The sequence below is a fragment of the Oncorhynchus masou genome, chromosome 30, assembly GCF_036934945.1.
Source record: "Oncorhynchus masou masou isolate Uvic2021 chromosome 30, UVic_Omas_1.1, whole genome shotgun sequence".
NCBI classification, from domain to species: Eukaryota; Metazoa; Chordata; class Actinopteri; order Salmoniformes; family Salmonidae; genus Oncorhynchus; species Oncorhynchus masou.
Window position 1 is genome coordinate 47860569 of NC_088241.1, and position 240284 is coordinate 48100852.

The following is a 240284-nucleotide window of genomic DNA, read 5'->3' on the forward strand; positions in this document are numbered from 1 at the left end:
CTTGGCACATAGTATTAAAAAGGTATTGTCAGATATTATTCATCCTAACCAGACAGGTTTTATACATGGAGGGTACATTGGAGATAATATAAGACAAGTACTGGAAACAATAGAATACTATGAAATATCGGGGAAACCAGGCCTGGTTTTCATAGCTGATTTTGAAAAGGCTTTTGATAAAGTATGACTGAAATCTATTTTTAAATTACTAGAATATTTCAATTTTGGAGAATCTCTTATAAAATGGGTTAAAATTATGTATAGTAACTCTAAGTGTAAAATAGTAAATAATGGCTACATCTCAGAAAGTTTTCAACTGTCAAGAGGAGCAAAACAGGGTTGTCCACTGTCGGCATATCTATTTATTACTGCCATCAAAATGTTAGCTTTTAAAATGAGATCCAACAATAATATTAAGGGATTAGAAATCCATGGCTTTAAAACAAAGGTGTCATTGTACGCTGATGATTCATGTTTTCTTTTAAAACCACAAATATAATCCCTCCACAGCCTCATATGTCACGGCCTACTAGGAGTGGTGGGTTGGAATCAGGCGCAGAGAGCAGGGTTCGGTAAATCGTAATTTATTCTCCGGCAAAAAACGGTCACGCCAACATACAGGGCGCATAAAACAGACCAGCCCAAACACAGGACCAAACAGACCGGAGAATACAAACATGAAACCACAACCAACAGAGCAACAAAAAACAATCCGCACAAAACAAGGGCGGGTCAAACTACTACATATAGGGAAGCTAATTAAACCAAAATACACACAGTTGAAACTAATAAGACAAAACCAACAGACGAGCGAAAAAGGGATCGGTAGCGGCTAGTAGGACGGTGACAACGACCGCCGAACAGGCAGCCAACTTCGGCGGAAGTCATGACATCATAAAGGATTTAGATACTTTTTCTAATCTCTCTGGATTAAAACAAATTATGACAAGTGTACTATGTTATGTATTTTATCACTAAAAAATTCAACTTTTTACCTTTATTCAGATTACAATTGCTCACTTTCGGTTATTTGAAAACAAAATCATCTCCAAGATATTGTTATTTTTTAAACAAGCCTTAGAAAATTGGTTTAAATTTAAATTTAATCCACCTGAGAAGACTGAACAAATAATACAACAAATATTGTGGTTAAAGTGAAATATACTAATTGATTAAAAAAAACAACGTATTTTTCAAAAACATTTTTTAAAACGGTATCAATTTTGTAAATTGGACTGTTGGAGTTATGTCACACATGCAACTAACACAGCCATGTGGAAATGTCTGCCCTACCCAAAATTACTATTTGCAGCATTATCACAAAAATGGAAGAGGCAAGTCGAAGGGGGAAAAGTTGTCTGTCGGCCCTGCATTAATGACCAAAAATCATTAAAGAAAATGTAGATAAATATAAATAGACACCAATGTCATTTAAGAACCAAAAAATGGACAGCTGTGCCATATAAATTGCAAAATAGCTGGGAAGAGATTTTCGATGTACAGATTCCATGGCACATGGTTTACGAATTGACGTGCAAAACAATGCTGAAGGGTGGGACAAATAACAACAAGATAACCAATGTAAAACATACTGGGTGGGTCTTCCAAATGGACAATCACCCCAAGCATATTTCCAAAGTTGTGGCAAAATGGTTTAAAGACAACAAAGTCAAGGTATTGGAGTGGCCATCACAAAGCCCTGACCTCAATCATATAGAACATTTGTGGGCAGGACTGAAAAAGCTTGTGTGAGCAAGGAGGCATACAAACCTGAATCAGTTACACCAGCTCTGTCAGGAGGAATGGGGCAAAATTCACCCAACCTATTGTGGGAAGCTTGTGGAAGGCTACCTGAAACATTTAACCCAAGTTAAACAATTTAAAGGCAATGCTACTAAATAGTAATTGAGTGTATGATAATTAACTTCTGACTTACTGGGAATGTGATGAAAGAAATAAAAGCTTAAATAAATAATTCTCTCTAATATTATTCTGACATTTCACATTCTTAAAATAAAGTGGTGTTCCTAACTGACCTAAAACAGGGAATTGTTTGCTATGATTAAATGTCAGAAATTGTGAAAAATGTATTTGTCTAAGGTGTATGTAAACCTCCAACTTCAACTGTAAATATATATGTGTGTATATGGGTATGTGTATGTATATATGTATATGGGGCAGCAGTGTGGCCTAGTGGTTAGAGTGTTGGACTAGTAACTGAAAGGTTGCAAGTTCAAATCCCCGAGCTGACAAGGTACAAATCTGGCGTTCTGCCCCTGAACAAATTCTTATTTTCAATGACGGCCTAGGAACAGTGGGTTAACTACCCACTGTAGTTAACCCACTGTTCCTAGGCCGTCATTGAAAATAAGAATTTGTTATTAACTGACTTTCCTAGTTAAATTAACTACCCACTGTTCCTAGGCCGTCATTGAAAATAGTGGGTTAACTACCCACTGTTCCTAGGCCGTCATTGAAAATAAGAATTTGTTCTTAACTGACTTTCCTAGTTAAATAAAGCTAATATATATATATTTACCCCAATAATATATGGGGGATTGGACATGATGCAGACAATTACATTGATGGAAGCAGCAATATTAAAGCTGATTCACCCCCTGAATTTTTTACATTTACATTTAAGTCATTTGGCAGACGCTCTTATCCAGAGCGACTTACAATTTTTCATTTTTTTATTAATTAACACTGACCAGCTGCAACCCTAGCAATAGCTGAAGTGCACATGGAACCACTGTAGCAATTGTTTCAAGAACGGGTATCTATGTCACCAAATCTGAAAATACTACTGTGACCTTTCATTGACTCCTTGCATTGATCGGTTGGATTGATTGATTGATCAACTCATTCATTAATTTCCTTCCTCAAGTATTTATCCATTGTTTTGGTGTTTGTGATGCAAGGTGATATCCAACTTTCCAAACCCACACCGCTCTCTGCCACATACTGTAAATACAAACTGTCAATCAAAACACAAGAAAAAAGCTATGACATCTTCTGTAACACTCCACAGCTTAAGGCAGACATAAAATTACACGATATTAAGCTGTCAGTCAACAGAATGACAAACTTCTCCGTAATACATGGCTTAGGGCCAGATATTCCTGTACGGGAAGGGTCCACAGGCAAGGTGTTTGTTATGAGATGCCACTGCAATACACAGAATGGAGAGATGAGTGATGATAGTCAACTGAGAGGCTGTGAATGTTCTCCTCTGGTCCTGAGTGACCCTGTTTCATAATCGTGTGTGTGTGGGCGCACGTGTGTGTGTGTGTGTGTGTGTGTGTGCAGCAAGTCTCTCAAACAGCTGTGAAACTCAAAGGCCAGTGTTGAATGACCCAGCGAACCACATCTTAAACTATATCTCCCCATCAACCCCACACACACACAACCCTAGACAGACAGGTCTGCCTGTCGCCTCAATAAAATCAAATAAAATCATCCAACAAGCCCAACAGTTTCGTCTTTAAGTGTTTGCCTCGAAGCCCCCGCTGCCTGCTGCCACCCGCAGACCTGAGAACCTGACACACTCTGATCCCTCCCTGGGATCCTTCTCGCTCTCTCTGAAATGCAATCTCAGTCACTCACTGGATAGGACACTGGGACCCCAGGAGGGAGGCTGAGATTTAGAGAAAGGAGACAGAATAACTCCACTGGAAGGAAATGGAAAATATGAAAGCTGAACTGAGCTGAGCTGAAAGATGGAGAAGTGAAGAGTAGCAGTCCCTCTCATTGCAGAGGCCCAGTATGATTCTTATACAGGGAGCCTACAAGGCATATAGGTGGATGGCAACTTAACATATTCTGGAATTAGAAACGGGAAATAAATTAATTTATTGAAATAATAATGCATTATTATATAATTTCTGCTTGTCAACCCCCCTCCACAGTTCATTACCACTGCCAATATGGTTTTACCTGGTAAATCTCTCTCTCTCTCTCTCTCTCTCTCTCTCTCTCTCTCTCTCTCTCTCTCTCTCTCTCTCTCAAGCTCAGGCTCAAGGCTGAGGTAGAAATGTAATGTAAAGCTCAATTAAGGGCAGCACCATTGACAGTAAGGCACTGAATTGCACACACTCGTGAATGCCTTTCCTTTCCTAATTATATCTGTGTAGTATAAATATGTCTGAGGTAGGAAGGAGAGCTCATCAGGGAGAGGGAGAGAAAGCTTGCGATCGCACCGTGGGTGACAGCATCTCCCTTCGCCAGGTGATACCTGGAGTGACGGTAGATTAGTGCTCTGTAGGTGGAACGTGTTAATCAAAAGAGTCACACTGGAACACATCACCCCTCATCCCATCCCTCCCTGAACACCTTATCCCTCATCCTCCCATCCCCTCTTCCCCTTGTCTGTCCCTGAACACATTACCCCCTGTCCCTTCATCTCTCCTTGAGCTACAGTGTAGGCAGGACCCATGGCTACAGAGTGGAAGGTAGTCTCATCTCATATTCTCCCTGAAGCTGTATAGCATAGAGTAAAGCTAAACTAAATGAGGGGACCCCGTCAGCAAACAATGGAGTTCTGCAATCTACTGTGCCTGCCTGCTGATTAATATAGAACAACCAGCTAGGGCATCCGCTCAAGTATAGGGTTTGTTCAATGCTAGCAGCAACATTCTCAACAGTCAATGTATGAGGAAAAATACACAGTATACAGCATCTGTTTTTAATTAAAATGCAATCCAGTATAATCTAATATTGCTTTTTGGATGGTTCTAATAGATATGCTGACATCTATAACATTTCAATATACTGTATTCTCCTTACCGCTCACTAATGACATGTATACTGTATTTTTTTCTGCATTTTGTATAGTTTGCATTTTGAAAATAAAACAATAAAAAAATATTAATGAACCTAGGTTGTCATGGCATTGTAATTACAACAGGCTCAGTCATTTTATCTGTCTCGTGAGGTTCTCATCAGTGCCCTGTGTTCTTGGCTTGTAAATTAGCTTTATTGCCCACTCTCACTTAAAGTCATCATGATTAAATAAGCCATCTTGGCGTGTATGTACAGTATGGGTGTAAATCTTGAACGATGGACCTTTCAACCTCATGTCATTTAGGCAGAATAAAAATTGGCAGACATTACATCATCAACTAAATATTCTTTGTGGTTGGATGTTCCATTAACATCCATGAGAGGGTTTTCATATGATTTGGTCCCAATCTAGATATACTCTATGTCAATACTATGAACACCAAGGAGGTCTGAAATATCCTCTAAACCATTTTAATTGACTACAGTCTCAAAAATAGCAGACCATTTCCATATTTGTAAACCTTTTCGTACAAAATCTTTGTTACTGTGCAATATTCGAAAAGTGTAAGTTACTATTTCAAATTACATTCAAGTGTCCGTCCTTAGCCCGTAAGGTTTCTTGAAGGGAAATCAAGTGCTCTTTCAACCATCTAAGTTACATTCATTGTGAGTCGCTAAATACTTTGAAGCATATTGATTTGCTCCCCCTCAACGTCTCATCAGTACTTCTCCCTCAACAAACATCGCTGTGGCATGACAGACTGTGAGGCTGCTCATCAATAGCTCTACGTGTCTTGTCTGTGTGTGTATGTGTGTGTGAATGTGTGTGCGGGCGCATGCCAAAATCTACCCTATTCTCTATATAGTGCACTACTTTTGACCAAGGCCAATAGGGCTCTGGTCAAAAGCAATGCACTATAATGGGAATAGGGTGCTATTTGGGACTCACATCTGTGTCTATCTGAATGCATTTAACAAGCCACTGTCTGGAATATGGGACGTTCTAGAGCGGAATAACTCAATGCCACATGAAAACAGCTTACCTGCAATTATCGCATCTGAGGTATCATTTCCCCCCTCTGGTTTTGTTAGCTTTATAAACCTAGAAAAAACCCAGTCATAAATCAGGATTTTGTCAGGTAATAAATAGACACAGGTGGGGATATGCTTGTATTAAATACTCTCTCAGTACAGTTGTGAAGAGACTGGATTGTGCATCTAATACATGTACAGTAGGTATATCTATAGGTATTAAGACAATGTCATTTTTAGCAGTGAGCAGATAACACCACTGAATAGCCACTGTCTGTCCGCCAGGATTTTTCTTTCCCCAAAGGGACAAAAAACACAAATGCTGTCAGGAACAAGGGCTTAGCAAAGCCATGGAATATTACGTTTTGGAAACCATTGACCTTTGATAGCTGCTAGGATTAGATGTATATGTGTGTTGAAGAGAGGGTTTCAATTGTTATATATCATTTGGAAGCTATGGAAATTATAGGAACTTTGGAAAGTATTTGAATATATGGAGATTACAGATAATACTCTACTTCCTATTCAGTTAGTTAGTGTGAAGAAACTCTGCTCTGTTTTCAACACACTGTGGTCTCTGGCTCCAGATAACTCTTCTTTTTCATTACAGAGAACTTGAAAGTGCATGTAATCTGTCAACTCCATTTTGGAGGCTGCAATAAAGTGTGCATTCAGGTATGACAAAGTGGTTGTTGATGAAAATGTGTTTGAATGACAACAGCAACCCAAGGGAATTTGCCCAGTTTAGGTGACCTTAGATACCACTGTTGATATCTATTCAGATTTTCTTTGCATTTGATATTTACTTTCAGAAAGACAGCCTACCATGATAAAAACATACCCGTCTGTACCATGTTCCATAATAAAGACATACCCATATGTACCATGTTCCATAATAAAGACATACCCATATGTACCATGTTCCATAATAAAGACATACCGATATGTACCATGTTCCACAATAAAACATACCCGTCTGTACCATGTTCCATAATAAAGACATACCCATATGTACCATGTTCCATAATAAAGACATACCCGTCTGTACCATGTACCACAATAAAACATACCCGTCTGTACCATGTTCCATAATAAAGACATACCCGTCTGTACCATGTTCCATAATAAAGACATAGCCATATGTACCATGTACCATAATAAAAACACTGAACAGTTTATAATGCGTTTTAGGGACTCTTGTATCTGACTGGTGTGGGCACAAGGGGAATCCGAGAAGGGCATTTTCAAGACAAAGTCTGTCGCTCCGACAGTGGGATTCAACTGAGCATAAAAGATGGGTCCTCTCCCTGCGAGACATCCACTTGGAACTAAGAGTCTCAACAGAGCTTTCTGGTGAAGCAAAGGCAATAGAGTAGACACTGAATTGTGGTTGTCCAAAACTTTGCAGGGGCCAAAATATCGTTTCACCACAAGTTGACGTGCCTGTCTCAGACTTTCAACTCCATTGTCAGGCATCCAGGCATCCCTCCTTTTGATTAATATTTAAAGCCTAAAAACAGAAATCAGTGTTAAAGGCAATTGGCCACATCGATTCCCAGATGCCAGGACGTCCATTGTGGTATTTGATGTCAAGGACCGGATACTGGTGTTTAAAGTGATGTGTGGCCCGGGGCTTGCTGATGCCAGCTTTTAGAGGGAGGCCCAGGCTACGCCTATTGCTGAGTGAGTGTGGACAATCCCTCCATGGATGGAACTGTCTGAAAACACAACAATAAAGAGCATCACTAGATTCCACAGAGATTCATCTAGGAGTGATAGCCCATGGAAAAGATTTCAGTGAGATTTGTGTCTATTTTGAGATATGAGAAAAAGCATTATTACCCTAATAATGTTGTTCTGAACACTGAGAGACACTGCATCCTTCCAATATACACTATAACCCAGGGATCATTAACTAGATTCAGCGGGGGGACAATTTTTTCTTGGGCAGATGGTCGGGTGGCCCAAACAGAATTACAAGTAATTTGTAGACTGCAAATCGACCACAAGAAGCCCAAACATATATCATATTTGACTAAAACATAATAATTTCAAACCTTGCTTACACTTTTATACGATCACGTCTCTCTTTTATGCGTTGGAAAACTTGGGAACAGGAGACTGCACATAAACACTTACAGTGCGGTGAAAAAGGGAGACTTCACATAAACACTTACAGTGCAGTGAAAAAGGGAGACTGCACATAAACACTTACAGTGCGGTGAAAAAGGGAGACTGCACATAAACACTTACAGTGCAGTGAAAAAGGGAGACTGCACATAAACACTTACAGTGCAGTGAAAAAGGGAGACTGCACATAAACACTTACAGTGCGGTGGAAAAGGGAGACTGCACATAAACACTTACTATTGAGTGAAAAAGGGAGACTGCACATAAACACTTACTATGCAGTGAAAAAGGGAGACTGCACATAAACACTTACAGTGCGGTGAAAAAGGGAGACTGCACATAAACACTTACAGTGCAGTGAAAAAGGGAGACTGCACATAAACATTTACAGTGCGGTGAAAAAGGGAGACTGCACATAAACACTTACAGTGCAGTGAAAAAGGGAGACTGCACATAAACACTTACAGTGCAGTGAAAAAGGGAGACTGCACATAAACACTTACAGTGCAGTGAAAAAGGGAGACTGCACATAAACATTTACAGTGCGGTGAAAAAGGGAGACTGCACATAAACACTTACTATGCAGTGAAAAAGGGAGACTGCACATAAACATTTACAGTGCTGTAAAATTCCTGATTTTCTAAATGTTTGCATATTTTTGATACTTGATGTTATCAGATCTTCAACCAAAACCTAATATTGGATAAATGGAACCTGCATTTAATTAACACAGTTACGCAACACCAAATTCCCCTGTGTGAAAAAGTAATTGCACTCACTCAATAACTGCTTGTGCCACCTTTAGCTGCAATGACTGCAACCATATGCTTCCTGTAATTGTTGATCAGTCTCACGTCGCTATGGAGGAATTTTGGCCCACTCTTGCATGCAGAACTGCTTTACATCAGTAACATTTGTGGGTTTCAAGCATGAACTGCTAGATTCAAATCCTTGCTGCATGACCCAGCTGCACTTCAGCTTCAACTTCAGCTCACCAACGGATGACCTGCCATTCTCCTGTAGAATTCTCTGATACAGAGCAGAATTCATGGTTCCTTCTATTAAGGCAAGTTGTCCGGGTCCTGAGGCAGCAAAGCATCCCCAAACCATCACACTAACACCACCATGCTTGACCATTGGTATAAAGTTCATACTATGGCGAGTTTAGTTTTCGCCAGGCATAATGAGACCCATGCAATGGAATCATTCTAGCTAAAGGTGGCACAACCAGTTATTGGGTGTAAGGAGAGAATTACTTTATCACACAGGGTCACTGGGTGTTGCATAACTTTGTTTTTTGAAATACTGTAAATGCAATAAGTATATAATTGTTGTGTTATTTGTTCACTCAGGTTCCCTTTCTCTGAGATTAGGTTTTGGTTGAAGATCTGATAACGTTCAGTATTAAACATCTTCAAAAGTAGAGAAAATTAGAAAGGGGGCAAATACTTTTGCACAGCACTGTAGATGTAAACTCTGATTTAGCGAAATGACTGTACAGCCCAACCCAAGCACAGGATGCCACTGCTCCTTCTCTTTTAGCAAGTCATTTTGCTTCCTCTCTTTGGAGAATAGAACACACAGCACTGTAAACAAAAACCAATGTTCCAATATTGAGAAAAATGCTATGGATGTGAATCTCTGAAAGAAGCAGAGTTTAGGCTTTCATGTCCTCTCCATCAGTTTGAGCAATACATTTATTCATTTATTTATCTATAGAATTCCATTTGGAGCCACCATTTCAAGGGCACTGCTTTTCCAATCAGACTCCTGATGGTGGCATGCGTGGTTATTGATGTTGGACGCTCACTCTGCTGGCCCTTTCAAGCAGACCAATTTTCTAGCTATTTACCACACAGCTATGGCCACATTGATTTCAAGTAGGCCTTATGGTATTGCAGTTCATTTTTTATACATGCAATGACAGGCACTGATCAACAGGATTGAACTCTCAGATATAGAGCCGTACATTATATTATCTATGATTGATCCTGCTAAATATGTTTGGGTCTGTTTTGGAGGTAAGGGGTTACAACAACCCATGTCAGTGATAGTGGTTATTCGGGATGGGAGTTTAGCACAATCCCTGTCCATTTTTAGTCCTTTTCAAGCCAAAGGTATTTAGTTACTTACCAGACGCAAGTTAGTGAATCAAACTGTGAATACAACTGGTATACATGTTGATCAACAAATTCAGTGGATAATCTAGCAATTTGATAGAAATAAAAGAAGACACTTGGCCAAATCTATGTCTCTTTTTAAAGATTGTAGTCAGGGTTACTGAGTCGTCAAGGCTGTCCTAGTTCAGGTCTTTCAATGTCCATGGCTCAGCTTGCCTTTCTCCGTTCCCGGAAGTGCTATCAAAAGCACACTAGGTCCTGCAGTCCATTCTTAGGCTGTGCTGAATGCTCAAGGATAAACGATTTTCTCTCTGCTATCAAAGTTGTAGCAGAAGGGGGAGAATAATAGCCCCTTCTTCCTACTCTTTAGACATGATTTAAATGTAACCATACACTGTAACTATGCAGCCAGATAGATATGTTGGAGCAGTTGTTAAAATCCAAATGCAAGTTTATTGTGTTGAAATGAATTTCCAATTTAGGCAGGTTGAAACAAATGGAACTTGTTACTGCACATCCTGTAAGAGAAACACTTGAGGCAAATCATTCTAGCTACATCACATCTGCAACTCTTCAATCAGTCACCGTTCTGGCGTGTGACTCTGAACCTTTCATAGGAAGCACTGTTTCAAAATGAGAAGGTCGGACACATTCACAGGAAACACTGTTTCAAAACGACAAGGTTGGATATAATCACAGCGAAACACTTGAAATCATGTGTGAGACAGAATTCAAAGCATAAGGTGTTTCTCAGCTGAATAGAAATGCAGCTGTATAATACCAGACCCTTCACTCAAATCAAGACTTTGTGGGACAAATCCTGTATAGACCAAAAACAACCTTGAAAATATTACATTGTTTTTAACATTGTATTTAAAATACCTCCTCGAGTACATTCCCTGCGATTATTATGTCAAAATGTAATTTTCTTATCAAGGGTTGCATTGGGGGATACCAAAAACCAGCATATAGCAACAAAAAAAATACAAATATACTGAAATATACTGTGGGGAACTTTTGTTGAATATCAATGGGCAATGTTGAATCTCCAGACATAAATCCCAAACTAGGAAGTTGCACCGAAAGTTTTATCTTCAAAACCTGGTTACCTTATCTTATTCTTCACCGTCAATTTATGTTATATAAAAGTAAAAACAAACAGAGCAGTGCTTGTTTTCGTCCATCCTCTAAAAGGGTTTTCAATCTCGTCGAGAGCGGATACCATCTCCCTGGGGTGTGTTAAAATAGCCTTCAAGTGTTGACTCAACGTCCGAGGCCAATATCAGACTGAAGAACACCAGGTGACAACGGTACAAAGCGTCGGAGGTGACCTTTAGGTCTGTCTATTTGCTTGTTGGAGGACGTTGGTGGTCCCTCTCCCTGTCACTGTGTCTCTCTGTCACACACACCTCAGCCCCAGGAAAACACACGCACACACACACACACACACACACACACACACACACACACACACACACACACACACACACACACACACACACACACACACACACACACACACACACACACACAAGACGCGGAACCAGGTTCAGAGTCGGACCCACTGACGTTTACAGGGAACCCCACTGTTCCACAAGAGGCACATAAAAGGTCAACAAGGAAGTTCCTCGTTGTTGTCTTGTGACGTGAACATCAAGCAGGGGCCACATTCAAACAACACTATAACAACGCCCAACATGATGGAAAGTGAGTGAATGCATCCTAGATGTGTGTTTAACACTGACAGACATATTATTCAATACTTCATTCATTATATTATTTGCATTAATCCTTTTTGTTCTCTTAATTTGTCTGAGAATGTATCTATCAAAATGTGTAGCAATGCCTAACCACCTACTCAATCAATATTCCACTAGCATATTTTCCACCTGCAGATATACAGTCGTCCTTAAAGTGAGATTACACACACACACACACACACACACACACACACACACACACACACACACACACACACACACACACACACACACACACACACACACACACACACACACACACACACACACACACACACACACACACACACACACACACACACACAAACTCACACACACCCACAGAGAGTGAGTCCTGAGGCCAGTCCATTGGTATGCAGAGCACATGCCCTGTCTGTCTTTAGCTGAGGCATGCAGTATGTGGTGTCTGAAGACTGGGACCTGCTGCTGCAGCACTGCTTGGGGCAAGATCAGCAAGTCGGAGAGAGCTCACTGACGAGACACAAACACAGTCGCACACACACAGACTTGGGCCACTTGGGCCTTGGAGAGGAGGTGGAGTCCCTCCAGTGTCCCAGAGAGCATAGTAATACAGCTGACCTGCCTTTCTCAGGGAGGACGCGTGACAAATGTTTGCCGGGGCCCAGCGGCTAGACGCCACAGTAACACCACTACCAAGATGATTGATTCGTGTCAGGACACGCCAACCAGGGATGACCAATAGGGTGGGGGGGAGTGGTGTGTGTGTGCGCGTGTGTGCACGTGTGTGCCAAACCTGGCCTGTGATTGGACAAATTCATTATTTAAAGCAACCGTACTAACGACTGTATTAAATCCTCGCCAATGTGTGTTTATAGTTTTGCTGAGATACACAGAACACTCTGGGAAAGACATCAACAGCACTTTGATTAACAAAACAAACAACAACCAAATACATTAAAGATTCAAGTCAATTGGGATTTTCTTGATGGGCGAATTTTGTTGTTGTTGGAAAGAGCAGGAGTTTTTATTTGTTGCCTATCTAACAGCCTAGAGCCTATTAAAGAAGCATACTTTTGTTATGAACTGTACATTAGGTGGATGTTGGATGAGAGGAAGCAGGGATGAGGGGAGGCAGGGGAGGAGTGCAGGGATGAGGGGAGGCAGGGGAGGAGTGCAGGGATGAGGGGAGGCAGGGGAGGAGTGCAGGGATGAGGGGAGGCAGGGGAGGAGTGCAGGGATGAGGGGAGGCAGGGGAGGAGTGCAGGGATGAGGGGAGGCAGGGGAGGAGTGCAGGGATGAGGGGAGGCAGGTAGAGGAGTGCAGGGATGAGGGGAGGCAGGAGAGGAGTGCAGGTATGAGGGGAGGCAGGAGAGGAGTGCAGGGATGAGGGGAGGCAGGAGAGGAGTGCAGGGATGAGGGGAGGCAGGAGAGGAGTGCAGGGATGAGGGGAGGCAGGAGAGGAGTGCAGGGATGAGGGGAGGCAGGAGAGGAGTGCAGGGATGAGGGGAGGCAGGAGAGGAGTGCAGGGATAAGGGGAGGCAGGAGAGGAGTGCAGGGATGAGGGGAGGCAGGAGAGGAGTGCAGGGATGAGGGGAGGCAGGAGAGGAGTGCAGGGATGAGGGGAGGCAGGAGAGGAGTGCAGGGATGAGGGGAGGCAGGAGAGGAGTGCAGAGACCTGGAAGGTATTATTTTTGTGTGTGTGAGTGTGTCTCTCCATTATCTCTACCTCCACTAGATATTAAGACAATAATGGAGGAGAAAGGATTACGGAGCAACACTCAGGAGAAAATGCTGAAGCAATTCACAGCAGAGAAGGACGGAAGGGAAAAGTGTTGAATGGGAGAATGGATCCATCCAGTGCATTCAATCCAAGGTCCTTCATTCCACAATTGAAAGAGTCAAAATGAAATCGCTGTATTTTTTCTTTCAACCCCTTCTTGAAAATGAATGTTCCGTCGTAATCCGAAAAGCTTAACCCTACTGGCCATGGGAATGTGTATTTGCCGGGGAAAGGTGACAAGCCATGTCAGTTTACAAGATACGATGCATCTCGACGAGCTGCGACCTGATGGCAAATCATGCCTAGCATTATATCTCTGGCTTACTGCCTTGAAAGTATAGATTTCAGGTTTTATCCCTTACATTTTATGTGAGAGGGAATACAACCAGAAAACATGAAATACATTGCATCTGTAAAAAATAAAAATAAAACAAAAAATACGATCCTCAAAATGGAATTGTTAATGTATGTAAGCAATGCATCTGCTGTGTCAGAACCATGATCAAATCTCAGATTGGATATGAGAGGCAAAGTATACTATGGGACTATAAAGAAGCACTAAATGGCTCAACTAAATGGTAATCTCCACCAAGCCTCATACTTGCTCTAATAGCAGACTGGCTATGATGTGATAGATAGATTGTACCTGGGATCCATAACATTTCACATTGGATTGATTTCCACATATCCTTGGCAGGGCCATTTGAATGGCCAATGAACACAGACTTTATTACAAATGGTAGTCCTACAAGGAGATGTGAATAGGCAGTGAAAGTGAACGTAGACAGGCTCCCATCAAGCCTGGTCGTGGTCATTAGGCCCTTAGCCCTGATGCCCTGCCCCATACAGGTCTCTGACGTCCGACTTTGGCATTTACCAAAATAAAACCAGGCCAGGGCTATCTTCATAGCCAACTACACCCCTGACCGACTGGCTGATCAATGGCAAACAACAAAGACAGCCAGTCCACACATTTGTAGCCTAATGGGGGAGAATGGGAGAGAGTGTGTCTTGTACCAGAGGTATGCTTTAAAGTCGAGCCAGGTAATACAGCTAAAGGGAGAAGAAAACCGACACAGTCTTTCCAGAAGAAGAGGCTATGTATAGGTTGACTCCTGCACCGAGAGAAGATTATTGTTTAATGAGACAACTTTTGGACTCACTAGCTAGGTTTCCGTCCAATTGCCAACCGATTTTCTATCAAATTGACTGGTTGCAGATTAAAGGATGTGCGTGACGATGTTGTGCACATATAAATACATTTTAGGGTTTAATTCCCATGTACCTGTAACGGATGTCTTCGTTGTCTGACGATGAGTATGAAATATGGGACCAATGCGCAGCGTGGTAAGTGTCCATGTTAATTTATTAACTGAACACAAAAAACAACCCGAAGTGAATGGAAGAAACGAAACAGTTCTGCAAGGTGACATACACTAAACAGAAAACAACCACCCACAAACAAGAGTGGGAAAACAGGCTGCCTAAGTATGGTTCTCAATCAGACACGGTTGACAGATTGGGAACCATACCAGGCCAAACACATAGAAATATAAACACAAGAACAAAACATAGAATGCCCACCCCAACTCACGCCCTGACCAACCTAAAATAGAAACATACAAAAGGAACTAAGGTCAGGACGTGACAGTACAAGTTAAATGGGTTTCCATCACAACACTACTGATGGTTTTCTCACACAAAGAAATGGCGTAATATAGCGAAGCTTTAGCGAATAGCGCTATATGCGTGCTGTTGGCTCGAACGCACGTATAGCCTACATGATGAGATTATTATTACGGACAAAAGAGCGAGATTATTTTATTTGTCAAACGACAGCCGATCATCAAGGTCATCCACTTGCACTTTCACCACCCTGTGATGTTCATCATCATTTCTTCAATCTGAAGCTTAATAAACTTGATGAGTCATAGTGGGACAACCACACAACATGTCATCACGTGACTCCAAGTTTACTTTAATACGATGGTTATTATATAAATATTTGTGAACAGTGTTAAAAGTGTCTCCACTGATATTTCTAGCATAATTCATTTTACAAACACAAAACGATCCCACTTTGTCTAGTGTATGTTGTCTTGTCAACATTTGGACTATTTCCTGAAAAATGTTCGGTTTCCGTCAGGCCTGTCATGACATTTTTTCCCCTGTGCATAAAAGGTTGGCTGGAAACCTGGTTACTGACTCACTATTGTGGGAGTCAAGTTGTTTTGCTTCTAAATTGACTCATCCTTGCCCTCTGACACACACTTGAGGCTGGTAATGAAGTCCAAAGAAAGTTTAACTACATTGTTTATTTCCCTGAGCTCATGGTTCAAAACAAGTTACCTGCTCTCAACAGCAACCAGTGTGTGTGTACGATATATGACAATCATCTGTTCACCAATAGCATTAGCCTACAGCACACATAAACACACAATATACTATATACGCAGTTTATTATGTACACCCATCTAGTACTGGGTTGGATATCCTTTGCCTACAGAACAGCCTGAATTCTTCAGGGCATGAATTCTACAAGGTGTGGTATCAAGGGACCTAACGTGTGCCAGGAAAACATTCCCCACACCATTACACCACCGCCACCAGTCTGTACCGTTGACACCAGGCAGGATGGGGCCATGGACTAATGCTGCTTACGCCAAATCCTAACTCTGCCATCAACATGATGCAACATGAATCCGGATTCGTAGGACGAGGCGATGTTGTTCCACTCCTCATTGTCCAGTGTTTGTCATCACGTGCCCAATTGGAGCAGTTGCTTCTTGATTTGAGCTGATAGTTGCCGTTCCGAGTTGCCGTGCTGCACACCACTGTTGTACTGTTCCGTTATTTGCCTGTTTGTGGCTTGCCTCTTAGCTTGCATGATTCTTCCAATTCTCCTGTGAACTCTCTCGTCATTCTAGGAAAACCCTAGACACTGTCTTGCGTAAAAATCCCAGTAGGCAGGCCGTTTCTGAGATACTGGAACCGGTGCGCCTGGCACCAATGATCATACCACAGTCGATTAGGTCACTCATTTTGTCCATTCTAATGTTCAATGAACAGTAACTGAATACCTTGATGTCTGTCTGCCTACTTTATATTGCGGACCACAGTCACGGTCTGTAGCAGCAAACACATGTTGGTGAATGGGGTGGTGTACCAACAAAAACTGTGTGTACAGTATATCAGTGTTGGATTATATCAGTGTTGTATTGATAAGGTATTGGTGGTCAGCTCTCTATGACGGGCTGAGTATAGATATTGTTAGTGAAGGAAGAAAGGTTGGTGACTGTGTCTTCAGACTAAAGACGATCAGAGAGACAAAGAAGCAGTTGTGCATGTGACTTATTTCAGTTACAATGTTGATATCAGCAATCATAAGAACAAGACATATATTTGGAAAGTAAAAAAATACAGCAATTACATTACCATGGGGATCTTTAAAGGGACACTCCACTCGCAAAACTCCAAGCATACGAAGTACAATAATGAAGTTCTAGAAGCTGCATGATGACCCAGCTAGCACATTTGGTTCTTTGGGAAGTTGTGTGAAAGCACGTTTTTGATTTCCCATTGGTTCTGGGAATGAAGCCATATGTTTCCTAACAGGTAAAATGAACACTTTTTAAACATTCTGAGAACAGAAGATATTTCAATAACACTGCTAGTTTAGTTTAACTGTTTTGAACTCCAAGCACAGATAGGACACATGGAAATACATAATGCCAACCCAATCATTTTTTAAATTGTGGCACAGCATCAGTGAGATTTGAACTTATGATCTTCTGTTCTCTCTTCATGGAATTAGTCTACTGCACCACAAGGATGGAGCTAGCATGCCATGTTTTTTATGCACACAAAGCTGTTCAAAGAGAACCCATTTCTAAGGAAACAAGCACTCATTAAGATCAGGTGTGGCCATCCAACACACATGAACACACTTAACAAGACTGAGCATCGAGACAGTTTTGTTGATACTGAGAACGAAATGAATTTGTTTTAAATAACATTCTTAGAATGTTCACTGAATGTTACTAACGTTTTCTTGTGGTTTTTATGGAAAGTTTTCTTAATGTTCTCAGAACATGAAGAAACCTTTAGGAAACATTATGCTGAAGTACTGAAATTCCCACAGAAGAATGTTGTTTCTTAATGTTCTCTAAACTATTTGAGACCATTCCCAATGTCAAACCAGTTGGAGAATCGTCCTAGAACATTACCAAGCTCTAAGAAACATATAGTTCTCAGAACGTCATGTTCTGGCTGGGACACACCCTGGCCGTGACCCCACTCTCTGAGAGTGCCTCGGGGGGAGTTTGGATATGCAAAAAGCATGTGTGAAACAGGACAACTATAAGCACCCACCTAATTATTGATATTAGTCTCTCTCTGTGTGTGTGTGTGTGTGTGTGTGTGTGTGTGTGTGTGTGTGTGTGTGTGTGTGTGTGTGTGTGTGTGTGTGTGTGTGTGTGTGTGTGTGTGTGTGTGTCACAGGCAGAGTGGAAGGAGGGTGGAATGAGGAAGGGCTGGAGGGAATGATGGACGGAGGGAATAGAGGAGGCTGCACCACAATCCGAAACACATTATTTGCTTCATTATACAATCCCAAAATATGCTGTCACTGTGGAGAGCCAATTGCGGGTCATGTTTGGTTTAAAAACAGGCACTTTGATATTGTATAAGGAAAGGATCTAGAAAACGTTCACAGTCAGTTCACATTCATAATCCACCGAATCTTACATTTTCGCTGCCTCTTATTCAACAAAAACATTATTTTAAAACACGAGAACTATAACCACTTCTACTGTGGCAATATGTCTTTCCCACCAGTTTATTAAAAGTATCTCACGTTTCGAATAGTTGGACAGAGAGCAGCACCAGCGGAGTGCTAGACTGGACTGGACTGGACATGCAGTTGTAAATGAGAAGGCTTGGTGTCACATTAAAACCAATAAAGATTGGCTAGAATTGTACATCTCTCGTTTCATAAGGTAGATTTTTTTTTAATATACCATGGCTCAGAACGAATAACAGTAGTCAAAAGAAAATCTTAATGAGATAGTTTGGTATTTTGGCAATGATTTTGATTTACCTCCCCAGAGTCAGATGAACGTGGATGTCACGTCCTGACCTTAGTTCCTTTTGTATATCTCTATTTTAGATTGGTCAGGGCGTGAGTTGGGGTGGGCATTCTATGTTTTGTTCTTGTGTTTATATTTCTATGTGTTTGGCCTGGTATGGTTCCCAATCAGAGGCAGCTGTCAATCGTTGTCTCTGATTGGGAACCATACTTAGGTAGCCTGTTTTCCCACTCTTGTTTGTGGGTGGTTATTTTCCGTTTCAGTGTTTTTCACCATTCGGGACTGTTTCGGTTTTTCTTTATTCACTTGTTCGTTGGTTTCCTGTGTACAGTGTAATAAATATGACGAAGACTTACCACGCTGCATATTGGTCCGATATTTCCTACTCCTCACCAGAAGAGGAAGACGACAACCGTTACAGTGGATACCATTTTTATGTCTCTGCATCCAGTATGAAGGAAGTTAAATGTAGTTTGTGAGCCAATGCTAACTAGTGTTAGAGCTAGTCTTTAGATACAGCTAGCAGGTACATCTAGCGTGTAGTGATTAGTGCTTTTGAGGTTGGTTTGGTTTTGGTTCGATTATAAAAAGAAATTATCACCATTTTAAAATTGTATTTTGTTTATTTTTTCTGACCTTAAATGCACTATGCATAATGTGGGTTGAACGCTGTAACAACACAGAATAAAACAGAATAAAACAATTAAAACAGAATTGTCACGCCTTGGTCTTAGTATTTTGTGTTTTAGTTTATTAGTTAGTCAGACCAGGGTGTGACATGGGGTTATTATGTATTGTATTTTCGTATTGGGGTTTGTAGTGTTTGGGATTGTAGTTGATTAGGGGTGTGTGTTAAATAGGTTGGCTGCCTGAGGCGGTTCTCAATCAGAGTCAGGTGATTCTCGTTGTCGCTGATTGGGAACCGTATTTAGGTAGCCTGGTTTTCGCCTTGTATTTCGTGGGTGATTGTTCCTGTCTCTGTGTAGTGTGCACCAGTCAGGCTGTATTAGGTTTCATTCTGTTTGTTGTTTTTGTATTTATTTAGTTATTCGTGTATAGTTCGTTCGTTTGTCTTCTCTAATAAACATGAGTAACTTACACGCTGCATTTCGGTCCGACTCTCTTTCAACAAAAGAAGAACGCCGTTACAAGAATAAAACAATTAGTAAAAGTCCCATGATGGTAGTGACTGCCCATTATTGCTTACAATTTATTTATTCACATTACTTTACTTTAATAAAATATTTGTTTTATTTGATGACTTTTCTTTCATTTGAAAGTCATCATCCCAACTCTATAGAGCTGCTGCCTAGGCTGTCTGACAAAATCAATATTTTTGCAGTTCTTCAAAGTTAATAAGGCATACTTTTATGACTGCTGAATACCAATTATCAATAACTTACATTATTTATTTTCAGGCTCGTGACAGGACTGCCTTCCACCCCTCTTGATCTTGTGTTGTCTCTTCTCTCAGTCTCCATATCTGCTCCTCACAGACTGGACAAGCTCAAGCAGGCACGCAATAGATTCATGTCATTATAGTTAATTACCACGTTTTCAGCACTAAACGATGTAGAATATTGGCCTGTTGGAAACTAAAACTCCCTACTACATTGCACAGTTCTTATTTATCTCTACAGAAATTGCACATGGGAGCTCAGAGAAAAAAACCTGAACGAAATAGAATTCAAATAATTGAATCGGTCAATTAGTTGTTTAAAAACGGAAAAATAACTGATAATTCGGTCAATCGCTCAGCACTACCAACTATCAATCACTTAGATCATGTATTTTCAGCTAGAGATACGGGAAGCAATTGCTTTCTCCACACAGATCGGACAAGTAAGTGGGTAGTTCATTGCCAAGTTTTCTGATTTAAACTATGGAGAACATTGGCCTGTTGGAAACTACATCTCCCTACTACATCGCACAGTTTGTTCGGGTTTGATCTGATTTATCTCTAAAGAAACTGAGTATCTAGCTCACAGACAAAAAAAATCTAAATAATTTAAGACATCAGTCAATTAGTTATTTGCAATGTTTTGGTTAATCGCTCAGCACTAATAGCATGCTAAACATTGGCTTGCGAAACTACCTCTAACTTCCTTCAGGAAGATGCCTGTATCTTTGTAGAGACTGGGTGTATTGATACAGTATCAAAGGGATGTTCATGTCTGCTGTTTTTTTACCCATTTACCAATAGGTTCCCTTCCTTGCAAGGCATTGGAAAACATCCCTGGTCTTGGTGGTTGAATCAGTGTTAGAATGTCACTGCTCGACTGAGGGACCTTACAGATAATTGTATGTATAGGGTACAGAGATGAGGTAGTCATGCAAAAATCCAGTTAATTCCTTAACCCGTGCTTCAATCTAAGTAAAATAAACCTATAATTTCAAAAAATAAAAATAATCTATGTTTGTCTGACCATGAAAATCAGTCTTCTCACAAAAATGTCTGTAGCCTCCGAAAAGTTTGGCAAACTAATATGACCACTACATGGAAAGATGAGACTCTCACAAACACCATGGTGTTCTCCGTTTTGCTCTACGGCCCCACCCTCCCATGCAACTTAATATCTGATAACTTACATCTGATAAGCATAATAATACAAATCCCCATAAAAATCTATCAGTTTAAGGTACAGATATCTGTTTTTTGCATTGGATTCGTCTCAATCCACCGCATCCACCTATCTGCCTATGGTGAAGAAGCTATAGCGGTGTTCGTCAGACCATGAGACATCCCAAAAATCGGTCTCATTCAAATAGCCTGTAGCATCCGAACGGTTTGGCTTACAAACTATTATGACGCCTCTATGGAAAGATGAGACTATCACGAACACGATGGTGTTAGTTTTGCTATGTGTCCCCCCCCCATAAGTGTCTTGGGACTCGTCTGAAGTCGGTACAACGGATCTTAATTTTATCCCTGATGTCCTTACACAGCTCTCTAGTCTTGGCCATTGTGGAGCGATTGGAGTCTGTTTGATTGAGTGTGTGGACAGGTGTCTTTTATTCAGGTAACGAGTTCAAACAGGTGCAGTTAATGCAGGTAATGAGTAGAGAACAGGAGGGCTTCATAAAGAAAAACTAACAGGTCTGTGAGAGCCAGAATTCTTACTGGTTGGTAGGTGATCAAATACTTATGTCATGCAATAAAAATGCAAATTAATTACTTAAAAATCATACAATGTGATTTTCTGGATTTTTGTTTTAGATTCCGTCACTCAGAGTTGAAGTGTACCTATGATAAAAAATGACAGACCTCTACATGCTTTGTAAGTAGGAAAACCTGCAAAATCGGCAGTATTTCAAATACTTGTTCTCCCCACTGTATTTGGCTATGGTGTATGTAAACTTCTGACTTCAACTGTATTGACTCAAGACATTTCAGCTTTATAATTTTACATTAATTTGTTAAAGGGGAGTGCATCTTCTTCATTGTGATTTTACACAACGAAGAAACCTAATATTACACAAAGGACAATGACAGGTATTTGTATCAACGTTTTTGCTTTTTATGATAATCAAATGTATTTACAGGATTACAAATGAGTTTCTAGGGAACAACATGTGCTTCAGAAGTACAGTAGCTGGAATACATATAAGCCCAAAGTAGGCAATATCTCAATTGATTAAAAAACAAACATTATGGTTCTCCTAAACAGTATAACCCCATTTATTCAGAACACTTCATCCCTTTAACACAACTCAATGAGATGGGAGAGAGAGTGGCAGAGGCAGAGAGAGAGGAAGATGTAGAGAGAAAGAGAGAAAGAGCAAGGGAGATGCAGAGAGACAGAGATATAGGGATATGCAGAGATAGAGACAGAGAGAGAGGGATATGCAGAGAGAGAGACAGAGAGAGAAGGATATGCAGAGAGAGAGACAGAGAGAGAGAGGGATATGCAGAGAGAGAGAGAGAGAGAGAGAGAGGGCAGAGAGAGATGGGGATATGAAGAGAGAGAGAGAGGACAGAGAGAGAGAGGGCAGAGAGAGAGGGATATGCAGAGAGAGAGAGAGGGCAGAGAGAGAGGCAGAGAGATAGAGAGAGAGAGAGAGAGAGGACAGAGAGAGAGGGCAGAGAGAGAGGGATATGCAGAGAGAGGGGGAGAGAGAGAGGCAGAGAAAGTGAGAAGACCCAAACCCTTCCTGGGTATCTGGTCCTTGCAGCCCAGGCTGCAGCTCCCCAATGCCTAATCCATCCAACCAAAACGCTGCATCTCATCCAGGTTTAGCTCTTCCATATGCTAGGGCTTTAGTGCTAACACCGGCTGTGTCCATCACACTGCAGCTCCCAAGGGGGAAGGAGAGAGACCTGTCTTGACTGTCGCTGTGTCCCAAATGGCACCCTATTCCTTATATAGTGCATTACTTTTGACTATGTTCCATAGGGCTCTGGTCAAAAGTAATGCACTATGAAACGAATAAGGTGCCATTTGGGTTGAGCCTGGTTCTGGGAGGCTTTACCCCTATCAGATCAGACCACCCTGGTATTTAGCAGGTAGACTGTACCCTATCTACAGTGGCTTCTAGAGAGTAGAGCTGAGCAGAGTTGAGCAGAGCTTCAGGTCTATCAATCATAAAGAAATATATTCACCACAGGCCAGAATGTAAGGGGCAGTAGGGATTAACCATGCTGCATCTTTAGGGCTGCATCTCAAATGGCACCCTGTTCCCTGTATATTGCACTACTTTTAACCAGAGCCCTATGGGCCCGGATCAAAAGTAGTGCATTATATCGGGAATAGGGTGCAATTTAGGGCCAGGTGGAAAGTGTGAGGGATTCTACTGAAGCACAGCGAGTGAATAGGTCAAAGTGCAATGTCGGATGTAATCCTGGGTGTACGTAAAGAAATACTGGGGGGATGTAGAGACTGAATGTGGATTTCTCCTGGGTTATCTAATACCCACTCATGAGAAACAAGATCACTGCCAAGAGGATATATCTACTTTTTATCTCTTTCTCTTTGCTTTCTCTTGAAGATACTCTTTGACTGTAGCTACATGTTACAGTTCTTTCTGACTGGGTCATCAGTAGAGGAGTGATTTTGAACACTCAAATAATGAGTTACAGTGCATTCGGAAAGTATTCAGACACCTTGACTCTTCCACATTCATTTTGTTACATTACAGACTTAATCTAAAATGGATTAAATTGTTTTCCCCTCATCAATCTACACACAATACCCCATAATGAAAAATCAGAAACAGATGATTTATTTTTTTAGCAAATGTATATAAAGAAAATGAAATATCACATTCACATAAGTACTCACCTAAGGTGGCTCCTCTTCCTGTTCGGGTAGCGCTCGGCGGTCGTCGTCGCTGGTCTACTAGCTGCCACCGATCCCCTTTTCCTTTTCTGTCAGTTTTGTCTTTTTGGTTGTACCTGTCTCTTATTTTGTTTTGATTCAGAACTATTGAAGCCTGTTAGGCCCACCTGTTTTTGTGCGGGCTTGTTTTCTGTCAGTCAACGTTGTTGTGTGCAGTGTTCCTGTCTGTTTGTGCCCCGTGTTGGGTTGGACAATTTTTGATTATTTGCCTGTTGTTTTGGGCGTTAATATTGGAGGCCGAAATAAAGTCTGGTTTCCCCATTATCCTCTGCTCTCTGCACTTGACTCCGCACCCACCACTCCTGGCTGTGTAACAGAAGGCCGCAACCCCTGCTATGGAAGCAGGAGCAGCTGCACCTCCTCTCCCATCCATGGAGGAGCGAGTCCTCCATCATACAGCCATTCTCCACCACATCGGGTCGGCAAATGGACCAAATGATGGAGAGGATGGACCGATGGGAGAGGAGTGGCCTCCCTACCTCACCCCCAGCTCCTCCTCCGCCAGCACCACCTACCCATCCTACGGTGTCCGGATCCGGTGCTCTACGTCTGGCATGCCCCAGGGAGTACGGTGGCTGGGTGCCAGGGGTTCTTACTACAGCTTGAGCTGGACCTGGCTACCGTTCGGCCGACTCCCTCGGGGGAGGAGAGAGTGAGCGTCCTCGTCTCCTGTCTGACGGGTCGAGCCCTGGAGTGGGCCAACGCAGTGTGGAATGGCTCAGACCCGGCGAGGGACCACTACCCCGAGTTCACCATTATCCTCTGCTCCCTGCACTTGACTCCGCACCCACCACTCCAGGCTTTGTGCCATACTCAGACCCTTTACTGGGTACTTTGTTGAAGCACATTTGGCAGCCATTACAGCCTCGAGTCTTCTTGGGTATGATGCTACAAGCTTGGCACACCTGAAGGCACACCTGAAGCCACTCCTGCATTGCCTTAGCTGTGTGCTTAGGGACGTTGTCCTGTTGGAAGGTGAACCTTCACCCCAGCGTGAGGTCCTGAGTGCTCTGGACCAGGTTATCATCAAGGATCTCTCTGTACTTTGTTCTGTTCACCTTTCCCTCGATCCTGAATAGTCTCCCAGTCCATGCTGCTGAAAAACATGCCCATAGCATGATGCTGCCTCTACTATGGGGATGGTGCCAGGTTTCCTCTAGACGCTTGGCATTCAGGCCAAACAGTTCAATCTTGTTTTCATCAGACCAGAGAATCTTGATTTTCATGGTCTGAGAGTCTTTTAGGTGCCAAGTGGGCTGTCATGTTTTTTTTTTACTGAGCAGTGGGTTTCATCTGACAACTCTACCATAAAGGCCTAGTTGGTGGAGTGCTGCTGAAATGGTTGTCCTTCTGGAAGATTCTCCCATCTCCACAGAGGAACTCTGGAGCTCTTTCAGAGTGACCATCGGGTTCTTGGTCACCTCCATGACCAAGGCACTTCTACCTCGATTGTTTAGTTTGGCCGGGCAGCCAGCTCTAGGAAGAGTCTTGGTGGTTCCAAAATTCTTCCATTGAAGTGTTCTTGGGGACCTTCAATGCTGCAGAAATGTTTTGGTACCCTTCCCCAGGTCTGTGCCTCGACACAATACTGTCTCGAAGCTCTACAGACAATTCTTTTGACCTCATAGCTTGGTTTTTACTCTGACATGCGCTGTCAACTGTGGGACCTTATATAGACAGCTGTGTGCCTTTCCAAATCATGTCCAATCAATTTAATTTACCACATGTGGACTCCATTGAAGTTGTAGAAACAGCTCAATAAATTATCAATGGAAACGGCACTTGAGTTTAATTTTGAGTCTCATAGCAAAGGTTCTGAATACTTATGTAAATAAGGTATTTCAGTTTTTTATATTTAATAAATTTGCAAAAAAAACAACAGTTTTCGCTTTGTCATTATTGGGTATTGTAACGGCTTTCTTCCTGGGAAGGAGAGGCGGACCAAAACGCAGCATGGTTAGAGTTCATGTTAATTTAATAAGTTAACTCAACATGAACAGGATACAAAACAATAAACGTGAAAACCGAAACAGCCCTAACTGGTGAAGAAAACACAAAGACAGGAAACAATCACCCACAAAACCCAACACAAAACAGGCTACCTAAATATGGTTCCCAATCAGAGACAATGACTAACACCTGCCTCTGATTGAGAACCATATCAGGCCAAACATAGAAATAGACAAACTAGACACACAACATAGAATGCCTACCCAGCTCACGTCCTGACCAACACTAAAACAAGGAAAACACACAAGAACTATGGTCAGAACGTGACAGGTATTGTGTGTAGATTGATGTGGAAATAAATTAATTTAATCCAGTTTAGAATTAGTTTGTAAGGTAATAAAATGTGGAAAAAGTAAAGGTGTCTGAATACTTTCCGAATGCACAGGATGTGCCTGTGTTCAGTCAATGTGGTATCTGGAATGGGATATGGGGAGGAATACTGGGTATGATTTTTGATAACCTTCACTTTTCTAGCAGTGAGGAAGTGAGGGTTTACTCTCCACAGGGACACTTAAAGGCCACCAGGTCATCAGATAAGACATGTGACCTTTAGGGAAGCCAATCAAATGTCTCTCCTATCTCACAGTATTGATCTGACTTCCTGAGCTTTAGTTGTCTCTGTTAATCCCCTACAGGTGTGTACATAATACATACTCAAAGCTCCTGGTCTTACATTCCTGAATATGAAACCCAATGATGTATCTAGAAATGTGCAGAAAATGGAGGTGGAAACAGTCATTCATTGTTCTTTTTCACTGTGACTACCTTATCTTCCTCCCTCCCTCCTTCCCTTCTCTCTTGTCTTGAGAAATTACCTCACGATCCAATTTGTAAACTCAGGAAGGATTGAGGTAGGGAGGAGAAAAATGGGGAGAGAGCCGCAAGACGGAAGAACCCTTCACCATCCATTTAGATGATGACTGTTAGTCTGCTTGTTCTGTTGTCCTCAGAGTGCAGCAACCTTTCCATTACCAGGCACGCAGCCACCTGCTTCTTTTCCTGTCTCATCCTCCCTCTCCCTCTCGTCCCCTCTCTCTCTCTCTTACACCATTGTCCACTGCCAGGGGGAGGCTGCAGGAGGGGAAGAAGAAAGGGGAGGGAGGGGTGACACACCATAAGGGGGTAGTAAGTAATGTGAAATTTTTAGCCTAGTCCTGTCTGTTCCGGTCTGGTCTCATCTGGTCTTGTCCAGTCTGTCATGATCAGGTCCAGTAGATCTGTTCAGCCAAGTGTAATTACTGGCCATGCCTGGCCGGTAGCATGATGCAACAGAACTTTGATTTACTGCGACCTTTGAACAAATTCTACATTTTCTCACAGGCAGAGTTAGGGAGTAACTGATTACATGTCATCTGATTACAAAAAATGTACTGTAATCAGTTACGTTATCAGCTAAAATATTGTAATCATACTACAGATACTTTTGGAAAACATCACTTGTTGGATTACTTTCAAATTCATAAAGGATGTTTGTGATAACACAAAGCTGTCATAATTAAAAAAGGTTTTCTCAATGACATTCAATTCTGCATTGACAAATGCAAAGGTTGAAGTTTGTTCCAGTTGAGCGAGTCTGACTGCAAGTCAGAGATCACTACGAGGACAATTTTGGGCATGTAACTAGTAACTGTAATGGATTACATTTAGAAAGTAGGCGACTCAACCCTGCGAGAGAGAGAGAGAGAGGGAGCAAAGGGGAGAGCCAGAAAGAGGGAGAGCAAATGGGGGAGCCAGAGAGAGGGAGAGATAGGAGGGGTGCTGCTTTTTCCCATCCGCCTCCACCTTCTCTCTTTTATTTCCTCAGGATCAGCGGAGTGACTCTGTGGCAACATTTCAATGTCTACAGCTTATCGGAAAGCTGTCTTCTCACATTGATACAGCACATCCTTAATTTACACTGCTTACTCCATGTGAAAGTAACTGACTGAACTTCCTCTATACATCAACAGGCTAAATATAGAGAGCTGGACCTTATTGTGAAGAAGTGCACATTGAAAAAGGAATATAATTGGAGCTGGAATTCAAGCTAGTTAGCAACTTCAAATACTGTTTATACCTGTGGGAAATGTTAGCAATGCATCAATGCACATGTTCTCATCTTTCTTTGGTTTTATCATACGTTTTCAATACAATGTGTATATCTTTATGTATAGTTTTTGTCTGTGGGTGATTTGGTTCACAGTTAGAGGGTATTCTCAGCTCTAAACTGCTATAATGGGTGTTGTGACCTCTCTTTTTCTTCTCTGTATTGGGATTTACTGTGCGAGGAAAGCTCTGATGGTGTACTGTACTCTTCATATTTTATTGAAACCATAATCTGAGTTGAGTAAACACATTAGAGAATACATTATTAATTCCAATTTCCCCTGATTCTGTTTGTTCAGCCCAGCCCATCAGTGGGTTCAAAACCTCACTATGTACACACACACACACACACACACACACACACACACACACACACACACACACACACACACACACACACACGCACAATGCTAATAAAACAAACCAAACGTCACTACCATGTTTAGGCCCCTGGGGGAGTGGAGGAATGGAGACGCCTGCCTGGAAGGTCAAATGTAAACAGTTTCTCTTCCCAGTGGCTTGTGTTGATTCAGAAGCGTGTGATATGTGCTGTACCGGTTTGAAAGCCTCGGCGTGACAGCTCAGATATCCCCCAAAAAGGTCTACACCTACTTGCCGCTGTGAGCCCGGACTAAATCTCTCACAATAAATTACTGTGAGAGTTCCCCCTCTGGCCCCCAGTCCGCCTGTTGTTGTTCCATGTCCAACCTAGAGGGGGTTCTAGAGTCCCACAGTGCGGTGGATTCAACCATATCTGGTCCAAAGAGGGGAAGATTTGTTCTGGTCATCAGGGACCCTCCTACTGTTAGACTGACAGTCATATCTGCATAGACAAGATAAGACATGATAGCATTACCTTCTACATTACCACTAGAGAGCTTGATGTGCTCGTCATCAAAGATGAAAGTCTGAAATGTATGGTGACCTGGACATTTAAGGAAGATTGATTCAAGGACACCATATTCCTTCAACAATGAGAGCGAGAAAATGGAGGGAAAGAGAGAGGTAGAGTGAGAGACAGAGGTAGAGGCAGACTTACACAATGTCACATTTTTCTGGACACAATAAGTAACGCTTTGGTAGTTTGTCAAAGCCATCGTACCGAATCCACCAGCATCTCAGCCCTGAAGAACTCTCTGCCATGTCTGAGCGGAATGATGCATTTTGCACAGTGCATTTGAGAGGTAATAATCACATTAGACTACATTGGAATGAGAAGCCATCTTTCTCCGCATGCAGCAGCAGGACAAAGCTGGTGCTGTCATTTCCTATTATATGGTCAATTGACAAACAGGTTCTCATGGACGTGATTCTATTTCAGGTTGAATTTATAAGAAAACAAAGTATCTGTGGGTACCATAGAGATGGATAGAGGGCACACTTGGCCCAAAACTTAGGAGATGTGCTCTCGCAGTGGTGGAAAAAGTACCCAATTGTTATACTTGAGTAAAAGTAAAGATACCTTCAAAGAAAATGACTCGAGTAAAAGTGAAAGTCACCCAGGAAAATACTACACGAGCAAAAGTATTTGATTTTAAATATACATAAGTATCAAAATTAAATGTAATTGCTAAAATATACTTAAGTATCAAAAGTAAAAGTATAAATCATTTCAAATTCCTTCATTAAACCAGACGGCACCATTTTCTTTTGTTTCTTTTTATTTACAGATAGGCAGGGGCACACTCCAACACTCAGACATCTTTACAAATTAAGCATTTATGTTAAGTGAGTGTCAAGCCCAGAATCTGTTTCACCTGTCCTTGTGCTTGTCTCTACCCCCCTCCAGTTGTCGCCCGTCCTCCCCACTTATCCCCTGGGTATTTATACCTGTGTTTTCTGTCTGTCTGTGCCAGTTTGTCTTGTTTGTTCAAGTCAACCAGCGGGTTGTCGCAGCGCCTGCCTTTCCCCAGTCTCGCTTTTTCTACGTCCTCCTGGTTTTGACCCTTGCCTGTCCTGACTCTGAACCTGCCTGCAGTCCTGTACCTTGGCCCCATAACTCTGGATTATCGACCCCTGCCTGCCTTGACCTGTCGTTTGCCTGCCCCTGTTTTTTGCAATAAACATTGCTACTTCAACACAGTCTGCACTTGGGTCTTACCTGAAACCTGATAGTGAGTTTGCCAGATCAGAGGCAGTAGGGATGACCAGGGATGTTCTCTCAATAAGTGAGTGAATTTGACAATTTCCCTGTCCTACTAAGCATTCAAAATGTGACAAGTACTTTTTGGTGTCAGGGAAAATTTTTGTAAAAAGTATATAATTTTCTTTAGGAATGTAGTGAAGTAAAAGTTGTCAAATATACATAGTACAGAACCCCCAAAAACTATATAAGTAGTATTTTAAAGTATTTTACTTAAGTACTTTACACCGCTGAGCTCTCATATCTCTATGGTACTGTAGGTACATGATACAGTAACATGCTAATACTTGTAGATACTGTACGTTCAACTAAATGATTGACTCCCATTATAGTACTTGTACCCAACCATCCTACAATCCTAGTGACACAACAACACATCCGGATTTCAAGATTCAGTCAGTGGTATCAGAAGCTTGCAGATTCATTACTTAACAATAACAGCAGCAAATTCCAATAAAACAACAATGTTTTGAAGTTCACTTTCCTTGCTTTGCCTAGAACTCTAGCAAATAAGTTTTGTGGGTTTTGAGTGCAGTATTTTGTTTCATAGCACACACGTTTGTTTGCACGTTTCTCACACTGGCTTTAGCCATGGAGGAGGCAGGCCTGCCCCAGCAAGTGCATGGGGGTTGCCTAGCAACGGGTGCCTCTGAGGGAGTCAATGTCTGCATAACGCAACAAATTCCCATGATTTGTGAATCTGTTCAGACCGAACAGCTAGTGCGACAGCATTCACAAATCATAACCATGATTTGTGAATCTGTTCAGACCGAACAGCTAGCGCGACAGCAATCACAAATCATAAACTATTTACATATAATTGAAATGTTGGTACATTTGCGGACAAAATTCATACTTACTCAACCTTTAAACATCCAATAAACCACTTTGTCTTGTGCCATATCTCTGCCCCAAATCATACATCTGGGCTTAATGTTGACAAAATCATTTTTATTGTCCGTCAAATTGGCACTTGTGTAACAACAAGCAAGAGGTCAACGTCAATCTACCTCCTGCTCCTCAGCAGGTAGCTTTATCAGGGGATCCCATTCCCCAGGCCCAACGCTGCCTGTCGATCGATGGCCTCTAGGCTGGGAGAAGGAGAGGAGGGGCGTGTGTATGCTTGTCTTACACATGTGTGTGTTTGTGCGCACGTGTGTCGATGGCCTCTGGCTGGTTGATAGGAGGGGGGAGGTCTATAGCATGGGCTGGATGGCTGCAGAGTATAAACCTAAAGATCATTGTTGGTTTTATCTTTCTTATCGCCAGGCCATTCCCAGCAGTAGCAGCCATGCTCTGCTTTCACTGTGCTGCCTGATGGTGACAGTGATGACCAGAACTTATGATAGATCTAATAGATAGATAGACATGTCACAATCCCTCTTGACAGCGTCCATTGTTTGTTGCATTACCCAAAAAGCAGCGATAAACAAAATACATTTTCACTAAATGTCAATAATGTGGTCGTCAGAATACATAATCAGTCATTTGAAAACATGAACATGGCAGTTGTTACCCACATCTAAAAATCTCAATACTGTAAGTTATAAAATGAGCCCAAATGTAAAGCAAGTGCCGTGCTTAGAATGTTCAGCTCTGTGGGACAGTGCTTTTTGTGAAATCGGTGTGTTCATATTTGCTCTTGGAGGAGGGTATTCCTCAACCTACCAGAGTAAGATCGATGTGACATTGTATTGCCAAGAAGTATTGGAAAGTCCTGAGGGTGTTTCACGGTCATTGGAGGTCCTTGGACTGAAATATAAGGTAAAACGTTTTTCTTTCGGCTCTGTCATTGACATTTATCATCAGAGAGACAAAAAAAGACTCAGCTGGTTACAAAGTATTACGGGCATGAATTATAAGCCCGAAAGCTACCTACCCATGCCCGCAACGTTCAGGCCCTACCCTATCCAGGCCCGATTGCTTCTGTCAAATTTAAGGCCCACCCTGCCCAAAACCCGAAATCAGAAATTCCTCCATTTGTAAATCCATCAGCTACTCCTCTTCGTCTGTCACTGATGTCCTGCGTGCAGCTCACTCTGCATTCGCTTTGGTAATGGCGGCTCTGAGTCTGTTAGTATCCATAGCAACAGCTCTGCTTGGGCTCTGCAGTTAGCTGTTAGCTACTTTGTCACTCTAAACTCATACAAAACTCATGGAACATTATTATTTTCTGCAAATGATCTCCTGTCCTGTCTTGTATTTGACAAGGTTGAAGCACTTCTGACACCATGTTCTGACACCAGGTTCTAATTTTAGCCACATACTGTACTGTACTGCACAAGTGAACACGAGCAAACGGCTCAGCTTCAAAATGTAATTTTGTGTTAGTGTTATTAGTGTTACCCCAGCTCGTACCCTAGTTATTGATTATACATCGGACCTGACCCTATGTATAATGTTGGGGCCTGTTAGGCTCGGTTCAGGTAGCAGAGCTCTACAAAGTAGAGCTTCGTAGCTAAGTTCTGATGAATGGGGTTGTCAGGGATAGGTCCAACTTTACTTTGTGCCACCCCCATTTCCATGACTAGTGCTAGCTTGCTAGCTGTGTGGGATTCGTTGACGCCATTCGCCAGGGCAACTGTTGTGAGAGGCAAAGCAACGGAATTGGCTGCACTGTGCCAGCGGCAAATTTTGTGATTGATGGTTTATTCTTTCAACTGAAAACCACCAGAATTCTGTGTCTACAGCCCTACAATCAATAAAAAAAATAGTTAAATACCAGTGAATTGAAAATTGTGTCCCATCTATCTTGCTCTGCAGCTGGCTAGCAGGAAGCTCTCTCTCTCTTGAGAGGCTAAATATTTGTTGGAAATGGAGCCGTTTATATTCCCATCACTAGAGTAACTCATCAACACTAAAAATAACATTACAATGTAATTCAACTCAAGTGTAGGCCTACCTTTAGAAGTAAGCTATGTTATTGGACTATTGTAGTCTTCTGTGTTACAGTACAGACTTGGTGTGCGCACATGGGCGGCACCTTACTCCTCAGTGTACACTATCAGTTCTGCGTAAAACATAACATATATGTTAACATTATGACCACCTGACTTGAAGTGAAGTGGTTTAACATGCTGTGTTTAAATAAAAAAATATTAGCATACAAGTATCTATATTTGTATATAGTAGAAAATGTAGATTTTTATTTTCATAAATTGTTACAAACTCTCAGTTTTGCATAAAGCATGCAGATTTGTTAATAATACCCTACCTTACAATATTGGGCTTAAAGTACTGTAAGTATGTGTTCCATACTGCCTGATTTGCAAGTGTCTAATTTGCATAATATTGCATATTTATTTAATAAATTCTACTTTTATTTTAAAACAAAGTTTGATTTTAAGATTCCAGAAAAGAGATTTTGGTGCTTTGGGATGATCATTGACATCAAGACCTTTTTGACATTTTCCAATCACTTGAAAATAAGATGTCTCAGCAATGGTAAGTCCTATCCTCATTAAATAAAGTGTTCTGTGACCTCTATAATACAAATACAAAGTATAACACCAGAACCAACGTTTAATTTTGATCCCTAACACCCTACTATTGAAAAGAGACACTCACGCACACACACACACACACACACACACACACTCAATCAACCCAATCGGAAATGCATTCATACACTTCACAATTTGTAAATAGAAAATTCAAATAAGAAGTTAAGAGTAGGCCTAGATCAGACAGACGTGTGAAGTCCCTCAGATAGACAGACAGCCCATTGAGCCCAGTGTTATCACTGTTGAAGCAGTCAGTGATTCAGTTTGGACCAGAACCCAGTGTGTGTACTTACGAAATGAATGCGTTGCTTGCGTGTCTATTTGCATGTGTGTGTTTCAGTGTGAGTCGGACTGTGAAGTGTGTGTGTGAGCAGAGCAGCTCAAACCCACAGAGACAGAGCCTTGCGGCTGGCTGATCCCCAGTGATTGCTCCAGCCCAGTGATTGACGGTAGGTCTGTGGCGACGACACACTGAACTGAGCAGCTGATCCCACAACAATATCACCCAGGCCCAAATAAACCTGCTGGTTGACTTTACGAGCTAGACTGCTTTTGATTACACTCTTCTGCCCGTCTGCTATAATTTCTCTGTAGGCAGGAAGCGATAGTCTAGTCTAGTCTAATCATCCTGGCTGCTTCCAATGTGGAGATGACTCCATTTTGGTCTAACATGTCGAGACCAGCTATACACATCCTGTATGTACTCTACATAAAGGAAATCAGGCTACACTCGTATGTCTTTGTGAGTTGGAAAACGTTCAGACGAACAGAAATAAAATGTCCAAATTCGCATTTCTTCGTGAAGCAGTCCTCTGTTGATACAGCAGCGAATGTAGCTAAGAAGCTGGAGGAAATTATAATTTCTCCCACTCAGCCACCTGGTCCTACTGATAGATTTTCTTTCTATCCTGTCTGTTTCAATTGAATTATGATGTAGTGGCAGTACTCAGAGAGAGGCTACAGTTTAACAACAACAGGAACCAGGAATCACTTCCAACTCTCTACAATATAATATCTGTATTAAATCACACTGTTTTGAAACTCTGTCAAGGTCCCCTTTAAAAGTCTAAGTTATATTAGTCGATAAAACGGAAAAGAGAAGTCGTCATAATGCAATGATGAACTGAAACAATCACATCTGTTTTTATTTCACTCATCAAACTGGAAAGACCGAGCTGTATCCCGAGGAGGAAAGTGCTAAAATATGAAATTTAAGGAGATGAACTAGCAGGTGGGGATTTACAAATGATGGTAATTGTCATACGTTGGTTATGGGTGCAATCCTGTCTAGTACAAGTGTTGTGATGCTACCTCAGGAAATCAATAAGAAATGGGGTCGATCAACAATTTTCTGTAGTGCCATGCAGGACTGTTGACATATTGGCCATTATGTTAATGATGACAGGTCTTCATCACAGATTGTCTGTCAGTTTGTCATTCCTTCCGTAGATAAGAAAAGATGACTTGCAGCCGCCGCCATCTACATCCCCCCTCTCCCTTGCTCTCTCTCTCTCTCTCCCTCTCCCTCTCCCTCTCCCTCTCCCTCTCCCTCTCCCTCTCCCTCTCTCTCTCCCTCTCCCTCTCCCTCTCCCTCCCTTATCCCCTCTCCTAACAAACTGCCTGCAGGTCCATAATCCTCCACAAACAATCAGCCCGTCCAGCTGAATTTTTTACAATGTGAAGATGTCCTGGAAACATTGAAGATTGGCCTAGTAATATTGTCCAGTTTATTGGACCATACCGCTTGGTAAATACACAGGATGAGAGATTTAATATCAGGACAATAAAGATGATAAACACAGGGCAACTACAGTTTGGCCTCTGTATGTCAACGTCCCAATGATATTTACTACACAAACTGATTTTTTCACCTTTGACAATAAATATTGTAGGGAAGGGTGTCCAATATTAACCTTTAACATAAAAAGTGATGTTGTCTAACTCATTGTTAATGATATACAGAGCATTTTGTGTATTCAAATTGTCTTTAATGCATCATTACCAAAATGACCCTTGGGTGATGGTATTTCATACGACCTAAAACTAAGAGACATTACAGATAGTGGATGTAGAACTACTATGTTTACCTAATTAGGAAATATCCTGGAATTACAAACCACTCAATGGCATATATATATATATATATATATATATATATATACATATACATATATATATATGCAGTGCATTTGGTAAGTATTCAGACCCCTTCATTTTTTCCACATTTTGTTATGTTACAGCCTTATTCTATAAAAAACGAAAGAAAGGTTCCTCATCAATCTACTCACAATACCCCATAATGAGAAAGCAAAAACATTTTTTTTGAAATTTGGCACCTAAAGAAACTAAATTCTCTGGTCTGATGAAACCAAGATTGAACTCTTTAGCCTGAATGTCAAGCGGCACATCTGGAGGAAACCTGGTACCATCCCTACTGTCACGTTGTAGGATCGGAGACAGGCGCTGGAATGCGCAATAGGGTTTTTTATTTCTCCACCCAATACAACATGTCATGAAAAAGGCACAGGGACAAAGCCCGAAACAAGCACGTATATAAAATGCACAGGGATGTAACCCAAACAAAAGAGTGAGGTTTAAACCTCTAAATATTACAACGGACGAGACCGGACGAGACCGGATGAGACCGGATGAGACCGGACGAGACCCGAGACCCGCTGTATATGAAGAGGACTGGCCATCCCTCATAGCCTGGTTCCTCTCTAGGTTTCTTCCTAGGTTCTGGCCTTTCTAGGGAGTTTTTCAAAGCCACCGTGCTTCTACACCTGCATTACTTGATGTTTGGGGTTTTAGGCTGGGATTCTGTACAGCACTTTGAGATATCAGCTGATGCAAGAAGGGCTTTATAAATAAATTTGATTTGATTTGAGGTACTGACAAATCCAACGGACATGAGAACACTAACCGACAAGGACAATGGGGAATGGAGGGCACATATATAACATACTAATCAGGGGGAATGGGAACCAGGTGTGCTTAATGAGACAAGACAGTCTGGGGTTGGTGGTAATGAATCTAGTTCAGTGACGCCTAGAAATCTGGTGACATAGACCTCCGGAGCTGGTGCATGGAATGAGCAGCAGTACCGGGGGTATCCGTGAGACTACCCCCCGATGCGCTGCACCAGCACCGGGACGACCACAGAGGTACGGTGCGGGTCGGTCAGGGCGCCGAAGGTGAAAATCCCTGGTCAGCGAAGCATCCAGGATGTCCACCCCAGGAACCCAGCACCGCTCCTCTGGGCCGTACCTCTCCCAGTCGATGAGGTACTGGAGACGCCCTGCCAGACTCCTCAAATCCAGAACATCACGGACCGAGTACGCCGGACCTCTCTCGATGTCCAGAGAAGCAGGCGGGGCGTCACTGCGTCCAGTCTCAGCGAGGGGACCAGGCGCCACTGGCCTGAGGAGAGACACATGAAAAGTCGGGTTAAAACAGTAATCAGCAGGGAGTTGCAAATGGTACTTTAACTCATTAACCCTCCTCAGGACTTTAAACAGCCCCACAAACCGTGGGCTCAGCTTCCGGCAGGGCAGAAGGAGGCGCTGGTTCCGGGAGGAGAGCCAGACCCAGTCGCCTGGAGAGAAAACAGGTGCCTCACTGCGGTGACGGTTGGCCTGTGCCTTGTGCAGACGCACAGCCCACTGGAGTTGTGTGGGCGCAGCGTTCCATGTCTCCTCAGCGAGCCGAAACCACTCGTTCACCGCAGTGGCCACAGTCTGGCTTGGATGCTAAGTTGCCAGGGCCGGCTGATACCCCAACACACACTGGAAAGGAGTGAGGTTAGCGGAGGAGTGGTGGAGGGAATTCTGCACTTACTCAGCCCAAGGTAGAAAATCCTCCCACTCCCCTGGCCGGTCCTGACAGTAACACTTCCTGATTGACCCTCTCTACCTGCCCATTAGCTTGAGGATGGTACCCGGAGGTAGACAGACCAAGACCCCCAGGCGTTCCATGAACACTTTCCATACGCATGAGGTGAACTGAAGACCACGATCTGACACAATGTCCTCCGGGATCACATAGTGCCAGAAGACATGCATAAAAAGAGCCTCTGTGGTTTCGCATGGCCGACTGGAGCCCAGGCAGAGGAAGGTGCCGACAAGCTTTGGAAAACCGATCCACAACGATGAGAAAGGTGGTGTTCCCCTGGGAGGGGGGAAGGTCAGTTACAAAGTCCACCGAGAGGTGAGACCAGGGTCATTGTGGAAAAAGCTTTCCATAAGGGAGGTGTCTGGGTGTCTTTGACTGAGCACAGATGGAGCAGGAAGAGACGTAAACCCGGGCATCCGTAGTCAAGGTGGGCCACCAGTACTTCTTAGACAGGCGGGCGATGGTACAGCTTATCCTAGTATGACCTAACACAGGCGTGCCGTGTGCGCCCGGGTAAGGAGGCTGTCCCACAAACCCATGGGGCACGTAGGCACGGTTCTCCTGGCACTGTGCAGGTGCGGCTTCTGTGCACAGGGCCTGTCGTATGTCGGCGTCCACGTCCCACACCACTGGGGGCGATGATACGGAACGGGGGGATGAGGGGGGTCTCCTCTCCCTGCCTCTCCTCTGCGTCATAGAGGTGAGACAAGGCGCCCTTCACGTTCTTCAAGCCTGGCCTATAGGAAAGTGTGAATTGAAACCTGCCAAAGATTAGAGCCCACCTGGCCTGTCTAGGGTTTAGCCTCTTCCCTGCCCTGATGTACTCCAGGTTGCGGTGGTCCGTCCACACCAGGAAAGGGTGTTTGGACACCTCCAGCCGGTGCATCCATGCCTACAGAGCCTTCTTGTCCACCAAGAGTTTCCGGGCCCCTACGTCGTAGTTCCTCTGGGCGAGGCTCAGCTGCTTGGAGTAGAAGGCACAGGGCCACAGCTTTTGAGGGGTTCCAGTGCGCTGTGACAGCACTGCCCCAACTCCTACTTCGGAGGCATGCACCTCGATGATGAAGGGGAGTAAGGGGTCGGGATGTGGCAGCACGGGAGCAGTGGTGAAGCGTGCCTTCAGTGTCTCGAATGCCATTTCCACCTCCGCCATCCAACAAAGCCGCTGGGGACCTCCTCTCAGCAGGGAAGTAAGAGGCACGACCACCGTGCTGAAACCCCAGATGAACCTCCGGAAATAGTTGGCAAACCCCAGGAATCACTGGACTGCTTTCACAGAGTTGGGCATGGGCCATGACCTGACTGCGCTGACATGTTGCTCCTCCATCTTCACTCCCTCCGTGGATATATGGTAGCCCAAAAAGGACACGGACTGCTGGAAAAACAAAGATTTTTCTTGTTTGACATATATATCATTCTCCAACAGTCTTCCCAGCACAGACCTGACTAACGAGACATGCCTGACACGGTCAGCAGAATAGACCAAAATGTTGTCTATATAAATCACGACCCCCCGTCCTAGCATGTCCCGAAACACTTGTGCCGAAATGTTAGTTAACATAGGCCTGGAAGACTGAAGGAGCATTAGACAGGCCAAAAGGTATTACGAGATACTCGTATTGGCCTAAGGTCATGGAAAAGGCCATTTTCCATTCATCACCTGCACGATTGTAGGCCAGTTTCGTGAAGTACTGCGCCCCATGCATTTGTTCGATGATGGTTGTGATAAGGGGTAAAGGATAGTTGAACTTGACGGTGGCTTTATTTAGAGTTTGATAATCATTGCAGGGGCGTAGTTCCCCTTCTTTCTTTTTAACAAAAAAAGAAGCTTGAGAAGGTTGGTGACGTAGAGGGGCAGGTAAAACCCTGCTGGAGGCTCTCCTGTACGTAGATCTTCATGGCCTCGGTCTCCAGATTGGAGAGGGGATAGACATGTCCTCTCGGTAGGGCTGCGTCAGACAGCTGGTCAATGGTCCAGTCCCAGGGGCGATGAGGAGGCAGGCGTGTAGTCTGGGTCTTAGAGAAAACCTGGTGCAAATCCTGGTATTCCTCTTGTAAATCCGCTTGAAGGCCGTGGTCCGTACTTTCCATTGTAGTGGTGACAGACACCACCAGACACCACCCCTGACACGCCTAGGTGGGAGCAGGAGAACTCCCTGGCTTGTCACCTCCTCGCCTATTTGTGGATAGAGGGCAGGTCGGGGAGAAATCACCCCTAACTCCAGAATAGGAGCAGAGGACCAGATCCCTCCATGACCCTTACGATGAAGCATGATGTTGGCAGAATCATGCTGTGGGGATGCGTTTCAGTGGCATGGACTGGGAGACTTGTCAGGATCGAGAGAAAGATGAACGGAGCATAGTACAGAGAGATCCTTAATGTTCACCTGCTTCAGAGCGCTCAGGACCTCAAACTGGGTGGAAGCTTCCAACGAGACAATGACTATAAACACACATCCAAGACAACTCAGCAGTGGCTTCAGGACAAGTCTGAATATCCTTGAGTGGCACAGCCATATTATGTGTAGATTGATGAGGAAAAAAACTATTTCATCAATTTTAGAGTAAGGCTGTAACAAAAATGTAGAAAAAGTCAAGGGGTCTGAATACTTTCCGAAGGCACAGTATATATTTATGTCGCCATTTCTCTTTTTCTGACCTGTCATCTCTAATGATTCTGTTTCCAAATGGCAGCTACTTTAAACCTGGAACTTAATTAGACTCTTAATTAGACTAAATAGGTGTTTCTTTTTTTGCAAAGTGGGAACGATATGAACATTCACTTTCTTTCCTTCCTCTCCTTCCATGCTGTCGGCAGTTTTAGATCCAGTGCAAGGCGAGTAGGTATGGTCTCACTGATTATCACCCACCACTCACCTGACAGTGTCATTACCCACTGGCTCTGGTTCGATAGCTCCCAGAAAGGCCTTTTCAAAGGAGTAGGTAGCATTTAATTAACAATGTTACAAATAGGGATATATGAAGGCTGTGGAAGCAGTGGTAGGAAGGAAGAAAGGTATGATTGTAATTATACCACTGTGAAGCTAGCTGTATCACTCCAGACTTCTGAATATAATAAAGATGGCTGCTGATGGTGAGAAGTATTTAACAGCTTTCTTCAGAGAGGTGTGAGGGGTGTACATACTTGTGGCGGCTGATATTTGTACTTTTTTAACTCCTGCTAGGCAATTCTTTTGTGTGTGTATCCTTTCAGGTAAAGGTTGAGAACACAGTAGCATTACTGACATGTAAGTTTCTCATCACAACTTTAATAACATTTGATTACAGATTCATAAGCTACAATTACTATCAAACGTTAACTTGGTAGCTTCATAGAACCCTCTAAAATGTTTTTCTTCATGCGAGTGCATAAGAAGGTTTCCTTTTTCTAAAGCTTGAGGAAAGGACTTGTATGACATTGTAGAATTAATTTATTTCTCTGATTTGAATCCTCCTTATGACTGATGTAACAGAGATTGGCTTAGCCACTACAAAATGGATGGTGGGCATATCTGTCACCAGAGAAAAAGTCTGATTAACTCATTAAAAACGGCTGAATGTATAATTGATGCACAATTATGTAAATGTTATTACATTTTCATATCTTTTTCCAAGAAGAATTAAATACATCATATTGAAACTTTAATTATTTACAGCCAGAGAAGTGTGTGACAGAGACAGAGAATGATATGGCTTTTTGAATAGATTTAAATCTATCCAATTGTTTCGGGCAATGTTGGAAATCAATCTTACCATTAATGGGTGATCAGACACGTTAACATTTCGACAGGCAGAGAAGTTATTTGAAAATGAATAATTGCAAGGTGTAGTTATTTCATAAATAATTAAATCTGTTTCGGTAATTGTGAATATTTTGTTTTCTGCTAAACCAGTTGTAATAGGCGTAACATTGACCTCTGTTCAGTTTTGTAGTAGTCCTGTCTCGAGACCACATATTGAGTGTCTCGGGCTTGTCTTGTTGTCGGATATATTTTTAATGGGTGTTGACTCAGTCTCAGACAATGAGGACTTGTCATTTCTTCCCGAGACCGGCTGAGATCGGCTGACTAAAAACCTCATAATTATCCTTAAACTTGGTTGGTAACTAGGTAGTGGTGTGTTCTTCAGTGGCTGTGGGCTTTAGTCATGTTAATTAAGACTAAGTTAGAGTGAATGAGGCTTGTGTGGGGGTTGTCTGGGATTGATATTTTTATAACATATGATGTAATGTGAGGTAGAACCTGACCCAGGAGTCATGACAATACGATTGTTACACATATTAATATACGTGGCAAATATTATTAAGCTACATTTGTAAGATCATTGAAGACCTCGTGCAGATATGAACATAATTATATCCACTGATGCTGCAGGTGTGAGTTTTCTAGAAATGACAATGGTGATGTAAAATGCCTGATGTTTAACACAACTACATCCCACAGATACAGGAGAACACACCCCTACCTAATTACCAACCCCCCCAAATCAGTCCCCAGCAAATCGGATGTTTACAGAAAATTGTTGAAACCACATTGACAAAAAGAAAACACATGGAAATTCCAAAAAAAGGTATAACTCCACCACGCCACTGTCACTGTCACGTTGGTATGAATGAGATGGGAGGCAGGCGCAGGAATGCGTAAGAGTTTTTTAAATTATCCCCAAACTATGGTGTGCTGTGTAAATGCACGGGGAGGAAGACCAAACAAACACTATGCAAAACACAGGGTAGAAACCCAAACAAAAGAGCGAGGAGTACCTCAAATAAATAACACAAGCGCACAATGATTATCACACGGGACGAGATCCGCAATCATCTGCGCAATCCACAACGACACGAAAGCCAAAACACACAGCACAGGTACTCACACGCATCAACAGACATAGTAACAATAATCGACAGGACAATGGTAAACCAAGGACACACTTATACAATTACTAATCACTGGGAATAGGGGCCAGGTGTGCGTAATGAAAGTTCCGGAGGGATCCGTGACAGCCACTCCTCATTACCAACACTTTTTGACAGATCGGACCCTACATGATCTACGTTCACTCAATAAGCCATGTCAACTACCTTATTATTATATACATTTTTTTAGCTTTTTTGTGATATCCAATTGGTAGTTACAGTCTTGTCCCATTGCTGTAACTCGGGAGAGGCAAAGGTCGAGAGCCATGCTTCTGCCGAAACACAACCCTGCCAAGCTGCGCTGCTTCTTGACATACTGCTCGTTTAACCCAGAAGCACCAATATGTTGTAGGAAAAACCGTACAAATGGCGACTGTGTCAGCATGCATGCACCAGCCACAGGAGTCGCTAGAGCGCGATGGGACAAGGATATCCCAGCCGGCCAAACCCTCTCCTAACCCAGAGGATGTTGGACCAATTGTGTGCCGCCTCATGGGTCTTCCGGTCGGCTGCGATATAGCCTAGGGTTGAACCCGGGTGTCTTGTAACCACCTCAAGCGCCTTAGACCTCTGCGCCACTTGGGAGACCCAGCTAACAATTTTTTGATTGGTAAATTAGTCTAGCCAGATATCTAAACTTGAAGTTATCATGGATGAATATTGAGCGGGCAAACAGGACATGTGCATGTTGATTTTGTTAGTCACTCTCACTCAGATATCATATTAACATGACAAGTCATGGCAAAATGTGTAGAATTGCAGGAAATTAACTTTAAAACTGCAAAGATTTCTCTCCAACCAAATCTTGCATGTTTTCAAGAGCTTGGGTCCCATTGAAAACACAGAATTTCTCATTTGGGTCTCAGGCTGAGAAGGTTTCTGAACCCCTGGTCTAAAGAATCCCTATGTTCTTCGGAACTAAGACCACAGAAATGCTGGACACTATTATTGTGGCGGCGATTTGAACACAATTGTAACCATGGTCTTGAATTGGACTAAGATTTTTCTGGTCTTGGTCTTGACTCGGTCTCGCTTTAAGTAGTCTGGAAAAGAAACCTGCCTCTGTTACGTTTAATATGGCATGACAGATAAACACCAGTCTGCTGTAAACCGGTGCGGCTGGCACCAACTAATATACCCCGTTCAAAGGCACTTAAAGATTTTCTCTTGCCCGTTCACCCTCTGAATAGCACACATACACAATCCATGTCTCAACTGTCTCTTAAAAATATATATTTTTTACGTGTCCCCTCCCCTTCATCTACATTGATTGAAATTGATTAAACAGGTGACATCGATAAGGGATCATAGCTTTCATCTGGACTCACCAGTTCAGTCTGTGTTTTGTACACTCTGTGTATATTACAATATTATTCGAACACAAATCAACAAATCCATGACTTAATAGATAAATACATGAATAGACACCTTCATAAACCACATGCAACTGGGTCCTGGACTTTCTGACGGGCCGCCCCAGGTGGTGAAAGTAGGAAACAACATCTCGCTGACCCTCACCACCGGGGCCCCACAAGGGTGCATGCTCAGCCCCCTCCTGTACTCCCTGTTCACCCACGACCGTGTGGCCATGCACGCCTCCAACTCAATCATCAAGTTTGCAGAGGACACAACAGTAGTGGGCTTGATTACCAACAACGACAAGACAGCCTACAGGGAGGAGGTGAGGGCACTCGGAGTGTGGTGTTTTCCCTCTCTCCCCTCTCCCCTCTCCCCTCTCCCCTCTCCCCTCTCCCCTCTCCCCTCTCAGAAGGCTGACAACCAGGAACTTAAGACGGTTTAAGGACAGGACATTTTAAGAATCTGTCCACCGTTCCATGCATGATACTAAGATTTTTTTATTTTTAAGAAACTAATCTCTCTCTCCCTCATCCATACATTTTATACAACGAAACAATTCATTTATTTTCCCACTTTTTGTTACGTTACAGCTTTACTCTTAAATTGATTCAATATTTGTTTGTTTTTATCCTCAATCTATACACAATACCTCATAATGATAAAGTGAAATCAGGCTTTTACCTTATAGACATTAGTATTCAGACCCTTTGCTATGAGATTCAAAATTGAGCTCAGGTGCATCCTGTTTCCATTGATCATCCTTGAGATGTTTCTACAACTTCACTGGAGTCCACCTGTGGTTAATTCAATTGATTGGACATGATTTTGAAAGGCACACACCTGTCTATATAATGTCCCACAGTTGACAGCGGATATCAGAGCAAAAACCAGGCCATGAGGCAGAAGGACCTTGGTCAGGGAGGTGACCAAGAACCCATTTTCACTCTGACAGAGTTCCAGAGTTCCTCTGTGGAGATGGAAGAACCACCCAAAAACACAGCCATCTCTGCAGCACTCTACCAATCAGGCCTTCATGGTAGAGTGGCCAGACGGAAGCCACTCCTCAATAAATGGCACATGACAGCCCGCTTTGAGTTTGCCAAAAGGCACCTAAAGGACTTTCAGTCTATGAGAAATGAAATTCTCTGGTCTAATGAAACCAAGATTGAGGTGGAAGCTTCATGCTGTGGGGATGTTTTTCAGCGGCAGGGACTGGGAGACTAGTCAGGATTGAGGGAAAGATGAACGGAGCAAAGTACAGAGAGATCCTTGATGAAAGCCTATACCAGAGTTCCCAGGACCTCAGACTTGGGGGAAAGTTAACCTTCCAACAGGAGGACCCTAAGCACACAGCCAAGACAAGGCAGGAGTGGCTTCAAGACAAGTCTTGTAGCATCATACCCAAGAAGACTCGAGGCTGTAATCGCTGCCAAAGGTGCTTCAACAAAGTACTGAGGAAAGGGTCTGAATACTTATGTAAATGTAATATTTCAGTTACCTGTTTTCTAGAAATCTGATGCATTGCCATTATGGGATATTGTGTGTAGATTAATGAGGGGGAAAAAACAATGTAATCAGTTTTAGAATAAGGCTGTAACATAACAAAATGTGGAAAAAGTCAAGGAGTCTGAATACTTTCTGAATGTACTGTATAAGCTGTGTGATGTGCTGTAAATGTAAATGTGGGGTGAACCTTGCTGAGATGAAGGCCCATAGGCTGTGGTGTGGCTGTTATTCTCTGGCCACAGACAGACCTCCTTTCGGTGGAATTTAAAGACACTGCAAGGTCTTCTTCTGAGGTCTACTAAATGCAGTTAGACTGCAGTCAGAATACTAGAAATGCCTTGAAAGTGTTGTTGTTAGTTTGCTGAGGGCTTTGTGGTTTCGTTTGTGTATGGCGAAGCACTGTATGGGATATACATTAGGGGCATTGAATGCACTCAACAGCAGACACATCAACTGCCCCAAGAGTACTTTCTGGAGGGTCAATAAAAATAAATAGCCTTGACAATGGGATAAGGTATAACATTATATTACAAGTACGTAATTATATTTGATTAACGTAAATGTGACTACATTAAACTAGATTACATTTAAATGGCATTATCATGGTCATAAAATGGGTAACTTACCTTTCAGTGGGCATGGCAACACATTTCAACACAATTAGTAGCAGCAGATATTATGATATATTAATATTTTCACAATTGCTGTAAAAAAAAATGTTTTTTTTTTTTGTATAACAATGCAGTAATTCCTTTGTAAACATAAGACAACATTTCCCTTAGGCCATGTTCTCTAAGTAACACAGTGCTTTCAGACCTGTGGTCACAAAGGGTTAGCAAATGGAACACAAGGCAGGGAATCCACTGAAAATAACTACAATATTCAGCCCATCTTCTCAACTTGCAGCAGATGAGAAGAACCTTGCTAGCTACAACTGGGTCAAATTTACTGGAGGTAGCTATTCATCTGAAGTCATTTGTTTCTGTCTGCCGCAACGCCTTTGGAAAAATACATTTTAGATTTCCACTTTTTCTGTGGGTCACTTGTCACTGGGTCTGTGTTGTTGAAGCTTTGCCGCTTCACCAGAGCTGGTCCTCACGCACGGAGCCCGGCCTCACCAGCCTCACCTACACGTGTTAGCAGCAGGAAATTAGATTGCACATGGCACCCACTCAAGTATGTAAGCAATAAGAAGAAAACTATTCAAAGACAGGGAGGGAAGGTATGATATGAGGAGCACGTGTAGGGCAGGTTGATGATTGTTGGGATGAGTCTAACCTTGGAGGCAGAACTAAAGGATCAAAATGTGACCCACCACCTCAATTTGGTCTTATGTGGCAACATTTTAAATGTTGTTTATTTCACAGGATAAATGTACAGACTCAGAGCTACAAAATGGTATACCATAGACTGCAGTTGAGGAACAATGTGAAAGTAATTCTGCTTTGTGAAATTTGATAAGCTTGTGAGAAAATAGCCCTTGAATGTTTTGGTACACCTAGTGGAGAGCGCTTCTTGGTCTACACCCATTCAGCATCCTTCACACCCTCTTAAACTTTAGATCCAACTGTCTCTTTATTAGGATTCACATGCGAGGCCATGTGCTAAAGAGAGTGAGTAAGGTAGTGTAGTAAACAAACAAATATTTCAAGGGTAAAAGTGGTGAAAGTGGTAGCAAAAAAGATTGTAGTAAAAATACACTTTATCTAGTCCTTGGTCTATATCCTAATCTGACTTTGGTGCAGATCATGTTGTTCTTCACATTACTGTCTCTGGTAAACACACACTATGTAAAATAAAATCGAAGTTTATTTATCACATTTGTTATTTGTTACATACAGTAGGTGTAAACGGTACAGCGAAATGGTTACTTGCATATTTGCATAGTAGAAATATCAAAAATACAATGTGTCAATATACAAAATATTGTATGAATATTATATTATGTTTACTCAGACACACTTGTCTAAATTCATGGGTAATGTCAAAGAAAGGTTATAACTACTACCCAGCCACATCTAGCTAATTGGATGGGTCTCTATTGTCTAGATATGTACACGTTCATGAAATACAATAGATAGCTGTAATCATCCCCAGACACACCTAACTAACTCTTATGCCTCAGCCGGATCGCCAGGCTCCCCTGCCTCAGCCAGCTGGTCGGGCTTTCATGCCTTCGCCGGATCGCCAGGCTCCCCTGCTTCCAGCCGGCTGGTCGGGCTTTCATGCCTTCGCCGGATCGCCAGGCTCCCCTCTTTCCAGCCGGCTGGTCGGGCTTTCATGCCTTCGCCGGATCGCCAGGCTCCCCTGCTTCCAGCCGGCTGGTCGGGCTTTCATGCCTTCGCCGGATCGCCAGGCTCCCCTGCTTCCAGCCGGCGACAGGTAATATTGTGAATTTTTCAGCACATATGTGGCAATTATTTATTTCAGAAGGAGCCAGTAAAACTAGTGCACTCTATGTGCTCTAGGTCATTGGACACCAACACCGTTAGACATGCACGTGGTTATTCTTGTAACTGTTATGGCCAACTATGGTTACACCTCTTGTTTTGTTTTTCCAGAACAGGGGGTGTCCCTTTCAGAGGAGTCAGCAGGATAACATCTATTGGTTATTCCAAGGTCTGTTGCTATGGTCCTACATGCATGAAACTATTTCTGTGACTCTACAGGTTGCATATCCTAATATGAAGGCAGTATGATAACTGTGGCTAAATGCCAGGGGTGATGAGCCATTAAGAGGAGTTACTATGAGTATGACGAAAGGAGGACACATGTATAAAACATGTGTGCCAACGCTGGAAGGTAGTTGTTTTCATGATTCCCGATCGGCCTTTATTTTGAAGTAATAAAAAGTATATTTGAACTCACAGGCTCCGGTATTTGTGAAATATGATTGACCAAATATTTTCACGACATTAACCGCGTATCAGCAGGGGTGAATGGTCTGCTCCTGATCCCCGGGATCGTTCCTTGGGTTGGCGTCCTGCAGCTGGAGCCAAACACGCCGTTAAGGGGTTACTGTCATGTATGCTCTCTCTCTGGCGCTCTAGGTCGCTACGCTCCCGCACCTCAGTCGGACTGACAGGTTTCCCGCGCCTCATCAGAGGTGACTAGTCCGCTCTGATACTCAGAATCGTCATTTTGGCTGGAGCCGCACGTCAGTGGAAGGGGTACTGTCACATGTGCTCCCTCTCCAACCTCTAGGTCACCAGGCTGCTTGTTATGGCGCACACCTGTCACCATCGTTACGTGCACCTGCGCATCATCAGACTCACCTGGACTCCATCACTTCCCTGATTACCTTCCCTATATATGTCACTCTCTTTGGTTCCTTCCCTAGGCGTTATTTTTTCTGTCCTTGTGTCATATCTGTGCGTTGTCCGTGTTTCTTATTTTGTATTATGTTGTGTTTATTTATTAAAACACTCACTCCCTGAACATGCTTTCCGACTCTCAGCGCACATCGTTACAAAAACAAAACTGATTTGAGCAGTAAGGCCTGCAGTCTGAACAAGGCTTTAGTAGTTCCCTTATGCGTCGAGGATTCATAGAATCATATTGTCTATATCATACATTTTTTATATACTTTGTAATGATAATTTCAGTTATTAGTCTAAAGTGCATATTAAGTTCCTTCAACATACAGCTCCATTCTTCAAACAGACATGTCAAGTATATCATTATATTCTGTTTTGACTTTAAGACTCTTCTACCAATGCAGGGGCGAACTGGAATTTCAGGGAAATTTTAGATGGGCTGGTCCATTTTTTGTCCAGTGGGCATGCATACTGTAACTTGAGTTTTTTTGCGCAAATGTGTCATTATCTGGCAAAAAATAGGGGCCTCAAGAAATAAAATGGGCCGGTATGGGGCCTAGAGGGAAAAAATGGTCTGGTGTGTTAGAAAAGTCAGGGACGATTTCTGGTCCCAGTCCGCCCCTGAACTATGGACTCATGTTTTTATTAGACCTGTACCAGTATGGGCAGACATGCATCTCATCTCAACAGACAAGAGAAGGTATACATGACAAGAGGGTATACATGAATGAATGACAAGGTGATATCAAACTTTGCCCTCATTAAAAACACTAGGATGTACTGTATCTCCTGGATACTGGCTAGACGTGTCGATCAAATATGCCCGGTGGCGATTTTAGCATGCAAATCTTGGTGGAGCAACAAAAAAAGTGGAATTCATTCCAGCAAAGCCACTACACAACACTAAACAGTACATTAATTGCACTATAATGGTGACAAACAGTGCCCAAAAACTGTTAGGGCCTATGTAAAGCTTTCTCAACAGCAGTCCCAACATCTTACCACTGCTACACCTAGCTATCAGCGGAGCCTTGTCTGGCAGTGAAACAGTTTATTCAGCCTCATTTACTGCCTTTTAATAAAACATAACTGATATGGCTGACTTGCTTAAAATAAATCCTCTTAAGGATCCGCCCCTTTTTTCCCAATTTTCACCTAAAATGTCATACCTAAATCTAACTGCCTGTAACTCAGGCCCTGAAGCAAGAATATGCATATTCTGGGTACCATTTGAAAGGAAACACTTTGAAGTTTTTGGAAATGTGAAAAGAATGTAGGAGAATATAACACAATAGATCTGGTAAAAGATAAAACAAAGAAAAAAAAAACGTTCTTTTGAATTTTTTTGTACCATCATCTTTGAAATGCAAGAGAAAGGCCATAATCTATTATTCCATCCCAGTTGCAATTTCGATTTTGGCTACTAGATGGCAGCAGTGTATGTGCAAAGTTTTAGACTGATCCCATGAACCATTGCATTTCTGTTCAAACTGTTGTATCAAGACTGCCCAAATGTGCCTAATTTGTTTCTTAATAACTTTTCATGTTCAAAAATGTGCACTCTCCTCAAACAATAGCATGACATTCTTTCACTCTAATAGCTACTATAAATTGGACAGTGCAGTTAGATTAACAAGAATTTAAGCGTTCTGCCAATATCAGATGTGTTTATGTTCTGGGAAATGTTCTTGTCACTTACAACCTCATGCTAATGGCATTAGTCTACATTAGCTCAACCGTCCCGTGGATGGGACACTGATCCCGAAGAAACAAATGTGGTTTCTTATTACTATTGAGATGTACAAACTATGGCATAAGGGGACGACAAGCAAATAAGAGGCTATCTGTAATTTTGATTAAGACAATGAGCAAGCTAGGACGGATGTAACGGTAGTCAATAGAACTATTTGTTTAGCACTTTTGACATGTAGAGTGACAGGAATCAGAACATGGGTCGTTCTTACTGTGCTCTCCCTGTACACCAAGTTAGAACTTCAGGATAAATAAAGGGGGCATATAAGCAGACAATGAAAGCTCTTACAATATCCAATGATTAAATTGCTCTAAAACAGCTTATAGGCTCCAACAGAACAGTCAGAACAGCAGGTGAAATTAAGAGGGGTAAATAGACCAAATTATTAAATCAAATCAAACTTTATTTGCCACAAGCGCCGAATACAACAAATGTAGACTTTACCAAGAAATGCTTACTTACAAGCCCTTAACCAACAGTGCAGTTCAAGAAGAATAAAATATTTACCATGTAGGCTAAAATAAAAAGTAACACAATAGGAATAACAGTAATGAGGGAATATACAGGGGGCACCTGTACCGAGTCACCTAGCAGGGGTACAGGCTAGTTGAGGTAATCTGTACATGTAGTTGGGGGCGAAGTGACTATGCATAGGTAACAAACAAATAGGGGGGGTGTCAATGTAAATTGTCCGGTGCCGATTTTTATGAATTGTTCGGCAGACTAATGGCTTGGGGTAGAAGCTGTTGAGGAGCCTTTTGTCCTAGACTTGGCGCTCTGGTAACGCTTGCCGTGCGGTAGCAGAGAAAACAGTCTATAACTTGGCTGACTGGAGTCTCTGACAATTTAATGGGCTTTCCTCTGACACCACCTATTATATAGGTCCTGGATGTCAGGAAGCTAGGCCCCAGTGATGTACTGGGACGTTCACACTACCCTCTGTAGCGCCTTACGTTCAGATGCCGAGCAGTTGCCTTACCAGGCGGTGATGCAACCGGTCAGGATGCTCTAGATGGTGCAGCTGTAGAACCTTTTGAGGATTTGGGGACCCATGCCAAATATTTTCAGTCTCCTGAAGGGGAAAAGGTTTTGTCGTGTCCCTATCACGACTGTCTTGGTATGTTTGGACCATGATAGTTTGTTGGTGATGTGGACACCAAGGAACTTGAAACTCTCGCCCTGCTCCACTACAGCCCCGTCGATCTGAATGGCCTGTTCGGCCCGCCATTTCCTGTAGTCCACGATCAGCTCCTTTGTCTTGCTCACATTGAGGGAGAGGTTGTTGTCCTGGCACCACACTAACAGTTTGCCAACTGATATGTGACATGTGTTAATGCTAAAATAACATGCAAAACAGGCAAGCCCCTCCCCCCACACACACACAAAAATATATACAGTGAGGGAAAAAGGTATTTGATCCCCTGCTGATTTTGTACGTTTGCCCACTGACAAAGAAATTATCAGTCTATAATATTAATGGTAGGTTTATTTGAACAGTGAGAGAAAGAATAACAACAACAAAATCCAGAAAAACGCATGTCAAAAATGTTATAAATTGATTTGCATTTTAATGAGGGAAATAAGTATTTGACTCCCTCTCAATCAGAAAGATTTCTGGCTCCCAGGTGTCTTTTATACAGGTAACGAGCTGAGATTAGGAGCACACTCATTAAGGGAGTGCTCCTAATCTCAGTTTGTTACCTGTATAAAAGACACCTGTCCACAGAAGCAATCAATCAATCAGATTCCAAACTCTCCACCATGGCCAAGACCAAAGAGCTCTCCAAGGATGTCAGGGATAGATTATAGACCTACACAAGGCTGGAATGGGCTACAGGTGACAACAGTTGGTGCAATTATTCGCAAATGGAGGAAACACAAAAGAACTGTCAATCTCCCTCGGCCTGGGGCTCCATGCAAGATCTCACCTCGTGGAGTTGCAATGATCATGAGAGAGTGAGGAATCAGCCCAGAACTACATTGTCTTGTCAATGATCTCAAGGCAGCTGGGACCATAGTCACCAAGAAAAGAATTGGTAACTGAAAGGACTGAAATCCTTCAGCACCCGCAAGGTCCCCATGCTCAAGAAAGCACATTTATGAGAACCTCCTTCCCTCAGCCAGGGCATTGAAAACGGGTTGTGGATGGGTATTCCAGCATGACAATGACCCAAAACACACGGGCAAGGCAACAAAGGAGTGGCTCAAGAAGAAGAACATTAAGGTCCTGGAGTGGCCTTGCCAGTCTCCAGACCTTAATCTCATAGAAAATATGTGGAGGGAGCTGAAGGTTCAAGTTGCCAAACGTCAGCCTCGAAACCTTAATGACTTGGAGAAGATCTGCAAAGAGGAGTGGGACAAAATCCCTCCTTAGATGTGTGCAAACCTGGTGGACAACTACAAGAAACGTCTGACATCTGTGATTGCCAACAAGGGTTTTGCCACCAAGTACTAAGTCATGTTTTGCAGAGGTGTCAAATACTTATTTCCCTCATTAAAATGCAAATAAATGTATAACATTTTTGACATGCGTTTTTCTGGATTTTTGTTGTTGTTATTCTGTCTCTCACTGTTCAAATAAACCTACCATTAAAATTATAGACTGATCATTTCTTTGTCAGTGGGCAAACGTACAAAATCAGCAGGGGATCAAATACTTTTTTCCCTCACTGTATAATGTACTTTTATTTTTCATAAAATGTAGGGCTCTGCCCCACCTGCGTTTGCCACTGAATATGTCTATTAGTAGGAGGGGTGGTGCGTGCATGCATGTGTAAGTGCGGGCCTGCGCATGCGTGCGTTTATGTGTGTGGAGGTTGATTGGCTCTCTGCCAGGTCTAAATTGCCGCCTGTGAGTGTCTCCTAGCCATATGGGTCTATGTGTAGCGAGCTAAATGGGACCCAGTGCAGGTTAAGATGTGTCACATTTAACTGGGGATTAATTGGGGCTGGGAATGGACCATGCCATCTGTGCAGTCAGCCTGTTCTTTCTGTGGTGAGAGTCCAATTCCCTTCCTACTCCCCCCTAACGCTCCTCCTCCTATGTTCTAGGGGAGCACTGCTTCGCCCCATAGAGAATTGGAGGCTGGGGATAAGAATGGGGATTTGGAGGTGGGAGGACCACCAATGTGTTCCCTGTGCTCTGAACAGCGGGTGTGTGTGCAAGTAACCGGCCATTGAAAACATAGAAATTATTTATCTGGGACAGTATTCCTATATGCATTTTTCTCCCTCTTTACTTCTCTTGCCCTCTTTTTTGGCTCATCCTCTCTTCATGCAATCCCGTCTTTTCAGAGCCAGTATAAATGACTGGCCATGACACCTTTCCCCCTTCTTTGTAAATAATCATTCTACTTTTCTACTTTCTTTGTGGAGAATTTTTTTTTTTGCTGAATGAATATTTTGCTCTGAATGTGAATATTTAAAAGGTGATCTTTCAATGTGAGATGATTTATGAATGTAAGAAAACAGTCTGGAATTTGATAACCCATTATGTTAAATCTCATGCATTTATCCCACCAAAAATCCACAGTACAAATTCTGATACAAATGCTGCTACTGCCTTCTACTACAATCATCAAAGTTCAAGTCTTACGTATTTTTAGTGATACAATGTAGCACAAATGTTTATCATTCAGTTCAAAAGACATTTGCAAAAAATATTCTGGTTAACACATTGTTTGAATAATTTAATGGAAAACCACCACGCAAAAGGTTTCTTATTTTTCTCTCTCGATCGGTGTTCTCCTTATCCACTGTTTATATAGTGCATTCAGAAAGTATTCAGACCCCTTGACTTTTTCCACATTTTGTTACGTTATAACCTTATTTGAAAATTCATGAAATTGTTTTTTTCCCTCATCAATCTACACACAATACCCCATAATGACAAAGCAAAAACTGGTTTTTAGAAATGTTTACAAATTTATTACAAATAAAAAAACTTAAACATCACATTTACATAAGCATTCAGACCCTTTAATCTGTACTTTGTTGAAGCACTTTTGGCAGCAATTACAACCTTGAGTCTTCTCGGTATGACTCTACAAGCTTGGCACAGCTGTATTTGGGGAGTTTCTCCCATTCTTCTCTGCAGATCCTCTAAGCTCTGTCAGGTTGGATGGGGAGTGTCGCTGCACAGCTATTTTCTGGTCTCTCCAGAGATGTTTGATCGGGTTCAAGTCTGGGCTCTGCCTGGGCCACTCAAGGACATTCAGAGACTTGTCCTGAAGCAACTCCTGCATTGTCTTGGCTTTGTGCGTAGGGTCGTCCTGTTGGAAGGTGAGCGTTCTGAAACAGGTTTTCATTAAGGATCTCTCTGTACTTTGCTCCGTTTCTCTTTCCCACGATCTTGACTAGTCTCCCAGTCCCTGCCACTGAAAAACATCCCCACAGCATGATGCTGCCACCACCATGCTTCACCATAGGGATGGTGCCAGGTTTTCTCCAGACGTGACACTTGGAATTCAGGCCAAAAAGTTCAATCTTGGTTTCATCAGACCAGAGAATCTTGTTTGTCATGGTCTGAGATTCTTTAGGTGCCTTTTGGCAAACTCCAAGCGGGCTGTCATGTGCCTTTTACTGAGGAGTGTCTTCCGTCTGGCCACTCTACCATTGAAGCCTGATTGGTGGAGTGCTGCAGAGATGGTTGTCCTTCTGGAAGTTTCTCCCATCTCCACAGAGGAACTCCGAAGCTTTGTCAGAGTGAACATCAGGTTCTTGGTCACCTCTCTGACCAAGGTCCTTTTCATCAGATTGGCCGGGTGGCCAGCTCAAGGAAGCGTCTTGGTGGGTCCAAACTTCTTCCATTTAAGAATGATGGAGGCCACTGTGATCTTGGGGACTTACAATGCTGCAGACATTTTTTGGTACCCTTCCCCAGTTCTGTGTTTCCACACAATCCTGTCTCAGAGCTCTACGGACAATTCCTTCAACCTCATGGCTTGATTTTTGCTCTGACATGCACTGTCAACTGTGGGACCTTATATAGACAGGTGTGTGCCTTTCCAAATCATGTCCAATCAATTGAATTTACCACAGGTGGACTCTAATCAAGTTGCAGAAACATCTTAAGGATGATCAATGGAAACAGGATGCACCTGAACTCATTTTCGGGTCTCATAGCAAAGGGTCTGAATATTTCTTTAAATAAGGTATTTCTGTTTTAGTTTTTTTAAATAAATTTGCTGAAATGTCTAAAAACTTGTTTTGCTTTGTCATTATGGGGTATTGTTTGTAGACTGAAGAGGAAAACATTTAATTTAATATATTTTAGAATAATGCTGTAACGTAACAAAATGTGGAAAAAGTCAAGGGGTCTGAATAATTTTCAAATGCACTGTAAATGCCTGCACCTGTAAGCGCTGGCGCAGCTTCACTCAGGGATAATTGCTACCTAGAACAACGAGATGGAAATCATTGTTTTCATTCTTCAAACAATTACATGTGGTCCTAGATCCTTGTAACGGTGAAATAATCAGAGATAACAAAAACGACTCAAGATAGACCCACCGAGACAATTGCTTTCTAGACCTTGAAAGACCCTTACGTGACATGAAGATCACTTTAATGCCCATTGAAATCACAAAGGGTAGAGCAGTACAACCATCAAAAAGAAAAAAATGGTTTAGAAGTAGTTGCCATTTTGTGATGTAGGCTTCTTTACATTAAATAAAGATAACAACTAAGAATTAGGAAAACAAATGGAGTGTTTTTTTTATGTTGCACACTTGATGTTGTACACACAGATATGTATAATTCAATTCTATTCATGGTGCAAAATGTATATTCCAGATATAGTGTCTGTACTACTGTTGGCAATTGTCCGTCTGTGTAACAATTAGAGCAGTAACTTGGAGCAGTACTGTGTAAACCTTTGTCCAGGTAAAAACTGTTATTGGCCCAAAAGTGTTTTGTCAATGTCAAGAACGGTTGAAATGAAAATGCATTGTACCACAAAAATAGATGTATAAGCCCCCCAAAAATATAAAAAATTGCATATCTGCCACAGGCTTCTGGAAACTGAAATTAGATATACAATAAACCAGCAAAAGTCGCTGTTAGAAATTCTTAAGAAGTCTTTCATCCTCTTACTCATTGGCCATCCCACTGCCCTCTTGTGGTCAGGTACATATTTCAGGCAGGTTGATGTCATATCAAATGTCGTATAAAATGTCATGATTTGGGCCTATAATGACGCTGCAAAGGTTAGAGTCCTCAAAGGCCCTCTTTCCTTTCATATTTATTGTTGATAAGAGGCCATTTGTCAGGGTTCTATATAGAACACAAAATCTGTACTTTATAAGCAACACACCATGACTAATTTAGAAGTGAAACAAGTATAGTACTAGTTTACCGCTGTCATTGCTCTATTCACCTGGTCCATGATGACTTCCCCCCCAGCTTTGAGATATCTGTAATTTTACGAAATGACACTAATGCATTACACATGTACAGGATTTTAAAAATCTAGTGCTACATGGCAATATGTCATTCATCTCATACCAATGAAACATTTCACTTCCTCTAAAAAGATCACATATTTGACAAAGGAGATAAAGGATTTTTTTTAAATGTATTCTGAAAACAAAATAGTTTTAAATTTCTTCACTTCCAAATACAAGTCTACTTTGGACAACATCATGGCATTTCTTGGTACAATTAGAATATCTTTCCCAAATACATTGATCAAGAACAAGGAGTTGGCTTACGTTGTGAAGGGTCCTCCTCACTAATCACTTGGTGACTTGCGTGATGTTTTAGTTTGCCATTGATCCTCACCACCAATACTTGGTGGCTCGCAGGGAGTTTTAGCCTTTGATTCTTGGTGACTCTGGCATAGGATTTCTGCCGCGTCGGAACAGATTTTTTTTATTTTAAATTACACACATTCGTAAAGCAACATCAAAAATCAAGTGTCTACCAAAATTTAAACCACCATTCTAAATTGAGAGTTTCATACTTGAGTCTGTCACAGGAAAAGGGTCTGATCCTTTGCAGCGATTTGGTGAGGGGGATCCCTCAATTAAGGCAGAAGGAGACCTCAAGCCCTAATGCTCCGGGGTTAAGCCATGTAAGAGACCAATATGATTCTCTGCAATAAAAGATTGGACAACATCATGCCAATTGTTTTTACAATTAGAATGCCTTTTTCAAATTCAATAATAAAGAATACGGAGTTACCTGTTTCTACACACATTTCTGATGTGTTCAAGTTTTATTGAAGTGGAAGAAGACTTAGTCAACACATCACCAAACGTTAAACAAAAATTCTACAACATGTCAAAGTTACCCTCTCAAGGCAATACCCATTAGCCTGGAAATCCAGATGGATTTCAGCTCAGCTTCATATTAGTTTGACTACATTAACAAATGGTGACACATGGATTGATTCCATCTGGGTTGAGGCTAACTTCCCACTAGCCACATGCTTGTAGATCAGTTCAAGTGATAGGATCAAATGTCCTCCCGGTCTAACAAAAGGCAAGGTGGTTGTTCAGAGGCTAGGGTTCAGAGACAAGGGGTTGATAAGTAACTGACATAGTAGCCTGCTATACTTACACAACTTGGACACAATAGGGGCTGGAGGTAGATTACATTCCTCATGCGATTCTAATCGCACATGTACCAGATGCCAGTTTTATTCTCAGAAGCTGAAATGACTTCCATTTCAGAGAGGGTGTGGACCAATCCTTTATTGTCTTATTGATTTGGGAGCCACCACACAGTTTGGTCTTTGATCCAACGCTCTGGAAAAGCACCTTCCTTCTCATTTCCCATCCATACTGCTCTAGCCCACATCCTGTGATTAGAACCTGCGGAAATAGACAGACAAAATAATATAAGCTATAATTGCAAACAAAACTATTCTAATATATCTGATTTTACTCGGCAAACCCGCAGAGGGACCACTATATCTTGCCTATGATAGGGCATACAGCCTAGCTAATGAGGTCCTCGGGAAAATAATTTATTCAGCAGAAATTTGAGACAGTTGTGATATTTAAGTCTTTGGAGGCACATGGAAGAATGTAGAAGATGTCAGTTTGAGGTGATTGACTTCACCGACAAGGTTGTCATCTCATTTATTTGACAAATGCATATTTAATCCTGGAGGAGGAAGCACCCATCTAACATGTTATTCTTGATGTATGTTCTTGGCAATATGTTTCACTTTGCTTGATTCAGACAGCCTCGTCACTTGCACCAATGGATTATGTATCAGGTATGAAGATAAGACCCAGACCACATCTAATAAACAATAGTTTCATATTCCAACAGGGGCAGGCAATAGACAGGTCAAGGCAGGCAGGGGTCAGTAAACCAGAGGTGGGGCAGTGGTACCGGGCGGAAGGCAGGCTCAGGGTCAGGCAGAGGTCAGTAATCCAGAGGGGGGCAAAGGTACAGGTCGGCAGGCAGGCTCAGGCGGAGTGGTCAGGCAGGCGGGCTCGGAGTCAGGACAGGCAAGGGTTAAAAACAGGAGGGCGAGCGAAGAGAGACTGGAAAAAGCTAAGACACAAACCGCTGGTTGACTTAACCCCTCTGGATAAGAGGAGGTCCTGGACTTCCTGACGGGACGCCCCCAGGTGGTGAGGGTAGGAAACAACACCTCCACCCCGCTGATCCTCAACACTGGGGCCCCACAAGGGTGCATTCTCAGCCCTCTCCTGTACTCCCTGTTCACCCATGACTAAGTGGCCATGCACACCTCCAGCTCAATCAAGTTTGCAGACGACACTACAGTCGTAGGCTTGATTACCAACAACGACGAGACAGCCTACAGGGAGGAGGTGAGGGCCCTTGGAGTGTGGTGTCAGGAAATAACCTCACACTCAAGATCAACAAAACAAAGGAGATGATCGTGGACTTCAGGAAACAGCAGAGGGAGCACCCCCCTATCTACATCGGCGGGACAGTAGTGGAGAAGGTGGAAAGTTTTAAGTTTCTCGGCGTACACATCACAGACAAACTAAATGGTCCACCCACACAGACAGCGTGGTGAAGAAGGCGCAATAGCGCCTCTTCAACCTCAGGAGGCTGAAGAAATTTGGCTTGTCACCAAAAACACTCACAAACTTTTACAGATGCACAATCGAGAGCATCCTGTCGGGCTGTATCACTGCCTGGTACGGCAATTGCTCCGCCCACAACCGTAAGGCTCTCCAGAGGGTAGTGAGGTCTGCATCACCGGGGGCAAACTATCTGCCCTCCAGGACACCTACACCTCTCGATGTCACAGGAAGATCATCAAGGACAACAACCACCCAAGCTGCTGCCTGTTCACCCCGCTATCATCCAGAAGGCGAGGTCAGTACAGGTACATGAAAGCTGGAACCAAGAGACTGAAAACAGCTTCTATCTCAAGGCCAAATAGCCATCACTAACATTGAGTGGCTGCTGCCAACGTACTGACTCAAATCTCTAGCCACTTTAAATGTTTTAAATTGGATGTAATAAATGTATCACTCGTCACTTTATACAATGACACTTTATATAATGTTTTCATACCCTACATTACTCATCTCATATGTATATACTGTACTCTATACCATTTATGGCATCTTACCTATGCCATTCGGCCATCGCTCATCCATATATTTATATGTACATATTATTAGTATTATGTACTTATTCCTTCCTTTACACTTGTGTGTAAAAGGTAATTGTTGTGAAATTTTTAGGTTACTTGTTAGATATTACTGCATGGTTGGAACTAAAAGCACAAGCATTTCGCTACACTCGCACTAACATCTGCTAACCATGTGTATGTGACAAATAAAATTTGATTTGATTTGATTGGAATCATATGATGCAAAACACAGCATCATATGATTGAAAACAACATTTAGCTCCAGTCAAGGGCCTGGTTTGCTGATAGCGATGGAACTTAGGCTTACGAGTGTTTTAACAATGCATCTTTTCTACAACGGCCGAAGGTGTAACGTGTTTCCCAAAACACCACACAGAGAGAATTAACAGTCACTACGTGCGTTGTTCGAGCATGTGTCGATACTGATAGGATCGAGAGAGAAAAAGGGACCGCTGCTCTCAGATCAGCTTTCGCCATTCAAATATTTCCTTAACATTAGAATTATTTCACAATACTGACGAGGGATCAGCTCCTTGAGAAATGTTATCACCTACGGCTGCAAATATTGAGGCGGCTTATTCTAATGGTTACACACAAAAAAAGGCACTAAATCACCAATTTATTGTGCACATGTTTGGCTAGACATCATGAAATATAATGAGGCAACTTAGACAGTAGCCTACAAGTAGCAAAATAGAACTCAATTGATTGAAGAGGAAACGTAGTTCAATATGACTGAAATAGGCCTATAGCCGACTGTTCATGTCATCTTAGTTTCCATTTCAAGCATATTTTTATATGTCAGTGGTTTGTATCAATTGCAAAGACATTGGCAACTTTGTATTTGTACTGTAGTCAACTTGATTCTGACGTTATCGGTGGTCACATAGAGATGGATAAACTATGTGATTCTATGTTTAGAGGTGACCTTCTGTTTATAAAGTGACACGGGAGGTTAAAGAAGCATCTAGAGATGCACTTAGCTGTTCTACGAGTGGTCTGAGGCAACGTTAGATTACGAGCATTTTTAAAGTGCAACTTTAATAACTCTGGTTTTGGGAAACAGCTTGGAGATTTAACGATGCTCCTATGAAGGTTCTAACGATTAACTTAAGCCTTAAGATACTTTAGGAAACCGGACCAGATTTCTATGTGAGGTACAGATGTAGGATCTTCATTTGAGTCAGTTTGCTACAGCAGGAAAATAATCCCGCAGCAACAGGAAATGTGAATTACAGTGGGGCAAAAAAGTATTTAGTCAGCCACCAATTGTGCAAGTTCTCCCACTTAAAAAGATGAAAGAGGCCTGTAATTTTCATCACAGGTACACTTCAACTATGACAGACAAAATGAGAAAAAAAATCCAGAAAATCACATTGTAGGATTTTTAATGAATTTATTTGCAAATTATGGTGGAAAATAAGTATTTGGTAAATAACAAAAGTTTATATCAATACGTTGTTATATATCCCTTTGATGGCAATGACAGAGGTCAAACGTTTTCTGTAAGTCTTCACAAGGTTTTCACACACTGTTGCTGGTATTTTGGCCCATTCCTCCATGCAGATCTCCTCAAGAGCAGTGATGTTTTGGGGCTGTTGCTGGGTAACATGGACTTTCAACTCCCTCCAAAGATTTTCTATGGGGTTGAGATCTGGAGACTGGCTTGGCCACTCCAGGACCTTGAAATGCTTCTTACAAAGCCACTCCTTCGTTGCCCGGGCGGTGTGTTTGGGATCATTGGCATGCTGAAAGACCCAGCCACGTTTCATCTTCAATGCCCTTGCTGATGGAAGGAGGTGTTCACTCAAAATCTCACGATACATAGCCCCATTCATTCTTTCCTTTACACGAATCAGTCGTCCTGGTCCCTTTGCAGAAAAACAGCCCCAAATCATGATGTTTCCACCCCCATGCTTCACAGTAGGTATGGTGTTCTTTGGATGCAAGTCAGCATTCTTTGTCCTTCAAACATGACGAGTTTAGTGTTTACCAAAAAGTTATATTTTGGGTTCATTTGACCATATGACATTCTCCCAATCTTCTTCTGGATCATCAAAATGCTCTCTAGCAAACTTCAGACGGGCCTGGACATGTACTGGCTTAAGCAGGGGGACACGTCTGGCACTGCAGGATTTGAGTCCCTGGCGGCGTAGTGTGTTATCGATGGTAGGCTTTGTTACTTTGGTCCCAGCTCTCTGCAGGTCATTCACTAGGTCCCCCCATGTGGTTCAGGGATTTTTGCTCACCGTTCTTGTGATCATTTTGACCCCATGGGGTGAGATCTTGCGTGGAGCCCCAGATCGAGGGAGATTATCAGTGGTCTTGTATGTCTTCCATTTCCTAATATTTGCTCCCACAGTTGATTTCTTCAAACCAAGCTACTTACCTATTGCAGATTCAGTCTTCCCAGCCTGGTGCAGGTCTGCAATTTTGTTTCTGGTGTCCTTTGACAGCTCTTTGGTCTTGGCCATAGTGGAGTTTGGAGTGTGACTGTTTGAGGTTGTGGACAGGTGTCTTTTATACTGATAACAAGTTCACACAGGTGCCATTAATACAGGTAACAAGTGGAGGACAGAGGAGCCTCTTAAAGAAGAAGTTACAGGTCTGTGAGAGCCAGAAATCTTGCTTGTTTGTAGGTGACCAAATACTTATTTTCCACCATAATTTGCAAATAAATTCATTAAAAATCCTACAATGTGATTTTCTCATTTTGAGAACTTGCACAATTGGTGGCTGACTAAATACTTTTTTTGCCCCACTGTATTATGTAGATTATAATTAATGGACATTTTTGTTCAGTATGATAGATTTTTCATTAGGGAAAATCAAGTCTGAAATTGCAAATTTCAAAAGCGTTTAAACCTCACATACACTACGCATTGCAGGAAAGTTCTCTTGCAAAAACGTGATCAAATTAAAATCCTACATCTGTACTGCTGTAACACACAGCTCATAATAAGATATTCAATGCTTCTCCACTGCTACCTATCCAGTCAGCCATGGCCTTGGGGACATGCAATTAAAATGAGATCATCACATATATGAGAATGTAAAGTATCTTGTCTACAAGGCATTTAAACTGTGTGCTCGTTTGAAAATACCATTGATTGGTGAATTATTTAAAAGCAGTCCTGATGGGGAGGCCTCATTACATGTACCTAATGATATGGTGTTGTTGTTTTACCACAGTAACACGCAGACCCAATGAATTTGTTAAAACCACTGGCAGCCCAGGCTGGCTGGAGCATAGCACAGCATATATCAATGTGAATGCTTTATTAGCCCCTGCCTGCATGTCGACTGAAGTGCCCGACCACCTTGTTCATAGAGAAAATGGTGCAATTCAACAAATCAAGGAGCAGCGAACAACGTAACCCATGTGGTCCAACTCACTCCGCAGGTCTGGAAATCAACATTCATCCACACACCGACCTGCTGCAAAGAGTCCTTAACTAATCAGGGAGTACAGTACACTGAGAAGAATCATGTTGGAGGTTTATTTTCATGAAATAAGTGGCAGTGATTTCTATTGCACTAGTGGAATGTAGTCTTAACACTGCTCAAGATGAAGGAGGAATGGCGCTCTAGTTCTCTTCTTTAGTCGTTGATTCTTTGGCTGAATTATGTGCAGTAGTAGGCTAAGACACAGGAGGAGAAAAGCATGCCTTGAAAGAGCCCGCCTCTGTTGTTAAATCTCAAATGTCAGCCTGGCCCATTTTTTAGCCTGTCAGGGTCACAGAGGCTATTCAGGTGGAGGGGGGAAAATCTTTAAGTTTGTCATGTCTTTTCAGTTTTCATCATCCTATTATCTCCCAGGTTCAAAGGTGAGCTCCCCCTGATAGGTGCAGGAAGATTCCGTATGACAGGGGCAGTAATGACACGCCGGCTAAAGGCAACCCTGCACGTAGCCGGGAAGATGAAATTGCCAGAACAATTAACTTTTAATAAAATCAAATAAAATCAAATTCAAATCAAATTTTATTTGTCACATACACATGGTTAGCAGATGTTAATGCGAGTGTAGCGAAATGCTTGTAGTGTAGCGAAATGCTTGTATATCAACAATATGCCAAAAGCAAAACGAGTGGCATGGCTAGGCTCTATTCTCTCTCATTCTCTCTGTCTTGCACGCAAGCATGCACGGGCGCGCACACACACCCACAATGTGTAACGTTTGCATAATGTTTAACCCACTTCATCTGTGTACACTGTATTTTAGTCAAGACTCATGCTATATAACTACTGCTGTACACCTTTTCTATTCATACTGTATAATGTCCATACACATCATCATATATTATCGCTCGTTCTTATATTTCTTAATTCCTTACTTGTGTGTGTATTGCTAGGTATACTACACTGTTGGAGCTAGAAGCATAAGCATTTCGCTGCACCAGCGATAACATCTGAAAAAATGTCTATGTGACCAATAACCTTTGATTTAGTTTGTTTTACTATCCTTGTGGGGACCAAACAATTGATTCCCATTCAAAATCCTATTTTCCCTAACCCCTAACCTAATGCTTACCTTAACCCCAAAACGAAACACAACCCCAATTTGAACCCTAACCGCTAAAAATTGATTTTTCATTGTGTGGACCGGCAAAATGTCCCCACTTGTCTGAATGGTCCTTGTTTTACTCTACTTGTGAGGACTTCTGGCCCACACAAGGATAGTTAACCAAACCCCACACATCTCTCTTGAATGAGTCAAGCTAGTTCCATACAATAGAGTATTTTATTGCACTCACATCCTTCGCACACAGTTTCATTGTATAGCCAAGCCATCTGTTCATCACAACACATTACAAATACAGTGTCTGATTCTGTATGGAAGAGACTCAATTGAGAAGGAGCACAAGGCCAGACAGACCATTATGTTCACTCTTGTGAACTGTTGTGCCTTTCAGAGAATGTTCATGTTGTGGCCGCAACAAAATAAAGTTGCAGTACTCAGTTCTGTCCAGTTTGCAGGACATGCATTGCAATGATGAACAGATTATCCTTTGTACATTTATCCAGTATCTCCCGAGTAAGGGTCACCACAAACGCTCCCAAATCGAAGTCCATCATTTTTTTTTTTGTTGCAAATTTCCACTGCTTCAGAGGGATTTGAGCACATATCACATTCCTGGGACACAAGATCCCGAACGAGCCCCCATTTTGTTACATTCCCCAATAAGAAACAAAAAATCCTCGCTCAACAGAAAACGGTTGTCTAGCTCTTCCAACATTTCTAATTCCAACTGGAGCATTGGCTCTGCAAGTCTTAAATATCAGCTGTGCCAGCACAGGTGAAACTAATGACTGACTAATGAGGCGACAGATGCAACACATCCTGACCAATAAGGATGATTCCAGTCAGTGTGCGTCCACACCTACAGTGCATTCGGAAAGTATTCAGGCCCCTTGACGTTTTTCCACATTTTGTTACGTTACAGCCTCATTCTGAAATGTATTCAATTCAATCTACACTCAGTACTCCATTATGACTAAGCAAGTTTTTGCTTTGTCATTACTCGGTTTCTAGAAATGTTTGCAAATGTATATATATATATAAAAAACATGAATACCTTATTTACATAAATATTCAGACCCTTTGCTGAGAGAATCAAAATTGAGCTAAGGTGCATCCTGTTTCCATATGTCATCTTAAGATCTTTTAACAACTTGATTGGAGTCCACCTGTGGTAAATTCAATTGATTGGACATGACGTGGAAAGGCCCACATTTGTCTATCCATCCAACCTGACAGAGCTTGGAGGATCTGCAGAGAAAAATGAGAGAAACTCCCCATATACAGGTGTGCCAAGCGTCATACCCAAGAAGACTCAAGGCTGTAATCTCTGCCAAAGGTGCATCAACAGAGTACTGATTAAACCGTCTGAAGACTTATGTAAATGTCATATTACTGTTTTTTATTTGTAATACAATTTCATTTTTTTTTTTAAATAAATAAACACATTTGCTTTGTCATTATGGGCTATTGTGTGTAGATTTAGGGGGGGGAAAACACTATTTATCCATTACAGAATACGGCTATAACGTAACAACATGTGGTCAAGGGATCCGAATGCTTTCTGAATGCACCGCAAATAGAAGTGAAATTGAAATCTGAAAACCTTTAAGTGTGTCAGTGTCCTCATGCGTCCGGGTGCATATGTCTGTGCACTCGTGTGATAACAGTCAGCCCATGAAATAGAAGGATGTATTGAAAAAGGAAAGAGTAAAATGGTAGTGTACTGGGAAAGATGGGTTAGTCTGTGGACATCTGAGGGTTGGAATTAAGATTGGAGTGATTGATTGATTGGCCAATACACTTGGAGTCCAGTGTGATTGGAAACGGAACGTTATATACAGTATATGAACAGCACTGTGTGTGGAGCCTACTCCTACCACTGAGGTGGCAGTGGGCTGCTTAGAAGTCTAAATGCCGAGGCTAGACACTGGAGTCAGGCAATAGGGCACTAGAAACTGGAACTAGAGCTAGGGCACTAGAAACTGGATCTCTAGGGCACTAGAGATATGAGCTCTGGAAATGGAGAGTGGAGCTAGGACACTAGAGACTGGAGCTAGGGCACTCGAGACTGGAGCTAAGACACTAGAGACTGGAGCTAGGGAACTAGAGACTGGAGCTAGGGCACTAGAGACTGGAGCTAAGGAACTAGAAACTGACACTAGAGCTAGGGCACTAGAGACTGGAGCTAGGGAACTAGAAACTGGAGCACTATAGATATGAGCTATGGAAATGGAGACTGGAGCTAGGACACTACAAACTGGAGCTAGAGCACTAGAGACAGGAGCTAGGGCACTAGAGACAGGAGCTAGGGCACTAGAGACTGGAGCTAGGGTACTAGAGACTGGAGCTAGGGTACTAGAGACTAGAGTTAGGGTACTAGAGACTAGAGTTAGGGCACAAGAGACATTAGCTAGGACATTAGAGACAGGAGCTAGGGCATTAGACAATGGATCTGTGTCCCAAATAGCACTCTGTGTTGTACACTACTTTTGACAAGGGCCCATAGGGAACAAGGTGCCATTTGGGGCACCACTAGGAGGCAAGGAGCAGCAGAAGCAGCAAGCAGGTGGGGGCCACAGGCTGATTGTTATTCAGCCTGGCAAAAACCTGACTCCCCAAAGCCTGCTTTCACAAACGGCCTATGTGTGCTTTCAGAAATAGCTTATGATACTTTGCGTCGGAAATTGAAAAAGTGCTGTAATCCCCTACTACACCCTTTTCTGGCACTGTGTTGCGAACACACACACACACACACACACGCACAGAGAAGAAAAGGGAAAGGACTATGCTACGGATTAATCCCCATGCCCCAAATACACACATACATACACTGTACACACATCTGAAAATGGAAGTCTGAATACAGTCAGGAGATCCTTGTACGAGATGACCTGCCAGTTAGGAGCAGGGAGATGGAAATCGTCCCCCATCCAGGCCAAAGAACACCCCCTAACTCCCGTAAACCATCCCCTGATCAATCTGTTTGGCAGGTTTTTAATAAGAGGAGTGAATTCCAGACCATCCCTGGTTCCTTGTTCATCTGATTCTCTCCCGGCCCTGAGCCAGCTCCAGACCCAATTTCAGTCCAACACTCCCTGTCTGTCCCAAAAGGCACACTATTCCCTCTCTAATGCACTATGGGCCCTGGTCAAAAGTAGTGCACTATATAGGGAATAGGGTGCCATTTGAGACACAACCCCAGACTGCACAGTGCATGGAACACTAATCTGTGTGGAAGGAGGTGTTTAGTCCAGTCACCCTCGGAGACCACAGAGAGTCTGTCGGCACAGGACAGACCAGATATCACTTAGCCCCACCTGTCATATCAAACACTGACTAATGGCGTCGGTTAAGGATTCAAACAGCACAACTCAGTCTCCAGACAGACCACTACACTGAATGAAACTAGAGAGCATTTTTATTCACTCTAATGGTGGAAAGCTGTGTTTATGTGCACTGTAAAAAACTAATCCTGTTATTTTTACAGTAACTTACTGGCAGCCAGTTACCTGTAAGTTAATGTAAAAAAGTACAGAATTTACAGTGCCATATTGTACTTTTTTAAAACATTTCCAAGTAAATTACAGGTAACTGGCTGCCAGTAAGTTACTGTAAAAATAACAGGATTATCTTTTAAGTTACCATGAAAACAACAGGATTTTTGATTTTTTTTTTTACAATGTGGCCAATTGCCCTGGTGAGGTTGGCGTTGTTCTAATGGTATGATGTTCTAATGGTATGATGGTAGGATGTTGTAGGCTTGGTTAAGTCTGGGGTGATTCAAGTTTAGCCTGCATGGTCCACAGGTATTCAAATATGGTATATTCAAGGAGTGCTTCAAGGTATGAACAAATGATATTCTACTAAAGATATGGCACATTTACCATCAAATGTTTATGAAATGCATGAATGATTCCAGCTGTCTTGACAACATATTGATTTTCTCCCCCCACCTCAGTTTCAAAATGTAAGCAAATAGCTGCATTGCATAGGACATGTACATGGTAAATGATACTCACATGAATATTCAGATACACACCATGTTCTCTATTGTCTGTTCACATTATACAGTATCTAGAGAGATCCCCAGTTCCCCCCCCCCCCCACACACACACACACACACACACACACACACACACACACACACACACACACACACACACACACACACACACACACACACACACACGTCACACTGCAGTATGTCAGAGAGAGACTTGCAATTTAGGCGTGCAATTTCAACTCAAGGGTTTTCCTGTCATTTGGGGTCAGAATGGATTCAATCCTATTCCCCATTGACAAAAAATAAGAATAGGAGAGTGCCTTTTCGGCATGTACAGTATATGTTGTGAAATTGGTTGTTTTACTGAGCTGGGATAGTAGTGGTTTTATTTACATGTAAATGTTTCCTTGCATCGTTGGTGGTATCACTGAGTGCTTTTCTGTACGATATGATACGCTGTGGGAGAGTATGGCCTATTGTGTTCTGACAATCATTCCCATGTCATGTTCAGCTACTTGCATCATGCTGTGGGACATTGCTCTGAAGAACTGTGTTATGATCAGGCACTTGTGTGTGGCTGTAAAGGGAAGCGGTGGGAAGTGGGAAAGGAAGTGGTGTTGTAGTGTGGGTTTGTCCTCTCCATGGCCCCAGTACATCCGCCTCCCCTCCCATATATGATTGAGCTAGCACACAGCCCCCAGCCCCCAGCCCCAGCCCCATCCCTTCCCTGGTCAGGTCCACTGCGTGGGGGGCTAGGCTGTATAATCACCAGGCTCTGGTGGGTGGAGAGGAGAGAAGAGCAGTAGGTAGAGCTCTTTGTGTGAGCAGAGTAACCTCTCAGAGTTACAGCCCAGCCGGGCCCAGTCTCTGATTACTGCCTAAGGAGAAGGGGGAGCGGTCAGGCACACACACTGACACACATGCACACACACAGAGAAACAAACACACACAAAAACACTGACACACACACACACACAGTCACACACTCAGAGTAATATACACTCACAGGCAAACACACAGACCAAACACACACACACACACACACACACACACACACACACACACACACACACACACACACACACACACACACACACAGTCACACACTCAGAGTAATATACACTCACAGGCAAACACACACACCAAACACACACACACACAGCCCATAGGGAACATATTGCTCTGCCCACTCTCTGTTTCTCTGTGTTTTATCTGTGCATCAGAAGTGGTCAGCTTGAGGGAAACTGTAAAACATTTAGGCTGTCTACAGACATAGTGTGCATTGCAAGTAAGGAATGTGTTTGCTTATCGCTACAAAATGGTAACGCGGCCACAGCATACAGCCATTTTTCATTCATCCAGTATATGAGTGGTAGGGTTGCAAACTTTCCCAAAATTCCCAGGTTTTCCAGAATTCCTGGTTGGAATATTCCCAGTATTTCAAAAATCTGGAATACTCCAAACAGGATTTCTGGAAAATCTGGGAATTTTGGGAAGTTACCCCATTTTTGCAACCCTCTGTGAGTATAAAGAATTACTCCTTTTGTTTTATATCCCATCCTCTAGGTCTACAGGTAGTGAAGTTGAGCCGTGGGAGAAGAGAAGAGTTTCAGTTTGATGTTGTATGTGCCAGGGCAGGGTCAGAATGCACACCCTGGGAAAGGGCAGGGTCAGAATACAAACCCTGGGCAAAATCTCACTTTTTTATTTTTTTATTTTGCCTTAGAGGTAATAAAATAATAATAAAATTTAAAAAAGCATTGCAGAACAAGAACCAAAATGTTAACAGGCTAGGGAAGCCTCCAGATATTCACCTCTTACATACAGTATATTCCTCTGTTTCTCTTCTACTATGTTGTAGATCCACAAGTGTACCAAATATTTACATTTATGCTGCATTTCAACAACTTTCAACCATACTTCCAAGAAAATTCTAAACAAGACTTTTCATCTCCACTTTTAAATGAGACCTCTGTAAAAAAAAGACAGACAGAAGTGAACTGTAGACAGATACAGACAGAGAAGTGAACTGTAGACAGAGATACAGACAGAGAAGTGAACTGTAGACAGAGAGACAGAGAAGTGAACTGTAGACAGAGAGACAGACAGAGAAGTGAACTGTAGACAGAGAGACAGACAGAAGTGAACTGTAGACAGAGAGACAGACAGAAGTGAACTGTAGACAGAGATACAGACAGAGAATTGAACTGGAGACAGAGAGACAGAGAGAGAAGTGAACTGTAGACAGATACAGACAGAGAAGTGAACTGTAGGCAGAGAGACAGACAGAGAAGTGAACTGTAGACAGAGACAGACATAAGTGAACTGTAGACAGAGAGACAGATAGAGAAGTGAACTGTAGCCAGAGAGACAGACAGAGAAGTGAACTGTAGCCAGAGAGACAGACAGAGAAGTGAACTGTAGACAGAGAGAGAAGTGAACTGTAGACAGAGAGAGACAGACAGAGAAGTGAACTGTAGACAGAGAGAGACAGACAGAGAAGTGAACTGTAGACAGAGAGGCAGACAGACAGACAGACGGGGGGGGGGGGGCAAAGTTGCTGATGAGATATGTGTTCGTTCTGGAATTAAATATGTGCTACTCAGAATAAGCTTGTAAGCTCAATAATGTAAGGGCCAGGAGATAAAAGTTTCCATCTTCTCCTAGTCGCTGGTGGTAATAGGAGCTATTAGACCAGCTCACAACCTGCCTGCTGATTAATCAGACTGTGTAGTGTTATTCCTGAGACAGTGCCATCTCTCTCTCTCTCTCTACCTCACTCTCTTCAGCTCTATCTCTTTCTCTCCCTCTGTCTCTCTTGCTCTCTTCAGGTTTCTTTCTCTCTTCAGCTCTCTCTGTCTCTCTCTTCAGCTCTCTCTCTTCAGGTCTCTTTCTCTCGCTCTCTTCAGGTCTCTTTCTCTCTTCAGCTCTCTCTCTCGCTCTATTCAGGTCTCTTTCTCTCTTCAGCTCTCTCTCTCTTCAGGTCTCTTTCTCTCTTCAACTCTCTTTCTCTCTTCAACTCTCTCTCTCTCTTCAGGTCTCTTTCTCTCTTCAGATCTCTCTATCACTCTCTTCAGGTCTCTTTCTCTCTTCAACTCTCTCTCTCTTCAGGTCTCTTTCTCTCTTCAGCTCTCTATCTCTTCAGGTCTCTTTCTCTCTTCAGCTCTCTCTCTCTTCAGGTCTCTTTCTCTCTTCAGCTCTCTCTTCATTACTCTTTCTCTCTTCTGCTCTCTCTCCCTCGCTCTCTTCAGGTCTCTCTCTCTCTTCAGGTCTCTGTCTCTCTTCAACTCTCTCTCTCTTTCTTTCTCTTCCTCTCTTTCCTTAGCTCTTCCTCTCTGGTGCTTTCTTCTGCAAGCTGCAGGCACGATCAACAATAAACCACACCACTCAGAGCGGGGGAAGGAGGAATGGAGCGTGCACTTTTTGGGGGAGGAGGGTGGGTATTGGAGAAAGAGGGTGGATTTATTAAGTTTAGACTACAATTCAAAGTATGCCAGAAACAAGTAATGAATCTCCAACAAGAAATAAACAACTTGTGTATTTGAGGGCGAAGGATGAGATAAGATGGGTGGGAAGTGGGAAGTGAGAGAGCAGGGTGGGGTGAAAGCAAGCTTTTTACCCAACGTTGTAATAATTCTTCAGAGTGTTTGTTTATTTTGAAGGATATACACCTCTATTGTGATGTAAATTCACACACGATGGCCCCCACCGGGGCCTTTACAGGGCCAGGCCGAGTTATAGAAATGTGTGTGTGTATGTGTGTGCGCGCGTGTCATTGGGCTTTTACAACAGAATACAGCAGCCATATAATGCGAAAGCTAAAAGGCTACAGTCTGGCAGTGAGGCAGTAAAGGAGAAGGAAGATAGTCAAATGAAGCTGGGCTTAATTGGATAGTCATTGATTGTTTCAAGAGCCGCTGTCCGGTTGCTGATGCATGATGGGTAAGGACGCTGACCCCCCAGACACAGGCCATCCGTCAGAGGTAATGAACGCAGGGTGTGTGTGTGTGTGTCCGTCAGAGGTAATGAACGCAGGTTGCTGGGGCCACATCACAGAATTCCCGTCTGTGTGAAAGCAGCTCTATTGAGTGACCAGACCAGACCAGACCAAACCATGCACATGGCACCATTGTGCTTTTTTGACAGCCATTATCACCTCTGTTTGGCATTCAAAGTACATGCATACAGGCAGCAGATTGTTCATGCCTTGAGGTGCTAGCAATGTATGCTGACCTTTTTTTTCTTCTTACTTCTCAAAGAGATTCTAGAATAAAAAGAATTGGAAGAAAACCAGTGGCAATTCTTTTCCCCCCGCAAGTTTAAAACAGCATCAGAGCAGACCTAGTGTTCATGCCTTGGCTCGTGTGGTGGAAACAGTTGGAGACATCCGGGGGAGTCTTGTGTATTCTAATGAATAGGAAACAGAATGGGCTGTATTTATTCATCTCTCACTATCCCTTCACTGGATTCCAATGCCTTGCACATCTCTCTGTGTGTGCATCTATGCAGTAGACCCCTGCAGCAAACTGCTGAGATGAATAAACAGCCTTCCAAATGGTGCGGTCTAGAAAGACAAACAGAACAATTGTAGACAGACAGAGATATAGACAGGGGGACTAAGGGCTTCCCTAAACCAAGTCCTAGTGTATGCAACCTGGGTAAAACTTTCTAGGAGGATGGGATGGTCCTCTGGGAGACCGTCGGTAGGGTTGGCTGGAGGCTGTTGATTTATGAACGCAGATCTCTGCCCCCAGGGCAGCTGAGTTGGTGTGGGCAGAGTTGGGCACTCAGCGCAGCGCATCATGCATGGCACAGAGCCAGAGAAGCAGAGAACCAGGAGGCATTAGCCAAGCGAGCCAGCAAGGGGTGGAAGTAAAAAGAAGATAAAGGTAGAAATGAGATCGACAAACAGAGAGAGAGAGAGAGAGAGAGAGAGAGAGAGAGAGTGAGAGAGAGAGAGAGAGAGAGAGAGAGAGAGAGAGAGAGAGGAAGGGAGAGAGAGAGATGAATGCTAAGATCGTCAATGTCTGGATGTGAAAGCAATTAGACAGCAGGCCTTTGTCCATTTAGAGGAGAGAGAATTGATCTGATCCTGAATCAAAAACCACAAGAACTCACAACATGCCACAGCACACACACATGATTAACTGTAAGGCAATACTGCCTGAATCACTTGTGTTGCATTGTGTTTGAAATGTGCCATACAAATAAAATGCTTATTATACTATTAATGCTTCAGTTATATGCCCGTATATGACCCAATTGAGTTGTGGTCTGCCACATGTGCTCAATTAATAAAGTGTAATACTGTATTATATTATCATAAATAAAGAAACCATGTTCACATTTCACAAAATAGCCCTGTTTCCATTATGTATGATATTTGAAGAGCATAAACTGTACTGACAGACAGCCAACTAATAGTATGAAAGTATTGAGTCTCACAGCAAGCACTTCGCGTTGATGCTGAAATAGAATGCACTGGTGGCTCTGCCTCTTTCTCTTGCTCACACACACACGCACACACACACACACACACCCCTACTCACTTGTGTTATTTAAAGAAGTCTAATTAAGTTGAATTCTGAACATAATCAGTCTTTCATTAACATTTATATCTAAAATAAGTGTAGACCAGTTATGATGAGGCCCTCCCACGTGTTGCACCAACCGTGTAGGAAGGGCTCTTCTCTTCTTCTCTCGCAGTGCAACACCACCCTCTGCTGTACTCACACGTCATCATGGAACACAGGCGCCTCCTATAGGGGCTCTCAAAGCCGTATTGAAGACGAATCATATCGGTATAATATACTGGTATGTCATTAAGTGTCCAGAGAGCCATTCCTTTGCTGAGATAAACAGAAATATTGTAGTGAGCACAGTCTACAGCTTTCTGCATTCTTTAACTTTAACTTTGGAAGGTAAAAATGAGGTGTGTCAATTCCCATGAATGTCTCTGCTGCTTTAATCCAACTGTTCTTTCATGTGAATATCAAAGCAATTCATCACAAATGAAATACAGAAAAAAGAAAACTTGTTGATGGCTCCATTGAAACGAGGATTTGCATATTTATAGATGGGCAACAATAGGAGCGAAGCGGTCGCCTGGCATAGCTCAGGAGAAGAACAGAAACAGAGGACTCTCTGAGCTTCCGGTTGACCTCGGAAGTGTCCCAAATGGCTCCCTATTCCCGGTGTAGTGCACTACGTTTGACCAGAGCCGTTAAAAGTCGTGCACTAGAAAAGGGAATAGGGTGCCATTTGGGACGTAACCCTCGTGTCCACTGACTTTGACTGACCTTGGATACATTTTAAAATGCCCGTCAGAGTCTGAAGCATCACTCACATCACAAAGACATCAATAAAATCAGTCACGAATAGGAAGTTATGCCGTTTTAAAATTCCATTTGACTCTTATAAGACTAGCTAACCTCCATTCAACTTAATGCGTTGGAGTTTTCGGACAAAGTGGTCAGGTCTCATTGACCCAACCTCCAAATACAAAATTAACTCCATAATGTATACCGTAATTTCCATAGACTACCATATTGGTCGCCCCTATTCCGATTGGCTTCAATTTGGCTACATGGCTTCTCCTTAATGACCAACACATTCTCAAAATCAGAGTGTCTTAGCGAAAGCTTTCAGCCCCACCCTGTGTTAATTGCGATGCCATGCTTATTTGTCACGTAGAAAGCAGCTAGTGTAGTGTAATTACGGGAGGCCTGTGTACCTCTGATACATTATTCCTGAGTGTGTGTCACAGCATGCTAATGAGCTAATGTATTCTTGCTGTTATTGCAATTAGGAGCCCATGCTCAGTAATGGAGGACGGAGGGCTAGTATCAGGGCTAGGGTGCATCCCAAATGGCACCCCATTCTTTATACTGTGCACTACTTTTGACTAGAGCCCTCTGGTTAGAAGTAGTGCACCATAAAGGGAATAGAGTGCCATGTGGGACTCAGGGAAGACAAGCAGGTGCCTCTGAATCTGTGGGTCACAGTAAAGAGAGGCTCGTTACAGACATAAAGGGATGAGGAGATCTGCAGGGTTAAGTGTTACATTTTCTAAGGGAAGACTGTAGTGACTTCATCTTGTAAATCAAACAATCATTTAAACACTCCGGCCTTTACAACTTAATGCCGAGCAATACGGCGTGCAATAATATTAATATGACCAAATATTAACGTTTTGCTCAGAAATGAAAAATAATAATACATTATCCAGATTTTCATGGCTTTTTGCTCTACATTCAGTAGGTATTGGATGAGGTCTATCATAGTAATGCCCTGTTTTTATTCCAATTCCCCCCCAAATGACATTTTAATGAATTCTACAATGAATAACCAACCAAGAAATTATTTTTCAATATCCTCTAATCATATTCCGCCATCCCACTATATTAGAAGATTTAATAGGAGAACGTGCAGAAAACGCAGCATAAAGTGATGCTGGATTTCATTAAGAGTTAATATTTTCAACAAAAAGGTGTGGAATGCGTGTTTTTCAATCTAGAATAGTCCCTCAAGCATCCGTCTCATTTATTAACAAATTCCGCTTTTTTTCTACATTTTCCTCACCTATAAAAACAATTAGAATACCACATATCTTGTCTTTCTCTGATTGTAATTTTTTTATGTATAACAGATCAACTGTTTCTGTAGCAGTTCTGAAATGGCTCTTAAGGGGCATTACACCTACGCAGTTAGAGGAACTGACCAAAGGTCATGTCATCCCTGATGACGTGTTAGTACAAATGACAACAACAATGTTCACTCACTTCTATAGCTGGGGCAACTACTAACCACGGCCGATGTCCCAAATAGCACCCTATTCCCTATACAGTGCACTACTTTTGACCAGGCCCCTATGGGTCAAAGGTCAAAATTAGTGCACTAAATAGGGAATCGGGTGACATTTTGGGATGCAACCCGTGACGTCCTTTACATCACCCGTACAGGTCAAGCCCCCAGCCATGCAGGCAGCGAGTCTGGCTGATTGGCTGATCTGATGACTTCAGCCTTTCTGTTCTCTTGATGTCCATATTCATACGTAATGACGCTCCCGTAATACTAGAATCAGTCCCTAAATCATAGACCCACGTTTCATAAGGGACGATGTTCAGGAAGATGGTCTCTCGTTAGAGGAAACGGAAAAGGAATTAGTGGCAGCGTTTAGATTTGATATCTACATGTGCCACGGCATAGTTTACGCCCTACTGTTACATAGAATCTCCCCGTGTTGCCATACTGCAGGGTGTCCATGTATCTACCTCATAATTGCCATAATTTAAACAACACACACACACAACCTGTGAGAATCATGCAGAGAGCTGGTTATGTGCTTTGATCCTCCTGTGATTCTATGCTAAACTTGGTACCGACTTTCTCACAGCAGGGGCCACAGTGAGAGAAAAGCAACACAGAGAGACAGAAAGAGACACAGCGAGAGATAAGGAGACACAAACGCAGATCAGATATAAAGAACCGTAAATCGAAGAGCACTACGTAGAAGGGAGTGAAATCTTCCTTATGGTCTTTCCAGACGGATAGGGTTTCTGTACAAAGAGACCGACAGATAGAGTGCCAGAGACACAGAAAAACAGACAACCAGTGTCCTTACACCCTCCAGAGACACAGAAAAACAGACAACCAGTGGTGAGTGTCCTTACACCCTCCAGAGTCACAGAAAAACAGACAACCAGTGGTGAGTGTCCTTACACCCTCCAGAGACACAGAAAAACAGACAACCAGTGGTGAGTGTCCTTACACCCTCCAGAGACCGAGACAGTCCGCTGCTCTCCCTTTATCCCTCTCTTCTCTGAGGGTGATATATTCAAAAGAGATTCAGGTCAGATTAAGTATAGATTTTGTACGTCGTAAGGGGATGGACTGTGCTATTGATCCAATTTAGGGGCAGAGAAATGGGGTGATCATTGTACGAGTAATTATATGCACAAACTTCTATCCCCTCTTTGCCCATCTGGTCTCCTGTTTCCATCAGATCTCATTAAAAAACAATGGTTGAGCCCAGCCCATCTCGGTGTTTGCCAGTTGACTACACCATAAAAGTCAGTCTCATTGTTCCCTGTTGTGCGATAAGCTGAGTGCACAAATTGGAAAGCGGACTGATTACGTCTCAATAGAGCCATGAATCCCTGACACTCATTTCACATTCACTCTCCCAATCTCCCTCTCAACCTAAAAAAACTATTTGTCTCTCTTCACACACAAAATGTCTGTCTTCAATGTCTCCTTCCCTCCATCTCAGTTGTATTCCCGGTCTTTATATCCCTCATGTGAAGTGAAATCAAAAAAACAAACATGATAGCATGAGAAGCGAGATAAATAAATTAAAAGGTGTGTGAAAGAGGAGATGGACAGAGACAAAGCAAGAAAGAGAGTGAGTGTCACAATAAGGACTAATTGTACTAGGCAATGTCAGAGTATTAGGTTCCAGCAAAAACGCTTAAGTATTTAAATGCCTTCAGGCGGTTTTAGAGAGTGCATAAATTAAACAAGGTAGGGGATTTCAGGACCTTTGTAGCTGGGTGTTAATGTAGTACAGATCACCTTCATGAAAAACTAGAGATTTGACTACCAATGTTGAAACTGGGACGGACACTAGTGAACATGTTACTGACCCTGTCTACGTCACAGAACATCAGGCCTCCTACAGAGTAGACAACAGAGGTAGTTACCCAAACAGCACCCTATTGCCTGTGTAGTGCACTGCTTTTGACAAGGACCCGTTTCACATGACCTTCACTCTAAATCTGTGTAGAGTAATGGTCCTGTGAAGCAGCATAGCATAGCCTGCTTCGTCCCAAATGGCATCCTATTCCCCATGGGCCCTTGTCAAAGGCAGTGCACTACACAGGCAATAGGGTGCTGTTTGGGTAACTACCTCTGTTGTCTACTCTGTAGGAGGCCTGATGTTCTGTGACGTAGACAGGGTCAGTAACATGTTCACTAGTGTCCGTCTCAGTTTCAACATTGGTAGTCAAATCTCTAGTTCTGAACTCCCTGACAGCTACATATGTTGACAGTCTTACGATGTAAGTATACACGAACAATTCTAGCCTGGAAAGAGTATTCCGTGTTGCTACCTCAGTAAAGGCATGAATTCCAGCCAACAACACAGCAACTCTTTTTCACAGGCAAAACCAAACTAAAGTTATTTCCTTTTGTTAGCTAACAGGAGGGGAATTAGCTGACCAAATGTCACTGTAATTTGCAGTGAGTTCCATGCAGAGAATGCCTTGGAGATTAGGCCTCCCACTTTGCATGGCTTTATCCTCATAAGGGCTTTGTTGAAGCCAATGTACACCGTGTGCGACGATTATCAGCCAAAATCATGTTTCACATTTAGTATTTATTGTGCTTTTGGACAAGGTATGACAGTAATCCATTCTTTGGTTTTATTTCCCTGGTACTGTTTCCAAATGCTAACATTTTAGCATTTGTGGCACAAATCCCATTCAAGTTATGGTACGGACATAATTTGTCACGCATCATGTCCAAATCATCCAAAGTATCTACAATTGATTGTGAAGCTCAACAAAGTCACTTATAACTGATTTGAATGTGACGCGTGAAGAAAAAAAACAATGCTAATATCTGTACCACGACATGAATGGGATTTGTGCCACAACTAGGTGAACTTAGTTATGAAACACAATGTGTATACATTTACATCAATGTCACAGGATGGGATCAATACTGCTGCAAGACATTAGTAAGCAGTTCAAAAACTGTTTTTTTTAACATGGAACCCCTTTGTCTCCTCTATCCATGGCCCACGCTCTCACATGCACATTCATAGACCCACACCAGGACGTGCTCAGCAGACACGAACGACGATACAGTGGTGACATGTGGACATTATAATGTAGTGCACGCACAAAACACACCAGAACAAGCATTCTTTGCCATGTAAATACAGACTGGAGGGACCAGATAGGATGAAGAAGAAAAAAAAAATCCTCCATTTACTAAAATGCCACGGGCTGTTTGTGCGTCTGTCTGCTACGTACAGCAGGAATTATGTGGCACCCTGCCAAGCAGCAGCCCTGGTGGAAATGTTAGAAAATGATGCACATTGCGTTTTGCAGACGTGTTCGTGGTGGAGCGTTTAGGGTCCACATGCTGTGGTGTGTTTGTGTGTGTGTGGGGGGGCAGGTCATTCCAGAATATTGGGATTCAAGCAGTAGAATATCCCTGACAATTGTTAAGGCTAGGTCCCAGCAGGTAACAGACAGTGTAACCAGCTCTCTCTCTCTCTTTGGCTGACCCGTGAAACACAGCAAACAGATAATTGATAACACCCCCCCCCCCATCTTTATCAGGTAGTTGAAAAGAAAGCAGGAAGCTCAGGAGTATAGAGCTAACCAGGGTGTGATCTTAGTTCCCTTTCCCACACCCACTCAGCACCAGCAGGAGCACTGGTACTCCTCCTCTTTATCCATTTGTCTGTCTATCTCGCCTTCTCTACATCTGTCCATCTCTGCTCACCCCTCTTCAAAAGGCAACGGAAAATTCCCCAGCTGAACAGACACAATACTGTATCAGGATATGAATCTATCTTCAGACTGTGGAGTGGTTGGTTCTCTGTACAGATTCTCATTTACTCTCCTTTCCATAAAGTGGAGGCTACTTGTGGTGTGGGGGCTGTGCTTTGGCAAAGTGGGTTGGGTTATATCCTTCCTGTTTGGCCCTGTCCGGGGGTGTCCTCGGATGGGGCCACAGTGTCTCCTGACCCCTCCTGTCTCAGCCTCCAGTATTTATGCTGCAGTAGTTTATGTGTCAGGGGGCTAGGGTCAGTTTGTTATATCTGGAGTACTTCTCCTGTCCTATTCAGTGTCCTGTGTGAATTTAAGTGTGCTCTCTCTAATTCTTTCTCTCTCTCGGAGGACCTGAGCCCTAGGACCATGCTTCAGGACTACCTGGCATGGTGACTCCTTGCTGTCCCCAGTCCAACTGGCCGTGCTGCTGCTCCAGTTTCAACTGTTCTGCCTTTTTATTGGACCATGCTGGTCATTTATGAACATTTGAACATCTTGGCCATGTTCTGTTATAATCTCCACCCGGCACAGCCAGAAGAGGACTGGCCACCCCACATAGCCTGGTTCCTCTCTAGGTTTCTTCCTAGGTTTTGGCCTTTCTAGGGAGTTTTTCCTAGCCACCATGCTTCTACACCTGCATTGCTTGCTGTTTGGGGTTTTAGGCTGGGTTTCTGTACAGCACGTTGATATCAGCTGATGTACAAAGGGCTATATAAATACATTTGATTTGATACTAGGCAGTTAGCCTAGTGGTTAGAGTGTTGGGCCAGTAACCGAAAGGTTGCTAGATCAAATGCCTGAGCTGACAAGGTAAAAATATGTTGTTTTGCCCCTGAACAAGGCAGTTAACCCACTGTTCTCCAGTAGGCTGTCATTGTAAATACAATTTTGTGCTTAACTGACTCGCCTAGTAAAAAAAAAGGTTTTGAATGTAAAAAAAGGTTTCAGGTGAGATTGAATTACTTTAGATCTCCTTTTTAAAAACCATGTGCCTTTCTTTCACGTTCATCACACTGTGACCCACACTTAAATTCACCGACCTTTGGGCTGGCTCGTAATGAGCCCTGGCGTGCAAAGCAGGTCCTCGAGAAATGGGAGTGATATTTCCAGGAGATATATCCTGGAGATATGGCGCCATCTGCAGTTCATATAGCCCAGCTACAGTTGTATCACTAAACCAGAAGATGGTGCTGAAAATACAACTGACAAGATAGAGACCAAATGGTTTCAGAGCCAATAGTACCAAGTTTAATGGTAGTTTGGATAATCAGGAATAAAATAATTTTAGAAAACAAGCAGCTGTACACACAGAAATTAACCTCACAGACAATAAATACAATCAATCAGCATAGCTTCCCACAGTAGGCGACGGGGAAATTCGACATGGCTATACAACTAGATAGAACAGAGAGAAAGAGAACTAGCTACAATTCTGAATAGGCCTACGTGTACCTGATCACTACAAAACCAGGAAGGGTATCTTGAGACAAAAGCTAAATGCAGTACACTCAAAGGTTTGACCACAGAATAGTCTAAAAGCATCTATTTAAAAAGACTTAGCTGACTACGGTTTTACTTTCACTTTAATAGACAGTAAGTGACAAACACAACTGAAAAGTATGAGGTTTGAAAGCATGATCCAAATAAATAAAAACAGCCCACTATGTTGCAAAGCTCTACAGTATATTAAGCCCAGACAGATGTAATGATAGTGGTTTGGTCATCTTATTTTGTTTTAGAAATACTCAACGGAAGTTTTTAATATTTGACCACCAAAACAAACAGGGCATATTATCTAAACTAAAAAGTCTGGAAATAGAAGGGGGGGGGGGGATCCTGCAGTTGGTCTGGTTTAAAGGTCAACATCCCTGCTGGGTTGCCCATCCATCTCCATCGCATTTAGCTATAGCAAATCATTCTCTGTGCAATTATACCAATATTAGAAAGGCTGAGAGGATAGAACCAAAGCACCATACCTCCAGCGAACCCTTAAAGCAAGCCACTCACCCTCGCTGGATAATGTGTGGCATTTAAACTACACTAGAAGAATCTAGAACCGAAACACCTCAAAACACCACAAACAGTGAAATCAAATGTGAAATCAATAGGATTATGATGGAGAATCTGGTATATTACAGTCATGTGATGAAGCATTTACTGCAGTTTCGAATGGGTCTCTTGGGGTTGTTGTTGTCGTTTTTGTAACTTCTCAGTATCGAAATGAAGAATGTAAAACCTTGTTTTACAGTGTTTTGCTTGCTGCTTACGAGGTCCAGCGCCACCAGGCCACCTTCATCCGGTCCCAGACTGCACCTATAGAGTCAAAAGCAGGGCGCACGTCCAGGATGGAGAACTCATAGGTGTCCTTGTTGATCTCTCCGTCGTAGTAGTCGATCACGTAGCGGACTTCCTTCCCACAGCGGTCCACGATCCAGTCATGACGGTCAAACGGCAATTCATATCTGTAGAAACACATTTACGTAAATACATTATACTGTGAAAGGAACTGTGTAAGCATATCAAGCCACTTTTAAATGAGCATATCATGTTAAGGCTTCAATTCAGAATGTACTCTGTACAAATAACTTCTTGCACAAACATTTTAAAGTAAAAAATAAAATAAAAACTCTCACCCCATCCAGTGACGCATTCGAGCCCTTGGGGAGAACTCCTTCGCTTTGCCACCAAACCGTTTCAGGGATGGACCGCATGGACATTCCCTAAAAAGTAACATGTCAGTGGGGAACAGGTCCATTTTTTACATTTCTTTCCCCCATTTAAAAAAACAAACATTTTGTAACAAAGTAAAAGAGGTGCTTCTGGATCTGGGGGCCAGACAGGTAATTGATGTGTCAGTCTGGAAAGCCTCTAAAATGATGTAATCCATGATTAGCTTAAGTATTAACTATGACCAACTATGAATAACTAAATCCATGATTAACTAAATACTTGATATAGTGGCTCTGAAACTGTTTGGTATTTTTTCTACTCACCCAGCATGGAGGGCCTCCCACTTAAGAATCTCCTGCCATGCTTGCTCGTTGTTGGTGTTGTGGATCTTTATGATGTTGGACATGTCCTGCTGACCCAGCTCATCTTCCTTCCAGCGCCACCTGGTGATGAAGAGGTTAACACGGCTGGTGAGAAATGGAACCTTTCTGCTGTTTTAAAGCTGCAATATGTAACTTTGTGGGTGACCCAACTAAATTCACATAGAAATATGAGTTTTAGATCTGTCACTCTCATTGAAAGCAAGTCTAAGAAGCAGTATATCTGTCCTATGTGCGCCATTTCTTTGTTTCCCACTCTCAGGTTTAGTTTTTGCGCCTCATGCTTTCGGTTTTGTACACCAGCTTCAAAAAGCTGAAAATACAACCATTTAGGTTATGGAATGGATACTTCACAGCAGTTTAGATGGTAAAATGATTCTCTACACTATACAAACTGAAATTAGGCGAACTATTAGAATTTTAGCAACCAGGAAGTGAAATGGCGAATTTTTGCATAGTGCATCTTTAAAGGACAGAAGTGCTGAGTGATTAACTTAAATTGCAGTTATTTTTCAGTTTTTAAACTCATAATTTCTTTTCTGTGAGCTCAATGCGCACAAAGCAGTTTCTCTAGAGATAAATCAGACCAGTCTGAACTGTGCGATGTAGTAGGGAGTTGTAGTTTCCAACAGGCCAATATTAGACATAATTGTCACATTTTATGCATTAAACTAACTAAAAAATATATATATTTTACCTTCATTTAACTAGGCAAGTCAGTTAAGAACAAATTCTTATTTTCAATGACAGCCTAGGAACAATGGGTTAACTGCCTGTTCAGGGGCAGAACGACAGATTTGTACCTTGTCAACTCTGGGATTTGAACTTGCAACCTTTCGGTTACTAGTCCAATGACCATAATACACTGCGCATCTACTTGTCTGGTCTGTTTCTTTTACGCCTGCTATGGAAGAGAGAAGCATGTGCAATGGTGAGGTGATATAGAGAGCAGCTGTTTCTTCGCAAGGCATCTCTACCTGAAAATACAAAATCTAAGTGATTTATAGTTGGTTTTCAGCAGTCATAAAAGTATGCCTTATTTAAGTTGAACTACAAAATAGTGATTTTGTCAGACAGCAGCTCTATAGAGAGGAGATGATGACTTGGAATTGAATAACAGTCAAATGTAAGATACACAACAACTGAAATATTTATTTAAGTAAAGTAATGTGAATAAATGGTTAATAAAAGTATGCCTTATAAGCAGTAATGGGCAGTCACTACCATCATGTGACTTTTAAAAATGGTTTTATTCTATGTTACAGTATTCAACCCACAATGCATTTAATGTTAAAAAATAACCGAAACCTGTGATAATTTGTATTAGGTCGAACCAAAACGACTGCAAAAAGCCCTAAATGCTCAGCACTAAAGGACAGTGCAGTACAGCGTTGTCTCCTGCTTCTGGAAAGCAGTGTTACGTATAACGAGTATTTGCATGTCTACTAAATAAGACAAAATAAAAAGTCAGCCCAAAACACCTCACAATTACAATGTGTTCGCAGAGAGAGTCAAGACACAGCACTTCAATAGCCCAGCCTATATTTTACAGCTTACTATTCCACCATTTTCAGGAAACAAGATCTGCTCAATTGTAGCCTTTGTAAAACTACATTTTTGTAGCAAAAGTTAGGGTATCCTTACCCCTTTCTGAGCATGGCGTTCCAGAACATCTGTTCCGAGGGGTAGACCCAGTTCTTGCCTGTTCCAGCCCGCGGGATCTTAGACTCCTCTCGGTTCACTGGTAGAAGGAAGGGCTGGTCTGGGGCAGGGACCTGGTTGGGTGGGGGCATCTGGACAGAACAGGATGATAATAACATTAGCCAACATGTTTAACCTTGGTCTATTCATCAACTTTTATAAAGTCACTTTTCCATTCACTACTCTAGTTGAGCACCTATCAACCAACCAAATCAGCTGAAATCACAGTGAGAGAAAAACATAAACATATGATCTACAGCAGCCATACTGCCCCAGAACGGGGTGACTGCAGGTCCCGACCAAAAAATGTAAATCAACTCAGTCGGGCTTTCAACTTACTGCTGGTGAGAGTTGTAATAGTAGCATGCAGAATGTGCAATTTCCAAATTTGGTAGTAAAATGGCAGTTTTCCTCTTAGAGAGCTACACTTCAAAAGTATGTAGACAACACTTCAAATTAGTGGATTTGGCTATTTCATCCACACCCGGTGCTGACAGGTAGAGAATGGCCTATACTGAAGAGCTCAGTGAGTTTCAACATGGCACAGTCATAGGATACCATTTTTCCAACAAGTCAGTTCGTCAAATTTCTGCCCTGGTCAACTAACTGTAAGTGCTGTTACTGCGAAGTGGAAACGTCTAGGAGCAACAACGGCTCAGCCGCGAAGTGGTATGCCACACAAGCTCACAAAACGGGGCCGCCAAGTGCTGAAGTGCGTAGTGCATAAAAATGGTCTGTCCTCAGTTGCAACACTCACTACCGAGTTCCAAACTGCCCCGGGAAACAACGTCAGCACAACAACTTCGTCGGGATAGTCAATGGGTTTCCATGGCCGAGCAGACACACACACAAGCCTAAGATCACCACACACAATGCAATTTGTTGGCTGGTGTTGTGTAAAGCTTGCCACCATTGGCCTCTGGAGCAGTGTAAACGCATTCTCTGGAGTTATGAATCACACTTCACCATCTGGCAGTCCAAAAGACAAATCTGGGTTTAGTGAATGCCAGAAGAACGCTACCAGCGCAAAAGCACGGCGTTAATTGTAAAGTTTGGTGGAGGAGGAATAATGGTCTGTGGCTGTTTTTCATGGTTCGGTCTAGGCCCTTTAGTTCCAGTGAAGGAAAATCTTAACACTACAGCATATAATGACGATTCTGTGCTTCCAACTTTGTGGCAACAGTTGGGGAAGGCTCTTTCTTGTTTCAGCACGACAATGCCCCCATGCACAAAGCGAGGTCCATACAGAAATGGTTTGTCGAGATCGGTCTGAAAGAACTTGACTCCCTGCACAGAGCCCTGACCTCAACCCCATCAAACACCTTTGGGACGAATTGGAAACCCGACTGCGAGCCAGGCGTAATTGCCCAAATCAGTGCCCGACCTCATTAATGCACTTATGGCTGAATGGAAGCAAGTCCATAACATGGAACATGTACACGCATTATCATCATACTGACCATGTTAGTGGGGTCAATGTCAGTCTGGCCTTGTCCGGCTGCTGCTGCCTTCATAGGACACGCCACAAACTCATAGGCCCGGTCCTGGTGCACTGGCCCTGCTGCAGCAGCAAGCTTCTCTTCTGTAGGGGCAGCAGCAGTAGCCTGGTGCATGGGGCACTCTGATGGAGGGGCAACTGCTGAGGGCATTTATGGCAAAACAAAAGTTAGAACACTGATCCAGGGAATAGGAACAGGAGTTGTTCTTTGTCAAGTGGGTCACATAACTCCTTCCCCAAAGAGAAAAGCTCCACGTGATAGATACATCCTCTATCATCCTCAGAGAGGGGAATTGTTACCACAACCGGTCAGACACAACAAAGATCAACCAACACAATCAATCACTACACAGATTACAAATTGTACACTATATACTTTGGAGAAGCTTTATCTTTTGAAGGTTTTGGCATTCAGGTCCAAAAAGTCACCTCTGAGCGCTTCTACATTGGGCAAATATATATGGAAAGTTTCAATCAAATCAAAAGAGGTGCTATGAAAAAGTGTATGATTTAAAATGGATTTACCCTACTAACAATAGTACATGGTAAGCAAAGCTCAGGAAAAAACTCAAGAAAAAGCGATATAGACCGGCAAGCTATCGGTCCTGGTGATGAAACGGAGATAGAGCCTACCTTTGACTGGTTCCTGTGCCTGGTGCATAGGACAGCCCTGTGGTGGGGCCACGCCGCCAACAAACGCAGGAGGGGGAGAGGCCATCATAGATTCGGCCTTGACTGTGGGTGGAGCAGGACTGGACATAGTGGCACCCATTTCTGAACTGACCTGTCCTTGTCCAGAAAGATGGGCTAGAGGACAAAAGTGGTCAGACGTTTAGTTAGTTAGCTGAATCAGTCTAGTCAGCCAAAATGCTTCTTGATAGTACAGTAGTTTACTAGCAGCTATTTTTCTGTCTCATAAATGATAGCTAGTCTGGAGAAAGGATCTAACTAGCTACGCCAGCAAATGCAGTTATGTCGCTAGCTAGAAAAAACCGAACTTGTTACAAAATAGTGTAATTCAGTTACATACCTATAAGCTAGCATTAGCTGCTAGCTAGCACTACTTCAATTATGTGTTAAGAAATAGATGTAATGTTACTGAAAACAAAGCGTATCACACCATCGGATATGTCCCCACTGTATAGTTTACCAATCTGATCAACATAAAGAGTCATAAGAACAATTTCCAACATCAAATCACCTACCTGGGTCCTTGAAATCACTGGCGCTGTATCACCAATGTCAACGTGCGGATACGTTTCCCACAATGCAATGTACTTGGCACATTTGTTGTTCAATCGGTTGCTGTGTTGCTCCGCAGTTGTGAAACAGTACGTCTTCTTCTTCGGTGAGGTTTAACGGCGGTTGGCATCCAATAAATGTTACATTACTGCCACCTACTAGTCTGGAGTACAACTCCCTTATACGTTTTAAACGTTGCTTGAATTATTATTATTATTTTTTAAATACCCTACAATCGAACACTACATTCACAAAAAAAAAAAGAAAAACAGATTAACACCACCCTACTCCACTATTTAAATCTATTTAGTCCTACCTCAGGCCAACAACCTGAAAGGATGGGACACCACCACTTAACACACACTGTACCTCTTCTGATGTCAGGTCTTGAACACTCAAATACCTCTCTGCACCTGCCACCACAACTTCAATTTTCCGCGACTTACGTTCCATCCTTGCAGTAGAGTTGATAACCATTGCTAAAAATGCAAATAAATATATCTGTTGTTGGCCTATCCCTCTGTACTGGTACAGATCTACTACTCACGCCACTCCTCTCAAGATACCTCCCCCTTGACCCATCTTCCTCTAATTTCTTCACTGCATCAGCATATTCTGCACTACTCTGACCCTGGAAACCTCAACCTGCCTCTCTCGCAAAGGACATTTCTGATTCCCTGCCCCATGGACACCCCGACAATTAACACATACCACTACTTTCCCCAATGCTACACATTCCTTTGTCTCATGCCCTTCTGCACACTTCTCACATCAAGGAACCTCCCTCCTACACACTGCTGCTACATGCCTATAAGCTTGACACCCGTAACAACGTAATGTATTCGGCACAAAAGCTCATACATGATAACTTACAGTTGAAGTCTTTAAAACTCGTTTTTTTAACCACTTCACAAATTTCTTGTTAACAAACTATAGTTTTGGCAAGTCAGTTAGGACATCTACTTTGTGCATGACACAAGTGATTTTTCCAACAATTGTTTACAGACAGACTATTTCACTTATCACAATTCCAGTGGGTCAGATGTTTACATACGCTAAGTTGACTGTGCCTTTAAACACTTGGAAAATTCCAGAAAATGATGTCATGGCATTAGAAGCTTCTGTTAGGCTGATTGACATCATTTGAGTCAATTGGAGGTGTACCTGTGGATGTATTTCAAGGCCTTCCTTTAAACTCAGTGCCCCTTTGCTTGACATCATGGGAAATCAAAAGAAATCAGCCAAGACCTCAGAAAAACAATTGTAGACCTCCACAAGTCTGGTTCATCCTTGGGAGCAATTTCTAAACGCCTGAAGGTATCACGTTCTTCTGTACAAACAATAGTACGCAAGTATTAACACCATGGACCCACGCAGCCATCATACCGCTCAGGAAGGAGACGCGTTCTGTGTCCTTGAGATGATCGTACTTTAGAGTGAAAAATGCACATCAATCCCAGAACAACAGCAGAGGACCTTGTGAAGATGCTGGAGGAAACAGGTACAAAGTATATATATCCACAGTAAAACGAGTCCTATATGGACATAACCTGAAAGGCCGCTCAGCAAGGAAGAAGCCACTGCTCCAAAACCTCCATAAAAAAGCCAGACTACGGTTTGTAACTGCACATGGTGGCAAAGATTGTACTTTTTGGAGAAATGTCCTCTGGTCTGATGAAACAATAATAGAACTGTTTGGCCATAATGACTGTCGTTCTGTTTGGAGGGAAAATGGGGAGGCTTGCAAGCCGAAGAACACCATCCCAACCGTGAAGCGTGAAGCATGGGGGTGGCAGCATCATGTTGTGGGGGTGCTTTGCTGCAGGAGGGACTGGTGCACTTCCCAAAATAGATGGCATCTTGAAGGAGTAAAATTATATGGATATATTGAAGCAACATCTCAAGTCATCAGTCAGGAAGTTAAAGGTTGGTCGCAAATGGGTCTTCCAAATGGACAATGACCCCAAGCATACTTCCAAAGTTGTGGCAAAGTCAAGGTATTGGAGTGGCCATCACAAAGCCCTGACCTTAATCCCATAGAAAATTTGTGGGTAGAACTGAATAAGAACGTGTGAGCGAGGAGGCCTACACACCTGACTCAGTTACACCAGCTCTGTCAGGAGGAACGGGCCAAAACTCACCCAATTTATTGTGGGAAGCTTGTGGAAGGCTATCCAAAACTATTGACCCAAGTTAAACAATTAAAGGCAGTGCTACTAAGTACTGATTGAGTGTATGTAAACTTCTGACCCACTGGGAATGTGATGAAATAAATAAAAGCTGAAATAAATTGTTCTCTCTACTATTAGATTGACATTTCACATTCTTAAAATAAAGTGGTGATCCTAACTGAGCTAAGACAGGTAATTTTTACTAGGATTAAACGTCATGTGAAAAACTGAGTTTAAATATATTTGGCTAAGGTGTATGTAAACTTCCGACTTCAACTATATATATCCTAACATCACTTTGTCGGGCAAAGACTCAACATCAAAACTCAAAAAAACAGACAATGACTATGATTCACCACTCACAGCACCCTGTCTGCGTCGCACCAAATGACGAGCATCACAAACACCGGGAATCTTACCCTTCAGTTGGTCAACTTACACATTTACTGCTACCCCAGTAATCACAACTTTCAATTGCACCCTTTTCTTGAGAGCAACATTTTTTAAATGTCTTGCCCCCATTCGTTTAACGCGGGGCACCATCTCCCTCTGACCAGCAGGGACACAATCAATTATCACCAGACCACTTCCGGTTACTTTCACCGATTCCACAGCACCCAACTCTGTTTTCACCCACCCTGAAACCACAAAGCGATCAGCCAAAAGGCAAGGATCCACTTTTTCCAAAAACTTCACTCCTACTGTCACAGACTCATCTTCATCCTGACCCTGGGTGCAAGCCTCGGCCTCAGAGAACTTCACCACAACTACCACCTCCGATACTTCGACCTCATTCCCTTCCATTTCTCCACCTGTCTTCAGCTCACTCTGCTTACACTTTCTACCATTCTTCTTTAACAAACCATCTCCCCTTTTCCCGCAATTTTTAACCGACTCAAGCTCACTCTCTTCCTCCCTCTCTCTCTGAGATCTCCTCTGCCTCTTCCTTTGTATTCCAAGTATATGTCTCCTTATGATAATACTGCACTTCTCCTTACAAACATCTTGTTCTTGCCTTCTCAAGGGACACCACTTATCTGGCTGTCACAGTCTGGCTGTACAATCAGCATAAACCCCTCAGGATGTCCAGCCACAAAGTCATAGCCCATATTTGTGAGCGTCAAAACCGTGGTGTATCATGGGTAAATTGTGACTAACTGACTAATTGATAAATAATATTGAGTAGTTATTTAGGATGCAAGGGGATTTGTTTGCGAAATAGTAGTCCTACCAAAGATGGTTTAGTAAATTATAATTAAAGCCAGAGGAGGTGTGGTATATGGCTAAAATACAACAGCTAAGGGCTATTCTTATGCAGAAAGCAATGAGGAGTGCCTGGATACAGCCCTTACTGGTGGTATATTGGCCATATACCACACCTCTTCAGGCTTTAATTATTAATAAGGGTCCTTATTGCTATTATAAACTGGTTACCAACATAATAAGAACAGTAAACATGTCATTTTACTCATACCCTGTGGTATTGACTGATATACCACTGCTTTCAGCCAATCAGCATCCAGTACACAAACAACCTGGTTTGTAATCAAATCAATTGTTCTCTTTCATTTTTGAAATGGATTGTCACTGACCTATGGGAACTCCTTCCTCTTCACACAATGTGATTGAGTTGCTTATTAATGTCCAAGATGTTTACAGTCACAGCACACACTTACTGTACCAACGTGACCTGTCACTATAAAACGCGTGTTTTATGTATTTGATACCATTCCTCTGATTCTGCTCCGGCCAACCTCCTGTGGCTACTGGTCCTCACTTGACCAAGGCCACCAGATCTGAGACTGACAGTCCACGCTTGACTGTGCCAGTCAGATAGCTTCATCTTGGTGGGAGTTTCGAGCCTGGACCTTGATACATATTTAGGCGGGAGTCTCAACCCCGAAGCACGACGGGTTGGAACCAATGGTAAGTGTAACTGTATTTTGAAGCATCCAAAGCCTTAACCAAGCATTAACCAATCAAAGCATACACATAGAGACATAAGGAAGTGGATGGCTGGAAACGTTCTACTTTTAAACTCGGACAAAACAGAGATGCTTGTTCTAGGTCCCAAGGAACAAAGAGACCTTCTGTTGAATCTGACAATTAATCTTAATGGTTGTACAGTCGTCTCAAATAAAACTGTGAAGGACCTCAGCGTTACTCTGGACCCTGATCTCTCTTTTGACGAACATATCAAGACTGTTTCAAGGACAGCTTTTTCCCATCTATGTAACATTGCAAAAATCAGAAACTTTCTGTCCAAAAATGATGCAGAAAAATTAATCAATGCTTTTGTTACTTCTAGGTTAGATTACTGCAATGCTCTACTTTCCGGTTACCCGGATAAAGCACTAAATAAACTTCAGTTAGTGCTAAATACGGCTGCTAGAATCCTGACGAGAACCAAAAAATGTGAAATATTACTCCAGTGCTAGCCTCCCCTACACTGGCTTCCTGTCAAGGCAAGGGCTGATTACAAGGTTTACTGCTAACCTACAAGGCATTACATGGGCTTGCTCCTACCTATCTCTCTGATTTGGTCCGGCCGTACATACCTCCACGTACGCTACGGTCACAAGACGCAGGCCTCCTAATTGTCCCTAGAATTTCTAAGCAAACAGCTGGAGGCAGGGCTTTCTCCTATAGAGCTCCATTTTTATGGAATGGTCTGCCTACCCATGTGAGAGACGCAAACTCGGTCTCAACCTTTAAGTCTTTTCTGAAGACTCATCTCTTCAGTGGGTCATATGATTGAGTGTAGTCTGGCCCAGGAGTGTGAATGTGAATGGAAAGGCTCTGGAGCAACGAACCGCCCTTGCTGTCTCTGCCTGGCCGGTTCCCCTCTTTCCACTGCCTCTAACCCTATTACAGGGGCTGAGTCACTGGCTTACTGGTGCTCTTTCATGCCGTCCCTAGGAGGGGTGCGTCACTTGAGTGGGTTGAGTCACTGATGTGATCTTCCTGTCTGGGCTGGCGCACCCCTTGGGTTTTGCAGTGGCGAAGATCTTTGTGGGCTTTGTGGGTCTCAGGATGGTAAGTTGGTGGTTGAAGCTATCCCTCTAGTGGTGTGGGGGCTGTGCTTTGGCAGAGTGGGTGGGGTTATGTCCTTCCTGTTTGGCCCTGTCCGGGGGTATCATCGGATGGGGCCACAGTGTCTCCTGACCCCTCCAGTCTCAGCCTCCAGTATTTATGCTGCAGTAGTTTATGTGTCGGGGGGCTAGGGTCAGTTTGTTATATCTGGAGTACTTCCCCTGTCTTATCCAGTATGCTATCTCTAATTCTCTCTTTCTTTCTCTCTTTCTTTCTCTCTCTCGGAGGACCTGAGCCCTCAGACCATGCCTCAGGACTACCTGGCATGATGACTCCTTGCTGTCCCCAGTCCACCTGTCCGTGCCGCTGCTCCAGTTTCAACTGTTCTGCCTGCGGCTATTGAATCTTGAACTGTTCACCGGACGTGCTACCTGCCCCAGACCTGCTGTTTCAACTCTCTAGAGACAGCAGGAGTGGTAGAGATACTCTTAATGATCGGCTATGAAAAGCCAACTGACATTTACTCCTGATGTGCTGACTTGCTGCACCTTCGACAAATACTGTGATTATTATTATTTGACCATGCTGGTAATTTATGAACATTTGAACATCGTGGCCATGTTCTGTTATAATCTCCACCAGGAACAGCCAGAAGAGGACTGGCCACCCCTCATAGCCTGGTTCCTCTCTCGGTTTCTTCCTAAGGCTGGGCCTTTCTAGGGAGTTTTTCCTAGACAACGTGCTTCATCACCTGCATTGCTTTCTGTTTGGGGTTTTAGGCTGGGTTTCTGTACAGCATTTTGAGATATCAGCTGATGTACGAAGGGCTACATAAATCAATTTGATTTAGATTAGATTTACACGAGACACAACAAAACAAACAAGGCATTTTTTTGTTTCCTTTTCTTGGAACACACTTCCCTTATGTAAAAATTAATTATTTGAACACTTAAATTTTTTAAACTAGGCAAGTCAGTTAAGAAGAAATTTTTAGGCCTACCAGAACGCAAAAGGCCTCCTGCAGGGACGGGGGCAGGGGCAGGGATTAAAAATACAAAATAAAATAAAAATATAGGACAAAACACAGATCATGACAAGTGAGACACCATAACACTACATAAAGAGAGACCTAAGATAACAACATAGCATGGCAGCAACACATGAAAACACAGCATGGTAGCAACACAACAAAATCTCAACTTGCACATTTTGAGGGCGAAGCCTCCGGATTCTCATCAGATGAGTCTCCCACAGAGATCAATGATTATTCAGAAAGCTCCAGGTCTCATGACTGGTCTCACTTCCCTTGTGATCCACTGCTCAATAAACACCATCGCTTGGGCACAAATCTCAACGCGGTGAGATGCATAAGGAGCTTAAGTCACTGGACAGTCAGATGTCAACCAATGAGTCTGCTCTCGAGCACATCCTGGCCAGCTTTCCCCCGCTGGTAACAAACCCAACCCTACCTCTGAATGAAGTGTGGTTGTTGAATCTTATGACACAGGCTATGATCACTCTGATGATGATGCTATGTACCACAGCTTTAGCATTATCCAGTCTCAGCCTACTAATCTGGCAGTGATGGTCGACCAGAAAATATCCACATCTGAAATCTTCGAGAGGGCAAGCAGGAACCTCATCGTGGAACATGCACCTACTGCCATGGCGGCCACATCCACATTTGATTAATTCAGTTCTTCAAAGACCGACATCCATTCCATTGTTCAAAGACTTTGTGCGTGAGCTCCAATGGACTTGCCAAATGACAGAACACATGCCATGCCAGGCATGGTGCAGATGAGAATGGTTTTGGCCATTTCCCCCATATGGACAAATAATTTGCTTCACTTGTTATGCCTATTTCTCTCTGTCACAGTTCGGACCAAGAGCTACCTAACAAACTATGCAGGGCATCTGATCGCTTCCTACGCAGGACACATGACAGCACTGCTACAGCTGCAAGGCTTAGCAATTCAGCAGCAACACTGGCCTTCTATCAGAAGGAGCTTCAGGAATTTATCTCAGCAAACTATGATGCTGAGACCATGAAAGAACTGTCTACAGTTACAGACCTGCTCATCCAGTGCCTTCAGGGCAATGCTCAGATGGTTGGAAAATATTTGGCAACACTCTGTGCTGCATGACGCCACCTATGGTTAAAGCAGTCCAAACTCCCTGACAAAGAGAGGTTTCCACTCCTAGGTGTACTCATATCACCTGGCCAGACATTTGGCCCAGTAGCGGCCCACCTCCTCTAAGTGTCTAAGGAGGACAGATTAGCACAAATGGAGCTTCAGCTCCTCATTCCAAAGCCTAGAATGCAAACCATTACTCCTGTCCTAGGGCCCCAACTGGGATTCCAAGAAACCAGGCTGAGAATCACACTGCACCTGCTCAGGAGTGGAGGAACAGACACTCTCAGCCCTACCGAAGAGGTTGAGCGCAGCATTGCACAAGAGGCAGAGGTGCACCATATGCAGACCGGATCCCCTCTGCACCACAGCAGGCAGAGCCTCGGTCCTGATGGAACCAACTGTCTAGCACAACACCATTTCCTCAAGTACCACCTTTCCAGCTAGAAAAGGTCAATGGCCAAAAAATGGGTAGTAAGCACTCTAACACTAACTACTACAATTTTATCAGCAACCACCACACTTTGGGGTGTCAGTAGGTGTCAGTATAACCCTATATTCCACAGAGCAATTTAGTATGAAGATAATCCCCAATCACGCTTGAATGCGATGTCATGGCGACGTTGGCTAGCTAAGCTCCTGGGCAGAAACATGTCATCGGGTCTATTTGTCTCTCGCGCTGTACTGCTCATGTGCATGTCATCAAATCAAAGGCACATATACAGTTGATTTTGACTAAAATGAAAAAGTGTAAATTTGTCAACTTTCACGAAGTTGGAGTGGTAACATGTTCAGCTACTTAAAAAATAATAATACATTATTTCACCTGTTATTTAACCAGGTAGGCAAGTTCTCATATACAACTGCGACCTGGCCAAGATAAAGTAAAGCAGTGAGACTCAAACAACAACACAGAGTTACACATGGAGTAAAACAAACATACAGTGCAAAGGAGCAAAATAAATAAATAAATACAGTAGGGTAACAGGTAGTTGTTTGGGCTATTTATATATGGGCTATGTACAGGTGCTGCTCTGACAGCTGGTAATTAAAGCTAGTGAGGTAGATAAGTGTTTCCAGTTTCAGAGATTTTTGAAGTTCGTTCCAGTCATTGGCAGCAGAGAACTGGAAGGAGAGGTGGCCAAAGGAGGAATTGGCTGCTGGAACGCGTGCTACGGGTGGGTGCAGCTATGGTGACCAGTGAGCAGAGATAAGGCGGGACTTTACCTAGCAGGGTCTTGTAGATGACCTGGAGCCAGAGGGTTGGCGACGAGTTTGAAACGAGAGTGTACAGGTCGCAGTGGTGGGTAGTATTTGGGGCGTTGGTGACAAAATGGATGGCACTGTGATAGATTGCATCCAATTTGTTGAGTAGGGTGTTGGAGGCTATTTTGTAAATTCCATTGCCGAAGTCGAGGATCGGTAAGGTGGTCAGTTTTACGAGGGTATGTTTGGCAGCATGAGTGAAGGATGCTTTTTTGCAAAATAGGAAGCCAATTCTAGATTTAACTTTGGATTGGAGATGTTTTATGTGAGTCTGGAAGGAGAGTTTACAGTCTAACCAGACACCTAGGTATTTGTAGTTGTCCACATATTCTAAGTCAGAACCGTCCAGAGTAGTGATGCTGGACGGGCAGCAGGTGCAGGCAGCGATCGGTTGAAGACCATGCATTTAGTTTTGCTTGTATTTAAGAGCAGTTGGAGGACACGGAAGGAGAGTTGTATGGCGTTGAACTCGTCTGGAGGGTTGTTAACACAGTGTCCAAAGAAGGGCCAGAAGTATACAGAATGGTGTCGTCTGCATAGATTTGACACACTGAACTCTGTCGGAGAAGTAGTTGGTGAACCAGGTGAGGCAATCATTTGAGAAACCAAGGCTGTTTTGTCTGCCGATGAGGATGTGGTGATTGACAGAGTTGAAAGCCTTGGTCAGGTCAATGAATACGGCCGCACAGTATTGTTTCTTATCGATGGCGGTTAAGATATCAATCAATCAATCAAATTTATTTATGTAGCCCTTCGTACATCAGCTGATATCTTTAAAGTGCTGTACAGAAACCCAGCCTAAAACCCCAAACAGCAAGCAATGCAGGTGTAGAAGCACAGTGGTTAGGAAAAACTCCCTAGAAAGGCCAAAACCTAGGAAGAAACCTAGAGAGGAACCAGGTTATGTGGGGTGGCCAGTCCTCTTCTGGCTGTGCCGGGTGGAGATTATAACAGAACATGGCCAAGACGTTCAAATGTTCATAAATGACCAGCATGGTCGAATAATAATAAGGCAGAACAGTTGAAACTGGAGCAGCAGCACGGCCAGGTGGACTGGGGACAGCAAGGAGCCGTCATGTCAGGTAGTCCTGGGGCATGGTCCTAGGGCTCAGGTCCTCCGAGAGCGAGAAAGAAAGAGGATTTAGAGAGAGCATATGTGGGGTGGCCAGTCCTCTTCTGGCTGTGCCAGGTGGAGATTATAACAGAACATGGCCAAGATGTTCAAATGTTCATAAATGACCAGCATGGTCGAATAATAATAAGGCAGAACAGTTGAAACTGGAGCAGCAGCACAGCCAGGTGGACTGGGGACAGCAAGGAGTCATCATGTCAGGTAGTCCTGGGGCATGGTCCTAGGGCTCAGGTCCTCCGAGAGAGAGAAAGAGAGAGAGGAGATAATTAGAGAACGCACACTTAGATTCACACAGGACACCGAATTGGACAGGAGAAGTACTCCAGATATAACAAACTGACCCCAGCCCCCCGACACATAAACTACTGCAGCATAAATACTGGAGGCTGAGACAGGAGGGGTCAGGAGACACTGTGGCCCCATCCGAGGACACCCCCTGACAGGGCCAAACAGGAAGGATATAACCCCACCCACTTTGCCAAAGCACAGCCCCCACACCACTAGAGCCCCCATATCATTTAGGACCTTGAGTGTGGCTGAGGTGCACCCATGACCAGCTATAAAACCAGATTGCATAGCGGAGAAGGTACGGTGGGATTCAAAATGGTCAGTGATCTGTTTGTTAACTTGGCTTTCGAAGACCTTAGAAAGGCAGGGTAGGATAGATATAGGTCTGTAGCATTTTGGGTCAAGAGTGTCTGCCCCTTTGAAGAGGGGGATGACCGCAGCTGCTTTCCAATCTTTGGGAATCTCAGACGACACGAAAGAGAGGTTGAACAGGCTAGGAATAGGGGTTGCAATAATTTCGGCAGATCATTTTAGAAAGAAAGGGTCCAGATTGTCTAGCCCGGCTGATTTGTGGGGGTCCAGATTTTGCAGCGCTTTCAGAAAATCAGCTGACTGGATTTGGGAGAAGGAGAAATGGAGAAGGCTTGGGCGAGTTGCTGTGGGGGGGGGTGCAGTGCTGTTGACCGGGGTAGGGGTGGCCAGGTGGAAAGCATGGCCAGCCGTAGAAAAATGCTTATTGAAATTCTCAATTATACTGGATTTATCGGTGGTGACAGAGTTTCCTATCCTCAGTGCAGTGGGCAGCTGGGAGGAGGTGCTCTTATTCTCCATGAACTTTACAATGTCCCAGAACTTTTTTGAATGTGTTGTTATTTAAGACATTGGCTTGAATCTAGGTTGTGCCTAACTAAGGATGAATTTTCCACTTCTCATTGAGTTCTCTAACCCCAAACCCATTCTGGTCTGCTTCACAAGCGTGCGTTCCTAGAAGTCATGCGATGTTGGGCCTCTGGGTTTAGAAAAGTTTTGGCAATAGCCTCATATGTTCATTTGTAATATTTCATGTCCCAAATCCCCTTCATAAAGTAGAACACACAAACAGACAGTAAGCAAACAATTTAATTCTGAATATTTATTGACACTTAAAATGCTGCATATTGTTTTACTCAGGCAAATGGCATCAGGTGTGTAAAATTAAGAACAACAAGTGTGAATTCAATTTTAAAACTTTCATGTTTTTGACAACATGTAAACGTTCCCTTTCCACAAACCGGTCAGGGGTGCTGCTGAGTGATTTCTAGTATATTTCTCTTTGGGTAAACATTGGACCCCATATCATCATTACATTTGGAACATTGTAATAAAAACAAAAACATGCAAATCATACAAAGCAACACATATCTTCACAGATTTGACATGTATTGTCAAAGACCAACAACAAAAGTAAACAGCCATCACCCAAACATTTTTTTGAACAATCCAGGGCTCAGTTCACTGAATCATCTCTGTAGGATGTATTTCCCCATCTTTCATTCAGTAAAAACTTGCAAAATGAGAAAGGCTTTCAAAATACTAGTTATCTTGTACAATCACCAGTGGTGTGTACTTTCTATTGGTTTTTACTAATAAACATGACCATTACTTGAAGAAATACACAATTACAATGAAATGCGAGACGTAAGGTATTCATGTTTATTTGCACTGCCCAGATTGCAACTGTGCTGATTATTATCAAGTATAATTTCCCTAATTGGATATTTCTGTGCTGGGTGTTAGCCACAGTTGTTTCACATGTTCACAATCATCATCGCTGGATAACATCGTGAACAACAAGTACAGAAGAATACTAATGGGGTTTAGACATCATGTACATGGATTTCAAAACAAGAAACAAAATATAGCTTGCAATAAAATTGCTATTTGTTTACAGTGATCTCCATGCAATACCACATGCATTTATAGAGGGTGTGTGAAGAGAGGAACATGATCATGCATGAGCATACCGCCACAACCATAGTACTGAGGGCTGACGGTCTCATTGTGACTATGTACCAAAACTCTACCATAGCTTCCTTTCCATAATCCCTCCCTCCGTAACCATATCCCCCCCCCCCCCATCCTTTCAGATCAGTGAACATCGAGGAGAGTTGATAAGGAGAGGAGACGACAGTAGAACATGGTCAGGGTTTGTACAGTTTAGTTCAAAGGAAATGTATAGCGCTTCAGTTAACACTGCTCTATACTGGCACACGTTTCACTGAGAAATAGTTGATTACTGTACATTCATTGCCATAATCCACCCCACACAATTGTGTATAATTATGCGATCCTTTTCAGAATGAACATGTGTTGAAATTACATTGAGGCGGGCTCATCAAAACAAACACTGTAGAAATAACATATTTTGGACATTCCATTGAAAAAGCGGTAACAAAAGCTCACTGTGCAATTCAAATCTGATTTCTAAAAGGCAACCATCACAAAAGAAGACTGGAGAGCATGACAAGGCCAAATATGATGACTTGAGTTCCCTATTTTGTTTCACAGACCATTAAAAATATGCTTATTTGTGTCCACCATATAAATGAAAGTACAGTCAAAATTCAAGTGCACAAGATTTTGAAAAGTCAACTTTTCATTTGGATGAGGACAATGCTAGTAGTTCCTTATCCTCACAAACATTTGTCATCATTCTACTTTGTGTTAAAGTCATTCAGTCAGTAAAATACTAATGTAGTATGACACACCCTCTTTTCCAAAGACTGTACACGTACGTCGTGTGTGTGTGTGTGTGTGCGCACTATACTCAACTGCTCAGTGAGAAAGCAGGTATATAACATTATTAAATGCATGTCACTGTATCATGAAAGCTTTTCCTCATAAATGTACATCATGAATACCTCTGTCATTAATCTCCTTAAATAATATATGTAGGTACAAACATTGACATGCTGCCCCAGTATATAATTGGTAAAAAATAAATAACACTTGATACAGTTCAGAAGAAGTTCCTTACCCCAAGATCCTAGAACAAGGGACATACTCATCCAATAACATTGTGTCAATGGCCCCTCATCCAAAAATGGAGGAAACTCTAGTTTCATATTGATCTGAGACCCAGTACTGAAAGTCAATTGCAGCATGCCCCAGTTGACAGTGCATGTATGTTGACAGACAGTATGTGTGTAAATTAGAAAGAGAAAAACAACTTGTGACCATAAACATTATGAGATTATGGCATTTAAACTCTCAAATGATTGAAATGTTGAGGACAAAAAGCTCATGTTTTATATCTGAGCAAATAAAATCTGAGAAGAATGTCAGAATCCAGCTAACAATGCTCACGAGGCATTTCCCCAATCGCTTCAACTAACACGTTCTCAAGTTCTCTTTCAGCATCCTCTTTCCCAGGCAAGCAGCACGCCATTTCCTATGACGATACCAGCAAAATGCACTGACGCCGTCCGCTTTTTGATTAAGACAAAAAATATTGTAAAAATATATTTAAACTCAAAATCCCCCCAAATCTATAACCCAGCTGGGCAAATATAAGGAATGGATTCATCCATTTCCTCTTTAACTTTCCCTTTTTCCCCATGGAGTGGAGAGAGGCCTTACTCCATTTGAGCAAGGATATATAAAGTAGGTCTTCTTCAGCATTGGCTCAGTTTCAGAGTGACTCCTTGAGAGTGAATGAGATAGAGCTGAGCTGAAAGGAATCAAGGTTTAATTGCACTAGATGTCCATCCAGTTCTTACAGACACTGTGTTTGGGTTTAAAGGGGAAGTTGCTACACCCTGTCCTCCCTCAGCAGACAGACAGCAGCATGGGCTTTTAAATGACACAGACCATTACTGAAATACTTCCTGCATTGGTTCTTCTGTGTTCAAAATGTTTATATTCAACCTCTGTGATTCAGGCAACCAGAAAATATATACAGTTGAAGTCAAAAGTTTACATCCACTTAGTTTGGAGTCATTAAACCTTGTTTTTCAACCACTTCACACATTTCTTGTACCCCATGGGCACCCCTACTTGTGCCCAATGGGCACCCCTACAATTAACACATGCCACTACTTTCCCCAATGTTACACATTCGTTTGTCTCGTGCCCTTCTGCACATCAAGGAACCTCCCTCCTAGTCATGAAAACTTGTTTTTTCAACCACTTCACAAATGTCTTGTTAACAAACTATAGTTTTGGCAAGTCGGTTAGGACATCTACTTTGTACATGACACAAGTAATTTTTCCAACAATTGTTTACAGACAGATTATTTCATAATTCACTGTAATCACAATTCCAGTGGGCCAGAATTTTACATACACGAATTGACTGTGCCTTTAAACAGCTTGGAAAATTCCAGAAAAGTATGTTATGGCATTAGAAGCTTCTGATAGGCTGATTGACATCATTCGAGTCAATTGGAGGTGTACCTGTGGATGTATTTCAAGTCCGACCTTCAAACTCAGTGCCTCTTTGTTTGACATCATGGGAAAATCAAAAGAAATCAGCCAATACCTCAGAAAAACAATTGTAGACCTCCACAAGTCTGGTTCATTCTTGGGAGCAATTTGTAAATGCCTGAAGGTACCACGTTCATCTGTACAAACAATAGTACGCAAGTATAAACAACATGGGACAACACAGCCTTCATACCGCTCAGGAAGGAGACGTGTTTTGTCTCCTAGAGATTAACGTACTTTGGTGCAAAAAGTGTAAATCAATCTCTGAACAACAGCAAAGGACCTTGTGAAGATGCTGGAGGAAACAGGTACAAAAGTATCTATATCCACAGTAAAACGAGTCCTATATTGACATAACCTGAAAGGCCGCTCAGCAAGGAAGGAGCCACTGCTCCTAAAACCGCCATAAAAAAGCCAGAATATGTTTTGCAACTACAAACGGGGACAAAGATTGTACTTTTTGGAGAAATGTCCTCTGGTCTGATGAAACAAAAACAGAACTGTTTGGCCATAATTATGTTTGGAGGAAAAAGGGAGAGGCTTGCAAGCCGAAGAACACCATCACATCCGTTTAGCACGGGGGTGGCAGCATCATGTTGTGGGGGTGCTTTGCTGCAGGAGGGACTGGGTGCACTTGGTCGCAAATGGGTCTTCCAAATGGACAATGACCCCAAGCATACTTCCAAAGTTGTGGCAAAATGGCTTAAGGACAACAAAGTCAAGGTATTGGAGTGGCCATCACAAGGCCCTGACCTCAATCCTATAGAATATTTGTGGGCAGAACTGAAAAAGTATGTGCGAGCAATGAGGCCTACAAACCTGACTCGGTTACACCAGCTCTGTCAGGAGGAACGGGCCAAAATTCACCCAACTTATTGTGGGAAGCTTGTGGAAGGCTATCCGAAACGTTTGACCCAAGTTAAACAATTTAAAGGCAATGCTACCAAATACTAATTGAGGGTAGAGGTCGACCGATTAATCGGAATGGGCGATTAATAAGGGCCGATTTCAGGTTTTCATAACAATCGGAAATCGGTAATTTTGGACGCTGTTTAAAAAACAAACGTTTTTTTTACACCTTTATTTATCTAGGCAAGTCAGTTAAGAAGACATTCTTATTTTCAATGACGGCCTAGGAATGGTGGGTTAACTGCCTTGTTCAGGGGCAGAACGACTGTCAGCTCAGGGATTCAATCTTGCAACCTTACAAGCCTCACGAGGAGCCCGCCTGTTACACGAATGCAGTAAGAAGCCAAGGTAAGTTGCTAGCTAGCATTAAACTTAATCATGGTTGATGATATTACTAGTTTATCTAGCATGTCCTGCGTTGCATATAATCGATGCAGTGCGCATTCGCGAAAAAGGACTGTCGTTGCTCCAACGTGTACCTAACCATAAACACCAATGACTTTCTTAAAATCAATACACAGAAGTATATTTTTAAACCTGCATATTTAGCTAAAAGAAATCCAGGTTAGCAGGCAATATTAACCAGGTGAAATTGTGTCACTTCTCTTGCGTTCATTGTACGCAGTCAGTGTATATGCTACAGTTTGGGCCGCCTGGCTCATTGCGAACTAATTTGCCTGAATTTTACATAATTATGACATGACATTGAAGGTTGTGCAATGTAACAGGAATATTTAGACTGATGGATGCCACCCGTTAGATAAAATACAGAATGGTTCTGTATTTCACTGAAAGAATAAATGTCTTGTTTGAGATGCATTATTTAAACCAAATTTAAAAATGTTCATTGTTTGAGGCTAAATTGATTTTATTGATGTATTATATTAAGTTAAATAAGTGTTAATTCAGGATTGTTGTAATTGTCATTATTACAAAAAAAATAAAAAATAAATAAATTGGCCCATTAATCGGTATCGGCTTTTTGTGTCCAATAATTGGTATCGGTATCGCCGTTGAAAAATCATAAACGGTCGACCTCTAATTGAGTGTATGTAAATTCCTGACCCACTGGAAATGTGATGAAAGAAATAAAAGCTGAAATAAATCGCCCTACTATTATTCTGACATTTCACATTCTTAAAATAAAGTGGTGATTCTAACTGATCTAAGACAGGGAATTTTTACTATGATTAAATGTCAGGAATTGTGAGAAACCTAAACTTATATACACTTGAATTGAAATGTACTTGGTTAAGGTGTATGTAAACTTCCGACTTCAAATGTACATAAAAATCCAAATGAAAGGGAGGTGCTTCAAGTTGTTTTGGGGAGCACAGGACCATTCACACATTTGAGTCTATGGTCTAGAACAAGCAGTAAACGTTTGACTTGGTGAAGCATTTGGGAAAAACGGACTTCATCCCAGACACGCCGTTTTGTGATAAAATGCAACAGAAAAATACATTTGCCATGCACAGGAAGTATTGCTAAGAGGCAGTTATACACGTCACTGCCCAAGATATTGCCCCTTTGTCCACATCAATGTCCTGCGTCTACTACCATAAAGTTCAGTCAGTGCAAGACTTAGCTTTTTGTAAGTTAGTTGACACTGAAACAGTAGTCCCAGTCAGGTAAAGTTACTAATCCAATTGTGCACTAAAAGGGGAAAGTGGTTCAATGGGCTCTCCTTACCCATAACATCAATCACCCTCTTGCTTTTTATTCAGCCTTTCCGTTCTCCTGTGTCCCCACTTTGTGTCGTCGGGCCGAGCGCATGACCTTGTAGCAGCCGCGGGCGATCTTGTGCATCCACATGACGTTCATGACATCCAGACAGATGCTGGAGATGATCCAAGCAGCACGGCCTTCCGGCGGGACGCGGTAGAAGGCTTCGGTGCCATACACGGACCACATGCGGCTGTAGTAGAGGGGCATGACGGCAATGCGAACCAGGAAGAAGACAACTGCCATGGCCATCCCATTAGCGATGTTGGGCCTGGAGGACTTGGAGTAACCTAACACTTCAAAGAACCAGCTGGAAGAAAGACAGTCAGTACAATGAAGTAGAGGAGGAGAAAAACTGAAGTTAAACACAACTCTGGGCTTAATGGGATTCAAACAATATAAAGGGTACTCTCTCACAGATGGACATAAAAACAAAAAAAATCATATATATTGAAATCAATATATGAAAGTAATTGTCCAGTGTTTCCAGATTTGTATGAAATATGAACTATAATTACAATATGAGTGAAATAATTTTTCCTTACAAAAATGTTAAAAAGCAGGTTCTCTGTGTTGGAATGGTGTGGGCGTACCCCAACAACAGAATGGTGTGGGCGTATAGCAGTCAGTAAAAATATTCACGCGAGACGACCGCTGATCGACCAGTTCACATCATCCTCTATGAGGAAAAAGAAAGCATTTAAACAATTTGTTTGAGAATCAAGTTTGAGGTGGAGTTTGTTTTAGGATGAGTAAACAACATTATTTGGGTGTGAGTTAGAAGAATATTAAGTGAGATTTTCACTGGACAGTTACTTAAATGAATAGGGTTTATTTTTTCAGCAGCTGCTTTGCAGGGCTTCTGAACCAATTGGTCATGAGTGTCACTGTCCTGTCTAAACTCAGGCCTCGGTGAGGTTGGTACCTACCATAGACATAGTCAATGAGTTTATATACAGCTGCTACCTACCGCTGGTTGACACACGGCGTGGAGAACTCTGCAAGCAGACGGAAGTTAGCAAAATAAGGCAACATTCCGTGTCCCTGGAAGAACAGGGTAAAAAGAGGAAAATGGAGAGAAACAATGAAACATGAAAGAAAGGGACTCAAAATGCTTTCATTTGATCAAACATCACATCAGTATAGTTAAAGGGAGGCCTTCACACCATGTGTGTACAGAAAGATGGATCCAACATCATTAACAAAAGAACACATGATAATGGGGGAGAAACGAGTTAAGATCTCACTTTTACCATACTGAACTTTTCAATTCATTAAGGAGCCATTTTGGAGGGGTTTGGATCTAAAATGTAATCATTTAAATCACTTTCTGATTATAGGTCTGCTCCATGGCTATTTTTCAGAAGACTCAGCTAACGTCTTCAGGCTTTTCAAGGGTCCACATTAACGTAGTCTGTGTTCTTATTTCATCTTCAGTAGAACCCAATATACGGAGTGCTCATCATATCACTGAAGGTATATTTACGATGACAGCCTCGATGACAGCAATGAGGTTCCAGGACAAAAAAAAACACGACGTTAGTGACTCAGTAAAATGACGGCGTCGGTGAAACAGCTAAATTACAGTCCCTTCACACACAACATAAATGGGTTGGCAACATTTCTAATAGCATAGTGTTAAGTAAAGCTCAACATAGTGTGTACGCACAGCCAGGGTTTGATGTGTAGACATTCAGTTACTAGCCAAATGAGCAATGATTAGCCATGCACATAAGAGCGATGCCTATAATCACAAGTTGTTATAGGAAGGTATCGACCCTATATTATCACCCTCGGACACGAGTGCTGGTATGATCTAAGGGCTGGTATCAGCTCACTCTCTTCCGGGTGGTATACAAATCTGCTCATAAAAACAAGTCTCATTTCCATATCCTATTGGTATTTCAGGCTTAACACAGGGCAAGATTATCCAAGGAGCACACACCAAAAGTGGAAACTTACCTTATAAGACCAAAACAAAAGTTCATACGTGGCATATACTTACTCTCAAGATATCGACATGGTTCAAGTTATACCAGAGAGGATATGAACTTTCCCAGCATCTCCATGCTAGGACCTCTAGGTACTGGTAAATCCATACCGTTACTGGACAGATAGGTCATATCTGCTCAGTGTAGCACAAAGGCAATAACAGCAGACAAGACAGGGAGGATTCAGTCTCGAGGAGTCAGGCCTGATCTTAAGCGTTTACATTTTACACAACCTAATTTGAATTGGGTAGTTTTTGCATGAATGTTTTGCTGGTAATTGTGAGACTATATTATTTTAAGAGACCGTATTAGCAAAGGATAGAGAGACAGACCATAGAGAAAGTTACAGGTCGCAACGTATCTGGCCCATTACGGCGTATGTGAGAGTATGGGCAGCGCCATTGAGGCCATCTCAATTTTGAAGTAGTCAATTTACCTCTTCTACCACTTCTATGAGTTGGTAAACAAATGGAAAGGGTTGAATACTGCCACCTGGAGTGGGTTGTTTGATCAGGTATAAAACCAAGGTTGGCTGCCACCTGTAATTATGGAATTTTTGCTCACAAGTATAATTCATTGGCTGATCCCCTAACCCATAGGAAGTGCCACCCAGTTGACTACTTCAAAATGTTGAATGTCCTTAAAGGCGCTGCCCATTCTTAAACTGGCTTTTGGGCACTAGAGTCCTCTTATCTATCTCTATGAGACAGACAGATTAGAGAGAAAGGTGCAACTATAGTTAGAAGCATAAAGAAGCAACAACATTGAAAACATGCGCTTTAGAAATCAAACAGCAATCAAATATTAGCCTATGAATTAGTTTGCTTGTTCTGGGTATAATAGCCTTATTGTTTTTACAATGATCTAATATAATCTACATCTACATAAAACAGCCGGATCAATTAATAATAGTCACCAAATTAACAAGATACTGACATAACAGCTTTGATAGAAAGCCAGACCAAAAAAGTAAAATCCATCAACTAGTATAACAAGTTATAAAGGGCTTTTAAGTTGAACAAATTGTAGAAAATGTGTATAGTATGTCCCAAAGTTACTTGGTTTTTGTATTTTGCTAAGTAATAACAAGCATGACTGATCTAAGCAGTTGTGAGTGTCCAGTGACAGTATGGCCTACACCAGTCTGGCCTTTAAAAAAAAAAAGTACACTTTCACATTTTCTCTCAAATGTACATTAAAATGCATTGTACCTCAGAGTAGCTTTGCAATGCATACACTGTACATTTTTGTCCTTCAAGTTGGATATGAATACAATTTGCATACAACGCTAAGGTATAAACTCAGCTAAGCTTATTGTAGAAAGATTTAAGGTTATGGGTTGGTTTGAAACAAGGCCACTCTTAAAACAGAGACACGTGAGGCTTGAAGTTAAGTAGGCAAGCCCTCACAGAGCTAAAGCATTACAGTGAGGACACATTCATAGACGAGACACATTTAAGCATCATTCATGGCAAAGTGTTATTATTATCATCAACATGTTCAGTTATTCTCAAGGGTCCTCTGCCATAACAGTCTAGGAAGAAGCAGCTTAGGAAATAGTGGGGCAGAGGACAAGAGTTTGAGAGAAAGGAGGCAGAGCTCATCTCTGCCACAAGACAGTAAGAGGCAGTAACATTGTTTTGGCATGCACATACAGTAGTTGGAGACCCCTCCACCAACATTGGGAATGCCCGGACAAATGGAGGCATGCACAGCTCAGCTCAGTCCAGCTCCATAAAAGGCTGAGGGATCAGTGAAATAAATGCAGGACTTAAGGGCAAGGTGAGGAAGAAGGGAGTCGGCCATTACCATCATTAAGCATTCCATGCAAAAAATACCAACATTGTTATGAGCTACAGAACCTGGTGATCTGGATGGCTACAGACCAAGGGTGAACAGCAGTGTCCTGGATGGCTGGGTATACAACCTGCTTCACCATTATAACCAGTGGTTATAACCAGGTCCATTGCCACTGTCCAGACAAACAAGCATGTTCCTTGACTAGACAGTGCCGATTAAGCATGGTAATACCCGACAATCAACAAACATATCAGTCATTCTTTCAATCCAAACTAACCCCAATGATCATCCTAACCAAAATGTATGCACACTTCTTGGATCATAACCTCAACCCTTTTCACAGTCAATCACAATCCCTAACGTGAGACAAAACATTACCAACGAAAGCAATTCCCAATAACTTCCAACACATAGGCTATCACATTTCACGAGATCACAAGAGTCCAGCTCCTGGGTGAATGATATACTATCAAGCCAACAGTATGGCCCTATACTATTCTAATGATTCCCATACACATATATTCAACAGCTGAGGATTAGCTAATGAGATGCATTAGAAGAACGTGAAAATAGTGCCGGCAGGCTGGCGCCACATGTTCTCACTAGCAGAGTCCTAGCAGAGCTAATAGGAACAGAACTATGTTCACGTGTTAGCGCTCTCCTTACACCCAATCTCCTGGCCCTGTCATCGCAATCACCCAGCATGACATGGCACAGCTGTTCACCTTTAGTCGTCTCTTTCCCATCTTGCCTGCATGTTCTGCTATTGGACAATAGGGAACTCACCAGTACATAGTAGTAAGCATATAAAGCTGCCAGGTGGTGCACTACAAAAAACTTGTCGCCTATCGCCTTCCAATAGTAAAATATTAGCAGCAGATCTGGGAACAGACGAAAAGAACAACACAATATTAAACAGAAGATATTACATCAAGGTGAACAAAAGTGTTAAGAAATGCAACAACAAAATTTCTGGTACAGACAAAAAGGGCAAAACAAAACTGATTTTGCCAATGTCGCCGAAGAGTGGCTAGGGATTGCCAAGATGTCCTGTAGTGAACGAGGACCTTTGCAAGTGGGTATGAGACTAAAGTGTCTTTGTTCTCACCAGATATGAGGTAGCCTGTTGTCACGCCAACATTTATCTTCACAAGTGTCGGATCTCCCCTGTTGGCAGAAACAGACAGGACAAGACACAAAATGGGTAAATAGTATGTACAACACACTGGTTCCATCATGCACTTCAACAAAGCGACAGAGTCCTCACCAGACGGGGTCTTCATTGATGGCGTCATCAAAGAGCAGGATGTAGAGACAGAAGAGTCCCACCACAAGGGCATGAAGCGTGGACACTGTCCTAAAAGAACACACACACACCCCTGGTCAAATCTGTGATAAAACACTTTAATAAGTGATGCAGATTAGGCGTTCCTGTGCACAGTGCAGGTGGAATTAATTGATTGGTTGCACGGCCACCGGCAGACAGATTCAGCCCAATTAGAACAGGAGATTAAACACCGTTCAGGGGTCACTCAGACAGGCAGGCTATCAGGCAGTCAGACAGGCAAGCGGGCAGTCAGACCGGTAGAAAGCCAGTCAGTCAGTCGAGAAAGTTAGACAGGTTGTCAAGTAAATCAGGCGCCCAAGCGGACTCAGTTAGGCTGTATCTACTGTAAGCCAGGTCTGTGTCCCTCCTGTAACGACCCACATCAACATCTCCCTGCCAGTCTGCCAGAGAAAGACGAGACCACTACAGAACCTTCACAGACAGGGTCGTCTGAGGGTAATCAGTAATCTTCAAGACAGCTGTGGCTTTGCAGTATACAGTACACTCTGCTATGGACAGTTGTAATAAGAATAATAATAATAATAATAATAATAACTGACACCATAAGGATTTTATATCATAACTGTGCATGGTACACAGTGTACCATGCGGTGTGATAAGAGTGTATTTTTGTCCGATATTTTTATTAGTAAATCTGGCGGCACATTAAGTCATGAACTGTGTAAAACAACTGGACGACAAATTAACAACTTCGCAGACTGTCAACACTTTACTGTAAATATTCTGACCCACAATTTTGTGGGATACGTTCGAAAACATTAACCAAGTGTGCCCATTATGGAAATATGGACAATGACTCTATTCTACATCCACTAAAATGTATGCATTAATGTGCTGACACAAAGTATATTATCAGTGTGTGTTGCAGCCAGTAGCCAGTGTTCTATACCTTGAGTTCCACTCCACCTTCTGCTTGTCTGCAAGGCATAAGAAGCCAGGGCTGACACGGGTGGAGACCCAGGGACTGACCCGGTGGAAGAGCCACTGGAAGGAGAGGAAACTGGTGACCGAGATGACAAGGATGAGCTGGCTGAACAGGTCCATGGCCGCCTAAGCCCACTGGAGAGAGTGGGAGGAGAGAGAGGAAGGGAGAAAGAGGGTGAAAGGTGAACGGTCAGTTGGATAGATTCAACAAAACACATCTAGGTTGCATTGAGAAAACATATAGGCAAAACAAACAACTGTGGATACAACTAGGTAGACAGGCAGTATACTAAGTTTTAGGTTACAGGCAGTAAGGAACACAAACATTTTCGGCCCAACCTCAAGCGTATCACTTATAAATCCAAATCAACAGAGTTGATCTTCACTCACCTACTATTTATCCTAGAAAAGTTCTTTTCTTCAGCCTGTGTTTATCCATTTGAATTACACCAGACCTATCACTTCTTGCAAGTCCATGGCATGACTGTGGTGTGACTGTCTCAGTGTGATGGTGTTAAATGTGTATCAGTCAGTTCAATCCAAAGTCAGTCAATGTTTAACAGAACTCACCTTTGGCTTGGCTAAACTAAGGGAGTGGAGAAGACGGGTGCTGTAGGCTAATGAACCAAAATACTGGCCCAAAGAGACATACTGACACCAACAGAGGAAGTGCTGTGGAGAATTTGCGGTTTGTGGCTATACTGACATACGTTATGGCCAGTGTACAGGCAAAGCATAAACTAAATCATTTACCTAGAAGGAAATTGTTCCAGAGATGCTGTAGTAGATCAATATGGGTAGTAAGTAAATATGGACTGACAGTAGACCATAACACAGAGTAGGTTAAATATTAAAAGTGAAGGCATTTATTTAACTAGGCAAGTCAGCTAATGACAAATCCTTATTTACAATGATAACCCACTTTTCCTAGGCTAACTGCCTTGTTCAAGAGCAGAACAACAGATCTTTACATTGTCAGTTCGGGGATTCGATCTAGCAAACTTTCGGTTACTGGTCCAACGTTCTAACCACTAGGCTACCTGCCACCCCATACCTCATTCAAAGGCATGCATACACTGTGTATACCAAACATTAGGAACACCATCCTAATAGAGTTGCACCCCCTTTTACACTCAAAACAGCCTCAATTCGCCTGGGCATGGACTATACAAACTGTCGAAAGAGCTCCACAGGGATGCTGACCCATGTTGACTCCAATGCTTCCCACAGTTGTGTAAAGTTGGCTAGATGTCCTTTGGGCGGTGGACCACTCGATACACACGGGAAAAAGTGTGAAAAAACAGTGTTGCATTTCTTGACACACTCAAACCAGTGCGCCTGCACCTACTACCATACCTCGTTCAAAGGCACTTAAATATTTTGTCTTGCTCATTCACCCTCTAATATGGCACACATACACAATCCATGTCTCAATTGTCTCAAGTAGAGGTCGATCGATTAATCGGAATGGCCGATTAATTAGGGCCGATTTCAAGTTTTCATAACAATCGGAAATTGGTATTTTTGGGAGCTGATTCTGCCTATTTTCTTAATACCTTTATTTAACTAGGCAAGTCAGTTAAGAACACATTCTTATTTTTAATGACAGCCTAACGGTGGGTTAACTGCCTTGTTCAGGGGCAGAACGACAGATTTTCACTTTGTCAGTTCGGGGGATCCAATCTTGCAAATTTTACGGTTAACGAGTCCAACGCTCTAACCACCTGCTCATTACACTCCACGAGGAGCCTGCCTGTTACGCGAATGCAGTAGAAGCCAAGGTAAGTTGCTAGCTAGCATTAAACTTATCTTATAAAAAATAATCAATCAATCATAATCACTAGTTATAACTACACATGATTGATGATATTACTTGTTTATCTAGCGTGTCCTGCGTTGCATATAATCAATGCAACGCTGGGGGATGATTTAACAAAAGCGCATTTGCGAAAAAAGCACAATCGTTGGACGACTATACCTAACCATAAACACCAATGCCTTTCTTAAAATCAATACACAGAAGTATATATTTTTAAACCTGCATATTTAGCTAAATGAAATCCAGGTTACCAGGCAATATTAACCAGGTGAAATTGTGTCACTTCTCTTGAGTCAGGGTATATGCAACAGTTGGGCAGCCTGGCTCATTGCGAACTAATTTGCCAGAATTTTACGTAATTATGACATAACATTGAAGGGTGTGCAATGTAACAAGAATATTTAGACTTAGAGATGCCACCCGTTACGTAAAAAACAGAAACTCCGTATTTCACTGAAATAATAAACGTTTTGTTTTCGAAATGATAGCTTCCGGATTCGACCATATTAATGACCAAAGGCTCGTACTTCTGTGTGTTATGTTATAATTAAGTCTATGATTTGATAGAGCAGTCTGACTGAGCGATGGTAGGCAGCAGCAGGCTCGTAAGCATTCATTCAAACAGCACTTTTGTGCGTTTTGCCAGCAGCTCTTTGCAAGCACAGCGCTGTTTACAACGTCAAGCCCATCAGCATAATGGCTGGAGTAACAGATGTGAAATGGCTAGCTAGTTAGCGGGGTGTGAGCTAATAGCGTTTCAAATGTCACTCGCTCTGAGACTTGGAGTAGTTATTCCCCTTGCTCTGCAAGGGCCGCGGCTATTGTGGAGCGATGGGTAACGCTTCTTCGAGTGTGGCTGTTGTCGATGTGTTCCTGGTTCGAGCCCAGGTAGGGGCAAGGAGAGGGATGGAAGCTGTACTGTTACACTGGCAATACTAAAGTGCCTGTAAGAATATCCAATAGTCAAAGGTATATGAAATACAAATGGTATAGAGAGAAATAGTCCTATAAATACTATATTAACTACAACCTAAAACCTCTAACCTTGGAATATTGAAGTCTCATGTTAAAAGGAACCACCAACTTTCATATGTTTTCATGATCTGAGCAAGGAAATCAAACTTTAGCTTTTTTACATGGCACATATTGCACTTTTACAACAATTTGTTTTTGCATTATTTAAACCAAATTGAACATGTTTCGTTATTTATTCGAGGCTAAATTGATTTTTATTGATGTATTAAGTTAAAATAAGTTTTCATTCAGTATTGTTGTAATTGTCATTATTACAAATAAAAAAAATATTTTTTTAAAATCGTCCGATTAAATCGGTAGTGTCTTTTTTTGCTCCTCCAATAATCGGTATCGACCTCTAGTCTCAAGGCTTAAAAATCCTTCATTAACCGGTCTCCCTTTATCTACACTGATTGAGGTGGATATTACAGTGACATCAATAAGGGATCATTGCTTTCACCTGGATTCACCTGGTCAGTCGGTCATGGAAAGAGCAGGTGTTCTTAATGTTTTGAATACTTAGTGTAGATATGGTGCGTGGAACTGGGTCAAAATATTTCATAAATCTGACCATATAGGCCTATGCATCAAACAAACATAAATTGTGCGTGTTTCTATTGACCTCTATTGTCAGGATTCTAGAAAGCAAACTTTAGCACACAACAGTGATGTCTGGAGTTGTACAGTTGTCCCCATACAGTAGAGAGATGGACTCATTCTGCGGTAGAATCTTCCTTTCTGACCCGTGCAGAGTAGAGAAAGCACTGATCCATACAGATAAGCCTTTGGCTCAAACATCACCAGCCAACCAAGCACCAGCTCAGACCAGCAGAAGCCATTACATACACACACACAGTGCGCTGTGGAGATTGTCATGCTGCCTGGGTGCTGCTGCGATTGGACACCCTTGAACGTCCTGATGTTCTGGCTCTTATTTCATTCTGTACCATATTGTCACATTATGAATATCAATGCATACAGACAATACCGTTCATGCAGTAAAATGCAACTACTAAAATTAGGCCTACATGTTCTACTCAGGAACACAGCATGTTAGTTTTGATCTCCAGATGATTCTACTGTATACACATGACAGTTACAGTTGAAGTCGGAAGTTTACATACACCTTAGCCAAATACATTTAAACTCGGTTTCACAATTCCTGACATTTAATCCTAGTAACAATTCCCTGTCTTAGGTCAGTTAGGGTCACCACTTTATTTTAAGAATGTGAAATGTCAGAATAATAGTAGAGAGAATTATTTATTTCAGCTTTTATTTCTTTCATGTGGGTCAGAAGTTTACATACTAAATACTAATTGAGTGTAGCATTGCCTTTAAATGGTTTAACTTGGGTCAAACGCTTCAGGTAGCCTTCCACAAGCTTCCCACAATAAGTTGGGTGAATTTTGGCCCATTCCTCCTTACAGAGCAGGTGTAACTGAGACAGGTGTGTAGGCCTCCTCGCTCACACACTCTTTTTCAGTTCTGCCCACAAATGTTCTATGGGATTGAGGTCAGGGCTTTGTGATGGCCACTCCAATACCTTGACTTTGTTGTCCTTAAGCCATTTTGCCACAACTTTGGAAATATGCTTGGGGTCATTGTCCATTTGGAAGACCCATTTGCGACCAAGCTTTAACTTCCTGACTGATGTCTTGAGATGTTGCTCCAATATAATTCCACATAATTTACCTCCCTCATGATGTAATTTATATTGTGAAGAGCACCAGTCCCTCCAGCAGCAAAGCACCCCCACAAATGATGCTGCCACCCCCGTGCTAAACGGATGGGATGGTGTTCTTCGGCTTGCAAGCCTCTCCCTTTTTCCTCCAAACATAACAATGGTCATTATGGCCAAACAATTCTATTTTTGTTTCATCAGACCAGAGGACATTTCTCAAAAAAGTACAATCTTTGCCACCATGTGCAGTTGCAAACCGTAGTCTGGCTTTTTTATGGCGGTTTTGGAGCAGTGGCTTCTTCCTTGCTGAGCGGCCTTTCAGGTTATGTCCATAAAGGACTCGTTTTACTGTGGATATAGATACTTTGTACCTGTTTCCTTCAGCATCTTCACAAGGTCATTTGCTGTTGTTCTGGGATTGATTTACACTTTTCGCACCAAAGTACGTTCATCTCTAGGAGACAGAATGCGTCTCCTTCCTGAGCATTATGACGGATGCGTGGTCCCATGGTGTTTATACTTGCGTACTATTGTTTGTACAGATGAACGTAGTACCTTCAGGCGTTTGGAAATTGCTCCCAAGGATGAACCAGACTTGTGGAGGTCTACAATTGAGGTCTTGGCTGACTTATTTTGGTTTCCCATGATGTCAAGCAAAGAGGCACTGATTTGAAGGTAGGCCTTGAAATACATATACAGGTACACCTCAAATTGACTCAAATGATGTTAATTAGCCTATCAGAAGTTTCTAACTCCATGACATCATTTTCTGGAATTTTCCAAGCTGTTTAAAGGCACAGTCAACTTAGTGTATGTATACATCTGACCAACTGGATTTGCGATACAGTGAATTATAAGTGAAATAATCTTTCTGTAAACAATTGTTGGAAAAATGTCCAAACCGACTTGCCAAAACTATAGTTTGTTAACAAGAAATGTGTGGAGTGGTTGAAAAACAAGTTTTAATGACTCCAACCTAAGTGTATGTAGACTTCCGATGTCAACTGTATGTACTTCATTATTATTATTGCCTATACCAGTCGATAGGATAATGGGATAGTACACTGTGAATCCATGACCGTAAGGGCTCAGATCCCAGCAGCAGTAGAGCAGAACGTCGGTTGGGGCTATGACCAAGGAGACAGCCCGTCTCTGCCTCAGCAGTGGTGTGTGGCAGTAAACCAGCCCGATCCTGCCACTCAGAGATACACTCATCAGCACTGCAGAAAGCAAAGCAAACACATGCACACACTCACACAGGACATCTTCTGATACCTTCTGAATACCTTCCCAGTGAGCCAGTTCAATCAGTGTGGTTAACAATCAAGAGCATTAGTAAATTATTATTTTTAAGTGAACCTTTATTTAACTAAGGAAGTCAGTTAAGAACAAATTCTTATTGACAATGACGGCCTACACCGACCAAACCCGGACGACGCTGGGCCAATTGTGCGCCACCCAATCACGGCCAGTTGTGATACAGCCTGGAATCAAACCAGGGTGTCTGTAGTGACGCCCCAAGCACTGAGATGCAGTGCCTTAGACCGCTGCGCCACTAAGGAGCCCTAGTAGTGGTGTGTGTGTGTGTATTCATATCATACAGGCTATGAACACTTGGACACTTCTTGGAATGGAAATGGTTCAATGTGGGCCTAGTACTGACAAAAACAGAGGCATGCTCCACCTGTAAAACATGGCTATCCTATTGCTACACTTAGACCTACTTGTATAACCTATGCATACACACACCACCGGAGGACTACTCTTTATACAAAACAAGGATGACGGAATTGTTAAATGTGATACTTTGGGATGGGCCTACACAAAGTCACAAATATACATAGTCAGTCAGTGCACCTAGATTTTCTCCAATTCCAGCTCCCTCAAACACAACAAAGGTCCCAGCCAACAAAGCAGTGTAATGGCTGATGTTAACAAGTGCATGTCAGCCACAGCAGGCTACTGCAGTTGGTGTGGGAGTCAAGCTCCCTCTGCACTCTTTTCCTGTCTGTCACACTTGAATAATTTGCATAAAGGGCTGATTTGATTGGCTTTAGGATAAGTCAACCACCCTCCATGTCGAACTCCAAAGATGTCTCTGAAACAGCTAGGCTAGACATATACATTATCTTCCTGAAAAACACTCCATCCTCTACTTCTCTCTCTGGCCTGGGTTCCATTTTAGAGGACTCCAGTGCTATATTATATGTTATTACCATAGTGAGGTCTAATCACTCGACCCAAAAAAATATTTAAAAATAAAAGATCCCAGAAATTTCCATACGCATAAAAAGTTTATTTCTGTCACATTTATTTATTATCTCTGTTAGTGAGCATTTCTCCTTTGCCAAGATAATCCATCCACCTAAAACACGTGGCATATCGAGAAACTGAAACTAAAAGCAGGTTAATTGGGGACAATAAAATGCAGTTGTGTCAGACAACACAATGCCACACGTCTCAAGTTGAGGGAGCGTGCAATTGGCCTGCTGACTGCAGGAATGTCTACCAGAGCGGTTGCCAGAGAATTTAATGTTAGTTTCTCTACTATAAACCATGTCGTTTTAGAGAATTTGGCAGTATGTCCAAACGGCCTCACAACCGCAGACCACGTGTAACCACGCCAGCCTAGAACCTCCACATCCAGCTTCTTCCCCTGTGGGATCATCGGAGACCAGCCATCTAGACAGCTGATGAGACTGTGGGTTTGCACAACTGAAGGATTTCTGCACAAACTGTCAGAAATGTCTCAGGGAAGATTATCTGCTTTCTCGTTGTCCTCACCAGGGTCTTGACCTGACTGTAGTTCGGCTTAGTAATCGACTTCAGTGGACAAATGCTCACCTCCGCTGGCACTAGCACGCTAGAGAAGTGTGCTCTTCAAGGATTAATCCAAATTTCAACTGTACAGGGCAGATGGAAGACAGCGTGTATAGCCTTGTGTGGGTGAGCAGTCTGCTGATGTCAATGTTGTGAACAGAGTGCCCTATGGTGGCGTTATGGTTTGTGCTGGCATAAGCTACGGACAACGAACACAAATGCATTTTAGCGAATGCAATTTGAATGCAGAGATACCGTGATGAGATCCTAAGGCTCATACATGTAATTTTGTTGTTTAAACACTTCATTGTAATACTGTAGAATTACAGTCATTCCTATGGAGAACTGCTCCTTCTGGGGAGTGCCAATATGGCCGACCGGTGGCTTCAAAGCCTCCCACTGGCTAATACATAGCATTGGCAATCTAGGGTTTACAGTGGGGCAAAAAAGTATTTAGTCAGCCACCAATTGTGCAAGTTCTCCCACTTAAAAAGATGAGGGGCCTGTAATTGTCATCATAGGTACACTTCAACTATGACAGACAAAATTAGAAGAAAAAAATCCAGAAAATCACATTGTAGAATTTTTAATGAATTTATTTGCAAATTATGGTGGAAAATAAGTATTTGGTTACCTACAAACAAGCAAGATTTCTGGCTCTCACAGACCTGTAACTTCTTCTTTAAGAGGCTCCTCTGTCCTCCACTCGTTACCTTTATTAATGGCACCTGTTTGAACTTGTTATCAGTATAAAAGACACCTGTCCACAACCTCAAACAGTCACACTCCAAACTCCACTATGGCCAAGATCAAAGAGCTGTCAAATGACACCAGAAACAAAATTGTAAACCTGCACCAGGCTGGGAAGACTGAATCTGCAATAGGTAAGCAGCTTGGTTTGAAGAAATCAACTGCGGGAGCAATTATTAGGAAATGGAAGACATACAAGACCACTGATAATCTCCCTCGATCTGGGGCTCCACGCAAGATCTCACCCCGTGGGGGCAAAATTATCACAAGAACGGTGAGCAAAAATCCCAGAACCACACAGGGGGACCTAGTGAATGACCTGCAGAGCTGGAACCAAAGTAACAAAGCCTACCATCAATAACACACTACGCCGCCAGGTACTCAAATCCTGCAGTGCCAGACGTGTCCCCCTGGACAGTACATGTCCAGGCCCATCTGAAGTTTGCTAGGGAGCATTTGGATGATCCAGAAGAAGATTGGGAGAATGTCATATGTCATATGGTCAGATGAAACCAAAATATAACTTTTTGGTAAAAACTCAACTCGTCGTGTTTGGAGGACAAAGAATGCTGAGTTGCATCCAAAGAACACCATACCTACTGTGAAGCATGGGGGTGGAAACATCATGCTTTGGGGCTGTTTTTCTGCAAAGGGACCAGGACGACTGATCAGTGTAAAGGAAAGAATGAATGGGGCCATGTATCGTGAGATTTTGAGTGAAAACCTCCTTCCATCAGCAAGGGCATTGAAGATGAAACGTGACTGGGTCTTTCAGCATGACAATGATCCCAAACACACCGCCAGGGCAACGAAGGAGTGGCTTCGTAAGAAGCATTTCAAGATACTGGAGTGGCCTAGCCAGTCTCCAGATCTCAACCCCATAGAAAATCTTTGGAGGGAGTTGAAAGTCTGTGCTGCCCAGCAACAGCCCCAAAACATCACTGCTCTAGAAGAGATCTGCATGGAGGAATGGGCCAAAATACCAGCAACAGTGTGTGAAAACCTTGTGAAGACTTACAGAAAACGTTTGACCTCTGTCATTGCCAACAAAGGGTATATAACAAAGTATTGAGATAAACTTTTGTTATTGACCAAATACTTATTTTCCACCATAATTTGCAAATAAATTCATTAAAAATCCTACAATGTGATTTTCTGGATTTTTTTTCCTTCTCATTTTGTCTGTCATAGTTGAAGTGTACCTATGATGAAAATTACAGGCCTCATCTTTGTAAGTGGGAGAACTTGCACAATTGGTGGCTGACTAAATACTTTTTTGCCCCACTGTATATACAATGCTCAAAAAAATAAAGGGAACACTTAAACAACACAATGTAACTCCATGTCAATCACACTTCTGTGAAATCAAACTGTCCACTTCAGAAGCAACACTGATGGACAATACATTTCACATGCTGTTGTGCAAATGGAATAGACAACAGGTGGAAATTATAAGCAATTAGCAAGACACCCCCAATAAAGGAGTGGTTCTGCAGGTGGTGACCACAGACCACTTCTCAGTTCCTATGCTTCTTGGCTGATGTTTTGGTCATTTTTGAATGCTGGCGGTGAGTTCACTCTAGTGGTAGCATGAGACGGAGTCTACAACCTACAACCCAAGGTTTGCTGTGTCTGTCAGCGTAGTGTCCAGAGCATGGAGGCGCTACCAGGAGGCAGGTCAGTACATCAGGAGACGTGGAGGAGGCCGTAGCAGGGCAACAACCCAGCAGCAGGACCGCTACCTCCGCCTTTGTGCAAGGAGGAGCAGGAGGAGCACTGCCAGAGCCCTGCAAAATGACCTCCAGCAGGCCACAAATGTGCATGTGTCTGCTCAAACGGTCAGAAACAGACTCCATGAGGGTGGTATGAGGGCCCGACGTCCACAGGTGGGGGTTGTGCTTACAGCCCAACACCGTGCAGGACGTTTGGCATTTTCCAGAGAACACCAAGATTGGCAAATTCGCCACTGGCGCTCTGTGCTCTTCACAGATGAAAGCAGGTTTACACTGAGCACATGTGACAGACGTGACAGAGTCTGGAGACGCCGTGGAGAACGTTCTGCTGCCTGCAACATCCTCCAGCATGACCGGTTTGGCGGTGGGTCAGTCATGGTGTGGGGTGGCATTTCTTTGGGGGGCCGCACAGCCATCCATGTGCTCGCCAGAGGTAGCCTGACTGCCATTAGGTACCGAGATGAAATCCTCAGACCCCTTGTGAGACCAGAATGCTGGTGCGGTTGGCCCTGGGTTCCTCCTAATGCAAGACAATATTAGACCTCATGTGGCTGGAGCGTGTCAGCAGTTCCCGCAAGAGGAAGGCATTGGTGCTATGGACTGGCCCACCCGTTCCCCAGACCTGAATCCAATTGAGCACACCTAGGACATCATGTCTCGCTCCATCCACCAACGCCACGTAGCACCACAGACTGTCCAGGAATTGGCGGATGCTTTAGTCCAGGTCTGGGAGGAGATCCCTCATGAGACCATCTGCCAACTCATCAGGAGCATGCCCAGGCATTGTAGGGAGGTCATACAGGCACGTGGAGGCCACACACACTACTGATCCTCATTTTGACTTGTTTTAAGGACATTACATCAAAGTTGGATCAGCCTGTAGTGTGGTTTTCCACTTTAATTTTGAGTGTGACTCCAAATCCAGACCTCCATGGGTTGATAAATCTGATTTCCATTGATAATTTTTGTGTGATTTTGTTGTCAGCACATTCAACTATGTAAAGAAAAAAGTATTTCATAAGAATATTTCATTCATTTAGATCTAGGATGTGTTATTTTAGTGTTCCCTTTATTTTTTGAGCAGTGTACGTCTTTGTTTTTTCTACATGTATGGACATGGTGCAGCCTTTAGTAGGTATGCTGCTGGCAGGCTGCGGCACAGCAAATCCAAGTCAGCCCGTGCTCATGGTTCTCACAGGGGAAGAGAAATGATAGGCTGCACTGACCTTGCTCGTGATCATGCACAACGCAAATGCAAGTTCCTAGAACTTTCTTTTGCGGGTGCCTTTTCATTAACTGGATAGACACTTGCGGTTTCTAGTTTACATTACACCAATGGGGGGAGTGGGTTTAAATAAATTATTATATAAATGATTTAACTTGTATACAATCGATTACTTTTGGGTGTCAGGGAAAATGTATGGGAGTAAAAAGTACATATTTTATTTAGGAATGTTGTAGAGTAAAAGTTGTCAAATATAAATAGTAAAGTAAAGACCCAAGAAAACTACTTTAGTAGCCTACTTCAAAGTATTTTACTTATTTACTTTACACCACTGGATGCAGCACATGAAACACATGAAGGGGCAGTTATAGGATTTGGTTTGACACAGACACACACAGTGCTTCCTAGGGCTGATAGATGTCTGAGGTCAAATGTCAACATATAGAGACAGCTGACGCATAATGGTGTCCATAGCGCAATTCAGCAACAGTTTTTGCCTCACTATGAAATCTAAATAAGTACCACTCAGTGTGTCAAGGCTGCTGATGACAGTTGTTGGAATAGACCTAGGTCAAGATACATCCAGGGTCATGTGGTGCGCCTCAACAAGATAGAGGAAACTAAAACAAACTGCCTCAAGCAAGTGTAAATGACTTTTACATGTATTTTCAAATAAGTCATCGGAGTGGCCACACGAAGAAGTAATGGGGGTTTGAGGGTGCATGGCAATCATGAGGGAAACGTTAACATTTTCAGCAATGAGACAACACATGGTAGCAGTTTTTTCTGGGGGGGGGGGGGGGGTTCTTGTTCACAAAACATAAAAACACATCCACAATGTTTTGGCCAATTGGTGCAAATGTATTAAACTATGACTTATTTTGCATTATTTTCAAGATAAACCTATTTTGCGTCGGGCATATCAAATCAGATTTTTTTCTACCATGTTGCTAAATGTGGCGATACGTTGGATGTCATGGTCTTTACTTGCAAATCATCACCCAACAAAATGTAGGCTATTAATCGCAGCATCTGCTGTGACGTAACGTGTAATATTGTAATTACACGGCAGATGCATTACAATCAAAGATCATGCAGTCAATCGATGCAATATAATGTTAATCCAAAACAATGTAACCAACAACAACATGAATGGGCCAGTTCACGCCGCATTGGCCGAGCCGCAGCATTCCCTTTAAATGTCAAAGAATAACTAATATAATATATATATATATATATGTATATAGTCTATGCTTAAATTATAAACGCACATAGCCTAAATTAACACAAATCCTCGAGACTTACCTCTCATTCAAATATGTTCAGCACTCAACTGGTTTGTGATGGTGCTAAGGCATAGCAAATTCTGTCGAATGCCATGTTTAATCATTTTGTTCAAACGGATAGCTCTCTCACTCATAGCACGACTAGCTTGCTTCTAGCTAGCAAAAGGATGCCAGACCATTGTTCTAAATTGCAATGAAATAGATGATAAATCCACCCCACAAAACACGCATATTGACAGCGGTGTGGGATGCAGCAGAGTAGCCTAACTGCATAACTGATGGTCGTTTATGGAAGTGACGGGCGAGGTTACTATAGGGTAGTGATGTGCAGTTCGCAAATGATTCGTTCTTTTTTAACGATTCTTTTTACTGACTCGAGAGTCATGATTCGTTTTTCTACGTGACTGGATCATTTTAGTCGTTCGATTGGAGAGACGTGCTAAGACCACCACTTGTCTGTCATATGCGCGCAAAAAAAAATAGACTATGAGTTAGAGAGTAAAAAATGTTTAGAATTGACAATTGATCGCATGGTGCAAGAATATGACTGCAATTCATTTATTATTGAATATTGTGATGGACAAAGCTTTGTAAAACCAAAACGTGCACAGCCTCTGCTTAACAAACTCAAACTAGATCGAATCGTTCCATGGGCTGCATTTCGCGAACGACTGTTCTTATCACCAGGAGAGGAAGAGGAAGAGAGAGGCCCAACTTGGCGGAAAATGGGTCTCCCTCCAGCAGGTGGCGTTTGTTCGTTGTTTCGCCTCCCAAGCAAGGAGTTTTTTGAATGGATGTCCAATGAGTGTCGAATTTGGTCAACAAAAAAGAATGGCTTATTTGCTCCGTGAGGTTTAATTGATCGAACATAAGTTTCGTAATACTTAAGTTGTTACAAGTGTATTGCTATAAGTAGGAACACGTGACATCCCGGTAACATTGGGAGAAAAAAACAGAAGAGGAAAGAGGCCACTTTTTGGAGACAAAATAAATAAATGCTGAAACTGACGTTGGGCAATCAAATTCGATATGTAAATAAACGCAATTCGTTAAGGCTGGATCATTGACATAGAGCTTATTTTACACTGCTCCAGCGAAATGAGGCCCGCCGTGCATTTATGAAAGCACTTCTTTCTAAAGCTCTATATATATAGCTCTATATATATATATATATATATTTTTTTTTTTTTTACAGTTCTACGGGAATATACAAATATATGTTAAATATGTTATTTTTTATTGATTGTAACAATTATGGGATTTTGCCATGTGTGTTAACAGGTGGCAAATTGTTTAATAAGAAACTCGGTTTCCTACTATAGGCAGTAGGCTGCATAGTGATTGTAACATTGTAACTCCTATGCAGATGTACACGCACGCACCAACATTATCTATGGGCATAATCATAGAATGACATATAATTTGAGCCTATTTCTTCCTATTCCAAAACAATAAGTGTTAAGCCTACCTGTTTGACAGACACAATTATGCTATTCATTGATTTTGGAATAGCCAAATACTCCAATATTGTCGCATGCACTGATTAAATACCTCCGTGTCTGGGAAGGGTTTGGTGTGTTTGGTTAAAACCAGGGCTCGAATTGAGTGAGGGCAACACATACCCTTGTTAAAGAAAATGGCAAAAACGAATATCTATTGTTTGCTTTAAATAAATGAAACGTATCCATATGATATCAAGCGTTCTATAACAATGCTTAACTCGGTGATGCCTTATGGTAACAACAAGCTATGCCTGGGAAAAACGTGACTCAGATGCATATGGGGATATATTGATTCCTCTATGACATTCTGAAGGTGAGCTGCAGCCTATAATATTCGAAGATATCAAAAACATGGACTTTGCTATTCTGCCCCTAATAATTGAGCTTTTCTCTTCCTGAAAAGAGAAGATGTGTGTTTCAACCCAGTCTCTGGCTATTCGTGAAACGAGGCTAGTATAGCAAAGCATCTCTCTCCACTGATTACAGGCGATTACGTCAAAAACCTTGATCGAATATTAAAAAAAGAGTTTCAATAATGAGATATATGCACCAATTTAAAGAAAGTATAGGCGGGAGCTAGACAGCCCACCGTACCGCTTTGTGTACAACGACTCCCATTGTTAGGGCGGGGACAGGTATCTGATCAGTATCTCTATAATCTTTGTTATCAAACTGCCTGGCTACCCAGACTCATTGTTCCGATCAAACGCCACCCCACGCCCACGGACGTTTCTACTCTGCAATGTGAGAAGTATTTTGCGAAGGAGAGAGCAGTGGGAGAATTGAGTCTACCTATTTATCACCCTCACGGTAGTCTAGCAATGCATTCCTCCAAGAGTCGTTCACAATCTTGTCCGGTTCCGGACACAACTAGACCTCGTTTCAAATGTATCAAGAAATGATCTTATTTGTATGTCTAAAACATGAAAATTGTTTAAAGTATACGTTTGTTTACAAGTCTCAGTCACAAATGACAGGTCCATTAACTCCTATGGTTAACGAGAGGCTCGTAGAATCATGGCTCTTTCGAGTTTGTTTTCTATCTTTCGCCGGTAGGGGTCCTGCATGCTCTGGGCATTATTGACTCAAATGAACGACATGAGTCGAAAGATTCTTTATTTTGACTGAACGAGTCGAAAAGATTCGAGTCAGTAAAAAGAGCCGACCTTCCCAATGCGCTTTATCCTATGGGTATCGAATTACAGCTACGTTGGAGATTCACACACAATCACACGATAGGTCCCAACAAGTTATTCATTTTTTTTGTCCACATAGGGCGCATGTGCAGGACTTTTATTTTCACACGAGGTTCAAGCAAAGAGAAAGTGGGTCTACAAAGACCAGTGTTTGGAAAATGTGTTTTAATAATACGATCCTTTAGATGCGTTTTCTCAATTCTTTGAATGAAGTATGAAGCCTTAATTATTTGTTTTACAACAGCTTACCTAACAAAGTTGTTCATTGCTGTGATCTTTGTAAATTCAGTTCTATTTCCACATCTATGTTGTTAGATCTCATTGACATCAAATTGTTGTTTGAGCTGCCATTAAAGGTGCTATTCTTTTAGGATAATATATACATTCTCCAACTGCAACTGTTGAGGATTTTGTAGCCTCAATACAACTGGAAGGAATTGACATTTTAAACTGTAAATGTAATAAAATGTATATGAGACCACTACATCGAGATGTTACTATTCCCTCTGCTAAAATGTACTGGAATACAGCACTAGGACAAGTGAACTGGAACAAAGTCTTGTTGTTGTCTGGCAAATATTGCATATCTAATAAGATGAAAGAAGTATCGTACAAACTCATTCACAGAATCTATAGTCATTCTTAAAATCTTCTATGAATCTACATTCAATTATACATAGATTTAAAATAGCTATAGATAACGAATGTGTAATTTGTGGTTGTGACCCAGAAACTCTTGACCATTTATTTTGGGGCAGTTCTTATGTCAGAAGATTTTGGAGTGAGTTAGAAGATTTTATTTGAAAATAAATGACTATTAATGTTAATTTAAGAGACTCTGATGTTGTTTTATTTTGATCCAAATGATATGACCCTGGTTTAACTTTCATTGTTAATTTGTTTATTTTTCATGGAAGATTCTTTGTCCATAAAAGGAAGTGGGCGGAGAACAAACCCCTCTTCACATTATTTCAGATAGAATTTAAATATTATTTTGAAATGATCAGTAAATGTAAAAACAAACACCATATAACGCTTTGACAAATTGAAATGTACTCGATATGTAATACCCCTCTGACTGTTAGGTTTATGTACTCTTGTTTCTATATTTCTGTTTTTGTATTTGTTGTGTTCATAATAGAAAATATATTTTAAAAATTAAAGTTGGAAAACCAATGATTTAAAAAATATATATATATATATCAATAAAAAAATAAAAATAATTAGATCTCATTGACATGAGAAAGTGAGGTGTAAACCCAAGATCTCAGTGCAATTCCCATTCACACCAGCAGATGGAGACAACCCCTTCTTTATTCGGTGTAAAAATTTCCCAGCACGATTTACCATATAGAGATTGTATCTGTATCTGTGTATTCAGCATTGCATGTGTTACTTGTCCCTGCTGTAACTTGTATCATTTTAGCTTACTTTGTCCTATCAATTGAGCCTACTCATTTCATCACTTCCCTTCCCCATCAGTTTACCATCCAGAGTATCCCTCGTAGCCTTGAGGTCTGTCAGTCCTGGAGTTCCTTTGTGGTCACCACTCTGAACGCCCTGCTGTACTCCTTCTCTCTGGTGTTCAGGCCAGACATGGTAGGTTGAATCATAATATAATATATCATATTGCCTAATCAGGTATGACATAGTACTCTAGGTATTCACTCTCAGATCAGACATGGAAGTTTTATTCATAATAGAATATAATCTTGCCAGATCTGGGACCAGGTTGTAGTACCATTTTCACAACTTGTAATTTGTAAGGTCCCTTCCAGTTGGTGTGTAAAATCTCTTCCTGTACTATAAGATTAATTACATATTCATGATTCATGGGCCTTTCAGTGGTCTAGGTCAATTTCTTAGAGGAAACCAGTTCACTCAACTCAGACTCATTCCCATCTCATTTTCTCGGCATAGACTTTGTTCTTCATAACTTTGTCTTATTGTAGGCCTACTTGTAGATATGCCCAGATATCACGTTTATATTTATTGTCATTTTGATATTGTGAATTAGGAATAATGAAGTACAATTGTGGCCAAAGGTTTTGAGAATGACACAAATATCAATTTTCACAATGTCTGCTGCCTCAGTTTGTATGATGGCAATTTGCATATACTCCAGAATGTTATGAAGAATGATCAGATGAATTGCAATTAATTGCAAAGTCCCTCTTTGCCATGCAAATGAACTGAATCCCCAAAATACATTTCCACTGCATTTCAGCCCTGCCACAAAAGGACCAGCTGACATCATGTCGGTGATTCTCTCGTTAACACAGGTGTGAGTGTTGACGAGGACAAGGCTGCAGATTACTCTGTCATGCTGATTGAGTTCGAATAACAAACCGGAAGCTTCAAAAGGAGGGTGGTGCTTGGAATCATTGTTCTTCCTCTGTCAGCCATGGTTACCTGCAAGGAAACACGTGCCTTCATCATTGCTTTGCACAAAAAGGGCTTCACAGGCAAGGATATTGCTGCCAGTAAGATTGCACCTAAATCAACCATTTATTGGATCATCAAGAACTTCACGGAGAGCGGTTCAATTGTTGTGAAGAAGGCTTCAGGGTGCCCAAGAAAGTCCAGAAAGCGCCAGGACCGTCTCCTAAAGTTGATTCAGCTGCAGGATCAGGGCACCATCAGTACAGAGCTTGCTCAGGAATGGCAGCAGGCAGGTGTGAGTGCATCTGCACGAACAGTGAGATGAAGACTTTTGAAGGATGGCCTGGTGTCAAGAAGGGCAGCAGGAAAAACATCAGGGACAGACTGATATTCTGCAAAAGGTACAGGGATTGGACTGCTGAGGACTGGGGTAAAGTCATTTTCTCTGATGAATCCCCTTTCCGATTGTTTGGGGCATCCGTAAAAAAGCTTGTCCGGAGAAGACAAGGTGAGCGCTACCATCAGTCCTGTGCCATGCCAACAGTAAATCATCCTGAGGCCATTCATGTGTGGGGTTGCTTCTCAGTCAAGGGAGTGGGCTCACTCACAATTTTGTCTAAGAACACAACCATGAATAAAGAATGGTACCAACACATCCTCCAAGAGCAACTTCTCCCAACCATCCAGGAACAGTTTGGTGACGAACAATGCCTTTTCCAGCATGATGGAGCACCTTGCCATAAGGTAAAAGTGATAACTAAGTGGCTCGGGGGAAAAAAAAACATCTATATTTTGGGTTCATGGCCAGGAAACTCTCCAGACCTTAATCCCATTGAGAACTTGTGGTCAATCCTCAAGAGGTGGGTGGACAAACAAAAACCCACAAATTCTGACAAACTCCAAGCATTGATTATGCAAGAATGGGCTGCCGTCAGTCAGGATGTGGCCCAGAAGTTAATTGACAGCATGGCAGGGCGGATTGCAGAGGTCTTGTAAAAGAAGGGTCATCACTGCAAATATTGACTCTATGCATCAACTTCATGTAATTGTCAATAAAAGCCTTTGACACTTGTGAAATGCTTGTAATTATACTTCAGTATTCCATAGTAACATCTGACAAAAATATCTAAAGACACTGAAGCAGCAAACTTTGTGGAAATTAATATTTGTGTCATTCTCAAAACTTTTGGCCACGATTGCACAATTCTATTCAAGAAATTGATAGGCTGCATACTTTGTCAGTTTTAAGTTTAACCTTACATCAGACAGCTTATGAGATGTATGAAGTGTCTAGTACTGTAAAAGTGGCTGCATAGCTTATTATTTCTACTTCTTGAAAGGGAGAGAGAGAGACCGAGGGAGGGAGAGAAAGAGACAGAAAGGGGAAGAGGGAGTGACAGAGACAGAGAGACAGAGAGGGGAAGAGGAAGGGGAAGGGGAAAATAGGTATAGTTGGGTGGGAGGTTTCTATAGGACTGAACAGAAAAACCTGGACCTCCAACTTTCTCTCTCCTCCCTCTCTAACGCTCCTCTCTTCCTCTCTTCTACCGTCTCCTCTCTCCCTCTGTGTGTTGTGTAATGGTGGGGGCTGGGTGCCGGACAGAGGGAGAAGGGCCTTGTTCACAGGATGTGGCAGGACCTGACTGGTTCCTCACAGCCAGCTGACTGTAGCCTATCTGCAGCTCTGCTCTGGACAACAGGGATGAATGGTGGGAGAGAGGGAGGAAGGGAAAAAAGGGGTGTGGTGTAGAGCGTGAGTTTATTACCCTCATACTGTAGGGATGTACAATACATACAACGTTGTACAACTCTGTTCAACACTCTCCCTCTTTCCTTCCAACATATAGTTTTTGTGTCAGCACTAGCAGGATCCATTCTTGAGCATAACTAAAATGCTGACGTTTATTTGTTTTGACCAAACATGAGCATGTCTGTGTGGGAGTGGTGGCAGGAAGCAGGGGGGTTTCACAGTGGAGGCAGGACACATTCTGGGGAGGAATCACAGTGAAGTGTGGGGTCAGGCCAGAGTGCTGGGCAGGTGGGAAGAGAGGAGGAGTGGGGGTCTCTGTAAGGAGAGGGGAAGGTTGTTAAGCGTGTGTTAGCCATAAAAGGGCATTTGTGAGATCACACTCCTACACGCACCCCATCACCCCCTCTGTTTCCTTCCCCAGATGTGTCAGCACAATCCAATGAGATGACAGCTTCTTCACAGTGAGAGGTTTGAAGTGTGCTCAAAGGGGCATATTAATACTTTTGTTTTGCTAGAATAAAACCTGGTTACATAACGCATTCCAGAATCAATTTGGGCTGTATTTTGATGTAAGTAGTGTTTTTCCAAGGCCAGTTTCAGACAAGGAAATGTATTCTTATTCGGAAGTTCTTATAGGGTTTACACCTTTCTTACAATCAGGTGTCTTATTGAATTCCCCATATGACAATGACCTCACCTGTTCTAAAGGTGAAATGACATACAGACAAACCATGGCTCAGTCTGTAGTAACACTCGGTTAGCTGGCTAATGTTAACCCTAATCATGTATAGCAGTGACAGATAGCCTAGGTCCTACCTCTCAACAGACTAGGTCATATGTCAATTAGATCCTCTTGACACACTCAACTTTTCCATGACTGGAAAACAATTGGGAGAACCAAGAATAGTGATGGAAGACTATATATTTTATATAGTGCAATAGCTTTGATTGAAGGTCAAAAATTGAACCAAACCAAATGACCATGACCAAGGATCTACTCAGTGGCCTTCCCATTACTTGGCATTCCTGTGTGAGCTGTTAGGTACAGTAGCTTCTGCCAAGGCTAAGCTAAAGTCAGCCTTAGCCTTTCTACATTTGTGTTTCCCCAGAATGCTCACTCCGCTCCGCTCCAGCGGTGGAACACCATATGGTTCATCTTAACCTTATTAGGAAATAAGGTTAGAGAATGGAATGGATTGTTTGGTTGTTTCTTGAAAGATTCCGACCAGGAATACGATCCTACCATCACTCCCTTTTCCTCTGCTTTCATGTTATATTTAATGGTACTGACATGGACTCTATTCAGGCTTTTGGATTGATTGTTAACCAAACACGTCAGGGCCAGCATGCTGCTATATTGAAGAAGCTGCACCTCAGAAATTCAATGCGTGGATATTAGCTCATGTATGTATACGAGACACTGCACCACACATTAATGAGCCACTGTCTGTGTTAAATGCATCCATATAAGTTGGTTTCAGATTCTTTGTGCTCTGCCTAAAATAAAAGGTAACCCTTTACATTAGGTTGCTCTTATACCTGTGTGGTAACACTGTAATTACTAGTCAGAACATTCTCTGCTTGTTATCTCCTTCATATAAAACTTTCAGGCATCTATAGATTGAATGTGGGCCCTATTCACTGTCGGTCTGTATTTCACTGGGACCAGCAGTTCCATCTGTTCAAACAGAGCTTCGGTGACATCTCCCCACCTCCCCAGTAACCCAACCCGTCTCCACTCCAGCTGTCAAAAATAATAATAATAGAAAAGTAGCATTCGCAGACATTTACTTCAAGCAGCTGTGCAAACCACCGATCTATCAGAGAGACAGTCAGCCAGTCAGCGGTCTAATGCACCTAGTCTGTCTGTGGGGGGGGGGGGAGAGAATAGAGGAGAAGGCATGTGGCGGGCCAACTCATAAACCCACTGACTCAACCCAACTCTTTTGATGAATCGATATTTCTCTGGCACTTAATGAGGTTCCGGTCTTACATTCACAGATCTATCGCTCTCTCCACTCAATTATGAACCATACTGTATTTGTAGAGGCTGATAGTATTGAAAGGAGGAGGTACGGTTATTTAGAACTTTCTATGACGAAAATGGCCAAAGACATACATGTAACTGCCAAAATAAAGGAAATACTAACATCAAGTGTCTTAATAGGGTGTTGGGCACCACGAGCCACTAGAACCACCAGAACATCTTCAATGTGCCTTCGCATAGATTCTACAAATTCCTGGAAATCTATTGAGGGGATGCAACATCTTCCATGAGAAATTCCATAATTTGGTGTTGATGGTGGTGGAAAACGCTGTCTCAGGCACCGCTACAGAATCTCCCATAAGTGTTCAATTGGGTTGAGATCTGGTGACTGAGACTCATGCACACATCCTTTAAACCCTCTATGCTCATTTAAGACCCCTCTTTCAAAGTCAATGAGATCTCTTCTTCTAGCCATGATAACCAAAGTAATGGGCAACTGGGCGTTTTTATACACGATGGAATTTTTTGATAAAATGGCGCTGGAGAAGAAGGCTGACGTTTTCCGTGTCCCCAAACGATTGTGATTTTTTGTTTGTTTATTTGCGTTGTTTGTAACTTGTGTTTTCACTTATTTTGTACATAATGTTGCCGCTACCGTCTCTCATGACCGAAAGTAACTTCTGGACATCAGGACTGTGATTACTCACCACGGACTGGCAGAATCCTTTTTTTCCTTTAACGAGTCTGACGAGCCCAACGCGAACGACATGCTGCTTTCTCGGGAACAGGCACAGATCCACGTGATTTGCGTGAAGAGGAGGTGGAGAAAAAGGGGCCAGAGGGCGGGCTACCTTCTAAGAATTCGTAGGGAATCAAATAAACCTCCACTTCCTTCCATTCTGCTAACAAACTTGCAATCTTTGGAGAATAAAATCGATGACCTACGCGGAAGATTAAACTACCAACGGGACATTCAAAACTGTAATATCTTATGCTTCACGGAGTCGTGGCTGAACGACGACACTATCAACATACAGCTGGCTGGTTATACGCTGCACCGGCAGGATAGAACAGCGGCGTCTGGTAAGACAAGGGCCAGCGGACTATGTATTTTTATAAATAACAGCTGGTGCACGATATCTAAGGAAGTCTCGAGCTATTGCTCGCCTGAGGTAGAGTATCTCATGATAAGCTGTAGACCACACTATCTACCTAGAGAGTTTTTCGTAAACAGTTTACATACACCACAGTCAGAGGCTGGCACTAAGACAGCATTTAATGAGCTGTATTCCGCCATAAGAAAACAAGAAAACGCTCACCCAGAGGTGGCGCTCCTAGTAGCCGGGGACTTTAAAGCAGGGAAACTTAAATCCTTTTTACCAAATTTCTATCAGCATGTGAAATGTGCATAAGACTCCTGAACATATAATCAAATGTCTACCAAGACTATTTGCATTTTTTTTAACCTGCATTGTTGGTTAGGGGCTCGTAAGTAAGCATTTCGTTATAAGGTCTACACCTGTTGTATTCAGCGCATGTGACTAATACAATTTAATGTGATTTGATTTTAATGTTTTGATTACTTAATTAACTCAGGAACCACACCTGTGTGGAAGCAGCTGCTTTCAATATACTTTGTCTCCTTCATTTACTCATGTGTTTCCTTTATTATGGTAGTTACTCGTATGTTCACTCTGGTTTGAATTGACACCAGCTTGACTCCTCTACTGCTTACAGACAGCTTAGTACAGTCAGTATAGCGGGTGTAACGTCCAGATCTGGTTTCTTATGTCAGACAGTAATTGGTAGTTCTTTTAACACTTTTTAACACCTGTAGACAGTCTAGTCTGCTGTCTGGTGACTCACACCATCTACCCCAGACAGTGAATCAGAAAGTGACTACAACTGATGATAGACAGACGGAAAGAGGCCTTACCTTCTATTGCTCAATGTGTTGTTGACTATAGACCTGTGCCTGGTGTAGTGTTTGTTGTGATGATGTTATCAGGTACGCGACTTCTCTCCCGTTCTAGAACACTCTTCCTCAACCTGTGATGCATCATGAACACCTCACTCAGATGTGAAGTGCAATTAGTACTTCTCTGTCTGTCGGTCAACTGAACAAATTATGGGCCTTGAACAAATGGACAGGTGTGCCTAGCGCGGATGTGGTCTGACGTCATACCGCTGATCGTCATGGACATCATGTGCGGGTTCTGCTCATTCTAGGCCTCAGCAAGGTTTTGAAGCGGGGCTGAATCATTCCTGTTCCCAGAACACAGCACAACAGAAGAAGGGATAGTCAGTCGGCCTATGGTATAAACCCCACGGTGCCAACACACACACCGTGCCAGGGAAAGCATGCTAGGAATGTTCCAGTCAGGTTTATGAATGCAGCGCTACAAAAGAAAGGCTTTAGAGAGCCAACACTCTTCTTACGTGAGGTGTACTGTGATTCGAATGATAGAAATGCCCAAACAAAGCCCAATCTAAGAAGCTTTCCCAGCAAAGGCTACTGCATTATTCTCAGGAATACATAATGTATGAACAGAACAGTATAGTGGACAGGGGTGGAAGTTTTTGACTGAATATTTCACTCAATACGTTTCTTCCAAATGGAACGCTGACTGACATTGAAGGTTTCCCTTACAAAGCAGCAATAATCCAAGTGTACAGGAGTAGTAGTTAAACATAGAATTTCATTGCAATCACCAGCAAATATTGGTCAACTTCTCAATCAATTCACCACCAGTGAATCCAGTATCTTAGGTACAGTACAGAAGGGTGAAGGGAGGGGGCACAGAGGGCATTTGGCACTGAGTCCTCTAGCCTTTGATTTATTTTGTGTGAAAGGCTCACTCTACTTCCACTCAAATTTGCACCTGTGTGATGACAGATGGAGACAGTGTTTTTCCCAATTAGGGCCTAGCTGAGAGCAAACACTCTCAGATCTCATGGCTCTGAGCTATATAACCTTTTGAGCTAGTGTCGAGTCAGCTATTCAGCTCTTTACTGCTGGCTGACACTGAACTTAATGCTAGGAACTGGAGCTGTGAGGTCATATGAAATATGCTGATGTCAGGCATGGTTATCAATCACACCTGTATTAATATGAGATATTGTACTTCTAGTACTGTGTGAATTATGACATTTTTGGTAAATAACAGTAGTTATCTGATTGTTTCAGTAGTAATAATTCAAGTATAATCAGCCCCCCCCCCCCAACCCTGTTAATGACAGTATGATTGTAGTGCCAGTATGACTTGATTTCCATGACGGTGTGTGTGGAGAGGAGAGGATATTACAGTGTTGGTTGGTGTGTGTGTGCCCAGACTAAGTCTGTGCTGAGAGAGCCAACCTTATGAGAGAGAGAGCTGTATGATGTATATTCCAGACCCTGCGGCCCTGCGTCTCCACAGCCGTCTGTCTGTCTGCTTTCCTGTAATTCCCCTACTCCCCAAAGACTACTCCCTCACTCTCTCCTAGCCCTACCCCCTCTTTCACTCTCTTCTTCTCCTCCTTCCCCTACTCCCCAGACCATACTCCTTGACGCTCCTCTAGCCCACAAGGCATGGAGTCTCTATAGTTCTATATCCTCTCTTTCTCTCTCTGTCTCTATCTCTCCTATTGTTTTTAGTTTTCTTATTTTTCTTCAGACTCCTTCAGGCATGAAGGTGCTCCCTATAGCCCCAGATCTATGCCCCCTCTTCTCAGTTTTACTCCATCTCCCTACTCTTTCTCGAAATCTCCGTTTCCCTCCATCCCTCCCTCCTGACTGTATATCCAGAGCCAGCAGAGTACAGCACATTCTGTTTCTCAAGAGTGAGTTGAGAAGGAGTGGAGGTGCAACTTGGTGATGTTTGCGGGCTTGTGAGTGGCTTGGAGTGTCACGGTGTTTGAACCTGTGCTCATCCCTCTGTTTTACTTACTCACTCGCACCTTGATAACCTAGCCTGATGGAACCAGCCAGATTGCTGCGTTTAACATTCTATTTCACATCTCTCTCTCTCTCTTTCTCTCTCTCTCTCTCTCTCTCTCTCTCTCTCTCTCTCTTCTCTCTCTCTCTCTCTCTCTCTCTCTCTCTCTCTCTCTCTCTCTCTCTCTCGCTCTCGCTCTCTTTGTTGTTTCAGGTGCTGTAACAGCTCAGGGACCTGCATCCCCCTGTGCGATGCAGGAGTTATCCTAGGATTGAAGATGGTCCTGATTGTCTATGTCGAAAGCATCTGCAGAGTTGAGAGCCTGTCCCTCTGTGGGAAGATCCTCTACCCTCTCAAACGTTTTCCTTATGTTACAAATGGGAACACTTTGCTCTGGGAAAAAAATGCTTAATAGTTTGCCTGATTGATATACTGTGATGGACATTTTTTCTACAACTCCAATGGAAAGACTTTGGAACATAGAGACCTGTACATAGTTACTATGTAAAGATGCTTCGGATATGTGGATGTGTGGATGTGTTATGTAATGTCACTTTCATTTATGGTACAGAGAACAGTGTGAAGAAATACAAAATATATGTAGCTATAGCTGACTGGAGTGACGTGTTGGTGTAGGCTAACTACCATTAAATGAATCAAGCTATTACACAACCTCAGCTTTCTGGTTTTGAATTCAAACTGATAAAGAGGAACAGAGAGAACACACCAAAACATTATGTCAAAGACAGAACAGTGGAACCAGCTGTTTGTATTGCTGTGTAGTGATAAAGCAGCTGTCATTGTGAGAGAGGAACCCAGTATAATGACAGATGGAAGACAGCATATTAGTATTTCTATAACCATGCCACGTAGTACTATCAATGAACAACATCAGGTATTATGAGGGAAATCTTTGAAAAGTTTTATGCACATTTGATTAATACTCTTGCCGGAATGAAAGGGACGAGCTCTGTCTTCAGAGTTGTGGAAGGATAGGTTTTATTTCAGCCATACTCTTTGACATTATGTTTTACTTGTACATCTCTCTCACTAATAACACCGTTCCATCCTGCACAGCAGGAAGAGCAAATTAAAAGCACATTTGTGTGCCTGCATCAAGTGTGACTGAAACGGACAACCAAACACTTCCTTGAATGATAGTCATTGATATTTAATTATAGGGGCCGTTTAATTTAAGACAAACAAACGCTTCAAAGCAAAGATTGATGTTGTCTTTGGAGCATTTGAATTATACTGAACAAAAATCTAAACACAACATGCAACAATTTCTACAATTTTTACAATTTTAGAGTTACAGTTAATATAAGGAAACCAGTCAATTAAAAAACATTTATTAGGCCCTAATCTATGGATTTCACATGACTGGGTAGGGGTAAACTGGGGAGCCAGGCATCGGCCTATCAAACAGGCTTTATTACAGACAGAAATACTCTTGTTTCATCAGTTGTCCGGGTGGTTGGTCTCAGATGATCCCGCAGGTGAAGAAGCTGGATGTGGAGGTCCTGGGCTGGCATGGTTGTCACGAACGTTGTTGTAAGAATCAGACCAAAAGCAGCGTGGTTTGGGTTCATCATCTTTATTATGTGAACCGGCAAAAAACAATGAAGAGCAAAATGAATGTGAAGCTATGCAGTGCTCAAGGCAACTATACACAAACAAGATCCCACAACCAACAGGTGGGAAAAGCTGCCTAAGTATGATTCCCAATCAGAGACAACGAAAGACAGCTGCCTCCGATTGGGAACCATACCAGGCCAACCTAGAAATAAAGAAACTAGAATGCCCACCCTAGCCACACCCCGACCTAACCCAAAATAGAGAATAAAGGATCTCTAAGGTCGGGGCGTGATGGTACCCCCCCCCCCCAAATGTGCGGACTCCGGCTGCAAAACCTGACTATATAGCGGAGGGTCCGGGTGGGCATCTAGCCTCGGTGGCAGCTCCGGTGCAGGACGTAGACCCCGCTCCGCTCGCGGATCAGCCCGCTTCGGTGTCAACTCTGGTGCGGGGATTGTCGCCGGAAGCTCCGGACCATGGATCGTCGCCGGAGGAACCGGACTGTGGATCGTCGCCGGGGACTCCGGACCATGGATCATCGCCGGGGACTCCGGACCATAGATCATCGCCGGGGACTCCGGACTGGGAACCCTCGCTGAAGGCTCCAGAATGGGAACCCTCGCAGGAAGCTCTGGACTGGGAACCCTCGCAGGAGGCTCCGGACTGGGAACCCTCGCTGGAGGCTCCAGACTGGGAACCCTCGCAGGAGGCTCTGGATTGCAGACCGTCGCAGGAGGATCTCTCTCTCAATCTACCCAATGCTTCCTCCATGGTCTCTGACTCACCCCTCACCCGACCACCCCATGTGCCCCCGCAATTCTTTTTCTGAGGCTGCTTCTTGGGCCTACGTCGTGGCCGTGAACCCCGGTGTCGTCGCTGTCCCTCCTTCGCTGCTTCCGCCTGCTTCCATGGCAGGCTTTTGTCTCCTGCCATTATTTGTCCCAAGTCCAGGATGTCCTCCACACCTGGCTTTCCTCCCGGGCCCAGGATCCCTGCTCCTCCTGGGCATGCTGCTTGGTCCGTGGGTGGTGGGATCTTCTGTTACGAATGTTGTTGTAAGAATCAGGAACAGACATGAAACAAGACAGGAACAGCGTCAGCACACGAGTATACAAGGACATATGACAATCAATGCTGAAGCGGACAACAGAGGGGGGGAAAAGACAGATATAGGGGAGGTAATGACAGAAGTGATCCAGGTGAGTCCAATAATTGCTGATCTGCATGACGGGGGAAAGCAGGTGTGCGTTATGATGGTGGCAGGAGTGCTGGGGAGCCTGGCGCCCTCGAGCGCCAGGGGGGAAAGAGCGAGAGCAGGGGTAACAGTACCCTCCCATTTAGGGGCACGACCCGGCGTCCCACCCGGGTGAGCCTGACGGGCCGGCAGGGGCGCTGGACTAGCTGGCTGAGCGTGAAATCCCGACGAACTGGCAGAGGCATGAGAGCCTTGCGAGCCGGCTGAGGCATAGGAGCCTGACAATCCGACTGAGGCATGAAGGCCTGTCGATCCCGCTGAGGCTTGGGAGCCCGATGATCCGGCGGAGGCGGAGCAGCCTGACGAGCCAGCTGAGCCCTGACGTGGAAAGGGCACCTTCTGAGCCAACTGGGGCAAGAAACCTCTCGAGCCAGCTAGAGTGTGACAGCCGGACAAGCTGGCTTAGGCACCCCCAGTTCCATTGGTGGCGGTCCCCGAACCCGACATCACCACCAACCTGGAAAGCCACTCCCCGATGCTTCGTTTGGTGGCTTTAGCATTCTGTAAGGACCGGTGCTGGAGTAGAGAAGCAGGGAGTGAAACATTTCATCAGGAACAGACATGAAACAAGACAGTGTCAGCAAACGGGAATACAAGGACATATGACAAACAATGAAAAACGTTGAGTTTTACTGGCCCAGAGAAAGGGAAAAGTCTGTATTCTGTTGCTGATGTTTCCGCTATTTATAAGTCTTATCTTAGAATGTCAGTGTGACAAATATACACGTTGCTAAATCTGTCTCGGTCGATAACAGTAGAGACTTGGCACAGGGCTTTCCTATACTTTTTCATGGTTAAATAAAAGACAATTGGTAGGGTCTCAAACCCCAAATTGTACTTATTTATGTCCTGACAACAACACATGGTCTTTCAAATTGGATAATGTACATTGAGACTAATCAAGTTGACACATTTTCAGAACTCTGTATGTTTAGTCCATCCCTAAGTTCAGATACGAGCACAAACTCATTCAACCTAATATGGTCATGGATGTGTGACATCTTGTTCCTGCTGAGAACGCACTGGGCACCACCACTGTCATGGCCCGAGTCCATACATCTCAAACCATGAATTATACACGAACCTAAAGGCTTGCAACATGCAGCATCTGCCATTTAATTAACTCACAGACCGCATCATAACCCACATCAAGACACCAATGGGAATAGGAGCCCCTACACACACACACGCACACACACACACACACACACACACACGCACGCACGCACGCACGCACACACACACACACACACACTCACACACACTCACACACACGGTGAAGTGATCGAACTTAGAGAGCTTTTTAAGATGTTTGCAGCATGTATTTATTTTATTTGACCAGACCAGGTTAGTCTCATTTAGATAAAAAATATATATATTTGAAAACTGAGCATTCATGTCTGTATTTGCAAATTCATGTTATCAGAGTCATCATCAGGTTATACCAGATGTTAGACAAGGTAGGGCTGGGCGCACCTTGTCTGAGTTAAATAAATCACTCTAGACTGGTAGGTAAAAGACATGCAGGCCTTACGTTAATGATGAGATGGATCTCGACAACATAGAAAATATGTCTTGGAACATGCATGGGCTACACGGACTGCTAACCTCAAAAACCCAGCAGAAGAGAGGTCATGTCTGAGGTATGACTCAGCACACACACAGACCATATCTTTTGAAATCAGAGCTCTTTTAGGTTTACCTCTATGAGGATGACACAAGTGGGTCAGTAACAAATGCCATTCTGGCCTCTTACAACGTGGAAAGGTAGCGTATTGTTGACCATTTTAGAAGCTTGACCATGACATGCTAAAGGACTTGAGAGTAGGTCACTTAAATACAACCAAGGTCCAATGCAGCTGTTTTTATCTCAATATCCTTCCTGGGTAACAATTAAGTACCTTAATGTAATGGTTTCCAGTTCAAATGAGCAAAAGTAAACAAAAATAGCTTTTTAGCAAAGAGCAATTTTTCAAGCAAGAATTTGGTGAATCCAGGTGAAATGATTTTTAAGCATTGATACAATTGAGACTTGAATTATGTATGTGTGTCCTTTAAAGGGTGAATGGGCAAGACAAAATATTTAAGTGTCATTGAACGTGGTATGGTAGTAGGTGCCAGGTGCAATGGTTTGTAGAACTGCAACGCAGCTGGGTTTTTCACACTCAACAGTTCTTAATGTTTTGTACATTCAGTATATGCTCATCCTTCTTTCTGTTCTCTCTCCATCTGCCTCCAAGTGCCTGGGCCCTGGTCAAAACACAAGACAACTTGCAAGGCCAGATTGAACCATGGACTAGACGCCTCTATCACTCTAAAGTGCCTATAGCTGATTTACAGCAATCGGCCTTAGCCTGATGAATGTCACTTAGGGCATTAAATGCTGTCTAAATTCTGTTTTATGGTGACTCCTATCCTCAGAGAGGGGTCAACCTCTGGTTTCAAAGGTTGCTTGAATTTAGAACCTATCAGAGGGTGAACATTTGCTGTTATTGGCAGAGAGGTTTGGAACTCTCTTTTTTATTGGCCTTAACTCATTTACTGCATAGTTATGTCACCGTAATTTCAAGCCGTAATTTCAAACAGCTTTTACACTAAAAGGGCATTATCATCATTTTCACAATTTCAAGGTATTATTCTAGCCTCATAGTGTGGAGATATGTAAAACACAGGAAAATCATGTTTTTGACTGCACTCTGCCTTTAAAAGTGACTGTACCAGGATGGAAGCAGAAGGAAATAACTCTGCCCATCTACTTTACCAGTTGAACAGGTTGAGTGTTGAAGCTTGTGAAACCAATTCTGTTCTAGAGGATTACCTGAGAACCTGAAACAGACAAATGGCATACTTTCAAATAGGGTCCCTTTATACACACCACAAAGGTTGAGTGACATAGGAAGATAGGTGTGTGTGTGTGTGTGTGTGTGTGTGTGTGTGTGTGTGTGTGTGTGTGTGTGTGTGTGTGTGTGTGTGTGTGTGTGTGTGTGTGTGTGTGTGTGTGTGTTGCTTGGATGGAGGACAATTTGCAGACTCAACACTTTGATTGGCAATCTGGCTATTTTTCATGGGGCAAATTATTGCACCAATAAAATTTTATGGCAGCCAGCCAAGATTGAAAGAATTTGTTATTTTACAAGCATGTAAGGCTGCAGTGATCCAATCAATAAGAGGCACCAAGATCAGTTTTGTCAATATATGCTTATTATAGGGAACGTAAGTAAATAAATCAGTGTTTGGTTTCTTTTAGTAGCCTACAAATCATCAAACAATGAAATTAAACCTATTACTTACCTAAATATGTATTATAGGCTATGCTCCTCTTTCAGTGTAAATCAGTGAAGTTTGTAGCCACAACAACATCATTAGATATCAAATGTCAAACCAAATGGACAGTAAAATCAGATAACATAGGATAGCTTGTGCCTGGTAAAATCACTAACGTCATTCTCTTCCGTAGAAATGCACTACAGTAGCAGCCTCCAACAATGGGGAGAGGTATGTAGAATCCGCTCCTCTGATTGGCTCGGAAGGCTCCGTCAATGGTCTTGCGAAATTTTTTCCAAACAAAAATGAGGTATTGAAGCGAGAAGTTTTAGTCCGACCAGCCTCTGCGATACTCACAGTCCACACATTTCCACGGATTTAAACTCCTCCTTTGGACTGACTGAACGGGACGCCGAACTACGCTGTTCGTTGTGTGATACAAAGTAACCGAAAGGAATCGTTTTTGCTACTTTGTAGCAGTGGATATTGACTTTGGTTGTAAATCTAAAACAAATATGACTTCATTCAATAAGGGACCAGCCTACGGGTTATCAGCAGAGGTGAAAAGCAAAGTGAGTAAAGAACTAAAAAGTAAATAATTTGTTTGTTTTTTTATAACCACATTTTGGTTTGTAAATTATTGCCGTTATGGATAAACCAACTGAACCAACCAATTGCTGCTGCAGCTGAAATGGGCTACAGAGTTGAACATGTGAGTCGTCCTTGGTTTAATAGTTTGATGCACTGTTATGGCAGATCATCTTTGGTTATGATTAATAGGCTACAAGGGCCATTTTCATATGGGACTATCCCCTACAGAAATTTAGACGGGAAAAAAAAACAAGTTTCACACATTAATTAAACTGTTGTTTTTTTTAACTACCAACTGTTTTTACTTACGTGTTTTCAAAAATAATCACTGGAAGTAGCATGAGTGCAAGCCATCTAAGCCCAATGCATTGTTTGTAGCAGTGGGACGGGGAGGAGTTCGCTAGTGATGGTTCGTTCGAACGTTTTTACCGAATCACGTCTGTGAAAAAGACTTTTTAAAATTATCTCCAGACGACGATTAACTGCAGAAAAGTTATACAAACATTCTCTGAATATTATAATTCCTCACTGCAGGAACAATAGTAAGGTGAGAGACTTTTTCTGGTCCACATTTATGCAGTGCGTTTTTTTTTTCCTTCAGGCCGCCTAATATTTTCGTCATGTAAAGCTGTAGGATATTTGAACTCCCATGTCGAGATCTGACATAGTGCTAGGCAACTTTGTAGGTTTTACATTAGAGATCGGTTATTACTGAACGAATAGCCATTTTGGGAGCCAAATCCACTGCTGTTTTAACTGACCTGAGCCAAATAAGCCAGCTCACTGATAAGACTGACATCATTAGAGTCTGCAGTATAGGGTCAATGGGTAGGCTATGCCCCCACATTTAAATGTGGCAATGGGGGCTACACTGTAACTGTATAGCTGTCTCTGTCAGTCGGAGATGTTATAACAGGTTATTTAGTGTAACTTGAACAACAAATTCAATGAGAGGTGAATTATTGGGTTGGGCCCTGGTTTTCAAAGCCACAATCCTGAAATTGTGTTTCAGCCAAATGGCAGCCCATATAAATGAGAGATGTAACCACCAAATATCTGTTTTTGATGTAAAAGACACCTTTTTTTTGTTTGTGATTTCACATTTTTGAGAAACTTGCGGCAGGGTAGCCTAGTTAGAGGGTTGGACTAGTAACCGGAAGGTTGCAAGTTCAAACCCCCGAGCTGACAAGGTACAAATCTGTTGTTCTGCCCTTGAACAGGCAGTTAACCCACTGTTCCTAGGCCGTCATTGAAAATAAGAATTTGTTCTTAACTGACTTGCCTGGTTAAATAAAGGTAAAATAAAAACAGCAAGTCACTTCCTCAAATCACTTAGCCATGATCTCACTCATAAAAACATGGCAGCATTTGCGCAAAACTGAAAGCACGAACCACCGTTTTTAATTATGGCGAGGAAACTGGAAACATGACCGAAAACAGTGTAGCTATTCCCGCCGCAAGGCAATCAAACACGCAAAGTGTCCGTATAGAGACAAAGTAGAGTCACAATTCAACGGCTCAAATGGAAGACATATGTGGCAGGGTCTACAGTCAATCACAGATTACAAAAAGAAAACCAGCCCTGTTGCGGACATCAACGTCTTGCTCCCAGACAAATTAAACAACTTCTTTGCTCGCTTTGAGGACAATGCTGTGTCATCATGAAGTGCTTTGAGAGACTAGTCAATGATCATATCACCTCCACCCTACCTGATACCCTAGACCCACTCCAATTTGCTTACTGCCCCCAATAGGTCCACAGATGATGCAATAGCCATCACACTGCACACTGTCCTATCCCATCTGGACAAGAGGAATACCTATGTAAGAATGCTGTTCATTGACTACAGCTCAGCATTTAACACCAGAATACCATCCAAACTGGTCATTAAGCTCGAGACCCTGGGTCTCGACCCCGCCCTGTGCAACTGGGTCCTGGACTTTCTGACTGGCCACCCCTAGGTGGTGAGGGTAGGAAACAACATATCTACCCAGCTGATCCTCAACACTGGGGCCCCACAAGGGTGCGTTCTCAGCCCTCTCCTGTACTCCCTGTTCACCCATGACTGTGTGGCCATGCACGCCTCCAACTCAATCATCAAGCTTGCAGACGACACTACAGTGGTAGGCTTGATTACCAACAATGACGAGAATGCCTACAGGGAGGAGGTGAGGGATCTCGGAGTGTGGTGTCAGGAAAATAACCTCACTCAACAAAACAAAGGAGATGATCGTGGACTTCAGTAAACAGAAGAGGGAGCATCCCCTCATCCACATCGACGGGACAGTAGTGGAGAAGGTGGAAAGTTTTATGTTCCTCGGCGTACACATCACGGACCAACTGAAATGGTCCATCCACGCAGACAGCACGGTGAAGAGGGCGCAACAGAGTCTTTTCAAGAGGCTGAATAAATTTGGCTTATAACCAAAAACACAAACTTTTATAGATGCACAATCGAGAGCATCCTGTCGGGCTGTATCACTGCCTGGTACGGCAACTGCTCCGCCTATAACCGTAAGGCTCTCCAGAGGGTAGTGTGGTCTGCACAACGCATCACCAAACTACCTGCCCTCCAGGACACCTACAGCACCCAATGTCACAGGAAGGCCAAAAAGATCATCAAGGACAACAACCACCCGAGCCACTGCGAGTTCACACCGCTATCATCCAGAAGGTGAGGTCAGTACAGGTGCATCAAAGCTGGGACAGAGCGACTGGAAAAACGGCTTCTATCTCAAGGCCATCAGTCTGTTGAACAGCCATCACTAACTGGCTGCTGCCAACTTACAGACTCAAATCTCTGGCCACTTTAATACCTTACTTTAGTCACTTTAAATAACACTACTTTAATGTCTACATATCCTACATGATTCATCTCATATGTATATACCATATTCTATACCATCTACTGCATCTTGCCTATGCCGCACGGCCATCGCTCATCCATATATTTATATGTACATATTCTTATTAATTTCTTTACGTATGTGTGTGTGTATAAGGTATAGATTACTTGTTAAATATTACTGCTCTGTCAGAACTAGAAGCACAAGCATTTCGTTACACATGGTGAGAAGATGTTAATGCGAGTGTATGTGACCAATAAAATAGGTTTTGATGTCCCACTGGTTCAGAACACATTGGCCTAGGCTACCGAGGTTGTCCCCCTGTAGGAAATGACTGAATCATGACATCGTCGATCAGCCTATCCATCGGAAACAGAACATTCAAGACCGAAGGCGCATGTGTAATGTTTATGTGAAACTGTGTCTCGTGTCCAGTTTCTATCTGCCTTGTCTCGGTTTGAATTGATAGCAGTGGTGCCAGATGCCAGCCAATGTTTCTCTCTCTCCTGATAAAAGATAAGCAGGCTGTCATAGCCTGCTGTTGGCCAATGATGTGAAAATCCAGTTAGAGAGGGATGATAATTAATATTTTTCAACAATCCTTGAGGAGAAATTGACCAGGAGTGCAAAAACTTGTGAACAACACAGTGGAATCAAGGCTACTGTATTTAAGTGTGTTGCAGAACGATGAGATCATCAACAAACCCAGTGTTAGAGTAGCCTACACAGTCCATTCATACATTGCCTTGCACTGGCTGGCTTTCAAGTGACAGATTTCTATGTCAACTTTTGGCACACTAAGTCAGGAATTTGTCAAACACTCCAGCAGATTGTGAATTTATCAAGCTCTGATTAAATACACACTGCAGAAACTGGAGGAAACCATACATGCAATGACCCGCATTGTACGGGCCTCTTTGGAAGTCACATGTCAGAGATGCTGAGAATTCCTCAATGATTCCTCTCGATTACCAACATCCCCTAGTCTCACATTGCCACACTTCCTGAACGTGAGAAACTGGAACCTTGAAACCGTCAACGAACAAACCAATCTGAAAGATCTCTAATTCACCGAGCGATGGTTCTCTCTCTCCTATGATTTTTGTCATTTTGAGAGGTCTCTCTCTGCCTGAAGCTGGGATATTACGAGTATAAATTCATTAATTTGTGGTTCCAAGCAGAGTTAAAATCCTGTGGCTCAAACCATCTGTTTCTCATGCCTTAATGAGACCCGACGACCTCATTCCTTAATTAGCACAGCAGTTTCTGTTGTGGTCCATCTGATCCACAAAGTGGTTCAAGACAGGCCACAGTTTTGGGCTACTGCGTCATGTCTCCTAGCTGTACCTACTGCCCCTGGTTACATTTGTACTTTAATTCACATTGTGGTGGTATGAAAAGCTTTTAGTTAAGGTAATCTCTTGAACCTTGACAGGATCAGATGAGCGATACTAGTACAGCCAAACGCTGGCTCAGCCGGGAAAATATTAAAATGATGTTAGCTCTCGTTCTTCTAATGCGTGTGTGCTTTCTGATATTTTCCAGGGTGGCTGCCAACACACATGCTTTATTTGAGGGCTAATTGTGATAAATATCCAGCGCATTCTGAAAGGGGAAATGGAAATCAGCTTAGTTTCCAATGTAAATGCTTGCTAATGTCGAAAGATGACCAGCAACTGTCATTCAACCACACACACACACTTTAAATTCATAATATTTGTTGTCCTTTCCTGCTTGATTATGTCAGAGAAAAAGCTGAAGCTGAATGTTTGGAACAGTCTGTGTGTTCCAAAGTTACTTTCCTCAGCCCATATTGTTTATAAAGTTAAACCACCACTTTACTTATTTGTAATCAAACAAGCCAGCAGTGCTTTCCAAGGGATCACCGCCACTCAGGTTGAAGTGTTGACCAAATGTTTGACTGACTGACTAACTGGTGTTTTTTGGGGGACTGGGACTTCTCAAGTGTTTGTAAAATAGAGCAGGAATTCCCTCTGGAGCCTGGGAGCACATGAACTCACATCTGTCATATCTTTCCTACAGCAGTTGGAGGGTGGTGAACTTAGAGTTTGACTGCTCTTGTTAGAGTAGAGCTTTAGCTGAATCCGGTGCTGCGTGAAAGAGGGAGTCGTATTAATGAGGTCAGAAAACGTTGGGTCACCACCAAGTAGCCTATAGCCCTCCTGAGAATTTCATGTTGTGTTTTTGTTTTCATTTCAGCCCAAAGCTTTCAGAAGTAAAGATTTCCATCCAGAAAAAAACTTAATGTTCAGTTTGTTTCTCACCCAAAGGGTTTCAGTAGTAAATATGATATTTCCTCCAGGGTCTGATAGGAGATCCCATCACATTTATCTGATTTACTCACTAATACATACTTGCTAAAATAGTTGATCGTAGATAGTGGGGCTACAAAGCTTCGCCATTCATGTAGGTCTGACTCTGCCTTGTTTGTTTTTCCCCTCCATTGAAGTCTTTGGGTGGGCGAGTTGTTGGTTCCTCAAGCAAACAGAGCATTTGGTTGTATCTCTCTGCTGAATCTTTGGCAGGAAAGAGATTGCAGACGTGCAGTCTTGGAACCACAAGACACACAACAATGCAAGCTCTGTCCATCTCCTCTGCTCTCCTCTACCTCAATGTGTGTTTTCTCTAGTGGCCCTGGAGCAGGCAGGGAGACCTGGATAGGAGCCCGGGGTTGGCTGAATGAGGCCCATCTCAGGCTTCCCTGTCTTTGAAACAGAACATGAAAATTGAGTCTAGGTAGTCCTTCTCAAAAGTCCAGGTAGTCCCTCCATGTTTTAGTCTGTTCTATGCTTTGGTGCCAAATGAAAATGACCCAGATATGTGGTGGAGGACTGGTTATTGTGGGGTTGTCTTACCCCCCCCCCCCCCCTTTTTTTAAAATAGTGAAACACCGTACCATTACTACCAATGTGGGGGAGCGCTGCAGGGAGAAGTGTTGGGGGATGGAGTGTTCCCCTGCTATTTGCTGACAGGAGACAATTCCCTCCCTGCTATGGTTCAGGCTGGATTTTCTTTTCACAGTGAGACTGATTCCTGAATTCCTTGTTCTGTCGCGTTAACCCCTGAGATGCTGTTTTGGGGTGCACAGAAATTGAGCCCTTTTCCTGAAACCATTGTTCAGCTTTTTTTACTTTCACATTCCCAAGATCGACACTGGGTGTTTCACCAACCTTGACATGTTCAACTTTGATGAAGGCTAATGTTAGCTAGTGCACTTATTTATTTGCGATAACACTATTGTCTGTAACAACATGTTAAAGGCTTAATCTACGATTTGTTGACTCTGTTGGACTTTTTTTGTTATTGTTAGTTGGTTTCTTGCTTAATTAACATCAGAAGCTCTTTCCACATGTCTCAAGTTTGGTTTTTATTAAGGCTCCAAACTATATGTAAACATTTTCTACTTCACTACATATTTTATAGCACGGCCAATCACTTCACATTATGTGGTCTACGGAGCGTTTTCAGAGCTAACGGATAGTGGTTAAATATGAATGAATACCAGCTGGACTGTTTGTTCAATACTTCATCATGTGTGTGATTGAACAAATAGTGAATCAAGTGGGGGTCATTCTGGTCATAGACTCTGTCAAGTTCCCTGTTGGAGATGCCCTCAAATCTTTAAGATATTGTATAAATGGGACCGATAACTTGATTGTAAGGAACTTCATGACTATATAATTCCCTTTCACTATAAATTGTTTCAAAGAGAAACAATACCAGACTGGATGATACACATGTTATTGATTTTAAACAACGATTGCCTCAACAGTGGTGTATCTAGCCTATATTGAATTGATCGTGTTGGACTTCTGGGGCATTTTCTCCCTTTTTTAAACCTTCTTCTCCGTCCATGTTTTCTCGGTTCTGCAACGTCATCAGGAAATGCTTTGGAGTACAGTGTTGGGTTGTAAAAGACGGGCTTGTCTGGGGTTCAATTCCAGTGGGGTTTAGTCCATGTAGCTTTCCAGATTTCTCCTCAGAAGCTTTCCGTTTAACGACTCCAAGACATAAGAGAACTGGGGGGAGTTGGCAGTGTTCCTAGACTAGTACTGCTGTGCTGGGAGAGAGAAGTGAAGAAAGAGAAATCTCTCCCCTCTCTAATCCTCCCTGATTTCTCTGAGGGCTCTGTGTGTTCTTGGGTGATGGTTTGGCTTCCAGCTGCTGTCAGTCAGTGGCACAAAAAGCCTCTGATGAATTTTTGTAAATGACAGTGTGCTGTCAAGCTGTTCAGAAGGGATGGACAAGTTCCTCTATAACCCTTCCACTCCATCCCAGTCCTCTCATTGAGTCATGTTTTGCAACTAGAACCCCACTTTGGTCTTTTTACAAGATGGAGGGACGTTTGAAGATTTGCCTTTGCCTGTTATTATGTGAGAACAGGGCCTCGTTTCTCACTCTCTCTCCCCCTCTCCCTCTCACACACACACACGTACACCGCTTCAGAGAGGGCATGTCTTTCTGGTGACGGCCTTCACATTCCAGCTGACAGGATTTAGTGTGTGTGTGTGGGGGGGGTGGGGGGGTGATAAACTGCAGTTAAATGAAAACAAGCCTTTCTCTGCCGAATAGGGGGGGAAGAAGTTGGCTACAAGTTTATGGGCTTCAAGCTTTCAGTCTCGCATAGTAGTGCTAAAAGGCTGTCATTACCCCAATGGCTTTATTAGCTTTTAAATGCCTGGTTTACATTGCTACATAGCCTACATATAGCATCGCTCAGTATTAACATGGGGTGCTAAAGAGCTAATATCTGCACACTGGGAATAAGCTACAGTTGTAGAGTAAAGGTGAAACAAAGAATGGACTATAATGTAAGGAGAGGAGTGGAATGGAGGCAAGATGCTTTGTCTTCTTCCTCTTCAACTAGATTATAGAGATGAGGTTGTTTGTTTAACTGACTCCCGTGTGAACTGTGCGGCGCACTTGTTAAAAGCCCATGTTTATAGGACATAGGCCAATGTTGAAGTGTTTGTTTACAATGGAATATGAACTAATGGGTGACTGTAGCTGCGAAGCACAGTTAAATATACTCAGTAGTGTGACATTTGTAGAAAGGACCTGGAAAAGTTCCATGGCATTGTGCAATCTAATTGTGGGTAATTGACAGTACAGTACTTAGTCATTTACAGTAGATTACAACACATTCGATGTACCATTTTTAGCAGATCCAGAGAGCCAGCTTGGAAGGTTTCCAAGCCCTTGACTTCTCGTGGTGTGTGTAATGGAGAGAAAGCAGTGGGAGAAGAAGAGGAGCATGCCATTGTAATTGGCTTCACATACACACTTCCTCTTCCTCCGATGGCTACTGTCCATGCCATGATGCCAATAGCATCACTTCCCCTCTGAGCTGTGTCCTGGTGCACATTAGCTACCCAGCATCTTAGTGAGCTGACCCTGGGAGAACGGACTGTCACTAAAACACAAGACCACAATAAATAGATTATTGACATTTATTTTCCTGGCAATAGACCAGGATTAAAGTGCTCTAGAAAAAAACTACATCGGACTACACCAATGGCCTTAAGTGTCTTCGTTTGTGCTAGTGTCTGTCAGTCTCGAAAATAGCTTCTCTTTTAGTTCTCAGTAAACCGTGGTTGCATCATGGGCTCCCTTATGAACAACGTGAATTTCTGTGTATTTCTTTTCTCACACTGGCTTTGAAGCCGACGTGGGAATCTGAAAGCATTTCTGACGTAATGTTGGGACTCACTAGGACGGTTGGCGTCTTTACTGTTTGCTTGGACCCAATAAGGTTCTAACAACAATCTATATTACATGAATCACTTAGCTAAATCACTTAGACTGCTGCGCCACTCAGGAGCCAAAGGCACGGCATCTCAGTGCTAGAGGTGTCACTATAGACCCTAGTTCAATTCCAGGCTGCATCACAACCGGCCGTGATTGGGAGTCCCATAGGGCGGCGCACAATTGGCCCAGCGTTGGTCTGGTTTAGGCCGTCATTGTAAATAAGAATTTGTTCTTTAAACCTCCTTAAAGATCGGAACTTTTTTTTTTTTTCAATTTTCGCCTAAAATGACATATCCAAATCTAACTGCCTATAGCTCAGGACCTGAAGTAAGGATATGAGAAAGGTCACAATGTACTATTCCAGGTTTGGCGCAATTTCGATTTTGGCCACTAGATGGCAGCAGTGTGTGCAAAGACTGATCAAATGAACCATTGCATTTCTATTCGAAATGTTGTATTGAGACTGCCCAAATGTGCCTCATTTGGTTTATTAATAAATGTTCAAGTAAATAACTACCCTCTCCTCAAACACTATAATGGTATTCTTTCACTGTAATAGCTACTGTAAACTGGACAGTGCAGTTAGATTAACAAGAATTTAAGCTTTCAACCCATATCAGAAATATGTCTGTCCTGGGAAATGTTCTTGTTACTTACAACCTCATGCTAATCACATTAGCCTACATTAGCTCAACCATCCCACGTGGGGTGACACCGATCCCGTAGAGGTAACTGACTTACCTTGTTAAATAAAAAAATAAACGTCTGGTTGGCACATCATTTAAAGCCAAACATCTGGGCTTTTATGCTATTCCAGACAGAAGGTCAACATTTGAGCTTTAAGCCCAGTCCCCGCCTGTTGATTTACCCCACAGCTCAGTACTTGCTCTACTGACATGACACCCTATTCTTTTTATAGTGCACTACTTTTCACCAGGGCTCTAATCAAAAGTAGTACACGAAATAGGGAATAGGGTGCCATTTGGGGCACATAGGTAAAAGCCCAGCTTGCTAACAACTTCTTAGTCTTCTCGATGTAAAACTTTTTAACATTTTATTACAATGTCAAAGGACATTATGAAACACGCCATGCCACCCAGTAACTTGAACATAGATGTTCCTCTAGGTTCTGAGAACTTTTACTAACCCACTGTGTGCTTTCACCTTCTCAGATCGCAGGCAAATATGACATGCAAAAGGAGGAGGAGCTTCGGTTCTGGATCGAGGAGGTGACAGCGATGGCCATTGGCGAGAACTTCCAGAAAGGCCTAAAGGATGGAGTCATCCTGGGAGAGTAAGTGTCTGTGTTTACTGCAGGGCTGACGGTGACAGAGGGTTGACATTGCTGTGTGTGTGTGCCCTCCACACTATGCTGTGATCTGCAGCTAATGTTTGCAGAGTGGAGACTGACTAGGATTTTACATATTGAGTAATCAATCACACTCCAGTCTATCCACAGATTGATGTGGTGATTTGAGTTTTGTCTGTTTTCATATTCCAGTTGAATAAACATATTGCAGATATTGTCCTCAGCATATTTCCCCCCCAAGGATTATATATATATTTTTTTTTTCATCGAACTTGAATACTTTAAACTGAATGCGTGTGTAAGATGCATAAACATTTCGCTACACCCGCGATAACATCTGCCAAATGTGTACGTGACAATCAGATTTGATAGACTGACCTTCTCTCTCTCTTAGATTGATAAACAAACTGCAACCTGGCTCGATAAAGAAAATTAACCACTCACAACTGAACTGGCACAAGGTAGGCTAACCTAAACCTCAATGTATGGAGTTGTTTAGAGTACCGTCTTCCGTAATAAAATAAAAAGCACAAAGACAAAAGGGTGGCTGTTTAGCTCATTAATACTGTGTAAGACCAGCAAGCCATATGTCATGCATGGAGGATAAATGGACTCCTTCATTAAGCCTTCAGCTCACTCTCTCTCCTCACTCTGGCTCTCTCACACACACACAACACCTTCTTTATGGTGTTATTACTTCCTGATGTTCTTACTAAAGCCCCCCCCCATCTCTGCTATGCCCATCAGGAGGTTATAATGTCACAGAAAATTCTGATAGAAGTGTAACGTGTAGAAAATATATTATTGTCTTGTCAGAAATAATAGGGAATTGTGCCAGCTCTATTCAATCTATTTCTATCTGTAACCTGTGTTTTGTTCCCCCAGCTGGAGAACCTTGGCAACTTCATCAAAGCCATCCTGGCCTACGGCATGAAGCCCAATGACATCTTCGAGGCCAACGACCTGTTTGAGAACGGCAACATGACCCAAGTCCAGAGCACATTGCTCTCCCTTGCTAGCATAGTGAGTGTGATACCCAGGGGGGTAGAAAGACTTCCTTAATTATAAATAGTATTTAGATTTAAACATACAAGACATGTTATGGTACAGTTAGTATCTGCTGGGAGAAAGACTTGGACACCTACTGTAAAGTGTTACCAAGACATTCTGATAGGGTTCCTTCTCTCCAAGGGACTAGCATCAATATATTTCCACATTCTTATCTTCTTCCACAGGCAAAGACCAAAGGCATGCACACATCGTGTGACATTGGTGTGAAATACGCAGACAAACAGACACGCCATTTTGATGACGATAAGATCAAGGCTGGACAATGCGTCATCGGACTGCAGGTAAGACATGATGATGCTCAAACAGCCACAGGTTGGACTGTTACTGGATGTGACCTATATAATAAAAGGTTGTTTTTTTTGTTCATTATTATACCTTTCAATATTTTGCCAATGGAAATCACCCTGATTTTAATGAATGTTTTGTATGTAGCTTATTTAACTGATTCTTCAATGGCTTGTAATAGCTGTAATAGGGCGGCAGGTAGCCTAGCGGTTAAGAGCGTTGGGCCAGTAACCTGGTTCTAATCCCCAAACGAACTAGGTGAAGTCGCTCTGGATAAGAGTGTCTGCTAAATGACTAAAATGTAAGTGTAATACGTCTATTCAGCTATGTTCCTGTGTGTTTTAGATGGGGACCAACAAGTGTGCGAGCCAGGCTGGTATGACAGCATATGGAACCAGAAGACATCTTTACGACCCAAGGTCCCAGACAGACAAGCCTTATGACCAGACCACCATCAGTCTGCAGATGGGTACCAACAAAGGAGCCAGCCAGGTATAACCAATTATGGATATAAACACTGTGAATGTCTATGGGTAGAACGAACACTGATGCATTTATAGGGGTCTACTTCGATGGAATCTATGTAATTGAAGGAACTAGCTAGCAAGTGCTACTTTCAAGAGGGCCAAGGGAATGTAACGGAGAGCAATGGGATCTAGTGTACAATATGACGGAGACTTCACTTGGCTTTTCCTTGCACATCGCCATAATCACATGGTTGATGATACGTATATTTGTCTTGAAGACAATCAAAGTCAACAACTGTTTTCCTGGAAAGCTCCTAAAGTGTGCCCCCTCTCCTCTCCCCCCCCCAGGCTGGTATGTCCTGCCCGGGAACGCGTCGGGACATCTTCGACAATAAGCAGGTGCATCCAGTGGACAACTCCACCATCTCCCTGCAGATGGGCACCAACAAGGTGGCGTCCCAGAAAGGCATGAGTGCGTACGGGCTGGGACGCCAAGTGTACGACCCCAAGTACTGCGGCTCGCCCACTGAGCCCGTCATACATACCAACGGGAGCCAAGGCACGGGCACCAACTGCTCTGAGATCAGCGACAGTGACTATCAGGCAGAGGAATTCCTCCAGGAGGGAGAGGGGGAGGAGTACCCAGTGGCTTATCAGGAAGAGGACAACTACAGCGACGTGGCCCACTACAACAACATCGACCAGGGAATCGACTATTAGGGCTGTCCGGGGCCATCTGGCACTAGCCTGGTCCCAGATTAGTTTGTGCTGTCTTGCCAATGACCATAGGCGTTGGCAAGACCGCACAAACAGATCTGGGACCAGGTTAATCCGGCGCCACCTTAACACCACCACGACCGCTAGACGGAGCAGTATTAAACCAGTGTATTTTATTGATGACAAACAGAGCAAGTCTTTTGCTATCCTCGCTAATCTTTAACATTTTTTTTATTGAAGCACAAGAGTTAAATATTGTCGAGTGCGTTCCTTCTCCACCTCCTCCCCAACTCTCCTTCCATTTGAGCAGTAGTGTTCATGCCGACGTCGTTAAAGCATAAAGTGCTGAGATACAGTTTTGGAGATGCTATATTATTATACTATTACATTATGAAGTATGGGACACTGTGAAGTAAAGATTAATTTGTAGCATTTGCAACCATTCTACTTTAAAAAAAATGTTTTATTCCTTAGACTTCTTTTACTGATCATATCATCCCTTTAAAGGAATTATTTCACCGACTGCTTTGCTTTCTGCCAATCTAAAAGGACCAATTATTACCTTTTTACATCAATACAATTGAGTGAGCCTCAGAGTAACCAGTGGCCATCTCGTCTGTTTTAAATTTTTTGGTATGTTTCAAAAAAATCACTTGCACCATTTATTTTCCTAAAATCGCACAGAGTAATTTCTAATGGCTATTCCATTAGACCAGATGCATACAGTAGGGCTAGTCTTACTGTGCCATGTCTCATGTTCTTATAGCCACCCTCCATTCCCACTGTATTTATTGTCATGTCTCTCATTATAAACTAGTGTGGTGTCTGAAAAGGCACCCCATTCCCTATATAGTGCACTACTTTTAGCCAGGGCTCTGGTCTAAAGTAGTGCACTATATAGGGTTCTATTTCAGACGCAGCCTGTCCTGTTATGTAATTATTTTTTTTAAAGCAAAAATGTATGTTCCAAATAAAGCCTATTCCTTGGTTCTCCAAGCTTTCATAGTCCATTGTCAACTTTATTTGCACTGTCTTCCAATCTTTTATCAAATGTCCTCTATATAAATCGGTAATGTAATTGAACCAGAATTAAATGACATGCCTGAAGCAGGAAGTATTTTTCCACATTGTGATTCTGATTGGCATTTGCCCTTTAATACTAACTGGCTTGCAGGACTTTTGATTTCATTAGGAGGGCATGCTAGTCTTGTACATTTTATGATGACGAATTGGAACATCACTGAGCTTTGGTTGTATATTAAAACTATTCATATTGACCTAAAATTACTCTCAATATTCTGTTTTATGAGGCTTTAGCCACAGTGGATGTCTCTGAGACGGTTTTTGGAAACCAGCCCTCTGCCTGAATCGACGTCCCACAGTGCAGACTGTTGTAACTGCTCTGAGTGAAAAAACAGTTTGTCTCAAAAGTGAAACAAAAATAAGTCTGCAAAATAGGATTTGTCCGGGCTAATAGTGTTCTAGTCAAAAGTATTGCACTATGTAGGGAATAGGATTCCATTACTGACACTCCCACTGGCTGAAGAGAAACTTGCCTGATGTGTCCCTCCATATATTAATTACTGACCATTTTTAGTCATATACTGTTGAAAATGAATCATTAAAATGTTAACTGCAGTCTGTGTGGCCTAAATAAATAACTGCATTTATGCTGCTTCTCAGAAATTGTTTTTCAATTGTGACAGTAAAGTAGAGCTTGATTAACTGTTCCAATGGCTTGGCCAGAGATCCAACCCAATAAACAACCATGACAGAGGACAAGCAGCTCAGCCAGCATCCACAGACATTTGGAAACTGAATTTAATTAAGTTAAGCTTTGCTGCTCTCTCTTTTTGTCCCACTCCTGAATGGAATAAGCAGAAGAAAGGCTGAACTGAAAGCAATGTGATGAGTGTGTTTTGAGAACTAGCATTCCTGTGTTCTGGGAAAGGGATGGTTGAGTGAGTCAGTTCTGAGGGTGGCTGTCTGTGTTATGGACATGGTGTGTGTGTGTGTGGAGCGTTAGTGTTGGACATGGTGTGTGTGTGTGTGGAGCGTTAGTGTTGGACATGGTGTGTGTGGAGCGTTAGTGTTGGACATGGTGTGTGTGGAGCGTTAGTGTTGGACATGGTGTGTGTGTGTGTGTGTGGAGCGTTAGTGTTGGACATGGTGTGTGTGTGTGTGTGTGGAGCGTTAGTGTTGGACATGGTGTGTGTGTGTGTGTGGAGCGTTAGTGTTGGACATGGTGTGTGTGGAGCGTTAGTGTTGGACATGGTGTGTGTGGAGCGTTAGTGTTGGACATGGTGTGTGTGGAGCGTTAGGGTTGGACATGGTGTGTGTGTGTGTGGAGCGTTAGTGTTGGACATGGTGTGTGTGTGTGTGTGGAGCGTTAGTGTTGGACATGGTGTGTGTGTGTGTGGAGCGTTAGTGTTGGACATGGTGTGTGTGTGTGTGGAGCGTTAGTGTTGGACATGGTGTGTGTGGAGCGTTAGTGTTGGACATGGTGTGTGTGGAGCGTTAGTGTTGGACATGGTGTGTGTGTGTGTGTGTGGAGCGTTAGTGTTGGACATGGTGTGTGTGTGTGTGTGTGGAGCGTTAGTGTTGGACATGGTGTGTGTGTGTGTGTGGAGCGTTAGTGTTGGACATGGTGTGTGTGGAGCGTTAGTGTTGGACATGGTGTGTGTGGAGCGTTAGTGTTGGACATGGTGTGTGTGGAGCGTTAGGGTTGGACATGGTGTGTGTGTGTGTGGAGCGTTAGTGTTGGACATGGTGTGTGTGTGTGTGTGGAGCGTTAGTGTTGGACATGGTGTGTGTGGAGCGTTAGTGTTGGACATGGTGTGTGTGGAGCGTTAGTGTTGCACATGGTGTGTGTGTGTGTGGAACGTTAGTGTTGGACATGGTGTGTGTGGAGCGTTAGTGTTGGACATGGTGTGTGTGTGTGTGGAGCGTTAGTTTTGGACATGGTGTGTGTGTGTGTGTGTGTGTGGAGCGTTAGTGTTGGACATGGTGTGTGTGTCTGTGTGGAGCGTTAGTGTTGGACATGGTGTGTGTGTGTGTGTGTGTGTGTGTGGAGTGTTAGTGTTGGATATGGTGTGTGTGTGTGTGTGGAGCATTAGTGTTGGACATGGTGTGTGTGTGTGGAGCGTTAGTGTTGGACATGGTGTGTGTGTGTGTGGAGCGTTAGTGTTGGACATGGTGTGTGTGGAGTGTTAGTGTTGGACATGGTGTGTGTGGAGCGTTAGTGTTGCACATGGTGTGTGTGTGTGTGGAACGTTAGTGTTGGACATGGTGTGTGTGGAGCGTTAGTGTTGGACATGGTGTGTGTGTGTGTGGAGCGTTAGTTTTGGACATGGTGTGTGTGTGTGTGTGTGTGTGGAGCGTTAGTGTTGGACATGGTGTGTGTGTGTGTGTGTGGAGCGTTAGTGTTGGACATGGTGTGTGTGGAGCGTTAGTGTTGGACATGGTGTGTGTGTGTGTGGAGTGTTAGTGTTGGACATGGTGTGTGTGTGTGTGTGGAGCGTTAGTGTTGGACATGGTGTGTGTGGAGCGTTAGTGTTGGACATGGTGTGTGTGGAGCGTTAGTGTTGGACATGGTGTGTGTGGAGCGTTAGTGTTGGACATGGTGTGTGTGTGTGTGGAGCGTTAGTGTTGCACATGGTGTGTGTGTGTGGAACGTTAGTGTTGGACATGGTGTGTGTGGAGCGTTAGTGTTGGACATGGTGTGTGTGTGTGTGTGAAGCGTTAGTGTTGGACATGGTCTGCAAAAAGGCGATGTATGGTAATTCACTCAAGGCCTCAATCTGGATGGAATGTTAAGAGCTGCAGCATATGGTTTACCGGCTTTGTAAAGGCAGACCTAACATATTGTGTTACACGCCACACCATTAACTTTTAGTGGGAATGCATGTACAAAGTATTTCTCCTTTGGTGAGTCCACAATTATACATTAAGTACATCGCTCAAGGTCTTATAATTCTTGAAATCCACTTGTTTGCTTTCCATTGTCAAATTCACACTATCACAGTTTATGAATCATGCCTACTTATACACTGCGTCAACAGCGTCATAGTTATTGGTAGCTGACCTCTTGTGTGTCCAGCCATGTGAAGAGCTAGTCAAACAGACTGTGTGTCCATACTGGGCTTCGTAACACCAAGGACGGTGACATGCCAACTCAACCAATGGGCTTCATGAGAAAACTCTGGCATTCATTCAAGAGCTGTCTCCTTTTTTAGCCCCAGTCAGTTCACTGCTTGGGAATAATCAGTGCTTTGTGTGTGAGCTTTGGAATCCAGGACGAAAATGCAAGACTCAATTTTAGAGAAGGCTGTCCAAATAAGGTGGTTACCGCAGCAACCGCAGTAGGAAGGCCTTTAAAGGCAAGGCAGAACTCGAAACGACCAGTCCTGCAGCATGGCGGGAGGCAAACACAAACCGTGTTGGTACCTATCCCCCCCCCACATACACACACACACACACACACACACACAAACACACACACTGCTCAGGGCCAAAAACATGTCAGGAAGCCCGTGTACTGAAGGTCTTTGATAAACGATGTGTGGTAACCATTACCCACGGACTGTTACTGTTTATGAGACTACTTTTCGGTCTTGGTTCATTTCCATATTTGCGGTGTCTTTTGGTCAGTTACAGTAACTTGAGAAAGTTCACCAATGATTTTAATAGGTAACAGAGAAGGTACAGTGGTGTGTATTCACATTGCAGCTGAGGAAATCTAGCATTGTGGCTGACATTGAAGCCTCATCGTTTCTCAATGCCCAGAGATCTTCCAACCAGTCAACACATCTATGAGAGGACCAGGCTTCAGACGGAGGGTCTGTGGTTTGAAACAGCTTTTAGCTTCATCTCAGGTTATCAACCTTGCATATTTTGAAAAATATTTTGGTAATAATACCACCATGCATATTTCTATTGATTTCATATTACTCGAGTGGCCTGGTTTTGCAGTGTAACGTGATAGAGCCGCGCAGGGAATTAATGACACATGATGGATGGTTGGTTGCCTCCAAAGACAATAGAAAAGAAGGAGACTGTGGGCTAGCGTCTCTCCGAGGTCTGGACTTTATTAGCTGAGAGCTCCAGCTAGCTGCTCCTCGGGCTGTAACTCAACGAATCTCGCCTGGGATGGGGGGGAACAGGGGATGAGGGGAACAGGGGTTAGGGGGAGGATATATCAGGCTCCTGACAGATACATGGACACTAGGGGGATGTGTGTGTGTGTGTGTGCGTGTGCGTGTGTGTAGGGCCATTTTCTGCAGCTGACGGGCTGGTGATCATCATGAGATACAGTCACTACTGGTGAGACTTGGGCCCTGATCCAAGACTAGTGGGAGTCCCTTTGCGGGAGCCAGGAGCCCTTTACTAGCCCAGTGAACCTGAACCTGTAAGATTACATTTTAAAAAGAGGAATTGCTGTACCTGACATAGAAACATATTTTAATTGCTTGACTGCCTGTCAAATAAACTGCACAATGAACCTAAAATGAATGTGTCTACTGTATTCAAGGGATACCTTTGAATGACTGCATGTCAAACAATGTACAAAGTGCACACAAAAGCTTTCACTGCTGTCATTGGTTGTGAACTACACAGATCTAACAATATACAAAGGTTGAGTTGGGTCTTGGAGTGAGTATGATGAGGCCCTATCCTCCCTCACATGCCAGTAGATGGCTGTTAGCAAAACGTTTGCATTGCTCAGACTCAGATAATGTGGACAAGTACAAAGTCAACCACCATTGCACCATAACCTGTACTAAAAGGTTCTCGGGATCTTTTTCTCATGGTCACATCCAAGACACAGTACATTCTGCTGCAATGTTAGCATCTGGTTGGAAAGACCAAAGCTTTGCTTCGCCATCAACATACGAATGTTGTACTAAATTCTCCCACTTTTTTCCTTACAATCTCTAATGAAGGAGTAGAGCATCTATAATGCTTCTCAGTTGCCTAGCGTGCTAAGGATTAGCCTCGCGTGTGAAGCCCAATTTGTGTCTTCATTTGGGAAGAGAGGTGCACTAACTCAGCCCTCTGTGGCTGGTGCTAATCTAAACCAGCTCGGTGCTGGATGAGAGTCATACGCCATTATCTGTAAATTACTTGTTTCTCAGTCTAGCAATTAGACCTAATTTCCTTGCATGTTGACATTGGGTGAGACAATACAACATTAACCATGGGGGAACAGAGGGAATCTGGTATCTCTATAGTCCAAACACCACGCTGTGAGTTAGTGACAGCAACATGGGCGAACAATGGAGTCAGTATTTCTCCCAGTGAGATGTTGAATACCTCAGATTCAATTTGAGGAAATACAATTAGAAGGCATCCTCTGTTTTACTGTCAATTAGTGAGAGGGCCAGAAGCAAATCCTACTTCTGACATATAAAACTCAACAGTGGGACTAGAGTGTAAAGAGTACCAGGCAGAGACTATTTCAGTCTCGATCCTATCTCACCACACAAACATGACTAACGTTTCTGCTTTTGTAACATAAACTGTACTTTGGTAGAATTCCTTTTGTTGGTTGAAAGCTAATAACTACACAACCAAAGCCTGAAACAAGCATTCCAGACCTCGAAGACTATTATGTACTCAGTGACTAAGATACCGTAGAATAGTATTGAGTACAGTTTATACATATGAGATGAGTAAGTCAAGATACGGAGACATTATTAAAGTGGCTGGTGTTTCATTTCCTTGAAGTGGCCAGTGATCCCTAATCTATGTGTCATGTTGGTATGAGGTATTCGGGAGACAGGCGCAGGAATGCGTAATATGATTTTTTATTATACCCAAATTACAGCGTGCCGTGTAAAGGCACAGGGACGAAGACCAAACAAACACTATACAAAACAGAGGGTTGAAACCCAAACAAAAGAGTGAGGAGTACCTCGAATAAATACACGTGCACATTGATTAACACAGGCGACGAGACCCGTAATTATCTGCTCAATCCACAATGGCACGAAAGCCAAAACACACAGCACAGGTTCTCAAATGAACCAACGGACATTGTAACAGTAATCGACAGGACAATGGTAAACCAAGGACACACTTATACAATTAATAATCACTGGGAATAGGGTCCAGGTGTGCGGAGTATACCGTGTCACTATGTCTATAAGCAGCTAGCTGCCTTTGATGTGCTGGAGATGGCTGTTTAAAAGTCAGTGGTGTAGTATAGAATATAATACAGTATATACAAATTAAATGGGTGATGTAATATGTAAACACAATTTAAAAGTGACTAAGATACCGTAGAATAGTGTGGAGTGCAGTTTATATATATGTAATGCTAGATACTGAAACATTATTAAATGTCATAATCTATGTCTATAGACAGCTGCCTCTGATGTGCTAGTGATGGCTGTTTATCAGTCTGATGGCCTTGATATAGAAGCTGTTTTTCAGTCTTTCTGTCCCAGAATTGATGCACCTGTACTGACCTCGCCTTCTGGATGATAGCGGGGTGGACAGGCAGTGACTCGGGTGTTTGATGTCCTTGATGATCTTTTTGGCCTTCGTATGACATCGAGTGCTATAGGTGTCCAGGAGGGCGGGAAGTTACTGAGTCACTTTAATTGTGTGTAAATATTGCTCACCCATCTCATATGTATATACTGTATTCTATACTATGCCACTGTATCTTAGTTCAATGCCACTCTGACATATATGTAAACTCAGCAACAACAAAAACATTTTTTTTTCAGGACCCTGTCTTTCAAAGATAATTCATAAAAATCCAATGTTCATTGTAAAGGGTTTAAACACTGTTTCCCATGCTTTTTAAATTAACCTTAAACAATTACTGAACATGCAGCTGTGGGACGATCGTTAAGACACTAACAGCTTACAGATGGTAGGCAATTAAGGTCACAGTTATGAAAACTTAGGACACTAAAGAGGCCTTTCTACTGACTCTGAAAAACATCAAAAGAAAGATGCCCAGGGTCCCTGCTCATCTGCGTGAACGTGCATTAAGCATGCTGCAAGGAGGCATGAGGACTGCAGATGTGGCCAGGGCAATAAATTGCAATGTCCATACTGTGACACGCCTAAGACAGCGCTACAGGGAGACAGGACAGACAGCTGATTGTTCTCTCAGTGGCAGACCACATGTAACAACACCTGCACAGGATCGGTACATCCGAACATCACACTTGCGGAACAGGTACAGGATGGCAACAACAACTGCCAGAGTTACACCAGGAACGCACAATCCCTCCATCAGTGCTCAGACTGTCCGCAATAGTCTAAGAAAAGCTGGACAGAGGGATTGTAGGCCTGCTGTGAGGCAGGTCCTCACCAGACATCACCGGCAATAACGTCACCTATGGGCACAAACCCACCGTCACTGGACCAGACAGGACTGGCAAAAAGTGCTCTTCACTGACGAGTTGCGGTTTTGTCTCTCTAGGGGTGATGATCGGATTCACGTTTATCGTCGAAGTAATGAGCATTACACCGAGGCCTGTACTCTGGAGTGGGGTCAATTTGGAGTTGGAAGGTCCGTCATGGTCTGGGGCGGTGTGTCACAGCATCATCGGACTGAGCATGTTGTCATTGCAGGCAACGCTCAACGCTGTGCGTTACAGGGAAGACATCTTCCTCCCTCATGTGGTACCCTTCCTGCAGGCTCATCCTGACATGACCCTCCTGCATGACAATGCCACCAGCCATACTGCTCGTTCTGTGCGTGATTTCCTGCAAGACAGGAATGTCAGTGTTCTGCCATGGCCAGCGAAGAGCCCGGATCTCAATCCCATTGAGCACGTCTGGGACCTATTGGATCTGAGGGTGAGGGCTAGGGCCATTCCCCCCAGAAATATCCAGGAACAGTTCACAGCAGGAACTGGCAAATCTAGTGCAGTCCATGAGGAGATGCACTGCAGTACTTAATGCAGCTGGTGGCCACACCAGATACTGACTGTTACTTTTAATTTTGACCCACTCCCCCCTTCCATTTCTGTTAGTCACATGTCTGTGGAACTTGTTCAGTTTATGTCTCAGTTGTTTATTCTTGTTATGTTCATACGAATATTTTCACATGTTAAGTTTGCTGAAAATAAACGCAGTTGACATTGAGAGGATGTTTCTTTTTTTGCTGAGTTTATATACACTGCTCAAAAAATGAAAGGAACACTTAAACAACACAATGTAACTCCAAGTCAATCACACTTCTGTGAAATCAAACTGTCCACTTAGGAAGCAACACTGATGGACAATAAATGTCACATGCTGTTGTGCAAATGGAATAGACAACAGGTGGAAATTATAGGCAATTAGCAAGACACCCTCAATAAAGGAGTGGTTCTGCAGGTGGTGACCATAGACCACTTCTCAATTCCTATGCTTCCTGGTTGATGTTTTGGTCACTTTTGAATGCTGGCGGTGCTTTCACTCTACTGGTAGCATGAGACGGAGTCTACAACCCACACAAGTGGCTCAGGTAGTGCAGTTCATCCAGGATGACACATCAATGCGAGCTGTGGCAAGACGGTTTGCTGTGTCTGTCAGCGTAGTGTCCAGAGCATGGAGGCGCTACCAGGAGACAGGCCAGTACATCAGGAGACGTGGAGGAGGCCGTAGGAGGGCAACAACCCAGCAGCAGGACCTCTACCTCCGCCTTTGTGCAAGGAGGAGCAGGAGGAGCACTGCCAGAGCCCTGCAAAATTACCTCCAGCAGGCCACAAATGTGCATGTGTCTGCTCAAACGGTCAGAAACAGACTCCATGACGGTGGTATGAGGGCCCAACGTCCACAGGTGGGGGTTGTGCTTACAGCCCAACACCGTGCAGGACGTTTGGCATTTGCTAGAGAACACCAAGATTGGCAAATTCGCCGCTGGCGCCCTGTGCTCTTCACAGATGATAGTAGATTCACACTGAGCACGTGACAGACGTGACAGAGTCTGGAGACGCCGTGGAGAACATTCTGCTGCCTGCAACATTCTCCAGCATGACCGGTTTGGCGGTGGGTCAGTCATGGTGTGGGGTGGCATTTCTTTGGGGGGCCGCACAACCCTCCATGTGCTCGCCAGAGGTGGTCTGACTGCCATTAGGTACCGAGATGAGAACCTCAGACCCCTTGTGAGACCATATGCTGGTGAGGTTGGCCCTGGGTTCCTCCTAATGCAAGACCATGCTGGACCTCATGTGGCTGGAATGTGTCAGCAGTTCCTGCACGAGGAAGGCATTGATGCTATGGACTGGCCTGCCCGTTCCCCAGACCTGAATCCAATTGAGCACACCTGGGACATCATGTCTCGCTCCATCCACCAACGCCACATTGCACCACAGACTGTCCAGGAGTTGGCAGATGCTTTAGTCCAGGTCTGGGAGGAGATCCCTCAGGAGACCATCCGCCACCTCATCAAGAGCATGCCCAGGCGTTGTAGGGAGGTCATACAGGCACGTGGAGGCCACACACACTACTGAGCCTCATTTTGACTTGTTTTAAGGATTTACATCAAAGTTGGATCAGCCTGTAGTGTGGTTTTCCACTTTGAGTGTGACTCCAAATCCAGACCTCCATGGGTTGATAAATTTGATTTCCATTGATCATTTTTGTGTGAATTTGTTGTCAGCACATTCAACTATGTAAAGAAAAAAGTATTTAATAAGAATATTTAGTGTTCCCTTAATTTTTTTGAGCAGTGTATATTCTTAATCCATTCCTTACTTAGATGTATTTTGGGTATATGTTGTGAAACAGTTAGATATTACTTGTTAGATATTACTGCATTGTCGGAGCTCGAAGAACAAGCATTTCGCTACACCCACAATAACATCTGCTAAACATGTGTATGTGACCAATACATTTGATTTCATTTTCATTGTAAGGCATCACTAACCACTAAGGAATTTGAGAGGGTTTCATGAGAGAGCACAATGAAAGAGTCAGTAAGAGTGACTTCTCTGCAGTGCTCGAACCATCCATTTGGACATTTGGATGAGGCCACCACAGGACTGATTGAGTCTGGGCCAGGTTAAAAGCCATCAATATCCAACCATATCCAAAATACTGCAGCAGGAACCCTATGCAACATGCAGTCCCCACTCCCTCCCTGAAGTCCCTTGCCTGTGTTTTCCTTCAAACACTTTTCCACAGACTGCGCTCTGTTCTGTTCCCTGCAAAATAGTTCCTTTCAAATGTCTTTTGTTGGACATGTATTTGCCCACAGTGCCCCAGCAGCCCCAACCCCACCAGCTGATGAGTTCTGGTCGGAAGGTTCTGGTAGGTTAGGTTGCATAATCCTGAGCTCTCTCACACACACGCACGCACCCACGCACACACTCGCTCGCACACAAACACACACACACACACACGCGCATATTTATGCAGGCATGCACACACACATGCACACACGCACCAACAGTCTTTCTCCCAACATTCTGTCTCCCAACCTCCAGCTTACCAAATGCCAGAGCTGAAATTCATTTAAAATTAATTTATGTTGTCTGTATATGAACCAGATGACACACACAACTTTGCAGAGCTGTAAATGATTCAAATGGTTGGTTATTATACGTTCCCTACTGCACTTAGTCTCGAAAACCCGACCCTGGGCAACAGATACTAGAAGGTCTCTTTTGGCAACTTTGATAAGGGGGAAAAATTGGGGTGGACCCTCTTGAGACAGACGACTCTCCCAAAAAATCATGAGGCACTGGGACAGACATGCCAGAACGTCATGATTCAAAACCAAAACCTTTACTGTAGGTTTTAGTGAAAGTAGGATGCAAAGGAGCCACTTATGAAATGTACTCATTAAAAATAACTCCATCTTGCTAGCTACTATTTTGTATTTTGTTCAAGGGGATAAAGTAGTGATGGAGGCAGTGACGTAGCTCCTCTATGCCAAAAGAGTCTATCATTGAAACCAGAGCCTATAGTCACTGTTGCCTATGGTAAGGTTTCGAGACTGTAATGCACCTGGTCTTAATGAACAAGACATTTTTCTAACCGCAGAGGTTACCAGGTTATGAGGTAGCCTGGTAACCTTGACCTCAGAGGTGTCACATGATGGAGCATCACACTGTAGTGTGGGGCAAAGAAAACAAACACAGTGGTTAAAGAGCAGGCTGTGTTTTGAAACTGACCTGGAGACAGCATTCCTGGCTCTAATCTAATAGAGAAACACAGCAAACATCAGCTCTGTAGCTGCTGCAGAGGTTACTACCAGCAAGGAGAGAGCACTAAGGCAAGGACACTCACTCATTCACCCAGTCAGAAATCAGGATTGCTCGTGGGAAGGGCTTGGTTGATTGATGATTAGACAATAGAGAACTTGTGAGGCCTTTCTGACTAGGACCTAAGGAGTCAGAGTCACTACCGTTGGGCAGCCAAACAGATGAGCTAGAGATTGAGTTAGTCACTTGATTGGTATTCTGAAGACTAACATCTCATCTCTGTCACTGATGTTATTAGCGTTAGTCATTGTATGCTAGTGCATCATGTCATGTGTCTCTGGCTAGTAGTTGGGTTAAAAATAGATATCAATGGGAAAATGGTTCTCTCACTCTCTCTCTCTCTCTCTCTCTCTCTCTCACACAACCATTGTATCAGTGTCTGTGTATCCTGTAGTAGTGGAACCATCTGGTGGAGTAGACACTGAAGTGCAAGTAATTGGAGAGTCTAGAATCAGATGGTACAAAGTTTAGTTTTCGCAAGTGTTCAGAACTCCACTATAACCGTGTGAATATACAGACCATTCCATTCTTATTCAATAACCTCTATTCCATATTCTCTGTGCACAGTATTAGATTCCACATAAAATGTAAACATAATCAGGTTCACACTTTGTGTGATGTTAGTGACCTTAGGGTATGTGGGAATTGATACATTATTATTAGAACTACTAAAATCTGACATAGGTATTACTATTTGCCTTACGCTGGCACCTGTAGCGCCAAAACTGTAGAAACTACCAACAAACCATCCTTGAAGAGTACACTTGGGTTGGGGTGTTGGGTTTCAGCATAGCATGAAGGTAGGGAGGGGCTTTTCCGCTTGCTGTGGTGGAAGGGGGCAGCTCTAAAGTTGTTTCTCCAAGATGAGGCATGATCTTCAGAGCGCTTGTTCTTATGAAAATGGTTGGAAAGTCCGAACAGTTTGCGGTATTATGTAGTGATGGGTTGTTTGCGAACGAGTCGGCTCTAAGAGGCGGCTCTTGAAGATGAATGTTGGGAGCCGGCTCGCATATCAGAAGAGCCGAATCTATTCATAAAAATACATTTAAAAATTCAGATATGAATAATCAAAAGATTTAAACGAATATTATTAACTAATTCAAAGAACAAAAAAATAAATAATAATAATATAGGCCTAAATGCTCAAGCCCACACAGATTCGTTCTGACTGTCTGCTCAGACTAACAGCCTCACCTGTTGTTCCTGTCAATCAGACAAGCAGTGTCAACCAATGAACGATGGGTGAGGGAGGGCCGAGCCAACTCACTCACAGTCACACACTTAGCAGCCGAGGAGAGAGAGGAAGGACAGCTGTGAAAATAACAGCTGGAAAATGAGTCAGAAGCACTGTAGCATTTGGATGCATTTTAATAATGTAGACAATGTTAGAGCACAGTGTAGAATTTGCCAAAAGAAAATCTAATTTAAAGCTGGTTCTACACACAACCTACATTGGCATATGCAAACTGTGCACCCAACTGTGAAGCTAGCTGTAGCGGAGCTTCCAGAATCTAGCAGGCCTGCTAGTGATAGTGGTGGAGCCAGCACCTCCACACGGTGGAGATGTATCCACTCAGTCAAGTAGGCCTACTCCGCGACCCACAGCAACGCAGTCTTCTATGGACCAGTTTATACCAAAGTATATGTCCGTAGAAAAACAAGGCCAAATTGATATTGCACTGGCAAAAATGATTGCCACCGATTTCCAGCCATTTTCGATCATGGAGGACAGAGGTTTTAGAAATTATAGCAAAAGTCTAAATCCAATGTACACAATTCCAAGCAGGAAAACCCTTTTTCAAAATCACTTATTCCACAACTGTACGGAAGCACACAGGCTTCAGTGCGGGAAAGAGTCCAAAAAGCCACTGCAGTTTGCCTTACCACTGACTGCTGGACATCAAGGATAACCACTTCTTAAATGTTGGTTACATGTCACTTCATTGAAGATTTTACGATGTCTAGCTGTCTCCTGGACTGCTTTGAGTTCAGCGACAGACACACCTCAGAGAACTTGGCAGAGGAACTGTTGAGTGGTCAGAGAATGGCAAGTAGATGGAAAAGTGGTATGTTGTGTTAGCGACAATGCAGCTAACATAACCAAAGTCATGAAAACGTTTAAATGGACCCATCATCCATGTCTAGCCCACACAATCAACCTGATTGTAAGAGATGCTCTGAAGGTGATAAAGCCCACTGTGGACAACGTGAAGGCAGCTGTGGAACATTTCCAAGTCCACACAACGCCAGATGGGAATGCCTGAGCTGAGGCCTAAACAAGACTGCACTACAAGGAGGAATTCAACATTTTAGATGTTGAAGTGGTTTCTTGAGCCAAATGATGCCATCATCTCTACCCTGGCCATTGTCAATACACCTGTTGATGCTCTGACCCAAGAGGAATGGGAAGTGGTGGAGGAGGTGTGCAGAGTCCTGGAACCCTTTGAGCAGGTGGAGAGAGGTACAGTAAACAATTATTACTATATCATTATTTAATCCAGTATTATATATGTATATGAGCAGTAGATGAGTTCCACAGAATGGAATATAATCATGTGCTATCAGAAACCGCTGCACTTGACCCCAGGTTTAAGAAGTTAGCCTTCAGTGATGCCAAAGCGATTGATGAGGCTCTTCAAAGAATAACCAGCAGCAGGGAGGGACAGCCCCAGCAGTCAGCTGGCTCATGCACCAGGGCAACAGGAAGAAGAGGGATCAGATGGAGCAGAAGAACTGCAGTAGTGCCACAAACTTCTGCTGTTTGGATGCTGTTTGACGAGAGAGCAACTGGGGACGAAGCACGAAGGAATCCCTCAGCAGATGCCATAATGGAGGTCCGATCCTATTTGGAGGAGCCTTTCCTCCAAAGATCTGCAGATCCTCTGAGCTGGTGGAAGAACAAGACCTCTGTCTACCCACAGCTTACTAAAGTCATGACAGGGAGACTCTACATAGTGGCCACATCTGTTCCCTCTGAGAGGGTCTTCTTGAAATGGGACAAATAATTACTGATAGAAGAATGCAAATCTCTCATAAAAGCAAGATATGGTCAGCATTGCTGTGTGCTGCTGGTTATAACATGACAATAAAGAAGAGAGAGAAAAGAGGGACCAGTTTAATGTTTTAAGTGGGATGCTGCAGTTTTCCACATTGTTATTTATTTTTCTTCGATATGGTGCAATATTCTATAATTATGTTGTTCAGATTGTATTAGTTTTGAATGGTTAGATTTATATGCACCTTGTTTATATTCATTAAAACGTTGTACTTTAAATGCAAATGTTTAATAGCATTCTTTTTCATAACAAACCAATTCATTTTTAAATACATTGTGGTTAAGGTAGAGTATGATTTAGAACTGTTTTAACACCAATCATAGTCAAATTATCGCAAACTGTTTGACTTGAAAAAAATTAAATACATTTAAAGAGCCATTTGGGAGCCAAAAGAGCCGGTTCTTTTTGGTGAGCTGAGCCAAACGAGTCGGCTCACCGAAAAGAGACGGAATGTCCATCACTAATATTAATATTCGAAAATCTTAGATCATCACGAACACGCATGTGTTCTCTGTTCTCTTTTGTTTGAGTTGGAGACGTGAATGCAATATATCAATTATTCATTTGTAGCCAAACTGGATATTGAATTGTGCTTGGTTTTCAACACAGCCAAAGATCAACATTTGTAGGAGATGTACAGTGCCTTGCGAAAGTATTCGGCCCCCTTGAACTTTGCGACCTTTTGCCACATTTCAGGCTTCAAACATAAAGATATAAAACTGTATTTGTTTGTGAAGAATCAACAACAAGTGGGACACAATCATGAAGTGGAACGACATTTATTGGATATTTCAAACTTTTTTAACAAATCAAAAACTGAAAAATTGGGCGTGCAAAATTATTCAGCCCCTTTACTTTCAGTGCAGCAAACTCTCTCCAGAAGTTCAGTGAGGATCTCTGAATGATCCAATGTTGACCTAAATGACTAATGATGATAAATACAATCCACCTGTGTGTAATTAAGTCTCCGTATAAAGGCACCTGCACTGTGATAGTCTCAGAGGTCCGTTAAAAGCGCAGAGAGCATCATGAAGAACCGTAAGCACACAGCCAAGACAATGCAGGAGTGGCTTCTATGAATATCCTTGAGAGGCCTTGCCAGAGCCTGAACTTGAACCCGATTTAACATCTCTGGAGAGACCTGAAAATAGCTGTGCAGCGACGCTCCCCATCCAACCTGACAAGAGCTCAAAAGGATCTGCAGAGAAGAATGGGAGAAACTCCCCAAATACAGGTGTGCCAAGTTTGTAGCGTCATGCCCAAAAAGACTCGAGGCTGTAATCGCTGCCAAAGGTGCTTAAACAAAGCACTGAGTAAAGGGTCTCAATAATTGTGTAAATATCACCGACTGGCTCGATTCGGTCTTATGTAGCAACATTTGAAATTGTGTTTTTACATTGGATAAAAGTAGAGACTCAGAGCTAGAAATGGTATATCATACACTACAGTTGAGGAACAATGGTAGAGTCATTCTGCTTTGAAAGTTGATAAACTTGTAACATCACTTTTGAGAAAATGGCCTTAGAATGTTTTGGTACACCCGCTGGAGAGCTCTTCTTAGTCTACCCATTAAGCATCATTCACACCCTCTTAAACTATAGCCCCACCCGTAAACTCAGAGTGTTGTCAGATTGTCCTCAGAGCGTTTCGCTCTCAGAGCATTCAGAGTGCACACTGGATGCTCTGGCCGAGGAGTAGGGTTGATCCGAGCGTTCTGTCCTGACAACAGCAGTCAAGCACACAAGCTAACTGGCTAACAGTGACTAGCTTGCTAGCTTCTTCCAGACACAAGTCAGAGAACAGTTCACTGACCATTTTACTCACCCTAGCAGAGATGGGTTTATGTCATCCAGAGCGTTGGTGACTGCTGTGCTGTGCTGCTTGCAACAATTTAATTACGCTTTTTTACCAATGTTTACTGACACCGGCCATATTCATTGGGTGTTGAGTCTTCATAAATTTGTCAGTTATGCTGCGCTTTGGCACACTCAGATGAGAGTGCTCTGAAATCAAAGTAGATAGCCAGAGCGAATTTACCAGCTACGTCTATCAACAGTTGTCACATTGACATCATGAACATTCTATGGTTACTTTCAGAGTGGAGACTTTTGTTAATACATGTAGCTAGCTAGCTACCTAACTGAACCATAATCCCAACTCATGCATGAACCTGCAGGTAGCTAACCAACCAGGTTCAATGTTAGCTGGCAAACATTAGGCTATAACTATCAAAGCAAATGGCCCTGAGATACGAATAATATTACTACACAGATCATACACGTAACGTTAGCTAGCCTGCCAGCCAGCCAGCCAGCTAACGTTAGCTAGCTAACAGTACACTTTAACTTGATATGAAAACGACCTTTGTCCAAATTTGAAATGTGCTATATTTTAAAATGTAGCTAGCTTGACTATCTTATCGTATACATCATGGATGGATGCTTCTCCCTGTCTCGGATGCCATTGTTGCCCTTAATTTGAAGATTTCATCCAGAGACAGATGTTTTCTCCATCTCCTTAGCTATCATACTTTAATTCCACTGATTTCAAAATTTTATCCTCCAGAAAGTGGAGAGCAACACTTATGCAGTTCTACTATGCTATATATATATTTTAAAGACCGATCATACATGTAACGTTAACTAGCTGACCTAACAACAGCAGCCAAGCACCCAAGCTAACTGGCTAACGTTGGCTAGTTTGCTAGCTACTGTCAGACACAAATGAGGGAACAGCTCACTGACCATTTTACACACCCTACTGAAATGGATACTTGCATAGTTTCAAAACATATGCAGTTCTGCTACACAATATGTATATTTTTTAAATCCGCGTTTGGCAGGATTACCTACACATACGGACCAGCTCAAATGGCCAGGAGCGTGCTATATCGCAGACTGATCTGAACTCATCTCTCGGCATGTCCAGCCCACTCATTATCTCATCCAATCATGGCTAGTGGGAAGGTCTTTTTCTGTGGCTAATCCAACTGGGCTCGTAATTTAACCATTTTATTCATATTTAACGATGGCATACAAGTTTGTTATTAAGCCACATGAAAGTTCAAATATTCCAAAAATCGCATTTTGATTTAAAAAAAAGGTGTACGTTCAAATGGCTCTCCTGTGAAGTAGTGACCCGCGACATACCCCTAGTTTCCTGAAACTAGTCATTTTTGTATTTATTTTTCGGTACTTTTTACCCCTATTTCTCCCCAATTGGTAGTTTACAGTCATGTCCCATCGCTGCAACTCATGTAGACTTGGGAGAGGTGTACTTAAATGTAAATGTAATGTGTAGGTCGAGAGCCAACACGACCCAAAACATGACTTTGCCAATCCGCACTGCTTCTTGACACACTGCTCGCTTAACCCGGAAACACCATACAACTGGCAACCGAAGTCAACGTGCCTGCGCCCAGCCCGCCACAAGGAGTTGCTAGAGCGCGATGGGACAAGGACATCCCGGCCAGCCAAACCTTCCCCTAACCTGGACGATGCTGGACCAATTGTGCACCGCCTCATGGATCTCCGGTTGCTGCCGACTGCAACACAGCCTGGAATCGAAACCGGGTCTGTAGTGACGCCTCACCGGGGGCAACTTACCCCGGGGGCAACTTACCCTAAGCATGACCATCATCCACCTACAATTTTTTAATCCAAACTTCGCTTTTTTTGTGTAAGCAATTAGACATTGACGTTAGTGGGGGTTTCTTACTAAACGTCACCCTAATCAAGATATTTTAGTGTTTTATTTTTCATAAATTTTGTACAGATATTTTTTTTCTACCACTTTGACATGACAGAATATTTGGTGTAGATCATTGAAAAAACTGTCAATTAAATCATTTTTAATCCCACCTTGAAACACAACCAAATGTGTAAAACGTCAAGGGATGTGAATACTTTCTGAAGGCACTGTAAGCCTGTTAGAAAAAAACATTTATTATAAAATGTACAGGTAAAATGCAAATCCCCATGGAATCCAGGTCATGTTAACTGACTGATATTATCTCATAGAACAGATCTCTTAAGATCTCCTAAACGTGTTAACCTCAGACATTATTTTCTGGCTTATCCCAAAACACTGTTTGTTTCCAATTCATTTCCCCCAGAGGAATGGCCGAACTAACCAGAGGTAACTCATTTACAGGTTTTAGGACTACAAGTTGGCGAGCTCTGTACAATGTGGTCAAATATTGGCACTCTTGCACTGACTTTACAATGGGGTGCAATGGAGCAGATATGTTCTGTTTTGTCTTGTTAAATTACGCGAAACTGCCTGATTGCTGGCCCACTCCTGACTACATTTTTTCATCAGACATAGAATTTGAATCGCCTAGCCCGCCTCTCTGACCTCTAAGATACCTGCCGCTAGTTTGTTGGAGTTGTTGTCTATCCGCCTCAGTTTGCTCCTAAAAGTGGAGTTTGTTGTCAAATGCATCGGCGATGGCTAGAAGACCGGCGACGTCGACAGCCGAGCATCGCCCGAACAAGGAGAGGCATCGACTTGGGTAGAAGTCGTGACAATGACTCTTGTCCAGGACAACCAATCTGTGCGTGACAATGATATTCCTTTCACAAATGAGAGTGATTATGAATGGAAATTAACGTCATTCTCTTCTCATGCTCTAATAACACATATTATTAGGTGTGCTTTCTGGAAGCAATAACAAGAATTCCAACATACTTGTTCTTATTTGCCTTCCGCTAGCACCTGAAGCGCAGAAATTGTAAAAGCTACCAACACCAAAACAACTTTAAAATACGCAGGCTGACTGTCTTCAGGTTGCTTTAAAAAATGTCTTTGATACTACTCAATTTTCCCACTACAACAATATTTGCACAAATCCCAATGCATGTCAATGGCCGTAGGCTTGAACAAAGATGATAGTTAAAACCGCTAACGCTAGAAACACCATTCAAAGTGTATTGCTTAGATACAGATTTTGATAATATTTATACTCCTTAAAAGTCTTCCGCTTCAATGGGAAATATTAACTCTCGTTTTAAAGCTATGACATTGGCACAAATCAGCTATTTTGACCACTTTCCAAACAAATTAATCTGTATCATTGTGATGTTGTCAAACTTCCTATAGATGGCAATGTTGCCATTAGCTAGCAAAGTCACTACCACCAGTATAAACTTTCCACAGGCTATAATTGATAAATGTTGCATTCACCACTGCTCTTGAACTATTTAAGCTACAAAGACCAAACCAATGTTGAAATGTACAGACTGACCCAACTTAGATTCCTTGTCAAAAGCTTTGTGATACTTTTTATACTTTTTAAAACTATAACCATTTCACATTTTCATAAAAGCTCTACAGGCTAGAATAATACATGTTATAATATTCACCACTGCTCTTCAACCATTTAAGCTATAAACACCAAACCAACAATTAAGTGTCACCACTACTACCACTACCATTGACTGCAGTCAATATCACTACTACAACAGCTTATTTCACAACCATAAATAATTAAAGACAAGCTAGCTAGAGAACACATTTTCTTTAGGAAATATACTTTTCTAGTTAAAAAAAAATAAGAAAAGTGTATTGTGTGTGTGTGGGGGGGGGGGGGGGGGGGGTGTGTGTGTGGGTGGGAGCAGAGGGGGTAGCCTATTTCCTGTTTATTTACCCACAAAACCTCTCCGTGGGAAGAGAGTTCTAATCAACAGGCCAGCCTGTCTGTTCCACTTCAACCCTCTTGAAAATAGCAGACATGCAGTAAGCTTCACCTAGGATGCTGCCTTATTCCCATATCCCCCTACATGGGACCTGTCTGTCTGTCTGTCTGTCTGTCTGTCTGTCTGTCTGTCTGTCTGTCTGTCTGTCTGTTTGTCTGTCTTGCCCCTTGAACCCACCAGTGGAAAATACCGAATGTCCCTTATCTCTGTGAGCATCATGACACACAGACACTACATCCGTACATAGCACAAACATAAACAAATAGAACAAACAAAAAAGAAACGGCTGTGCTTCTGGTATGGAGGGGGCATTATGAGACACATTCATTAGATTTTGTGGGAAACCATTGCACATGTCAGACACCAGCTATACTTGTGTTGTTACAGTTCCTCCTGTCAAATAACTGACTGCCAGCAGATGGTATACTGTACCCACATCCACTTCCAATTAGCACACACAATGTTCCATGCACTTTAGGGACCACAATTGAAATAAGTCACTGACTTTATTGTGCTATCCCTGCTGTCACATTTTTAAAATGTACAGCCGTGGCAAAAAGTTTTGAGAATGACAAGTATTAATTTCCACAAAGTTTGCTGCTTCAGTGTCTAGATATTTTTGTCAGATGTTACTAAGGAATACTGAAGTATAATTACAAGCATTTCATAAGTGTCAAAGGCTTAAATTGACAATTACTACATGAAGTTGATACAAAGAGTTAATATTTGCAGTGTTGACCCTTCTTTTTCAAGACCTCTGCAATTTTCACGCCCTGGTCTAAGTATTTTGTGTTTTTCTTCATTTATTTGGTCAGGCCAGGGTGTGGCATGGGTTTTTGTATGTGGTGTGTTTTGGATTGGGATTGTAGCTTAGTGGGGTGTTCTAGATAAGTCTATGGCTGTCTGAAGTGGTTCTCAATCAGAGGCAGGTGTTTTTCGTTGTCTCTGATTGGGAACCATATTTAGGCAGTCATATTCTTTGAGTGTTTCGTGGGTGATTGTCCTTATGTCTGTCGTGTATTAGATTGCACCAGTATTAGGCTGTTTTGGTTTTCGTTACGTTTTTGTAGTGTTTGTATTTTGATTCGTGTTTCTTCAGTTTATTAAACATGGATCGTAATCTACACGCCGCATTTTGGTCCGACTCTCCTTCACACCTAGAAAACCGTAACAGAAATCTGCCCTGGCATGCTGTCAATTAACTTCTGGGCCACATCCTGACTGATGGCAGCCCATTCTTGCATAATCAATGCATGGAGTTTGTGGGTTTTTGTTTGTCCACCCACCTCTTGAGGATTGACCACAAATTCTCAATGGGATTAAGATCTGGGGAGTTTCCGGGCCATGGACCCAAAATATAGATGTTTTGTTTCCCGAGACACTTAGTTGTCACTTTTGCCTTATGGCAAGGTGCTCCATCATGCTGGAAAAGGCATTGTTTGTCACCAAACTGTTCCTGGATGGTTGGGAGAAGTTGCTCTTGGAGGATGTGTTGGTACCATTCTTTATTCATGGTTGTGTTCTTAGACAAAATTGTGAGTGAGCCCACTCCCTTGGCTGAGAAGCAACCCCACACATGAATGGCCTCAGGATGATTTACTGTTGGCATGGCACAGGACAGATGGTAGCGCTCACCTTGTCTTCTCCGGAAAAGCTTTTTTCCGGATACCCCAAACAATCGGAAAGGGGATTCATCATAGAAAATTACTTTTCCCCAGTCCTCAGTAGTACAATCCCTGTACCTTTTGAAGAATATCAGTCTGTCCCTGACTTTTTTCCTGGAGAGAAGTGGCTTCTTTGCTGCCCTTCTTGACACCAGGCCATCCTCCAAAAGTCTTTGCCTCACTATGCGTGCAGATACACTCACACCTGCCTGCTGCCATTCCTGAGCAAGCTCTGTACTTGTGGTGCCCTGATCCCGCAGCTGAATCAACTTTAGGAGACGGTCCTGGCTCTTGCTGGACTTTCTTGGGCGCCCTGAAGCCGCCTTCACAACAATTGAACCGATCTCCTTAAAGTTCTTGATGATCCGATAAATGGTTGATTTCGGTGCAATCTTACTGGCAGCAATATCCTTGCCTGTGAAGCCCTTTTTGTGCAAAGCAATGATGACGGCATGTGTTTCCTTGCAGATAACCATGGTTGACAGATGAAGAACAATGATTCCAAGCACCAACCTCATTTTGAAGCTTTCAGTCTGTTATTCAAACTCAATCAGCTTGACAGAGTGATCTCCAGCCTTGTCCTCATCAACACTCAAACCTGTGTTAACGAGAGAATCACTGACATGATATCAGCTTGTCCTTTTGTGGCAGGGCTGAAATGCAGTGGAATTTTTTGGGGGGGGATTCAGTTCATTTGCATGGCAAAAAGGGACTTTGCAATTAATTGCAATTCATCTGATCACTCTTCATAACATTCTGGAGTATATGCAAATTGCCATCATACAAACTGAGGCAGCAGACTTTGTGAAAATTAATATTTGTCATTCTCAACTTTTGGCCACGACTGTATGTACTGTATGCATATGTATTTTTTATATATACAGTACTAGTCAAGTTTGGACACCTACTAATTCAAAGGATTTTCTTTATTTTTACTTTTTTATTTATTTATTTTTATTTTTTATTTTTTCTATATTGTAGAATAATAGTGAAGACATCAAAACTATGAAATAACACACATGGAATCATGACCAAATCAAAATATATTTTAGATTCTTAAAAGTAAATCTTTGCCTTGATGACAGCTTTGCACACGCTTGGCATTATCTCATCTTGGCATTCTCTTAACCAGCTTCACCTGGAATGATTTTCTAACCATCTTGAAGGAGTTCCCACATATGCTGAGCACTTGTTGACTGCTTTTCTTTCACTCTGCGGTCCAAGTCATCCCAAACCATCTCAGTTGGTTTGAGGTCAGGCGATTGTGGAGGCCAGGTCATCTGATGCAGCACTCCATCACTCTCCTTCTTGGTCAAATAGCCCTTACACAGCCTGGAGGTGTGTTGGGTCATTGTCCTGTTGAAAACAAATAATAGTCCCACTAAGCGCAAACCAGATAGGATGGCGTATCACTGCAGAATTCTGTGGTAGCCATGCTGGTTAAGTGTGCCTTGAATTCTAAAGAAATCACTGTCAGTGTCACCAGCATCGCACCCCCACACCATCACACATCCCCCTCCATGCTTCACGGTGGGAACCACACATGCAGAGATAATCCATTCACCTACTCTGCGTCTCACAAAGACAAAGCTGTTGGAACCAAAAATCTAACATTTGTAGTTATCAGACCAAATGACAGATTTCCACTGGCCTAATGTCCATTGCTCGTGTTTCTTGGCCCAAGCAATTCTCTTCTCATTATTGGTGCCCTTTAGTAGTGGTTTCTTTGCAGCAATTCGACCATGAAGGCCTGATTCACGCTGTCTCCTCTGAACAGTTGATGTTGAGATGCGTCTGTTACTTGAACTCTGTGAAGCACTTATTTGGGCTGCAATTTCAGAGGCTGGTAACACTAGTGAATTTATTTTCCGAATTGACTGACCTTCATGTCTTAAAGTAATGATGGACTGTCATTTCTCTTTGCTTATTTGAGCTGTTCTTATCATAATATGGACTTGGTCTTTTACTAAATAGGTCAATCTTCTGTATACCAACCTTACCTTGTCACAACACAACTGATTGTCTCAACTGCATTTAGAAGGAAAGAAATTCCACAAATGAACTTTTAACGAGGCACACCTGTTAATTGAAATGCATTCCAGATGACCTTATGAAGCTGGTTGAAAGAATGCCAAGATTGTGCAAAGCTGTCATCAAGGCAAAGGGTGGCTACTTTGAAGAATCTCAAATATAAAATATATGTTTAAAACTTTTGGTTACTACATGATTCCATATGTGTTATTTCATAGTTTTGATGTCTTCTATTATTCTACAATGTAGAAAATAGTAAAAAGAAAAATAAAGAAAAAACGTTGAATGAGTAGCTGTGTCCAAACCTTTTACTGGTACTGGATATATATTTCTTCAGGCTAATTTCCTTGTGTCTGATCTCTGATAAATGCATTGACTGTGAGTATATGTCCAACAGCTCCTGTGCCAAAATAATAAGGCAGAAGTGACATATTTAAAACTGGTTATTCATCATAATGTAACTTCCATTGTTGTGTTTAGTAGGTGTTTATTTTCTTATGCTTTATTGCGTCATAGGTAAAGGCTCCAGTCCACTGGGTCCATATCAGTGGACATGTGTCGTTCTTGGCCTGGTAGTCCAGCAGTGCTCAAAGCGGGGTCACCCATCGGACAAGAAGGTCCATTCTGTTTCCAAGTCAGCCACAAGGAGGCAGAATCGTCATTACATAATGGGAATGCAATGAGGGAGAAATTCAGAATGAACAACAATGGAATGTCTGTGGTTGACTTTCATATGTCTTATCCTCTGATCTTGACATTGACTTATATATTTGGGTGTGTCTTCGTCTCGTTGTCACTCCTGCCAGTAGAGTTGCACACTGAAGGCTTTGGGTCTTCATGTGTATGCATCCCCTGGTGCATTAAATTACCCTTTGAAATGTTTGTTTGGTAACACTTCATAGGCTGTGTTTAGACAGGCAACACAATTCTGATCTGTTTTCACTAATTGTTCTCAGTAGAAAATATATATATATCCGAATTGGGCTACCACAGTAAACGCAACCATGTCCCCTAAAGCGGCAATAAGCAGTAGAAAACAATAGTAGTAAACAATAACAAAGTGGTCTCATCGACCCTGTTTCGGTAAAAAGCTGAGGGATGTGGCTGGATAAATGTAACCACTCTCAAATTCATAGACAGAGCTATGGATACAAGGACTAACCATCCATGATTATCATTTTAACCATGTTTTGAGGCTGTAGAGTGCTTGTTTACTTTTACTTTGTTTACAAACATTGGAGGAAATCTATTATATTTTAGGTTCTAATGGGGTATGAACTAAGCTCATTAGGCATTTATAAGTTATATTCTTCAAGAATCATTGGGTACATATTATGAATTAATTTATAAGTACAAAAATGGATGTAGGAACTGCTGATTGCCCCTTTAATAAATCAGTTCACTGACCATTTATTAATCATTATTCCTACATTTGTAAATGTCAATAAGCATTCTAACAATATTTACAATTATGTATTAATGATTTATAAGAAAATTCATAGTATGTTCACAATTTTTAATTTAAGGAAAACATTTATTTCACCTTTATTTAACCAGATAGGCTAGAGAACAAGTCCTAATTTGAAACTGCGACCTAGCCAAGATAAAGCAAAGCAGTTCGACACATACAACAACACAGAGTTACACATGGAATATACAAACATACAATAATACAGTAGAAAAAAGTATATATACAGTATGTGCAAATGAAGTAGGATAAGGGAGGTGAAGGCAATAAATAGGCCATGGTGGCGAAGTCATTACAATATAGCAATTAAATAAGCAATTAAATTATGAATAATGTACAACTCGTGTATTTATAAACCAGTAATAAATGAATTATTGCTAACACATAAGATTATATATAAGGCATTTGTTAATGGTAGATTAATGGTTTGACTCACCATGAATATACACATCCTTATAAACCATTTACTAATTATTGATCAAGTATTTTGCAGCCCCCAATCTTAAATGTGCACTATATATCTTTTATAAGCGTTTATAAATTACTTGTTAATCCCCAAAAGTAGACAGTACCTGATGCTCCGCCAATGGCTTAAAATAAGAAGGGGGAATTCTTATGAGAGGCATAGTATATGTATGTGATATACAATTCTGACATGACTATAGACAGACGTCCCGTCAGAATCCTTCTTTGCGGGCGATGCTAGCAAGCTAGCTACTGTAACATGTGGTGGCTGGCAACCTTCTTCTACGTAACTAAACATTACACGTCTAAAATTGCCAGGACACGCTAGCTGATGCTATGGCAGTCCATTGGATTCCATGAACATGTGATGCCCAGTGCTGGGGAGAGTTGCTGCCGGAAGAGTTGTGGAATCAAATGAGCTACTTTAGCATTAGCTAGCTTAGCATACTGACAAAAGGGCATTTTAATAAAAACCTAGCAGTATTTCAACACCTTTCATTCCTGGATTGAGGTACATTTTAAAGCCATATCCCCGACGGCGATGAAAACATATTGGCATAGGACCTGCCTTAACATTTTTTTTTCTTTTTCTCAGTGATAATTAAATTGATTTGTTTGACTGTTAAAAGGGCACAGCATTGGTTGCTATTTATATTCGTTGAAGCCGCCTATATGCTTTAGCTTTCAGTGCAAATTGCTGAAGATCACTTGTTATTTATCAGGCCTTTGTTAATGGCGGAAGTTATGAAGCTTATGAAATATGTAACTGAAATTGTTCAAGCAAGAAGTTCATGCAATACAATTGATACATTTTTGCCATTAGTGGAGTGTCAGGTACTGTGCACTAATGTTGCCAGCTTTTGAGAAGTAACAAGTAATTTATAAATATTTATAAAGTATATTTAGTCCACACTTTAGATTAGGGACTGCAAAATAATTGATAAATAATGAGTAAATGGTCAATAAGGATCTATATTATTCATCATCTGAGTTATTAGTAAAGGGCATGTTCTCACATTTACAAATGCACTCATTAAGGTTGATAAATATGTAACTAAATGGTCAGTCAAACCATTTATTAACCATTAAATGCCTTATAATCTAAAGAGTTGATAATGACTCCTTCATAACTGATTAATAAGTACATTTAATATTAGCCTACATTATTAACAATTGTGAACATACTATGATCAAACACCTTAAATATTTAATACATTAAATAATGAATGCCTAAATGATTATTAAGAGATTGCTTATTGACATTACAAATGTAGAAACAATGATTAATAAATAGTAAGTCAACTCTTTAGGAACTGTTTACAAATGGTTTATTTACAGGACCAATGCAGCCATTTTATATCAATATCAAATAATTTCTGGTTAACAGTTAAGAACTTTACGGTAAGAGTTATTTAATGAAATTACCAAAAGTACCTTTTTAGCAGCTAATTTTGCCAGTACTTTCTGGGAGGGGTCTGAGTGGGAGATATACTATACAATAGCTGTTATTGGCAGATACATTCAGAAACTATTCAGACCCTTTGACTTTTTCCAAAAATGCTTTTTCTTTAATCAACACAAAATACTCCATAATGACTAAGCGAAAACAGGTTTTTAGAAAATGTTGCACATTTATTAAAATTAAAAACAGAAATACCTTATTTACGTAAGTATTCAGACCCTTTGCTAAGAGACTCGAAATTGAGCTCAGGTGCATCCTGTTTCCATTGATCATCCTTGAGATGTGTCTACAACTTGATTGGAGTTCACCTGTGGTAAAATCAGTTGATTGGACATGATTTGGAAAGGCACACACCTGTCTATATAAGGTCCCACAGTTGAAAGTGCATGTCAGAGCAAAATCTAGCCATGAGGAAGAAGAAATTGTCCGTAGAACTACGAGACAAGATTGTGTCTAGACACAGATCTGGGGAGGGTACCACAAAATGTCTACAGCATTGAAGGTCCCCAAGAACACAGTGGCCTCCATCATTCTTAAATGGAAGAAGTTTGGAACCACCAAGACTCTTCCTAGAGCTGGCCGAACGGGCGAAACTGAGCAATCGGGGGAGAAGGGCATTGCTCAGGGAGGTGACCAAGAACCCAATGGTCACTCTGATAGAGCTCCAGAGGTTCTCTCTCTGTGGAGATGGGAGAACCTTCCAGAAGGACAACCATCTCTGCAGCACTCCACCAATCAGGCTTTTATGAGTGGCCAGACGGAAGTCATTCCTCAGTAAAAGGCAGATGACAGCTCACTTGGAGTTTGCCAAAAGGCACCTAAAGACTCTCAGACCATGAGAAACAAGATTCTCTGGTCTGATGAAACCAAGATTTAACTCTTTGGTCTGAATGCCAAACATCATGTCTGGAGGAAACCTTGCACCATCCTGGGAGACTAGTCAGGATCGAGGGAAAGATGAACGGAGCAAAGTACAGAGAGATCCTTGATGAAAACCTCCTCCAGAGCGCTCAGGATCTCAGACTGGGGTGAAGGTTTACCTTACAACAGGACAACGACTCTAAGCACACAGCCAAGGCAACATAGGAGTGACTTCGGGACAAGTCTCTGAATGTCCCTGAGAGGCCTTGCCAGAGCCTGTACATGAACCAGGATTGAACATCTCTGGAGAGACCTGAAAATAGCTGTGTAGCGATGCTCCCCATCCAACCTGACAGAGCTTGAGAAGATCTGCAGAGAAGATTGGGAGAAACTCCCCAAATACAGGTGTGCCAAGCATGTTGCGTCATACCCAAGGTGAATCGAGCCTGTAATCACTGCCAAAGGTGCTTCAACAAAGTACTGAGTAAAAGGGTCTGAATTCTTATGTAAATGTGATATTTAAGTTAATTTGTAATATATTTGCAAACATTTCTAGAAACATGTTTTTGCTTTGTCGTTAGGGGGTATTGTATGTAGATGTAAAAAAAATGTAATCCAATTTAGAATAAGGCTGTAACGTAACAAAATGTGGAAAATGTCAAGTGGTCTGAATAGTTTCCTAATGCACTGTATATAAACAAAAGCATGTGGACACCCCTTTGAATTAGTGGATTCGGCTCTTTCAGGCACACCCATTGCTGACAAGTGTATAGAATTGAGCACACAGCCATGCAATATCCATAGACAAACATTGGCAGTAGAATGGCCTTACTGAAGAGCTCAGTGACTTTCAACGTCCAACAAGCCAGTTTGTCAAATTTCTGCCCTGCTAGAACTTTTAGTGGAAAGCCTTCCCAGAAGAATGGTCACCAGGCAAGCCGAAACACCCGGCAATTCTAACAGGCCCATTAGAAGGTCCTGTGTAGATTGTATTTTCAACCAGCAACTATCAGGAAATAACACTGATCGCATTTTTGACTGCACTGGGCCATAAAGTGTTAACATTTGTTTTTAGACATTCTTTAGTGTGAATGTTTTGCTCTCCTTTGGGAGAACATGTGTTTTGTGTTGACATTCAATTCTGTTTGTTTGAATTTAAAATGGTTGATTATGTTTGCAAGTATTAACCCTACATGCTTGTTCCATGTGGTTGATGCCAACACCAACACTGAACTTAAAACAATAACTCTGTGTCTCTGGAGCAGTCATCAAATCAGGTGGCTTAACTGTCCAATCAACTGCATGACAGCAACTGACATCCCAGCCATCGAGTTGAACCTGTTCCTGAGTAGAGTGGAGGTACCATAGTCTGGTCCCAGATCTGTTTGTGTTGTTTTGCTAACTTCTATGGTTGTTGTCATAGGAATTGGCAAGACAGCACAAACAGATCTGGGACCAGGCTAGATATGCCAGATACCTACCAGTGGCTTTGGGAGTTGGAATACTCTCACTCACTACAGTGACAATGACCTGGCACAGTGTGCGCAACCCTGTGGCATGCCATGTACTCAACTTCATGGGACTGACTGACTACCTAACTCACGAACTAGCTGTAATATGAGAAATGTATGACTCGATAACACAATTAGGTCATTAGAATAGTTAAATCATAAAATCATTCCATCATATCAACAATTAAAATCATAAATGTGTGATTGTGATTTATGTACTGGGAAGTTTATAATCTTATTGATTATTTAATCTGTTACTGATTGAGCACAGTATAATCTTCTAGAATAGTCATATACTTGGATAATGCCATGCCCATGACAGTATGAGTGATCTAGTGCAATGGTGAGTATCTGTCATGACGTTACCTTAAACAATCGTGTCTATGTTACAATACAGAAAAAATGTATACAAAAATGATTTGATGAAACATTTAATTTGACCTTACTGCTATTAGTCCATAGAAACACATTGAATAACAGATTAATACATGAAAAAATTAATACAGATAATCAAAAAATAAATAAAAAGGTAGATCGTTTAAAGTGTCTGTCCTATGTCTGAGAGATATAAGAAAGGAATGTTTTGTTTTTTTAAACTAATATTTAACCCCCTTTTTTTGGCACTAAACTACTTCTATATATACTGGACTTCCATTCATTTTTTAAACTGGTACTGGGCTACCTTCAGACGAGTCTTGGGGCCTAGAGCAAAAAAACCTGACATTTTCGTGAGAGTCTCAACCGTTCGGACTCTACAGACGTTTTCATGAGAAGAACGATTTTGTAGCTTGCCCACCTTCCACCGCAAATGTGGAAGCCCCTCATTGGCGAATGCGGTTAATTGAGACGAAGCCCATGCAAAAAAAACATATCTCTAGGAGACAGATTTCGATTGGGATTTTTGTATTATGCTAATTAGATTTCCACGGGTGCTCAGACATTGCCTCTAGAGGGTTAAAAAATGTGTCCATGTTACAATACAGGGAGACAAATACACAAAAACTTGTACTAAATATTTACAAATCATAAAATAAACGGTGAAGCAGACCTGTCCCAACAGGAGGGGAGCCTATCCGTCCTGCATTCAGAGACACCAGTCCGACACACCCACCACAACCAAGAGTAGCACGCTGGGAGGGGGCATTGTTTCCTGGGTAAGTCATAGAGGTAAGGAGGGGTCTCTCCTTCAAGAAAAGGAGGGGCATCTCTGCACAGTTTCCCAGTCAGAGACACTGAGTATCAACATAGAGATAATGGCGTGTGAACTTATATTGTTTCAGACACACAAAACAAAGCACCTTACAGAGCATTCGAAAAGTTTAAAGACCCCTTCATTTTTCCATATTTTGTTACGTGACAGCCGTATTCTAAAATTGAAAAAAATGTTTTAAGTAAAAACTGAAATATCACATTCAGACTCTTTACTCAGTACTTTGTTTGAAGCACCTTTGGCAGCAATTACAGCCTCGGGTCTTCTTGGGTATGCCGCTACAAGCTTGGCACACCTGTATTTTGAGGAGTTTCTCCCATTCTTCTCTGCAAATCCACTCAAGCTCCTGCGTTGTCTTGGCTGTGTGCTTAGGGTTGTTGTCATGTTGAAAGGTGAACCTTCGCCCCAGTTTGAGGTCTTGAGCGTTCTGGAGCAGGTTTTCATCAAGGATCTCTCTGTGCTTTGTTCTGTTCATCGTTCCCTCGATCCTGACTAGTCTCCCAATCCCTGCTGCTGAAAAACATCCCAACAGCATGATGCCGACACCACCATACTTCACCATAGGGATGGTTCCAGGTTTCCTACAGACATGAAACTTGCCATTCAGTCCAAAGAGTTCAATCTTGGTTTCATCAGACCACAGAATATTGTTTCTCATGGTCAGAGTCTTTAGGTCCCTTTTGGCTAACTCCAAGCGGGCTGTCATGTGCCTTTTACTGAGAAATGGCTTCAGTCTGGTCACTCTACCATAAAGGCCTGATTTGTGGAGTGCTGCAGGGATGGTTGTCCTTCTGGAAGGTTGCAGCGATAGTTGTCCTTCTCCCATCTCCACAGAGGAACTCTGGAGCTCTGTCAAAGTGACCATTGGTTCTGACCAAGACCCTTCTTCCCTGATTGCTCAGTTTGGCCCGGTGGCCAGCTCTAAGAAGACTCTTGGTTGTTCCAAACTTCTTTCATTTAAGAATGATGGAGGCCACAGTGTTCTTGGGACCATCAATTATGCATAAATGTTTTGAGAACCTTCCCCAGAGCTGTGCCTTAACACAATCCTGTCTCAGAGTTCTACAGACAATTCTTTAAACATCATGGCTCGGTATTTGCTCTGACATGCACTGTCAACTGTGGGACCTTATATAGACCACATGTCCAATCAAAATTTACCACAGGTGGACTCCAATCAAGTTGTAGGAACCTCTCAAGGATGATCAATAGAAACAGGATGCACCTGAGCTCAATTTTAATCCCCATAGCAAAGGGTTTGAATACTTATGTAAATATGGTATTTTTATTTCTTATAATAAATACATTTGCTAAAAACCTATTTTACCTCTGTCATTGTGGGGTATTGTGTGTAGATTGATGGGGGGGAAATGATTTAATCTATTTTAGAATAAAGTAACAAAATGTGAAAAAAGTCAAGGAGTCTGAATACTTTCCGAATTCACTGTAAATAAAATGTTGGGCATTGAATCAGATGGCTCATTCATCACAAAACCCTCTGATATTGACAACTAATTTAATGACTTTTATAGGCAAGATTAGTAAATGTAGGCCTGACATGGCAACAACAAACTCTGAAACTTTATAACCATGTATAACTGACCAAATAATGAAAGACAAGCATTGTAACTAAATTCAATAATGACAAACCACCTGGCACGATAAATTGAATGGAAAATCATTGAGGATGGTAGTGGACTATATTGTCACTCCTATTGGCCATATCTTTAATCTAAACCTACAGGAATGTTTATGCTCTCAGGCCTGGAGGGAAGAAAAAGTAATACCGTTACCTGTGAAAACAAAGCACCTTTTACTGGTTCAAACATCCGACCAATCATACTGCTACCGACCCTTAGTAAACTTTTTGAAAAAAATGGTGTTTGACAATTTACAATGCTATTTCATAGTAAACAAATTAACAACTGACTTTCAGTATACTTATAAGGAAGGGCACTCAACATGTACGGCATTAACACAAATGACAGACGATTGGCTGAAAGAAATTGTGGGAACTGTTTTGTTAGACTTCAGTACAGTTTTTTACATTATAGAAAATAGTCTGCTGCCAAAAAAAAACACGTGTTTTCATCCTGTGCCATATCGTGGCCCGAAAGTGCAGCTTTTGGCAGCAGCTAATGGAGATCCTAATAAATGCTCAATACTCATATGAAAATACAGCATACCAAAGTCAGACAGAGGAGGCACAGTTCATATGTCATGATTTTACTGTAAAAACCTTACTGCCGGACATCTCTGAGTCTTATTGAAATGACAACAAGTGGGTCAAAGTCATGATCAAAGTTTAAGAAAACATTAACAAAGAAAACAGCCAAGAAAGACGGTGATAGAGAGGCAAAATAAAATGTTAGTTTTTTTTACAGTGCCCAACCACAGTAGTCAGTCTGTTTCTTTTTGCAAATGGTTTATACTGACTCCATCTGACTGCCTTACTTTTGTTTCTATGCCGTCTCTTTAAATCCAAGCATGAAGTACAGCCATTCGGTATAACAACAACCAATTAAAACAGCTTTCAGAGCTCCCAAAATGCTTGTGTAAAGCTCTGAATACTGGTCAATCCTGGTCTTGTAGATCCTTGTTTTAATTTGTGCCAATCTCTCTAAGGTCTGCTGGCCAGAGCAGGGCCGTAACCATGCAACACTACAGATAATCTGGATCCCCTCCAAACCAGATGCCTCTCATCTGATAAAGACATTGTATGTGTCCCAGATGGCTCCCTAAGTAGGCCTGTAGGCCCTGGTCAAAAGTAGTATACTATATATGGAATAGGGTGCCATTTGGGACAAGGCCAGTAACTTTTTCACAAGTACGTGAGCTGATGATACAGTAGATGACAGAGGTATGAGCCTCTACATCATGTGTCGTTCTGTTGCATGAGCGCACGATGCACAAAACCCACACAGGATGTTCATTCACTTGAAGTTTGAATATCATTAGAATTTAAAGAAAGTAAATTGTCATGTTCAGCAAGCTAGGCCTATGTCTACTCAAAATAACAACTAGCTAATTATGATAACCACTGAACTACTTCAAGTTGGTATATCTGTGGTCTAGGTTTAATGATACCCTGGTCCATATATAGTTACTGGCTGGCCAATTCTTTGCATGTCTATCCAAAGTCCATGGATTCACTCACTATGAGCCTCTTTAAGTATCTTTCAGTAAATTATTTAGATAAAATGTGAGAGAAAACTGTGAGAAAGTCAAGACCATGATCTAAGTGTCTGGAGAACGTTTCCTTATCTGGTTATTTTCCAAACCTCCAAAGTAGCGTTGAGAAGAAATCTCTGGGGCAGACCTAGATGGATTGTGTGTTCTGCCTCTTAAACTAATTCTTGGATCTCTCCTTTATTAATCATATTGTTAGAAATGTAAGACAATTATCAACAGCTGTAGACACAGTAATAGCACTTTGGTATCTGCCTTCCTCCTGGGCAATTATGTGTAAAACATCTCACAGACCTAGAAATGCCTCAGACATGATGAAAACAGTGGAGGCTGCTGAAGGGAGGACGGCTCATAATAAATGGCTGGAACAGAGCGAATAGAATGTCATCAAACACCTGGAAACCATGTGTATGATGTATTTGAAACCATTCCACTAATTCCACTCCAGCCATTACCACAAGCCCTTCCTCCCCAATTAAGGTGCCTCCAACCTCCAGTGGATTAAAACAATCCCAGATTCCCGCAGGGTGAAATTCTCCTTTAATGGCCTTCCCTCTGGTCATAACGGGGGAGTGAATGGGTGTAGATGTGTATTTACAACAATCTGATCCCCACCTCTCTTTCCTCCTCCTCTTCACTCACAGGTGAAGAGGATCATCATAGTTTGGCCAGAGTCATGTGATGGTGGCTGGTGAGCAGGCCATCAGCAGAGAATACAATTGTAGAGCCATTGGGGATACAAAAAAAAAAGCCACCTTGATTTTACCCCCATGTGTTTGATCAGTTTCTTTAAGAAAATATTTTGCAAACTCCATGACAGTAGTTACTGCAAGGGACTATAGAGGCACACAAGTAGCCTACTTGGCTTTACAAGTAGCCTACTTGGCATGCCCTGAGCTCATGAAGTGAGTGCTCCTGGAGTGAAATTGGAGCGGGCGAGAAGGCCGACACTACAGTGATGCACCAGCCTTTGGGAAACTCGCTGAGCCCTCAGTCAAATTGGGCACGCTCTGCTCCTTACTCTAGTGACCATACGCAGGCATACGCAGTATGCCCACCTATATCTCTACATACTGTATATAGACTATACTCACCTATACTCACTAAAAACCATTGCGATTGAGAATAATTGAACAAATTCCTGTCATCTCTGCCATTATTAGGTGGAGGGAAGGACCAGGGAGAGTTAGCTACCTACACCATATAAACCAGGAATGTCAAACTTGATCCATGGAGGGCCAAGTGGCTGCTGGATTTTTGGTTTCTCCTTTAAATTAAGACCCCACAACCAGGTGAGGTCCTTACTAATCAGTGACCTTAATTCCTCAATCAAGTACAAGGGAGGAGCGAAACCCACAGGCACTCAGCCCTCCATGGAATGAGTTTGACACTTGATAAAGACAATTGCTTGTAATCAGTGGTGGAAAAAGTACACAATTGTCCTACTTGAGTAAAAGTAAAGATACCTTAATTGAAAATGACTCAAGTAACCCAGTAAAATACAACTTGAGTAAAAGTCTAAAAGTATTTGGTTTTAAATAGTATCAAAATATTGTAATTGCATAAGTATCAAAAGTATAAATAATTTCAAAATCCTTATAACTAAGCAGAACAAACAGCACCACTTTATTTATTTTTCAGATAGCCAGGGGTACACTCCAACACTCGGAAATCATTTACAAAGGAAGCATGTGTGTTTAGTGAGTCCACCAGATCAGAAGCATGCTATGCCCGAAGAAGGTGTATAACAGTTCAACAGTATCATAAACTGTTTAATCTCTGGCACATTTTTGACAGAGTCGTTGCGAGCGCTGTGCAATGCACATAAACAGCAAGCGGCTCTTTTTTTCGGATAGATCCCGCTCATGTTAGCAGCTTAATCATGCGTAAAATGACAGCAGGTCAAATATACTGAGAAAATTCCCACTGTTGGCCTGCCCCAGGTTTTCACGGTGCTCTCTCTGAACGCCAAATTGCATGATGCAAGTGTGCGAGTTACATTAACTATGCGCTCCAACACCTGTCGCCAGATATTTGCTGCGTCATGCACGCCTCTCTCCATTTCTGCGTCAATAGTGCAAATTGAGCTTCCATTGCTCAAACACCAAAACAGGCACCCATGTGAATCTGGGATGTCTCATGACATGCTTTTTTGAATGTTAGATGGCGCCCATCTCTCCCCCCATTCACCCACGCATCAGATAAGAAAGGGGCACTCCGACCTCTGAACAGTCAGCAAGGCTCACAATATGTACAATCTAGCTTGGCCGAATAACATAGCCATGTACGTGGTAATTTGATTCCAACCTTGGTTGTAGTGGTGTAATACGACTCAGAAAAACACCGCCCTTCGTCATCTCTTGGGAATGGGCCAGTAGGCTTACACGAGCCCGGGAATAATTTGTCCGGCCTGGCTTGTGCTCATAGTCGTATCCGCCAATACCTGACAACTTGTATCCTCTGTCAAAGTTGCTTCTTCTGGCAAGATGGAACAGCTTGGCCTTGGCTCACTTGACCCGCTAAAAGCTGCTGTTGGCGATGATAAACCTACATCCTCTTCTGGTCCCGCTTCATTGCTCGTGCTAGCAATGGCTGCACTTGAACTGCATTTGAAAAAGGAATCTAATTGAACTAATTTTGATACTTATTTTGCTTTCACATTTTTGGCTTTCCTCTTTTGTTCTCCACTTTTGTGTTGATACATTGCTGATTTTTAAATCCGTAATTTTCTATTCTATTTTCTATTCTATTCTATTTTCTATCTTGTTCCAAGATGGCTAGCAGTCTGATGTGTGTTTTGTTTGTCTTGAATGTGCGGTGTATATATCGTTTTTCTTCTATATATTTTTAATCTCAATTTCCATCTACGGACTGAACATACTCTCCTGCAACCCACCTCACCCAATGTGGTATGGTTTTGCTATTTTTTCTACTTTAGAACCGGAACCCCCAGGCCAGCTAAATAGCTACTAGCTAGTAGTCAGTTAGCCACCGGTTAACTCGGACATCAGCCAGCCTCGGCCTGGTCAATTCCTGCCAGTCTGCACAGCGCGATATCAACACAGAGCATATCGGACTACTTTTTATTTACCACATCTCCAGATTCTTACCGCAAGCTCTGAACCTTTACACCGGATCATTTCAGCTAGCTAGCTGCTATCCGAGCGGCTACTCCTGGCTAACGTCTCTGTCCCGAAGCAAGCACCAGTTGGCCTGGAGTAGCCTCGAGCTAGGCGAAGAGATCCATCAGACAATTCCTGGGCTTCAATACCTCTTATGCCAATCACTCAATGCCTAGGTTTACCTCCGCTGTACTCACATCCTACCATACCTTTGTCTGTACATTATGCCTTGAATCTATTCTCCCGCGCCCAGAAATCTGCTCCTTTTACTCCCTGTTCCGAACGCACTAGATGACCAGTTCTTATAGCCTTTAGCCGTACCCTTATCCTACTCCTCCTCTGTTCCTCTGGTGATGTAGAGGTTAACCCTGAAGACCCAGCATCACACCCATTCCCCAGGCGCTATCATTTGTTGACTTCTGTAACCGTAAAAGCCTTGGTTCCATGCATGTTAATATTGGAAGCCTCCTCCCTAAGTTTGTTTTATTCACTGCTTTAGCACATTCCACCAACCTGGATGTCCTAGCCGTGTCTGAATCCTGGCTTAGGAAGGCCACCAAAAATCCTGAAACTCCCATCCCTAACTATAACATTTTCCAACAAGATATAACTGCCAAAGGGGGCAGAGTTGCAATCTACTGCAGAGATAGCCTGCAGAGTTCTGTCATACTAACCAGGTCTGTGCCAAAACAATTCAAGCTTCTACTTTTAAAAATCCACCTTTCCAGAAACAAGTCTTTCACTGTTGCCACTGGTTATAGACCCTCTTCAGCCCCAAGCTGTGCCCTGGACACCATATGTGAATTGATTGCCCCCCACCTATCTTCAGAGTTCGTACTGTTAGGTGACCTAAACTGGGACATGCTTAACACCGAGCCATCCTACAATCTAAGCTCGATGCCCTCAATCTCACACAAATGATTAAGGAAACTACCAGGTACAACCCTAAATCCGTAACCATGGGCACCCTCTTAGATATCATCCTGATCAACTTGCCATCTAAATACACCTCTGCTGTCTTCAACCAGGATCTCAGTGATCACTGCCTCATTGCCTGCGTGCGTAATGGGCCCGCGATATGCAACTTTGAAGGGAAGTTAGGAACCAATATACTCAGTCAGTTAGGAAAGCTAAGGCTAGGTTTTTCATCCATAAATTTGCTTCCTGTAGCACTAACTCCAAAACGTTTTGGGACACTGTAAAGTCCATGGAGAATATGAGCACCACCTCCCAGCTGCCCAAAGCACCGAGGATAGGAAACACTGTCACCACCGATAAATCTACCATAATCGATAATTTCAATAAGCATTTTTCTACGGCTGGCCATGCTTTCCACCTGGCTACCGCTACACCGGCCAACATCTCTGCCCCCCTGCAGAAACTTGCCCAAGCCCCCCCTGCTTCTCATTCACCCAAATCCAGACAGCTGATGTTCTGAAAGAGCTGCAAAATCTGGATCCCTACAAATCAGCTCTGCTAGACAATCTGGACCCTCTCTTTCTAAAATTATCCGCCAAAATTGTTGCAACCCCTATTACTAGCCTATTCAGCCTCTCTTTCATATCTTCTGAGATCCCCAAAGATTAGAAAGCTGCCGCGGTCTCCCCCTCTTCAAAGGGGGAGACACTCTAGACCCAAACTGTTATAGACCTATATCCATCCTGCCCTGCCATTCTAAAATCTTCAACAGCCAAGTTAACAAACAGATCACTGGCCATTTCGAATCCCAACGTACCTTCTCCACTATACAATCTGTTTCCGAGCTGGTCATGGGTGCACCTCATCCACATCCAAGGTCCTAAGCGATATCATAACCGCCATCTTCATCGACCTGGCCAAGGCTTTCGACTCTGTCAATCACCGCATTCTTATCAGCAGACTCAATAGCCTTGGCTTCTCAAATGACTGCCTTGACTGGTTCACCAACTACTCAGATAGAGTTCAGTGTGTCAAATTGGAGGGCCTGTTGTCCGGACCTCTGGCAGCCTCTATGGGGGTGCCACAGGGTTAAATTCTCAGGCCGACTCTTTTCTCTGTATATATCAATGATGTCGCTCTTGCTGCTGGTGATTATCTAATCCACCTCTACGCAGACGACACCATTCTGTATACATCTGGCCCTTCTTTGGACACTGTGCTGACAAACCTCCAAACAAGCTTCAACGCCATACAACACTCCTTCCGTGGCCTCCAACTGCTGTTAAATGCAAGTAAAACTAAGTGCATGTGCTTCATCCGATTGCTGTCCGCACCGTCCCACCCGACTAGCATCACTACTCTGGACGGTTCTGACTTCGAATATGTGGACAACTACAAATACCTAGGTATTTGGATTGGAGGTGCTTAATGTGAGTCTGGAAGGAGAGTTTACAGTTTAACCAGACATAGTTAAACTGTAAATTCTCCTTCCAGACTCACATTAAGCATCTCCAATCCAAAATGAAATCTAGAAACAGCTTCCTATTTTGCAACAAAGCCTCCTTCACTCATGCTGCCAAACATACCCTCGTAAAACTGACTATCCTACCAATCCTTCACTTCGGCGATGTTGTTTACAAAATATCCCCCAACACTCTACCCAGCAAACTGGATGTAGTCTATCACAGTGCCATCCGTTTTGTCACCAAAGACTCATATACTACCCACCACTGCGACCTGTATGCTCTGGTTGGCTGGCCCTCACTACATATTTGTCGCCAAACCCACTGGCTCCAGGTCATCCATAAGTCTTTGCTAGGTAAAGCCCCACCTTATGTCAGCTCACGGGTCACCACAGCAACACCCACCCACAGCACGCCCTCCAACAGGTATATTTCAGTGAATATCCCCAAAGCCAACATTTCCTTTGGCTGCCTTTCCTTCCAGTTATCTGCTGCCAATGACTGGAACAAATTGCAAAAGATCACTGAAGCTGGAGTCTATTATCTCTTTCTCTAACTTTAAGCATCAGCTATCAGAGCAGCTTACCGATCACTGTACCTGTACACAGCCAATCTGTAAATAGCACATCCAATTACCTCATCCCCATATTATTACTTATGTAACAGTATAATTTTAGACCGTCCCCTCGCCCATACCCAGGCGCGAACCAGGGACCCTCTGCACACATCAACAACAGTCACCCACAAAGCATCGTTACTCATCGCTCCACAAAAGCCTCTTCAACAGAGCAACAAAAGCCTCTTGCAGAGCAAGGGGAACCTCTACTTCAAGGTCTCAGAGCAATTGTCACCGATTGAAACACTATTTAGCGCGCACCACCGCTAACTAGCTAGTAGTTTCACATCCGTTACACTTACCCTCTTTCTCTTTTGCACCCCAGTATCTCTACTTGCACATCTTCATCTGCACATCTATCACTCCAGTGTTAATGCTAAATTAATATTTATTGCCTACCTCCCTACTCTTCTACATTTGCACACACTGTACATAGATTTTCAATTTTTTCTATTGTGTTATGATTGTATGTTTGCTTATGTGTAACTCTGTGTTGTTGTTTTTGCCATACTGCTTTGCTTTATCTTGGCCAGGTCGCAGTTGTAAATGAGAACTTGTTCTCAACTGGCCTACCTGGTTAAATAAAGGTGAAATTAAAAAATACGAAGAAAATAAATTGTTTTCCCTCTTGATAGCTAGCTCAACAGTTGCTTTAAAACGATGACAGAAACAACAACGCTTTGGAGAGTATTTGCACAATGAATCCCAGAATGCATTATATTATCTTAACATGGTATTAAAACTATTGAATAATATGATTTATTTAGCAAATTAATTTGATTTATTGTCATCAATACACTAAAATATCACCCTGGCTTATGTAGTGGCAAAAAAAAGAACATTTTCTTAGTGAAACCATTAGTTGGATCATTTATCATATAGCATAGCTTAAAGCAAGCTTCTTTTCTACTCGTAAAATTTAATAGGCCAGTGTCAGCAATTAATGCTTAGGCATGGTGGTGTGGTATTCAAATTATATAATGTGCCCACGGCTCTGCAGATCTGGACCTGTACCGAGGGACCTGGTGTGACTGCACCAGCTGAAGCTTCGCCACTGACTACTGCTGATAATTAATTAATACTAACTTAATGGCAGACTGAGAGAGAGGTTAATGGTCAAAACTTGGTAGCCTATGTAAGCTGTGCTAGCTGGGCTGGATAGTCTTTTGAACGATCCTTGACCAGTGTGTACACAGATAGTGCGCGAAACCACTCACTCACTGTCTTGTCTGTCAGTAAAGCCATCAAGGCAGCTAGCTAATTAACTCACGTTACTTGTTGGTGGCACTTATTGTAACTAACCTATCGAAAGCTAGCTAGCTAGAGCAATGGTCATGTAACGTCAGATAGTCACATAGCTTTTACTTTGAAACCGATAGAACACGTAACCTGTTGCAGCTGCTCCTCTACACGCCCACACTGTCTCTGCTCATTCATTCAATATTTTGGGCGACAGAAAAAGGAATTCATGCAGTCGAAATTATTATCCGTCTTCGTTGTTTAAGGACGGATATTGATTAAAGAAACCGTGCACAGATCAATCCAATCGGATTACTGTTTTTACACTTACCTGTTGGAATATAAAATGATGAGAATGGAAAGGAAAATGTATTTTTTAACGAAATTGTGTACTGTACTCATCTTTACAAACTGTGTTTCAGGTGAGGCAAATGGGCTATTAAAATATAGCATACAATCCTAAAAGCTATAAACTAGACAAATAGTGTGGATAAATAAAATACTTATGCACATAGGCCTACTGCATTATTTAAAAGCCATAATGTCCATATCTTTTGTTGATAACTTCTTGGGACTGCTTGGGACCAGCCTGATTTACAGTACAGGCAATGCACCCTGTGACCCTCTCATGAAAAGGCAGACTGTACCTAATTATGTTTCACTCATTGTCAGTGTCTAACATTACATGTAGTTAAACTGATCTTGCTCTTTTTGTAGGGGACTATCCCAAGGCACAGAACGTTTCTTGGTTGTCTATCAACTTCAAAACACTGCTTATGTGGGATCCTGAACCCACCAACTACTCATACACCGTTGAATATTCAGTGTAAGTAAATAATTCACATACTGATTTCTGGTTTATGCATTTAAAGGAAGAGAGAACAATTTCAATCATTCCATGGAATAGTGTGTTTATTGGGCACTTCAATCGTTATTGAATTGTTGGTTAAAAAAGGTCAGTTGCCGACATATCAAGTTATTACCAAATGCTGCATTACTGCCTTATACTATTCATGAAATGAAACGTCTCCATGAAATATTAAAAAGTTGTTGCCTATAATCACATTATCATGGGATGTCTGCACTAACCTATTCCCAGTCTCAGTCTCTGACCCTGAAGAGTCAGGGTCAGGACTGATGCGATCAGACTACACTATTGATCTGCTAAAAGGGTTTTCAGAAATGCATGCATCTTATACACAGAAAAAGTCAATGGTGTACATTTAACTTTAAAAGTTTCAAATGTACACAATTTTCAGTGAACATATGATCCCCACTGTCCTGGTGCTAAAATATCACTTTTGAAAGCGCTAAAGATTTAACTCTGTTTCTGTGTTCTCTTTTTACTCTTGAATTGGTCAAAGGAACTCGATTGTAGTGTTAGAATAGCTCTACTGTAGAGTAATACGCAACACCTACAGTGTAAAACATAACACTTGATTCAGAGTAAACTGGACTCACTTTGCTTAGTGCTGACACTGTTACACTTTCTCAGTGTAAGAAGTTAAAACCTTTAGTGTTACAGTAAATCATTTTTCGTGTTGTTTTAACACTGGATGGTGTAAAGCCTGATTTGCAGATTTCCCATGGTTCATTTTCTTTTTGACTAAATTGTAGAGTTAATACCCATGACTATATTTGTTAGTTGTTGAATTCATTCCTTTTGAAGTCCTGTGGCTTTCACCAAGTGAGTTCCTAGGCGAATGTTATCATTAATATGAAACTATGACAATACATTACATATTGTATATCATAAGGCCTTGCTTATTGGCCGAGTTGATGGCCCATTTTTACTCTAACACGGGAGTGTTAGGAAACTCCTGGGTAAAAGGCCTCCTCAGGCCTGCAAATCACATTATGCTGGCTTGTAAAGTGATATGGAAATCCTGTTGCAATCCAGCCAGAGTTACGTATCCAAATTAGATTTTTTTATTCACCAGGAACCTGCATTCTTAATTAATTGACATGGTTAGTAAACTTAATTTAAAGAAACAGTACTTAAACCATTTAAATGGGAACAACTATTTCCTTAACGGGTGCTATAAATCTTACTAACTGATTGGATTAGTTTAGAAAAAAGTGTTATATATCTTGGTGTAGCATAAGATTAATTAATCAATCAATAAATCAATGTAGGCAACATGCAAAAACACAGATATTAAAAACAATCCTAAAAAAATCTACCTGCAGTAGAGCATGCTGGGAAAAATGAAAATAACAGGTGTGGCTTTGATGGGACTGTTTTAATGTCAACATTGTAAAACAATAACTCTGGTTATTAACACCAACACTTGGGGTTCTTTTACACCACTGAGTGTTATTTTACACCACTTTAACTCCTGAATGAACACTAGAAATGTTACTGAAAAATCAACACCGGCCAATTTGCTGTGTACCGTCGAATAGATCAAGGGGGTTTGGAGTTTAAAATAGAAAAAATACAAATGTTTTTTTATGAAGTACAATGTGTGTGATATGTGGTGCAAAGAGCTCAATACTATGATTCAAGTCAAAGATTCATATTTGGTACTTTTCTTATTGTTGAACTAAGATTCCAATACAGACCCAATGAATGACCTAAATGCAACAAAAAAACATGTTTGAAGATAATGATAATCCTTTGACTGAAACCTACCATTATGTCTATTTCAGTATTGGCCAGAACAGAGAGAGGAACGCTAACAGTATCAGAACGATGTTGCGACTGTATCATAAATATCTTCTTTATTTCAGAATCGGTCAGAACAGAAAGAAGAACCAACACTGTATCAGGACTATGGAGACAGAGTGTGACCTGTCCAACTCTCTGGTGGACCTGAAGGCCATATACTCCGCTGATGTCCTCTCAAAACCCCTACTTGGTGTGAACTCTGACCTCATAGAGTTCCCTCACACAAGGTCGGAGAGGTTCACCCCTTACAATGACAGTAGGTACCCCAGCCATGCAATGACACATTTTCTGCATGCCCTGATACATGGCTGTTGACACCTGTGGTGCCATAGGAATCAACAGCCATGTATCAGGGCACATTTTCTTCATGCCAGTGTAGAAATGTTGGTTCTTCTATAAATCACCGGGAGAAAGAAGAGTGTGCGCCAGGTGTGACAAGCAGCTTGTCAACCTCTCATGGTATTTCCCTTCCAGCGCTTATAGGCAGACCTGAGTTCAAGATCGAGGTGAGCAAAGACAAGAGGAAGATCACCCTGTATGTAGAAGACCCTCTCACAGCCCTGTTCAATAAGCAGAACCAACAGAGAACCATCCGGGATGTCTTTGCTGATGAACTGCAGTACAAAGTCACCTTTGGGAAAGCAACAAGCACGGGCAAGGTAAGCTTAAAGGGGAGGTTAGCCCTACACTAGATATTTACAGTTCCTCAAAGAACTAGAGCCTGGGGTCGAACCAAATGAGACAGCCATTCATCAATGATGTAGGCTCCTTAAAGGTTCAAGCTAAGGAATATAATTATGATGAACAAAAAGATAAACGCAACATGTAAAGTGTTGGTCCCATGTTTGATGAGCTGAAATAAAAGATCTCTGAAATTTTCCATATGCAAAAAAGCTTATTTCTCTCAAATTTTTTGCACACATTTCTTTACATCCTTGTTAGTGAGAATTCTCCTTTGCCAAGATAACCCATCCACCTGAAAGGAGTGGCATATCAAGAAGATGATGAAACAGCATGATCATTACACTTCTGCACCTCGTGCTGGGAACGATGAAAGGCCACTCTAAAATGTGCAGTTTTGTCACACAACACAATGCCACAGATGTCTCAAGTTTTTGTGTGCATTTAGTTGGCATGCTGACTGCAGGAATGTCCACCAGAGCTGTTGCCAGAGCTGTTTTAGAGAATTTGTCAGCACGTCCAACCAGCCTCACAACCGCAGACCACGTGTAACCACACCAGTCCAGGATCTCCACATCCGGCTTTTTCACCTGTGGGATGGTCTGAGACGAACCACCCGGAATGCTGATGAAACTGTGGGTTTGAAGAACCGAAGAATTTCTGCACAGACTGTCAAAAACTGTCTCAAGGAAGCTCATCTGCGTGCTCGTCGTCCTCACCAGAGTCTTGACCTGACTGCAGTTTGGCGTCGTAACCAACTTTAGTGGGCAAATGCTCACCTTCGATGGCTACTGGCATGCTGGAGAAGTGTGCTCTTCACAAATGAATCCCGGTTTCAACTGTACCGGGCAGATAGCAGACACCGTGTATGGCGTCGTGTGGGCGAGCGGTTTGCTGATATCAACATTGTGAACAGAGTGCCCCATGGTGGCGGTGGAGTTATGGTATGGGCAGGCATAAGCTACGGACAACAAACACAATTGTATTATATCGATGGCAATTTGAATGCACAGAGATACCGTGACTAAATCCTGAGGCCCATTGTCGTGGCATTCATCCCCCGCCATCCCCACACGTTTCAGGATGATATTGCACGGCCCTATGTTGCAAGGAGCTGTACACAATTCCTGGAAGCTGAACATGTCCCAGTTCTTCCATGCCCTGCATTCTCACCAGCCATGTCACCCATTGAGCATGTTTGGGATGCTCTGGATTGACATGTACGACAGCATGTTCAAGTTCCCGTCAATATCCTCCAACTTCACACAGACATTGAAGAGGAGTAGGACAACAGGCCACAATCAACAGCCTGATCAACTCTATGCGAAGGAGATGTGTCGTGCTGCATGAGGCAAATGATTGCCACACCAGATACTGACAGATTCTGATCCACGCCCCTACCTTTTTTTTATGTATCTGTGACCAACAGATGCATATCTGTATTTCCAGTCATGTAAAATCCATAGATTAAGGCCTACAGAATTTATTTCAATTGACTGATTTCCTTAAATGAACTGTAACTCAATAAAACCTTTGAAATTGTTGCATGTTGTGTTTATATTTTTGTTCAGTGTAAATTAAATTCACTAAGTGGATGATTAGCAAGCTTACTTCTGATTATATTGCATGGGAAATCTCTCTGTGTGTGTGTTATGCATATTTGATCTTTTTATGATAGTAAAACAGTAATGAACAAGTTATACAAAATGAAATATATCAGAAGACATGCCTTCTTTATGTAATTCTCCCTCTAGAAAACAAAGATCTCTGCAAGCAGTGAGATAGAGCTAGAAGAGGGGGATATCGATCCTGGGGTGAGTTACTGCTTCAACATCCAGGCCTACATCCCCTCCCGCAGCACAGACAAACAGCTGGGAGAGCTCAGTCAAAGACAGTGCTCACCGGGCGACGATAAGTCCGTCTTTGAAGGTAAGGATACTAACAATGCCAAGGTTGTGGGTTCAAGTACCACAGGGATCACATACACATACTAAAAATGTATGCTCTCATTGTCTCTGTACTGCAAATGGCTTTGGATTAAAGCATCTGCTAAGTGGTATACGTATATATTATCGTGATGAATAGTACTTCTGAGGTGTACTGTAGCAGGGTTGGTGTCTTTTATTTTCCAGTATACATTTCTGGCTCATGTGTCAGCCTTGAACTTTTTGACAAGTTGTGTTCATTAAGGAAATCTGGCCCTGTTTTAATACATTCTGTAAATCGATAATTCATGTTGGCCATTATATATTTAAGGGTGTTCAGATTTGCATCTGTGGTACTGAGGAAATCGAATCCTTAGCCACTTAGCTAATGCCAAGTCCTAGTATTACAAATGTAGAATCATTCATGTGCATCTTACTCGCTGTGAGGAATGATGAGAAGAGGGGTTTAGGTGTTGATCATATCTTCTAGTGGGCCAATCGGGATTGGAATGCGAAGGATAAAATAAGCTAATTAATTACTAATGTTTAGAATGAATGTGAAATGCAACACTGGAGAAGTCCCTGTGTGTGTGTGTGTGTGTGTGTGTGTGTGTGTGTGTGTGTGTGTGTGTGTGTGTGTGTGTGTGCGTGTGTGTGTGCGTGCGTGCGTGCGCGTGCGTGCGTGTGTGTGTGAATCATTGTCCAGCCCAATAATGGCCGACAACCCTGTTTCTTCTCCAGAGTATGGGGTCGGAGTGATCGTTGGGTTCATCCCAGCCGCTTTGGGGGCCCTAAGCGAGATTCGGTTGTGGGGGGGCTCCAACCTCGCGGCAAAACCTTAGGTTAATTTCCTACAATTCTACACATTTTACCATGGGCCATATAGAAAATATATTGATGCTTTAAAGGTTTAAGGGCTCCGTAGATAGGTTATATGTTTAAACTAAATTGTTTTGCGTGAGTATTGTCTGGACATCTTTAATATATGAATAACAAACAGTTAGATGACAGAACATGATGTAAAATAATCAAAGCAAAATGAAACACAACTGTGGAATGTGGTACTAATATGGTACTCTGTTTGATTGTGATGGCATGTTCATAATAAAGTCTTGTCATTCATTTGTGGTAATGTGTTTTTCTTTGATTTGAGACACTGTTGAAGAGTGGGGGAAGGTTACGCAAATTGAGTGTTATCACAGCAGACATCAGTCTTATGTCGTTCCTGCAAAAAGGGTCTAACTAGCAGCACCTACAGGTCATTCAACTGACATTAGTGTCACACTTTTTTTTTATGAAAAAAAACAACAACATATAATTAAAACTTTCAAAATATTATACAATTACAATTCTGTGAAAATCTTATGCACACATTTTTTTGGGGAGTCCAAGGCAAATACTTTAAAAACACAAAGGTTAAAAGATCCATGGAAATGGAATGAGGAGATGTTTTCAGTTTTGTAAATGGATTAAAGATTCAGTATAGTAACAGTCAGCATATTAGGCCTGCAGTAGTTCATTGTTGACTATCTCGTGATGCCTCCCCAAGCCAAAAATACCTTTATTTTAATGCATTCCAAATATTCCAAAGTATACTTAAATATACAAATAAATCAAATAATATATCTGGAGAATACTGTAAATATAATATCATTACACTTCAACACACTTATTACAAGTGTACTTTTATATTCATTGTTTTTTCAGTGTTTTAGTAGACTATAATATGCTATTCTCACACTTCAATACACTTATTAAAGTGTACTATAAATTAATTGCTTTTCAGTCTATGTATACTATATGTTCACTATCATTAAACTTAAACACACTCATTAAATCTGTACTTCAATTTCAAACGCTTTAAGAGGAATTTACCTTTCAGCATGATAATAATTTTCAACACAAAGCCAAATCTACACCAAGCGGAAACAAATCATATTTAAAAATATTTAAATCATACTTTACTAACATATTTGAAGTATATTCACATTTTATTTTATTAGCATTTAAGTATATTAAATACATTTAAAATTATCTAAATTGGGACTTAAGTATATTAAATTGTACTTAAGTATATTAGATAAAGAGCAAAACAAATATACTTTGAATTCACCTTAAGTACATTTTATGTATATATCTCATAACTTATAATTATACTAAAATGGTATTTGAATTAGAATTCCTGTATTTATAATGTGTTTCAACTAAGCTTTTACAAATACACTTCTACTAATTAACTACATCAGCTATTGTAAATAGCCATGTAGAGGTTACCTTGATTGACCAAGTCATCTTCTCAACCAATGTTAACATGCTATTTACAAAGCAGTTGTGGCTCGAGCTGCAATTTACAAGTGTAAATTATGTTTTTTGATTGAATATACTAATGTACAATTAAAGAGTTTGAAATTGAAGTACAGTTTTAATGAGTGTGTTTAAATGTAATGATAATGAACACATAGTATACTTACACTGAATTTTTTTTAAGTACACTTTTAATACATGTATTGAAGGTAGATTATATTATATTTATACTATACTAAAAGACTGAAAAAAATATTAATATAAAGGACACTTTTAATAAGTCCCTTGAAATGTTGTGATAGCATATTTATAGTTTAATGAAAAATACTGAAAAAAACAATGAATATAAAGTACACTTAATAATTGTGTTATGTGTAATGATATCATATTTATACTGTACTTCAGATACAATGGAAAAATACATCTCGTCTTTGAAGTATGTTATTACTTTTTAGACTTTTTGTATATTTAAGTATACTTGTAACATATTATAATATACTTTTTTTCACTAGAGTGTTGATGTTATAAGTGGACATTTCTGCAAAGACACATTGTGGGGCCATTGGGATCGATGGACCACACAGGAGAGTGACCAGCTACCACAATAAACTCTGACCTGGGCGAGAAGGATAGACACAAGACTGTGCTTGCTGTCTGATCTAAAGCCTAGGCATTAGCTTCGGGGACCTAAAACAACTCTTCAGGTCTCAAGGAAAGGTTACTCATAATTTAAGTCTGGCTTACTGAACCTTTTCTCTTACAGGAGTATCTAGTCCTCATACAATAACAGTAAGAGTTAAGGAATGTGCAGTATGTGTAGCGGTGTGAAGGTCTCACTTGATTAAAAGAGTAATTGGAGTTTTGTGGAGGACTGGAGTCATTCAGGGAACTCTACAAACATACTCTGAAATCTTCACATTGTTTTCCTGAGGCTAAAACAACAACTTGTCGATTCAGAGACTTCTCTTTTCCTATGAACGGTGACAAAACAAAACATTGAATCCATCCAAGCCATTATTTACCCACAGAACAAGTTGTCTACTGTTTTACCACAATGCTTTCCTAGATGTACTGAGCTATATTGTATGCAAAAAAAAATATATGTCACGTCTTAACAAGGTGGGTGGAATCAGGCTCAGAGAGCAGATAGTTTATTCTCCGGCGAACAAAAAAACACGGTCAACCCAACACACACAGGGTGAACAATCCAACACAAGATTAAAGACAGACCGGAGAATAACAACACAAGATACACCGACTGACATGAATACAAAAATAACAATCCCGCACAAAACAAGGGCGGGACAACCTACTACATATACAGACACTAATTAACTAAACAACACACAGGTGAAACCAATCAGACAAAACCAACAGATACACGAAAAGGGATCGGTAGTGGCTAGTAGGACGGTGACGACGACCACCGAGCACCGCCTGAACAGGCAGGAGAGCCAACCTCGGCGGAAGTCGTGACAATATACATATATATATTATTTTATAATATTACAAATATTACAAGATTTTGTTAAACAAGTAAACTTTCATTTTCTCAAAAATAGATAGGTGACAAAATTCTTGCCACCCCAGTTTGTAATACTTTGTGCACCCTCTCCTAGGATAACAGCACTGCACCTTTTTCTATAATGTTTTATGAGATTGGAGAACACATTGGGATGGATCTTAGACCCTTCCTCCATTTAGAATGTTTCCAGTTCCATTGATATCCATTGGTCTGTGCTTACAGACTGCCCTTTTCAAATCAAACCAAAGGTTTTCAATGGGTTTCAAGTCTGGAGACTGAGATGTCCATTGCAAAATGTTTATTTTGTGGCTAATTAACCATTTCTGTGTGGATATCGATGTGTGCTTTGGGTTATTGTCTTGTTGGAAGATTCACTTCTGGCCAAGTTTCAACCTCCTGGCAGAAGCAAACAGGTTTTTGGCAAAAATGTCTTGGCACTGGGTAAAGTTCATGATACTGTTGATCTTGCCAAGGGCCCCAGGAACAGTGGAAGCAAAATATATAGGTATGGGGTTATTTTCTACTGATGCATTCTCATCTCGATGCCAAACCCACTACCGGTGTGCATGGATGGACAAAGAACTATATTTTCATGTCATCCAACAAATGTAAACGCATGGAGTTTGCTAAACGGCATTGGCACTTGGAACGGGTGCTTTGGTCAGCCGTCATGAAAATAGAGCTCTTTGGCCATACAATCCAGTGGTAAGTTTGTTTTTGTATGGTTTATTAAAGGTGCAATATGAAGAAATCTTTCCGCCATTCCCTGGTTGCTAAAATTCTAATAGTTCACCTAATTTCAGTTTATGTGACAAAACAAGCAAGTATAGTGTAGAGAATCATTGTACCATCTAAACCGCTGTGAATTTTCAATAACCAAAAATATTGTATTTTCAGCTGTTTGAAGCTTGTGTACCAAACCAAATAGCGCACATAGAGCAGATCTGCAACTTCTTAAACTTGCTTTCAATGAAAATGACAGATCTATAACTCAAATTTCTATGTGAATTTGGTCAGTTTGCCGAAGAAGTTACATATTGCATCTTTAAGAGAGATGATCAGGACACCATGAGACAATTTTCAGCATGTTGCAACTATGAAATATATTTTTAAGGGACATTAATATAAAATGTTACCATTTGTTACCAAGACAAATTCTTTAGTGTGAATGTTTTGCTCTCTTTCAGGAAAACAGAACTGGTTGTGGTGACATTCAATTAAAATTATGGAATTTTGTTCATGAGTGAAATGCGAAGTAGAACATTTTTACAAGCTCTCTGTGAACGAACTGTTTGTCTTTATGTAGAAGTCAAGTCTGTGATCTTTTCGTTGTGATCTTTGCGTCCATAGACATCCCATTTCTGTTTCATACAAGCACACCATGTTTTATGATCCACATCTCTTCTAAAATGAGTCTATAAACCACGCTGAGTGGCCGTCTGCAGTTTACAGGCCTTTCAGGGCACGATCAACTTTATGTCAGCAGTGTGACAACCTCTCATCCATGTCTGTCCCTACATTCTCAACCCTATTCTTAAAAAGCAACTGAACACAATGATTCTGAATGTGTTTCTCTGTTGCTCATTAAGAAAAACAAGATTTCAGTCTTGGGGTGTGGTTCAATGTGGCAGTTACTGATGTTTGTCCCCCATGAGACACCATAGGAACAAAGCCAGAATTACTTCCCCAAAATAGTCCGAATGAATCTAAGACTAAATTAATAACAGATTTCTTGAGTTGACGTTTTTGCGGAGGAGGTTTTAGTCGTGAAATTTGACATCTAGCTAAGGTGTTCGGAGGAGTATTTCTCATGTTATAAAATGTGCGATGTGTTGACTTAGAAAAACAGTCAGATCCGTTGCTCTGATTGCAAGATCTGTCTCACTGTCTGTGTTCTGCGGTAGGATTGGATAGAGAGCTATCACCGCAGCTGTGCGTCCTGTTTTAGTGGGCAAATGAGTATGTCGAAGTCAAAACCCTACCCTCAAGTAAGTCATGTCTAACTCACTTACAAAACTCTGTTTTGGACGAGACCGACTTTATTAATGAAATTATCCTATTTACACTTTGTAGTCCATTTTGACAATACAATAAATGTTTCTGACTAATAGTGATGCCACATAGATAACTTGTTTGTTGGCTTCAGTTACATTTTAAATATACATTATGAGTTTGTTTTATGTGATTAATGCCAAAACCAACTTTGAACTTAAAACAATAATTGTGTGCCCGGAGCAGTCATCACATCAAGTTGCTAAATTGTCCAATCAACTGCATGACAGCCCAAAAATAGAGTTGAACCTGTTCCTGAGTAGAGTGGAGGTACCATGGTCTGGTCCCAGATCTGTTTGTGTTGATTTGCTAACTTTTATGGTCATTGTCATAGGAATTGCCAAGACAACACAAACAGATCTGGGACCAGGCTGGATTCACCAGATACCTGCCGGTGGCCTTGGGTGGGGCAATAGTCTCACGCACTACAGTAACAAAGACCTCATTGTTCTAAAGACCTGGCAGAGATTGCACAACCCTGTGGCATGCCGTGTACTCACCTTCATGGGACTGACTAACTAACTAACTAACTAACTAACTAACTAACTGTAATATGAGACGTGCATGGCTCGATTACACGACTAGGTCTTTAGAATAGTTATATCATAAAAACATATTATATAAACAATTGGAGTCATAAATGTGTGATTGTGATTTATATGCTGGGAGGTTTAGAATCTGCTTGATTTTTTAAATAGAATATATAAAAAAAATAAAGGGAACACTAAAATAACACATCCTAGATCTGAATGAATGAAATATTCTTATTAAATACTTTTTTCTTTACATAGTTGAATGTGCTGACAACAAAATCACACAACAATTATCAATGGAAATCAAATTTATCAACCCATGGAGGTCTGGTTATGGAGTCACACTCAAAATTAAAGTGGAAAACCACACTACAGGCTTATCCAACTTTGATGTAATGTCCTTAAAACAAGTCAAAATGAGGCTCAGTAGTTTGTGTGGCCTCCACGTGCCTGTATGACCTCCCTACAACGCCTGGGCATGCTCCTGATGAGGTGGCGGATGGTCTCCTGAGGGATCTCCTCCCAGACCTGGACTAAAGCATCCGCCAACTCCTGGACAGTCTGTGGTGCAACGTGGCGTTGGTGGATGGAGCCAAACATGATGTCCCAGATGTGCTCAATTGGATTCAGGTCTGGGGAACGGGCGGGCCAGTCCATAGCATCAATGCCTTCCTCTTGCAGGAACTGCTGACACACTCCAGCCACATGAGGTCTAGCATTGTCTTGCATTAGGAGGAACCCAGGGCCAACCGCACCAGCATATGGTCTCACAAGGGGTCTGAGGATCTCATCTCGGTACCTAATGGCAGTCAGGCTACCTCTGCCGAGCACATGGAGGGCTGTGTGGCCCCCCAAAGAAATGCCACCCCACACCATGACTGACACACCGCCAAACCGGTCATGCTGGAGGATGTTGCAGTCAGCAGAACGTTGTCCAAGGCGTCTCCAGACTGTCACGTCTGTCACATGTGCTCAGTGTGAACCTGCTTTCATCTGTGAAGAGCACAGGGCGCCAGTGGCGAATTTGCCAATCTTGGTGTTCTCTGGCAAATGCCAAACGTCCTGCACGGTGTTGGGCTGGAAGCACAACCCCCACCTGTGGACTTCAGGCTCTCATACCACCCTCATGGAGTCTGTTTCTGACCGTTTGAGCAGACACATGCACATTTGTGGCCTGCTGGAGGTCATTTTGCAGGGCTCTGACAGTGCTCCTCCTGCTCCTCCTTGCACAAAGGCGGAGGTAGCGGTCCTGCTGCTGGGTTGTTGCCCTCCTACGGCCTCCTCCACATCTCCTGATGTACTGGCCTGTCTCCTGGTAGGGCCTCCATGCTCTGGACACTACGCTGACAGACACAGCAAACCTTCTTGCCACAGCTCGCATTGATGTGTCATCCTGGATGAGCTGCACTACCTGAGCCACTTGTGTGGGTTGTAGACTCTGTCTCATGCTACCAGTAGAGTTAAAGCACCGCCAGCATTCAAAAGTGACCAAAACATCAGCCAGGAAGCATAGGAACTGAGAAGTGGTCTGTGGTTATCACCTGCAGAACCACTCCTTTATTGGGGGTGTCTTGCTAATTGCCTATCATTTCCACCTGTTGTCTATTCCATTTGCATAACAGCATGTGAAATGTATTGTCAATCAGTGTTGCTTCCTAAGTGGACAGTTTGATTTCATAGAAGTGTGATTGACTTGGAGTTACATTGTGTTGTTTAAGTGTTCCCTTTATTTCTTTGTGCAGTGTATATTTTTACACAAAAACAAAGCATATATTACATACGAACAACAACTTACAGACACACACAAACAATGACTACATCTCATCTGCCCAGACCTGCATGCTCACACCCCCACCCCTAGTACCTGCATTATTGTTTTCCACTTGGACTTACTGTAAATTGTATCAATTTGTTTTTCTCGATCGCCCATGCTATTTCAGTAATAAATTATTAGATTTTGGCATTGTGTTAATGATGGCGGATTGATTGACTCAGTTTTTAGTATACTTTTTTTCAAGATGAGTGATGATTAGAGAATCGTTCAACCCATTGGATATCTCACTACACCCCCATAGACCATGTTTTGAAATATGCAGACAGATGGATTAAAAGTAAGTGTACATTGTAATACTTCTGGCAGCCATCTTCCTAGCTCCGCCCACAACTTCCGGACTTGGTAGCGTTCCAAGAAAGCATGGATTATTGAATCATTATTAGTTTTACACTTGAGACATGACTCTGCCATTGTGCTGTAGAACTTTGTCTCTTGTATAATACATTCTATACATTCGTTTATACTGGATAAAGCATACATTTTAGTTAACTGTAATTGAATTAGTTATGCTCCAACATTCCTTCCATCAATAGTTTATATATTTTTTGTAAGACATTGTCAGTTCGATATGCTCTCTGCAAGAGTTTGTATATCTTACCAATCATCCTTTTGTGACCCAAATAAGATTCCCTCAAGGTTGCTCTGATGTCCAAAATATTATTGTTATTTTATTGTCACAATTTATTATACTTATGGGTCTATAATCAGCAGGGGACTCTCCCGATTTTCCTGGTTTTAATATAACTGAAATAATAGTTTGATAAATGGAACTAGGAAGTGCTGAATTGAGTGATGTGTGTTGTCATTTGTGTAAATAGGGGGGCAATGTTCTATGGGAAAGCCATCCATTCCTGGTGCTTTTCTCTGTGTGAATGTTTTAACAGTATCTAATATTTCTTCCTGGGTGATCTCTGTTTTTAATAATCATTTTTTTGACTGCTGATAGGTTGCTTCCGAGTTGTTGAGTCTAAGAAGGCAACAGGATACGTAATTTTGATTTATTTTACATTTTCATCGAAGATTTTAAAATGGTCATTCATCTTTTTATTGTTTGTAATTGCAGCTTCTGTATCTTTAACTCTTAAAATAATAACTGGTTTAACATGTAATCATTTTGTGAGAACTGCAAGATATGAATTATGTTTATTTGACAAAGTAGTATGCTTTATTTGAGTTTAACCTGTAGTTGTTCACTCTCTTCAGAATGAAATGATGGTATTTCTGCTTAAGTTCAGAAATTGTATTTTCTTCTTCACCTTTGTTTCAGATTTTTATAGGCTTCTTCTAAGATAGTGATTTCTTTTTCTTAAATTTTAATTTCTAAATCACATTGAACTTTTGCCCAATATGAAATGACCATTCCCCTAATGTACACCTTCTCTGTCCTCCATGTCTACATTTAATGGTAATGGTAAAGCTTGAAATGTTTTCATTCACGTATTTAATATTTTTCAGGTCCAGAAGAGGCGCTCTGTTCATTCTCCAAACTCTGTCACTAAATATATTTTCTAGTGGTGTTATTAAACATGATAAAAGAGAATGATCCGATATCATTATATCATGAATGTTCTAATCCAGTAAATAGTTGAGTGCATTTTTGGAGAATAGTTTTTCTTTTAATTCTTGATGAACTTTTCTTTAAAAAAAGGAATAGTATTTTGTAGTTGGGAATAGCAATCTCCAGGTGTCCTGTAAATTATTTGTAAACTTTTATTTTTTATTACTATGTCTGTCAATCTTATCGACTATATGATTCAGGTCAACTGCTAGAATAATAGTTCCTGTCTGGATTTGATCTAATATACAGTAACAGTCAAATGTTTTGACACAGCTACTAATTTCAGGATTTTTGTAGAATAATAGTGAAGACATCAAAACTATGAAATAACACATATGGAATCATGTATTAACCAAAAAAATTGTTAAATAAATCAAAAAAGGTTTTATATTTGAGATGCTTCAAAGTAGCCACCATTTGCCTTGATGACAGCTTTGCACACGCTTGGCATTCTCTCAACCAGCTTCATGAGGTAGTAACCTGGAATGCCTTTCAATTAACAGGTGTGCCTTTTTAAAAGTTAATTTGTGGAATTTCTTTCTTTCTTAATGTGTTTGAGCCAATCAGTTATGTTGTGACAAGGTAGGGGTGGTATACAGAAGATAGCTGTATTTGGTAAAAGACCAAGTCCATATTATGGCAAAAACAGCTCAGATAGGGTGCCACAGGGTTCAATTCTCGGGCCGACTCTTTTCTCTGTATATATCAATGATGTTGCACTTGCTGCGGGCGATTCCCTGATCCACCTCTACGCAGACGACACCATTCTATATACTTTCGGCCCGTCATTGGACACTGTGCTATCTAACCTCCAAACGAGCTTCAATGCCATACAACACTCCTTCCGTGGCCTCCAACTGCTCTTAAACGCTAGTAAAACCAAATGCATGCTTTTCAACCGATCGCTGCCTGCACCCGCTTGCCCGACTAGCATCACCACACTGGATGGTTCCGACCTTGAATATGTGGACACCTATAAGTACCTAGGTGTCTGGCTAGACTGCAAACTCTCCTTCCAGACCCATATCAAACATCTCCAATCGAAAATCAAATCAAGAGTCAGCTTTCTATTCCGTAACAAAGCCTCCTTCACTCACGCTGCCAAGCTTACCCTAGTAAAACTGACTATCCTACCAATCCTCGACTTTGGCGATGTCATCTACAAAATTGCTTCCAACACTCTTCTCAGCAAACTGGATGCAGTTTATCACAGTGCCATCAGTTTTGTCACTAAAGCACCTTATACTACCCACCACTGCGACTTGTATGCTCTAGTCGGCTGGCCCTCGCTACATATTCGTCGCAAGACCCACTGGCTCCAGGTCGTCTACAAGGCCATGCTAGGTAAAGCTCCGCCTTATCTCAGTTCACTGGTTACGATGGCAACACCCATCCGTAGCACGCGCTCCAGCAGGTGTATCTCACTGATCATCCCTAAAGCCAACACCTCATTCGGCCGCCTTTCGTTCCAGTACTCTGCTGCCTGTGACTGGAACGAATTGCAAAAATCGCTGAAGTTGGAGACCTTTATCTCCCTCACCAACTTCAAACATCAGCTATCTGAGCAGCTAACCGATCGCTGCAGCTGTACATAATCTATTGGTAAATAGCCCACCCATTTTCACCTACCTCATCCCCACAGTTTTTATTTATTTACTTTTCTGCTCTTTTGCACACCAATATCTCTACCTGTACATGACCATTTATCAATCCAGTGTTAATCTGCAATATTGTAATTATTCGCCTACCTCCTCATGCCTTTTGCACACATTGTATATAGACCCCCCTTTTTTTCTACTCTGTTATTGACTTGTTAATTGTTTACTCCATGTGTAACTCTGTGTTGTCTGTTCACACTGCTATGCTTTATCTTGGCCAGGTCGCAGTTGTAAATGAGAACTTGTTCTCAACTAGCCTACCTGGTTAAATAAAGGTGAAATAAAAATAAATAAATAAGCAAAGAGCAACAACAGTCTATCATTACTTTGTATTTAATTTTTATTTAACTAGGCAAGTCAGTTAAGAACAAATTCTTATTTTCAATGACGGCCAAGGAACAGTGGGCTAACTGCCTGTTCAGGGGCAGAACGACAGATTTGTACCTTATCAGCTCAGGGATTTGAACTTGCAACCTTTCGGTTACTAGTCCAACACTCTAACCACTAGGCGACCCTGCCGCCCCTTTAAGACATGAAGGTCAGTGAATCCGTCAAATTTCAAGAACTTCAAGTGCAATCGCAAAAACCATCAAGCGCTAAGATGAAACTGTCTCTCATGAGGACCATCACAGGAATGGAAGACCCAGAGATACCTCTGCTGTAGAGGATAAGTTCATTAGAGTTACCAGCCTCAGAAATCAGCTATTAACTGCACCTCAGAGTTCAAGTAAGACACAACTCAACATCAACTGTTCAGAGGAGACTGTGTGAATCAAGCCTTGATTGCCAAATTTCTGCAAAGAAACCACTACTAAAGTACACCAATAAGAAAAAGAGACTTACTTGGGCCAAGAAACACAGCAATGGACATTAGACCGGTGGAAATCTGTCCTTTGGTCTGATGAGTCCAACTTTGAGATTTTTGGTCCCTTACGCCGGGTCTTTGTGAGACAGAGTAGGAGAATGGATGATCTCCACATGTGAGGTTCCCACCATGAAACATGGAGGTGTGATTATGTGGTGGTGCTTTGCTGTTGACTCTGTCAGTGATTTCTTTAGAATTCAATGCACAATTAATCAGCATGGCTACCACAGCATTCTGCAGCGATACGCCCTCCCATCTGGTTTCTGCGTAGGAGGACTATCATTTGTTTTTCAACACACAATGACCCAACACACTTCCAGGCTGTGTAAGGGCTATTTGAACAAGGAGAGTGACGGGGTGTTGCATCAGATGACCTGGCCTCTACAATCACCCGACCTCAACCCAATTGAGATGGTTTGGAATGAGTTGGACCGCAGCCAACGATGCTCAGCATATGTGGGATCTCCTTCAAGACTGTTGGAAAATCATTCCAGGTGAAGCTGGTTGAGAGAATGCCAAGAGTGTGCAAAGCTGTCATCAAGGCAAAGGGTAGGTACTTTGAAGAATCTAAAATATATTTTGATTTGTTAAACACAAAAAGCTTATTTCTCTCAAATGTTTTGTACACATTTGTTTACATCCCGGTTAGTGAGCATTTTTCATTTTCCAAGATAATTTATCCACCTGACAGGTGTGACATATCAAGAAGCTGATCAACAGCACAATCATTACACAGGTGCATCTTGTACTGTGGACAATTAAAAGCCACTCTAAAATCAAATCAAATCAAATGTTATTAGTCACATGTGCCGAATACAACAGGTAGACCTTACAGTGAAATGCTTACTTACGAGAAATATACAGATAAGAATAAGAAATAAAAGTGACAAGTAATTAAAGAGCAGCAGTAAAATAACAATAGCGAGACTATATACAAGAAGGTACCAGTACAGAGTCAATGTGCGGGGTCACCAGTTAGTTGAGGTAATATGTACATGTAGGTAGAGTTATTAAAGTGACCATGCATATATGACAGCAACAGAGAGTATCAGCGGTAAAAAAGAGGGGGGGGGGGGGAATGCAAATAGTCTGGGTAGCCATTTGATTAGGTGTTCAGGAGTCTTATGGCTTGGGGGTAGAAGCTGTTTTAGAAGCCTCTTGGACCTAGACTTGGTGCTCCGTTACCGCTTGCTGTGCGGTAGCAGAGTGAACCGTCTATGACTAGGGTAGCTGGTGTCTTTGACACTTTAGGGCCTTCGTCTGACACTCCTGGTATAGAGATCCTGGATGGCAGGAAGCTTTGCCCCAGTGATGTACCCTCTGTCGTGCCTTGCGGTCAGAGGCCGAGCAGTTGCCATACCAGGCGGTGATGCAACCAGTCAGGATGCTCTCGATGATGCAGCTGTAGAACATTTTAAGGATATGAGGACCCATGCCAAATATTTTCAGTCTCCTGAGGGGCAATAGGTTTTGTCGTGCCCTCTTCACCACTGTCTTGGTGTGCTTGGACCATGTCAGTTTGTTGGTGATGTGGACACCAAGGACCTTGGAACCACGACAGCCTCGTTGATGAGAAATGGGGGAGTGCTCAGTCCTCTTTTTCCTGTAGTCCACAATCATCTCCTTTGTCTTGATCACGTTGAGGGAGAGGTTGTTGTCCTGGCACCACACGGCCAGGTCTTTGACCTCCTCCCTATAGGCTGTCTCGGCGATGTCAGTGATCAGGCCTACCACTGTTGTGTCATCGGCAAACTTAATGATGGTGTTGGAGTCGTGCATGGCCGTGCATTCATGAGTGAACAGGGAGTACAGGAGGGGACAGAGCACGCACTCCAGGAGGGCCCCTGTGTTGAGGATCAGTGTGGCAGATGTGTTGTTACCTACCCTTACCACCTGGGGGGGTCGGCCCACCAGGAAGTCCAGGATCCAGTTGCAGAGGGAGGTGTTTAGTCCCAGGGTCCTTAGCTTATTGATGACCTTTGAGGGCACTAGGGTGTTGAACGGTGAGCTGTAGTCAATGAATAGCATTCTCACATAGATGTTCCTTTTGTCCAGGTGGGAAAGGGCAGTGGGGAGTGCAATAGAGATTGCATCATCTGTAGATCTGTTGGGACGGTATGCAAATTGGAATGGGTCTAGGATTTCTGGGATAATGGTGTCGATGTGAGCCATGACCAGCCTTTCAAAGCACTTCACGGTTACAGACGTGAGTGCTACGGGTCGGTAGACATTTAGGAAGATTACCTTAGTGTTCTTCGGCACCGGCACTATGGTGGTCTGCTTAAAAAATGTTGGTATTACAGACTCGGACAGGGAGAGGTTGAAAATGTCAGTGAAGACACTTGCAAGTTGGTCAGCGCATGCTCGCAGTACACGTCCTGGAAATCCGTCTGGCCCTGCGGCCTTGTGAATGTTGATCTGTTTAAAGATCTTACTTACATCGGCTACAGAGAGCATGATCACAGTCTTCCGGAACAGCTGGTGCTCTCATGCATGTTTCAGTGTTATTTGCCTCGAAGCTAGCATAGAAGTAGTTTAGCTGAAATGGTTTGCAAGCCCTGCCACATACGACAAGCGTCAGAGCCGGTGTAGTACGATTCAATCTTAGTCCTGCATTGACGCTTTGCCTGTTTGATGGTTCGTCGGAGGGCATAGTTGGATTTCTTAGAAGCTTCCGGGTTAGAGTCCCGCTCCTTGAAAGCGGCAGCTCTAGCCTTTAGCTTAGTGAGGATGTTGCCTGTAATCTATGGCTTCTGGTTGGGGTATGTACGACGTCCTCTATGCACTTATTGACAAAGCCAGTGACTGATGTGGTGTACTCCTCAATGCCATAGGAAGAATCCTGGAACATGTTCCAGTCTGTGATCGCAAAACAGTCCTTCACCTGACCACTTTTTTATTAATCTAGTTACTGGTGCTTCCTGCTTTAATTTTAGCTTGTAAACAGGAATCAGGAGGATAGAATTATGGTCAGATTTGCCAAATGGAGGACGAGGGAGAGCATTGTATGTGTCTCTATGTGTGGAGTAAAGGTGGTCCAGAGTTTTTTTTACCTCTTGTTGCACATTTAATATGCTGATATTTGGTCAAAACAGATTTAAGTTTCCTGCATTAAAGTCCCGGCTACTAGGAGCGCCGCCTCTGGGTGAGCGTTTTCTTGTTTGCTTATGGCCGAATACAGCTCATTCAATACAGTCTTAGTGCCAGCCTCTGACTGTGGTGGTATGTAAACAGCTACGAAAAATACAGATGAAAACTCTCTAGGTAGTTAGTGTGGTCTACAGCTTATCATGAGATACTCTACCTCAGGTGAGCAATTGCTCGAGACTTCCTTAGACATCGTGCAGTAGCGGTTATTGAAACAAATACATAGTCCACCGTCCCTTGTCTTACCAGACGCCGCTGTTCTATCCTGCCGGTGCAGCGTATAACCAGCCAGTTGTGTTTTCTTTCTTCCCTTTTTCTCCCCAATTTCGTAGTGTCCAATTGTTGTAGTAGCTACTATCTTGTCTTATCGCTACAACTCCCGTACGGGCTCGGGAGAGACGAATGTTGAAAGTCATGCGTCCTCCGATACACAACCCAACCTAGCCGCACTGCTTCTTAACACAGCGCGCATCCAACCCAGAAGCCAGCCGCACCAATGTGTCGGAGGAAACACTGTGCACCTGGCAACCTTGGTTAGCGCGCGCTGCGCCCGGCCCGCCACAGGAGTCGCTGGTGTGCGATGAGACAAGGACATCCCTACCGACATCCCTAGCCCTCCCTAACCCAGACGACGCTAGGCCAATTGTGCGTCGCCCAACGGACCTCCCGGTCGTGGCCGGTTACGACGGAGCCTGGGCGCGAACCCAGGGTCTCTGATAGTACAGCGCCCTTAACCACTGCGCCACCCGGGACGCCAGCCAGCTGTATGTTGATAGTGTCGTCATTCAGCCATGACTCTGTGAAGCATAAGATATTACAGTTTTGAACATCCAGCTGGTAGTTCAATCTCCCATATAGGTCATCTACTTTGTTCTCCAAAGATTGCACGTTTGTTAGCAGAATGGAAGGAAGTGGAGGTTTATTCGATCACCTACGAATTCTCAGAAGGCAGCCTCTTTTTCTCCACCTCCTCTTCACGCAAATCACGAGGATCGGGGCCTGTTCCTGAGAAAGCAGTATATCATTCGCATTGGGCTTGTCAGACTTGGTAAAGGAAAAAGAGGATTATGCCAGTCTGTGGTGAGTAATCGCAGTCCTGATGTCCAGAAGTTATTTTCAGTCATAAGAGATGGAAGCGCAACCTTATGTACAAAATAAGTGAAAAAATAAGTTACAAACAACGCAAATAAACAAACAAACCTAAACATAACACAATCATTTGGGACACGTAAAATGTCTGCATTCTCCTGCACCAAATGTGCAGTTTTGACGCACAACACAATGCCACAGATGTCTCAAGTTTTGAGGGAGCGTGCACTTGACATGCTGACAGCTGCAATGTCCACCAGAGCTGTTGCCAGAACTGTTTTAGAGAATTGGTCAGTACGTCCAACCAGCCCAGGGCCTCAACATCCAGCTTCTTCACCTGCGGCATCGTCTGAGACCAGCCACCCGGGTAACTGATGAAATTGAGGAGAATTTCTGTCTGTAATAAAGCCCATTTGTTGGGAAAAACTCATTCTGAATGGCTGGGCCTGGCTCAGCAGTGGGTGGGCCATTGCAGCAATGGGTGGCCTAGGCCCACCCATGGCTGCATCCCTTCCCAATCATGTAAAATCCATAGATTAGGACCTAATTTATTTATTTTAATTGACTGATTGCCTTACATGAACTGTAATTCGTTGAAATTGTAGCATGTTGAGTTTATATTTGTGTTCAGTAAATTCTATCTAAAATTAATTATAACTAAAAACACCAGATTCCCCCGCTGGTGGGATGTACAATGAAATCAAAGTGTATTTGTCACCATGTAAGGTACAATTCAATATTAGAAAATTGCCTTCCTGGTCCATATGCTGGGATATAAATGTACATGTTGTATTCTTATTTATGAGAATGCCTAAATCTCTGTTATTTCTACAGTAGGTGGGAGCAAAGGCATCTCCAACCCAGCTCCTCTTTAAATGTTCAATTTCTCCTTTTTAAATGTAACTCTTGCATCTTGCAACAACAACAAAAAAAACAACATATGTTGACAATCTCTTTATGTGTTCAAGAACCATAGGCTTTTTTTCCCATCAAGGAACCCATGGACATTCCATGTGATAAGGTGCATTTTGTTGGTCTTTAGTTAACCTTATCTGTTCTGTTTATCACTGAAGAACCAGTTAAACAGTTAAATATTTTAGTAGACATGACAAATAAGGGCGGTGGGCATTCCACAGAATGGGAGGATCATAGTCTAAATACATAGCTATTCTATAAATTGTATATACAGTTGAAATCGGAAGTTTACATACACCTTAGCCAAATAAATTTAAACTCAGTTTTTCACATTTCCAGACATTTAATCCTAGTAAAAATTCCCTGTCTTAGGTCAGTTAGGATCACCACTTTATTCTAAGAATGTGAAATGTCAGAATAATAGTAGAGAGAATGATTTATTTCAGCTATTATTTATTTTGGTAGCATTGCCTTCCACAAGCTTCCCTCAATAAGTTGGGTGAATTTTGGCCCATTCCTCCTGACAGAGCTGGTGTAACTGAGTCAGGATTGTTGGCCTCCTTGCTCTCACACACTTATTCAGTTTCCACTTTTTCACAAATGTTCTATGGGATTGAGGTCATGGCTTTGTGATGGCCACTCTACCTTGACTTCGTTGTCCTTAATACATTTTGCCACCACTTTGGAAGTATGCTTGGGGTCATTGTTCATTTGGAAGACCCATTTGCGACCAAGCTTTAAGTTCCTGACTGATGTCTTGAGATGTTGCTTCAATGTTTTGTTTTTACTGTGGATAGAGATACTTTTGTAGTTGCTTCCTCCAGCATCTTCACAAGGTCCTTTGCTGTTGTTCTGGGATTGTTTTACACTTATCGCACCAAAGTATATTCATCTCTAGGAGACAGAACACATCTCCTTCCTGAGCGGTATGACGGCTGCGTGGTCCCATGGTGTTTATACTTGCGTACAGATCTGTTTGTACAGATGAACGTAGTACCTTCAGGCATTTTGAAATTGTTCCCAAGGATGAACCAGACTTGTGGAGGTCTACAAAAAAAATTCTGAGGTCTTAGGGTGATTTTGTTTGATTTTCCCATGATGTCAAGTAGAGGCACTGAGTTTGAAGCTAGGACTTGAAATACACCCACAGGCAATGTTACCAACTCATCAGTATGGAAAGTAGCTATTGGTTGTCCTAAAAGTCGCTAGAAGTCGCTAAATGATGTCATCGCCTAATTTGTATAATTGGCCATGTGCATGTAATTGTGATGGATGCTGTAGGAGAGAGTAATAACGTTGTGGGAGAGACAAAAAACGTGAATTGGGGACCCCAATCAGAAACGATGTCCTCAGGCACCCCATAGTGCCGGAAGACATGGGTAAACAAGGCCTCCGCAGTCTGCAGGGCCGTAGGGAGACCGGGCAACGGGATGAGACGGCAGGACTTAGAAAACCGATCCACAACGACCAGCATCGTAGTGAGGTCCATGAGGAAGTCCACCGACAAGTTTGACCACGGCCATTGCGGAACGGGGAGGGGCTGTAACTTCACTCTAGGCAGGTGTCGGGGAGCCTTGCTCTGAGCGCATACTGAGCAGGAGGAAACATCCTCACGTCCTTTGCCAACGTGGGCCACCAGTACCTCCCCCTAAGACTCCGCACTATCCTCTAGATGCCAGGATGACCCGAGGAGGGTAGTGTATGGGCCCAACGAATTAACCTATCATGGACACCCCGTGGCACATACTGAGCCCCTGCTGGACACTGAGGGGGTGCAGGCTCCAACCGTGATGCCCTCTCGATCTCCGCGTCCACCTCCCATACCACCGGTGCAATGAGACATGAAGGTGGAAGTATGGGGATAGGCTCGATGGACCGCTCCTCGGTATCATATAGGCGGGACAGGGCGTCGGCCTTTGTGCCGAGGGAGCCTGGCCGGTATGAGATGGTGAAACGGAACCGGGTAAAGAGCATGGCCCACCTAGCCTGACGCGGATTCAGTCTCCTCGCTGCCCGGATATACTTGAGATTACGATGGTCAGTCCAGATGAGGAAAGGGTGCTTAGCCCCATCAAGCCAATGTCTCCACACCTTCAGAGCCTTGACTACAGCTAACAACTCCCAGTCCCCCACGTCATAGTTTCACTCCGCCGGACCGAGCTTCTTCGAAAAAGAAGGACAAGGGCGGAGCTTTGGTGGCGCGCCCGAGCGCTGTGACAGCACGGCTCCTACCCCAGCCTCGGATGCGTACACCTCCACTATGAACGCTAAAAAGGGGTCCGGATGCGCCAACAAGTGCGCATTGGTGAACAGCTCCTTCAGATGACTGAAAGCTCTGCCCGCCTCTGCTGACCAGCACAAGCGTGCCGGTCCTCCCTTCAGCAGTGAAGTAATGGGAGCAGCCACCTGACCAAAACCCTGGTTAGTAATTGGCAAACCCTAAAAACCGCTGCACCACTTTTACCGTGGTCGGAGTCGGCCAATTACACACAGCTGTAACGCGGTCACACTCCATCAAACCCCCCAGAGGTGGAAATGATAACCCAGGAAGGAAATGGCTTGTTTGGAGAACACACATTTCTCAGCCTTGACGTACATGTCATGCTCCAGCAGTCGCCCAAGTACCATACGCACCAGAGACACGTGCGCGGCGCATGTGGCAGAATAGTTCAGTATGTCATCGATGTACACTACCACTCCCTGCCCGTGCAGGTCTCGGAGAATCTTGTCTACGAAAGATTGGAAAACGGCTGGAGCATTCTTCAACCCATATGGCATGACGAGGTACTCATAATGGCCAGATGTAGTACTAAATGCGGTCTTCCACTCATCTCCCCCCCGGATACGCACCAGGTTATACGCACTCTTAAGGTCCAGTTTTGTGAGGAAACGTGAAATGATTCCACTGCCGTGGCGATGAGAGGTGATGGGTAACTAAACCCCACTGTGATTGAATTTAAACCTCTATAATCATTGCACGGACGCAGACCTCCCTCTTTCTTCTTCACAAAATAGAAGTTCAAGGAGATGGGTGACGTGGAGGGCCGAATGTACCCCTGTCCCAGAGATTCAGTAAAATATGTCTCCATGGCCACTGTCTCCTCCTGGGACAACGGGTACACGTGACTCCTAGGAAGTGCAGCGTTCTCCAGGAGGTTTATCGCGCAGTCCCCTCGTCGATGGGGTGGTAATTGGGTCGCCTCTTTCTTACAGAAGGCGATAGCCAAATCGGCATATTCAGAGGGAATGCGCACAGTGGAAACCTGGTCTGGACTACCCACCGTAGTCGCACCTACGGAAACTTCTATACACCTGCCCGAACATTCCTCTGACCACCCCTGAAAAGCCCTCTGTCTCCATGAAATCACCGGAATGTGATGAGCCAGGCAGGGAATTCCCAGCACCACTGGAAACACAGGTGAATCGATAAGGAAGAGACTAATCCGCTCCTTATGATCCCCCTGTGTTACCATGTCCAGTGGTCGGCTATCTAAGGCGTGCACGGAGAAAGGTTGGTCTAACGACACCAGGGGAATCCCTAGCCTTAGCGCGAGCCCACGATCCATGAAGTTCCCAGCTGCGCCTGAATTGACGAGCGTCTTATGCTGTAGAGAAGGAGAAAACCCAGGAAAAGAAGTTTGCAAAAACATATGGCCGACAGGAAGCTCTGGGTGAGTCTGGTGCTGACTCACCTGGGGTGAACGAGTAGTGCTCTGCCTGCCTTCCCGACTTCCAGACGGGCTCCTCCAGCACCAATCGGTAGTGTGTCCTCGCCGAACACAACTGGTGCAGGAGGAAACTCCTCCTCCGGTACCCCTCGATGCAGCTCCCCGAAACTCCATGGGGATGGGAGCAGGAGGGCCTGGAGGTGGAATTGACAGGGCCCGTTCTGGACGCCCGCGGGCAGACAGCAGGTTGTCCAGACGAATGGACATGGCAATCAGTTCATCCAGGGAGATGGTGGTGTCCTGACACGCTAGCTCCCTGTGGAAGTCCTCCCTGAGGCTACAACGGTAGTGGTCCATCAGCTAGGTACTACTCCAGTTGTAGGAGAAACCCCTGACACCCAACCGCCGTCCCATCGTACTCCCTGGGGAGCGTCAGACGCAGGGCAACGGAGCCAGATGCTGAAGCAGGGGTAGGTTGTGCTGGTGGAAGGGGCGCTGGAGGAGAGGTAGGAAGGCCACTCCTCTCCCATCGGTCCATCCTCTCCATCATCTGATCCATAGCTGACCCAGTCCGGTGAAGAATGGTGGTGTGATGGAGGACCCTGTCCTCCATCGATGGGAGAGGAGGTGCGGCTGCTCCTGATGACTCCATAGTACCGGTGCGGGATTCTGTCACGGATGAATAGGAGTGGAAGGTAGGAGTCAGGTGCAGAGAGCAGAGGGTTCAAGAAAAATAGGTAATTTATTCCATGCCCAAACACAGGGCGGAAAACACTGACCAACCCAAAACACAGGGTAAAACAGTCCGGAGCACAAACTAGAGCGGGCCCAACAAGCTTAAATATACTAGAAAATCAAGAAAACACAAATAGGAACAGGTGCAACTAATAAGACTAAACTAAACTAGGAAAAAGGGATCGGTGGTGGCTAGGAGGCCGGTGACGACGACCGCCGAGCACCACCCTAACAGGCAGGGGAGCCAACTTCGGCGGGAGTCGTGACACTAAGTGTATGTAAACATCCAACTTCAACTGTATATAGCGTGTGGGGATGTAGGCTGAGCAGACATTTAACAAAAAAAACACAACATAAAAACATAAAGCAAAATACGACTTTTTACTTGAGGCGCTATGCCTTTTTAGGGCTTTTTATCTCCTCTCCTAATATACCAAAAAACAATGTGGATACATACATTGTACATAATTTTGAAAAAAGACTGCCACTTAAATACTGTGGTTGGTTTGTATTACCTTACAAATTACATTGAAGTATAGTGGCTAGTGGGGGTCTGCTTGGGGTGAGTGGGTCCTCTGAGTGACTGAAATGGGATGAGTGAAGGGCTCACGCACACCTCAGAGAAGTGTTTGATGCCCTCCCAGTCATCCCATCCCAGTCCCCTGGATATATCCCCTCACTATTCCCCCCCTTGCCCTCCCTTACCCACCCAGGCCCAGTTTATCCCAACCTCTGTCTTTTCCCCCCTCCCCTCTTCTCATACACCCCTACACCCCTATATACTGTACATCCACCCACTTATCCGTTCTCATTCATTCACACACAACATCCACCCCATGTCTCTGCACACCCATTCTCTCCTGCCTTCCCACACACATCCACATTCACCCTCCCTCACTCTCCCACTCATATGCACAGACATATACCCACACATACACCCACTCAGACACTCCCATTCATAGAACTATTCTTGACAATTCTTGACTTACATGCTATATTTCCTCTTTTATATTGTCTTGATCTCTGGTCCCTCCTTTGCCCTCAGAATGTTGACTTTGGTCTGATAGTTCCATACCTTAAAGATTCACAATGCGAGGGTATTTAGCATTCTCCTGCTTCACGCCAGGTCCTCCGTCGACACATCCACGCCAGGCTCCTCCGATATCAGCTTGATCACGTAGTTGGAAAGTCCCCTTTTTCCTCGTTCTCTGCTAAGGACAATATTCTCGTATTATTTTGTCTCAATCTGTTTTCTAGCTGATCCAATTGATTATTTAATCTGTCAGTGAATGAGTGCAGTCTAATCTTCTAGAATAGGCCTATACTTGGACAATGCCATGCCCATAACAGTACGAGTGCAATGGTGCAATGGTGAGTATCTGTCATGACGTTACCTTAAACAATTGTGTCCGTGTTAAAATCCAGGGAGACAAATGCACTAACACGTACTAAATATTTACAAATCATAAAATATACTGTAAGACAGACCTGCCCCAACGGGAAGGAAACTCATACGTCCTGCATTCAGTGACACCAGCCCAACACACCCACCTCAGCGCTGGGAAGGGGCATTGTTTCCTGGCTGAGTCAACGCGGTAAGGAGGGGTCTTTCCTTCAACTCCAACAGAGATTCACATATCCATGAAAGGAGGCCACACTGCAGTGACGATGAGAGGAAAGTAGGGACCTCTCAACACAGAGTGTTCCAGTCAGAGACTCTGAGTATCAACATAGAGATAATGGAGTATGAGCTCATATGGTTTTAGACACACAAGATACAGCACACAGCACCATAAATTACATTTTGGGCAAAAAGGTGAACTCAGCCACATTCTTCATTGAATCAGATGGCTCATAAATGTTTTTATTTAATTTAATTAGGCAAGTAAAATTCATCACAAAACCCACTGATATTGCCAACTTATTGAATGACATTTTCATTGCCAAGATTAGTAAACTTAGGCAGGACATGACAACAACAAATGCTGATCCTTCATGTCCTTGCATAACTGATTAAACTATGAGAGACAAGCATTGCAACTTTGAATTCCGTGAAGTGAGTTTGGAAGAGGTGAAAGAATTATTGTGGTCTATCGACAATGACAAACCATCTGGCACAACAATTTAAATGGAAAACCTTTGAGGATGGTAGCGGACTATATTGCCACTCCTATTTGCCATCTCTTAAAACTAAGCCTGCAGGAATTTGTGCTTTGCCCTCAGGCCTGGAGGGAAGAAGAAGTCATACAATTTCCCATGAATAGCAAAGCACCCTTTACTAGTTCAATCAGCCAACCAATCAGCCTGCTACCGACCCTTAGTAAAATGTTGGAAAAAATTGTGTTTGAACAAATGCAATGGAGCTACACCGGGGCGGCAGTGTAGCCTAGTGGTTAGAGCATTGGACTAGTTACCGAAAGGTTGCAAGTTCAAATCCCCGAGCTGACAAGGTACAAAATCTGTCGTTCTGCCCCTGAACAGGCAGTTAACCCACTGTTCCTAGGCCATCATTGAAAATAAGAATTTGTTCTTAACTGACTTGCCTAGTAAAATAAAAAAATGAGAACAAGAGGGTCAATGTCATGATCAAAGTTTAAGAAAACACTAACAAAGAAAACAGCCAAGAAAGACAGTGATAGAGACTAAATATAATTTTAGTTTTTTTTACAGTGCCCAACCACAGTAGTCAGTCTGTTTCTTTTTGCAAATGGTTTATACTGACTCTGTCTGACTGCCTTTGGTTTCTGTACTGTCTCTTTAGAACCAAGCATGAAGTACAGCCATTTGGTATAATGACTTGACTTCCCGTAATGTTTGTGTAAAGCGCTGTTAAACTGGTCAACCTTGGTCTTGATGGAGTTGGTAGATCCTTGTTTTAATTTGTGCCAATCTCTCTAAACTCTGCTGGGCAGAGTGGTTGTGGAATGCATGCAGAGCAGGGCCAAAGCTAAGCAACACTACAGATCATCTGGATCCCCTCCAAACCAGACCCCTCTCAGCTGATAAAGACATTGTATGCGTCCCAGATGGCTCCCTATTCCCTATGCAGGCCTTTAGGCCCTGGTCAAAAGTAGTACACTATATAGGGAATAGGGTGCCATTTGGGAGCCGCCCAGTAACTTCTTCACAAGTACTTGAGCTGATGAGAGATGACAGAGGTATGAGCCTGTATTGGACTGTACATCATGTGTCGTTCTGTTGCATGAGCACACAATGCACCAAACCCACACAGGACGTTCACTCATTGGAAGTTTGAATTTAATTAGAATGTGAAGATTTTCAGCAAGTTGTAAGTCTACTCAAAGTAAGAACTAAGAATTGATGATAACCACTGAACTACTCCAAGGTGGTATATCTGTGGTCCAAGTTTAGTGATACCCTGGTCCATATATAGTTACTGGCTGGCCAATTCTTTGCATGTCTATCCAAAGTCCATGGATTCACTCACTACGAGCCTCTTTAAGTATCTTTCAGTAAATTATTTAGATAAAATGTGAGAGAAAACTGTGAGAAAGTCAAGACCATGATCTAAGTGTCTGGACAGCGTTTCCTTATCTGTTTTTTTTTCCAAACCTCCAAAGTAGCGTTGAGAAGAAATCTCTGGGGCAGACCTAGATGGATTGTGTGTTCTGCCTCTTAAACGAATTCTTGGATCTCTCCTTTATCAAACATATTGTTAGAAAGTTAAGCCAATGTTGGACAGTTGTACACACAGTAATAGCACTCTGGTATGAGAGCTGTGTTTTAGATTTGTAGAATTACAGGAAGTAATTCAGGGAAGGGGCGTGTATGTTGGTGTAATTGTATCCCCTACATTGTTTATCTGTTTGTAATTGCCTTCAGGGTTAACAGAAGGTTTACTAACCACAGTCACTGGTTAGTATACTAAGAATAATTAGGGATAACTTGGCTCTAGACAGTGGTGGATGGTACTATTGACCCATACTCCTAGTAAAGGAATGTTGTTAGGTATTGGTGTTTAGTTAGGATCCCCATTAGCTGTTGCGAAAGCAGCAGCTACTCTTCCTGGGGTCCAACACAAAACATGAAACATGATGTAATACAGAACATTCATAGACAAGGGCATACATTTAAAAACGGCATACATAGCCTGCATATCAATACATACACAAACTATCTGGGTCAAATAGGGGAGAGTCATTGAGCTGTGAGGTGTTGCTTTATATGCTTTTTTTAACCAGGTTTGCAGTAAGAGATGGAAGGGAGTTCCATGCAATAATGTCTCTATATAATACTGTATGCTTTTTTGAAATTGTTCTGTATGGAGGAAACGTGCACCTGGCAACCTTGGTTAGCGCGCACTGTGCCCGGCTGGCCACAGGAGTCGCTGGTGTGCGATGAGACAAGGATATCCCTACCGGCCAACCCCTCCCTAACCCAGACGACGCTAGGCCAATTGTGCGTCGCCCCACGGACCTCCCACGGACCTCCCGGTCACGGCCAGCACTGCAGTACAGCGCCCTTAACCACTGCGCCACCCGGGAGGCCCAACAATGACTGTTTCTTATAAAAAGACAGACTGGCATTCGTAGTATTTATATCAGCCCCCTGATTACAATGAAGAGCAAGATGTGCTGCTCTGTTCCGGGCCAGCTGCAGCTTAACTAGGTCTTTTTTTGCAGTACTTGACCACATGACTGGGCAATAATCAAGATAAGACAAAAATAGAGTCTGCACTCTGCAGTGGGGTGTCAAAATAGCAGAGCATCTCTTTATTATGGATAGAGCTCTTTTACAACCCCATCCTTCCCCATCTTTACAACCATTGACTCTATATGTTTGACCATGACCGTTTAAAATCTAAGGTAACACCAAGTAATTTATTCCCCTCAACTTGTTCAAAAGCCACACCATTCATTACCAGATTATGCTGAGGTCTGGAGCTTGTGGAAGGATTTGTACCAAATACAATGCTTCTAGTTTTAAAGATGTTCAGAACCAGGTTATTACTGGCTACCCATTCCAAAACAGAATGCAACTCATTATCAAGGGTTTCAGTGACTTCATTGAATCATCATCAAACGTGGACACACAGGCATTGTTTAATGCCAGTGGCAGATCATCTGTAAAAATAGAAAAATGTGGAGGGCCTGGAAAGCTGCCCTGCGATACACCACACCCAATATGTTTGATATTAGAGAGCCTTCCATTGAGTTCTATTAGATAGATACAGTAGCTCTGAATGCATGATATGGCAAAGGTTGAAAAGCTATAAAACATATGTTTTCTCAACAACAGATTATGGTCAGTAATATCAAAGGCTGCACTGAAATCTAACAGTAGAGCTCCCACAATCTTTGTATTATCAATGTCTTTCAACCAATCATCAGTATTTTGTGTCAGTACATGTTGAGTGCCCTTGATGAAGAAAGACTGTATGCTGTTGTCAATTCGTTTGTAGAGAAATAGCATTGTATTTGGTCAAACACAATTTTCTCCAACAGTTTGCTGAGAGCTGGCAACAAGCTGATAGGTCTGCTGTTAGAACCAGTGAAGGCCACTTTACCCCTCTTGGGTAGAGGAATGACTTCGGCTTCCCTCCAGGCCTGAGGACAACACCTTCCTCCAGACTCAGATTAAAGATATAACAGATAGGAGTGGCCATAGAATCAGCTACCATCCTCAGTTGATTTCCATCTAAATGGGCAATTCCAGGAGGCTTGTCATTACTGATCCATAACAGTAAATCTGTGTAGTGTATGGTAAATATGAACAGTATTGAAAACTATTTCAGTTAATTTCAATTATTTATTCAATTCATCTTGCCTTATAAAGAAGGAAAATACCACTAGTCATGCTCTGAGTGTATAAAAAAACCTGTCTGTCAGTCTCAATGAAAGACCATACTAATGTTTATAATGACAGAGTGTTTTATGGAGTTGTTCATGTATCTATGACTTCTCAACGAAGCTTGTTTATGCATTTCCATCATAGTTGTTTAGACATCTGGTGATATTAGTAACAAGAATATCAATTAGTCCTCGATTAAAAAGCATTCTCAACAGAGATTCTCCACTGAAAGCACCTTTTAGTCGGGAGGCGGCTTGATTTGTGTCTGGGAAACCGCCCCTTAGATTCCTCATTTAAATCTACAAGATTATAGATCTTTTCCCTTCAGCTAAGTGAGGCACCTCACAGCTGGTTGCAGAACTCTCAACCTCTTGTCTTCCTAAGAGAGCTATAGATAATAATGCTGTGCTTAATTTAGCTAACCGACTATGGAGCATTTTTGATTTCCCAGATGAGCAAAGGGATGCATCTACAGAGTGGGCGTCCTTAGCTCTGAGGGATTGTGAAAAGTTGCCTTGGGGCTGTGTGTGAGACAGACAGTATCTCCTCATATAAGCCTGTTTGGATAATCTTGGTACAGTTTTATCTACACTTCCTTTCAGTGCTGTAATCTCTACATTTCTCTCCTTTTATTTTTAAAACCAGTGGGTATCATATCTCAAAAGAGAAAGGAAATAAGAATAGGTTGGTTGGGGTGACTGTTTGAGAAGTGGGCGTTTTGTAATGAAATATCTCACATGCTTGTGGTTAGATAACTGGTTTTATCATGTTTAAGACGTCCTAAAGAGCAGACAGTCTGTGCAGAACTGAATAATATCATACAGTAGCGGCAGTCGGTCCTGTTCTGTTAATTGACACACTGTACATGGTGGTTATGACTCAGAACAACAGCCATCCTGCATAATCCCTAAACCATTAAACCTGAGCAATAGAACTGTACTAAAGCACATCTAGCAAAGATGATGTTGAAAGAAATCGATGAATCTCTTTCTAAAAATGTAGGTACTGTACCAAATTAATGCTGTTGATTATTATATGCGTTAATGCATTTTGGGCTCAAATACACTACTGTTATAAAATCTTTCAATCAGCCTAGTATCTTAAGTTTAAACCATTGTGTCCTTACTTTGCGTCTATGGACAGTTAAATAAACATCATACTTCCCAGAGTATTGTGCTCTTGTGGCAGGAGAAGATGATTTGTGGTTGTTTTCTTCCCCCGGTCTATGAGTCCATGTGATGTAAAACATGCTGTTATGAACCACAGACGCATTCAGAATAATTTACTGTGTGACTGTGGTCTTGTCACAATGCAGTAGGCAGTCAGCTAAGGACAATCAGACATCCCTTACGGAGTGTGTTTCTTTTACACAACATTACTGTTCACAAACAGCCACACACACGTACCGTGGTTGGGGAATCTCCTACGCCTGATCAGACTGTACAGTATGTACAGCATGCCTAGAGTATATCCTTCATTACCACCTCTATACACACCTTTTCTATTTATATCATGTTCATACTGTCTGTACACACCATTATATATATAAATATATACAGTGCCTTGCGAAAGTATTCGGCCCCCTTGAACTTTGCGACCTTTTGCCACATTTCAGGCTTCAAACATAAAGATATAAAACTGTATTTTTTTTGTGAAGAATCAACAACAAGTGGGACACAATCATGAAGTGGAACGACATTTATTGGATATTTCAAACTTTTTGAACAAATCAAAAACTGAAAAATTGGGCGTGCAAAATTATTCAGCCCCTTTACTTTCAGTGCATCAAACTCTCTCCAGAAGTTCAGTGAGGATCTCTGAATGATCCAATGTTGACCTAAATGACTAATGATGATAAATACAATCCACCTGTATGTAATCAAGTCTCCGTATAAATGCACCTGCACTGTGATAGTTTCCGAGGTCCGTTAAAAGCGCAGAGAGCATCATGAAGAACAAGGAACACGCCAGGCAGGTCCGAGATACTGTTGTGAAGAAGTTTAAAGCCGGATTTGGATACAAAAAGATTTCCCAAGCTTTATACATCCCAAGGAGCACTGTGCAAGCGATAATATTGAAATGGAAGGAGTATCAGACCACTGCAAATCTACCAAGACCTGACCGTCCCTCTAAACTTTCAGCTCATACAAGGAGAAGACTGATCAGCGATGCAGCCAAGAGACCCATGATCACTCTGGATGAACTGCAGAGATCTACAGCTGAGGTGGGAGACTCTGTCCATAGGACAACAATCATTCGTATATTGCACAAATCTGGCCTTTATTGAAGAGTGGCAAGAAGAAAGCCATTTCTTAAAGATATCCATAAAAAGTGTTGTTTAAAGTTTGCCACAAGCCACCTGGGAGACACACCAAACATGTGGAAGAAGGTGCTCTGGTCAGATGAAACCAAAATTGAACTTTTTGGCAACAATGCAAAACGTTATGTTTGGCGTAAAAGCAACACAGCTCATCACAATGAACACACCATCCCCACTGTCAAACATGGTGGTGGCAGCATCATGGTTTGGGCCTGCTTTTCTTCAGCAGGGACAGGGAAGATGGTTAAAATTGATGGGAAGATGGATGGAGCCAAATACAGGACCATTCTGGAAGAAAACCTGATGGAGTCTGCAAAAGACCTGAGACTGGGGCGGAGATTTGTCTTCCAACAAGACAATGATCCAAAACATAAAGCAAAATCTACAATGGAATGGTTCAAAAATAAACATATCCGGGTGTTAGAATGGCCAAGTCAAAGTCCAGACCTGAATCCAATTGGGAATCTGTGGAAAGAACTGAAAACTGCTGTTCACAAATGCTCTCCATCCAACCTCAATGAGCTCGAGCTGTTTTGCAAGGAGGAATGGGAAAAAATGTCAGTCTCTCGATGTGCAAAACTGATAGAGACATACCCCAAGCGACTTACAGCTGTAATCGCAGCAAAAGGTGGCGCTACAAAATATTAACTAAAGGGGGCTGAATAATTTTGCACACCCAATTTTTCAGTTTTTGATTTGTTAAAAAAGTTTGAAATATCCAATAAATGTCGTTCCACTTCATGATTGTGTCCCACTTGTTGTTGATTCTTCACAAAAAAATACAGTTTTATATCTTTATGTTTGAAGCCTGAAATGTGGCAAAAGGTCGCAAAGTTCAAGGGGGCCGAATACTTTCGCAAGGCACTGTATATACAGTGGGGCAAAAAAGTATTTAGTCAGCCACCAATTGTGCAAGTTCTCCCACTTAAAAAGATGAGAGAGGCCTGTAATTTTCATCATAGGTACACTTCAACTATGACAGACAAAATGAGAAGAAAAAATCCAGAAAATCACATTGTAGGATTTTTAATGAATTTATTTGCAAATTATGGTGGAAAATAAGTATTTGGTCAATAACAAAAGTTTATCTCAATACTTTGTTATATACCCTTTGTTGGCAATGACAGAGGTCAAAAGTTTTCTGTAAGTCTTCACAAGGTTTTCACACACTGTTGTTGGTATTTTGGCCCATTCCTCCATGCAGATCTCCTCTAGAGCAGTGATGTTTTGGGGCTGTTGCTGGGCAACATGGACTTTCAACTCCCTCCAACGATTTTCTATGGGGTTGAGATCTGGAGACTGGCTAGGCCACTCCAGGACCTTGAAATGCTTCTTACGAAGCCACTCCTTCATTGCCCGGGCGGTGTGTTTGGGATCATTGTCATGCTGAAAGACCCAGCCACGTTTCATCTTCAATGCCCTTGCTGATGGAAGGAGGTTTTAACTCGAAATCTCACGATACATGGCCCCATTCATTCTTTCCTTTACATGAATCAGTCGTCCTGGTCCCTTTGCAGAAAAACAGCCCCAAAGCATGATGTTTCCACCCCCATGCTTCACAGTAGGTATGGTGTTCTTTGGATGCAACTCAGCATTCTTTGTCCTCCAAACACGACAGAGTTGAGTTTTTACCAAAAAAGTTGTATTTTGGTTTCATCTGACCATATGACATTCTCCCCATCTTCTTCTGGATCATCAAAATGCTCTCTAGCAAACTTCAGACGGGCCTGGACATGTACTGGCTTAAGCAGGGGGACACGTCTGGCACTGCAGGATTTGAGTACCTGGCGGCGTAGTGTGTTAATGATGGTAGGCTTTGTTACTTTGGTCCCAGCTCTCTGCAGGTCATTCACTAGGTCCCCCTGTGTGGTTCTGGGATTTTTGCTCATCGTTCTTGTGATCATTTTGACCCCACGGGGTGAGATCTTGCGTGGAGCCCCAGATCGAGGGAGATTGTCAGTGGTCTTGTATGTCTTCCATTTTCTAATAATTGCTCCCACAGTTGATTTCTTCAAACCAACCTGCTTACCTATTGCAGATTCAGTCTTCCCAGCCTGGTGCAGGTCTGCAATTTTGTTTCTGGTGTCCTTTGACAGCTCTTTGGTCTTGGCCATAGTGGAGTTTGGAGTGTGACAGTTTGAGGTTGTGGACAGGTGTCTTTTATACTGATAACAAGTTCAAACAGGTACCATTAATACAGGTAACGAGTGGAGGACAGAGGAGCATCTTAAAGAAGAAGTTACAGGTCTGTGAGAGCCAGAAATCTTGCTTGTTTGTAGGTGACCAAATACTTATTTTCCACCATAATTCGCAAATAAATTCATTAAAAATCCTACAATATGACTTTCTGGATTTTTTTTCTCATTTTGTCTGTCATAGTTGAAGGTTACCTATGATGAAAATTACAGACCTCTCTCATCTTTTTAAGTGAGAGAACTTGCACAATTGGTGGCTGACTAAATACTTTTTTGCCCCACTGTATATATATATATATATATATATATATATATATATATACACATATACAGTAGTAACCAAGAAAAAAATAAATACATCTAAAATATTTTATATTTCAGATGCTTCAAAGTAGCCATCCTTTTCCTTGATGACAGCTTTGCACACTCTTGGCATTCTCCCAACAAGCTACATGAGGTAGTCACCTGGCATGCCTTTCATGGAGGAAGTTTGGGTCATTGTCCTGTTGAAAAACAAATGATAGTCCCACTAAGCGCAAACCAGATGGAATGGCGTATCGCTGTAGAATGCTGTGGTAGCCATAGTGGTTAAGTGTGCATTGAATTCAAAATAAACCACCAAAAGTGTCACCAGCAAAATACTCCCACACCATCATACCTCCTCCTCCACGCTTCACGGTGGGAACCACACATGAGGAAATAATCCGTTCACCTAGTCTGCGTCTCACGAAGACACAGCAGTTGGAACCAAAAATTAGACTCATCAGACCAAAGGGCAGATTTCCACCAATCTAATGTCCATTTTGTCACGTCTGCTCCTTCCCGACTCCCCCCCCCCTCCCGCTTGTAGGCTCCAGGCTGCCCTGCATCACGCACTCCTATCATCCATTACGCACACCTGCCTTCCCCCATCATGTGCATCAGCAATATTGGGCTCACCTGGACCCACTCATCACATGTTACTACCTCCCCTATATTTGAAAGTTCACCAGCTCGGTTCCCCACTTCTGCATTGATTGTCTTTTGTTTGTGTTATTAGTTTGCTGACGCTGTTCCTGTCTCGTTCCATGTCTGGAACGATGTGTGTCCACATACTTTTGTATAAATAAATATTCTGGACTTAGACATTGATTGTTCTGATATTTCTTAATTTCTTTCTTATAACTTTTTGGATCATGTGTGTATTGTTTTTGTATCACTATATATTATTACTGCACTGTTGGAGCTAGAAACACAAGCATTAAGCTTAAGCAGGGGCGTGGCTGTCTGTGTGAATTCCCAATCGGTGAATATGATCGTTGAGACTATAGAGTAGGAGTGCATGTTTCCCCACACCTATTTTTCTCTTGTTTGACATTATTCATCATTCTGGTAGTGGCATGCCCTTTTATCACAACACTAATTTAGCTCTGGAACGATGTTATAAAAGTTGAGATGATGCACAGTTTCCATGTGTGTTGTTGTCAGATGAAAGCTTAATAGCAGTATATTGTTCGTATCATTTTTCTTCCATATCTGCATTTGTCACCTCTGAAATGACTCATTTGGCCATTCAGCTGTTGAAACAATTTCTCAATTTGAAATCATGTTCTTCATATCCTGTGGTAATCTAGTAAGCTATATCAAGATATCAGATGTCATTGTCGGACAGCCACGTGATTGCATAAAAAAACGTACCATTTTGTCTGCATCTAGACCAAACAGCATTCCACATCTCGTGTTCCCGCGTCCATTATTTCCCGGCTAATCCAAGTCCATGGCAGGGAATAAGTAAATACAACCTCTAATGTTTATTTTTCCTGTTAAAGACATACATTACACTCAAATTATTTAGGTCCTTAGGGAAAGACATGTATGCCATTTGCAAATATTTGCACTCCCGTTGGATGATGTAAAGTCTGAAAGGAGAAGGCAGAGAAGGTAACAGCAAGACTCAGACAGCTTGCTTCACATATTTTCAGCCAAACTGTGGAACAACTTTTGGTCTATTAGCAAACCACAGATATGTTATTTTTTGGGAGAAAAACTCATTTTCTCCTTTGCTGTTCCAGAAATGTTTATACATCTGTAAAATAGGTGGTTTCCTAATGCTAGCCACTGTATGAATCACCTTGGTTTGGTTAGGAGTGGTTGATTTTACAGTGGGGCAGAGAATAAGTAGACTGTAACTTGTGTATTAGCTTATAAAAGAACCATTTACTCATTTACGATAGGCCTACTACTGCTGTCTGACCATTTATGTTCATACAGTAATCCCCCATTGGAATCATACCATGTTCTTGCAATTATTCAGCTAAGATATTTAACTTAAAAAGGTCAATAAACATACACTAGACAGACTAAAGGGATCAGCTTTTCATTAAAAAAGCACTCAGTATTTTCCTGCTCGCCATCACAGTTATTTGTGAGATGATATCTGTGCAGAAGCAGAAAGTACTTTGGCCAGTTAAAATACCATCAGTACCCTTGGTCTTGTAGTATCTGGGCAGCAGGCCACATGCCAGATGTGGTGCATCCATCTGCTCTCCACTCGCGTACTCCCTTCAGATAAAATACACAGTATGACTTATGAGATATGAGATAGAATGGCCAAGAACCCCAGTCAGTAGTAAAATAGGAAACCTATTTTACCACTGTAGGAGAGAGACAAAATCGGGATCGGAAGGTTCTTCTTAGTCATGATCCACAGTATGAAATTAAATCCACTTCTTTCCCATAGCATGCACATCATGACTTCATAGTGAGTTAGATTGACCAGAAACATCATACCGACCAGAAAGCCCCAGTCTGGAAATGGAGCATCCTGCCACTTTTTGGTTCCAGGTAGAATACATTCGGCCTTCATGCAAAACTCTTTCCACAGAAGGTTCTACATGGAACCCAAAAGTGTTCTAGCTGGAACCGAAAAGGGTTCCCCTATGGGGACAGCCGAAGAACCCTTTTGGAACCCTTTCTTCTAACAGTGTAGAATGAAATGACTGTCACAGTAGCTGCTATACCACAAACAGGGTTGTTCATGAGTCAGTAGGGTCAAAGTTCATCTATAGTATAATCTAATCTATCACTTCTTATTTTTGGCCAGACTTGTGATGAATGTAGCAGAATGTGGGAATATGATTTTTCATGGGTTTTTACATAATGCATGTACTTTAGTAGAGAGTTGGATTGTCTAATTGATGCAGAAGGATTACCCGAAATTGATTGAGGCCTATTCCAATGAAATGCTTTGGCGGAGTTGTTTATCAGACTGATTGTAACGACGTTCTTCTGTTGAAGGAGGAGCGGACCAAAATGCAGCGTGGTGGTTACTCATGTTTATTGATGAAAAATATACTAGACAAGAAATAACTGAAAATGTACAAAAAAAACAACAGATGGAAACGTGAAAAAACTATACAGCCTATCTGGTGAATATAAACACAGAGACAGGAACAATCACCCACGAAACACTCAAAGAATATGGCTGCCTAAATATGGTTCTCAATCAGAGACAACGATAATCACCTGACTCTGATTGAGAACCGCCTCAGGCAGCCATAGACTATGCTATACACCCCACAAAACCCCAAGACGAAACACACCACAATAAACCCATGTCACACCCTGGCCTGACCCAATAAATGAAGATAAACATAATAAATTTTGACCAGGGCGTGACACTGATACTGTTCTCCTCTCCCAGGCTGACTGCATCTGTATGAAATAAAGTGGGAATAATCTAGAACCACAAAGGCCCCTGGGAACAGAATTTAGAAGGATTCCCAGAATTCAAGGGTCTAGGACAGTATATCACACAAGACAGGGAAAAAAAACACGAAGAATTTGAATTCCGAATTAAAGCTAAAGCCTCGTAGTGACTGCATCATGTCATACTCATACAGCAACGGTTACCTCATACTTATTGGGAATGTAATCGACTCATCCCTGGACAGTTGATTACAGTGTTCTTTAAGGAGAAGACACACCACGGATATTGGCTTGTGTGCATACATGAAACCTCTGCTGTGTGCAGTGGACGGCTATCCTATCGCATCTTACCACAGAACATGGGCCTTCATTTTCTTTCCATTTTCCGATGATTCCACACGATGAATCACCACCATTCATCCACACCCAGCAGGTGATCTACTGTGCACGGCCACGCACAGCCGACGTTCATTATGGGTTGTCCAGTCTTTTAGACAGCTTCTGATCTACTTTGTGACTCCTACAAGCCACTATCACTCATTTTTAGCCACCATGGGGGCTACTGTGCTGTCATGTCTACAGGAGTCTCAACTCCCTATCTGATTCCTCAATCTGTTATTCTAGAGGGGAGCAGCCAGGAATCTGCAGCATTGACGAGCAGACAGCATGTCATAACACGCCTGTACAGGTGGGCCGCTCCAACACCCAACCCGTGTTCCCTCCCATACCTCTATGGGGCCTCCGACTGCTATTTTATCTCCGCTAACCAACCGAGACTTCAAATTCCTAAGCAGGCAGGGGCGACACGCGGGGACCTGCAAAGAACCCGTGGAAAAATACTGTCTTTACCACACATCAGGGACAATTCATGTTCTTGGGCATGCTTGAATTGTGTGAAAATACTTGCATATTTTGGTTAAACTGCTGGTAACAAACTGGTGTAAAAACTTGGGTTACTAAGTTTAAAAGTGTACAGTGAAAAAACTCAAATAAAGACCATATTTTGAAACCATATGGACACAGCATCAACACTGAAATTAGTACAAATTTAATCTCTCTGTGCGAAAGCCTTTTCTACACAGTCATCTATTCCAATCCGTTGGGCTTTGAACTTCCATTTGGATGTTTGTTTTGTGCCTGAGTAGAAAAAGACCATTAGCTCCTCTGATTGCTGCTTCACAGCAACTTGATGGCAGGCAGGCCATTTAGTCTGCCTGGGGCTTTTGTTTTTCCAAGACATATTCTCATGGCTAGAACGGTAAGGGGTGAAAAAGGACAGCCCTAACTTTGCTGAACTTTGACAGATTTTTTGTGTAAAAACAAATGTGCTTATTAATTGATTAACACTTCCTATCACTTATTCAATGTATTGTTTGTTTACTGGCAGTGGGGATTAGTATTTTATATCAGGCTTCCTGTGAAAACCTCATTTGCTTTTATCAACTTAATCCTTCCTATTGGCTTACTGTATTGTATTGTTCAGAAATGGGCAGTGAGATGAAGATTAGTCTTTTAGTGACAAACAGCAGCACACTGTAACGGTTTTCATGCGGTGAAAGAGAGTCGGACCAAAATGCAGCGTGTAGATTGCGATCCATGTTTAATGAACAAACGTAAACACGAATCAATACAAAATACTACAAAACAAAGAACGTAATGAACGTAACGAAAACCGAAACAGCCTATACTAGTGTAAACTAACACAGAGACAGGAACAAGGACACTAAGGACAATCACCCACCAAACACACAAAGAATATGGCTGCCTAAATATGGTTCCCAATCAGAGACAACGATAATCACCTGATTGAGAACCGCCTCAGGCAGCCATAGACTAACGCTAGACATCCCACAAAACCCCAAGACAAAAACACACCACAATAACC

At 42.4% G+C, this 240284-nt stretch overlaps 4 protein-coding genes across 12 annotated transcripts; 2 read left to right on the plus strand and 2 right to left on the minus strand.

Moving 5' to 3' along the window:
- Window positions 1–81367: 81367 nt before the first annotated feature.
- Window positions 81368–87709, minus strand: LOC135522684 (holocytochrome c-type synthase). Of its 2 annotated transcripts, none has more exons than XM_064949185.1 (7): window positions 87600–87709; window positions 87028–87201; window positions 86357–86532; window positions 84840–84988; window positions 83139–83258; window positions 82779–82865; window positions 81368–82607 (listed from the first exon to the last, which is right to left on the minus strand). In XM_064949185.1, the coding sequence occupies exons 2-7, from the start codon at window positions 87164–87166 to the stop codon at window positions 82409–82411; spliced, it is 870 nt and encodes a 289-aa protein (XP_064805257.1). In that variant the 5' UTR covers window positions 87167–87201; window positions 87600–87709; the 3' UTR covers window positions 81368–82408. The 2 variants fall into 2 exon arrangements, with proteins under 2 accessions (XP_064805257.1, XP_064805256.1); XM_064949184.1 differs by having other exon boundaries at window positions 86357–86535.
- An 11069-nt stretch (window positions 87710–98778) lies between these two features.
- On the minus strand, window positions 98779–226080 carry tlcd4a (TLC domain containing 4a). 6 transcript variants are annotated; one of them, XM_064949193.1, is made up of 8 exons: window positions 225781–226080; window positions 225462–225594; window positions 110788–110957; window positions 109818–109907; window positions 109659–109717; window positions 109337–109431; window positions 105730–105803; window positions 98779–105069 (listed from the first exon to the last, which is right to left on the minus strand). In XM_064949193.1, the coding sequence occupies exons 3-8, from the start codon at window positions 110940–110942 to the stop codon at window positions 104754–104756; spliced, it is 789 nt and encodes a 262-aa protein (XP_064805265.1). In that variant the 5' UTR covers window positions 110943–110957; window positions 225462–225594; window positions 225781–226080; the 3' UTR covers window positions 98779–104753. The 6 variants fall into 6 exon arrangements, 3 of the variants coding, with proteins under 3 accessions (XP_064805265.1, XP_064805263.1, XP_064805264.1); XM_064949191.1 differs by lacking the exons at window positions 225462–225594; window positions 225781–226080 and adding an exon at window positions 123173–123432; XM_064949192.1 differs by lacking the exons at window positions 225462–225594; window positions 225781–226080 and adding an exon at window positions 111213–111460.
- Window positions 142318–156036, plus strand: LOC135522685 (calponin-3-like). Of its 3 annotated transcripts, none has more exons than XM_064949186.1 (7): window positions 142318–142556; window positions 152364–152485; window positions 152895–152961; window positions 153386–153523; window positions 153736–153852; window positions 154202–154348; window positions 154672–156036. In XM_064949186.1, the coding sequence occupies exons 1-7, from the start codon at window positions 142500–142502 to the stop codon at window positions 155041–155043; spliced, it is 1020 nt and encodes a 339-aa protein (XP_064805258.1). In that variant the 5' UTR covers window positions 142318–142499; the 3' UTR covers window positions 155044–156036. The 3 variants fall into 3 exon arrangements, with proteins under 3 accessions (XP_064805258.1, XP_064805260.1, XP_064805259.1); XM_064949188.1 differs by having other exon boundaries at window positions 142489–142575; XM_064949187.1 differs by lacking the exon at window positions 142318–142556 and adding an exon at window positions 142593–142696.
- LOC135522686 (tissue factor-like) lies at window positions 197367–203625 on the plus strand. The gene is made up of 6 exons (XM_064949189.1): window positions 197367–197648; window positions 197944–198052; window positions 199960–200153; window positions 200372–200556; window positions 202333–202507; window positions 203245–203625. The coding sequence occupies exons 1-6, from the start codon at window positions 197573–197575 to the stop codon at window positions 203343–203345; spliced, it is 840 nt and encodes a 279-aa protein (XP_064805261.1). The 5' UTR covers window positions 197367–197572; the 3' UTR covers window positions 203346–203625.
- Window positions 226081–240284: the final 14204 nt, after the last annotated feature.

What these genes read in the sequence shown, in the direction of transcription:
- LOC135522684 (XM_064949184.1), bottom strand. Translation starts at nt 87,166, where the DNA reads ATGGGTGCCACTATGTCCAGTCCTGCTCCACCCACAGTCAAGGCCGAA. An exon ending in TGGGAGGCCCTCCATGCTGG is followed by an intron (nt 82,866 to 83,138) that starts GTGAGTAGAAAA and finishes GTTACTTTTTAG; the next exon opens with GGAATGTCCATGCGGTCCAT. An exon ending in CGAATGCGTCACTGGATGGG is followed by an intron (nt 82,608 to 82,778) that starts GTGAGAGTTTTT and finishes GTGTTTCTACAG; the next exon opens with ATATGAATTGCCGTTTGACC.
- tlcd4a (XM_064949193.1), bottom strand. Translation starts at nt 110,942, where the DNA reads ATGGACCTGTTCAGCCAGCTCATCCTTGTCATCTCGGTCACCAGTTTC. An exon ending in AAGGTGGAGTGGAACTCAAG is followed by an intron (nt 109,908 to 110,787) that starts GTATAGAACACT and finishes GTGTTCTTTTAG; the next exon opens with GACAGTGTCCACGCTTCATG. An exon ending in ATGCTTACTACTATGTACTG is followed by an intron (nt 105,804 to 109,336) that starts GTGAGTTCCCTA and finishes CTGTTCTTCCAG; the next exon opens with GGACACGGAATGTTGCCTTA.
- LOC135522685 (XM_064949186.1), top strand. Translation starts at nt 142,500, where the DNA reads ATGACTTCATTCAATAAGGGACCAGCCTACGGGTTATCAGCAGAGGTG. An exon ending in GATGGAGTCATCCTGGGAGA is followed by an intron (nt 152,486 to 152,894) that starts GTAAGTGTCTGT and finishes TCTCTCTCTTAG; the next exon opens with ATTGATAAACAAACTGCAAC. An exon ending in TGCTCTCCCTTGCTAGCATA is followed by an intron (nt 153,524 to 153,735) that starts GTGAGTGTGATA and finishes CTTCTTCCACAG; the next exon opens with GCAAAGACCAAAGGCATGCA.
- LOC135522686 (XM_064949189.1), top strand. Translation starts at nt 197,573, where the DNA reads ATGATGAGAATGGAAAGGAAAATGTATTTTTTAACGAAATTGTGTACT. An exon ending in AAGCAACAAGCACGGGCAAG is followed by an intron (nt 200,557 to 202,332) that starts GTAAGCTTAAAG and finishes TTCTCCCTCTAG; the next exon opens with AAAACAAAGATCTCTGCAAG. An exon ending in CGATAAGTCCGTCTTTGAAG is followed by an intron (nt 202,508 to 203,244) that starts GTAAGGATACTA and finishes TTTCTTCTCCAG; the next exon opens with AGTATGGGGTCGGAGTGATC.